This window comes from Cygnus atratus, chromosome 22, assembly GCF_013377495.2.
Source record: "Cygnus atratus isolate AKBS03 ecotype Queensland, Australia chromosome 22, CAtr_DNAZoo_HiC_assembly, whole genome shotgun sequence".
Classification (NCBI taxonomy): domain Eukaryota; kingdom Metazoa; phylum Chordata; class Aves; order Anseriformes; family Anatidae; genus Cygnus; species Cygnus atratus.
In genome coordinates, this window is record NC_066383.1 from 6,318,366 (window position 1) to 6,562,158 (window position 243,793).

A 243,793-nucleotide genomic window follows, 5' to 3' on the forward strand; every position below is an offset into this window, starting at 1 on the left:
ATCAGCTTGAGGCCAGCAGCTTGTGGCCCCGCTCCCTGCACACCAAGGGCCAAATCCTGTTGCTCTGAGGCAGGGGGAAGGAGGCAAAGCCCTGTGGGGTTGCCTCCATCATCGCACCGCTGACAAAAGCGATGTTTTCCCTGGTAGCAGGAGAACTTTTCTCGAAGACCCGAGCCGTGTCTGTGTACCGCTGCGGATTTCGTTGAAAATTCAGCCTTGGGGCTAATACTGGTAAGCTCCGGGCAGCTCTGTTCTTAGGATTTCCCACCCTAAGCACACCTCAGGGGTACCCGAGGGCTCCGGCTTAGGGCCACCACTCATTTGTTCCGCCAAGCAGACTGGAAAAGAAGAGGGAAATAGTTGATGCTCACAGATTCCACTTGGTTTCCTCCTTAGCTCAGCACTTTTGGGAGCAACTACACAATTATTTATTTATTTACATTATTTTTTCTTTTAATTACATTTGTTCTGCCATTAGTAATATTTGTGGAAAATGTCAAACACCTGCTGTAGAAATGTTAGTTGGATGAGGTGACGCGTTCTCCTTCCGTGTCAGAAAGTGGTGTGAGTTAAAACTAGGGAATAAGGTGTTAATAGTCCATAGAATAACCCCTGGACATTTTGGTCCTCGCAATGAATTTGAATGCTAATTAGCATTTAAAGCAACATAAGGCTTTTCTGCCAGCCTGATGTGATCTTGACTAATTGGATCGCAAACGGTTTCAGGAAGCAGAGCTCAGATTTGGACTGAACTCGGAAGATGTGTGAAATCAGAAAACACTGGAAATAATCATTTTCGGTTTGAAACTAATGCATTTACTTGCACGTAAATCAGCTGTTACCTGAGCTGCGCAGCCCTGTCCTGGCTGATAGCACAGGTAAGGCGCGGTTGCTGTTCCTGTGCTCTAAGAAAGGGCTGGGCACCTTTTCCACGTCCACCTGCACCACCAGAAATGCCGATGCTCTCACGAGCCCCTTGCTGCCCAGCAGGGGTAAGGGAAGCCAACCACTTGGGCTGCTTCAGTAAAATTACCTGATTTGGCAAGCAATAGGGGTGCACCAGCTAGATTGTGGTCATGCCTACACAACTGGTCCCACTTCCATTTCTAAAAAGACGTGAAAGGGGCGTATTTCATGTGTTGTGGTCTTGAACTTGATCCGCAGGCACACATGGGAGAAGCAGGGGCAGAGCCGTGTCCCTGCAGCAGCGGGGAAAGGGCTGGCGCTGCTGTCCCTTCGGCACCCATGTTGCTTCCCTGGATTCATCTGTTCCGGAACCTTTTGGATAGTGTGAGCTCCACTTCATCCCACAGATGAAGAGATCTTCAGCTCCTAACTTGGCTGGAAACTTCCTCTGGGAGCCTGAAGTCACCTCAAGTAATGTCTTCACGTGCCTCCTTTCCCCACCTCCACGCACGCCGACATCGCTGCGATTGTGCCTCGGGGCTGAGCAGCACGAGAGCCTCTTTTGCTGCTAAGCTATTAAACACTGGGAATCTAATTACTAATACAGCCCTAACTTCGTTCCATTTGCAAAGCTTTGTTATCAAACTATGCCTACCAAAACAAACGTGCTAATTAGCCACACTGGAAATAGGATGGAAATAATAGCCCATTATTCTAAAACTGCGCTATTTATGCCACAACAAGATCAGTCCTTAGCGGGGAGAAATGCTGAGCGCATGTTATTGTCTGGCTTAGTGCTTTGGAGCTGGGGAAAGATGTGGAAGATGACGAATGGCTCGGTGGTGATGAAGCGAGATGCAGACCGAATGGGGCTGGGAGGTTTTTTTCCCCTGGGACTCTCCAGGCAGTGAAGGAGGAGTTTGTTGGCAGGGGAGCTGGAGAGTTGCTCACTGGGGCTGTGGTTTGTTCCTAATATTTACCATCATCATCCTGACCATTCCTGTCTCACCTAGATGTACTGTTTAGTGGCACGAGCTCCATTTCAGCACAGATGTAGAGTATCAGATGCAGGATGTAAAGACAGACGCAGGGTATGCCTACACCGGAGGTGAGCTGGTCAAATCCACTGATACTTATTTCAACTCCAGACCATTTTTGTGTGTGTGTGAACTGTTTCCACCTGACAGAGTTCAGCTCTTCATCCTTTTCCAGAAAGGTTTGTTTTTATTTCGGAAGGCTCTTTCTGTGCCTGTTTCCTGGGTGCTTTGCAGGGAACTGCTCGCTGCTCCCCGTATTATACATCAACGCTTCAAGCGAGTGTAGGAGATGAAAGGGGATTACTGCGTGTGTCCAGCCCTCTCTGGTACTTTGCATAACAGCACCTGGCACCTGTGATGATGGAAAAGGCAGATTATAAAATGACACCAGCCTTTCAATAGAAGAGACCAAAAAACACGAGCTAAGGGCCTTAAAACTGCATTAAACAAAGCAGCGTGATGCTGTTTCCCTTTTCCTTCTTAACTGCACAATGAAAGAAAAATCCCCATCTCCCACAGACAGATAAACCCTGGTGTGACTGTGACTGCAGGACTGAGGTGCGTTATCCTGGAGCTCGGTGCAGGCGGGTGCTGAGGGGCTTGGACCAGGACAGAAACTCTCCGAAGGGGTTTTCTCTTTCACAGAGTCCACACTTCGTAACCGCTTTTCATAATTCAGTAACTACAGCCAGTATGTTTATTTACATAAGCAGGGGCTGTAATTACATTCTAATTAAAATGTATAATTAGCTAATTAGGATCCATAATGTGGATTAAAAACTAGTACGAGTGTGAGCTTGGAGGCAGATGTTCTCAGCCACTCTGGCCGTGGCTTTGTCCCTCCGGAGGGCAGGGAACTCAGCCCCCGCACACCGCCAGGATGCGAGCACTGAGGAGTGATGCCGCTGGCAGGGGGAAGCATCGAAACAGCCTTTTTTCCCCCAAGACGACCTCAACTTAGTGGCCTGTTACCTGGATAGCCAAGAGGAGTGTTTGCTGCTGCTGGAGACACCCTGATGGTGCTGAGCGAGGAACAGCCGCGCTGAGCACTGAGGGGTTTGCAGGACCGCTGTCAGGTTAACTGTACAGAGAACGTGGAAGCTCCCCTCGAGCGCATGGAGTTACTTTTATCGGGAGTTCAGCAGGCTCTAATGAGAACTGAAAGAGCTATCCGTGTTTACAGGTGGATAACCTTCTGGCAGGACATTGATTGTGAGGAGATTTTAGACCTCACGGACCCAAAGCCCTGCCAAAGGTGGACCCCCAGGGAAGCACGCAGGCAGGGATCTGCAAACCTAACACTTCTCTCCTCAGGCCTTCAGAAAGAGCCAGAATGGGCAAATTCTGCTCCTTTGGCACGGAGAGCAGGGAGCAGAGCCTGCAGCAGGCCGGGTGGCTGCGGCTAAAGCTGTGTCCCATGGGTGCTGCTGTGAGCGCCCGCTGCCCTCGCAGATGCTGCGGAGGGGGAGCAGGCGAGGGCAGGGCCAGGGGTTCGGGGAAAGCATCTGCTGCGACTGCGGCCTCCGACAGCTGATGGAGATCTCGCTGCCCCTTGCTCCTCTGTGCTCCCAGGGGAAAGGAGAAGCTAATGGGATGGAAGGACTGCCAGAAGGCTGGGGGCTCTGCAGGTCAGGCGGATGCTGTCCTTGCTGCTGAGTTTGCTCAGGCTGCAGAGATCCCTGCAGGGCAGCATGTAGGCTGCGGAGATGGGGAAATAGCTGCCTGCTTTCAAAAACATGCAAGTGGTGGTGCGAGCAGAGCTCCTCGCCCTGAGCCAGGTTCCCCAGCACCCTGGGGCTGCAGGAACGAGCAGCGCGTGCAGGCAGTGCTCACTGCAGGCATCTTTCACCTGGCCCTCCTTCGCTTCCAGCAGCTCCAGTTCACGGGGTGCTCTTGGTGCTCCTCCTGCTCCCACAGCTCCCTGCGGTGACCTCGCTGCAAACGGCACCTTGCGGATGGGGCTGGAGCATCTCCTCGCAGAAGAGGTGAAGGCTGTAGAGCTTTTGAACCAGCCACCAGTACCACGTAGTGTCGCAGTACTGAACCCCAACATGCACTCAGCCTGCAGGTAGTAATGACAAAAGTCAACATGCTCTTGGTAGCAAGAAAAAGCCTTTAGCAAAATTACACTGAACAAACACAGAAGAAAACATATGTGCAGCGTCTGCCCCTGGTGCTGAGCAGTTGTCGGTGGTCTCGGTGTGGGAACGGCCCTCTGCCCCACGGGCATCCTGCACTGCGGGGCCACACACCCTCCCCTGCTCTCTTCCCGTATTTCCCTGGTTTCAAGGCCCCCAAGCCCATAGCAAGCTTGTTTCTTCTTTTTGTTCATTATTCAAAACGCATTTTGATTTAATTCTTCTGTTTTCCTGCTTTAGGCGTTAAAATACAGCTCTCGGGGGGTTGCTGGGTGCTAAGCAGGCTTTGAAATCGCACGCTTTGGTTTTGGTGTGTGGCTCAGCAAGGATTATTGGCCTCAAAGCTTGTGCACTGCTCGAGCAATGGAGCAACCTTCAGACCCCCCAGTGCACGTGGGGGTGTGGGGGGCTCCTGTTCAGACTTCCAAAACTCCCCTCCAGCTGGCTGCTGAGCTGCCCAGAGCTGCCTCTTGTGCCAGGAGTTTGCATCCACCTCTAACCACTGAAGGGGGGAATTGAGGATGTCTGATGAGTAAAGAATCGAGCAACAACAGGAAAGAACCTGGAGATGGAGGCTTGCAGCTGCTGCTGCTGTAGGATTTGTCTTTACGGTTGCTCAGATTTCATAGAATCATAGAATCATAGATTTCAGCCCTTTCTGCTCAGGGTGTGTGCACTGTTGAAGGAAACGGGCTGAAATTCACACCAACGAGCCAGGGTGGAAAAATCAATGTGCTGGAGAGGGCTGGACTCTGACGAAATGCAATTAGTAGTTGTGTAATTGCACTGAACAAATCTGACCCTAAAGGAGGGCTTTCAAAGCAGATTTAACATACGGTGTCAGAGACCAGGGATATAATTTATCAGATTACTGCCCTCAGAGTTAGTGAAGGGCATCTCTTCCACCACTGGAGCAACAGCAGGGAAAGCAGAGCCAGGAGAGATGTTTTAAATGAGTAATAAATGCTCCCTCCCTTCCCTGAGCAATTGAGCTTCAGAAGGAAATTAAGCTATCTACAATTCCTGATCAAATCCGGGAGATGATTTCGGTTGGAGAAAAGAAAAGCTCATGTACTTAGTGAGTAATGGTAATGTTTGCAGTAAGTGAGGGGCTCTCAGCGGGTAAGAATAGAAGCGCAGTGGGCTGTGAAAAGTTGCATCAAGGAAGGTGGTCCCAGGAGAATGAGACTTGAAACCTCATTGGCATAATGGGTCATTCATATCGAAGACGGTGAATTCAACCTGGAACGGGAGGGGGGAACAGGCTCCCCGAAGCTGAGCTTGTTTGGCTGGGCGAAAAGAAGGCTGAGAGGAGAAATGACTGCAGGCTATAAATGCACTTAGAAGGAGAACAAACTGAAAAGAGGGAGGAAAAACTCCTTAAAGGAAAAAGCTCTGCTGCAAGTGCACTCCAGAATGAAGCCCATGAAATCCAGGACGTTTCGAACCTGCAGAACTCTCAGGCTCTGCAGCAGCTTGCTAACAGGAGTCTTGGGAGCCAGAAATCCAACAATTTTAAGATGTTATTTGATAAAGGCATTAAGAGGATCTGTTGATGAGCAGAGATGAGGCAGGGCTGCACATGGATGTGCAGAAGGTGCTTTTCAGTCGAGCACTTTTGGAAGACAGTCCTGGGCTGATGAGGACATGAGCAAGGTGCATCGGGAACGTTTTTCCACTCCCGGGTCTGTATTTTTGTCCCTAAGCCAGACATCTCTGCAGCCCAAGAGGCAATCTATTGTAAGCCTTGCCTCCTGTCAGTGCCAATAACCCGTGCAGTGTCACACTCCGAAAAACACTTAGAGGGAAGGCTGTTTTCAGCTAACATCAGGGGGAAAGGCACACCATGCAGGCAGGTGCCCATGGTCCTGCAGCATCCCAAGTGCCTGCATTACAGCATGCACAGGGAAATGAGAAAAAATAAGATAACAAAGTAAATGCACTCCTACTACCTGCAGGCTGTATGTTCAAGGATGCTTTTAGGATCCAGATAAGTACATCTGACTGTTTAGCTGTCCTCTGATGGAATAATAGCATGTGTCCAACTGCACTCTGCTGTCCTGCTCCCTCGTGGTGCTTAGTGCCATCTTATGAAAGGCTTTATTAGCTAAACTTCAACCCTGCCATAGTGTTCTTGACTGCTCTGTAGGGAACTGTCACACATCTGGGTTTCTTCTTCTGCAAACCTCGGCAGGGCACAATGTGATATTTATTTGCATTTTTCCCTGGTGCACCTCAGGCTGGTCGGTGTCACTTCATGGCAGTGGCACCAGCCACAAATCCCAGGCACTGATCACTGCTGCTGATCCTGCCCGCCTCGCACTCGACCAGCTTACCTTGGTGCCTGCCTCCTGCAAGAGCTGCAGCCCCACGAGTTCCCTCCTGCTCTGCACGGCCCCGGGTGGCAGCAAGGTGTGCTCCCTGCAGCTCCAGCTCTGGCAGGGGGCCCTTGGAGTAAAAGGCATTGTGCGTGAGAGTTTTGAGAATTCCTGCACATGAACACGGATGTCGACATAGTTCACTCTGCTCTTAAATTCATTTTGTTCCCTGCTGGATCTCCGTGGGTCCCCAGCAACATGTAAGGGCAGGGTCAGACTGCAAAGCAACCAATTGAAACGTTTGGAGACGGCGAAGAATGAACATAATATTAATTGCTCCTTAACAATTATTCTACTTTGATTCTTCTCTGAGAAGAAATCCCTCAGGGCGTGTTTGCACCAGAACGTGATACAGCTAATGAAACCATTTCAGGCCTGACATCTGTAAATTCTGCTTTCCAACACTGGGTGATGGATGAGGATCCAGGGCCCAACCATGTTCCCTGCTGCATGGGAGGCTGGACAGGCACTCACAGGCCCTGCGGGTTGTTGTCCCTTATGTGGTGACTGCTGGGATGGGGAAGGAGCCCCCGTTAGGGGCACCAGCAGGGCAGGCACAGCTCCTGCCCCCTGCCCCCGCGCCAGGAAGGTGCTGCAGAGAGCTGCCTCCGAGTTGTCTCCATTCACTTCATGCGGTGCCAGCTGCTCTTTAAATAAATGGTCCTAGCAGGTTATTACGGAAGTTTCTCCCTTCAATTCCTTCTACAGAGAAACTCATTTTGCTGAAATTGCCTTCCCCCAGCTCTGCAATCACCAGCAGCACATAGCCCCAGGGAGGAGGCTCACAGGCAGGGGCGATGCCTGCGGCTGCCCCGGCACCAGGGACATCTCCTGGTGACAACAGGGCTGGTACAAGGGGACCAGGGGGCTCAGTGGCACGGCATGGGGCAGCCGCCCCAAAATATCTTGTCTCCAGCTTCCAGGGGGTGAGGCCATGCACGCTGCATAGCCTGAAAGCTGCATCTTCCCAACCTGGTGTCTGGGGAGGCTGTGATGCCCCTTCCTCTCCTTCAGCCTCCAAAAACAGGTTACAGAGCCAGGACCAGAGGGCAGGGTGGTCCAGAGCAGGAACGAGCAGCTCTGAGAGGCATTGTGTGCTCTCTTTCTGTGGACCAGCCTTTTCCTGCAGGTTTCAGCCTTAACAAATTATTTTACACAGGACTTTATTCACTGTCTTTTGGGATGAGCACTCCGACAACAGAGGATGTGGAATAAATCATTGCAATGAACAATACAGTGACAACATGTCAAGTCTAGAGTAACAACTTTTTATTCCAAGGAAATGTCCAAATAGGACTGGACATTTATATGAAATATGGAGAGATGTGTGCTTCCATTAGACAGGGTAAACGCATACAAGATATAAACTATCTTCCTTCGTGTCACTACACCCCACTGCCTGGGGTTAAAGAGTCTTACTGAATAATTTCCCGTTATGAGGTTTGGGATATTGGCCTCTCCTGGAGACGAGACGCAGGGCGAGATGAATGATTTAGTCAGATCTGCTCTGGCAGGTCTTATTTCTTACGGTGACACGAGTGCGACGTTTTGCAAGTCTGAGATTAAACTCTGCCACGACTGTAACAGCCAGTCTAGGGCCAGCCGCTTTACCCTCCTTCCGGAGACTTGCAGACAGATGAAGTACGCTGGGTCTTCACTGCGTGCCCTCAGGACGTCAGGGCTGAGCTGCACCCCGTGCACCCAGCTCGGGTGACGATGCTCGAGTCCAAGGGCATGGGGTTGGCACCCAGGCCCCGGTCCCTTCGCACACCACAGCCCAAACCCTTGACCTGGAGCCCCTCTGCACGTGGTGCTGTCAGCTTCAACAGGGCTTCCTTGCTGAAGCTGGTGGCAGAGCATGGAGAGCTTGGCCAGGAGCCCTATGCACAAAGCTGTCCTCACCAAGATGCTGCCCCCACCTGCAAGGGTGCTTGAACCCCTTAGATGCCCAGTGATCCTGCTGATAAACCCCCCTAAAGATGGTAATAGGTGGGGAGGGGGAAAAGGAGGTGAAAAGGGGTTAGGAACCACGTTGGGGGAGGAAGGGTGTTGGGGGGGCTACTGTTGATTTTTAATTCTATTTATTTTTTTGACCACAGCATCACTGCTGGGAAGCCACAATCAGAACATCCAGGATTCATTATCCGTGATGAGATTTGGCAGGCTGCTACCAGGATTAGGTAGGTTTTAGGCTGGTGCTTTTGGCCATTTCCCTCATTATGGGCTTACAGCAGCTGCCTTATCTCACTGAGAGGCACTTTTATTAGAGAGGGGACTTGAGGGAGAAAGAGAAGGAATGAGGTAAGGAAGGAAATGATCCAACAAGAGGCTCAGGCAAGGCGATGTCCTGAGCTGGTAGCCACATCGCCTTGTTTGCTCTCCCCAGAGAGCCCAGGGGAGCTCAGGACCCAGCCCTGGGCAGGGTGGAGGCAACCCCAGGATTTTGCCAGCTTCCCTCTAAACAACACCAAGCACCCGCAGGTGGGGGCTGCTTTTATTTATTTATTTATTTATTTTAGGTCTCTAAAGAGCCAGAGCAGGATGGTGGGAATCAGGAGATAAAGCTGTAACGCTCTTCTCCTTCCTACCCCTTCACACACATGTGCCGGTGTTTAATTTTGAAAGCTCTCTTGTTTTAGTCACTACTTTCTTATTGCAGGTGGGCAGAATTGATAGAAATATTGATCTTCTTTTAATGAGTTTTAAGTGCGGAAAAGACGAGTGACTCAGAGCAGCGAGGCAGCACGGGCTGAGATGTGCCTCGGCTTTGATACCTGCTCCTGAGGCCCCGTTTTGGAGCTGGTTCTCACCCTCTTCCCATACTGGCACTCGCTTCTTGAGCTTCTTCCCTTTTGCTGTGTGCAGGGAAGGTGTTTGCCCCTCGGGACCGCTGGCCGGCCGCTCACAGCCCAGATCCTCGTCCAGCTCCTGCAAGGCTCGGTGCTGGGTTGGGTGTGGGGTGCCCAGAGAGGGGACGATGGAGCTGCTCCTGCAGCACCTCGGTGAGCCCCCGACCCGAGCACCCTCAGCACTGGGGCTCAGCAGCTCCTGGGCTCCTGGGCGGCTGCCTCAGCCTTCCCAGCGGGCTCCCCAGTCCTCCAGCACCATCTACAGTCCTCAGTGCAGCGAGGAGACGCTCCGGAGCCACCAGGTAGAGCCCAGCAGCTCCCAGTAAAGAGGCAGGGTTGATTTGGGGGCCCTGTGAGGTCCTGACCACTCGGCTTTCTGTTCCCAGCCGCAGGGCAGCAGCTGGAGGGGCCGCCAGGTTCCCCCACCAAGCCTCAGCCCGAACCTGCGAGACAGGGCCGTCATGGAATATTCATGGGAGTTTCCTCGAGTAAATGGCATTAAAAATTCATCAATCTTTTGAGTAACAAGCCATCAGCTGTGTCTTCTGGGCTGGAGAAGTGTGTAAACAAGAAGAGGCTTTTGTTTGTTTGTTTTCACGACACAGCTGTTCCAGGCTGCTTCGGCTGCCTTTTGGTTTTCAGACAGGCTGAAATTGGTGCTCAGTCTCCTCTCTCCTGGAGGAGAAGGTGGGGTTTAAATTACTTAATTGGAGATGGATTTACTGTTATTTCTGGCGGGTGTAGCCAGCCGGAGAAGCAGCATGGCTGGAGGGACGAGGCCATGCAGGGTACCGGGCACTGGATCTCTTTGCAGGACCCCGGGAGCTGCCGACGGGCTGAGCACACAGCTCGCGGCCTGGGGCTGATTTCCATGAGGAATTTTGTGCTCTCCTTGGGGCGCTGGGAACTGGATGAGCTCTGCAGCAGAGGCTGGCACTGCTGGTCGGAAGGAGGCCCGGTGCCCTCTTCCTGCGGGGCGCAGCCGGCGTCTGTCAGCAGCAAGAAATTGAGCAGAGAAAGGAGCTGAGCGGGGAGCTGCGGGCCGATCTTTGCTGCTCTCCGGTATTCCAGCTGGAGAACCCGGCACCTGGGGAGCTGGGGCTGCTTCCCTGCAGGTCTCACTGCAGCCCTGTCGGGCACGGAGGGACTCGCCGAGTGAGGGGGGCTCCGGCCCCCCCAGCACCTGTGTGAAGCAGCCTTCGGCAACAAAGCTGCACCTGGCGGCAGGCACCTGGTGTGAGATGTGGGGCTGATACGGAGCACCTGCGGGCCGTCTTTTCTAATTTTTTCCCAGCTTTAAACAATTTGCTGCCCAAGGTCTGCTCTAATAAAGGTAGCTGTTGGGGGGGGGGGGGGGGGCTTGGTCCCAGGTCTGCTTGTGCCTTGGTGCCCACCACTGCAGCCCTCTGCTAGTGTCCAGGGGCTGCTGCTGCTCTTCAGTGTCTCTTGTGTACAGGTGAGCAAAGCGAGGCGGAGAGAGGAGGGACGGCAGGTGGAAGGTGGGGCTGGGGCAGCCCAGCAGCTGCTGGGGTTGCTCAGACAGAGCTGGGGAGGGAGGTGGTGGGGAGCCAGGGACAAGGGGCTGGGAGCTGGGTTTGTGCTGAGGGAAACCCGAGCGGCTCAGCAGAGACATTCTGCTCTCTGCAATGGTGAGCGGCACTTCCTCTCGGCCCCCCTGCCTCAAATGAAGCTCTTTCCTTCCAGGAGTCTGGTCTGCCACTGACCTGCGCCCTGCTCCTCTCCATAGGGGCCGGCTGAGGCTGAAAGCTGTCCCCAAAACCTGCCTGGCATCAGGGATACGGCACAGAGCCAGGAGAGCCTGACGGCAGAGCTGAGGGAAGCAATGGCAGGGACGTCCCCAGGACACGGTGAGCCAATTACAGACTTGGGGAGCAAGGGGGGCCCCCAGATCCTGACCTTCCGCAGAATCCATGGCCGTAGCTCATCCCCTCGTGGCACTGGGGGCACAGGGTCGGGAGGGCCCCAGGAACGGGGCCACAGTGACCTGAGAACCTTGCCAGGGGCTTGGTGGTGCCATGAGGGATGGATGAGACCATGTCTATCCTCTCCCTTTGTTCTTTAAAGATTCTGCTGAGGTATCTCTCAGAAGTCTCTGCACCGTCTGGAGGCTGCTGCTGCTTCTGGGGGCCGTGGTGCTGCTGGCGGGGCTGGTGGCAGGGTCTTGGCTGCTGGGTCAGTGCCTGTGCAGGGACGGTGCTGCCTGTGGGTGCCCAGCGTCCCTGCCAGGGCAGCATAGGGCCCTTCCCACTGCCGTGAACCCTTGGGGGCTGCCCGGCCCTGCGGTCTCACCCCTGCTCTCCCGTCTCCTTCCTGAAGCGAGGCACCTCAAGATGCCACAGCCGGACCAGGGCTTTGCCCCGCCACAGGAGCCGGGAGCGATCCCAGAGTGTGCTGAGGGTGAAGAGGACGAGCCCGTGGTCCGTGGGGCTCCTGGCAGAGGTTTTCATTCCCCCCCACCCCTGGCAAGCCCAGCAGGAGCAGAAAAGATGCTCTTCAATAATGAACTTGTCCTGCTGAACCAGTAGCTCATTTCAGCTGCATGCTGCAATTGTTTCACTTGGTTTTTAAATCCTGCTCTATTGGCCTCAGTGTCTTTCAGAATCAACTCAGACAGCTCGCTGCTGGAAGTGCGGGTGCGAGGCCGTCCCGGCTGGCTGCTGGCCTGCCACGAGCGCTGGTGGCTCAGGCTGGGCACCCAGCTCTGCCGGCACCTCGGGGCGCTCCGGTGGGCAGGGGCTGGGGGCTCAGAGTGCTGAGCGGGGCTGGGGGGAGCTGTGGGAGGTACCTGCAGCCACCTGGGCACATTCCTGGCCATGGGACAGGGAGGGTGGTGGCACCACGGCTGCTAGGGCAGGAACCACTCCTGGGAAGGTTCCTGGCATGGTTGTGGTTGCTCCTGCAGGATGACCCACCAGAAGGGAGTGAACCTGACAGACATCAGTGTGAAGGATGCTCAGGAGTTCATCCAGCTCAGACCCAGCCATCAAGGCAGCCTGGAAGACATGTGGCAGGTCAGGTACGGGCAGGCCTGGGCTATGGCAGGCTTTGCTGGAGGCACAAAAATGCCTTTTTGGGCTTAAGATGGGCAGAAAACCGTGCTGGCTTTGCCGAACGAGCAGCCCCGTTGGGGACTGCTGCAGCTCCCCAAGCACTCTGCAGTTTTCTGATCAGAGGTTCGCCCTGTGCAGGAGCACCTGCGAGTCGGGACGGATCGTGGCTCTGAAGTGCTCAGGTCAGTGCCTCCCTCTGCTCGTGAGTCCCCAGGATCTCCACCCGCATCCATCCCTCTCCCCTCCGTCCCGTCCCTCACGGCTGCCTTGCAGAGTGCGGGCTGCGCCCCGGGGCCCTGCGGGTGGTCGGGGGCATGGACGCGGCCCCCGGGCGCTGGCCCTGGCAGGTGAGCGTGCGCCACGGCTCCCAGCACCGCTGCGGAGGCTCCGTGCTGGCACCCCACTGGATTGTGACGGCGGCGCACTGCGTGCACAGGTAGCGGGGAGCTGGGTGCCCGTCCTCATCCCAGGCCTTGTGCAGGGAGCCTTGGGGTGAGGGCCAGGCGCTGTGGTGCTCTGTTACCCGTGGTGCTCAGTTACAGGCGGCTGCACGCCTCCGGCTGGCTGGTGGGTGCCGGTGTTGCTCGTGGCTCCATCGAGCAGGAGGCTGGGGTACCGGTGGAGAAGGTTATTTACCACCCGCTCTATAACGGCAGCAGCCTCGACTATGACATTGCTCTGATGAAGCTCCGCGTCCCCCTGAATTTCTCTGGTAAGACACTGTTGTGGCCTTGCCCCACTTGCAGTTTGTCTGGACCTGCAGTGAAGAAATGGCTGGAAAGGGGCCTGCGCTGACCCTGCCCTTTGGGAGAAGCTGCTTAAGAGGGTCCCCAGCCTCTCTGGGCACCTGGAGGCAGCATGCCCAGCAGCACGATGTTCCTAGCTGCGCCTGGGAAGGTGGCTGTGGGAGCTGAGGCCTCCAGGGGCCTGGTCCAAGGGTGTTTCACCTCCATTTGTGGGGCTGAGCAGCTCTGCAGGCTGAGAGTTCTGCAGGCTGGCAGCTCCACAGCCTCGGCTGCGCCTGCACTGTATGGCCCTGTGCTGTCCCGGGGCTCACCGCGTCCCCTTCCCAGCAGATGCCATCCGTGCCGTGTGTCTGCCACCCTCCCATCGTGACCTCTTCCAGGGCACCCCCTGTTGGGTCTCAGGCTGGGGCTACACCAGACCAGACCAAGGTAAGCGCCCGGCTTGTCCGTGTCCCTCGGTGCTGACCTGCAGCTTTCCCTGCTCCCCACTGAGGTGCAGCCCTTTCCATGCCGCACCTGGTCCTGCATTGCTCCCCTCCTGTAGCCTGCACTCCCCTTCAGCAGCCCCATTAATCCCGTAAGACCCCATCTTTCTCCTGACCCTTCAGCTACAGTGCCGTGCTCTTCCCTGACTGCTTCCTGGAGATCTCGTTTCCCTCCTGGTTTCTTCCCTCCCCAGCACAGCTAACGGAGACTCTGCAGGAAGCGCTCGTTCCCCTAATTAGTACCAGGAGGTGCAACAGCTCGTGCATGTACAAAGGAGAGCTCACGGCCAGGATGCTGTGTGCCGGCTACCCGCAGGGGAAAATAGATGCGTGCCAGGTAACGGGAGGGAGCAACTGGTGCAGTGGGGTGTGCGCAGCCAGAGTGGAAATGAGCAGAAGCGTTACATCCCCGTTGTGCTCCAGTCCTTGCTCTCTTGCAGGGGGACAGCGGGGGCCCCCTGGTTTGCCAGGACGAACTCACGTGGCGCTTGGTAGGTGTAGTGAGCTGGGGCCAGGGCTGCGCCGAGCCCAACCACCCCGGGGTTTACACCAACGTAGCTCAGCTTCTGCCGTGGATTTATCGCACCACAGAGGTAAGCTGGGGCAGGTGAAGGTGTGTGTTCAGCCTGACCTGCAGCCAAGCATGTGGCATAGGAAAATCCAGGTGCTAGCATCCTGTTGTTAGCTTTACCTGTTACTACCCCACGCTCACCCTTGATGCATGACCTCTGGGCTGACCTCCCACCCCACAGCATAGTACCAATTCTTTATTTTCCCTTTTTATTTTCTTATTATTAGATCTACTAGAAGCAATGCAAGGAGGGACGTCACAGAGCAACATCTTGCCCCTTCCGAAGGTCCAGCTTCATACTGTGTTACTGTAACCATAAGAGAATGAGTCCCGCCAGGCAACACTAGAAAACAGGGCCAGTATAAATAGTTTATTAAAGAAAATAGCATATTACATTTCTGTGAATAATCCACATGACAGAAGTGGTGCTTTTCAAAATATCAATTTTTTGGTTTCCTATTTATAAAAAGGGCAAGGGCTCCCAAGAGATGCAAGCGTCATGGGAACATTCTCAACCCCCAAATGAATTACTTGAAGTAGTGAAAGGGGAAAAAAAAGGAAAAGCTAGAGTGACAGTCAGAGTTTGGATCAATGTTGGCCTTCGTTTTTCCATTCTCACAGGCTGGACTTGGTGTAAATGGGAACTTGACTGCACCAGCCCGCTCCCCATGCTTCTACCACTTCAGGCCAGAAACAAGCAGTTTCCTTGCCCCCAGACCTGGCTGTTCCTGCCTGACCCAGCACCCAGAACAGCCGTGAGGTTCTGCTGTGATTCGGGTGCAATGTAAAATTTGGGTGCAATGTGAAAGCCAGCTGTAATTTTGGTATCCCCCAAAATGCTCAGGAATGCAAAGAGAAGTCAGACAGAAGTCCAAACGAAAAGGATACAATGATAGGTAACATTAAAATGTGTAGCTCTATGATCTAAACTTTTGTAAGCAGGTCATGACATGCTTACAAACCATTACATAGCAGGAACTATTCTGTGTGTAGCAAGGGGCACATCTTGGCCTCTGGGCTACATTTCAACAAATGCTATTGATGAGGTTTCCAACTAAAATAAATGTATGTTTCTTGAAGTCTCAAACAGCCTTTTGTAACTTAGAGCATTATCTTCTAAGTGCACACTTAATTCCCTTTAATTCCCTTCTTGTATTTACTAGCATTTATATCATCCTTAAAATACAGTAAAGTTACTATCAAAAAGACAATAGATGCCAGACCTACTTAATTCATACACAAATCAAAAGTTAAAGGAAGGAGCTGAACTGGCTTCCACAGCTGGCAAAGTCGGATGGAAAACTTTGAATTCAGTTGTAAGATAGTTCCCATGAGAAATAAAGCCATGAGGAATTTTGCCGGTTATGCAAAACACTCTGCCTCAGTAAACATTTCACTTGGAACAGGGTTTCCTCTTCCCCCCAATAAAATTTTCACTCTCTTGACATCTGCTGTTCAGGGAAACATGAACTAAACAGGTGTGTAAGAGCAACATTTGGCACTTCAGCATTCCTAGAAGGACACCAAAAGCTACCACTGCTTGTGAGTTTTATATATAATTGGCAGGGACAGAAGAGGTAAGACACAGAAGGGGTACACATCCCCTGATGTAAAACTGCATAGGTAAGATTCACAAGTGAGAAATAACAATCCCTCTGCGGGACCCTTAAGCAAGCAAGCTTGAGATGACATTGTACAGCACCTTGCATGAGAGGCCCACCTGCCAGCAGTGCTCAGTCTCACAAGGAGTTTGGATAAAGGACTTACTTGCCTATGCTGGGCTTACAGGAAGATGAAATCCAAGAAGATGGAATTTAGCAAACACCACAAAAAGCATCTCTTCTTCACCAGGACTGTATACCCATCAGCTCATAAAGCAAAACTACACTCTGGGCGTAACACCTTCAGGGAGCAGGGCAAGAGGTTGAATTTTCAAGCCCAAACTCCACATGTGTAGCAGATAAAGCAGCTGCAGTTAATGCCCGTGTTGTTACCCACCTTCGATTTCCTGTTCTCAGACTCACAGAGCCATCCCACTGGCCCTGCTGACAGTGAGCTAGGAATTTTTTCTCCTCCCTTAGTCAAGCCTCCAGGAAGCACACACCTAATGCCAAGCTTTTTGTAGTCCAGTACAAGAAGGATCAAATCCAAAAAATAATTAAGATTCTCAGTTCATTCTTGCTTTATCAGAAGATGCAACATGTAGGAGCAAACAGTTACTTGATTTTGGCCAGTGCTGCTGCTCTTCTTTCGGTGTTCTGGAACAAGGCTCGTATCAGACTCCTCACTTCAGCTGGGGAGAATTCAGCTGCAAGAGGCCCCTTCCCATCTGCCCATCTACAAGGAAAAAAGATCTTCATTTAATAAAACTGCATGGAAACCTCACGTTAAAACAAGCCTTAGAGCATTCACAACAAACCACTGCAGTTCTCCTACTCCTGTGATGACTGAATGGTTCAAGTAAAATTAAAAGCAAAAAGCATTTATAGGCATGCTACAGTAGTAAATCTAGAAGCAAAACAAATCTAGTTAGCAGCCTATTAGCTGCATGCAACTTAAGTCCAGAATTATTTAATTAGGCACGAAAAGCAACAGGTCTTAAGGTGTTTCTTGCACTTAGTACAAACTTTGCAGTTTAGAGGATAGTATGTCGCCTTGTCGTTCAGATGTACATGTGAAGCGAGTGTGCGCAAGACACATCTAGCTTCTGACAACTCATGACAACTGAAGTAATAGGAGTAATAATGCAAATCCTCATGTATAATTGAGATGAATACCCCTTGCAAGTTAAAAGACGTAAGAAATGGTCTCTAAAAACTGAAGACCAATTACGTGGAATGATAGCTGCAGTTGCAAGGCACAGCTAACATCAAAAGCAGTGGGCAAAATGCCTGGTTGCTTAGCGTCACATACTTCTGAATTTAGAGAAGTCAAGGGGAGATGTATAATTGCTCTGCGGTTGGCTCTCCCAGGGCACCTTTTTTTTTTTTTTTTTACCATTGCTTTTTCACCTGCAGGAGACAGCTGAATATATGACCAGTGAAATGGACTATAAACACACAGTCAAAAAAATGGCACTAGGAGCAGCTATCTGATCCTTATTAAAAGTGATTCTCTTTCATCTGAACAGGCTCTCCTAAGTGCGGTGCCCTGCTGACATCAGACCACTTCCCAGCTCCCTGTTTAGCAGGTGAAGAACTAACTGAAAAGGAAGACACTCACTGATCTACTATTTCTTGGAGGTTAGCTTGCAGGATGATCATCAGCTCTTTGAATGTCATCCATTTCTGCACGTAGACTGGAACTTCCTCTTGATATTTTTTGTTTTTGTCCTCTTCAGGTAGGGGGGTGAAAACCTGGGGTCCTTCCTCTACCATGATCCTACAGAGGGAGTACAACCTATCTGCATCTTCCGCAGAGATATCCTAGAATTGAACAAATGTAAACAAAAAGAGCAGTTAGATGTGTCTTAGGGGTGCCAAGCAGTAAATGAAATGGAATTTTTCTTTTTTTCAAATGGGGCTGTGTGTGTGAAGATGAAAAGCAGTGGTTTGGATTGCATTTAACATTCTCAAGCTAATATAACTCATTTCACGAATAGCTACTTCATCAAGTTCTCTGCAACTGCCTCAGAACAAGGGTTCTGCTTCTGAACTGCACAGCTTGGTGCACTAACAAGGATTTCACTGTGAGGCAGAGGGGTTATGAGGAAGGTCTGGAGCAGTTTACAAGGAAAGCGCTCAGGTAACGCCAGCACAATGATGAAAGCAAAGCTTTTTGGCAGGCATGGCATAAGCAAGTGTCCCAGCTATTAAAGGAAAAGAGGCCACCCAATTCACAGTGGGGGGCTCTTCAAGATGTAGAGTACAACTGGCTCCCCTGAAACCTCAATTTGGAAAGAATTTCTAGAGGTCACACATGCTAGCTGCTAGCACCACCCCTACGCCTGGCATGTCCACCTCGTGGAGTTACCTCTAGGGCAGCAATCCTAGTGACAATCTCTGAGAGCGCTGTGTTCAGTAAGGTCCCCATGGCCTTGCAGTATACGTTCACTGGAAGGACATCTTGCCAAACTTTCCCCAGTCTTTTCAACTGATGCAATACCTGGAAGACAACAGCTATACGTTATCCACGTGTTATCAAGAAGTACATTAAGAGAAGCACGAAATGATAAGGTGAGCGCACATGGACAGGAAAGTTTTAAAGAAGCAGAAGGCTATGACTTCATCCTGCTACCACATAAAACAGACTTTCTTGGAAAAAAATGCCACAATTTCAGTTTGCATTATGGCTCATGGATCTTTCCCTTGAAAAATGAAATACCCTAGATGTGCGCTATAAACAAAAGTTCAAGATTAAGAAACTATCTCATCTTGGAGCATGCGGACTTGAACTCAGCATTCTACAAAATGAGACACAGCCCGGGGGGAAAAAAGCATGCCAGAAAATTCATCTTTTGCAAAATTTCACTCTGCTGAAACAGTGCACAGTTCTCAGGACTAATATTACATACTGTACCTTTCCAAGGACAACATCTACAGACAACGGCATATTTGACTTTGTTTGCCTTGCTTACCTGCCTTATTGCTTTGTTTGCTGCAGAGTAATTTTCCTCATCATCCATATTCGAAAAATTCCTGGCACTTGACAGCCTCTCCAGGATTTCTCCTTTCTGCACTCGCATCTGGGCCAGAAAACACTCCATTCCTTTAGAAGCAAAAACAACCAGAGAGAAGCAATTAGGCAATTACTAAATTTGCTCTGCCTATGCCAATTTAGAGACTGTAACTGCTGAATAATAAACTTATTATTTTGGGCCTATTTAACCAAGCTCAGTCACGTACTTAATAAGCTTTTGCACAGCTTGGATTGCTACAGCACTTTTGAAAAAGAGCTGAGTAGCAGAATTAACTATAGATGATAGGCTAACATTAAACTGGTACAAGCTTATCTATCTCAGAGCCTTCCTCCATAGAATACTGAAAGGTAAAATTACCAAGTCTCCTAAAACCAGGTACCAGATCTACAAAAGTAGCCGCTCCGTCACACAGGATGTTTGTCAAGCGGTATCGGAACTGGTGTCCCATGGTGAGCAAGTGGTGAGCAATATACATGCAGTTGTTGTGATGAATAGCTGCTAGCTGCGGGAGTTTCTGAAGGTTCTCTCTGTCACACGAAGGAGGAAGAAGAAATTTATGCATTTAGACCTGACCCTGTTAGAAAACTGTCATATGTACACTAAACAGCCCATCTGTCCTAGCTGTTGCATGTAAATAACTGAAAGGAATGCGTGATAAAGCCATCAGTTGGAAAAGAAGTATTTAAACTCCTCCCACATCCACACAAGAGCTTACATACAAGAAAGAAGTTCTATGGCTTGTGAAATGGAACCTTGGCATTCCAGCTGTGTGTTGTACTCACATTGGTTGTTTCTAACAACCAATTTTCACACAGGAAGATTCTTTTTTACAGCGTAACAGTGAGGAAAAGAGAGAAGGCCTTTTCAGTAATACTTCAGTGTTCTTTGACACAATTGTATACTTTAAATCTTCACTGGTGCTCTTTATTACAGGAAAAGCATCATGAACAATCTTAAAGGCTAACCCCTGTCAATGCCAAGGACGAGGACTCTGTTCCAGTTACCTAACCATCAATCTAGTTAACGGATGGATAAGATAGGTTACAAAACTCGGTTACGTTCTAGAGATGCAACTTCAGCTCATGTTTCCTGTGTTCCCATGTACACAAGGGCCATCAGGCACAGAACCAATTTCATTCACGTCAAGGAAATACTAAAAACTATCTCCTTGGTCATAAGACTGCCAACTCAGAAACTCTCAGGCAAATATTTTGCAGCAGGTACAATTTAATAATGCATTAGGAGCACCAGCTTGTTCCCACTGGAGGAAGCCCTTAGTAATCTTTGGCTGTGGTGGACAAACAGGGAAAGTGGGGCTATTCCAATCGCACTGCTGTGTCTCCAAACAGGCCCTAAGTAATGCACACACATACACTTACTTGTGGTATGTTGGTACTACGTCATAAAACAGCTGGAATATATTCCGTACGGAGTAGAAGAGCTGTATACAGCTACAAAGAAAATAAGGTTCATGTTAGTTTGTCTGTGGAATTAATATCTCATCTGCCAAGCGACTCTCAAGCCTTTCTTAAAAAAGGTTTTATTAGTGGTGAAGCACGTTTTTCTTACTGAACAAGGGATAAATTGTCAAGATCAATTACAGCAATGTCAATAAAAGCAGCATCCTGGAAAATTCACAAAGGCTTCTCACAAAAGCTGTGATGACCTTGTAAGTTCAGCGTGGAAGAGATGAACTTCAAGCCACATGTCAGAACAGAGATAATGAAACCCCGCAAACAAAGGGAACAGTGTCCTTTCTCCCAATAGGTATGCATAAGTAGTCAGCCCTCTTTCTGCCACAGTACAGTGAAAGGCATTCAGTACCTAGGAAACTCTCCCTCTTCAGGGTTGTGGTCTCCGGTTTTTAAAACCGACTCTAGGTTCTCAGAATGTTTAATTGTTTTCTCTGAAGAGCCCTGCCAGATGTAGAGCTGGAGTTCTTTGCTTTCATCCAGCACATGAAAAAAGAAAGCAAGAACTCTCCTCAGAATAGGTGCCATAACTTCTCATTTGGATGGAACAAAAGATACGTTTTTTTATCTTTCTAAATAATTGAAACACATGATAAAATATAAAAATGAACACAGCAGTAGAGATTCTTCCAACTAAGAGACTGAAGCCATGAGCTGCCTTGTGCAGCCTAGGGATTCACCGCGTTCTCACTGCTGCAGTAGCTACAATATGGCAAAACCCACCTGAATGCTCCCTCAGAACATAAGCCTCAAAGACTGCTTAACAAGATTATTGCAGGGAACATATTCAGCAGCTGCTCCTGCTGTACCAGTCTACCGCACAAACCCAGGGAGCAGCCTCCAGCCAAAACACAGTGTAACTTTAATGATTCATTCTAATTTTTATGTACCTTCAGCTCTTTTGTATTTCTTTTACTCGATTAACAGATGCTTAGAACTGCCCAAGGCAATAAATATCTGACTCCCAGGAATTACCCGCTGATATATAATTCCTACCACTGATCTGTGCTGGCTGTAGCCTCCAACAGCGTCTGATAAGCCAGTTCCATCAGTTTCTCCACTGATGAACTGATGCGGCATGTGGGCAAAGAGAACGTGTACTGGCTCAGTTTGGTCTCATTCTCCAAATTCACCATCTCCTTAGGAAGTTGTTTAGATGTTTTTTGCATTTTTAAGTGATCTCCTGACCCAGGATCAGGAAGCTTTGGTAGGGCTGCGCACGAATCAGGTGTGATCTACGGGAAAACAAAAGGAAGGTAGAACATTATTTGGAGCCCACGGAAAAGAGGCTGTGGAAGACTACAAAATATTGATTTAAGACTCAAGATTAATACAAAGCTGCAGAGGTCCCCTAAGACCCTTGGAGGTCTCATGGCTTATGAACTACACAGCAGACCACGAAGCAATCTATATGGTGTTTCATGCCTAGAAGCAAGGTCTGTAAGTGATCCTCTAAATTTTCTTACGCTTATGACACTAGCCAGAAAAGCCTACAAAAGTATGCTTCAAACATGTTAAGTAACATCTTGGTAGTGAAATAACCCACTTGAGCACTATTAAAAACAACTTCAACACCGTTGTTTGCCAAAAGCATCAAATAATCACAAGTAATCAGTGCTCTACAAAACAAACAAACAAACAAAAAACCCTCAACTGTCCTAGACAAGCCTTCTTCACCTGCTACACTATTTTTCCACATAGGAAAACAAGATATTGCAACAACAGGCACCTTTACGGTATTGTGTATTTCTGAGGTCATCAAGTTTCTGGCTGCCACAATCACATCTTGACATTTCTTATTGGCGAAGTGGGAATTGACGTTACGAGCGTATTTCAGTAAATCAGTCGTGTCTCCTTTCAAAAACTGCATGTTCTTCAGGGCTTTTTCAAATTCCTCTGTGGATTTAATCACCTGAGAAAGGCAGACACATTCTACATTGATACTTGTGAATTGCCAGTTATAATCTCCTAAAATCAAAGAGCAAAATTAAAGCTGGGTATAAATTCCTCCACTCAGCTGAAGGCAAAATATGAAATTAAGTTTTAGAGGGAACTATCTAACAGTTGTACAGCAATCTTTCGGAAGAAACTGGCTCAGTTGGAGGCCATGACTGTACAATAACACAGTCTTTTAGCTGCAAGTTTGTTTCCTGACTTTGCTGGCAACCTAATTCAAAAATCAGAGGAGCAAGATGATTAGATTTCATTACACTGGGCTACTTGGGGCAAAGGGACTGGGGGGTTTGCCCTATGATTGCTGCTGTTTCAAACAGCTGCCTCTCCAGGAAAAGTATCTTTTGGCATTCTTCACTGGTAGTAAAGATATTACTATTATTAAGATAGTTTTTAAAAAAGTGGCCTACACAAGAAACACCTGTGATCATTAGACAATTAAAAAAAACAAAGTCAAACACAGCAGTTCATTCACAGGAAGCCAGAGATCCCGCATCAGCATGTAAACGACCTCTTCAGCCTCTTACAGAGGCTCACACAAGAGCCTTATGCCACACACCCGAGAACCTCCAGGTCTTAGTTAAGTATGGCCTGAGGTCCTTGGATCAGAGACCTTGCACCCTTAATAGGACAGGAAAAACAAGCCACGGTTTACCTGAGATAAATACACAGTTCTAGATTAGCAAAAGACAGCTTCCTGATGAGGCTGGCCATGTGGCATTTCCACTACATAAATTCGAAAGTATTTGACGCCTACCTCTATATACTGCTCCAGTTTGCTACTGTTGGTTGGGATTGAATTCACTAGGCAGTTCTGAATGAGGCAGTCTGATAACTCTTCCCATATCATACCACCCAGCAGTTCTGCCAGTGTCACTCTGCACTCCTTTTTGTCTTCCACACGCTGTTCAACTGGCACATCTGAATTCAAGAGAACAGAAACGGATTTTAATATACCTGCTTCCTGGACACGACCCTCCACCAGATCATTCAGTCCCTCCTGTCAAAAAAGCATCTTTCAACTGTTCCATAATTTTATAAAGGAGATGTTCTTCATATCCAAACCATGTGCTGCGACTGTAGAACAACCTCCATCCCGATCAAAAGACAACTGAATTTATGGTTAAACTGAGCCCACTTTCCCAGTAATTCCAAAGGGAGGGACTACCTACTCAGCAAGTATTTGTGGAGAACTTCAAGAATGACCTTGATCTTGTCAAAAACCTCCACAGGAGAGGAATGATCCAAGTTAGGCTCTTCACACTTAAAACGTAGGATGACCACATCTGACAGTTCTTCTGTGAATGGCTGAAGAGATGGGTATGAAATCAGCGGCTTGAGGATGTATTTCAGCAACAACTGGCCTAAGATATGGAGAAAAAAAAAAAAAAAAAAAAAAGATATTTTCCTACAGCAGGAGTTTGTTCCAGTGAGGCCCAACCGGCAGTATTTTGGATGCACAGATTCTTCAAGTGAAGTGGAAGAAGCACTGTCTAGACTAGCTGTATCAGAGAACATTCATGACGTAAAATGCTGGGTTTGGTTTCACTACAGACCACTTGACTCCTATAAAACACATATGGAGGCCTAAAAAATTGCTGCATAGTTGATGTAAATCGAACAATTACAAAGCCAGAAGTATGAAATCCTGTCCTAGCATCTGTCATGCTTCCTGATTACTTCTTGCCAACACCTGAGAACGGAAAAGCCTGGAAGCTGACTAAAACCAACAGTCTTGGTCTTTGTAGATAAGGAAGCTTTAACTGGAAAAGCCCTTTAAACCCTTTAATCAGACCATGAAACCACAAAGCCACAGATCAAAACAGTATACTAGAATAACCTGACAGGAAAAGATAAATAATTCTGGGCAGTTTCATATTGTAAAAACCAGAGGATTCACCTCATGCTCAGTGGGAAACACAAGGCAACAGACGAAGACGTCTCCCAATGTACGACTGAAGTGAACTGGATCGCAATACCCATCCTACAACAAGCCTAAACTGATATCCACTCAGGCTGCAACAGCTATGTGGATCCAAGGTCTGTCTTACCGAAAATTTTAAGCTTGGTGCGCAGTTCTCCTAGGACAGCAAATGCCTGCAGCACAGAAGCAACAGGCAGGCCAGCAATCTCTTCCTCTTTTGATGGCAGTGTGCATAAGTGCAATTCTGAATGCATCACTGACTCCAGGCTGGTACTTTCTAGAGAAAAGGAAGAAACATCTCTGTGTTAGAATGTGGTCTGAGATACAGCAGATCGGAGAACCTACCACATTCCTCAGCTGGTAGCTAAAGCGATACGCTACCTCTCCTCATTTACACAAAACAAAGTTCCTATAAAAGAGCATCAGAAGAGTACCAAATTTCTTGTGTTTCAGTACAGGACAAATCTGCAGAATTCTTATTTCAGCTGCCATGAAATTGACGTTTAGTGATAATCACCCCCCTTGTCCCCACTGTAAGCCAAATCTGATCAAAGGAAAAGTTTGTGTTTTAATGAAGACACCAACATACAAATTCTAGAGCAGCTGCAACAAAAGCAGCAGCCAAAAACCTATCAGAGAAGATAAAGTATTCTTACAACTACCCTAGTAGGAGAATATATACAGTCAGAACAAAAACTTTGGAAATCTCTCCTTAAACCAACCTTAATTCAACAATATTACAGTATTTCCTAACTTGTAGGTGCTTGAAACCAGACTTATTTAAAGTAGCAAAGCAAAAACAGTGCAACAAACTAGAATTGCAAGCACCTTTTGAAGGAGGAAGCTTCCATACAGCCAACTTTTGCCATTCTTCTCCTAGATGATAGAGCATATTTTGTGTCTGCACTGTGAGCTCTGTGCCTAGTGCCTTCAGGATCTTCAGCTCAAAGCCCTTGCGGGATTCCAGCATTTTCAGGCTGCTTCGTGCCTGGCAATAAAGGTCAAACACAAAACATGGGTAACTGTTGCCCCTGCTACTGAAAAGGATCTTGTGAAATTTATTGAAAGTATTTATCAACAATTTTGCCACACGCTTACAAAGTCATTACCTTTTCCAGTTGTTGAGCTGCTACAACATACTTCTTCTCCAACAATGCAGTGTTGTACTCTTTAATAGCTGTATCAAACTGCAACAATCAAACAGGATCGTATGTAACAGCATATCTATTAGACTACATAATTTTAAACAACACAAGTAGACACACGAGTTACCGTTAGTTATTGAAAAGAGAAGCCCCGAATAAAGCCACAAACTGAGCAGCAACCACCACTTAATGATTTTAAGATGCACATCCCTTCCTCACCTCTTGTAGCTTTTTCAGAATACTCAAAATGAGTGTGTCTCGCTCCAGCTGCTGCTTCAATTCAGTAAATTCAGCAACAGCGACGTTTAGGTCTCTTTGAACCTAAAATAAGAAAGTTTTCATCAGACATCTGCCAAACGTTAATAGATTTCCTCTTAAAAGTGACAATGAGATATAAAGTATTTCTGTTAATAGAGTACTTTGGTGAGAAAGACGAAAGACTCAATGTTAACAACATATCTGCTCTGGCATTTGATAATGACTTTGTCTTCGGTTTCTAGGGCCTTCCATTTTACTCCCTGCTAGAAAGATCCTTATAATTTCCCTACTGGAAACTCATCCATGCTGGTTTCTTTTTTTATTACATTACACGTTTTGTCAAGGCATTGGAAGGAAACTCAGTATCAAAAGGCTATCAAAAGGAGTTGAGTTTTCTTTTAACACAGCCATTTTAAATGCAGGATCACTTGAAGTGAGCCAAAAGCTAACTCAATTAACAACGTTACTCAACCCCAGATCATGGGAAACACTTGGCTTTAGGGTCTCCAAAGGCAGAACTAACTCCAGCGAAGTGAACACGACTTGGCTGGTACCAGAACCTCATACATAGTGCTGGTAAGGTATGACCCAGAAGCTAGATATTGAAGCTTTTTTTTTTTAACCTGGTTTAGTTAACATGATTTTGTGTGCGTGTGTTTAACTGCTGTTGTTTATTACCTTTTATTTACACTAGATCGGTTTTCATTACATTATTAACACATCATGCTTTTCTGTGAAGAAGAACACCACATGGCACTCCTTCAAGTCATGTTGGAATCAATCAAAGCAGCACAAAAGCAGAGAGGATCCGGCCTGTAGGGCCTGCTCACATTCTCCTTAATGGCTCAGTGAATATGCGCTGCCATGTGCCATGATTTGGGTGGTGCACATCAGTGCCCCCTCTGCCCCAAATCCCCGCGGGACCAACACTCAGCCTGTCTGTCACTGCATCACACCCTACCGCGATGCAACCAGGCGGATCCTTCTCTCTCCTCTGGAGACGTGCGACACACTTCTCCAAGGGCACAACAAGCAAACTACGACCAACAACCCCTTAATTACGCTCGGGCACACCCCAGACGGGACGTACACCTATGCCATCATTTTTTAGGGGTGATGCCATCCACAGCCTTCAGGCCCGTGTTCTCCATCCCTGTCCCCCCTGCACACAGCAGGCGAGGACCCGCAGGTGTGTGGTGGGACTGCAAGAAGCTGCCAGCAGCCGGGGAAGCCCAGCAGGTCTCACCTGCTCCTCGATGCCAGCCCTGAGCAGCTCGATGCTGCCGGACAGCCCGTCCACCTGTGACACCAGCTCCTCGGCGCTCTGCGCGCTGGGCAGGAACTCGCTGTACTTGCTGGTGATGGCGGAGCACACCTCTCCCTGCGGGGGCACATGGGGCAAAGTCACCGGCCGGCCAAGCCCTGTCAGGGACCCTCGGGACCCCCAATTCCTCCCCCAGGACCCTTAATTCCTCCCCATGGCCTCTCTTGTCCTCCCCTTGGACCTCCATTTCCTCCCCCCAGGGCCCCCAGGTCCTCCCCGCCAGCCCCTCACGGCCCCCCCATTCCCCCTCCCGGGAGCCCCAATTCCTCCCTCACGGCCCCCCCGGGACCCCCAAATCCCGCCCGGGACCCCCAATCCCCCTCCCGGGACCCCCAATTCCCACCTTGGGACCCCCAATTCCTCTCCCCCAGCTACTCCCGGCCCTCCTCAGCCCCTCCCGGCCCCCCTCCGGGACCCCCAATTCCTCCCTCACGACCTCCCCCGGCCCCTCCCGGCCACCCCCCAAATCCCCCAAATTCCTCCCCCCCGGCCCCCTCCAGGCCCCCCGGCGCCCCGAGCCGCGCCTTGAGCTCCTCCACCCGCCGGGAGAGCCGCCCGATGCGGGTGCCCAGCCCCTCCTTGTCCAGGCGGCCCGAGTGCGCCAGCACCGCCGCCACCAGCGAGCCCGCGGGAGCCGCCATGGTCCCGCGGCCCGCGCGGCACCACGGGAAGGCGGCGCTACGGCAGGCGGCGGGGGACAGCCTCGCCTCCTGCTCCTCTTCCTCCTCCTCCTCCTCCTCCTTCTCCTCCTTCTCCTTCTCCTCCTTCTAGGGGTGCTGGGGGGGTACCCAGAGCAGCTGGGGGCCCGTGGGTGCTGGGGGGGGCAACAGCAGCTGGGGCGTGCAGAGGTGCTGGGGGTCCTGCAGCAGCTGGGGGGGCATATGGCAGCTGGGCACCCATGGGTGCTGAGGGGTCCTATGGGTGCTGGGGGGGGGGGTCCCTGGATGGTGGGGGGGGGCCCATGGGTGGTAGTGAGGGGCAGTGGCAGCTGGGGGGGGCAATGGCAGCTGGGGGGATGCAGAGGTGTTGGGGGGTCCCTACAGCAGCTGAGGGGGCATATGGCAGCTGGGCACCCATGGGTGCTGAGGGGGTCGCATGGGCGCTGGGGGGGGTCCCTGGGTGGTGGTGGTGGGGCAATGGGAGCTGAGGGGGCAATGGCAGCTGGGGGATGCAGAGGTGCTGGGGTTCCTGCAGCAGCTGAGGGGGTGCTGTGGTAGCTGGGGGAGCATATGGCAGCTGGGCACCCATGGGTGCTGGGGGGGCTGTGGCAGCTGGGGAGTGGCATTGGTGCTGGCGGGGAGGGAATGGCAGCCAGGGGCTCGTAGCAGCCGGGGGGGACCATGGTAGCTGGGGACCCATGGGTGGTGGGGGTTCTATGGCAGCTGAGGGGACCTGTGGGTGCTGGGGGGCGAATGGCAGCTGGGGGATGCAGTGGTGCTGGGGGGACCATGGGTGCTGGGGGTCCATGGGTGTAGGGGGGTCCATGGGTGTAGGGGGGTCCATGGGTGCTGGGGGGAAGGAATGACAGCCGGGGGTCCATAGCAGCCAGGGGGGACCATACCAGCTGGGGACCCATGGGTGCTGGGGGTTCCATGGCAACTGAGGGGACCCACAGGTTCTGAGGGACCCATGGGTGCTGTGGGGGCCCGTAGCCACCTGAGGGACCTGCTGCTTCAGGCCCATCCTGCCCTCCCATGGGTGTCAGGGCTGGGCGAGGAGGCAGTCCTCGCTGCCCTTGGAGGAGGGAGGCCCCAGCCCCCGGGTTTCCGCTGCCTGACAAAGACCTGGGTGGCGCGTCGCGCCGTGCCGTGCCGTGCCAAGGAGCTCTCTCCTCTTCCTCCCCCCTGAAAAGCTGCCGCTGCTTCACGCCATGCGGAGGGGACAGGCCCTGGGCACCTGGGTGCTTCTCGCCAGCGTGGCCATGGCCGGGTTTGGTGTCCAAGGTAAGTCCCCAGGGCGTCGGGTGCTGCACCCCGTGGGGACGCGGGGACGGCACCCCCGGCGTGCTGTGCTGCTTTTCCGGGGTTTTGAGGCTGGGGTTTTCCATTACAGCTCCTTGGTGTGAGGTTGACGGGCATCAGTAGGGAGGAAGGAGCGATTTGGTGCAACATGTCTTGAGGATGGGCTCGCCCTCGTGGCTCTGTCAGCCCGCTCAGGACTGGGGCCATTGCTGTGGCAGTCTGGATGCCGTGACTTGTCTTTGGTGGCGCAGACTTGCCTGACGGTGACACAGCGTGTGGTTGGACATGCCAGTACTCTGGCGTTAGACTGAAGTAGTCATGGGCTTTGTACCAGCACACGTACTCAAGCAGGAGAGGCTGTACTCTGTACTCTGCTCCAGTGCTCAGCAAGTAGGACAGGGAATTTCCTCTCCACTTGCAGGCTCTGAGGATGATGTGTTTGGGCCAAGGAAGCAATTCTATGTTGTTGGTTTTCTTTTTGGATGGTTTTCACTAAGAATGGTTGTTTTCAGTATCACCCTCTGCGGGGTTTTGCCTCACTTGTTTGGGCTCAACTCCTGTCCTTGTTGGTGAAAACATTTCACTCGCTGTTAAAATGTCTCTGCTGCAGTTGCACTTCATTACCAAAGCAATTTCTGTGCAGGAAGAGGCTCCGACACACGCAGCCTGAATGGAGTCCAGGTAGATACCTGGTTCCAGTTGGTTTTCGCTCAAAGGAAAATTGGATCTGTACACTACCCAGAGCTGCATTAAATAACCACCTATTGAACACTGGACTGCTTTTGCACTGGGCAATATGCTTTTTTTGCAGAGGTTTCTGTTTGCAGTGTCCTTTCTGTGTCTCGGGGGACAGCCTAATGCGATGCTGTCTACAACAGCCATCTCTGTGAGTGAGACTCCTAAGCTCTGCACCACTGCAAGGGCTGAGGACTCAGCTGTCAGGCTCTCTGCTCTCCTTTATTTTACAGGACAGACAATAATTGTGAAAGAAAAAAATGAGAAGGTGTTCCTGACCTGTGGATCAGACAAAAAAGTACTCTGGATGAAAGGTAATGAGGAGATAGCAAACGCAACGGAGCTGGACTTGGGTGCAATTTATGACGATCCCAGAGGCACCTACAGCTGTGTAAAGGAAAATCAACGCTTCACTCTCCAGGTGTACTATCGAAGTAAGTGTCAGAAGCCCTGTTTCTAGAGCCACAGGACTGCTTGGAGTTTTTATGCAAATTTTTAAGGGAAATACTGATTTCACAGAGCTTGTGGCTGGTTCTGCCAGCTGGTGAAAGTCTTGCCAGCTCCTGTCCTAGGTCGTCCCGGCTCAGATGGGCCCAGGTGGCAGGGCAGCCACTGCAGTTGGAGGCAAGGGTCAGGGTCCTGCTCTCAGTCCTCGTGTCCTTTTGTGTTTCCAGTGTGCCAGAATTGCATCGAAGTGGACGCTCCCACCATCTCGGGGATTGTGGTTGCAGATGTTATCGCCACCGTCCTCCTGATGGTTGCTGTGTACTGCATCAGTGGCCAGGACAAGGGACGCATGTCACGAGGTGAGGGGAGAGCCCTGCTAGCTGCCTGCAGCTGGGGACAACAAGTGCCTGCGCTTCTCTAGGAGCTGCGTGGTGGCCTTTCAGGGTGCAAGATGCGGGGGCTTTCTACCATGTCTCCCAGAAGAAATAAAAGCACAGAGCTCAAAGCAGCCAGCCACTTGGGTTTGTCTGCAAATGCTCACCACGCTGCCCATGATTCCCCCGATCTTTGACCGCTGTCTTTCTTTATTTAGCTTCTGACAGGCAGAACCTGATCGCCAACGAGCAGCTCTACCAGGTGAGCGTGTGTGCGCACGTGTGTATGTATTTGGGTGTGTGTGCATGGGTGGAAGGAGCTCCACAGGGCTGCAGTGGCGTGGCCACGATGGCACCGCTGCTGGGGGAGTGGCGTATGAGGCTGGAGATTACTCTGCTGGGGAGTTCACAGCTCCCTCTCCCTGAGTGACGCAGAGGATGGGGCAGGCTCAGCTACCCCATGCCTCTTATGCTCTGGGGTTGTTAAACTCAGGGGTGTGAGGGGAGCTTGCCAAAATCTTGGCAAAGGGAGGTTTAGGCCAGCTTCCCCTGTACCCAGGGCTGCACAGACACAGTTGTAGCTCACCTTGCCTTTTTTTTTCCCCTTAGCCCCTTGGTGAGCGGGATGATGGACAATACAGCCGGCTGGCACATACCAAGGGCCGCAAGTGAAGCGGGAAGACAGCAGCGCCAGTGACTGACTCCTTCACACCAGAATTACTGTTACAGCAAAGCCACTGCCAGTACCAAAGAGCACCAACACCTGGCCCTGGCACTGCCTTTGTGAACTCACTGCTGGAAGAAGATGGTGTCGCTTTTTGCCTGGAGAGCCCTCCAGATCCCTGCGAGGACGGGCTGCTTGTAACATTCTGCTCTTTCCATGACCTGTTGCATTTCTGCATTCCTCTCATTAAAGATGAGTCTATTCTGTAGCCTCCCCGCTCCATCACTTGTGTTAAAGCCCGGGGAGCCACGCGGTCACTGGGGAAGGTCTGTGTTGGATGTGGTCTGCTTGGATCCCTGCAGAGTCCTAAGGTTCCTGCCTGTTCTGATAGGACACTGCTCTGCCAGTGCAGACAGGGGTCCGTGGCAGTGCCTGGATTCAAATGACATCCAGACCCATTGCTGAAGCTGGGGATGGGGGACCTTCTGAAGGGAGAGGTTTGTTGCTCCTGACTCATTTAAATTCTCTTCCAGAATTGGGGAATGAGGACAGCAGGAGCACAGCAACACTCAGCAGGGTCTGCATCACTCCTGCTAAGTGCCTGGCCAGAGCTGGGGGTGGCAGGAGGCAGTGAACAATAGGATGCTTCCTCTGCACATGCAGGGCTTGGCATCTAATTGCATTCTCCAGACCTCAGAGGCCTGCCAGGTCCCTGGCACCCAGCTAGCCTGCAAGCAGCCTCAGTGCTTCGGGGAGTGAAGCATGAGCAAAGAAGCAAGCTGGGCTAGCTGCCTAGAAGAGCTTGTGTGGGCTAGACCCAAAGAGGAAATGGAAACTGTGCAGGGGACGAAAACTGCAGCACAGACCATGCAAAACACGTGGCAGCAGAGCTGGCCGGGTAGTGAAGGCCAGAGACAGCCCTCAGTCCCCTCAGCTCCGATGTTCTTGGGAGGCTCCTCCACACTCCTCTGCCTGAGCATGGCCAAAACGGGAGGCAGGTTGCAGGCAGGATCAGCTAGCAGTTAGAAACCTCAGAAACCAGGTCATCCCCCATGTGCCAGTTGCATACAGCTGTAGGCTGTTTTCCTGCTTTTCTCAGAATCTGGGTTCCACGTACCTAAGGCTTTAGAGGGCACCAGGCTCTGAGCTGACTTGTGACTCGATGGTGCAATACAAGCACCAAATGAGCTCACATGCAGTTTCACACAAAGAAAACTGGCCACAAATCTGGCATGTCTGACATGGCAAACAACATTTTGTCTGTACACAGCTGTGGGCGCACTGCACATGTCCGTACAGGAATCACTGAGTGATCAGTCTTAGAGAACAAGAAAGCAACCATTTTCCTGTGGTGTCAGCTCTTTATACAACAGCATTTCGCTCTTCACATCTGCATGGCATTTCCCTTTAAACTGCTCTGGTGAAGGGTGAGCCTGGCGTGGCCATTAGAGGCCAAATGTGCTGTTTCCTCCTTCCATCGGCAAAGCCACCCGAGTAGGACCTCATTAAAAGAAGTGACCATCAGACTGCCTGGTTCATAGCGGTTTCACGGCCATCAGACCTCAAAAACATGTAGCAAAGATGTCTGCCCACACCCAGACAGCAGGAGAAACCCCCAGCAGGGCAGGTCTGCTCTGCGCACATCAGACAAGGAGCAGGGGCAGCATTTACAATGGGGCTGGCTGTGGGAGGCTCCACGCCTCACCCCTGGGAGGACACAGCAACGCTCGGTAGCGCAGCTAACACAGAGGATGTTGTCGCTGGATGTGCGCTGATCCCACTGAGACAAGGCGAGCGTGGGATGGCACTGGTTGGGGCAAACACTAGGGAAGTATAAGGCCCTATAAAAGGGAGAAGCACCAGGGTGTAGCTCGAAGCAAAATTTGTACACCCGGAGCGATCCAGGCCTCTCCCATCCCATCCGTGGCAGTGGTCCCTATGGCTAGGCTCAGTAAGCTTCCCTGGAGCAGTGCTGATTTGCAAAAGATGAGAACCTGACCCAGAATAGTTTCAGAGCTGCTGGGGACTAGTGCTCTCTGTATCTTGCAATCTCCCTCCTTGATGTTTAATGCTTTGTATGGTAAACCCAGCTGTACTGCCTTTAAACCACATCCTGCAGGGTAAGTACAGCAGTCTCAAGCATGAACTTCGCTGGGGTGTTCAACTCCCCATGCCGAAACTCTAGGGCTAAACCACCCCCAACCCCCACCACTGCTGCTGTTTCCTCTCTGCAGAGCTGTTGCTCTCTGCAGAGCAACAGAAATGTGGCTTGCTCAGCCAGCCAGTCTCAGGCCAGAAATGTTCCCACACATTAAGCGTCTCTGCTCCTTCAGTTACGACCTGTCCCACTGCTGCTGCTTTGGGAACTGCAGCTCTTCACATCACGCAGATTTGGAACGGCTATGCTGAGTTCAAATAGTTTTTCTTCAATAGAAGCATAAACACGGGAAATCTTTTCAATGCATATCTGGAGGTTCGGTCTCCCATTTTATTAATATATTGCAATTTTTAAATGTATATAAAGAAAGCTGAAACATCTTTACCAATGGCAAGGCAGCCTGCCATCTTTCTAATAGAGCCCAAGCAGAACTCAAGTAGGGAGAGAAAGGGCAGCCGGCAAGGACAGATCATGAGAATCTGCAAGTGACAATAGTTCTGGAAAATGAAACTCCAGCAGCAAATGTACAGCCTTGGGGCACAAGCCAGTCAAAGAAATATTTTTATCCTAGACTATGCTATCCTAGACTACACTATAAAATATCAGTAAAAACGGAGTCCTTGAAGTCTGTGGGATGAGAAGGGCAACGCAGCAAAAGAGTTAGATGCTCCCTTGGATTTTGTGGGTCCTGAGCACTGCCTCTGTGGCCCCAACACGTTCCTTTCAATTCCAGCAAACAAGCTGCTGCAGAACAGAGTGCTGCTCCTGGGGCTGAGCCAAAGGGTCTCAGTTCTAATCTGGGAAACACAAAAATCCCTGCTGTGCTGTCTCAGTCAGACTGCAGAGGTGATACTCATTGATTGCTAAATGGGGGTCAAATCTTAGCTGTAATATCTAAGAGCCCTATAATTTAATAGTAACAAAGATCTAACGCTCAGCCAAGCACTTTAATTTCCTAGCTGGCTTTCAGATGACATGGGAAGGTGCCAAATTCCCGTGTGACCCATTAAGGATGTCCCGACAAAGGTCTGAAACACAAAGGACCCTGGATGCAAAGGGGTACTCAGCCCCCACATTTCCCTCAGAAGGGCAGGGGGCTGGGCAGGCCTGCCGGCATGTACTTATAGACATGCTTCTCATTTTTTTTTAAAGGAAAACTTATTTTTTTCTTTTAACTGAAATATTTTCATTCAAAGCAGTGGCCTCACTATGAAAATGTACATTTTCTTTTTAATATACTGACTGCCTCTGTTCCTTTTTGTTACAGTCATGGGCAGCAAAAGCTAAGAGCCTGAGAGCAGGATAAGGTCAGAGGCCAGTCGCTCTGACAAGGACCCACTCTTCACCCACCAGCTACCCAGGAAGCACAAGGAGCAAGTGGAGGCACTTGGGGCAGAAATGAAACTGGAGGGAAAACCAGAGCATGCAACTGGAGCAGAGAGAGAGGAGGACAAGGGGAAAGGAGGCCAGGAACAACGAGTGAGGCTCCAGTCCTTTAATGAGACGGAAAACTTCTCTTGCCAATAGTCTCATTTGTTTCTTATCCCTAATGTTAGACTGAAGGAACATCTTGGGGTGGGACAGCATAGGGCAGCAGGACGCCTGTCCCGTCCAGCCACCTGGCTTACCCCAAAATGCCTGGGCCTCAGCAGGCCTGCAGAGAACTGGTAGCAAGCTGGGCAGAAGCACGCGACTCCTCTGCCACAGTTTTCCATCCAGCCTTCTTCTGTGGGAATGTCAGAAGCCCCTGGATTCCAGGCCTGCATACACCTCCCGCTGGCCTTTCCGGATGGGCTGTGGGAACAGCAGAGGTGTTAGTTCAGGAATCTTTATTCACATACCCTCAAACCCTCCGAGGTCTTGGTTGACACAATACTTAGGAAAAAAACACAACAGAGAGACCAGGTACAGTGCTGCTTTGGCATTGTGCAGTCTGCAGGAAGCTGCAGTTCTGCTCCTGACTCCCCGTGTCATCACCAAGAGAAAGGGCTCCATCCTCACCACCTTTTTCCTCCACCCCCTGGAAAACTTGGAGGTGGACTGGATGCTTCTCCAAAGGAGAAACAAAGGACAAATGCTACAGATTCCCAGCTCTGGCTACCCTTCCCCAGCCTGCAAAGTGGTGGAAAAAAAGGCAGGTTCTCCATACCTCATAGTCTGGGTTTGGAACAGGGGGAGGACGCTGCATTTTCTGACCTGCAACAGAGGCAAAGAGGGGTCAGCCTTGGTGATGGTTCTTTTAACATATCACGATGGACTTTCACAGAGTTGATCCCAGTGTAATGCATACCGTGGGTAACATTGTATGGCTTTATTATGAGCATAAAGCATTTAAAGACCCACTGCTGCAGTCAGGAGGCCTTCTGATCACTTAGGAGGAAATCCATCTTTCTTCTTCAAGAAGAACTACTTGAAAGCATGAGAGCCCCATGACCACAGGCCCAGGCTACAGCTCCACAAATGGGTACCCGATCTATACTCCCCTGGCTTGGCAAGATGCATAGGCGTGAGCACATCACATTTCTGTCAAACCCAACACACAACAGGCACAATGAGCATACAGTAGGGAATTCAGACCTGCTGAAAGATTTATATCTGCTTTGTGGGTGCTACGGAAAAAACGGCAACATCTGATCTGCACAAAGCCAGGGTGGTGAAGTCACTACCCTGCATCACTTTGCCCCACCATTTATAATCTATGAGCCCCTCTGCTGGACTCACTGGGCCACCAAACCGTGGCCTCAGAAGCCAGGAATTCGAATGTACAACTTTAGTAAGACCATGATTTTGATTTCATGCCTGAATGCATGCCTGATTCAGGGTCTTTGAATGCCTGGGACAGCAGCTGAGTGGGCCGGGGCCAGGCTGGGTTGGCAGGCCACACTCACAAGCTAAGCATCTGCTGTACAGTGTTTGCTTCATCACAAACTCAGTGCTGCTTCACAGCAGCCTGGGAAATGGTTTCCTATGGGCAAGAAGCCTTTGACACAACACAGCAGCCACACCTGGCCCCTACAGAAGGCTGCCCAGAGCAACAGATGTGGCTATCAGGAGTGGAGTTTGGCAAGGCCTTGGGGGCTTGCGGGGAGCAGAGGATTCTCTCACTCAGCAGGGGAAGTGCTTCGTTTAGCACTTAGCAGACATCACAGAGAGCAGAAATGTCTGAAATAGCTCTTACCTCGTGGCCGACTGCCAGCACCAGCGCTCGGTCTCCCCTTCCTGTCTTTGCTGAAGTAGTAGACCAAAATCAGCACCCCAAGGGTGATGAGAAGATCTGCAATGATGATCCCTGTCACAGTCAAGGTATCCAGCTCCCTACAGTTGGTGCACACTGCCAGGAGAAAAGACAAAGGTGCTCAGAAGCCAGGTACCCCGTCTGGTCAGCAGAGGGCTAAGGGAAAGGCTACAAATCCAAGATGTTAGTCAAGTGCTTTCCGCTCACTATGTCTGGGCCTTACATATCTGTTAATGCTAGCAGAAAAGATAATGGTTTTGAGTGAGGAGTAAAGAGCAAACAGAAAGGAAGGAGGAAGGCACAGACCATTATATCCCCTCTCCGTTTCAATCTGCATACGGTCTCGGGGATCAGTGTGTGCGGTACCTTCACTACGCTCTGGTGTTTTGCATGGCCTGAGCAAAGCATCTCCTAGAACATTAGTGCTCTTCTCATGCCTGTCTAGCCTTAACCCCTGCTGCCTTGGCTGCATTCTAAGCACTGAATGTAGAGCAGCTGCCCAAACCTCACAGGGCTCAGAGGCTTAAAACACTGTGTCAGGGCGGAGGTAAACTCTTCCTGGCTGCTGGGTCACAGAACAAGGCTGTGTGCTCCAGACTGGAGTTTTCCACTCTACAAGATAGGAAATGCCTCTAGCCTTTATGGCAGACTACTCTTGCCTTGTCACGTGGCAGAAGCTGTGCAGAAAACATTGTGAACTATGTATGTGGGAACCCCTGATATGAAACCATCTTGGGACTGAGGAGATCAGAAGGAAAAGGCGCAGATCGCAGGGAGATTCATTTTGCCAAAACTGTGCTTTTGGACTCTTTTATTGTCCACATAGAGCAGGAAGAACATCTGCAGAATAGCATTCACTCAGCCCAACAGCACTGAGAATCAGGCCTCATCTCTTTTAACATTTGTCAGTGAAAGATGTAGGCTTTACCTCTAGCAAATGTAGATTCTCATAGACCAAGTGCTTTTTCACTCACCTCTGGCCTTCAGGTACATTTGGATGTTGTCACTACCTGATGCACACGTCAAATTGAGAGGAGAACTGTCGTGATTCTCTTTCACGTACGTATTGCCTTGAGCCTCTAAACTTTTTGGACTCCATGTTACGTCTTCAGTCAAGGGGCATATGACTGTCACTGTGGTTCCAGAAATATCCACCTGGAGTTCTTCACGGGAAGATGGGCCTACAAGAAGGGAAATCATCATTACAAAGAGATTCTGGGAAGCTTCCCTGCCCACCCTTGATTCCACCACAACAGTTTTCTCTGCTCATTCTTTGACTTTACTGAATAATGTAAATTCCGTATGTATGCATTTTCTGCATGCACATTTACTTTTAGTTTTTACACTCATCTCTTTGCAACACTAGGCAGTATCAAAATACCATCACAGAATGCTCAGCTCTATGTTGGAGTCTGTCCACACACCGATAGTTTTGTTTATCCATGTGTTTGCTGGTCCCTGCAAATATCCCACCCTGCTTGAAGACCACTAACAGCAACTAAGGGCAACTCATTATAGTTGATTTCTCTGAACAGTGATGGCAGTAACAACTAAGAAACAGGAAATGTTTCCCTCCCAACGCACTGCTTGAATTCAAATATTTCTAGTCCTTGCCTGTGAAGCTTTTATATCATACCATATAATTAAGAATGCCAGTAAAATACACTTACCCCTCAGTTCTTCACCAGAAACTGCAGGAAACAAATAGTGTTGGCAAATCAGCCCACAAATCAGCCCACCCAACAAGCCATTGCTTACCACTCTCTGAAAATGCCCAACCCTACTTCAGGATCACTACCAATAATAAGGGACAATTCAAGACAGCCAATGAACAGGGATTTTTTTTCCTATACTACAATGTTTTTATAATTCAAATACTTCCATTTGACTAGGAGTTCTCACTTGTGAGGCATAGTTGGTCTTTTTAGCTTAATAAATCGTTAAGAATGCTGGTAAAATACACTTACCCTCCTGAGCTGCGGTGCCAACTACAAAAGAAAGAAAAACATGTGTTAAGCAAATTAGCCACTGATATCATATACCTTTCCTATTTCAAGGATATTGTTTCTGAATTCAGCTTCTTGAAAGACATGTTAATACTCTTATAGTTGTGCTAAATAAAACATTCTGTTAACTGAGACAGGATGTTGTTTTAAAATGAAGTATTTTTCTTTGGAAGCCATTTTTAACATAGAGTAATGCAGAACAGAAATTTGAATGATTTTTGAGCCTGTTTAGAAAAAGATTTATTGCACGGAGTACACCCAAGAATTTTGCTTTATCACCATGGGCCAAGGAGTGCTGGAAAATCATGCCTGTTTTCTTCAGTGAGAGCAGCTGTGCTCTACAAGAGTATGCCACTGGTAGAATGGACCCTGATGCTCGATTTAAGTCCGTAAAGTGGTTTACCTACATGATTTTCTCTCTCTTTGCAGGAAACAAGTAGCCCCATTGAAGTCTGGAGACGAAGTATTATAAAAAGTTTTTAGGAGATCTGCATTAGACTTGTGATCTGCTTTAAAGATATTTGTTGATAGAAAGTAACCTAACTAAGTAAAGGAATGAGGTGTATTTAAGTGTTTAGTGCTGTTGTCTCAATCCAGGTAATGCCTGCTCTACAGTAGGAGCTACTTATAACAAAACTGTAGATTTGAAATTACACAGGCATAGGACTTGGCTGGAGAGAAGGCTATCTGATGATTTTTTTCTTTGTATAAAATCAATTTAAATTTGAAAAAGAACAGGACATTGCCACACCAAATGTTCTCAGTTTTCTCAAAGAATAGCAGTTGGTATTTACAGCACATTGGCACAGGAGTTGTAGTCTTACAGCAGTTACCTTTTAGTTACCTTTCAAAATTATCTTTCATAGTTACCAGCTTCTTTATAGCCTTTACAGATACTCCTCATTTCATCTTAAAACAGCTTTTTAAACTCTGGTCAGTTCAAACTGGTAACATGGAAAATGCTGCCCCTCCCATGATATCACAGTGAATCTGAACACAGAATGGAAGTTATTCATGCTTGATCACAAAATGATTTAAGAAAAGTGCATGACTGAAGAGTAGAAATAAAATAAGAATTAAAAATTCAGACCCTCATAGTTCATGCTGCTGTGGAAAGTAGTGCCTGAAGTTCCAGCTCTTAATTTCACCCACCTTGTTGCATAAATTTTGGCGACCAGGTGTTTTAGTGAATCAGCTAGCAAGCAAAAATTCCCTAGGGACCTTAGGTTCTTCCCCTAGCCTGAGAGGGCTGAATTCCCATTTTCCTGTCCTCTGACGGGAACTCTCACTCTGGAGAGCAGCAGCTGTACTTGCCAGTTTCAGAAGATGTGGATGCATGTACTTTGCAAAACCAGCTGCATGCGCCCGCGCTTTCTCTGCTGCACCCCTGGCAGCCACCCTTCGGATCCCAGTGGACTTCTGGCCAGCTCTACTCACCCGCACACAGCAGGAGTCCCAGGAGGGGCAAGGACAGCTCAAACCTCATCCTTGTGTTCCTCCTTCTCTTGCTCTTCTCTACCATTGCCGATCAGATTGGCATCACTAAGGCTGGCTGTGAAGGAAGAAAGAACACGTTGGCATTTCAAGTTCTCGCTTACAAGAAAGAGGCCCAAGATTTTTTCCTAGAATTGTGTACGGCAATGAATGGAGCAGTGCCGAGGAGACTCACTGTTTCCAGTGAAACCAGCAAGCAGCCAAGAAAGACAGAACGCAAACGATAAAATGAACCCACTTCAGGAAGCGTGGAGGCTCAAAATGTCTTCCTATCATGTCATTGGCAGCAAGGGGTGGGTGCTCTGCGCCAGCGCAGTTGGAGACCTGTTGTAACTGCTTTAGGAGCAGCCGGAGAGATAAACAAGCCCATATTCATAACAACTTTTCAATATGAGTGTTTCTAAAGTTCAAACTGCTGCAAGCAACTTAACATACTGAGGGAATCAACAAAGGAACCAGAAACACTACAAAAAGCTCAACACCTAGAAACGCCGCATGGCCAGCACTGTTCAGACACATCTGACTCGCTGTCCCCTCGGAGGGTTTAACATAATCGTAGTTTGGGTTGGAAGGGACCTTAAAGATCACCTAGTTCCAACCCCTGACATGGGCAGGGACACCTCCGATGAGACCAGGTTGCTCAAAGCCCCATCCAGCCTGGCCTTGAACAATTCAGGGATGGGGCAGCCACAGTTTCTCTGGGTGACCTGTTCCAGTGCCCCATCACCCTCATATAAAAAATTTCTCCCTACTATCTAATATAACCTATCTATCCTCTTTTAGTTTAAAGTCATTACTCCTTGTCTTATCACCCCACTCCCTGACGAAGAGCCTGCACTGGCTCCTTTCAGAGCTTTTCTATGGACTAACTTCGACTTTAAAAACACGAGGCAAAGTGACCTGATTCCACTAGAGGGGGCTCCTGCCCCTGCCAACGTGCTCTGCTCAGCATGCCTACCTCTGCAGCCTGCAGCGGGGAGCTTTCTCCTCGCAAACTTGTGATTCAGGCAGCGAAGACCTCCTTCCAGGCTTTGCAGGGGTAGTGGCATGCAGAACACACTGTCCCTCTGTTTTCCTGTGCTTGAAGCCTACAGAGGTAGCAGAGCTGCTATTAACGGTTGCGAGAGTACTGGGGATTTTTAGGGTACCTGCCCAAAGCAGACACTCGAGGCAAGCCAAAGCTTCCCCTTCCACAAGGGTGCACTATGCTTTGGCACCTGTCGTGCACATCTCCAGGGACTTCAGATGGATGGAGCTGGCTTCTTGCTCCTTCCCAAAAACTTGCTATTTAACGACATGGCTAACCATAATGCTGTGGGCCTCTATTTAGTTTACTGAGGAGCTCCACTTAGTTGTCAGACTTCCTTTTACTTAACTTTGTTTCAAAATGAAAAATAATTACATTACTAGTAATGGTGCCTGGGACTTGGTGCTCTTTTAACAGCTGGATTCAGGACGTTTTGAAACAAGATGCTGAAGGTTAGTAAAAGATTGCAAGTGAAGACTGGAGGAGATGCTCCTCCACAGTTTGTGCATTAAACAAATGTGGTCCTAACTGAGAGCCAGTGTTGTTGCTCAGTGGCCAAAGGGCAGCGACAGCGAGAAACATACTTGTCCTACTGGACTCTGCACGGGCTGCCTGAGGATAAGAAGTTGCTGCTACACAGACAGATAATTTTAAGAGGTGCCAGCCTAGTCTGCGGGAAAGTTGTGTAGCCGATGTGACGACTGCTGGAATGAAGCACAACAAAAGGCCAAAGTGCTAAACTGGAAACTCCTACAGCCTGACTGCCTTGCCGGATGAGTCGATTACCTGTAACACAGATGCACTGATCCATGGGGATTTGGGGGTGCCTCGGGCTTTTCTGCAGTGATCAGCATGTAATTGGTGGCATCCTGCGCTGAAGAAAGCCATGAACACGAAACCAGCCCAGTGGGACTGAGCCAAAATCAAATGACAGGCTGAGGAAGGGAGCTGTGGAGTCGTGCTGTTTAATGCTGCTCTAACCACACAATTGTGCTTCTCCCTGAACATGTGTGAGGGAAAGTCCCAGAACCAGAGCTGTATACTTAGCTCTACTTAGAGCCAACCGCTTGAGCTGACAGGTAGACAAGATTCCCGAGTGATGGTCCCTGCACAGCCAGCCAGCCAGAGGCAGCCTGCTGCAGCTCTGCACTCTCCATGGGACAGATCTGCCTCAGCATCCTCAGAAAATGCTGCTGCACTAGGTATGTTTTCTTTCCCCATGGGACCACTATAAAAATGCATTTTCAGACTAGAAGAATCGACAGCATCAGTTCCCCAAAGAACAAACTCTAGGAGCCATCATCAGGATCACGTTTACCTGCTTCCCAGCAGAGTTTCTACATATGCAGTGAATAATTTCTCTCCTCGGAGGAGAGCCAGTCAAGACCCAAATATTTGATCCTACACCGCTGCAATTACAACAGATCAGCTTCTTTCAAATCAAGAAAGTCTTGCTTGGAAAGACTGGACCAGCCTCTCACACCTGAGCAAGAATCCAGTGGTTAAAAAACAGAGCCTGTGCGGATGTGCTTCAAGTTCAGACCTGAGCTGATGTTGCCGAGCGGCAATTACATCTCCTAGGACTGTTAGAGATCTGCAAGCTATTCAAGAATTCAAGTAATTCTGCAGAACAATCAACCATAGCAAGGGCTAATCCCCTCCAGCACATCCTACTTGAATGCATTGAAAATAATGCCCATGCTCTGATCATACCTGGAGCACACACAGCGAGGTCCACATGTCTGAGATACGTCAGTCTACATACAACATGCTAAAATGACGAGTCGTATGACAGACAATAATTAGTGCTCAAGATAAAGATCTCCTGGGCAGAAAAAGATGACAGAACTCAGGAAACATAATACACAGAGTTTATGTTTGTGCATAAACCATAAGCATAAAGTTGATATTTTAAGCCACAGGAAGACTCCCTTTCTCTCCTAAAGATTCTCTTCTTGCCAATTTTCCTCTTCAGAACAGTTTTTTGGACACTCCTTTTCATTTCTATAACTTCATTTCCTCCCACATCTTTTATATCATCATAAAACTCCTCTTTCAGCAATATAAGAACCTTGGAAAGTTCCTTTTCATGCTTTCCAGAGCAAACAGAAAATGATCAGCTCAGTTGTGCACAAAACCCTCTAACGTCATTCCAGGCTAACTTTTAACCCTCAGTGTGAATGATGCTTTTTTCCACAACAAATCAGCTCCAGCAAACTGCCTGCTGAGCACTCTTACAGACACCTGAAAGAAAATCTGAAAAGAGGTCGTATCCTCTGTTGGCAAAACAAACAAACAACAATAACAAAAACACAACCCAGCCTAATAAATGTTTACAGTGGAAATGAAAGAAATGGAAATGATGTTTTGGAATAGTAACTGAATGAAAATCTAGTGAGACGCAGTGATGAAGAGTTAGCACAGGGCCAAATTATTCCAAGGAAAATAGACACGTGGTATCTCAGAGCTATTAGCAGAGACAAGATTCCCTGTGCTGTTCTGTGGGCAGCTTGTGAGACTGATGCCCTCGGTGCTTTTCTGTATTGCCAAAGTTTTAGCTTGAAATTTATAAGTTAAAAATAAATTCAGTACTCTCCTCAGAAACTGCTGCCAGGATGTGATGAGCAAACAGGAGGAGAGATGTTTGCGTGGTTGCTCATTAGCAGGAATTCTGAGAGTCCTGCTGCTGTCTTCTGTCCATCAAAACCTTGTTCTGACCAGCACTGACACCTCAGTGTGTCCCAGGCAATACAAAACCTCCCGACTGCAGACCACATTGCTGCATGAGAAGACTGCCCTCACTCTGAGCTCTGAGCTGAAGGGAGCCCTTCAAAACGCCCAAATGTTAGTGGCATCCTCCCCCTTCCTGCCTTGGCATCCCTGCAGAGGCAATTAGCACCAGTCACAACTAAAGCTCCTAACCCAGGATGGCTGCTTGGAACGAGACCAAGGGTCATACACGAACACAGCCACAGCCAGTAGCAAGTTAAATGCTGTTATATGATTTATGGTCTGATAACACAAACATTCTGCTATTGCTAACACACCTGTAAAACTCACTTTCATGCTCTCACAACATCCACGTGCTGCTGGGAAAACATTTTGTGTCCCACTGAGTTTCTCTAGTGCTTTGTGCTGCTTGTTAAGCTCAGTGGGGCTTCCCCAGCTGTGCCTGGACGGTCACTGGGCTTGACTCATATCCGATGTAGTTCTCTTTTGACTTTTCCAAGAATTTCACAAACACTTGTTAATGCAGTTTCTCCATTCTTCTGTAAGATGAAGATCACCTCAATTTAACTATAGGTATCTGTGTTGCAGTAGGACCCCTCCGCTCCCTGAATACATGCCCAGACTACTGCTATGGGCAGTCTGTTTTGGCTTTTTTTAATTTTAATCTTTATTTTTCATATGTACACTATTTGCAGGTTTTTATCAAACAAATGGCCCTCACTCCTTCAGGCTACCTATAAATAACCTAGGGCAAATTTATGAGCAAAATTACCTCCCCCAAGAGGGGAGTGGTTTCAAGTGGAAGCTGGGAGGAGGGATGATTGCAACACAAAAGAGCAAAGGAATATGGGAGGCAGAAGAAATTAATCTTACCTTGAAAATCTCCCTGTTTTATGCACAAGTGATCTGTACTGCCTGGCCACACCTTGCCTTTCATTGCATGGGCTGGGAGCAATCCGTGACTCAAACAGGAAAAAGCACGCACGTTGCCTTGCAGCCCAAACCGAGGGAAAGGAATTTGCTCAACTGTCCCGAGAAGGCTTTGAGAAATTTGTCTTTCATCCAGCTATTGAGAGCCTGAAACGAACTTGTCTTCCCTGCACTGCTCAACCTCCAGAGTACGGACTTGTCTTCCTGATGCATGGCCTCACCTGGCTGGGAGCTGTGCTCTTCCTTGGGGTACAGCTCCGAGGTAAGGAAACCTGATATTGCCTGGCCTCAGTTGCCATCTTGACTTTCCTCTTCTCATCCCTTAATTATCATCTTCATTAAGGCAGTGACTTTGTAGGAGTCTCGGATACTTGTTGTGGACAATTGCTGCGATTCTTTTGGTCCTGGGTTTGCTTGCAAGTGATTGAATTTCTCTGCAAAACAGGTTTAGGTGTGTTTGAGCGGAGGAAGAACACCGCTCTAATTCTGAGCTAAGGTTACACATCTTTGCCTTTCCTGCCTTCACTCAGCAGGAATCTGGACTTTACTCTCGGATGGTTGTTTTCTTTTTCTTTTTTCTTTTTTTTTTTTTCCACTGCCTTTGTTACTAGACAATCAGAGATTGTTAAACAGTTTAGATCCTTTACACAGCAACAAATCAGAATGACAGCGAAAAACTCACTTGAATTTTCAGTGGTTTATATCAGTATAACTAGAATCAAAATTTGGTCTGGGACCACCATGTCCTCCTTACCTAAAGGCATCAGCACCCATACTCTTAGCAATTTGTCTTGAAAATAAATAAATATATTTTACAGTTAGTTCCTACACTTGTTCTTTTTAAGAAGTTTAAAATGAAATCAGGACAACTTGACACTTGGAAAAGAAACATGATCTCAGCCAATGAAATTTTCAAGTGTGAGCACCTGCAGTGGTTTGGCATTTCAAATATTTTCTCCTTTGAGAAAAGGAATTATTTGTCAAGAAATTCTTTGGCTCTGAATTATTTTCAAATACAGGAAATGTATTAATTATCTTTGCCATGAAACCATATTTTACAGCCCCAGATAAGCTATTTTTTCCCTGAGTCACACTGGGGTAAGTTAATTCATCTTCCTAAAGTGATGGGAAATTATTTTTTTTTTCAGTGTTAGCATTTTTTTTCCTTCTATAAGTGGGTAAAAGGAAAGTAAGGTGAGTACATAATCAAGAACAGGGAAGACTGTCCCCTTCCAGAGCAGGAATAGCAAGATTTTTCAACTGGCACTGCTGTTTGGTGGAAATTATCCCACTAACCCTGAGGGACAACATTTGGCCAGTTCAGAGGCCTTTTTGTTTTCATATTTTTCATTTTTCTTTCTCTGTCGTTATGTTCACTCTTGCTTATCTCTTTCTGGGTAGTCTACCTTGATGTTAACTTATTTTTAAAGCAGCAGCCATGGTGGTTTGCTTAACAGAGGATGTTTCTTTGACAAACAAACACTTACAGATTCACCTCGATGATCTCCTGTAGAGTTCCTCAACCTGCTTTCCCTATAATTGTCCAGTGGTGCTATTAACCTTCTCAACAGACACTTCTTACATAAATAAGGGCAGTTTTCACCATGGTATTTGTGCCACACGAACTGATAATACAAAGTGTATAAAAGAAAGTTCTGGGATGGGAGGTGGCAACCATTCGTAGGTGCTTAGCAGTGCTACTTGGAGGAAAAGAGCTGGTTTTCTGGAGAAATCTGGGTGGGGAATTGAGCGCAATAGAGTGTAAATCACCTGCCATCATGTGCTGAGGACAAGCACGTGAAGTTATACTGCATCTTTAGTGCTAATCAGGAGCATATTGCAGGAGGGCTGCCATTTACAAGTGTACCTCCTAGATGTTGTTTGCTCATGCCTGAAGGAGACATTTCCCCAGAAAACAAACCAATGTGTATTGTTCCTATAGGAAAGTCCCTCTCAGTGGTCCCTTCTCAACTAGGTATCAGATCTGTCAGTGTTTAACTGTGCAGCCACAAAACTACAAAGGAAGCATTGTATCAGCAATACAGATGAAAGCAAACTCCAGTAAAACGAGCACTGTGCAACCTGCATATCAGCTGACAAAAACCTTGAGGCACATTGGATCTTTTGGATTCTACATAAGCAGGACTACCTCCCTCAGTAATTAAATCTATGGGATTTGAATGTTATGTTAAACATTAATAAGGACAGATAAAGCAGACTCCTGCATAGATCAAACAAAGATAAGGATAAGTGATGATTTTACTCGTAAACAGTAGTTTTGTTTACCTCTAACCCCTTGTTGTTTTCTCTGCAGCACTGTGGCCCATCACAGCCCTCGAAGTTTACACTTCCAAGGAGGTGGATGCTCTGAATGGAACTAACCTACGTTTAAAATGCACCTTCTCCAGCAGCAGCCCTATTAGCCCACAACTGTCAGTGACGTGGAACTTCCAGCCTGAGGACCTGAGCTCTCATGAGCCAGTGAGTGAGACCTTTATGCTCCATTTCATTGATGCACACTTGCTCAAATAAACCACTCCTAGGGCCCAGCTCTGGCTGGGTAACAATTCCAGGTGTTGGTGTGGGCAAGCACAGCCGAAACACATGAGTAAGTACATCTCGGCCCTTTTCTCTGCAGTTCATAAGGATTACTCTAAGCAAGAAGTTTTGTTTACAGAACCTGGTTCAAGAAACAATTTTTATGTTTAGTTTTGGGAAATCGTGGTTAAAAGATTTGGGGCCTGATGAAACTGTACATGTTTACAGCTGAATCCTGTCTTAGTTAACATCCTGCACCTGATGACTTATGATTTTCTTTGGCCAACGTGGCAGGGTAAGCAGATCGACAAGTACTGTAGTATAACTGAAAGAACACTGAACACAGCCTAACAAAGCCTTAGGCCTGAGCAGGACTGAGATCGCATGGCTGCTAGAGCAAGGGTATGATCTTTTGAAATTGCCTCAGAGTTCATCTGAGAGAAACTGAGCCAACACAACTCTCCTCATCTTAGGCCGTGTGTCTCAGCTGGTGCCACTCCACTTTCACGTGCTGCTTCCATCAGAAACACTGCACAAGCCACAGGAATGACAATTTACTTTCTTTCTTTTTTGTAGGTATTTTATTACCTCAAGGAGCCCTACAAGCTGTCTGCTGGACGGTTCAAAGGGCGAGCCACTTGGGATGGGAATATTGAGCGTTATGATGTTTCCATTGTTATCTGGAATTTACAGCCCACTGACAATGGGACATTCACCTGCCAGGTGAAGAACCCACCAGACGTTGATGGCACAATTGGTGAAGTGCGACTCAGAGTTGTGCAGAAAGGTGAGAGGCCAAGAACCCCACCAGAGGTTATGAGTTTAGCCAGTGCAGAACATTGGCAGGTCTTCCTCCACATTTGGAAAAATGTATGAAATTATAAGGAGAAAGCATGAGGAAAGGTCATGAATATAACAGAAAAAGGAGCTTAGGAAAAGGTTATATTCATGCATACAGGTACCCAGCCTAATATCAGGAGCCCTCAGTGTGTCCCTCTTGTTCATTTACCTGTTTTTCTCCATGCAGTGCATTTCTCAGAAATCCACTTCCTTGCCATCGCCATTGGGTCTGCATGTATTCTGATGATCATTGTGGTGACAGTTGTGATTATCTGTCGACACCATCGGAAGAAAAAGCAAGAGAAGACGACCGAGGTGTCAGATACTGAACTGTAAGGACAAGGGGGAGAGAGAGAGAAAGGCTTCTGGGAAAGAAAGCTTGTCAAATATATCTTCATGGCCTCTCTGATTCATTGGCTTGGACCCTACGCTAAGCATCTACAATGCAAACTGCTAACACAATTAGCAATAATTGGCTGCTTACTTGCAGTCAGAACAGAGCCCCAGGATGAATGAAGTTTGCAGTCTTTGTTTTGCTCTTGCCCTTTAAGGTGGCTCCTCACTCGAGGAGGAGCCTGCATAACTTCTTGTTTTATGTTATGTATGTTATATGTAACTCAGAACCTGACTGCTGCTCAGGATATCTGATGCTGATTATTTTTTTTTCTAATAATAGTAGAGAAAAGGAGAAGCTGAAGATCAGAGAAGAAAAGGAAGCCACTCCATTAGAAGACTAGAGGTCTTTGATAGTATATACAATGGAGGTATCTATTCAAACATTCTCTAATTAATGCTTTAGTGTTACTTAAACATTTCACTTCTGTTCACAGTCAACAGGCCATGGTAGCCATGAACATGAACAACTGAGACCATAGTCACATTTTGCTCTTGAGGAGCCTTCAGGGAGAGAGACTGACAACTGAACAAGCAGTGGCAACATAACTGCCTCTTAACCATAGGAGTGATTTCTCCACCTTATTGTTGAGGATCATTGTAGGAAAGCCGTTATTGCTGCTTTCCATAGCTTGTCTGCTTTGTGGGTGGAGAAATGAATTAATTTCCTTTCACTAGTTTTGAATCTATTTTTGGATTCATGTAATCTTTATTTTAAATTGCTACAGGAAGACTGAAACTCTTTCCAGATATGCCGGCTTTGCTGAAACAGCCTAATTTTTAACCACTCAGTTTCTGAGGTCGGCAGATGCCTCTACTATGTTTATTTTCAACAATAATCCTGAGTAATCAATCTGTTTTGTTTCTCTTATAATCTTTCTTCTTAGGTACTTCTGAAGCAGATGGCGAGAGCTTGTAATTTTGGATGTTAGAACAAAGCTGAATTACAGACGCCTGATGCTGCAAGTGTGGTATCCCTGCTCAACCTGAAATTCTTGCAAGAAAAGAGGGTGACATTAACATAAGTTGTAAAGTGTTATTTCCTTCATTGAAGCAAAACAGGAGGAACTTGCCCTATGAACAAGGAAGTTTACTTAATCTTCACAGCTGCTGAACATGAACAAATTGGCTCTGAGGATGAAAAAATCACAGAAGTCAACAAAGTCAACAAAATGCTATGACAGCTGACTTAATATTTGCCGTGTCTGAGCAGACACACTCGTGCACCTTAAAATTTGAAAGGTACATTTGTGGTGCTCAATTTTTCCACCCTCAAAAACCTGTTTGATGTCACTAAAAGGAGGACTCACTAGGTGAGGGATCAGAGGGGCCGCTAGCTGCTACAACCTTTATTGTCTCTTTGCTACTTTAAGCGGAAAGTCTTTGGGAATGCATGCTGTTTCTTATTAGGGGTAACATTTCCCAGCGGGTGTGTTTTTCATATTAATCTTTCTCAACTTCAGTACACTTTGTAAATGTGACAGCTGAAAAGGCTGCCTTCCAGTGCGCACAGCGTGGCCGTGTGCTTTGGCAGCTCCCCTTCTCCCACTCGCCTTGTCCTGGTGCACACCAGACTGCCCTCCTTTCCCTCTGCTGCTCCAGTCCTGCTTCTCCCCATTATTCCTGGTGGACGACAAGCTGTGAGGTGCAACGCCTCTTGCCCTGACCCAGCAGACCTGCACATCCCGCTGCGGTGCCCTGGGACGTGGGCTGGCAGCAGCTGCGCTGGAGGCTGCCCCAAGCAAGTGATAATGGTGTGCTGCCACACTCAAGTTGAATTCGAAAACAGCACTCGGTGGCTGCTCGCATTGTACCAGGCTTCCAAAAACACTATCACCAGTATTTCTCTGGATGCTGTTTATTGCCCCAGGCTGCCATCAGCACACCTTACTCCTGTGTTCAATCTTATTTAACACATGCCCTGTACTTCCATTGACTTAATCAATCCAAGGCAAATGAAGCCCCAAATCATTAAAACCACTGAGCTATTACTGTATTTAACCAGCTCTAAAACAAAATATCAGCCTGTTTGTTTAAAGACTAACTTTATGACTTTATAACTCTACCTGTAATGTGCTGGCCACATTATCTGTTTGTACGATATTGTCTTCTATTTTGATCGTCATAAATAAACATGGTTTGTGGATAAAAGCGAGCGTTACTTTTTCGGTGAGCCCTGCTGGGCCCTGTCCCCGGGTGCGAGGCGAAGCCCCGTCGCCATGGCGACGCGGCGCGGCCATCTTGGGGCGGCCCCCGCCCTCACCTGGGCAGGTGAGCCGCCATGTTGCGGCGCTGAGCGGCATGCGGGGCGGCGGGGCGGCGGCCGCCGGCGGCCTTCTCCTCCCGCGGGGGGCCCTGATCCTGCTCGGTAACGGGGCCGGGGCGGGTTTCTTCTGCTCCTCCGTGGGGGGGAGAGCTGCGGAGGGGCGGTGTGGGGCCGACCCCGGCCGGGGCACGGCGCGGATCGGGGCTGCGGGGCTTGCTTTCCTCACCCTGCGCTCTGCCCTCCGCTCCCATGCCACCTTATTCCCCTCTCTGCTCGATACACTTGAGATATTAACATTTCCAGTTGGCAAGAAAAGTGTCGTTTTTTTTTTGTCAAGACGCTATGTTTTGTATTGTTTGAATTGAATATTGGCAGAGGGGTTTGCAATACTACAAACTTGCACAGGAATTGGAGGCGCTCGATAGAAACGTGCGCCTGCTATCGTTCAAGAGTCAGCTGTGAAAATTAGAGCAGAACCTAAGGCAGGGTATCGCCCTGAAAGTCTTCGCGAACTGGAGCCGAAGGTTTGTGAAAGGGAGGATTCGGACGATGCTCCTGCTGGGCAGGCAGTTTGCCTCCCTGGCTGGGGCATCGCAGCAGGGGAACGAGGCAGGAGTTTCGTGACATGCTGAAAACGAAAAATTAAGGTCATTTACCACTGCAGTATGCCTCGTAACCCAGTGCGCATGCAAGTCACTGGCTGCATCACTTTGGGGCAAGGCACGCTGAGTCAGAACTACCTTGAGGTAGTCTAAAGCTAGCAGGTTGCACTTCCTCAGAGGGCTGCTTGAATTGGTTTCTTGCCTCTAAAACTTCCTTACCTCCACGTCTAAAATTCTGTATGCTTTTGGTGGTATTTTCAAGATAAATACTTTTCGAGGCTAATTGCAATCCCATAGAGAATAGGTTAGGGAAATGATCTGCTTTGCTTTGGTTTCATTATGGGGGTGGTAGTCACTACTGTGCTTCACTCTTCAGACTGGGGTTAAGCTGCACATGCATCAGTATGTTTGGGGCATCATCACTCCCGTGCCTCACAAATAACAACAACCTAATCCTTGTCTTTTGTGCTTGTTCCAAAAGGTATCTGCAATGCTTTTTCCCTGGATATTAAAGCCAGTTCTAAAGTGCGAGCTTTCGTTGGTGAAAAAGTACTGCTGTCGTGCACGTTCAAATCCATTTCTCCCATCACTGAGAGTCTGACAGTGGACTGGACGTACCGGCCCCTCACAGGCGGTCACATGGAGACAGTAAGTGAAGGAGGCAATCTTCTTCTAGTGAAGATTGACCAGGTCTCTGTGTATGTTGAAAATCTGAAAGTGTTTTATTCCCGTTTGCCCTGCTATGCTTATTCTGCCCTTTGAAATGCGGGATTCTGCTTGTTGCCTTCTTTCCCATCAGAAATTGCTTTAGTGTCCTTTGGGCAAAAAATTTTCAACGTAAATGTGTTGTAGCGCAGAGGTGATTATGTAAACCTTTGGGTTTTGACACAAGCACTGTATTGTACGCTACAGCTATATGTAGAATGACTGTAAAACATTTGAGTGGGAGCTTTCTTGAAGGCAGCTATACCCTATTAATTCTGTGATGCAGTCTACTCCTGATTTTACCTTGGAGTGCTAAAAACGTGTGCAATGACACTGAAGACAGTCATGATGACAGCCTCTGAGGCTTATGGGCTGCTACTTGTCTTGGCAGCAGCACTTTGAAATGTAAGCATAAATACACAAATCAAAAAGGCAGCTGGAAGCCTCTCATTCAAGGCAGAAACAGAAAATGCGTATCTTTACAGTTTACCAGTGACTGACACTTCCTGAAGAGTTTGAACTCATAGTGGTATCCCTGTATCTGGAATAAAAGGGTGCTGCCCGTATGAAATGAGGTCTGCTAAGTCTTCACTGGTAGGGCAGGAAGTGCCAAAGTGCAGGAAGCAAATTCTGAAGAACTGCCATGCTCTGTCTTGCGTGACGCAAGGAACATACTCCTCAGCTGCAGATCTGCAGAGGGGAACAAGCTGGTCAGAAGGGTGATGATGACATATGTCAGTGCCATGGCTGGTAGATAAAAGCTTTGGAGTTCTAATGAAATGGGACAGATTTAGAATTACCAGATAGGAACTTGGAGAGTCTCCTGTGTGCAAGCTATTCTTTCTGACTTGTTAATGTGTCTTCCTTTATGTTTACAATCCAAAAAGTAGTTTGATTTCTTAGAGGACTGTTATTAGAGCAATTATTGTCTTTCCGTTCTTTTAGATTTTTCATTATCAGTCGGTTGCCTACCCAACAACAGTGGGAAAGTTCAAAGACAGGATATCCTGGGTTGGGAATGTTGCCAAGGGTGATGCTTCCATCGCTATCCAAAGCCCTGTGATGAGCGACAATGGGACGTTCATCTGCAGTGTGAAGAATCCTCCAGATGTGTACCACAACATTCCCCAGATAGTGCTGATAGTTACGGAGAGGGGTAAGCCTCCATTTCATAGCGTGCTCTCACCTGTGTGATACAGCTGCACTGTAGCTTCATCAGAACCTTAAAAATCTGAGCATTGCACATGAAATTGGTTCCCTGGATTTCCACGTAAGAATTACAGCAAGAATTACCTCAGCCCTTCTTTCTTTGCTAAATACGTAGAGAACCACTGAATTTATTGGGGGCAGGAAGGGATGGAGGAAGCTGTGCTGATAACAAATCAAAAATCCGTCCTTGTTCACGAATTCCGGTCTCCGAATATTGCGGCAGTAGAATAAGTGAGATTTTTGGGAAGTACTGGTCTAAAAATACTGTCACGCCACAAACGCTGATTCTTAGTAACACGTCATTTCCTTGTCTGCTCTGTGTGTGAGAACTACCCCAAATCTGAAGTTCGGACGTGCTGACAAAGCTATGTCATAACCTGCCCACCTTTGGATTCTTTGCATATAAAAAACATCCTACTGTGCTGGATATGTGATAAGAGTCCTACAGATTCCGAGACGAGTTGTTTCAAATTTACGAGCCCTGGGCTGTGTATGAAAAGGCTGTCAGTCCTTCCTGGATGAATGTTTTTCACAGAGACTTAAGAAAGCCGTATTTTACTACTGTTACAGCTGGTCTGTTCTTTGTCTATCCCGCAGGCTTTTCCTTCCAGCTGACTTCAGCGGTGCTGCTGTCCATTTTAGTATTTCTCCCTTCCATCATTGTGGTCATTCTGATGTTGGTGAGGTTGGGAAGGAAATCTGGACTGCTAAAGGAGAAAAAAAAATCTGGCTGCAAGAAATCCTCTATTGAAGTGTCTGATGAGTAAGTTGTGTCTGGAACTTAAAGCCTGTTTTTCCACCTCGGCCTGTTGACACCGGCCAATGATTCTCCACTGTCCTTCATTTCGTAGCTGTCAGCATCTGCAGGTTGGCCACTGAGATCTTCCTCTCTATGAGCATAATTTAGCTAGTGAGTAGAAAGCTTTGGAAAATCCATGTTTTGGAGCGTGAAGTAAGTGCAGTACATCCCTTTTTCTGTCAATGGTGTGAAGCCACAAAACTGAAGCAGTTTAGAATTAGGTAGTCTTTCACTTCTGCAGTCAGATTTATTTTGCTTAAATCAGCAAAAGATATTTTGCTTTTGTGGGTTTTATGGGTTGTGCTTTGGTGTGTGAAAGATCCGTAGCAATGAAACAAACCGAATAATGCTGTCTGGTTCCCTCAGCGATGGCCTGAGCACAGCTGCCAAGTCCTGAACAGGCTCTGGAGACTGGATTTCCATCTGAATTGGAGAGGATTGTGTGTTGGGAAGGGTCTGCATGGTATTGCAGTGACAGCAGTAGAGCCACGCTGCAACTGCTGGAGTTGCACCTGTTTTTGCAAAGAATTCCTTCTGTGCTAAATTTTAGAACTGGACTTTTAATACAATGTTTTGATTTATCGTAGTAAGATTTTCCAGCCAAAAGTCACCTCTTGCATTCTTCATGGCACTTGTTATATGAAATGTCTGCCTTTGAAAAAAGAGACCTGACACTCTCAATTCTTTTGGGGTTTGTTATGCAGAGCCACAGTTCAGTGTGGTAGAATTCATAGTCCATAGGAGATATTAGTGTGTGGTGGTGGGGAAAAGTCCATCCTCATCCTGTGTTTGTTCTCCAGGTCTGAACACACAGACACCTGCTCAGGGAGACTGAAAGCCTGGTGTTTGAACTGTGTGGTAAGTGAAAGTTGGTGTTTTCATAAGTGGTTTTGTCAAGATCAGCGCTCAGGGGAGGTGCAAGAGCAGCAGGCAGAGCTGTTGATAATTTCTCTGGGCTTCAGAGAACAGTCCCAGTTGGCTATGCTTATGCTCCATGGTGATTTCCACATTTTGGCTATCGGGTATAAGAACTGCTGGTCATGGTGCATTACTGGTAGCGGGAGCAGTCCTGAGATCCCCCAAAGTGTTTTTTTTCATTTGACTTTAGATGGAAGCTGACATTTCAAGACGAATATTAAGAATTTTAAGTGCTAACCACTGTACTGTGTAGTTTCTATCAGGCTCTGCATAACCAGTTTGGGGTCTGACGGAGCTATGGTGAGGTGTGGAGGCAGTAACGCTTCCATACCCTGTTTTCTGCAAGGATGGTAGTGTGTTGCCTTCTGTCTTTCTTACAGGTCTTCCTTAGAACGTATTGGTCACAACAGAATCCTGCTGAACTCTTGTGGGTTTTGTGTTTGTTTTTGTGGGGTGTATAGTTTGTTTGCTTCGTGAAATGGGTGGCGTTCTCTAATTCTGTTCACTTGCTATACCCTAACAACAAGCCTCTGATAATCTGATGTGTTGCGCTGGAACTACTGAATGTTTGCCATCTGCTGTATTTATTTTGCAAAATATATGTCTGAGTTGGGTGTGCTAGCATTAGCAGCCACAGCACTGTGTGTGACACATTCCAGAGTAAGCTCACACACATGCCTACCTGGAGAGTGTTTTTGTTTTTTAACCTGGTGTCCTACAGATCAAGCTTACCACAGATGCAGCTTTGCATCTTTTATACGCAGTCAGGAAGTATGTTAAGGAGGATTTAAATGTATTGCTTGGTTCCCTGTTCTAATGCCAATGATTTAAAATGAAGTAAATGTATGAGCTTTCAGACTGATGTGTGCAGACTGTTTCTACGCTTTAATAGATATAGAATGAAGAATGAGCAAATATACAATTTATGTATGAAATATTTATAATTCTTCACAGCAGTTACAAAGCAGCAGTATTGGCAACAAGAACTTTGAGAGACGCAGGAAGCAGAAAATGCTTTATTCAAAAGGGAGAGTTGCAAAGGGAGGTGGAAAGGCTGTTGCAAGTGACGTGCTGGGGAGCAGGGAGGTACCTTTGCTTTGTTGCAAGTGGAGAGATTGGGAAAAGGTGGGAGCTCAGATACAGTGAGACATGCTACTAGATGGAGATTTTAAAGACTGAAAAATGTTTTCTCATCCTTTGAGAGCAGGCAAACTTGAATGTAATTCTGGTGCTTTCGCGTTGAGTAACTTGTCATTGGTTTGATACTTTGTTCTGATATTCATCTTAACAACTCTCTGAACACCATCTCACTCACTATACTGAGTCTACTTTTTGAGGTTTCTATGAAACACTTTCTCATGCTTAATACTTTACCAAATAGTTAAAATAGCAAAGTTGATGAAAAATTGTTTGTAATTGAGATTACTGCAAAATTGGTAAGATTTCCAATATAGGGCTCATATGTTTGAGCTTCTTTCAAGCTGAGGGCTGCAGAGCTGGGTTCTGAGGATGCCGTCAAATCATTACTGTGGTTAGAACAATAGATGATGGGGATCTGAGAGTACATGGTTGTTCAGAGCTGAAAAACCCAACAGCTTGTGCTGCTCTGGATCTGCACTGCAGGAGTTAGGGGTGCATTTTAAGAAGACGTCTTTCTGCACTTTGTCTTTTGCTTAAGTTTTAGCTGCTACTTCTTTTAAAACAGATTACGTGTGTTGATGCAGTGGCAATTTGTCTGTGGTAAGTCAAACGGATTTAGCTACAAGTGTTTATATAACTACAAGTCCTAATTTGTTCAAGCACACCAGCAATTTGGAAAGCATTTATGCTCTTGTCTGAAGCCTAGCAGACTTAAATTTTTTGTCAAATTCATTACTTGTTTCATGTCTTTGTACGTAGTCTCAATTTCTCTCTTCGTACGCTCTCTTTAGGACACAGATGAGGAAGAGCCATACTGATGAAAGGTCAAATTTATGGATAAAGAACAAAATTACAATGCTGAAAATCTTGGCTAGAAAATACAGAGGCTGCTGGATAACCAATGCAGATTGGAGGACCTGATCTCATCTTGGTATATGGGAGTAATAATGCTCATGGGATAATTCACTCTTACGTGTTTCAAAAATCATTATTTTGAGCTTCTTTTTAATTTATTGGGGGGTGGGCGGGGGAGGGGGTATTTTCCTGAAACCTCCCTTCTCCAGTGCCTACAGAAACCTCGGTGCCTACAGCTGTACAGCCTATTTCCTACCAGCAGTCTGACAGTGTTTGTCTCTTAGTTTACTTCCTAATTTGTTTCCTCTGTGGTTGGTGATATCCCTCCTTTCCTGCACCCTTGAATTCAACTTGCCTGAAGAACAGACTACTCCAGAGTGACACATCGGCTCTGTAAGGTGATCATCGTCAAGCACTGACAACATATTCTTCTCATTTTTTTTGCAACATACTAGCAAAGGACTTAAAACAGCCTGATTGAGTTGGTATATGGCATCCTTTGTCTTGGAGCAAAGAGAACCTCCTGGTTTTTAATTGTTTCTTGGCTTGATCTACCACTTAATTACAGGATCACCATTTTGTTCCTACTGTCTTCTTATTTTAAGAACATCTGCACAGCAGTGTTACCTTACATTGTTGAGCTTTATCTTTTTACTTGAACAGCTGCATTACTAGGTACATCTACTTGCAGACATGAAGCACAGTTCATATACACCTTATTTTTTTTAAATCAGAAATGCAAATGAGGTGTCTGTGGAAATGTAACCCCGTCTACCTCAACTACTGACTCAAGGAATCGTGCCAAGGAATGTTCCATGTTCAGAAGAACTGTCTTGTTCCTCCTCTCTTCTAGTGAGACGGTTCATTTTTGGGAAGCAGTTAAACATGTGTCATTACTGCCCTGTAAAAAGGAGACTACTTTCTCTATCACCAACCTTGCCCAATAGCATATAGCAGGGAGCAGCAGAATTCGTAGAATGGCGTTCTTCATGGGAGAGGTGCTCCAGTCTTCTGGTCATCTTTTGTGGCCCTCCTCTGGGCCTGCTCCAACAGATCCACATCTTTCTTGTGCTGGGGGCTCCGCAGTCTGGGTACAGTACTCCGGGGGGGCTCTCACAGCTCTGTTCTAACACCTAAAGAGCTGCTGGTTTTTTCTTCCTTTTGGTATGTGGCATCAATCAAATAGTCTTCTTCCGTATGTTTCAAGTTTACTGTTGGCTTTTATGTGCCATTGCCAATAAATTGCATTGTTTTATTCGAGACTTTATTTGGCTGAGTACAGCTGGATATAGCTGAACGTGTAAAACTGCCATCCTGTTTTGTTGCTTAGCTATAAAACCTGCCATGGGATGTTGGGAAAAGGCGTACTGAGGCCCCCTTCAGCAGCTCAGTGACGGCTGCTGTTCGCAGGTGTGGAGTTCCTGCCTGCAAAGCAGGTTAGCTGTAGATGTTTCTTCAGATAAAGAAATTTATTTTTCTCCTGTCTACAATAAAGTAATATTTAAAAAGGTTGTGCTTTGTGATGACACAATGTTTCTGCAACTAAAACTATCCTGAGAAAGGATGTTGGTGGGATCTGCAGCCTAGAGGAAGTGGCTTTATTGTTCCACTTTCAGCCCTAGTACATCAGACAGTTCTTTGTGGAAATGAATAACTTCTTTTCCAGAAGATGTGCCTTCCACTCTTTGCAAAGAGCACGCTAAATCCTGGGCAAATCTTTCTGGTGCAAAGCTGAATTGCCACGTTGAAGCTAATGGTGTTCTGGATCAAAAATGGTTTTGAGCATGGATAAGATTTATCTTTCTCTCCCGTTTTTCGCTGAGTGCAAGTTGCTCTGTGTACTACTGGTGCTGGGGCAGTGAACAGTGATTGCTGTGGTACTCCATAGGAAAAGGAAGGATGAAAATAAGCTTTCAGAGTGACTGAGGAGGGGGTGCAAGCTCAAAGCAGTCAGTGCTGTGTGTCCTGCCTGTGTTCCAAAAGGGAGAAGCTGGCCATGATGTGAAAAGCATCCTGACAGTGGCTCTTTCACCAGTAAGATGCGTGCTTGTCTCTGGCCCCTGACAGTAGCAGCAGGAATGCTCAGCAGAGTTACTTGGTGTTGCTTCCTGGTGATACCCCACCAGGACAAGACCCAGCCTGTGGGACTGATGAGGTGCTGCACTGCTTGTTCTTGAACTGGATTCCCAAAGAGAAAACCAGAAGGGAGCACAGGCTGCAAAAGGGTTGCCAAGAATTTCTTTGTTCTTGACTTCTCACGTAATGAATGATGGCTCGATCTGTGGCGAAAGGAGTCGGACCCAGCCACATGTTGTATCTGGACTGTCTTCTTCCGAAGCTGCACTCCCACCATGTGCTCCCAGGCAAATGCATCTGTCATTCTTCTCACCTCTGTAGCAGTCCCTTCTGCCTTGTGATTTGCCAGTACCCTCGATGTAGTTCTCAACTTCCTCTTGCGAGTTAAAAGTGACCACCAAACTGAACTTAAATAAGAGACACGAAACCAAAGACTGTTATGTTTTCCATGTCTTGCACGCACAACATCAAGAACATTTAGCACCTGATTAATTCAGAGGCTCCAAATAAGTCGCTGAAGAGCCCTTTGTGCAAGAGACAAGTTGACTGCCCCAAAACACACCGGGGTGAGTAATTTTTTTGCTCTAGTACTTACGTTATTTTGTTTCTTTGTCCTGAAAAGATTGGGGAGACATAGGAGTGCTCAGAATTCAGATCCGAAGTAGGAAAATGTGAAGGCAATGTGGCATCTACGCATTTCTTCTTCAATCCATTTAGTAAAGTCTGTTATCCTGCAGAGGGATTTGGATATGTCAGCACTGTAATATATGTAACAGCCTGGGTCGTTGGGTGCTGTCTTCAGCTGGTGCACGCACAGCACCTGCTTGCTGCTGCTAAGGGAGAGCCTGCAAAAGTGTGTTCCAAGACAGGACCGGAATTTATTCTGAGAAATAGGGTAAGAAGTCCAGGAAGGATTTGACGGCAAATAAGAACCAGAGCTTCACTAACTCAGCGACAGAGAACCTTTGAAGTTCTGAGTGTACATATCCTGCACACAGGCTTCTGTGTGCTGAGGGGTTTTAAAAGCTAGGTGCTGTTCTGATTCCTGGGTTGAGGGTGGTCCTGGGGAAGCGTATCTCTGGTGGAGTTCTAAGGCGTTTGGCAGCATAGCTGAACAAACAAGAGGAGGAAAGTAGGCTGCTCAGGCCTGCTGCACTGAGGCGCGGTGCACGAGCTGAGCATGAATTGTGCTGTGTTTGTAGGTCATGTGTGCACAAGTGCAGGTTATGCAGCAAATTGTGTCTTGGCAGAAAGGCAAACAGTGTAGTCAAACCACACAACTGTCTCCCCTCCACCTCCACAAAGCCCAGCCCCCAAACAGGTCATGGGTTTTGAAAGGCGCATTTGAGAGAATTGCAGAAGGCTCGCAGCCACTTTTAAGGATTTTGTTTGTGGAAGGGGAGGATAGTGAAAAGCAGAGGTGGTTTTGCGTCATGGACTGTAGGCAGCGACACCATGTGCTGCCTGCAAAGCCTTTGTGACTGTTTTCCAACCTAGAACAGACCCATGCGGCTAACTCGGGGCCTGCAATCTTGTCTGAGCCTGTAAGAGTGTTTCTGGGCTTCCTTCACTGAGAAAAATGTATTTAGAAATAAAAAAGCAGTCTGGGAAACAAGTCTGGCCATGAAAAGAGACGGAAGTTTTAGCAGGGGGTCAGCAGTGGCAGGGCGGAGGCGCTCACTGCACCCTGCTCACTCTTGCTGATCCGTGTTCGCTGTTGTGCTGCTGCACAGGGCTGGCACGTCCCGCTCACCACCCTGCAGCCCCTGCCAGGCATTTGCATGCGGTATTATTTTCACTCTCGGTTCTGTAGGGAGTGCAGAGGGTGTAGGTGCTGTCTCCAGAAGCTTGGTGCCCCCAGCTGCAGGGCCGTCGCTGTGGCGTTCTGCTCCGCAGTGCTGAAGGGAGCAGTGGATCTCCGGGTGGTAGGAGAAATGTCAGGTGTTCGCCGTACGTATTTCCTCTGACTCCTCTGGATGGTTTGTTGGGGCGAGCAGCTGGGACCTTACCCAAATCCAAGCTTTAGTGAAGCTGGTCTAGAGGGCCTCTGGCTTTCACAGCGGAGGAAAAACGAGAGAAGCTAGGGAGATTTCAGATATGATTCATCCCTTCTTGGTTTTATTGCTGCAGCAGACGTGCCCGTATTGAAAAACATGTACGGGTAATGGCAGCCTAAGGTCAAACAGTTGCAAGCGCAGGCTCCCCAAGCTGGAGGGTTTTTCTCAGTAACTTTTTGCCCTTAACTATGTTTACCAGTTTTGAGCAGGCATAGCTTTGAGTCATGGAGCAGAGACACAACGAGCAGCAGGGTACTGGCTCTTACCTGCCTGTGATCCGTGCATGAACACCGGCTAGCATGTTCCTGCTGGTGCCGGGCGGTTCTTCCTTGGGCTGCAGGATGTCTGCACGGTATAGAAAGGAGGCACAACTTGATTTGGAGAGACACGCAACAGGTCAAACGGAATACAGTGGCAAAATGTGGCACTGTTTGGATAGACCCCAAAAGGTTCTGGCAGAACTTTTCACGATGTGCAGCGCCCTGGAGCAAGGAGGTTATTTCTAGGGCAGGGGGCTTGTGATTTTGGGGTCCGTATTCAAACTTCTCTGAGTCTGTAGGAGAAGAAACCATCCCATTGTTTTTTCAGCACTTAACATCATGAAGATCTCAGTTGAGATACTGGGGACTCGACCCCCAAACCACCGGAAAGATACATTAGTTAGGGGAAATGCAAAGGTATTTCAGACTGAGCCCTCCCCCAGTCTCTTTCTGTCTTCCTTTCTAGGTCTCGGAGCAGTCTCAAAGCAGACACATCTGACAGCTGTGCTTCACTGAATCGTAGGCTCCTAGCTGGGACGGTGGCTAACTCTGAGAAGCTGAACATCCAGCGGAGCAAAGATCGTGTCCGCCTCTGAAGAACTAGAGGAGGTCTTGTACTAACCCTGGGGTCCAGCTCAGCTGCAAGCAGTTGGTGTCCTTCCCTAGGGGAGTCTGGTGCATGTGTCACCTCTGCTGCTCCGCTTAGAATAGGATGAAGGTGATGTTGAGCCTGACTCTGGTGCTGGCATTGCTGGGTAAGCTGTAAGCCCTTCTGGTGGCTTTATCTACCTTGCCAACTTTCCTCTCTGCCTTTGCTGAAAGACCTCTTGTTTCCTCTCTTTCTGCTGTGAGAACCTCTTGGGGCTTTGCAGGTACACAGGGCTGGGAACATTAAGCATACTGATAATTTCCCTGGTGTCTGTGTGCTGCATATTTCCTTCCTGCACAACTCCCATATATATATATAGGCTTGGAATTGCAACAGCATCCATCATCCCTGTGTGGAGGCCTGTATTTACTCTAAGAGGCTCCAAGGCTTTGGAAGAAGTAAAACAGCTTTACCAAGCATAAGTACAGGGAAAGGGTTCCAAGCTATTGATTTTGGCTCTGCTCAAGGCAACTGGCTCGCTTGGTCTCTGCTGCTGGCAAATATTGCTCATATTTGGGTCCACAGCTGGTCAAGCCCAAAAGAAACCAGTTTGGGAAGCTGTAGCACTTTGCATTTATTATTTACAGGGCATCAGACTTGGTGCTTTGCCAGGGCCCAGCCCTTGGTGGCTCATGGAAGGACTGAGCAGAGTGGCTAAGACACCAGGTAAAACGTACCTGCCTGAGTGGCTCCCAGCTGAACCAGCTCACCTAGTCCTGGACAGACGAGTGATAGAGACTCAGCTGCTCTTCTTGCTGGGTTCTGCTAATGCTTCTCTCTCTCCCTTGCAGCTGGTGGTGCTTCCCTCCCGTCGCATTTCCACAGCTCTGCTCTGCCCTGTCTCACCAGGCAAGCAGGTGCCTCTCTCTGTTGCCATTTTGATCCCTCAGACTTGGGGGCACGGAGGCTTTCTCGTGACAAATTTAAGGCACCTTTTCCGCCCTGCTTGTTTCCCATTCCTAACGCATATTTTGTGGCCCCCCCACCCCATGGCAGCAACTTCTTCATGCTAGTTTTGTCGGCTCTGTGCTTTCTGATGTTCCTCCGTTTTGTTTTGTTTTGTTTTGGTCTTGTTTTCCACTGCCCCACTTCTCTAGAAACCCTTAGTGGTAGTCATGTGGCCAGATGCATTCAAGCCGAGGTCAGGAGCCTGTGAGCAAGAGGTAAGGAAGGCAAATGGGCAGGTTGTGAAAGGAGGAACTGAAATTCGTGTGAAGGGGCTGAGTTGCCCCTGGCCTCTTGTAGATGAGAGCGGCACTGGTTCTCCCAGCCTGTGACTCACAGGAGCAACCATGCAGGAGCTGCAGTCTTTGGCTCCAAGACACAGAGGGCTGGGGTTGAGCGACAAGTTCTGAGGTGCCTTCCCCACTTCCCTTCTATGAGGCTTGTTCAGTGAGCGCAGCAGCCCTTGGTGTCTGGTGGCTGGGAGGATGTGCTGCCCCACATCCCAGGCACGCCAGCAGCAGGGGTCAGGGAGAGGCTTTGGCCACAGGGCCTCCCTGCTGTGCTCCGGACTGGTCAGTGCCGCTAGCCCCGCGTTTGTCTGGAGAGGAGACGCCTATGGGGACAGGCGGGCTGCACCTGGCTGTCCTCCCCGGACTCATCCTGCTGTCCTTGTGCCTGGCAGAGAGATGCAGCGGGTCGGCTGGCTGGGTGTTCACAGAGCCTCAGCTTCAGGCCGGCGCTGGGGACTCTGTCCTGCTGCAGTGCCTCCTCCGAGACGCAGCAGACAAGAGCTGGACGATGGTGAAGGTGGACTGGCTGCACGTGCCACGAGCGGGCACACAGAAGGTGGGTCAGGACCAGGGGGTTGGTGGGGGGCAGAGGGGGGCCGGTGGCAGGGGAGGGTGAGTGAAGCAGCCCTGCTGCTCTTGGGAGGCTTTGGGGAAGGTGCCTGGCCCCGGCTGCCACGGGAGGAAGGTTCCCCATCTGCCAGCTGCGTGCTGCCGTGCCCCAGGCTGCTGGGGAACCCTGGCACTGGGTGCTGTGTCATGGGGCTTTCCAGGAGGATGTGGGTGTGAGACGGGCTCTGGTGCGTGGTGAGTGCTGCACGGGGGGAGAGGGAGAGACTGCAGACCCTGCTCTCCAGCAGGGGATGAATGCAGGGCAGTGCCCTGTCCCCTGGGCTCCGTTCACCTGAAGTTCTCTGCGTCCCGGCAGGAGGAGATGGTGTTTTATTACTACAGCAACTGTAGCATCTCCGTGGGCCGTTTCCGGGACCGGGTGCAGTGGCAGGGGGACATCTCCCGCTGGGACGCCTCTATTGAGCTGCGGGACGTGCAGGTGAACGACAGCGGCAAGTACCTGTGTGAGATCCGGCTGCTCCAGCAGAGTAGCATCTTCAAGAACCACACGGTGCTGCACATCAGCCCCATGGCACAGAGAGGTACGTGTCCCGCAGTGCCTCCCCCCACTTGTCACCCTTCCGACCCCTCACAGAGGCTCCGGGAGGCCTCCAGAGCTGCCACCACGGTTCTTAGGCAGTGGTGCCAGATCTCTGCGGGTACCAGCCCCTGCCTTGGTGTCTCCCCAGCAGGTCAAGGAGCAGCGAGTGCCCAGGGCTCTGCGGTCCTGGGAGACACCGGGCTCTGGTCTGTGACTGTGGGCTGTGGCTCTGTGGCCATCGTCTTGGCATTCCTGGCAGGACGCACCCTGAGGAAGAGGTACTGACATTAGCTTTGGGTTTATGGGGCTGAGCAGAGCACCTCCGTGTATCTCTCCTGCAGCGTTCTCCCTGGCCAGGCGCTACCCTGACCTGCTGGAGCTGCGGGGAAGCAGACGGCCCCCGCTGGGTGCTCCTGCCCCCGAAGCAGGGCGTGGGCTCCTGCTGCCCTCTAGTGTCACGCTGCCCTGGCCGCTCTCCCCTTTTCTCCCAAAGCTGCCGGGCTTTCTGCTGCTAGCAGAGCCCGCGCCATTCTTGGTGGGGGCCAGCTTTGGGCATTGTGGGTCCGTGGGATGGGAGCAAAGCGCGATGAGCTCCCTGTGCGCCTCGGTAGCCAGCCTCACCTGGCAGCAGCAGGGATGGCCTGGCCAAGATGCATCTGAAGGGGTCCCAGTGCCCTAGGAGGGGGGGGACCAAGGACAGCAGGAGCAGCTGGTGCGTCCTGCCGGAGGTGACACCAGTGTTGCTTTCCCTCAAGGTCTGCAGCCAACACGGCCCTGGAGAGGACCAGAAATGAAGGCAGCAAGGACAAAGCCAAGGTGAGAGCTCAGGCAGAGCCAAGCGGAGGGGAGCACAGCTCTCCTGCCCTGGTGGGGACACGTCCACACCTGGTGGGGACACGTCCACACCTGGTGGGAACCAGAGAGGGAGGTGCAGTGAGACAAGGGGAGGGATGGGACAGCCAGCGCTGCCAGGCAGGGGCTGAGGCCATCCCCACGTGAGGCCACCTAGGCTCCCTGCTGTGCCACTGACTGGGTGGAGGTTGGAAAGAGCCTCAGGTGACACCGCTCAGTTCGGGACCCGGTTAGGGGGAGGCAGTGATGCAGGGGTGAGTTAGTGCTCCTGCGGCATTCACTGGGGCTGGGGACAGGTTTGTCCTCCCACAGGATGGCTGCAGCTTGCCTCCTGAGCAGCCACAGCTGCGTGTCCTTGGGAGGCTCCTGACATGGGGTGGGTGCTACGGGGTGCAGGGCTGCGGGAGGGAATCCTGTGCTGGCTGTTCATGAGGTGCTGCGGCTGTTGGCACTGACCAAATGACTGGGGTTAGAAGGCTCTCGTCCTGCTCTCCCCCTCACAGGAAGGGATTTACTGCTCAATGCCCGGAGCTGAGGTACCCAAGGCTGAACAGGACACAGGGAAGAAGAGGAAAGCTGAGGAGACCTACATAACCATGGTGAGGGGGAGAGCAGCTGCCCCAAACTGCGGCAGGCACGGGCAGGGGCTTCCTGCAGCGGCAGGGTCTTTCCCCTCCGGTGTGGTCTTGTCCAAGGCCTGACCTTCCAACAGCATCCCTTGTCCCTGCCCGCTCCAAATGGGCCCTGGTGCCTACTGAGGGACTCACACCCTGTCTCCTTGCAGCACCCCTCTTTCTTCCGTGAGAACGGCATCTACGTGGAGCTGGCCAGGAGGGTGATCCCGGCAGAGTGGATGGAAGAGGGCAGATGGGATGACAGACCAAGCGAGGACCCCTACAGCAGACCGCAGGAGGCCCTTCCCTGTCCCCCAGAAAGCGAGAAGTAGCCATGCTGGGGGACGTAAACTCCTTAACCAGCTGTGTGCTCAAGCCATCTTTGTGTCTTTGGTGGGCCAGCATTATGCTGCTGTCAGCCCTTCCTCTAAGAAGTGTCGCTGCTTCGCTCTTATCTCCGGGCCGGAGCTGCTGCTGGGGCTTGTCCTCTCCCCGTTATCTGCAGCGGGACCAAGGGACACGTGTTGCTCTCTTCTCCTGCTCTCTCGAGGGGGACACAGGGGGCACAGCCTTCACTCTCCAGCTTTGATCCCAGCCCATGCTGCTCCGGGACCAGAGATAATGAACTCCGAGGACAGCCTGGTGGGGAAGGGAGGGGGAGACGCAGTGGGAGCCGTGCAGGCGTGCCAGTGGTTATCTTCTGAAAATAATAAAACTCAGCGAGGCCCAGGGGGTCTTCCCTCTTGCTGGCTTCCTTTAACCTCCTGCTTAAACATGTGGTGTTGAAGTGTGCCAAAACTTGCCTGGCTGGGGGAAGCAATAAGCTGAAATGGGCTGAGAGGGGGGGTCCCTCTGCAGCAGGAGGGGGCTGCCTGGGCTGTACTGAGCCCCCCTGCTCTGCCCTGGCTCTGCGAGGGATGGAGGGGAGCAGGGTCCCCCCATGCACCCCACTCACACATATCCTCTGCGCACCCCTCTGCTCGCAGCCCACCCCTGGGCCTCTCTGCCCTGCACGGGGTGAGTCCAGGAACCCCTCCGAGGCCTCCGGGGCCCCCGTCTTGGCATGTGCTGGCTGCTGTCCTGGCCCTAAAGATAGATGTTTGACACCTGCAGGTGCAGCGCTGCGGCTGGGGACCACCTCCCGGCCCTGCTGGATGGCACACTGCAGCACCGCGCCGCTCTGCACTCCTTGGTTCACGTCGACACCCTGCTCTCTTTTCCCTGCCTGAGGCCGAGCAGCCGGGGCGCAGGAGGAACCAGTGAGCAGGGCTGGTTTTGGGGTGCTGGGGGTGCCCCGTGACCCGCTGCTGCCTTTGCAGGGAGGTGGGACCCTTTCCGGCGGGCTCTGCCTGCCCTGCACGGCTGTGAGACTGTGCTGTGTGTGCAGTGTTTGCTCAGCAGTGTCTGTGTTCACCCTGCTCTTTCTCTGGTGGTTTCCCCTCCTGGATGCAGAGCCCCTCCGGCCTCTCCCCTGTCCTCTCCCTCCCTCCCCAGGGCCCCCATGCACAGGGACCTATGCTCCAGGGCATCCCTCACCTTTCTCCTTGCTGGTGCTGCCACAGCAAACTACGCTGTCCCGTGGCCCCGGGCACGAGGACGAGGTGGCCGAGGGGCTGCTGTCACCAGCGCTCTGCTCCCCATGAGGCCACGTGTGGGCTCCTGCTAGCCCTGTTCTCAGCAGCCTCAACCCAGGCTTGGACTACTTCCACTGAGGCACGCTGCCTGGGCTGCCGTGCAGGCGGCCTCCTCGGGATCCTCTGTGCTTTTGGGGCCAGGCCAGTCCCTCTGCTCTCTGCCCGGCTCGGGGAGAGCGTTTCTGGGGTCCCTGGGCCCCGCTGGGCTCTCAGGAGGGGGAACTGCTGCGGGGTCACCAGTCTCTGGCTGGCCAGGAGTGATGCAGTGCTTGGCCCCAGAGGTAGGGGGGGCTGCAGGGGCTCACAGAAGCCTCCGTGGTGAGGTCTGTGCCATGGGGTGATGCCTGGGGCACTTTGCTCCCTGGGGGAAGAGGAGCCCCAAGCGCTGCTTGCTCCAGCAGCAAACTCGCCCACCAAGAAGCGATCCCAGCGGAAACCTTCTCCTTGGCCACGCTGGGCACGGAGCTGAGGAGCTGTTTGGTCCCATCGAGGGGGGGCGAAGCCCCTCAGGCACAGCTCAGGACCTGACCCCGCATCACGGGGCAGCATCGCGCTGGGACAGCGTTTGCCTTCTGCTCAGGGAAAATTTTCCTGCCCTCCCGCTTCCTGCGCCGCGATCCGCCAACCACAGCATTTAGCGCTCCTCGCAGCCCCGCACCGCTCCGCCGGCCATATTGTGGGAATAAGGCAGCTCTCGTGTTCTATGTCACCGGCAAATAACCCGGGCGTTCGAAAAAAGCCAAACCACCACCACCCACACCACCACCAAGCCCTCTCCAAACACTAAACTCCTTCAAAATGAGCCCGGAAGCCTGGCTCCCGCAGCCCACCTTGTACCTCACTGGCCTCAGCTTGCTGCTCTCGCTGGGTAAGTGCCGACCCGAGCCCTGCATGCACCCGGCTGCCAGGGGAGAGCACCCAGGCTGGGGAGAAGCCCCCTCCCCAAACCCTGCGAGCCCCTCCTGGCCCCGGGGAAGGGGCGAGAGATGCTGCCCTGCAGGGATGGGATGGGACGGAGCTGGGCTGCTGCGCGCCCTGCCCAAGCTGCTGCTGCTGGGCAGGGTGGGGGGCACGCCGCAGCTGCACCGTCCCCATACAAAGCCGTGCATCCCGCTAGCTGGAGGTTCCCCCGAACACGGGGCTGTTTGCACACCCTGCAGGGGGAGAGGGACAGCTCCGGATTTGCTTGGCTGGGTGTCGGGGGGCTGCGGGGGGGGCTTGCGGCCGTCCCTCGGTTCGGTGCCGGGTCCGGGCGGGCAGGGGGAACCACGGGCTCTGCGCCCTGCGTGCTGCCCGGCCCCGCAGCCAGGAGTGTGTGTCAGCAGCTTTGGGGCCGTATCGATCGGGGCGCAGGGATGCATCACCTCCTCGAAGCGCTGCTCGCCCCGGCCTGGAGCTGCTGGTGGGCTGCTTTGGCTTTAGGGGACAGAGGGGGAACGGAGAGCAAAACACCCAGCGGGGGCTCCTTCGGGGGCTGCGTGTAGTTTTACCTCCCAGGCCCTGGGGAGCAGGGTGTAGTGTGACAGCATTTGGGACTGCACAGAGCACAGGACACAGCCTGGGCAGTCAGCCTGGGGATTTCTTTCGCCACTTATTTTGTCTTCAGCTGCTGGGGTGCCCCAGGTCCCAGAGATGGGATCCCCGCACATCAGCGCTCCCAGGGCATGGGCATGACCCCGCGAGGACCCCCGGCTGTGGCCCAGCAGTGCCCCGGGTCCGTGCACAGCCCCTGGTGGCACTGCAGAGCCTGGGATGCCCACTGAGCTCCTGCTGGCATCTCAGCCCCCTGCGGAGCTCTAGGGCACCCAGGGGCTGCAGCACCAAGCCGGGCACAGACACGGAGCCCAGGGCGTAGCACAGGAGCTGCAGGGCACTCAAACAGGGCCATGCAGAGACCCCTCCAGCCCCCATCTGCGGGGCTGGGTCTGCGAGGGGGCACCTGGCACGGGCAGACGCCCAGATCTTCTCTTCCGCCACTGCAAGGATTGCTTAAAAGTGTCCGAGCTGTGTCCAGGCAGCAGGGCTGGGGCAGCAGGGCTGGGCACCTGCTATCGCAGATGGCGTGGGGATGCCACCAGCTCCCACCCCGCAGCTAGATCCGTGGCTTGAAGCAGTCAAATCTGCAACCTGGAGAAGATTCTTGGGAACCAGGAGCACCTCAGAAAGAAGGTTTGAGAGCGAAGGGCAGAGGTGAGGTGATCTGAAAAGCACAGGCTGCTGGCGTCATCCCTGCCCCATGGGGTGCCGCAGGGGTGCCACGGCCCCCTCACCCATCCCAGCTCCCTCCAGGGCTCTCTGTCCCCCTCCTGCAGGCATAGCATCAGGGCTGGCTGCCCGCTGCCTGCGCAGGGCCTGGCTCCGTGGGCAGAGCTCTGGGTGCTGCCTGGGGGCTGCTGGAGATGTGGGGAGCTACAGGGAAGGGGTGAAAGAGGGAGCAGGGCACAGCCCGTGCGCCAGGTGAGCCGCCCGGACCTGCCGGCAGCACCAGGCGCTGACCCAGTTTCTGTGCTGCAGCAAGGCCGGGCTGCAGGGACCGCCTTGTGCCCCCCACCAGGAGAGGCTGAGGTCTTGACCCAGTCGTTCCCAGCTGGAGAAGCCCTGCTTGAGCCCCGCGGGGTGGGGGGGGGAAGCGTTGCAGCCCCCAGGAGCCGGCCCTGGCTGCTGCAGGGCGCCCTGCCTGGAAGGAAACGCGGCGAGCGCAGCCATAAATCTCCCAGCAGCCGTGGCGCTGAGCCCCGGCGCTGATGCTGCATCCAGCCCTTGCACAGCGCTGCCGAGTCTGCGGCAGCACAGCCTCGTTCAGGCGGCGAGGAGCGGGCTGGGCTTGGAGTCAGCAGAATTTAGCGCTGGTGCCATCGGCCCTCGCGCAGCAGCAAGGCGGCCTGGCAGAGCCTGCAGCTCTCTGTGCGCCCAGGGACGGTGCCAGCGCCGGGGCTGCCCCCCCGTTGTCCCCAGGAAGCCTTCTCCTGGCTGGCCACAGCGTCCAGGAGGGCCTGAAGGGCTCCAGGGCGAGCCCTGTGCAGCCAGCCCTGTGCAGGATGGGGTGGGGAGATGGACATTTGTGGCCCAATGTAACTCGTCCGCATCTCCGCTCCTGTTCCCCGTGCCTGCGGCAGCGCCCTCGGGACTGGGCATGGAGGTGATGGCTCCTGCCACCATCAACGCCTTGAACGGCACCTCCGTGAAGCTCTCCTGCACCTTCAACTCCTGCTACAAGGTGGAGAACAAGCAGTTCTCCCTCAACTGGACGTACCAGGAGTGCAAGAACTGCTCTGAGGAGCTGGTGAGTCTCTCCGGGGCTGGGGATGGGCTGAGGGGTCCCGGGACCCTCTTGGCGCAGTCGTGTGGGTCCCTCTGGGTCGTGAGCCCCCTCCAGACGCGTGCTCCTGGTGAACGGGAGCCAGCCCACCCTGGGGGGAGGGGGGTGCAGTGTGAGCAGGGAGGGGGGTGCCCAGCTGGGAGGGCGAGCGCTCGTGGTGCTGAGCACTGTCCCAACCCCTCCCCGTGCCCGCTGCCCAGTTCCTGCAGTTCCGGACGAAGATCATGAACAAGCAGCTGGACCGCTTCGGGAACCGCGTGGAGTTCACCGGGAACCCCACCAAGTACGACGTGTCCTTCACCCTCAACAACGTGCAGCTGGAGGACGAGGGCACCTACAACTGCTATGTCCTCAACCCCCCCGACCGGCAGCGGGGCCACGCCAGCATCAGCCTCAAGGTGCTCACCAAAGGTCGGTGTGGAGCGGTCCCCTCTCCTGGCAGGCACCCAGGGGTGCTGGGCTGGCTCCTGGCTCTGCCTCGAGCCCTGCCCCTGCCTCTTGGCTGCCTCGGCGGGGGCTGCGTGGCCTGACCCTGCCCTGTCTCCCCAGAGCCCCCGAAGCGCGACTCGACGGTGGCCGTCATCGTGGGCGCCTCGGTGGGCGGTTTCCTGGCTGTGGTCATCCTCGTGCTGATGGTGGTGAAGTGCGTGCGCCGGAAAAAGCAGCAGAGGCTGAACACGGACGACCAGAAGACGGAGGAGGAAGGGAAGACAGACGGCGAAGGCAACCCAGACGAGGGCACCAAGTAACGCCCCCTGCCCGCCCCCCTTCGCCCCTGTACAGCGTGACCCCCTTGATGTGCTTCCCAGAGCAAGGATTTCTGTCTCCCCCGAGCATCCCTCCTTCCATCGAAACGCCAACCCCGCCTGGAGCAGGGCACGGAGAGGAGAAGGTCCCCGGAGCCTGGTCGTGGCCGGGAGCGGGGCTGGCACTGCGCCTGGGCTGGGACCCGCTGGGCCCCGCTCCTGCTGGGCACGGTCTGGTGCCAGAGTGCTGCACGGGGCTGGGACGGGCGCTGGGGACAGTGTGACGTGGCAGAGGGAGGGACAGCGAGGTCCCTGCGCACAGAGGTGGTGGCAGGAGGGGCAGCAGGGGCTGGGTGTCCGCGCCCCATCCCGCTGCACAAAGCCCCAGCGCTACGCCGCAGCCCCGAGGCGCTCCTGCTGTGCCCGGGGCTCGGACACCGACATCCCCACCCCGAGGTGACCCTGAGAGGTGCCCGTTCCTGCAAGTCCTGTGTGAGGTGCCACGACCAGAAGCTCGTGCTCCTCGGGGCTGTCCCCACCTGCTCAGAAAGGCCAGATGACGACCGCCAGCCCGGGCGTTTTTCCGAGCGTTGCTGGTTCTTGGAGCCGCTGATGGCTCCGGGTGCGTAATGGACGTCCCCTTCTGCCGCTCGGGCTATATTTGGGCCTCAGCATCTCCGCCAAAGATGCTGGGCTGATTCTTTTTTTGTGTGCGTGCTTGCTTCCTTCCTGGGGAGGGTGGCTCTAATGGAAAGTCTTCTGCTGATGTGCCAAACCGCGGCGGTGGGGAGCAGCGGCGTGCGGCTGCTGGGAGGAGGAGGAGGAGGAGGAGGATGTGCAGGGCAGGAGGGGCGCAGCTGCGCAGCCCCATGCAGGACAGCTCTGGCACCCCGAGCAGCTCTGAGATCCCAAAACTTCCTCTCCCAGCCCCCCGAGGAGCCCCGCACAACTCGTAACTGCCATGGCCACGCACTGCCAGCCTGCCCGGCCAGGGGGCCCCGCAGTGCCAGATGCCTCCTGACTGGGGCCCCCCAAAACCCATGGCCCAGCTCCTGCCCCGCTTGCAGCAGCTCCCTCCCAGGGACTTTGGACAAGCCCCTGCCTCTCTGTGCCCGCGTCCGGTGGCCTCAGGACGTGGCAGGGACCTGTGCCAGCTGGGGAGCGCGGGCAGCGAGAGGAGCCGGAGGTGACCTGGGGACACGTCCCCTGCTGCACCATGCCCAGGTGTTTCTTGTCCCACTGCAGGCAGGACACGCTGCTGCGTGGGGCAGGGCAGTGCGTGGAGCCCCAGGGGACCCTGTGCCCAGTCCCTTGTGCCCCGAGAGCAGCACAGCTGGGAACAGGGGAGCATTCCTCACACCTCCCTGCTCTGCCATGTCCCCAGCCGAGTGCCATCCCCACAGCTCCGCAAGCAATGCCCCCATGCCCTGGGGATGCCGGGACACTATGCGCGCCCTGCTCTGTCCCCGGTGCCCCCCGTGTCCCCTTGACCCCCCGGGGGCTGTGCTGCTGCCGTGCCCGTGCGCAGCAGGGATGCGCCGCCTGCTGCCCGCTGTCCTGTGGCTTCCCCCCTCCCGCCAGCTCCCCTGCCTGGGGGGCAGAGCAGCGCTGCCTGCGCCCACACGCACACACCGCACCGCTTTCCTGCTCAGCCGCCAGCGGTTTTTGGGGCTGCCTCCGGCTCGAGGCCAGGCTGCGAGCGGCTCCTCGGGGCACAGCCACCGTCCCCGCGGCCAAAGGTCTCCGACTGCCACGCGGCCGGTCCCGCGCCTTTCATTTCGCTCACGCACTGTCCTCGGATTGCAACTTGCCAATGCATCTGTATGTACATAGCTGTACACACCGGAGAGTCTCTGCAAATATAAATGTACAGGAGGCGCCGTTACCGGCCATGGCTGCACTTCTGGGCTTGCGCCTTCCCATGTTTTGTTTTTGCCAAGCACTCTGCTGGTGGTGGTTCTGCCAAAGCCTGATGTAGGATGTTTTTATTGCTCTTTGTACAGTTAAACGAACAAAAGAACAACAAAATGCAAACTTTGCGCTGGATGCTTTTGTACTGCTGCCTGCAGGAGGGGCAGGGCAGGGTGCCTCTCTCTGGGTGTCTGCCCATGGGATTAAAAGGCTCCACCGAGCCCAGGACTTGGTCCCACATGGGCAGCGGGTTTGCTTTGGGTGCTGACCGAGCACAGAGCAGTTTGTGCTCGGGGGCTGCCACAGAGCCCGATGCTGCAGGGCAGTGCAGGTGCCAGGAGGTGGGCTTTGCTGCCCGAATCCTCCCGCACCGAGCTTCCAGGGATGCTCTGCTCACCCTGAGCGCCTCCGGCTGCATTGCGGGGGTTCAGCCACCCCTGCTGGGCACAGAGCTGGGGGTGCCCGCTGCTGGGGGCACGGTGGGTGGTGCACCCATGGGAAGTGCATGGCACTAAAAGAAACTCTGCTGTGCCTCGGCCAGGCCCTCGTGACCCGGCCTCGCACCTTCTGCTGATGCTCTGCGCACCGAGGGAAGGGCGACAGCTCCGAGCCTCAGCTCGTCCTCGCCCCGGCACGGGGGTCCCCGCACACCCCGCTGTGTGCCGCAGGGTGACACAGCACAAAGCTCCCACCTTCCTCTCCCTCCCAGGGGAAGGGCAGGGTGTCACCTCCCAGGGCTGGTGACACGGTGCTCTGCTAGCCCTGGGCTGAGGCTGGGGCTTGTGCCCGGACCTGGCAGGGGAGCAGAGCACCGTGGTGGAAAGAAGCCACAACCTGGGGGGGACACACAGCCCTGTGGCCACTCGCTCTGGGGCAGTCACAGCCCTCCGGCAGGGTGAGCACAGCAAAGGACACCGGGAACCAGTTGGCAGTTTGGGGACACGACTGGGATGGGGCCCTGGCCACCCTGTGAGTGAGGATGCAGGTGCTGAGGAGGGACCTGGAAAAGGGGAAAGCCCGGGGCAGCCCCGGGGGAGCTGAGGAGGGCGTGAGGGCAGCACCGCAGCCGCCGAGGTCCCGCTGAAGTGGCCTCGGGCTGCGTCGAGTCAAAAACTTTCTGCAGGGACACGGCTGTCCCAGTGCAGCTGCCCCCGCAGTGACTCCCGGGTCACCGCTCCTCTTACCCTGCTTTAAAGGGTCTGCAGAAGGGGGGGCTGGCAGCTTCGCTCCCCGGGGAGCGGGCCAGCAGCGGGACGGACGGCTCTGCGTGGGAGAGGGAGGCAGGGGAGAGGAAAGCATTGCTGGGGGGAGAGCTGCAGGCAAGGGAGGGCCGAGGGCGATAAAGGCAGCCAAGCACTCACCGCAGTCTGCGTGCCCGGACCTCTCGCTCAGCTCCCAGCCCGCTGCTCGGCGCGCCTGGCCCAGCTCCTGCCGAGTGGCTGACGGCTCCGGGCTGCCAGGCCACCTTGTCTTTTAAAGGTCACAGCCAGAGGACCTTGCAGTAAATATAAGGTGCTGATGGGAAGCTCTGCTCCGGCGTCGCCTCCTCCTCCGTCGGCAGGAGGGCTCTGCCTGCCGCCCCTCGCTCCCAGAGGTTTGGGAGGGGGCCAGGGCAGTCCCTGCGCTGGTGCCAGGGCTGCTCCCTGCAGGATGCTCCAGGGCAGCCGGGGCCAGCGCAGTGCCTGCTGCATTGTGCCGGAGGCTGCAGCCCGACGCTGCTCTGCTCAGCCCTACCCCGCTCCCCTGCCCACGTGGAGGGAAGCAGGAGCCCTCCTCGGAGAGCTGCCGGGCATTTTAACCCTCCCAGCTCCATCTGTGCAGGGCGAGCGAGGGGGACACAGGGGCTTGGTGGCTGCTGTGCCCCCCCAGTAGGCTGCCGGAGCCCACCAGAGCCCACTCACGTCCTGTAGGTCGGCTGTCCCCTGGGGCACAGCATGGGATCTGTGCCAGGGGCAGACCCGCATGGGGCACAGCACCAGCATCTCCCAGCTCTCCACTCCCCAGAGCCAGACGTGCCCCAAGAACAGCTCCAGGAGTGATCTGCCAGCTGGTCGGACCCCCGTGCGTCCTGTCCCAGCAGGGAGGCGACAGCGTCTGAGCAGAGAGCGCTCACCTTCCTGAAACCAGACACGGCAGCCTTGTGCTGGGCTCAGCAAAAACTTTCCGCTGAGCCGCAGTATCCCCGCGCCGGACATCTCAGCATCGCGCCAAAATCCCGGGTGCCCTTCCTGGCCGCGGAGCGCACGGCTGGCGGGGGAGCAGAGCCTTTCCCAGGCCCGCGGTGGCAGCAGATGTCTCAGGAGAGCAGCCAGCCAAGGAGACCGGCCGGAGCTGCCAAGTGTGACAGCTCCATCAGGCCGCGGTGACAGGCAGCATCCCGCTCCGTGCCCTGCGGCCGCCGGGGCAGGGCTGGCCCCCACCTGCAGCGGGAGCGGGAGCACAGCCCAGGCTCGCTGCCTTCCCCCTGCCCCTGCTGGGTGCTCGGGGGGGAGGCAGGGTCCGGGGGGCTGCAGGGTCCGCAGGGGCTGTGGGGGCTGCAGGGTCCCTGGGGGATGCAGGGGCTGCAGGAGCTGCAGAGGTTGCAGGGTCCCTGGGGGCTGTGGGGTCACCTTGTCCTGGGAGAAGCTGGGCTACGAGCCTGCCAAGGTTTGTGCCAGTGCCCACGGGAGCCCCTTCACGTTGTCTGGCCAAGCAATAAGCCATCACGCACCCTAACAGGGATGACAGGTACCCCTCCTCCCCTTCACAGCTCTCTGCCAAGCTGCCCCTCAGAGGTGGCCCCCCCCCGCACCCCAATTAGCAAGGCTCCAGCAGATGCAGCGCTCCTCCTCCTGTCTCCTTTGCCTGCCCGCTTGCTGCAGCTCCACTCGCCGAGCTCTACCCAGCACCTGGCCGTACCCAGCACCTGGCCGTACCTTCCACCTAGCTGCGTTCCTCACCTGGCCGTATCCAGCACGGCCAGAGCCCTCCTGCTGCATCAGCACTCCTCTCCACGGAGCTCCCGCAGCGCCGGCTCAGGGAAGCCCAGCCCGCTGTGCCAGTATTTTTCCTGCCTCTGCTGCCAGCTCTGCAGCCCTCTGTCCCCAACCCACAGGCACTGCTGGCACCCTCTCGGTCCCCCAGGACATCCCAGTGCCCTGCAAAGCCCCCTGCTTTCCCCGTCCCTTATCCTTGGTGCTGCCAACCGGCTGGGACGGAGCTGCAAAGGGGGCAGGCGCGGGGCGTGGGGGGTCTCTCGATCTGCCCTGGAGCTGACACCTTGGACGTGCAGCATCCCACGCCCAACGGAGCGTCCTGTTCAGGGGAGCTGTGCTGTAGTGCCGTACCCTGCAAGGGGGGCACAGCCTCACCTGGGGAGCCTGGCCGGGACACGTGCCTTGTGCCAGGAAGGGGCGCAGCCCCAGACGCGGGCAGTGCCGCACCTCCTCTCCCTTCCCACCACGCCTGGCCTCAGGATGCGTCACCGCCAGCAAATTGCTGCTCCGAGCAGGGGTCCTGCTCTCTAATGGACCGGGGCGGGAAGGTGCAGCTCCATCCTCGCACTTCGCATCACCGGAGGCCTCCATTAGGCGGGCCCCCGCCACCGCCTGTCGGGGTGCGGTGTGCCCAGGGTTGGCTCTAATGGATGTGCCGGTGGGGAGGCTGCTGGTACGCGAACTTCTGTGCAAACAATTACCGGGAACGAGCTCACGGCAGACAAGGGAAGTTTCCAACGCGTTCCCTTTGGCGCCAGCATTTGCTCCCCGCGCCCTGGCTCCGCGTCCTGCTCTGCGGCCGCACAGATGCTCGGAGCCTCCTCGGGCTGCGGGGGGGCTGCGGGGACACAGCCGAGGTGACCCTGCCCGGCTCCAGCCCTGCGTCTTTGGGGGGGGCTTTTCCCATTAGCAAACGATGCCGGGGGGGCGACCTGGGGACACCCCGGGGGCGTGCGGGGGGCGCGGCGAGGGGCGCGGCGGAGGGCGCAGCACCGCCTCCTCCTCCTCCTTTCTCCTCCTCCTCCTCCTCCTCCTCCTGCTGCTTCTCCTCCTTCCCCCCGGCCCGGCTCCGCCCGGCACGGCTCGCCCTCGGCGGGGGCGGCCAGAGCCGGGCGCTGCGGGCAGCCGGGCCCCCCCCGCGCCGCAGCCATGGCCCCGCGCCCCGCCGCCGCCTCGCCGCGCCTGCTGCCAGCGCTGCTGGGTAAGGGACAGGGGAAAGCAGCAGCAGCAGCAGCAGCAGCAGCAGCAGCAGCAGCCACCCCCCGGGAACCGCCGCCCCCCGGGGTGTCCCCCGCCGCCACCGCCACCCCAAAACGGGGGCTCCCCCCGTCCCGGCGCCCGCTTTTTGCCTGCGCCGCGAGGAGCCGGCGGCCGCTGCGCGCTAACGCCACCGTCTCTGCTCCGCAGCCCGAAGCACTGAGGATAAGTGACTTGTCCAAGGTGACTTCGCAGCAGGGTCCGGGAGAGGGCTCCGAAGCGCCGGCTGCAGCCCCTGCCCTGCCCGCACCCGTGGCTCCCAGCACCCCAGCTGCCTCCTGCCGGCGCTGCGGCTGCGCCCCGCTTTGCCCTGCTCGGTGCTGAGCCGGGTCCGCTGCTGGCACCCGCCGGGGGACGGCCGGAGGGAAGCAGCCGCTGCTGCAGCACGCCCGCCGACAGGTCGTCCTTTCACAGGGCGTTTTGTAAAAGAGCCGTCTGCATGCGCTTCTGCCCAGCTCGGGGCGAACCCGCACCGCTTGGAGCATGAGCCCAGCCCCGGGTCCGGGGAGGTCCCCAGTTCCCCTGGGGGCACGGAGGAGGAAGGGGTTTGCGGCCATCCCCTCCCTGCTGCAGCCCCTGGGCTGCTTCCAAGCCTCCCGCATCAGTGCTCGCCCACCGCTGCACCCGTGCTTGCATAGCTCGTCCTGGTGCTGGTCCTGGTGCTCGTCCTGGTGCTCTGGGGGGCACAGGGAGCCTGAAACCCAAGGCTGCATTTGCAGCGCTTGCTGTTGGGAAACTCCCTTGAAAGGTGTTTTAGAGGGCATAGTCCTTAGGATTATTCTAAGTGAGCTGCAGATGCCAAAAGACGTGTAAGTACCAGGCTGCCTGCGGGATCTGGGTGCTGTTCCCCGGTGACGGTGTCCCAGCTCGATGCGGTGCGAGCTGCTCTCAGCATGGGGCTGGGACTGGGAGAGACTCGGGGGTGCTGGGGACCAGGGAACTGAGGGGGAGATGGGAACTTGTCCCCCAGGCTTCTAGGGTGGGCTGGGAGCAGGAACGGGGCGGGGGGTGTCTGTGCTGCTCTGGGTGCTTTGGGACTCCCCAGGGACTGGCAGCGGGCTCCAGGCTGCACCGGGGAGCCGCAGCATGGCTCGGGCTGTCGGTGCCCGTGGGCAGGGTTAGTCCTGGCTGTCCTGCCCTGCCCTGAGCATGTCCTGCCTGGGCTCGGGGTGATTTCAGCTCCCTTTTAGCCCGTGCGGACAGGAACCTGGGCGGCCAGGCGCGGCTTGCTTGCTGTGCCAGGAGCTCACATTGATTTTTATGGGCGATGGAAGATTTTACGGAACAGCTTTTTCACGGGTGGTGGAGGCATCCGGCAGCCTTCCAGGTGAACCCCATGTGCTCCGCAGGGCCGTGACTCCCAGCCTGGCTTACTGATAGGCTGCAGGTGAAGCGGAGGGCTGCCCCAAAACCTTTGTGGGGAAAGTCTTGCTCTGGGCTACTGCTGCTTTCTCTTGCCCCAAACGCCCACCATCCCTGCCAGAGCAGAGAGCAGGCAGCCAAGGCTCTCAGTAGCCGGGCTGCTGCTCCCTGTCTCTGTGTCTTGTTCCTGCAGGCAGGGGAGGCAGACCCCAACCAGGGGCTTTCCCTCTGCATGGGCTGGCCCCGAGGGGTGCAAAGCAGGGTGCTGGGGTCCAAAGTGCAGCAGCTTTGGGCATGTGGAAAAGTAACAGTGGCAGGTGGCGTGGCAAGTTGAGGCAGCAATCTCCCCTGCATTTCCTCTGGGCTTTATTTAGTGGTAACTTATCGCTTCCGTCTTCCTGAGACCACAGCTTGACAGGAACAGGATCAGCCTCCGTTTACCCCATGCATGCAATTCAGATTACACTGATGGTGTTATAACCGGGGCAGACAGGATTAAAAGTGTCACGAGCCACAAAGAATCATCTTTCCTGTAAGTAACTGTCCCCGTGCAGCACCCTGCCGGCCCCAGCACCCCTGCAGAGCCAGGCTCCCTCCCCTCAGCCTTGCTGCAGGCAGCAGCCCCGCTTCCCCAGGACACTCCTGGCCATGAAGCCCTCCTGTAGCATCCCTGGGGCTGGGCTCAGAGCATGACGAATGCACGAGCCCTCTGTCCACTGGGAGTAGCTCTGTGGTGCTGGAGGAAGCCTCCGTAGCAGAACACCAAGTGCTTCTTGGTGAAGTTAAGTAACTCTTCCCCTGCAGTGCTCGCGCTGCAGCACTGCAGCAGGGCCCGAAGCCCAGGATGCAGGGCTCTGGGCTTGGCTTGGGCTGCGACGTGCCTGGGGAGCTCTTAGCATGGGCATGTGTGGGAGAATAAATCAGCAGCCGAGGAGGCTGCGGGGAGCAGAGCCTGAAGCTGCGGGCAGCTCCTCGGAGTTACGGGGCCGGTGGGGCGAAGTGCCCAAGTCCCCGGGGAAAGCTTTGCAGGGAGGGGTCCCCTCGGTGTCCCAGGTCTGGGAGCAGCGTGCAGGATGCTTTGCCGGGTTGTTGTGAGTGGGGCTGCTCCCCCAGCCCGGAGCAAAGCACCCCCTGCCCGCAGGAAAGGGTTTTTGTGGTGCTGGGGCGGTGCACAGGGGTGCCGGGGGACCCGGCAGCTGTCGGAGGCGCCCTCGGCTCTCGCAGCTGGGCTTGTGCCGGCTCCCTCGAAGCACTGCTCGCTGCCAAGGCAGGGGAGAGGCACGGGTGAGATGCGTCCTGCTCTTTGAAGGTCGTCCCCCAGCTCCAGCTGGAGGCTCAGCTCGGCGAGGCCGGCGGGAGGGGAGGCTGCTCCGCCTGGCGAGCGCGAGCCCTTCGCCGGGGTGGAGGACGGGCAGGCTGGCGGCTGTCCAGGGCAGAAATACTAATTAGTGCGTGAGCTCCTTGCTTGCAGAACAGAGAGCTCTGCTTGGCTTTCGGCTTTTCCCCCCCCCGCCCCCCCCAGCTTTAAGGCTTAGCTGGAGGAGTTGTGGATGACAACTTCTGTGATGATAACATGCGAATCGGGGCTTTAATTTGCATCTTTATCTTTGGTGACGTTCTGGATCCCTTTGAATCTGTGCTGTCTTAAGGCAGCAGACAGCTGGGTTCCTGCAGGAGGAGGATGCGGAGCTGGGGCAGGAGCATTTTCTGTCCCACGTGGCCGCAGCACATGGACAAGGGGCCACCAGCACAGCCCTGCCGTACTCTGGCCGTGCCGGCGCCGTGCCCTCACGCTCTGCTCCCTGCCAGGTTTGCACGTCCTCGCCATCGCCTTGGCCCTGGAGGTGTCGGTGGGGAAGACCAACACCGTGCTGGCTCTGAACGGCTCCGACGTCCTGCTGCCCTGCACCTTCACCACCTGCATCGGCTTCCAGGACCTGGTCTTCACGTGGTATTTCAACTCGACGGAGATGGTGGGTGGCTCGCCGGGCTTTGCCTCTTCTCCTGGCAGGTCCTTTCCAACGATCCCGGTGCAGAGCAGCTCGGAGGCTCTCAGCTGGCTGCCCTCCTCCTCTCGCAGGATGCTCTCCTTCTGAGCAAGCCCAGCTCTGGGGGAACAGGGCGGTGCAAACAGGGGGACTCGAGCACCCGTGCATGTCTGTGCTTTTGGAGTAAAGCTCTTCTGCTCTTTCTGCTGCCTCCAGGCTCATTTCTTTCCATAAACTGGTCAAAGTTGGCTGTTCAGGTGCAGGTCCACACTTAGGGCAAAATACGGTTAATTTGCTCCTCCTGTGCTTGCTCTGAGATGCTAAGGGCCGCTCAGATTTGCTTCCAGCCGGGCACGCTCTGCTCTTCAAACAGTTCACAGGAGGGCTGTTGGGAGCAAGTCTGTGCTTATAGCCCCAGAGCAAAGGGACTTCAGCCCTGGTGCTCCTGCTTTTGCATGGTCCGTGCCATGGCTGCAAGAGGGAGGCTGGCCTGCTGCACCTGCGGTGCCGGGGGCGCCGGGGTCCCCATGTCTGTGGAGCGCTCGGGGTCCCTCCGACCCCGCCGTGCCGCACCCCTGCCCCTGCAGATCTACCACGGCAAGATAAAGAGCAAAAGCTCCGAGCCCTTCCTGGTGAGCCGCAACCCGCGGGTGGAGTTCGTCGGCTCGACGACGGGGAAGGACAACAACATCTCCATCGTGCTGAAGGACGTGGAGCTCAGCGACGCCGGCAAGTACACCTGCCACGTCAAGAACCCCAAGGAGAAGAACGCGCAGCACAATGCCACCATCATCCTCACTGTGGTCCACAGGAGTAAGTGCCGGCCGGGGTCCTGCTCCTCCGAGTGGCGGGGGCGAGAAGCCGAGGTGCCCCCGGGGCTCCTAGTCATGGTGGGGTGCAGGGTGCTGGGGGGGCAGCGCTGCTGGGACCCCCCCCACCCCATCCTGAGGTCCCTCTGCACCTTGTCCCCGGCAGTGGAGGAGACGGACAACACCCTGACGCTCATCATCGTGGGCGTCGTGGGGGGGCTCTTCGGCCTCCTCATCCTCTTCATGCTCGTCAAGAGGGTCGTCCTCTTCATCATCAAGAAGACGCAGGATGGGAAGTGAGTGCGGGCGCCGGTCCCTTGGGGATGCTGCCGGGGAGAGGGGGGTTTGGGGGCCGGGGGTGTCAGCTGCTGTGTGCTCTCCCCCAGGAAGGAGTGCCTCGTCAGCTCCTCGGGCAACGACAACACGGAGAACGGCCTGGCGGGCTCCAAGGCGGAACAAAAAGCCCCCCCGAAGGCATGAAGCAGAGCACGGAGCCCCGGCCCCCAGCAGGGCAGGGGGCTGGGATGGGGAGAAGCCTCTCCCTTCTGTTTCCTTTCCGAAATGCCGACGCTCGAGACACGTTTCTGTTACACACGTGCCTGCAACCTGCACCGCTTCTGGGACACGGCTTCGGCTGCCGCGGGGACGGGGGCATCCTGCAGACGGGGACAGCGCTGGGACGAGGGAGCCCCCTGCCCTGCCCTGCCCTGCACCGAGGGAAGCGGGGCTGGGTGCTTGGGCAGCCCGCAGTGGGTGCTGTGTGTGCCGTGCACCCCTGGGTGCAGGGCAGGGGGTGGCCGGGGGGCCCGGCGTGCCTGGGGGTCAGGGGTGCGATGAGATTGGGGTGTCTCGTTTTCCTCTGATGCTGAGCTTCGTGTGGGTGGTTGGGGCAGCAGGGTGAGGGTGCGCAAAACTCACCGTGGGGCCATGGGGCTGGCACATGGGGCAGAGTGGGGGTGAAGTGGGGCTGCAGGAACAGCTCGGCTTCAGCTCCTCGGCTGGCACCCCGCGGGGGCTGCCACTCCGGGGTCCCTCCCTGGGCTGCTGTCGGTTCTGCCCTTCCTCATCCTCCCCTCTCCTGAAGGCAGGGATGCTTTCAGGGCCGAGCGGCCAGGGCTTAACTCATTAGGCGGATATTTTTATATCAGATTCCCCTGGGAAAAGGGCTGGTTGCATTTCCCTCTCCTGGAGGAAAACTGGCACGGTCGGGCCCTGGCGAGAGGAGCAGGGCCAGGGCTGCCCCATCCCAATCCCGGTCCTGCCACGGGCCGGCGGGGTGACCCTGGGGCCTCGGCCGTGCCTCAGTTTTCCCCATCTGTAAAAGGGGATACCAACAGGGCTCTGCCTCTCAGGGCTCGCTGTGAGGCTTCCCCGGCTCACAGCTGAGAGGTGCTGCAGGGTCGCTGGGTGAGGGGTGCTCAGGAAGCCGGGGGTCCTTGCGGAGGCTGCCTGCAGCGGGGATACAGGCCTGGAGCAGCAGCGTTAGGGAGCTGTGTGCCTGCCGTCGTGCTGCCCCTGTGCAGGGGACCCCAAAAAGCCTCCCTGGGCTTCTGAGGAAAGGAGAACTGTAGCACAAACCAGCCTTTTTCCCAAGGGCTGCAGCTGGACGTGGAACACGAAGGGGGACGAGTTAACCCTACAGATGCAGTTCAGGTTGTCCTTTAGGGCGCGATTTGTTCCCTGCCGGTTTCCCCTCCACTCGTTGAGGCAGGATGGGGCTGTTCCCACCCCTTTCCCAGCAGCAAGAGGGGAGCATTGCACTTCCCCAGCCACAGAGGCTTTGCACCAGGAGGGGAGGTAGGCGAGGATTTGGGGGCAGAGCAGAGGAGGAAGGCTGGGGGCTGCCTTACCCGACAGCTGCAGGGCATCCCTGACACACAGGGACACGTGGGGACAGTGGCCCGGGGCAGGTTTCCTCGGCTGCTGGTTAAATGGGAGCTGAGCCTAGGCTCCCACTCCCCCCCTGCCCCTCGGGACCCCCAGGCGAACCACTGGTTCCTGTTCTTCAGTCTTCCCATCTGTGAAATGGGCGCAGCAAACCCCATTTACCTCCCAGGGGGTGCGAGGCTCCCCGCGCCGCTTTGCAACGTGCTCCGAGACCCCAGGGCGAAAGGCAGGGTGCTGCCAGGTGCTGTGGGGTGCCCTCGTCACGCATGAGAGCTTGGGAGGAAGCGTGAGACCTCCCCGCCGCCCCCCGAGCCCCCAGCCCACCCTCGCAGAAATGGGAGAGGACGGCGAGGGGAGGAAGGAGTTTTTTTAAAAGAACTGTTTTTAGCTGTCCTAACCCGTCAGCCTTTTTTTAGACGATACCTGGCCCCAGCTCCGCATACCGCGGGATATGCAGTGCCGTACTATGCATGGATTGCTCCTCTGGCTTGATGGACGACGTCAACATAACCAGTTTGGGAAATGCAACTCTATCTATGCACGTGTGTGTGCGGTGTGGTGGGCTCGGGGGGAGCAAAGGGGCTCGTGCCAGCTCTGCTGGGGCTCCCTGCAGCCACGGGGGCTGTGCCAGGGCGAAGGCAGGGCCAGGGTGTGAGCTGTGATGGCCACATACGTGTGTAAGCATATATAAACACATGTAGGGATCCCTGCAAATCAACACAGGGTGTGTGCCACACACTCTGCGACGACTTCTAAGGCATTTTGCACTGTAGGGGTTTAGTTAGCTTTGCCTTGAGTGAAATAAAGTTCGAGTTGACCGGGAACCTCTCCGCTTGGGACTGCTGTGGGTGTTCATGGGGCTGAGCGGCGGCAGCTCGGTGCCTGCTCGTCCCGGGCTGGGGGCTGCTGCTTCCCAGCAGGGTGCACAAAAATGGCCCTGCGAGCAAGTGGGACAAAGCCTTCCGAGGCTGCATGAAAAAAAAACAAGTCATTTCTTTTAATGGGGATAGCACAACCATCATTTCTCTCTGTAAGACAATAATGAGCAAACAGCAGCATAGACCCTGACTGTGCAGGAATCTGCACAGGGCAATAAATTAACCTCTCTCCGGAAGGGAGCTTGAGCCACTCGGATTCCTTCATGGTATCGGTGGCCGCTGCTCCGAGCTGCCCTTTGCCTCCTTGGGCAGCCCCTGGTGTCCTCGGCCACGGTGCCTGCGAGGGCTCAGGAGGCACTGCTCAGCTCCAGCACTGTGAGTTTGGTCCCAGCTGCTGCTGGAGCCGAGCCAGCCAAGAGAACAGGGACGGGGAGGGAGGCTGGGGGGGGACCTGTCCCAGCAGGTCTCAGAGCTCTGACTGGAAGCAGAGAGAGAGGGAGAGAAGGAATTGCAGAGGGCAGCCTAAATAGTCGCATCATTAAGTTGCTGGTTTGGGTCCCAGCAGCTCCAACACCCCTCATGCCCCAGCAACCCCCATGTCCCATCACCTCACTTCCCTTCCCTGTAGTGCCACCGAGGAGCCCATGACCACCCCGAGACATGTGCCAAGAGCCGCACACGTGGCTCCTGTGGCGTTGGGTGCGGGTGCACTGACCCTGCGGACGGCGTAGATCCAGTTGAGGTAGGCTCGGACGCCGGTGTAGACGCCGGGCGTGCTGGGGGTGCCGCAGCCCTGGCCCCAGCTGACGATGCCCACCACCTGCCAGTGCCTGCCCAGGTACATCAGGGGCCCGCCGCTGTCCCCCTGCCAAGGACGAGTGCCTGAGCAGGGCCGAGGAGCCCCTGGCTTGGTTCCCAGGGGTGGGAAAGCAGCGGGGAAACCCAGCGCTGTCATCGCACCCCAAATCACTCGGGACTCGGAGCAACTTCCCAGGACCGTGGCTCATCCCTGGAGCTGGTTTATCAATAGATGTGGAGGAACCAGCCCCTTCTTTGAGGATCAGGCCCCCCGCAGGTGCTCTGTGCCGGGGGGATGCTCGGTGCCGTGCCGCCCCTCACCTGGCAGGTGTCCACCCCGCCCTGCGGCAAGCCAGCGCACAGCATCTTCTCCGTCACCTCCCCGTGGTACGCAGCCAGGTTGCAGCTCATGGTGTCGACCAGCTTCACCTCCGCCTGCTGCAGGGTCTCCGACAATTTCCCTGTGCAAAATCCAGCACGGCCACTCAGGCGAGCCAGGAGCAGGGAGGAAGGGCGCTGCTGGGGGGCTCTGCCCTCCTCCAGGGGTGCATCCCTCGATGCCGTCCCGCTCACCGTGCTCCTTCGTGTAGCCCCAGCCTGTCACCCACAGGGACGTGCCTGGCGCCAGCTCCTCGTCGAAGTAGGGCAGGCAGATGGGCTTGATTCTGTCTGCGAGGGAGAGGCGAGGCACAGGAGGCATTCGGTGAGGTGCCCCTGCCCAGCCTGGCTGCACCCCGTGCAGCCAGCACAGCCCGGGCAGTTAATGCCTCGATCCCCCCGCACCCTGTGCATGGGAAGCCCAGGACCCTGGGTGCTTGCACAGCCGGGTGCGAGGCGCTAGGAGGCATTTAGGTGCTAAGGCAAGGCACTCCCTGCACCGCTGCTTGGTGCCTTGGCCACCCGTGGCCTCGCTCTCCTCACCCAGCCCCTCGGGGTGACGTGCACCATGTGTCACCTGAGACCTGCAGGGGAGACTGCAGCTTCACCAGGGCAATGTCGTTGCTCTTGGGGGACGGCGGCGTCACCTCGGCCAGGAAGACCTTCTCCACAGCCAGGGTGGTGGAGCCCGAGAGGAGGTCAGAGCCAACCTTCACTTGCCAGCTCTGGATGATGGGGTTGTTCCTGGGCACGGACATGTGTTACTGCTCCTGCCTTTCCCCTCTGTGACTGCTGCGGGGACAGGCAGCAAAGCCCTGCCTGCACGCTGCCCTGCTCAGCACCACCCAGCTGCGTTGGACCAGGGGGCACAAAGCCCTGTGCAGGCGTGTTAATTAGGGAACATTTGATCAACACACGGCCTCAACCTACCGCCAGAGAGAGGAACCTGCCCCCGGGGAGCCCCGGCATGGCGCGGTGCCACGTGCACTGGCTGACTCACTTGAAGCAGTGCGCCGCGGTGAGGATCCAGCTGGGGTCGATGATGCTGCCCCCGCAGATGTGCTCCGTCCTGTACTGCAGGCTCACCTGCCACGGCCATGATTCGATGGCCGCCGGCCTCCCGCCCAGCACGCGCGGCGTCCTCGCGCTCTCGCCGCAGCCTTTGGCCGGGTGGCGCGGAAAGGGGGCAAAGCGAGACGTTAGCTCTGGCGGCGGGGAGGGAAGGAGCCTGTGCTCTGCTCCTCTCCACCCACAGAGCATGGAGGTTTTGCTGCCCGGGCACCTCGCCCCTCGTGATGCTGCCCATGCCACCCCGTGGTGGGACACTTGGCACCCCCCTGTTTTGTTCTCTATTTGCACAGCTCATCCCGGCCTTCCCTCCTCCAGCCCACCAGCTGGCTTTGTTTCATCAGGGTAACTCATCACCAAAACCAAACCCATCCCGGCAGCCGGTTGAGCCTCTCCTAGGTGTCTCAATTTTTCTGCCAGCTTAGCACCACTTAAACCTAAGTTTTCTCGTGCAAACAGTGAGCAGGGAAGGGCCGGGCCGAGGGCCAGAGCCCAGGTCTCGAGGCACAAAGGGGCCGTGCCGGGAACAGCAAGAGGCTTTGCACACCCGCAGGGCGCAGCCAGGTCCCCGTACTTACTGGAACAAACGAGCGAAACAACCGATCCGGAGAGGCATTTCCTGGAAGAGGGAGGAAAAGGGCTGGGTTCGGTGCAGAAGTGGCCCCGGCTTGGCGCCGGGCAGGCTCCCACGGGTGGCACGGCCCCAGCGGGTGCTCACCTGCCCGGCTTGGGCACCTGCAGGCTGCCGCCGCTCAGCACCAGGTCGCGGGGAGGCAGGGGCTGCCCCGCGCCCGCCTCCACTGCTCGGAAGGTCGGGGTGCTGGAAGAGAGGGGGGCGCGGGTCAGAGCATGGCACGGGGGTGCACGGCCCCGGCTCAGCGTGGGGATGTTGGGAGAGGGCTGGGGCTGGTGCTGGAGCTCCTCTGGGAGCCTGGGAACCTGGTTTGTGGCTCGGGCTGAGCCAAAGGTGGGGTTACGCAGTTCTAAAGGGGTGGAGGCTTTACAGGCAGGTCCCAAATGTTCACCCATGGCCCCGACAAGGAGCTGGCAAGGTGGAGAGGAAGCACGAGCTTAGGAAAGGGGATGGGACGCTTGGCAGAAAGACCCCAGAGGAAAAGGGGCTGGGGGGACAGGGAAAGAGGACACCAAGAGAGGGCAGCAAACCTGGTGTTATCACGGACCCCCCCCCTCCAGGCTGCCCAGGATCCAGGCACAGCTGGGGCTCAGCACCGCGCTGCAGCTGTGGACCCCAGCCCTGCCTGCACCTGTGTGCAGCACCCCCGCTCAGCACCACACACCAGCCCTGCTGCAGCTCCCCTGGGGCTTGCCAGGCTTTGGGAGCAGGGCAGGGTGGGGATGGTGCTGGGGTCACCGAGCACGGTGCTGTGCTTGCGTGGGCTGAGCCCATCAGAGCAGGGCTCTGAGTGCTGGGAAGGCAAACCAAGCCCCACGAGAAGTGGTTTGTGCACCACAAAGAGGGGAAGGAAGGTGAGGGTGCGGCGATGGCAGCCCCCCACCTCCTGTAGCCCATTTGCTTGCACGCTGCCTTGGCCAGGGCCAGGTTGAAGTGGTCGTGGCAGACGCAGGACCAGGCTCCGGTGTTCCTGTTCAGCACCTGCAGGATGGATCTGTCCCTGGAGAGGCGGGCTGCGGGGAGGCACACGGTCACCTTTGTCCAGGGGGGACTTGGGCAGGCAGGGGCTCGCTGCAGCAGCTGCAAGCAGGGCTTTTATAAGGCGCCCGGGACTCACCACCAGCCTGTGGCCCCTCGGGGACGTGCTGGGGACATCTGGCCTCGTCCTCACCGTGCAGGCAGTCTGCCTCCCCGTCGCAGACCCGCCTCAGGGGCAGCAGCCTCAGGGGCTGCTTGCAGAAGAAGTAGTGGTAGTCCAGGTAAGCCTTGACTGGGGGCACACGGGGAGCTCAGCGCCGAGCTGCTGCTGCCGGCGGGGCCTCAGCGGGACGGTGGCAGAGCCGCCCCCAGCCAAGCCAGGAAGAGGGAGAGGGGAGCAGGAGCGCACCCAGGAGCCCGATCCCAGCCAGGCAGGCGAGGCTGAGCACGACCACCAGGACAGGGATGCCGACCCGCATGAAGGACCGCCGCACCGAGCAGGTTTTGGGTCTTCTGCTGGGACCTGCAATGCAGAGGAGGGTGGCTCTGCCCTGCCTGCCCCGCCTGCCCCCCTCCCAGCACCCCGGTCCCCGTGGGCATTACCTCCGCTGCCGTTCAGCCGCTCGGAGGCTGAGTCCTGCGAAGCAGAGGGGAAAAGCAGTCAGTGGGCTGGAACGGCAGGAAAAAGGGGATGGCAGCTGGGGAAGGGTCTGCAGCAACATGCCCTGCTTGTCCCATGGTGATTGCCACACTGAGTGCCAGGCTTAACATGCCCTGTCCCCCCCTGGAGGGCAGCCAGAGAGCACCAAGCACCAGCTCTGCCTGGGCAGCCCAGGGACCGGCTGTTTTTTGGCTCACTCGAGGCCCGTGGGCAGGATTAGCTGGGAAACTGCCCCAGCCTGCAGCCGAGGTTGCTTCAGAGTCCTGCTGGGGATGGAGGTGGCGGCAGGAGGATGCCGGGTCCCAGAGCAGCACCACTCGGGGCGAGCAGCCGGGTCATTCCCCGGTTGTCACCAGTACAGCTCCAGTACCCAGCTGTTCGGTCACAGATTTATTGTCCTAACGCAACGCAGGCTTAAAACTTCAGATTTTATGAAAGCAGCACTTCCTGATGCACCAAGAAACCCTGAGTCAAACCGCGTGTGCCTGCCGGGCCGTGCCACCCGGACATGTCACGGCGGGGTTTTGTTCCTCACCCGGCCCAGTCTGGGGACAGAAAACCAGTGGCACAGCCCCAGTCTGCTCCAGCAGGCATGGCTGTGCTCACACAGGGCTGGCAGAGCTGCCACAGGACCCAGCGCTGGGAACGAGGGCTCTGGGGGGGCTGTGCTGCTGCTAGGAGACACGGCAAACACAGCTGTGCACAGGGCACTGATCCTGCTCGGTTCCCTCCCGGCTCTTTGTCCGTACCAGCTCCTGCTGGCAGATGCCCGGCTGCAGGAGGGAGGCTGCCGCAGGCTGCACCTTGCCCAGCGTGGTGCTGGGCTGAGCTCAGAGCCCCGCTGGGTGGGTTTCAGGCGGACACTGCGTGTTCCTCCTGCCCTGTTTCGCACCCATGTTTGTGCCGTGCAGCTCGCTGTTGCTTCCTGATAGTGTGCGTTTTGCAGGCAGCCTCCTGCCTTCGGACGCGGTGGGGTGCAGCTCTCCTGTGCCCCATTTAACGCCCGTCCAGCCCGGAGTGAGGCCGCTTCCTTAGCTGTGCTTCTGGACCCTACAGGTAAGACTTGAGCTTTTTTTGCAGGGCCTGGACCCAGCGTGAATAGGTAAAGGAGACGAAGATGACTGCAATAATCCCACAGATCCGGGCTCTGAAGAGCAGTTCGGGATGGCTGGAGATGCAGGACAGCTGGAAAGGAGCCGTGCTCCAGCCCCAGGTTAACACACAGAACGTTTCCTCCCCATGGTGGCCCTGCTGACCACTTGGGCTGCTGGTTTGGGCTGCTCCGGTGCTTGGGAAGGAGAAGTGTCCTGTGCAGGGCAGGGCTGGATCCTGCCCATTGCTGGTGGGGCCGTGGGGCTGTGTCTGAGCCTTCTGCTGCCCGGGCCCCCTGGAGAAATTCCCTCGAGCCGGCTGCTTATCGGCACGCACGGTGCCTGCAGCACCGCAGGGAGTTTTGCAACGCCGGCCCGGCTCGCTCCCAACGCCACCTCCGGCCTCCAGCGGAGCCGGCCGAGGGCGTGCAGGGCTGGTCCTTCCTGATGCTGGCCTCCTGTGTCATCTGGGGCTGGAGATGGCCCAGATAATGGGATGCTAACGGTTCCTGCTGGAACGGTCCCAGGGCCTCAGCTGAGGAGCACCGGGGGGGTCCAGGGCAGACCCAGGTGGAAGGGGCGACGTGGAGGTGCTGCTGCTTGGAGCAGGTATTGTCCAGTGTGGATTTGGTTTGTATTTCTTTCAGCCCATGAGCATCCTCACTACAAAATAGACTTTTCCAAGAGCACCCACTTACTCCGAAAGCCACCCTAAAAGCAGGAGCTGCGCCGGTTACATTCAAAGCAAGAGCCGTGCCAGCTCCTGCAGGGGGTGTAAGCACGTAATTTCCTTGGGAACCCTTTGCTGCCGTACCTCATTGTGCTCCTGTACCCATTGTCTGGAAGAACATGAATACAGCTGTGACCCCCTCGGCTGGGCGAGGGCAAACACCAGCCCGGGAGCCGTGGGGACCCCGATGAGTTCTGTGCTCCTGAGCAAGCTCAGGGGGGATGCTCCCGTGCAAAATCACTTCCGACACGGGTCTCTGGGCTGTGCACGGCGCGGTGCTCTGAGTCCGGCTAACCCCATGGCTGCAGGGGATTTAACCCACGGCTGCGTGCGGGTGTTGGTCCTACGCAGGGGCCAAGCTCCTCGTCCCGGTGTGTCACCGCTGGAGGGTTTTGAGGTGCCACAGGCCGGGCCACGCACGGCTGCTCCGTCAAGGGAGGCTTTTCCCTCCCGGGGAGGGGCTGCGTGCCAGGCTGGGGCTCGGTGGCTGTGGCTTTGCTTGAGGGAAAACAAAAAAGCACTGTGGAAAGCGGCGCTCAGCACGTCCCCTGCCCTGCGAGGCGAGCAGAGGCACCCACCGTGGAGCTGCGTGGGGATCAGCGCTCTTTGGGGCCAGGCACTCCGAGGGGCGCGCTGCCTGCCCTGCTTGCCCCCTGCTCGGGGACAGGGCCAAGAGAAACATCCCGGGGACGCCTCTACCCCCACGGCAGGGTGCTGCTGCTGCAGGTAAAGCCCTGTCCTGCCCGGGCGGCAGCAGCTCTGGGCTGGGGCTGCCTCTTTGCCCCTGCGAGGGGGGTGACAGCATGGGTCCCCCCCAGCAGTCGGGCTGCGGGCAGCAGTGGCACCGGCTGCCCGTACCCAGGGGAAGGAACTGGGGGCTCGGAGAGGGGCAGAGGAGGGGGAGCGGGCTGCCAGGCACTCACCATGTCCATTGAGCTCCCGGGGGGGGTCTTCTGCCCACAGAAACTCAGCAGAAACCCTGGGCACGGGGAGGCCACGGGTGCCCCAGTGCCCAGGGAGCCGGGGCCGGGGATGCTCCCAGCGCCCCGTGCCGGCGCTGTGCTAACACTGGGGCAGAACCGCCCGAGCACTCCTTAAAACCCACAACGGGAGTTGTGAAACAGGAATTATGATTTGTATTGTAATATAACACCGGTCTATCAGCAGCACCATCACCTCTGCTAATCTCCGGAGGATCGACCGCTGCGGAGTGACTCACCCGTGGAGCCACTGTCACAAAATAAGTTATCGAGTGAGCTGACCGACAGAGCAGGATTTTTTCGTGCCCCTCTCCCGATGATGAGAGGAACCACAGCCTCCCCGCTCTTTGTCCAGCTCTTCCGCGTTGCGCCGGGCTGTTTTAAATAGAGATTGTTGTAGGTGGAGGAGGAAAGGAGGAGAGGCGATGCGTGAGGTTACCGGGCCGTCGCATGCCCCTGCCTCTAAGGTCACTCGGTCTGCATGCGCCTGCAGCACCAGTGACGTGGGGAGGAAAGCGAGCGGTGCTGGGGAGGTGACCCGTGGGTGCAGGCGTCCGGCTGCGTGGGAGCTGCTGCTGCTGCCCCAGGCTGGCTGCAGGAGCCCCAGTGAGCTGGACGCAGCAGAGGTTGCTGGTGGCTTCTCCAAAGTCCCTGCCCTGTGGGGAAGAAGGATGTTCTTGGGTGGGCAACCCCCCATCGCTGCCCAGCGCTGGATGAACTCGCTGATGTTGCACAGGATGGCAGGGGTGGGCAGAGGGGTTGCAGCCCCCAGCTCTGCTTCAGGAGAGAGCTTTTTTGGGTGCTTGGGCAGCTCGCGGAGCTGTGAAAGTCGTGTGTGTGCGCCTGACATGCGGCTGGGCTGCATGTCCAGGAATCCATGCTTTGGGAAAAAGAGTGGCTGGCTGCCAGGCAGGGCAGGCGTTGGGTTTGGGGGCACAGGAGCCGCTTCTCCAGCTGTGCAGGTTGGTGCAGGGAGAGGGCTGGGGTCAGGGAGGCTGCAGCTTGCTCTCTGGCCCCGTTGGCTCCTGGCTAGAAAGCTTGGCCTGGTGCAGACTCCTGCTGGAAGCGGTGGGTGTGCGGGACGTGCCGAGCAGCTGATTACCTTCCCCGTTTGTAACTGAGCTTTCCCAACAGCTGGAGAGCTGCTGCCAGGTGTGAGCACTGTGCCAGCGGGAAGGCTGCGGAGCATCACGTCCCTGCAGCTCCTCATCCGGGGACGTGTCCCCTCCCCGTTCCAGGCCCCCCCGGTGCAGCGAGGACCCTACCTGGCCTGGGGACTGTTAGCCTGACCAGGGATCCTGGCATCCTCGTCCAGGTAAGGGATGCTGCTCCTGTGCTCACTGGTGAGGATTTGGCCCCCTTGGGGTGTGTGGGGACATGGGCAGGCTGCAGCCTTGTCACTGCCTGTGGGGTCCATGCGGGGTGGATGGGGGCAGCAGCAGCTGGCAGGGGTTGTGTGGTGCTGTGCTGGGAGCTTAGGGCTTGTGGGCAGGTTTCAGGGGCTGTGCACGGCGGTGGGAATTGGGGCAGAGCTCGCATCTGTGCCATGGCTGTGTCAGGGCTGGTGGAGGCAGAGAGCAGCTGGTGGGTTTGAAGGGGCAGCAGGGTGGGGTGAACTCTCCTGCCGGTCTTGGGACCCTGTCCATTTTCAGGGACCAAACTGTCACTTAAAAGCAAAAGCAGCTCAAGAGGTGGGTGCTGCCAGGCCAGCAGGGATGGGGCAGAGGCTCAGCCCCACGTGCAGAGCTGCCCCCCCCGTGCCGTGCCATGGAGACCCCCTCCCAGCGTGGGGCTGCCCCCCAGAGCAACCCAGTGCCCAGCGCTGGCCCCCTGCCCCAGAGCAGCCGTGGGGCAGGAGGTGGCAGTGCAGGGAGCAGCTCTTCCTCTTTTGAGGTTAGGCGAAGGCTTTGAGGAAGGAGCTGAGGTTTGCAGATATTATGTCACAGCCCCGAGCGCCCTCAGGGCTTTGCTTCCTGGAGCACGGCTGCTTCCCAGCCCCAGCCATTCTTACCTGGCCTCTTCCGTGCGAGCCTTGGGGTGACACAGGCAACGTCTGGGGTCAGGCAGGGGCCAGGCAGGGCTGGCCTGAGGCTCTGTGGGGCTGCTTGGGTGCTGCTGGGGCCTTGGGTCTGCAGCACATTGTCCCCAGTGCCTCCCCATCCTGCCCTTCCACAGGCATCACCCCATGGTCCTGGTGCCAAGGGGGACGCTGCTGGGGGGGGGGATCCCTGTCCCTCGGGCTCCCAGCTGTGACAGCAGGGGCCCGATCCTGTCCGCAGCAGGAGCACAGAGCTGCCTGCGTGGGCACGCATCGCCCCCAGCCCTGCAGGGAGGCAAGGCTGAGCTGGGGCACAGGCGAAGGCTCGTCCCTGGCGCGAGGGCGATGCCTGCCAGGGCTCCTCTGCTTTCTCCTCTGGGAACCAGTCGAGCCAGCGGGTGAGGAGCGGTGAGGTGGCAGTGTCACCGGGCGAGGAGGGGACAGGCAGGACACGCCAGGCTCTGCTGCAGCAGCTCCCAGCCCAGGCAGCCTCCAGCAGCTCCCACGGGAAGGCGTCAGGCACCAGGGGATGGACCCCGGGGCAGGTAAGCAGACAGCACTTTTCTCCCCGTACTGAACAGAGGTGGAGATGTTTTCCAGCACAAGCAGGGGCTTGGGGACCTTCCCCTGCCCTCTGCTCTCTTTGGGGCCAGGGTCTCAAGGTCTGGCCACTGCCCTGGCTCTGCCGTGGTGCGGTGCTGCCGCTGCTGGGTGCGCGGAGGTCAGGGCAGGGAGCACCTCCTGGGCAGAGGGCAGAGGCTGGGCGCGGAGCCGGGCTCGGAGCACGCCCTCGTCCTCCCACCAGCAGCAGGCGTGGGGAGAGGGCAGTTTCGGCAGCCGGCTGATTCAGGGAGGCGATTGCACCACGCTCATCCTGCCCCGCAGCTCCTGGGTGAGTCACGCCGCGAGCAGGCTCCCTGCCCTCAGCCCTGCTGGGGTCCTGGGGCTCCTGGCTCGCCCCTGGCCCCGCAGAAGGAGGACATCCACGGGCTGCCACGTGTCCTGCGCCCCGCCGGGACGGTGCAGCATGAGGACAGGGCAGGCTGGTCCTGCTCGTCTGCTGCACGCCCCGAGGGCTGGCGGCACGATGCGCTGCTGCTCCCCGCGGCTGCCGCATCCCATCAGGTGGAGCAAGTGCTGCAGGCTGCAGGACGGGCTGGGATGTCGCTCGCTGTGTAAACAGCGTGACCACAGGGGAAATGTTCTCACCCCACTGGCATCTGCCTAAATTTAGCTGCTCTTAGGTCACCCCTTTCCGCTGTCTCAGTCCTGACGCTGCGAGGCGCAGCGCCCTGTCCCCGTGCTGGGCACCTGCCCCGAGCTCCCCCACGGTGAGCAGCACCGGGGGGCTGCCCCCACACCAGGGAAGTGGCCAAATCCTGCTGTCCCCTCCTGGGCACAGCACCCAGAGCAGCCTCCAGAGCTGTGCCTGCACTCGGTAATGGTGGGACTGGGCAGCGTACTGGGCAGCAAGGACGTTCTGGGGAGTGGTCTTCCAGTATCTAAAGGGGACCTACGGGAAAGATGGGGAGGGACTCTTAATTGGGGTGTGATAGGTGATAGGGCAAGGGGGGTGGTTTTAAGCTGGCAGAGGGTAGATTTAGATATTAGGAAGGGATTCTTTATTTAGATACTAGGAAGGGATTCTTTACTCTGTGGGTGGGGAGGCGCTGGCACAGGCTGCCCAGAGGAGCTGTGGGTGCCCCATCCCTGGAATTGTTCTGGATGGGGCTGGGGGCAGCCTGGGCTGCTGGGAGGGGTCCCTGCCCATGGCAGGGCGTGGAGCAGGATGCTCTGAGGTCGCTCCCAGCCCCAACCCCACTGCCTGACCTACAGAGGTGCGGGGATGCTGGGGTGCCTGTGGGACTGCGCTCATCCGGAGCCCACTGGAACAGCGAGGAAGGCTCCGTGAGGGCACTTGGGCAGCGATTTGGGCGAGCAGGAGTCGGGGCCCCCCCGGGGAGCGGGGACAAGCAGCGCTCCCCCCGGGGATGTTCGCTTCCCCCGGCCCGCGGGGACAGCCGCGTCCTCTGGGGGGAGCTGCGCGGCCGGGAACCGGCACGGTGCTGGGGGGGGGGGGGGAGCAGCCCTGCGCCCCCCCGGCAGCGCCTCCTTTGTGCCAAAACCAGGGCTGAGGTGCGGGGCTGAGCCCCCCCGGACTAGGGCTTCACGCCAGGGCAGCGCGGGTGGGAGCAGGATGGGGATGCGCCACGGCACCGGCCCCACAGCGCAGGGGTTCGGGGCCAACAAGCGCTCGGGGGCTCGGTGAGGTCCCGGTGGGGCCGGAACAGGAGCAGACGTGCTGCCGGGGAGCGTGGGCTCCTGCTTACGGCCTCTCCATCCTGTCTGGGCTGAGGGCAGCAGGTCACCCACACTCCCCTCCGGGCTCCCTTCCCAGCTCGCAGCCCGGCCGGCAGTGCGCTCAGGGCAGCGGAGGATGTGGTGATACGAGCAGGGTCACAGCACGGGGCTCTGGGGGAAGCAAGCTGCTCCGTGCCTCCATGTCCAAGGCTTGAGAGCCTTGTGGAGCACAGCCCCTTGAGCCAAAGGGATGGATGGCACAGGGGGATGCAGCCCAGCCCCACGGCTCCCCCGTTTTCCCCAGGTGATGTTCATAATCCCCAGCCTCCCGCAGGTGTTTGTCTGCAAAGCCCTCTCTCCCTCTGGTTTGCAGGGCAAGAGCCCATCAGTGTGCTCGGGCTCATCCTGGGCCTTGGGCTGGCCCTGCTGATCCTGGTCCTGTTTGGCTATGCCTTTGTCCGGTGCTACCAGCAGGGCCGGTGCTGGCGCCGTGAGTATGGGCAGAGTGCGGGGACGGGTGCTGGCGGGGCAGGGAGGGAAAAGGAAAGGGGCTGCAGGGCTTGGGGTGTGGGGAGCATGTCTTGTCGGTCCCCAAAATCCACATGCTGGATTTTTGAATGCTCTGGGGCAAGGCTGGGCGATTCAGAGGCCAAGGAGTGATTTGGAGACGTCCTGGTGGTGCTGCGTGTCCCGTGGGCTGTCCTGTCCCTGTCCTGCACTGCACCACCAGGTGAAGGCAAGTGCCCAGCCACGTGGCTGAGCACCACAGGGCCCTCTGACAGCTTCTCCTTCCCTCCTCCCCAGGGCCTGACTTTGTCTTCAACCTCTACCACAGCTGGTAAGTGAGGCCACGTGGGGTAAAGCCCTGGGGACCCGGGGCTCGCGGGGTGCCCCCTGCATGGTGCTGCCAACACCCACCAGTCCCTAACCCACCAAGTGGAATATGGGCTCGGCCGCCTGCAGGCAGTGCCTCCCTGGGAAGATGATATCCTGGGGACCCTCCAGCTCCCCAGGGAGGCTCCAGCAGCCCCCTGATGCCTCTCCCTCCCCTGCAGCGGGCTGAGGTCGGTGGCAGTGGAGCTGACACCACCATTCAGCATCAGCGGCTTGCTGAGCGAGGCGGGGGGTGGCTACGTGCGCTTCCAAGAGCAGGGGCTGTGAGGCTGGCAAGCAGGTAGGGCACGGCCCCACTCCCTGCATGTGTCCTCAGCCACTTGTGTCCCCCCTGCAGCATCGTGGCCCCCCGGCTGCCCTGCAGAGCCCGGGCACAGTGTGCACGGGGCCGCGCAGCCGTCGGCGTTTGGGTGCTGGGTGAGAAATGCTGCACCCCACTGCCTCCTTCCCCTCTTGTAGTCCCGGCTGTGGCTTTCCCTGGGATAGTCCCCAGGTTTTTCCTCTAAAAGTCCTACCCAAGCCTGTGGGGCATCAGGGGCTTTCCCTGGGCTCTGGTTTTATTTCTCCCCTTGCAGGCTTTGGCCCGTGCCACAGCGCTCTGCTGCCCGTGCTGCGAGCTCCCCGTGCCAGGGGGTTCCATGGCTGCCCTCTCCCACAGCTTTTGGGATCAGCAGGGTGCCCACAGGGTGCGGCTGATGCAGGCTGGGTGCTTTGTGCTTGTATTGTGCCATCCCTGGCTGGGGCAGCCCTGCAGTGCTGTCCCTGTGCCCTATGGGCCTGAGAACGGGCTCGGGGCCGGGGCTGGAGCACGTGTGCTCCCCATGCCAGCGCGGCCCTGGCTTCTTCCCCCCGCTGTCTCATCCCCACTGCCAGCAACCACAGAAAGAGCAACCAAAAGCAGCCGTGGGGGAGTTCCTCTGTTCTCAGTTCTTCAAAAAACAGCCCCCAGATATGCTGGATTTCTACCAAAATTGGAACAGAGCAGTTTCTGTTCTACAGAGCTTCTTCATCTGCTCCCTGCAGCTGTGGTCCCCTCCCCGGCCATGGGCAGAGCCGAAAGGTGCCTGGGGCTGGCTGCTCTCCGGGGGCCAGGGCATGGGCTCAGCCTCCCCTTGCTTGAAGTGGAAGAAACAGGGTGCTGCTTCATCCCGAGCACCCAAAGAGAAGCAAACTGTCCCCGCAGTCCCCGTGGCTCAGACATCCCAGCGCTCAGGACCAGCTGGCTGTGCACCCAGGAGCAGGCGGAGCAGGGCTGCAGAAGGGCGAGGAGCCCGCTGAAGAGCCAGGAGCCGCAGAAAGGGCCGGCTTTGTGCAATAGGGGAAAACGCGCAAGGAAATGAGACTGCTTCGCATTTCCCTCGGCCAAATATCTGAGCCAATGTGGAAATTTCTGCCATCTGCACTGACCCTGCGAGCGAACGCGTCAGAAAGCCCCTGTGGGTTCCCTTGTGGCTTTCTGGTGTGGCTTGCGTGGGCCGTGGCAGCCTGGCACCAGGGTGGCTCGGGCGCAGCAGGACAGGTCCCCGGGGCTGTACTGGGACAGCTCTGCGCCGTGTCAGAGCACCCGGCACACCGTGAGCCCACCGTGGGGTGGGGATCAGTGCCCGTGGCCTGGTGGCGTCTTGGTAAAAACAGGCCAGGACGCCTTGCTCCTGTCCCACCGTGCGTGCGCTGCGTGCCGCTTGTCCTTGTAGTCCCCGTTCTGCGGGCACACATCCAGCCAGGTGCCCAGGGGGTGCCCAGCACAGCACCCTCTGCCAATATGTGCTGCAGCCCTCGCGGGAGGTGTTTGTGAATGTTTTTTTATGAATCATTTTCTTGGAAGGAAAAGGAGAGAACAGAAACCCCGGGGACACTGTGGCTGCGCGCAGGGGAACCAGCGAGAGCTGGCCGGGGAGCCCCATCCTGCACCCCAGCGTGCGAGGGGCTGGGAACGGGGGTAAGGAGGGACAAAACCACAGGGGACATGGCTGTGGGTGGGAAGGGGGTGGTCCGGAGGGGCCAAGGGGTGGCTGTGGGAGCCTGGGGGCAGCTCGGGCTCTGCAGCTTGGTGCTGCCTTCCCGTGGGTGAGACCTGAGCAGGGCACGGCTCAGCACAGCACCAGGAATGGGCCGCACGAAATGGCCATGCCTCCCCTCCGTCCTGGGGCGTGGATGGGGCTGCCCCCCAAAGCTCAGGGGGTGCACAGCCCAAGCATCCCGGTCCCTTGCTGCTTGTGCCATGGGCAGCAAGCGGTGGGACGGATGGACACGTCCTGGGCAGACCCCTCAGCCTTTCCCCTTGCCTCTCCTCCCCCAGGCTGCTCCTCGCAGGGTTTGCTCCCGTGAAATGCCGGTGGCTTTGTGCCACGCTATTGAAAGTGCTCTGGAAATGTTTGCGTGGGGCAGCGCTGGGGAGGAAAGGTGCTTTCTCAGGTGCAGCCCCCACCCCCGGGCCGAGGTGCAGCACCACACGCTGCATGGAGCAGGGGAGGGAGGAAAAAACCTCCTGCAGAGGGATTCGGAGAAGAACATCCTCTGCGTGTTGGGCTGTGACTTCAGCAAGGAAAATGTGAGTGCCCGGAGCTTTCGCACTCAGCGGGACCGATGTGTTCTCAGCGACCAAAGCCAAGGGGTGTAGGTTTCTGGCAAGCTCATCCATCTCACTGAAAGCAGAGCCCCAGCTGCTCACCGGGGGGGCATTGCCGTGTCCCTCGGCCCCTGGGTGCTGCCAGCTGGAGCCTCTCATGGCGAGCAGGAACCAGCAGCACCCGGCGCAGCCCTGGATCCGGCCACAGGGCTTGACGTCAGGAGTGTAAAAAAAAGTCACGCAGAGTTCTGATGACTACGTTTTTCAGAGGAAGTTGAAAAAAAAAAAAAAAAAGAAAAAGAAAGCAAAAAACCCCAACCCCAAAAATACCTCAAGGAAAAATAACGTGGAAATGGGAGGAGGAGTGGACGAGGGCTGCGGGTGGGTGGCAGCATCTGGTCCCTACAGCTGGTGGCAGAGCTGCCCGGGCAGCGAGAGCGCATCTCAGATACGGGTAATGCAGCACCAGGCACAGAAGGAAGCAGCAGTGCATCAGCAATGTTCTTCTAACTGCGGTGAGTCATGTTTTCACCTGGAAAAAGTACTCTGAGCTGGGTTTACATCAACACCAGGGACTATCCCACAGTGAACTTTCTGGGAAACTAAGTGTCTTTGGAAAAACTTTCTGGTGACCTGGCAGTAGGTGAAGGTAACCTGTGGTAAGTCCTTCCCATTTCACACTTGTTTCCACTCTCACAGAGAAACTATTCCCCCACACGCAGCCAGACTGTAGGCTTGCTCTGCCCTACCTTGGAGGTGCTCCTGTCTTCTCCTGCCTTTCCCCTGCACCATGGCCCTGGGGGCTGCCCCTCTAAAACCACCACAAGGTGTTCAGGGCCCTGTTTTGCTGCGGCTCCCAGGGAACCATGCTCCTTTCGGAAAGCTATCCTGGTCCTCAGAGGGGTGTGAAGCTCCAGCTGGGCTGGTTTGCTCGCCTTTTCCTAGTTCTGGTGTGAAAACACTTTGCTGTGCAAGGCAAAGGCACGTTGCCCTTGTCTGCTGGGGGGAGATGTCCATACCTGAAAGCAGAAAGCCTTAGAAGGGGACGAATGATGAATGGAGCAAATAATCAACACTTCTTCCTTTCTCTATTTACAAATTAAATAGAATAAATAACATCTATGTGAAAAGTGGCAGGACGGTGAGCACGGTGCTGCATGGGGCTGCCCTGGCCAGGCGCGCGGCAGGCACCGCTGGGCTCAGGTGACACCAGCACGCATCCTGCAGCCTGTGCCACCGCGGGTGCTGGCCTGTCCTCGGCAGTCAGAGGAGCGGACGGAGCCCTTGCAGCACAGCCTGTCCCCGTGTCCCATTAGTGTCACCTGGGGCGCTGGCTGGGGGCTGCTCCTTGCTGGGAAGCAGCCCCAGAAGGAGCGGAAGTGACGGTCCCGGGTGAGTCCGTGCCGGGGCATCGACATTCAGGGGTCAGCGGTAGCTTATCAGAGTAGCTGCTCCCGAGGGGCAGTGGTGGAGGAGGTAGTTGGGCCGGTGCTGGTGGGACGGCTCACAGGCGGCTGTCCTTGCTGCCCCCGTCGAGCACGCTCAGGGGGTCGATCTGCAGCGTGAGCCAGTCGTTGGTGCCGAGGCTGGAGGTGACCAGCGTCCCCAGGAGGTCAGTGTTGAAGATGCTCGAGTCAAAGGGGATCTTCAGGAGTTCAGGGCTGGCTTTGGAGGCCGGGGAAACAACTGGAGCCCCATAGCTCAGCAGAGAGGGGGCTTGGGGCCCCAGCTGGCTGCAGCAGTCCCAGGCAGGGAGTTCCTGAGAGGTCCCCAGGGCAGCAAAGTCCAGCACGTGGCTGCGGGGAGGCTCGGGAGAGGACTGCTTCAAATACCCTTTGGCCACAGCCAGCTCGGAGCAGTCTATGTCCAGCACAACGTCAGTGCCAACCGGGCCCCAAGGGGATTCTGCACAGCCCGAGAGGGGCACCCCATCGGTCTGGTCCTGCCTCGGCTCCACCGTGCCCTTGGACTGCTGCAGGTACCCACGAAACTCTACCTCTTGCGGGCTGTCCTGCCCGGCAGCTGGGCCAAGGCTGGGCTCGCCTCCGTGCCCAGGTTCCACGAGGCTGCTGGCGGGGTGATGGGTGCTGCTCTCCAAGCCCACGCCACTGTCATTGCCCATGGGCAGCTGCTGCTTGTAGCCCTGGGCCTCAGGGTGGCTCAGCTCAGAGGAGGAAGAGGAGGAGGAGGAGGAAGAAGAGGACGAGGAGGAGGAAGAGGAGGCGTGCAGGCAGATGCCGCTGTCAGTGCTGGTGCAGCTGCAGTCCCTGCTCCCCACCAGCCCCAGGAGCTGTGCCCAGCCCTCAGGCCATGCCAGCAGCTCGCTGCCCGGGTCCAGGGGTGGCTGGGCTGTGCTGGTCTTGCTGGGGGCGCTGGGCTGCTGGGGCTCCTTGTGGCACAGGAACAGCTGCTGGACGGGGTCTGCGTCCGTGATCCCCGAGGACGAGGACTCCTGCTCCACCCAGAACGAGCTCTGCTTTATGAAATTCTTCTGCGAGGGAGAGAAAAGAGGGGAGTGAGCCTTGCTTTGTCCCTGCTCGTGGCATGCCTCTCCCAACCACTGCCCAAGTCAACACCCTTACACCAGCCGCAAAGGGTGCCTGCGTGCCTGGCTGCCTTACCAGGACGGATGGCGGCCTCACGGATTTCCTTATGTACATGCAGGCCAGCACTACCCCCAGGAAGCCCGAAAGGAAGAGGATGATCAAGATGGTGCTGACGATGTCCAAGACGAGCTCTGCGCTCCCTGCAAGAGAAGACATGCCTAGGTGAGGTGGGAAGCACGGAGTCTGTGGCTCGCATCACCCTGCAGTGGGCACAGACCCTTTCCCCGGGGCTCGGGGCTGAGGAGGGTCAGTGTCCCGGGAGGCACCCCGTCCCCTGCTCCCCCACGTACTGTCTCTCTTGCCGATGGTGACACACTGCTCGGGGGTGCGCACGGCACGGATGGCCCGGCTGGCCACATTGGGCTCCACGCTGACGCAGTACTCCGTGTCCCAGAATAGGTTGGGGATGTGGAACGCCGCAGTGGTCTCTATCACTTCAAACTGCAACGAGAGAGCAGGTTGGTGCCCGAGAGCTCCTGCCTCTGTGGCAGGGCTGGGGCTGGGACTCTCCTCCCTCCTCCTCCATCCCCTGGGCAAGGTCCCTGAGCAAAGCTGCTGATAGCAGCTAGACCCCAAACCCCCATGAGAGTTGGAGGACGCACTGCAGTAAAACATTCAGAGGTAAAACTTATCTATATATGTTTACATAGATCTACGGTAAAACATATCTATAATTTCTGGCTCAATATTAGCTTTTATGTAGGACTGTGCTTTAAAAAATAAATCAAACTTTAAAAAGTCTTTCAACTTGAGCTGCACTGCATGGGAGGGAGGGTCTCCATGCTTGCCTGCAGGCTGTGGACCCCACAGGACCAGCAACTCATCTCACCGTGTGGTTGTTCTGCGGCCTCCTGACGTACACCTTGTAGCGCCTCGCGTGCTTCTGAATGTCTTCGTAGCGAACGGTGCGGTTCCCCACCTTGAAGAGCATCTGCAGCTGCATATGGATGCTGTTGCCCAGCACGGAGAGGCTCTGGCCTGACAGACGCAGGCTGGCTGGAGATGAGGGATTTTAAAGAGCAAGTCAGGTTTGTCTCCTCTCTGTGGCTCTGAGAGCTTCTGCAGCAGGCGGCTGAGCTGCAAGCATCCCTCGCGCCTGATGCTGTTGTGCTGCCACCTATCCTGAGCTTTGCCCTGTCCCGGCCCACCCCATGGACCAGCTGCCCTCCAGGAAGGCACAAGGGCATCACCCCCCCGCTCTGATCTCTCCCAAAGCAGGTTGACACTGTGCCCTCCACCTACCTTCCCTCGGGGAGAAAGAGCTGCTCCTTTGCCAGAGGGACGTGCGGTTCCCGGACACGGCTCGCACCCGTGAGAAGTAGCGCCGCTCGGGGTCCAGGGTGTAGTACGTGAGGTCGCAGCTGAGCTCCCAGATCCTCATGCAGTTTGGGATGGCCATCCAGGAGAAATTGGTGCCGTAGCTGCAGGGAGAAGTGCCTGGGGTGAGCATGGTGCTGGCTACTGCTGCCGGTATCAATCCCAGGCAGACAACCCCTACGTCCCTGGCCACTGTACTCACACTTTGTGCTCCACTTCGTAGCTGACGTCGCTGGGGGCGTTGTGTCCCGGCTCCCACCGCAGCAGGTGATACGCCACCTCCGTGTCATAGCGTACGGCCGTGGGTTTTGACAGCATCTCACCTGCGGGACCGAAGGCATCAGGTGAGGCTGCCCTGAGGGCTCCCAGCCGGGGCCACCTCTGTGGTTCGCCTGGACTGCGACCCTGGGTGTTCACCCACCCCCCGAAAAGCTGCAGGCTCAGACCCGGACAGGGGTTTGCCCATTTCTGTCCCACACTTCAGCATTTGCTCATCCCCCCTCTTTCTCTTCCCCTCCTGCAGGCAGCGCCTGGCTCGGCCCGGCCGAGAGCACCTCGGGGCTTTCCTCTCCCCAGAGAGGAGCCCCCTGACCTCTGCCTGCCAGCACGCTCTCTGTTTGGATTCAGCCTTCCTGTTTTGCTCATCTACTGCCTGGAAAAAAAAAATAGACTTTTTCACACCTCCTGCCTGAATTTCAGTATTGTCACCTGGCAGCAAAACACCGCTCGATAACATCTGTCACCCTCTCTGTGCTCGCTTCCTCAGCAGCCGCTGTCTGGCAGCAAACAGCCAGCCACCCGCAGAACGCACGTTAACGGCCAGGGCACCTCACTGCGCTCAGCGGTACGAGGCCCCGCGGCTGAACGGGTAGCAGCAATCAGTGAGGCTGCTGCTGGAGCATTAACAAAGGCTTTAGGCTCACAAATAGGGAAAAGGAAAGGTGAGGAACAAATAGGAAAGGTGAGGGCCAAGCGGGGTCCCCGGGTGAAAGGAGGCTGTGGGCGCTGACGTCCCAAAGTCACACCTGATCTGCAGGTCCCTATCGCAGCATCTCCCCCTGCCACCCACCCCCGTGCCTTCCCACGTCTCAGTCCCCATTGCCACGGGCTCGGGGTGGGGGGCCCGGAGCAGCCCCCGGGAGCACGGGGCTTGGGGTTTTGTGGGGAACTCACCGTGTGTCGGCCAGGCGAGGAGCAGGGCTGTGCACAGGGCCAGGGCTGCGGTGGTGCAGGGGGCCATGCCGGCTCCGCATCCTCTGCGAGTGCTGGGCTGGTAAGCGGGGTGCTGTGCTCTGCTCTGGCAAGCTGTGAGCGCTTGTTTTTCCCCCGGAGGCTGGCTCAGTGACGTCTCGGAGGCGTTAGCGCAGTGGGAGGAAAGTCAGAGTGCAGCGACTTCCACTTTTCTTCACTGTCCACCCACTCAGGCACCGCTAGCCTGCAGCCCAGGCCGGGCATTTCCTGCCACCAGCCCCGAGGACCAGGGCTTGCAGGGCTTTTCCGAACAAAACAGCACATTACCAAGAAAGGGAAAACAGGAGTGTATCTCGTATCTGCCTCTGCCACCTCGGTATTAAATCAGATCTGCAAAGCAGAGCCCAGAGGGCAGGCGTCGTGCCCAGGGGCCTTACCGAGCACAGCAGCAGCCCCACGGGGTCCCCTGTGCCCATGTCGCATCCCCACAGTGGCCAAAGCCGGCCATGTCCTAGCTCAGAGCTGCTGCCCCCAGGAAAGGGCTCTCACTTTCCCTTCCCCTGGGCTCAGCCCCTGCCCTCCTGCTTCGGTTTGCCTATTTCTGGGGCTGGGGGACAGCCCCTTGAACTTTGTGTGTCCTGTAAACGCCTACGTGTGGTGGCCAGGGCACGGCCAGCTTTGAGGCCCTGCGAGCTGTCCCCGGGGCTCCAGCAGCTGTCAGCTGGAGCCTTGGCCCCAGCCACCCGTGACACTGCAGGGCCCCGAGGTTGTGTCCTGCCGGCTGGTGACCCTCAGGGGTCAGGAGCTGAGCCGGCTGCTTTGCCAAAAGCCCTCTGCTTTGCCTTCTGGCGGTGTGAGTTATGAGAGCCTGACGGCTTTCCTGGGGCCTGTGCGAACCCAGGGGCCCTCATGTGACGAGGAGTGATCTGTCTTGTGGAGAGGAATTTCCCACTGGGGGATAAGTGGAAAGGACAGACAGAAACAGAGCAAGAGAAACTGAGAGCGCTGCGGACACCACAGAAAGGTTCAGAGCAGCGGCTGCCCTGCAGCGCGGGGCCTTTGTCACAGTGGGGCTGGCTCCTCAGAGCCATCTGAAATGCCTGAGCAGGAGCCTTCTGCTTTCTGCCCTGCCTCTGAGCGCAGCCTGACCCTGACTCATCTTTGCTGAGAAGCCCAAGGGCTTCCAGGAGCACACAGCCCGGCCAGGCTCTGCTTTGCTCTCTCTCTCTCTTCACCCAGCTCCACTTTGTTCTCGTCTGGAGAGCAGCTGATGCCCTGTGACCCCGCGACCAGCTCCTGAGTCAAATCTGGCAGAGACAGAATTTCGAAGTCCCAAGATGAAGTGCAGCCCGGCCCACGCAAGCCACAGCTTATGTTTCATGCGAAGGAATGAAAAACAAAAGCAGCAGGACCAAAAATGAGGAAGGAGGGAGCCTGGTGGAAAAGAGGCAGTGGGGCCAGTCCTGAGAGGAGAAATGGCTGATGATTTAGGGGAAAATGAAACAGGCTGAGGAGAAGTGGCGGCCCTGCTGAAGGCTTGCTCTGACACGGTGAGCAGCATGGCCCCGGCCGGTGCTCGTGGATGCTGCTGGGGATGCTCATCCTGCTGCTGCTTTCCTCTCCCCTACTGAATGCTCTTGACGTCCCAGGCATCCTGACCTGCAGCAGCACACTGTGCTGGTGCTGCTCCCCCCACCCCAGCTCAAGGCACCTTGAGAAAACCACAGCCGAGCTCTGCACTCACCCCGGGGGCTGCTGACCACCGGAGCACCGTGATAAAACCAGAGTGCGAAAAGAAAAGAGCAGCCCCTGTTTTCAGTGAGGGGCGGAGAGGTTTTGAGTTTGTGGGTCTAACCAGCGCTCGAGAACGCTGCCGAGTTTCCTTTTTATCTTCAAAATAATTGACTAAGCTTTGCGTAGAATTAGCAGTGTTTTTAATAACCTGGAAATCACCTGAGTCAGAGCAGCACTGCAGGGCTTTCTCCTGAACCTGCCGGGAGAGGCAGCGAGGTTCCTGGCAGGGACCGGGAGCTGCAGGTGCCCTGCTCCTGCCCAGCTCCACTTCCAGCATGCTCAGCACCACTCTGCGGGGTCTGTGAGCACCAAGCCCACCTGTGCTGGGCTGGTCCTGTGCCGGCACAGCACTGCCATGGGGAGAGCAGCATTGTCCCCTTACCTTCCCAGTTCCCTCAGGCCTCGAAGTTGGAGCAGGGAGCGGAGCAGCCACAGGCTCTCCTGGTACATTATTAACAGTTCAAAGTGCTGGCTGGGGCAAGGAGGCCGCAGCAGGGCTCATACCAGCAAGAAGGTGCGAGGATTTCAGCAGGAGGGTGCTGAGCATGAGCATGGCATTTAAAACAAGGTTGCCGGGGTCAAGCCCAGGTGCACATTTCTCTGTAACTTGCTTTCTGTAGGTGACTTTGTAGAAAAAGCAGCAAGGCATCATTCCCGGAGCTGCCACAGAGCTCATTTCTGAGCCACTATTCAGAAGAGGAGGTGTCTGGTGCGAGGGCACCGGGGCCAGCTCAGCTCCCACGGGGAAGCATCTCTCCTGCCAGGGCCCTGCTGCCTTGGGCTTCACACCCCAGCAGGGCAGAGCACTTGAAGGCATGGGGAGGCTGCAAAAAGCAGGCAAAATGCCGTCAGTCCTGCACGGTCAGGGGGGATCAGGCAGGGAGTCCTGTGCAAGGTGGAGGGGCAGCGGGTCCCAACCCCACCTCGAGGGTTATGAAATCAAGGGGGCTCTTTAACTTGGCATCCTCCGAGCTTGGGTGGCCCTGCTTGTTTGCTGCACTTCCTAAGAGCATGTGTGGGTGGGGAGCCAGATGAATAAGGGATTTATGCTATGAATAATGCTGGGAGAAACGTGCCTGGAAAAGAGAGTGCTGGCTTTTCTCTCACTGAGCTCTTCCAGCCAAGGCTGCGCACCCCGGCCGGGGCTGAGAGCAGCATGGGGCATGTAAAACACCTGCAGCACCACCAGGAAGGACAGCATCGTTCCTCACTGCTGTGCAGTGAGGAGCTGAGACCACAGAGCAGCTCCGAGCATCAGGGATCCAGTTACAGGCTCCCCACAGCCTCCTTGATCCCCTCTGTGCCCAGTGCTGGGGCAGCTGGGGCTGGGGGCAGCTGGGGGCATGGCACTGAGGGACACGGATCTGGCCCCTGGGCTCCTGCATCCCGTACCGAGGCCAGTGTGCAGCTGGCCTTGGTGCTGCTCCCTTAGCCCGGCCCCACCTGGACGTCAGGGATCACCCCGCTCTGCTGGATCTTCTTCCCTTCCATCCAGATTTTGTGTTCCTGTTTACCCCAAACGTGAGTTCTGGGTAAACCAAAGCACCTCCAAGCCTGCACCCACAGAGGAAACCGAAGACCGTTGCTTTTTCCATGCACAATTTGAGCGCATCGCTCCACCAGCAGATGAGTGAAAAAGCCTTGAGAGAAACAAGATGGCATCTCATGGCCCTTGCAACATGGCATTCTGACTGCCTGGTCACTGGGACGCAGGAGCGGGTTTTTGCTGGGGCTGTGCATCCCCTCCTGTCCCCAGCCGGAGCTCGCAGCACTCAGCCAGGGCAGGAGAGGTGTGGATGCACGGGGAGGGAGGATGGGGCAGGCAGCAGCCAGGAGAGCAGCAAGGAGCTGGCGGCAGAGCTCGGTGCCTGGGGTGCCCGGTGGGCGTCTGCACTCCCCCGGGGCCAGCCCTCACCAGCACCCTGGCCTGTGGCCGAGGCCAGTTCCTCTTGGGGAGCAGAGGCAGCTGTTTTGCACGCCGTGCCTGGAGCAGTTGGGAAAGAGGCAGCGGTGGAGCCGGGCGGCAGGTCCGACTGGTTTCCCTCCTGGCGCTGGCACTGACGTACGAGCCAGCTCGCCAAACAGATCCTGCCCCGTCCCTGCGCACCTGACTTGGCGCCGCGCTGCGCACCGGAGGATGGCTGTGCCGCAGCTCTGACCCCAGCCCAGCCCCGCAGCGGCCCATGGAAGGGAAAACCTCGCCGGTAAGGCACGGGCAGCTCCCCTTGCCCTGGGGCCGGCTGGGGCACTGCGGGTTGCTCTGGGGCCTGACCTCTTTGCTTCAGGTGTTTTGGGGCTGGTTCCTGTCCCCTGCTCCATGGGCAGTGGATGCTGGTGGGGGAAGGAGTGCAAAGAGCTGCCCACGGGGGCTCGGGTGCACTGAGGGAGGAGGAGGAGGAGGAGGAGGACTGCTGACAGCATCCCTAGCACAAGCCCTGTGCTGTTGGAGGGGGTGTCAGGGACCCTCAGCCCCGCTGCTATTCCAGCCAGGAGGGATCTGTGCCTCGGGTGACTTGTGGAGGATGGGGACCGGCTGGTGGCAGCCTGGTGAGCCGGACCCGCTGCCAGTGACACCTGCGGGGCCCACACTCTCCTGAGCCCTCAGCATTTTGGTGGCAGCACGCAGGTGGCCCCGGCTGCCCTCCCTGACCCGCTCTCCCGGCAGTTTTCCCCGCACTCTTTACAGGTTGGGTCGCTCAGGGTCAGCTCGGTTTCGGCTGCAGGGCCTCGCCAGGGTGCAACGAGCATCCCGTCATGGGGAAAACATCCCCAGCCGGCACGGGGCTCAGCCCGCCCAGGCGCGGCGCTGGGCAATTAGTGCACCGGGTGCTGCGGCTGCGCCAGCACCGGCCAGTGCGTGCAGAGCCTCAGGGATGGGGCTGGAGGGGAGGCAGCGCCGGCAGGAGAGGTCACCCTGCTCCTGCCCCCCGGCACCGGGTGCCTCAGAGGCAGCCTGGAGCATGGGGAGCGGCCGCGGCCGCATCCTGGGCTCGTCGCCGTGCCGGGCAGCCTGCAGCCCTGTCCTTTTGCCGAGGCCCCGAGCTCAGGCTTGCCCGCCTCCAGCACCGTTTTGCTGTGCGATTCTGTCTGACAGCGGCACCAAAAGCAGGCAGCCACATCGTTTCTTGGTGAGGCTGGGATGTGGATGCCTGCACATGGGGAAAATTGCCCAGTTCTGGGCATCCCTGGGAAACCTGGGATTTGTGGCGTGGATTAAAGGGGCCATCGGGAGCCCCGGGTACCACCCTCGGCTCTGTAACTGCAGGAGAGTCACTTGGCCTGCCCGTGCCTCAGTTTGCCCGTCTGTGGAATGGGGTGAGCAGTGATTACTCACCCCCTGCAACATTTTCTGAAGGGCTCCGCACACTGGCATAAGGCGACCTGTCCCTGGCCCAATTGGGCTGACTCAATCGGCACGGCTTGTCATCCGCGCTTGCAAAATGTCCCTTGCATGCTTCGAGATCTCATTTCCCCGTGCATGGCCCCTCTGTGGCACCTGGCTCCCACAGCTGGGGGGTGACCAGCGAGCCGGGGGGGGCACAGCTCGGATTTGGGTTCTCCCAGGCTGGAAACACAGAGCCTTGTGCAGAAACACGGTGCTGCAAGGGGACCAGAGGCACCTGCGGGCTCGGGAGGGCTGGTCCCAGGTGTGCAGGGACAATGTCGCCGTTGTTCCCTCGCCGAGCTGACCTGGCACAGAAAATCAGCACTCCTCTGACAGGTGGAAGGCGATTCCCTGCCAGCGGCGGGGTCTGGGCAGCAGGGAGGGGTTGTGAGAAGTGGCAGGAGGGCTCAGCTGGGAAAGATGATCGCCCATTCAGGCAGCTCCCTGCAGCTTATTTAAGCCGGGCTGCTTGCTGCTTGGTTTGATGCTTTGTTTTTCTGCATGGCTGCTCAACCCTGATGCTCCTCCAGGATGCTGCTGGGCCTCGGCTCCTGTTGCAACACTGCCGGTGCCGCCTGGCTTCCACTCTCCCTCCCACTCCGAAACTGCGGCTGATTGCTCTCGCTTCCCTCCCTTCCTTCCCCATCACACCTGGGTGCCGAGCCTCCCGCCCGCCTTTCCCCTGGGATTTGCAGCTTGGTGTGGGTTTGGTGGCTCCATCCCAGGTGGAGCTGGAGGTGAGCGAGCAGGGTCTGGGCTTTGCCACGGAGGGGATGGATGGCCCCAGGGCTCATGCCTGAGGCTTGGGTGTTTTCCGCAACCCTGCTCAGAGCCCTGGTGCAGAGCTGAGTCGAGAAGGGCCGAGGTGCTGTGTGTGTGTGCAGGCTGAGCCGTGGGTTGTGTGCGGGCAGGCGCGATTCCCTCTCGCTGGGCAAGGGGCAGAGTTGGGTCCCAGCCGGCCCTGCCGGGGCACTCCTGAGCCCCAGCCTCTGCTTGCACCAAAGCACGGAAATTACCGGCTCTCCTTCTTCTGCCTGACTTTTAGGCTAAAAGCCACAACAGTGTGAAATGTTCTTGCAGCCGGTGGAACATTTGCAGTGAGGACGTCAGAAAAAAATGGCTCAAACCACAGCCGCACGTGTGAGAGAGGCTCTGCTCTGAGTCTGACTTTTATTCAAAAGGCAGCAAAGGATGAGTAAAGGTTTTGTGGGCAGCAGCTACAGCTCGCTCGTCGGGGCAGCACACGCTCCTTGGCAGAAATATCATCCTTGTAAAGCCGCTGCTGTTTGTCCTCTGTGCCGGTGGCCACCCAACAGTAACCAGTTGTGCTGGTTGCTGGGAGCCCTGATAAAAGTTTTGTTAGCTTCTCTGATAGAGCTCAAAAAAAAGTATTTGGACTTTAGACTGTTGAGGAAATCAGTAGCTAATAGTTCACCCGAATGTAAGAAAGGGCACGCGCTTCCTGCTAAGCAGTAATAAGAGCAATTGGAGCTATAGTGGACGTAAACGCTGATCTGGAATGCTTGCAACCCGCAGCTGGAGATGCGTTAGCACCCAGCAGCGCTGGCCCCTGGTGAAGTGAGGTTGTTTTTCGTGCGATGGTGAGCTTTGTCCTTCCCAGCACCGTGATCCTGCTCATCTGATAACTGCAACGCTACACCTGCTGCGGGAGGAGATGTGCAAAATACCAGATATGTGGCAATAGCTCGCAAACGCCGCCGTAACAGATACCGTGGGTTTTTACAAAAACCCCATTGATGCGTAGGAAAAGCTTTTTCTGGGAAGGGTTTCTGGAACCTGCTCTTTGTTTTATTTGTGCAGTGCAGGACCTGGTGCGGCTCAGCTTTTCCTGCTGGCTGGACACGCTTTCTGACAGCAGGTGCAAGGCTGCCCGGGGATTTTTCATGGTGCAACGCGTTCTGCGACAGCCTGCATCCCACCAGGGACGGTTCAGGAAAAGCAACCCAGGGCTCACCTGGAGAGCCCTCAGCAGTGCAGCGCTGGTGTCCCTGCCTTGCACCCGGGGCTGCTGTGAAAGTCTGGCATGGGGAACGCCGGGCTTTGGCTGCAGGCTGAGCGCCTCCCGGCGTGCTGTGGCCATGGGGTGGGTGATGTGGAGCAGGGAGGTGGCTCTGGGCAGCCAGGAGGCATTAGCGGTGCGGTGCCGCAGCCCTGCGGGTGGAGGTCTGTGCCGGCAGGGCTGGGTGCTCCTGCTGGGCAGCCCTGGGTGCTGTGCCAGAGCTCACAGCGGGCACAAAAGTGCTGTTCAGGGTTTCCCCCTCCACCAGCACGGTTTTCAGTGTGGGGCGGCTGTGGCAGACCCCGCACGGGCAGCGTGTGGCCACGCCGGGTGCATGACTCAGGGGATAATGCCCAGGAAGTGACAGCGCCGCATTGCAAGGAAGGGCACAGCCGTATTTACAAAGCATGAGCCTGAGCAGGCTCCCGACGTGCTCATTAGGGCCCTGGGCTCCCAGCAGGAAACGTGAGGGCAGGGAAAATCCAGCTGGAAAGGGGGATGTAGTGGCAGTGCCGGTGGCACCCGGAGCTTCGCCATCACTGTGCTGTCCCTCTCCCAGGTGCTTCTTGCTGGGATTGTTTTCTGGTCAGAGGGAAATGTGATCTCCAGCATCTACGGGGCCGGAAAGCAGAGAGAGACTCGGAGGGGTGTGTTTATCCCATCTCCTGACGGGCACAGCGGCCCCCTGGGCTGGGGGCTTGGGTCCCCGAGCTGGCTGTGCTCTGCTGCCAGCAAATGCAGGCTCCGGACCTGCTTTGTCCCCTCCCTTCTTTGGGACAACGTGGTCTAAATTTTGTCTGGTTCTTGTTTACAGCTGGCCTCCCTCAACCAGTGCAGTGCCAGCAGTGGTCACGGCTCGGTGAGGCGGGGAGGAGGCAGGCAGGAGGCACGCAGCAGCCTGCAGGGAGCCGCGCACAGGCCGGCCCGTCACTGCCCTGCTCCAGCTGACCGCGTCCTCTGCGCGTCTGGAAGGCGCACAGCCGCGGCTTGTGGCCAAAAATGTGCCTGGGATTTTACAAATGAGAGGACGATGGTATAGGAAACGGTGCTTGTGGTGGGCTGCGTGCACAGCAGGTTCCTAAAGGGAAACGAGAGGCTCCTGCTTATGGAGCTGATCAAAACTGGGGAAGCTCCTGGAGGAGAACATCTGGCAGAAAGGAAACAAATACATTTTCTTTTGCGAATTCACAGATCAGGAGTGACACAACGGCAGAACAGCATTCCAGGGTGCAGGATGTTTCAGGGCTTGGAAAACACCGATTATTAACTATTACTAAATAACAGTTGGAAATTGCAGTGTATTTTTCAAATGGCTAATTAAAGATAGATGCATAAATTGGGGCACTAGCCCCGTGGAACTGGGCCACGGTGTGACTGCCCCAATGCCAAACACCCACTTGATTGCTCCCATCGAAGCTATCAGTTGGGAAAATTTGGCCAGCAGCCTCCACAGGGGGCTGAGCTCTGTGACAGGGAGTTTTTCAGCCTTCCCAGATGGGGTACAGAAAGAGGCACCTCCTCAGTAACTCTCTGTGCTCCCCACGGTGCTGTGGGTGAATATCCACCCGCGGCAAAGGTTGGTGGTGCCGGGGAGCTCGGCTCTGAATGGACTTTGGTTTTGTTTTGGGCAGCGGGTGGCAGCCGTGGGGACACCCCAGTGGGTGACAGTCACTGCCACAGCGGTGTCCTCTGCTCACAGACCACGGCATCGCCCAGCAGCGTCCCTCCCAGCCTCCATGCCTCTGCGGCCAGCAGCATCTTCAGCATCCGACCTCCGCAGCCTCGAGAAAACGTCCTTGGCATTAGCTTCAAGCCCTACAGCCCAGATTCCGGCCCGGCCCCGGCCCCCTGCACGACCTGTGAGAGCACACGTAAGACAACGGTGCCGAGGGTCACCTCTGGCCTCCCTGGCCTGGGGCAGCCCCTTGCCCGGTCCCCCGGGGAGGGAGGGAGGCAGAAAATGCATCCCTGTGCCCACTGCTGGCACGAGCCTCAGCCACCAACTGGTGATGCCGTGGGGGTGTCAAGGGTGCTGCAGGGCACATGCTGGGGAGGGGGGAGGCAGCAAGGTCTGGGTGACCCAGGGAGGCTGTGGCTCCCCCCGACCCGGCCTCCATCCCACTGCCAGGATCCTCGATGTTCAGAGCTCCCTGCATGAGCCAGCGGCGGCTTGCGCTCATCTTCTGTGTCTCCATCCTCATCGTGCTGCTCGTCGCCCTCATCCTGCTGTGTGAGTGCGGTCCCGGGGGGCACCCTGGGGGCCGAAAGGAGCTCGGAGGAGGGGGCACGGGGCAGGGATCGCTCCCGCAGCCCCCAGCCAACGCGCTCCGGGCTGTGGGCGATCTGCATCCCGCTGGAGGGCGGGCTGGGAGGGCTGGCAGGGAGATGCACACTTCCCATTTTCTGAGTTTTCCTGACATCTGGCGGACAGGAGGGAGCGCAGCTTTCCAGGGAAGTGGCTGGCCCCGGGCAGCCCCGCTGCTTTTTATGTGCCGCTCGCTGCGGGCTGAGCGCAGCCTCCCCAGGAGCCAAGGAGAGGTGGGGCGAGAGGCGTGCAGCCGAGTTACTGCTGGGTGGGCTCTGGGGCATGCTCGGGGCTGGCCAGCCCTTCCCCAGCCCTGGAGAATGGAGCCCGGCTTGAGCAGCAGCCCTGCACCCATGCTGCTCGGTGTCTGGGAGGCCCGGTGCATGTTTCTGACCCCAGGACCCCATCTGGGTGGGCTCACCACACCTTGCCCGCGGTGGGTCCCAGCCTCACACCCGTGCGCCTGCTTGCAGTTATGTTCTGGCGGTCGCAAACCGGCATCGTGTACAAGGAGCCCGCCGAGAGCTGCAAGGACAGCCCCGTGCGCTGCAACGGCGTCGTCGACTGCTCGCAGAGGAGCGACGAGCTAGGCTGCGGTGAGGCAGCGGGGACGGGGAGGTGAAATTCCCTGTGCCCGGGGAGGGGGAGCCCGTTGGCACCGGGCACCGCTGACCCCCCTGCTCCGTCCCCGCAGTGCGGTTTGGGGCCGACCAGTCCCTGCTCCACATCTACTCCAGCACCGAGAGCCAGTGGCTGCCGGTGTGCAGCAGCGCCTGGAACGAGTCCTTCTCCAGAAAGACGTGCCGGCAGCTGGGCTTTCAGAAGTAATTCCTCCCACCCCACTGCATGCTCTGCTCTTCGCCCCAGCCTCGTGGTTTCACCCAGGAGGGCTTTGTCCAGCGCTGTTGTCTCACCGCCTCTCTCCTCTCTCCTCCCAGCGCATCGCAGACAGAATACATCCCCCTGCACGTCGCCGGCAAGAGCCTCACGGTGTCGAACGAGCGCGACACCATCCAGCAGAGCCTCAACAGGTAGTGGGCAGCCCCTGCCCTGCCCCGGTGCTGCAGGGCTGCGCTGGGGCTGGGGCTGAGGCCGCGTCCCCCTCTTCTCTCCCGCAGCTCCCAGTGTCTCACGGGAAAGTACGTCTCCCTGCGATGCACAAGTAAGCGGGCTGGCCGGCCAGGCGCACGGACAAGGGCAGGCAAGGCCGAACAAACGCATGGGGGAGCGTTTCCCTGCTGTCTTTGCAATGGGTTGGGCAAACGAGGCATTTTCCAAGAAAATTTTGGGGTAATGCAAAGGGATGAGGATTGCACTCCCACGTTGTCTGCTGGGCCAACAAGCACCGCTGGGGGGGACCTGTGGCGTGCATCCCCCAGGGCTCGTCCCCTCTCTGAGCCCTTCGCTCTCCCCTCCAGCCTGCGGGCAGAGGATTTTGGGCCGGATCATCGGAGGGAAGGAAACCTCGGTGAGCAAGTGGCCCTGGCAGGTCAGCGTGCAGTACGGGCCCATCCACATCTGCGGCGGCACCATCATCGGCGCGCAGTGGGTGCTCACGGCAGCGCACTGCTTCTTCATGTGAGTGCTGCTGGGTGCCGGCAGCCCTGGTGCTGGGCACAGCCCCGTACCCCTCACATCTCACCCCCTGCTGATTTCCACCACCACCCCCCCCCCCAGGAACAGCATGAAGATCCTGGACGACTGGAAGGTGTACGGGGGGGTCTCGGACCTCAAGCAGCACACAGAGGGCATCCCCGTCTCCCAGGTCATCATCAACTCCAACTACAGCGACGACCACGATGACTACGACATCGCTCTCATGAAGCTCTCCCGGCCGCTGACGCTCTCAGGTGAGGCTCTCCGACGGCTCTGCCCTGGCAGGGGCAGGGGGTGCTGGGCTGGGGGCAGAGGGAGCCGGGGGCCCCTGGGGCTCTGCTGTGCCACTCGTGGTGCCCCGTGTGGGCTGCACGGCCGGGGGCAGGCGGGGACCCTGCCGGGGTCAGTGCGGAGGGGAGCATTTCCTGCACCCCACGCTCCTCCCTAGCTGCAGGGCTGGTGACTACGGCTGTTATTTTGCTCCCGGCTGACTCACCCCTCTCTCCTCGCCTGGTTTTCATCACGCCTCCCTCCAGCTCAGGTGCGCCCGGCCTGCCTCCCCATGCACGGCCAGCGATTCCAGACAGGCAGGTCCTGCTTCATCACTGGCTTCGGGAAGACCAGGGAGAACGAAGGTGAGGGAGGATGCCGGCTGGGCCACAGAGCGGTCCTGTGCACCCCAGCACATGCGAGGAGCAAGCACGTTTCTGCTGTGGTTTGAGGGCCGTTCCCTGCAGGGCTGGTGCACAGCAGGTGCCCTCCTGGCTGCACACATCTGCGAGAAATGGCAGCTTGCTCCCTGAGGGGACTGGGGGCAGCGGGGGGACGAGGCTCGCCCTGCCCCACGGCTCCTCTGCCTTGCAGAAAACACCTCCCCGAAGCTGCGGGAGGCCGAGGTGAAGCTCATTGACTACAAGATCTGCAACAGCGACAAGGTGTACGAGGGCTACCTGACCCCACGGATGATGTGCGCTGGGTACCTGCAGGGGGGGAAGGATGCGTGCCAGGTGAGCTGTGGGCACAGGGTCCCCGCCAGGTGACACAGGGCAGAGGTGCCTGCTTTTCCTCACCTTTCTGTCCCCCTCTGCCAGGGTGACAGCGGAGGGCCCCTGGTCTGCGAGGACAACGGCCGCTGGTACGTGGCCGGGGTGACGAGCTGGGGTACGGGATGCGGCCAGAGGAACAAGCCTGGGGTCTACACACGTGTGACAAAGCTCCTCAGCTGGATATACAGCAAAATGGAGGTGAGGCCACCTGGCGGGGCTGTGTGTATAGAGAAGGGATGGGTCCAGCCTGGCCCTGGCATCTGACCCTGTGCTCTCTCCCTTGCAGAGCGAGAACGACTAAGGCTGGGCTGGAACCTGCACGGCTGCGCCGGCTGGCACCGGCCCCCTCACTTTGCTGCCGCCAGGGCGAGACATGCCAGCAGCTGTGTGCCCCCACATCTCCGGACTGCCCTCGCTGCTGGGGACCTGCCACTGCCCAGACTGAAACTGCGGCACCTCCAGAGTGCCCCTGCCCTGCCTGGGGCAAGGGAGATGGCTGGAGGTGGCCGGCGGTGGCTCTGCCTGGTGCTGCCGGTGCTGGATGTGCCAGCTCCGAGCCACCTTGCCCGGCACCTGCGGCTCCTGTCCTGTAAAAATAGAAGTGTCCGCACTGCGGTGCCACGTAAATGCTCACCAGCAGGACAGGGGCATGGCCAGCGGCCGAGGGGCTGCTGCCCACCCACGCGGAGGAGGATGTGGATGCAAAGCAGGAGCAGGAAAGCCGCAGGGTGCCTGTGGCAAGGGAGCCCCTTCCTCTGCACGCTGCGGGGACAGCTGAGCAGGGAGCCCCCAGGCGCAGCTATGGCATCTGCTGGGGGGAGCGGTGGTCGCTCCCACATGTGCAGATAGGCTTAGGAAGCGCCTTTTAAATGAAGTTCCTCCCCGTCAGATAAAAGCCCATATATTTATTTTTCTATGCTGTGGAAATGGTCTGTGCAAGCACTCCTGGAACTGCGTGCAGCTGCTCTTGGGTCCCCACTGTCTGAAAAGGATTTCGGCAGAGCGAGGGGCAGGCCCGTGGTCCCAGGTAGCTGCGGCGACAGAAGCCAAAGCCCGAGGTGGAGCATGAAGGAAAGCAGCCCCCCTTCCAGTTGTGGCATCTCCCAGCTGCTGGCTCAGTAACTGGTGCCGGATTTCTTCATCTAACCTGCTGAGGACCCGGGGATGGTGTAGCCTACCTGGCCTGGGGCCACGCTGCACTGTGTCCCCAAAGGAAACATCCATGCTCAGCCTGTGCCTCAGAGCAGATGTTTTGAGGCATGCACCTGTGGATGGACAGATGGATAGATGCATGGATGGAAGGAAGCTCCTCCAGTGCGTGGTCGGCTGCGGAGGTCCCTCGTGTACCCGGCTGCCCCGCACTGCTCTCAATAAACGTTTCGGTAGTGCTCCATGCAGATGGCTCTTTGGGACCTGCTGAGGGAAGCTGCTGGGCCCAGACCCAGGCTCGGGCCGTGCTGTGTGGCTCCAGGACTGCCCCCTCCTCCTGGCTCGCTGGGCTCCAGCAGCAAGGCCACGCGTGCAGCAGGGGGTGCAGTGAGGACGGAGCAAGGAAGGGGCTTGAGACACGTGCTGCCACGCAGTGCATGTGCAGGGAGCTCAGCACCCATTGCATGCTGGCTCCTGGATTTTTTTTCATGGAGGTGCAGGTGATGGAGCAGCAGGAGGGTCAGGGCTTGGGCAAACATCTCCCTCTGAAGCATCCCCAGCCATGGGGGCTGCAGCTCTTTATCACACAGGGATCAGCGGCACCGCCTTTGAAACAGCCTGGACAGTATCCGTCCCAGCACCCTGCCTCTGCCCCTCGGAGCTGCTGCTTCCTTCCCTGGTGGCCGGTGGGTGGGCAGGGGGGAGCCGACCCGGGGCAGAGGGCTCAGCACCGCAGCACGCAGCACATCCTGTGGAGGAGGTGCAGAAATCAGCTCCCCAGTGATGTGAACGCAGGACTTCCCTGGGCCAGGCAGCCACTTTCTGACCCGTTTCTCCCCCAGCTGGCCCAGAGGGGCGCCTGGCTGACCCTTGGTGCTGCGGGGGGGGCTCCTTGCACACCACAGATGGCCACCTCCGGCCTTGCACGGCCGTGGGAGGTGCAGGCAATACCTGCCAAGCAAAGCCGAGAAGCTGCTGCAGTGCGTGGGCAGCCGCAGGCGCGTCCCTGTCCCCTCCTCGCTTCCCGGGAGCGCCCGCAGCTTCCCAGAACGCCCGCCCACCGGGGACAAGGCTGCTGGCACGCCGAGGGCTGTGGTTTGCAGTTGAATTTTGGGATAACTGATTTAAGTCTGGCTCTGTGTGTGCAGAGAGCACCTACCTCCCCCTGGCCCCGGAGCCGGCCCCAGCGGGCCGGGCGGCGCTTAGTGGCGGCTCTCGCCCCGCGCCCAGACAATGCGAGCTGTTGCCTTTTGGGAAGCCCTGAGTCAGCCTGACCTCAAACAGCTTTTCAAAGAAGCAACGCAGAAACCTCCCACAACGTGCTCTGAGGCCGCTTTGAAGGCGCGGAGGCCAAGGGAAGGTTTTTGGCTCACTTTACAGTGGCCCTGCAGTTCAGCAAGCGCAGGGAGGGGACCTGCTGCAGCTCGGGGCAGGGAGGGATTTGTTCCTGTGGACGTGGAGCCGGACCAGCAGCCTTGCTCTGACAGCTGCTGCTGGTAGAATAGCACTGAAAACCACGGCTAAAAATGGGAACGTGAAGAAGAGCCAAGGGCCAACGTGCCGCAGCGGCCATGGGGCGCTGGGCTGTACAGGGCAGAGCTGGCAGCCCCACGGTGCTGGGCTGGCACCAGGCTGGGTGCATCGGCAGCGCTGCTCCGTGCCTCCTGCTTGTGTCCCTGGGGACAGGAGGTGCCAAGGGGCAGCAGGGCTCTGGCTCCTGTGCACCGAGCAGCCCGTTTGCTGATGGTTACGGCCAGCTGCTCCGCGTGCGGGCTAGGGAAGGCAATGATTTTTACCAGAACGAAGGCAGCTGGGCTGGGATACGGGCAGGGCCCCCGCACGGCTCCCCTGTTTTATGCCGGTCTGATTAAATCGTGAGTTCCCTGGGATTTGAGTTACAAGCGCCAGCTCACATTTGTACAAAGGCTCTCCGGGATCTCTGCGTTTCTGCTCGTAAAAGTCGCAGTGTGCAGCACAGAGCAGCAGCTCATAATGTTTTATTGCTGTCTGAGATGGCATGTTGGAGAAACAGATCTTCTGAAAGAGAATAAAGCAAAAATTGGAGCCCAATAAGAGCTGATCTTGCTGGAACTATGTTCCTGGTAATGGGGCCATTTCGGTGCATGGAGGACCCGCACCTCTGCTGAGGATTTCACCTCCTCACAGGTTATTACTCCTCCGCTCTCTGAAATAGCCTCTCAAAGCAGAGAAGTGATTGCAGACCCTAATACAAATTTAATTTATTTCTTCTAAACCTGACATCCAGTGGTCTCTCCCGCCAGGCTCACAGAAAGCTGTGCTGTGTTTCCCCAGGGGCTGAAGTTTTCTAACCAGATTAGAAGCGATTAGTTTCTCGTGCAGCTGCCTGGCCGGGGGTTTTATGCTCTGCTGTTCCCATAGAAAACACGGTGCAGATGCAGCAGATGCCTCGGGCACATCTTCCTCTCCGCTCCTGGAGCACCTGAGCAAACAGCTCCTGTTTTCCATCGTCCAGCACAGCACGGGCAGGGCAGGAGCTGGGCCAGGACCGGCTGGGTGAGACATTTCTCCCTCTCCCTGCCCGGAGCCCCTCGCACTGTTCCTCACCGAGCACCCTGCCAGGAGAAGGATTTGCTCTCTGCTGTGGCTCATCTCTTGCACCAAACAATTTTTTCCATATATCCGGTTTGTCAGGAGCTGAGGGCGGACATCTCAGTGGGGTTTGGGATAATCCGGTGCATTTTGATGGTGGTTGTCTGCACAGCCCCAGCTTCGGCGCTGCTCTCAGCAAGCCCTGTCTGTGGGGGGATGCTCGCGGTGGGCAAACACCTCCAGCAGGGCTGGGCCCTGCTCGCTCCTCTGCGTCTTCCGATCCACATCTGGCCGGGCTGTCTCCGTGTTCCTCCGTGCTCTGAAAATCACAGGCCAGCATCCCCAAGGAACAGAAATTACAGAAATGCAGTCTGACCGGCACCATGTGAATCACCGCCCATTAGTGGTGTTTTTCCCAAACTCTCCTTTTATAGCTCTCTGTTCGGTCGTGTCAAAGCTGATTTGTTTATAGGGTTTCAGAGATGACGTTTCTCTCCAAAAATGTTTTGTGGAGAAGAATCTTCAGATTGGTTCCCTCCTGCACTGGGTAACATCACCGCTTGGCATGGAGTCGCTGAACTTCAGCTTGTGCAATCCCCAGGCTGGCTGTGCTCTGCTAGTGAGCGCGGACTTGAGAAGCTTTAATATCGTCTGCTGCTTTGTTGTTTCCTCCCAGGATCACTCAGACCACAAGGAATGGCTTAGGCCTAATGCAGGAAGATGCTATTGGGTTAAAAGTAGCCATATGGCTCTGCACAACTTGGCACTGAGCACTGCTCCAGGCGTTCCTATGCGAGGTGGGGACAGAATTTGTCCCCTTCCAGCATCACCGCGGGGCTCCAGCCTTGCTCTAATCCCAGCAAACCTGGACCCTGGTTTAAAGTTACCGTACTGAGGCGCTGCTTTATTCCAAGGCCTCTGGGATGGGCTTTCCTGCTCCCAACCCAAACATCTCATCACGGCTAAAATTAGCACAGGCTCTGACAAAGAAACGCCCAGCGTGCAGGGCTCTGCCCGGCTGGGGGGAGCTCCAGGACAAGCGGGGTGCATTGCGGGGGGAGGTGGCAGGCGGGGACGACGTATTGGAGGTCGTATTTTAAGTATTATATTTTTGGTATTTTAAAGCAATATTTTTGGTATTTATTTTATAAGGCGATATTTTTGGTATTTTAAGGCAAGAAAAGTCTGAATGGAGAACGCGTGGCACTGAGGCCCTGCTAAATCAGAAAGGGCTCCTGCTGCTCCCTGCCCCTTCCCACAGCTCTCTCCTGTCTCTCAGTCTCCTGACCCGCTCTCGTGGCCATCTGTGAGTAGGAGAAATGGCCAAACGCCCCGAGAAAGGTCTTACAATCGGAGGGGAAAGTTCTGGAGAGCAAGCAGCTCCTCTCCCTCCCTTCTCCCTGGGAAGGCGCCTGCCCCGCGCTGATCCCTTTCGCTCCAGCGTAAGACAACCCACACCGAGATGAAATCATGTCCTCGTTAAAGCTCCTGGCAATGTTCCCACCGACTCGAATAGCACGAGGCAGTCACCCCAGCCCCTTAACTAGCATAAATCAGCGTCGCCTACATTACACCAACAAAAGGTTTGGCCCCGGTTCGACAGAAAATGAGCCCCTGCTCCTCCAGGTTCCCTCCAGCAGTGATGGCTGTGCCGTGCGAGTGCTGGCTGCTGGAGCAGCTTCCCTCCGTGGGAGCAGCCTGGCGGCCCCTCGGCTTGCGGCGCTCACAGCCTGCTTGCTGATCCACCTGAGTTTGTACAGAGAAAAAGCCTACAGAGACAATTTTTTACGATCCTGCTTGCCTTGGGCGGCGCCTGGAAAATTTGTGAATAAAGGGAATAAAGACACTAGAAAAAAAGGAGAAAGCACCAATTATCCAGCGCTGCAGGAGCTGCAGCCAGCCAGCATCTCCTGGCCATGGCCAATGCTGGGGCTATGTGCCCGCACCCCTGCAGGCACCCAGCGCCCTTGCTGCCGTCCCCAGGTACGACCATGGCACCGAAATATTTTGTTGTGTGCAGTGGATAATAACAGCTGAGGGCTGGGTAAGGTCAGAGAAGCCCCAAACTTGATTATAACTGCTCCATCCCTGCCTCCCTCACTGCAGGGTGACTGACAGCCTTATCATGTTATCCCAGAGCATCACAAAGACGTGACGTTGTCCAGCTCCTCTGTGTTGGTCTGCATCTCCTGCCCCTTCTGCATAATTGCCTTGAAATGCCAGGGCCGGTTTATCTTCTTTTTAGATTTTACTGGAAACTGGGAAATGAGCGCGCGGTGCAATATGTGCCATTATTGTCCGTGAGGCTGATTTCTATCTCAGATGCATTTGAGTTATTAGGGGAGGAACCGTCTTGGCGGTGATGGCATTGCCCAAGTGTTTTTCTGTGAAGAAATGGCTCTCCAGGGCAGCATGGGGGCCGAGCAGACACGGGTGTGCCGGCCTGGCCTGATGGGGAGTGGAGCCCGGTGGTGCCCACCTCTCACCCCAGCTCCAGCTAAGCCCAGAGGGTCAGCTTTCTGCTTTCTGCTTTCTGCTTTCTGCTTTCTGCAGCTGGTGGACCTGGGGAGAGTCACAACAGGGAGCAGGTCCCGAGCACCCCTGGGGGCAAAGCGGGTGCTGTCGGGCTGGAAGTGGCCCCCGAGAGCCACCCAAGCCCTGCACACCGGACCACCCGGCAGCGTGATCCCCTTCGGCTGCCTGACGGCTCTCGGGGGGTGGTGGGCAAGAAGGCAAAGCCCCCACTGCACGGCCCCCAGCTGCAGCTGGACACCTGGGGGCAGAGTGGGTGCTGGGGGCAAGCTGTGCCCATCCCCAAGCCCCCATCCCCAAGCCCCCATCCCCAAGCCCTGAGCCCCCATCCCCGAGCCCCTGGCCCCCATTCCCAGGCCTCCGTTCCCAAGCCCCCATTCCTGAGCCCCGAGCCCCGAGCCCCCATTCCCAAGCCCCCATCCCTGAGCCGCCAGCCCCCAGCCTAGAGCCCCCATTCCCGAGCCCCCATTCCCGAGCCCCCATCCCCGAATCTCGAATCCCCAGCCCCCAGCCCCAGCCCCGAGCCCCCCTTCCCGACCCCAGCCCCAAGCCCCCAGCCCCAGCCCCGAGCCCGCAGCCCCCCTCCCGGTGCCGCCGCCGCCCCCCACCCTGCGGCAGGCGCCGCCCCCTCCCCTCCCCTCCCCTCCCCTCCCGGCCCCTCCCGGCCCCCCCTCGCCGCTCGCCTTTGTGCAGCCGCCGCTCGCCGCCCGCCGCCGCTCGGCCCCGCGCGGCCCCTCCCGGCCCGGAGCAGCGGGGGGCGCCGGCCCCAGCCCCTCTCCCCCCCCCCCCCGGCGAGCTCAGGTGGGTCCGGGGGAAGGGGGGCACAGCCTCACGCCCCCCCCGCATCCCCCCAGCGCCTTTCGGCTGCCCGGCACCGCCTCGGGGGGGCAACCGAGGGGTGCCGGGGCCGTGCCCCCGGGGGTCGCCGTGCGCCGCGGGGGGGGCCGTAGGGGCCCGGGGCATCGCCGTGCGCCTCGGGCCCCCCGCATCCCCGGCCCGGCGGCTGCCATGGTAACGGTGGTACCGCGGTCCCCTCGTCCCCTCGTCGCCTGGATCCCGGCCCCCCCCCCCCCCCCCCCCGCGGGGAGGATGCTCGGGCACGGCCGTGCCCACCGGAGACCACCGTGGGCACACCCTGGGCGTGCGTCACCTCCGCCGGTGCTCGCCGGGCTCCGTGGGGATGGTGGGGACGGGGGAGGGGGCTGCGCCCCGCTGGCAGCGTTTGGGTGATGTTGGTAAATATTTTGGGAACGCCGCGGCGGTGGTAAACAGCTGAGGGCGTTATCCTGGGAAGGCGTCCGGGAGGAGAGGGAGAGCGTGGCGCTCCGGGTGTGTAAGTAGTGCTTGGTGAACGAAGGAACAGACGTCGGAGGCCATGCGGTGGAACTCGGATCTTGCAGGAATATCGCCGTGGGAGGGAAAGTGACAGGTGGTTTGTGGGGTTGTGAGTGAGCTGTGCAGCGTGGCAGGGCGGCCCCCTGGGAAAGCCGAGCGTGGATTAGGACGTGGAGCAATCCCCGGCACCCGTTTGGGCCAGCCCGCGGTGCTCGGAGGTGCCGCTGGCTCCCGCTGGGATTTTCGGTCCCAGGGGCGCTTTTGCTCCCGGCTGGAGATGGAGGTGGCTCCGGGGTGCTGCCCGGGTGCTGTGTTCAGAGGCAGCACGGGGTGGAGAGATGGGAGCGCGCGAGGGAAAGCTGCCAGCACCGAGCGCGGCCGCGGCAGCGCCAGGCCACCTGTTGCAGCCTGCTCGCCGGGCGGCCAGCAAACACCCCGTGCCCACGGGACGTGGCGCTGCCCGCGTCTTCCTCTCGTGAGGCTCGTGTTTCACGGCCCTGCTTTGAGCTGAGCTCCTTTCCTGAGGCTCGCGGGGAGTCGCGATTTTGTCGGCAGGTGAGACTTCGTGGTGAGGACAGCTCCCAGTACGGTAAGCGGGGAGCTGTGTGTGTAGCTGTTCCCCTGTGTTTGCCTTTCAGGATGTTTGTGTGTTTCCAGGCTGTAAAGGAGCCTCCAGGCCCTGCAGCTGTCATGTACCCGAGCATGGGGAGGGCACCAGGGTGTGCGGGGACGTCCTGTGGGGTGGCCGTGCCCCAGCTGCCCCTCGTGGTGCTCGGCGGTGGTGGTTCCTGGTGGGAACAGCATCCAGGAGCAGGTCACCCCGGAGAAAACACCCCTTATTTGATGCTCAGCGGATGGTGGGAGCATTGTGGTTGCATGGGAGCTTGGAATAGTTCTCTTGGGCTGTTCTTGCGGTGCTTGGCGGTGATGTGGACTTCTCTAACCACCGGGAGCCACCAAGTCACCTCTGCCTCGACTCCCCAGCTCGGCGAGTGGAGCCTGGGCTCCAGCTGGGTGTGCCGCGGCACCGGGCAGGGACATTTGCAAACTGGAGCTTTATGGCACCTGCTGATCTAAGCAAACGAGGAGCCAGCAGGCGGGAGGAGGCGGCTGTTGCTCAGCTGGGGCTGAGGGCTTTCCCTGCCGGCAGCCATTAGCAGCCTCACTGCGCTGGAGGCTGCTCTCAAACGCAGGGCGAGCGGAGCTGCTGGCGAGCCTGCTCCTGTCGCCTGGGGAAACGGCTCAGCGTGCTGGGGGCTGCGAGCGAGCCCCGTAACAGGCACGTGGATTTGTCCAGCAGTCCCTGACGCTTTGGGGCAAACCGCCCCGGGGCTGGAAGAAACCCTCCAGGAGGCAAGTTCGGCACCGAGGTGTGGGTGAGGGATGGAGCACGGGGTGCGGGCAGAGCCTTGGTTAGCTGTGTTCAGTGATCCCCTATGATCGTGTGTTTGTGTGAGGTCAGGGCGGGTCCCCGGGGGTCTGCATGAGTCTCGTTCAGCCAGAGCAGGGCTGAAGTTTGGGTTCCTGGGGTTTTCTTTGAATATCCTCTGCCTTGGGGCGGTGCCCCAGATGCACGAGAGATAACCTGATGTTAGTCGGGTCAGTTGTGTCTTCTACCCGGCCAGCCTTTGAATCGGCAGCAAATCTGGGAAGCGCTGTCCGCGTTGGCATGGTGGGGGCAGAAAATCCTCCTTCCCTCTCATTTAGGAGCGAGGCACAACAACAGGCACATTAATAGCCAGATTGATGCTGACGTGAAATGGCAGAAGAGCACATCGATGCGTAGCTGGAAATGTCCATTCACACATGCACACTCCTCAACGCTCCAGGCAACCGAGCGCTGCTGCCATGGTCTTGGGGGCTTTGCACAGAAACTGGAGATTTTAACTAGGTCTGATCTCCAGGAGGTGCCCTCAGGGCTCCTGACGGAAGGAGGCTGCCCAGCGTTAGGCTGTGATCGCTGAGACTTGACAGGGCTGATCTATGCAAAACAATGGAAAGGGAAAGGGTGCTTCAAGATGCAAGACCATTACAAATTCACCTGCCTTGCTCTGGCACGATTTGCAGTGCTTCGGAGAGCTCATCAGGAGGGACCGGGTCCCTCTGCCTGGATTTCCCCCCTCTTCTCCCCCTCACACACACAGCACACACGCGGGCAGTGCCCAGACGACGTGCAGAATGGCGAGGAGGGGTTCTCCAGAAGCAGGAGGCTGCGGGCAGTGGCTGTGCCCCTCATGGAGCGAGGCGGGCTGGCTGCAGGCTCGGCGAGGAGGAAGCAGGGCGGGGAAGCCTCCGGCCAGCTCCGGTGCCTGTGAGCTGCTCCCAGCCCTGGGAGCCTCACCCAAATGCCTGGTGTCCTCCTCCTGCCCCATCTGCGTCCTCATATACCGCCGGGCTCACAAGAGCACCTCGTGTCTCCCCCTGCCCCGGGCAGAGCCCCGCTGCTGCCAAAAGCTGAGGATGCCCCAGCCTGCAGAGCTCGGCTGAGCCCCTGGAGCACTGCTGGCCCCATAGGGGTGGGGATAGGGGATTGGAGGGGGGGGCAATATTTTGTTTTCCCCATTAAAACTGCTGACTGGGCCAAGGCGGGAGGGCAGGAGAGCCCTGGGCACCGCTGCCCCGCTTCCTGTGCCGCTCTGCCCCCCCGCTTTACAGCCGATCACAGTTTTAAGAGGAAAAAAACATGTTTTGATTCAAGTCACGTGCCGAGCGCCGTGCTCCCCGGTCACAGTGGTTTGTACGGGCGCCTTGGTGCTTTGTTTGGCGGCTGCAAACTTGGGGTCAGTAATGGGGGGGATGCAGTGCCGCGTGCCGGGGAGCGGGGCCGTGCAGCCACCCCTTGTGCAGTGCCTGCTGTCCTGCTGCCTCTCTGCTGGGGCACAGCGGGGTTCGGCCACGAGCAGCGGCTCCGTGCCCCGAGCACTTCAGGCTCAAGGCAAACCCCGTGCAGTGTTTGCTTTTCTCGCTTTGCTTCAGCTTCACAAAAAAAAAAAAAAAAAAAAAAAAAAAAAAGTGGGTGGGCCAGCTTGAAACAACCCCAAAAACCTGTGACGTTTCACAAAGCATATGCTGCCTTGGAGGAGAAGCTGGCTCATCTGCACTCCAGAATGCTGTGTTTGTTTTTCTGGCGAGGACACTGCCAGGCCCGACGGTTAGCTCGCGTGGAGCTAAGTTTTAGCGTGCAGAAGTGTGTGAGCTGCAAGAACCGAGTTAGCAAAACAAAGAACATATGTGTGCTGTGCGCTTGGCTTGGCGAAAAGCTCAGCTCGGCTGCACTGAGCTCGGGAAGCCAAAAAGCGAGCAGAGGACTGACAACAGTGCCTGCGCCTGGCCCCCGGCTCGGCACGGCACCTCGGTGCGCGCACAGCCTGCTGCCAGGTGGTGCCTGGCTTGGCACGGGCCGCCCGGGCAGAAAACAGTTAAAGGACGTGAGATAAAGGCCGTAGGAAAATGTGCAACCAGAAGTTACTGTATCACCAGCTGTTGGGCTCTTTGTACACGTTTCTAAAACCTGGTAATTATCCAGCATTACGTGCCTGGGCGAGCGAGGGGGATTGTCTGGGCAGAGGCAGCCAGCGGCACGCTCCGGCGGCAGCGCAGCCCCGCGCCGCACAATGGCAGCGGCAGCTGCAGGCAGGGGAAATGAAAGCCTCCAGCGTTCAGATAAAGCACATTCGCTTCAAAATGACAGGACACGGAAAGGGAGGGAAGGACGTGAATTATCATGGGAAGCGACTCGGTACGGTGAATAAATGGGGTGGTGGAAATGCGCTCCCTGCCTCGGCGGGGCTGGGGGCTGCTTCCAAGGTGGGCAGGGCTGGTGGGGGTCCTGCAGGGCTCCTGGGGGTCCTCAAACAGCGCGATGGGGACCACAGAGGGTCCGGGGGACCCTGGTGCCCATGGAGCCCGAGCTGCCTGCCTCCCCTCTGACAGCCGGGGGGGCTGGGACAGAGCTTGGGTCAGGCTCTGGAGGGGCTGAAGGGATCCGCATCCGCCAGCTCGCTGAATTCCTGCTGTCGAGGGCCCCTTCCTTATCGGAGCTCATCCAGCACGGCAGCTGCAGCGGCTCAGCAGCGTGCGGTGCTATCGGTGCCGCGCAGGGCCGCGATAACCCCGTCCTGCCCGCGCCAGCAGCGAGCCCTCCGCATGTCTGCCCGTGCCCCACACCATGTACGGCCACCGCGCCCAGCACCGTGCGCACGGAGCTGGCCCCGGGCCCACCCCGGTGCTGGAGGGTGGCCCCTGCTCCGTGTCCCCCAGCACACAGAGTGGTGGCCCCTCTGCGCTTTGCACCCGCGGGTGCCCCCCTGACATTCCCCGGCTTCTCGGTGGGAAGCAGGAGCGCAGTGAAGCCGCACCGTTGGGGGCTTGGTGACCACCTGGCAGCCACAAAACGCAGACAGACGCACAGGTGAGCGGCTGCAGGTGGTCGGGGAGGCAGGGCCAGACCTACCTCTGCCCTCCTGGTCTCGGTCCCTCGCAGGAGCTGCATCCATGGAGCCGAGGCCACGGCAGCGCCCAGGGGTGCAGGGTGCTGCCTTGGCAGCTCTGTGTTTTCTGATCCCCTGTGGGGCTGTGGGTCCTCAGTGTCCCCCAGAAGTCTGGGGGGCAATGCTCAGCACCTCCTGGCCCCGCGCAAGGCACAGCAAGTCGGTGCTGGTGAAGGGACGGGGACAGGCTGCGCCGTCAGGCAGGACCCGGGTTATTTACGGGCCTTCCTTGCTGCCGCAGGTGAGCGCAGGGAGCTGGGGGGCGAGTGCAGCCACAAGCTAGCTGTCAAGGGTCACAGGCCTCATTGTAGGAAGGTAATTGCTATGCTAATTGGGATAAATTAAAACATGTTCCGAGTGAAGGACGCAGCCTTGACCTTGATGGGGAGACCGCAGCCCCCGTGCTCGCCCCATCGCGTGCGGCACAACCTTGAGCCGGTGCTGACAGCTGTGCCACGGGCAGGGCCAGCGCCTCGGGGGTCCTGCTGCAGCCCCGGCAGCACAGAGGCTGCTCAAAATACAGCACAGGTCCGCACAAAATGACGGTCTGCCTGCCTGCCGCAGCCCTTCCCAGCACATCCTTTGCCCCCCATGAGCCTCAGTGGCCTGGGGTGGCCGGGGCACAGCTGTGGCACCCGGGGTTGGGGCTGCCAGGTGTTTCTCATTCTCCCCATCCCCACTGGTGGCAGGGGGGGGCTCAGCCCAGGGCTTCTCCCTCGCAGTCGGGCACACATTGCCCGCAGCCCTCCCCATGCGCCCTGGTGCCCCATCTCCTGCAGGTGCCGACCCCGCTCTCCCCTCTCTCGCAGCAGCCATGGACGCGGCGCTGATCGTCCTGTGCTCCCTGCTGGTGCCGGCGGCCATGGCAGATGGTGGGTACCGGTGCCTCTGGGTGCCAGAAAACGCAGCAGAAACCTGCTGGGGCAATTGCTGGGTCAGAGGGGGGTGGCGTAGGGCAGCACAGAGCCCTGCCATGGAGCAGGAGGGCTGTGCTGGGTGCAGGGGCTGAGCCGGGAGGCTTGCTCACACCACAGTGTGCTCGCCTTACAGTCTTTGTCTGCTTATTTCCAGTGGGCACCCAGGAGAAGGAGGAAGACCCCTTTAACTACGGTGAGCATCGCCATGCCGGCAGGGATGTGCACGTGTGTGCCATGGGGAGCAGAAGATGCTGTCCCTCCCCTGAACCTGGCAGAAACGGGTCTCTCTGTCTCCTCCCGCAGATTACCAAAGCCTGAGGATCGGCGGGCTGGTGTTTGCCGTGGTCCTGTTCACCGTTGGCATCCTGCTTATCCTCAGTGAGCTGGGGAGCGGGGCTCGGGGGAGGGCTGGGGCAGCCGTCGGGAAAGGCCGTGGCCCAGTCCCACTTGGCCACGCTGACGGTGTTTCTCTCCTCTTGCAGGCAGGAGGTGCAGGTGCAGTTTTAACCAGAAGCCCAGGTGAGTGAGGGCAGCGTCCCTGAATCTCTGCCCCGTGCCCAGCTCATCCCAGGAGCATCCCGGGTGGGATGGGTGCCCCCTGCGAGCATCGCTTTGGGTGCCTGGTGCCCAGCACGCTGGGACGCCCCGCTGCACAGCTCCCGGGTGGGAAAACAGCGGTTTGTGCTCCTGGGCACCTTCCTCAGCATCCCTCATGCCCCATGGGACGGGCTACTGGTCCCAGCTGCCCTCACTGTGCTCCTGTCCTTGCAGAGCTCCGGGGGATGAAGAGGCTCAGGCTGAGAACTTGATTGCCTCAAACGGTAAGGCTCCTGGTCCGTGTGCTGTGCAGCTGCATGGCACCGGCTGCTGGCCGAGCACCCAGCCCTGGGCAGGGGGGTTGTCCTCGGCCAGGCTCCGCAGCCCCTCTGCTCTTCCCTTTGCAGCAACGGGAGCACAGAAAGCAGAGAACTGAACCAGAGCCATGCGGTGAGTCCCAGCACGGGTGGGGGCACCGGGGCTGTCACAGCTGGGGCTGTGCATGGGGGCTGCTGCAGGGCCCCCGTCTGCTCTGTGCAGCTCAGCATCCCCAGCACAGGGCTGGGGCAGGGAACCGTGCGGTGCTGCTGAGCCCCAGGTTCTGCAAGGCCTGGGCAGCACGGCAGGAAAAGGAAGCATCTGCCCGGATTTTCCCTAGCAGCACGTTTCCTTCCATTGTGCTCCCCCACCGCCGAGCGGTTTTATTTTTAGGGCTTCTAGAGAGCTGGGTGCAAACCCCCGAGGGCATTTAGCCTCCTGCCTGCCCAAGGACCCTGCAGCCTGAGTTCCTCCGAGCTCCTGGGCTGCGGTCTGCTTTTGGAGAGGGGCTGAACGTGGAGCCCGCGGTGGCAGGAGAGCGCGGGTCGCTGGTGGAGGCGGTGCTGCCGCCGGCCTCACTCGCTGCTGTCCTCCCCGCGCAGACCCAGCGACCCGAGGACAGACGCTCGGACTGCAGACACCAACTGCCTGCAAGGAAACTGACCCCACAGCACCAGGTCCCCCCAGGGAGATGCGGCGCTGCTGTGCCCGTGTTACCCTCCGTACTTCCACACCAGATCTCTGCCTCCCAGCCTGACCAAGCTCCCCTCGTCCTGTGCCTCCAGTGCTGTGTGACGTTCCTGTAAGGTGATCGTTGCCTCTAGGGCTCCTTGTTGCCGATGTTGTAATAGTCATTTCTCCTCACCTTTCTCGTGCTGTGAGTGTGATGGGGCTGGGTGCGGGCAGGAGATGTCCCCGGCCAGCCCGTGTTCCCTCTGGTTTGCCTCTCGGAGCCGGGCTGGCCACCCACATCCTGCCCCTGGCGACCTGCCCAGGGACCACCGAGGGGCCGAGCAGCCTCTGGGGGTTTGTGGAGCACCTCTGGGGTGCTGCAGAAATTCCCCCGCTCCCTCCTGAGCCTGAGCACAGGAGCTGCAGGGCATGGAGAGCCCTGGGGCTGTGCCTGGAGCCCGGTGCAGCGCGGGGACCAAGCCCCTCGGGCAGCCCCCGTCCCCCTGCCCAGACCAGGGGGGCTGCCGAGCGCTGGCGCGTGGTGGTGCCGGTGCTGGGCACCATCCCCCTGGTGGACCAGTCCAGCAGCATTTTGGGGGCTTTTCCAGCTTTCTGTGGGCTGCATTGGGAGCAGCAGGAAGCAGCCTGCCCCGCACGGTGCTGCTGCCCTGCTGCACGTTGTGGCTCAGCAATAATCCTGCAGGCACCCAGGGGTGATTCCGGGGCTCAGCTCTGCTGGGACACCTTGGTGCTGGGTGTGAGGCAGGGGGAGCCTCCTGGTGCGGCCCTGTCCCATCTGCTCAGCACCCTCCATCCCTGGCCAGGACCATGCTGTCGGGGGAGGATGCTGCTCCGAGCGTGCGAAGCCGCTGGGGGGGGCAGAGGGGGCTGTGAAATCCCCCGGCACGGGGTCACCGTGAGCGAGGGTGGTGAACCAGCACAGACCAGCTCCTCGCCCCCGCTCTGCTCTGTGTGCCACGGGACGGAGCTGGGCGGGCTGAGCCACCCCCAGGGCTCGGCAGAAACACGGCTGAAACAAAGCCCTGTGTGTGGCAGGAAGGGGCAGCGGCATTTCCCCCGGTGCTGAGGCCCAGGACATGGCTGCCGGCATCACTGCTGCGTGTTGTCCCTTAGCAGTGGTGCTGTCAGCACGCCGGGACAAGGCTCTCCTCCTCCGGGAGGCTTTGTGAGGGGTTCTGGAGGTGCTGTGGGTGGGCTCTGTCCCTCTGTGCTGTCACATCCCCTGGTGGCACTGGGGACGGGGAGCACGCTCCATCCCCTCCGTGCAAGGCAGAGGGACTGTGTCCTGTGTACCTTGTCCCTTCCATCCCGCTGCCACCCAGAGCCTCTGCTCCCCCCATCTCCGTGCTGCTCCCCAGCCGCAGCCCCCCCCCGTGCCCCCAGCCCCCAGTGTTGCTGTGTGCGTGTCCCGGTGTCGGTGTTGGAGTGACCGTGGTGTCCGTGGCGTGCCGTCGGTGTTAACACGAAACAAAGCAAACCCCGTGGTGTGTGCAAACGGCAATACCCTGACTGTTGTGAAATAAACCGAGCTACCGTGTTTCCTTCTGAGCGGGAGCGCGTGCTACTGTGGGAAGGGACGGGTGCGTTCGCTGCTGTCAGCCGAGGGGGCAAGGAATAAAATTTGGTTTCTACCCGTGCCTGGCTGCGTAGTCTGCAGGGGGGAACGGGGCAGGGGCAGCCCTGGGGTGCGAGGGGCTGGGAAAGGGGGTGCGGGGGGGGGGGCTGTCCTTGCGGGGGGCACTTGGGTTACTTGCAGGTTTGCGCCAGCAGCCACATGGGCAGCGTGGGGAGAAAGGCAGGGCGCAGCTCTGCCCGTCCCCGCGGGGAAGGAGCCGGGCGCGGAGAGCCGGGTCCCTTCCCACGCTGTCCCCCAGTGCCGCCAGCCTGGCTCCTGGGTGGGAGCAGTGGCAGCAACCCCCCGGGCAGCACAGACAGGGCTTTGTGCTCGGGGCTGTCGCAGCTCCCTCGGTGCCGTGCTCCTTTCAGCAGCCAGCAGCACTTTTAACAATGGCCAGAGGCTGGGCGAAGGCAGCGCGTGAGCAGCGAGCCAGCCCCGAGGGACGCGGGCACAGAGCGCCCTTGTCCTGCCCGCTGGGCAATTCCCGCTGGTGAGGCTCTGAGCTGAGCCGTGCCTCGGCTTCGTGGCACCAGGGGTGCTCGGATGGCCCCACGTGCACCCTCCTGGGGCCTGGCTTCGCCCCAAGGTGTGGGGACGGGCTGGGGCTGGGGCACTCCTCGCCAAGCAGCCTGGGCGCGTGACTCCTGCATGTCGATTTCGGGAGGAGGGCAAACTGGATCGAGCAGCCTGCTGCCTGCCAGGGGCTGGGGCTGGCCCAGCCGGCGAGGGGTGCAGCATCCTGGCACGGGCATCGCTGTGATGCAGCCAGGCCACCCGGGATGGCTCGGTGCTGGCTGGGGAGCACTGACCCGGCCGCTGCGGGGACTCGGCACGCCGGGCACGCTGCCCACTTCTCCCCAGCAAAGCTCAGTCCCACCCAACCCTTCCCTCTGCCCCGTGCTGGCTCTCACCTCCGCAGCAGGAGGGCAGCCCGGCTGGCCTGATGCTTGGGAAGCGGGGCAGGGCGCGCTGCTCCCCTCCCAGCTGGCACAGGGACACTCCGATCCTGGGCTGGCACCGTGGGCGCACCCCCTGCCTGCCCCCCTCCCCTCCTGGGCCTCCCTCCCCAGGGTGGGCGGGAGCCCCGTGCCTCCCCGCGTGACTGCGATAAACATTACACCGAGGCCGTTAATGTTTAATGAGGTTTGTCTCCCAATTAACGCGCTTCCCCCTGGGTGCCCGCTCCCAGAGCGAGACACCCGCCGGACGGCACACCGACATGATGGGTGACGGTAAGGCTGCTGGGGGCCATGGGGAGGGCAGCACGCAGCACCCTGCCCAGCCACCCGGCAGGATCGGGCACATCGCAGTGCGAGGAGCAGGGCTGGGCCCTCCTGATTTCAGGGCTGGGGGGGCTATGGCTGAAAATGGGGGGAGATGCGGGGATGGATCCCCAGAGTCCTGCAGGATCGGCTTTCCAGGGGGATTTCTCCGGCCATAGTGCCCCTCGCAGAGATGTGCCAGCAGGTAAGGCAGCCCACGCAGTGACACGCAGCCTTCAGGAGGATGAGGCTGCTGGTGAGGAGGAAGGCTGCCAGAGAAGGTGGCAGCCTGGGGGCTGCTCTGTGCTCCGGAGAGGTGCCACTGCCCCGTGCAGCCTGGGCAAACAGCGACCGCTTGCCGCTAACCCATCGAGCCGGGTCCCTGAGCACAGCTTCACCCGGAGCTCAGGACCCGTGCACCCTGCAAATGCGTCCTGCGAACGCACGGTGAGCTTCGAGTTCGCTGGGGTGACACCAGGAATTTGGGAATCCTTTTCTGGCTCGGCTGGACCTGGAGGAAATCAGTGCGCTCTTCCTCACAGCCCTCGCTCCTCGTCCTTCCCACCTCACCGCCCCGTCCAGGTGCCCGCTGCGAGCCCGGCCCAGGCTCTGGTTCCCACTGGGCTCTCTCCTCTCTTCCAGAGCAAGCACCCGAGCAGGGCCTGGACAGGTTCAGCTATGGTAAGTGCGAGCCGGGCGGCCGGGGGCTGCAGCCCACCTCCCACCTCCCCCCTGCGGGCTGACCCCGGCGGCTCTCCTCCCCCCCAGACTATGAGACCATCCGCAACGGGGGGCTGATCTTCGCCGTCGTGGCGTTTGTCATCGGGCTCCTCATCATCCTCAGTAAGTGCCTCGGGAGGGCTGGGTGCCCTCCTGGTGCTGCTCCCCTGCGGGGACCCTCCCTCACCTCCGTCCTCGGGGTGCTGGCCCTGCCCCCCCACGCCAGGGCTGGGGACCCTCTGCAGCCCGAAACGCCTGGGAAATTTCCATCGGGGCAGGTTCCCAACAGAAAGCGAGTTGGGAAGGAGACCACATAAATATTTAGAGTTTCTCTGCCAGCGTCAAGGCTTTCAGAGGGAAGGTCAGTAATTAAAAATAGCAGAGAAAACTCTGACATTCCCAGAGTGAGAAACCAGCTTTCCCAGAGCCCTCAGCCCTCGGCAGCTCCCCGGGGGATGTGGTGCCAGGCGTGCGGGGCTCCTGCAAACCGCCCCTGCTGCCTGCATCACCCCCTGCGGGCTTCCAGCAGCGTGCAGGGACATTGCTGAAGAGTTTTGGGGAGAAATATAAGAAAACCACCTGCGTCTGCAACCACAGGGGCAGCTTGGGGAGACGGATGGGCACTCAGGAGAGTGCTCGGGCTTTGCTGGGGAGCACTGGGGGCCAGGAGGCAGCACGTGGGGTCGGCACCCCCAGCACTGGGCTGTGGGTGCTGTGCAGGAGGCCAGCCCCGGCGTGGAGGCAGAGGGAGAGCCCGCAGGAGGCAGAGCTGGTGGTCCCAGCGGGGGGACAGCCCCGGGAGCAGCACCGCTTCGTGGGGGTTTCGGGGGGGAGCTGGGGCAGGGGCTGCAGCCACGAGAGGCCTCAGCTGCTCCTCTTGCCCCCAGGCCGGCGGTTCCACTGCGGAGGGAAGAAGAAGAGGAGGTGGGTATGGTTTTAGGTCAGCCTCATCTGTCCTGCTGGCCGCGGGGGACTTGGCTCACCCTCGCTGCATCTCAGCCACGTCGCCCCGTGTAACGCCTCTTCCCTTGTTTTTTCCTCCGCAGACAAGGAAACGAGGAGGACCTGTAGCTGCAGGTAGGCCGCAGGAGATGCTGCAGGCTGGCAGCCGGGCTCCCCGGGGCTGCCAGGGCTGGGGGTGATGCTGGGAGCCCCACGGGGCTTCGAGGAAATGCCCATGTGGGCGTCTGGCTCAGGAGGAGAGGAGCCAGGACGCGCTGTAACCTCCCACTCCCTCCAGTTTCAGAGCTGCCACGATGCCGTGGAAGGAGAGCTTGGTCCAAGGCAGAGCTCTCCTTGCCAAGGGCCACCCCTTGCCCTGCTCCAGTGCCTCCACCATTCCCCTGCTCACCCCGGGCGAGGCCGGGACGCAAATTGCCCTCGTGCTTTCCCCTCCGTCAGATCCAGCGAGTGTTTCGTGGCTAATAAAGTTCCAGCTGAGAGAGGTTAAACTTTGTGCCCCAGGTGTTTGAGCCGCCCACTCTCCTGGCCCAGCACCAATGCCTTCCTGCCCTGCGGGCATCTTCCACCACGCGGACCTGGTGCGGGTTCTTCTGGCCCCTCCACACCCCCGTGGCACAGCGCAGCAGGCTCTTGGTTTCCTCGGTTCGTGTCGGGTCCTGCAGAGGGGGGGACGTTCCTGCGCCCGGCCACCTGGGTGGCTTTGACGAAATGTCCCCGTCGTGTGAGTGTGGGCGGTGGGTGCCCAAATCCTGCCCTTCCCCTGGGGTGCCCAGCCCGTGCCACGCAGGCTGTGGGCACACACGGGCACGAGCTGGGCGCGAGGGGCTCGGGGTGCGCTTGTTCCTCTCGGAGTGCTCGAGCTGGGCACGGGCAGGGGGGGCATTTCTGCCTCCGGATCTTTGGCTCCGCAGCCCAAAACCAAGCAACGTCTCCTGCAGCTGGGTGCTGAGGAGGAGGGAACCCCAGCGCGGTGGGTGCGCTGGGCACGGAGCCCCGCATCTGGCAGCACAAGGCGGACACCTAGCGACGGGCGGTGCGGGGCTGCCGGGGACCGTGCTGCCCCCCCGCGGGGCTGGGGGGCCGCCTCCCATCGCCGGGCTGGGGGCTTCGTCTGGTGCCCTCCCCGCCAGCACTTTCCCTATTTTATTTTATTTTATTATTTTATTTTATTATTTTATTTTATTTTATTTTATTTTGTTGTATTTTATTGCATTGTTTTATTTTATTTTATATTTTAATTTGTAAATAAAATTAAAATTAAAATCAAAATTTTATTTATTTTATAAATAAAATAAAATTATATTATTTCATAAAATAAATTTTTATTTAATTTTATTAAATACAATTAATTAATAAATAAAAACAATAAATAAAATTTCATTAATAAGTTAAATATGTTATTATTTATTAATTAATATAAATAGTAATTATATTATATATCACATATAATATGTTAAAATATAATAATATTTTATTATTTCTTAATTAAGAAATAATAAAATTTGTATTAAAATTTATTAATTAATAAATAATATAATGTCGTTTATTATTAATTATTTCATTTTATTTCATAATAAATAAATTAATAATTTTATTTCATTTCATTTCATTTATTTCATTTAATTTCATTCCATTCCATTATTTTATATTATTTTATTTATTTCATTGTATTTATTGTATTATTTATTTTATTATTTTATTGATTTCACTTTATTTTATTATTTTATTTTTAATTTACTTTATTTCACTTTGTTCTATTTTAATTTTTTTTTTTAATTTAGTCCCTGATGGGTCCAGGCCCCAGAGGGTTTCAGCACGTATCGCTCTGTGTTCTGCAAAGCCAAACGCCCCCACCCTGCTGGCGGAGGAGAAACTGGCTCACCTCGTTCATTTGGGCTTCAATCGAGGTCAGACATTGACAGGAAAATAGGATCAGCCGGGGGGAGGTTATTAGACAAAATCCGTGCAATTTGTATAATCTGAGGTGCTTATTGAACACGGTAAGGAGATTATTTTGAAATATAATTTTGATTTGACACTGACCCACTAATAAAGCTTCGCACAGCTCCAACAGGAGCCGGAGCCCCTCGGGGAGGGGAGCAGCCCCCATTTTATGGCACAGACGAGGCACGAGCCAAGGGCTGGCCCTGCCCGCCCCCTGCTCTGGGGGCACCCTGTGGCTGCGCCCCCCCCCCCCCAAAAGAAGGAGCCAAGGGCGCAGCATCCAGGGGTGCAGCTGGCGTGGGAGACGGACCCCATCCTCAGGAGGGGTGCTCATGTCCTCCAGGCTCAGGTCACCCCGTTTTCCCCCGTGTGCAGCCGTGGGGGGGCTCGGGGACACGCATGCCCTTCAGGGTGCGCGTCCCTTGGCACCAGCCCCCCGGAGAGCCCCGCACGCCAGGCCCCTGCGGCTCGGGGTGGGGGGGGGGGGTGTGTGTGCAGATTAATGGGAGCGAAAAGCCGTGTCTGGCTCCCTGTGCAGGGGGATCTCTGTCTCGGCACCAGATGGCATTAATAGCATTATTCTGCACGGCTCACCGCCGCCGCACGCGTGCACGCACGCTTGCACAGCCCTTTGCACACCCGGCTGGGGGCTGTGCCAGCGGACACGGAGAGCGGTCCCCGGGGAGCTGCTGGCTGCTCTGGGCTTATGTTTGGAGACCAGGCTGTTATCAGAGCAGGATGGAGCTGGGGAACCAGGACCACCAGAAGGGAAGGTATACGATAGGTGGCCTCCCCGTGCCGGGGCAGGTGTCCTGCTGGCAGCCCCGGATCATGGGGTGGGCACACGGACGTGCACAGCCCCCAGGTCGGGGTGTCCGCTCCCCGGCACGCACCTCTGAGGTCCTTCACTTTGGGCATTGGTGCCAGGAGCTAGGGGAGTGGCGAGGTCACAAGGAAAGGCCACCACATCCTCGCTCGGCTGCTTTTCTCCCGTCACTGCCCCAGCAAAAGTCTCCTGCTCCCCCCAGGGCTGGGGCAGGGGAGCCGCAGCCCCCATCACGGGGTGCCCACGGGACCAGCCCCAGCCCCAAGGGTCATCTGGGAGCTGCTGGCCTCGGGAAGGAAGCATTCAGCTTCTTCCCTGAACCAGGCAATCTCGGAGGATTTCTCTCACACCCCCTTGAGCCATTAATCTTTTGAGAGGAAATCTTTTCTGTGACACAAAGGGGATCGGGTAATAATACCGTGGACAGACGGAGTGCCCTTTTCCTTGGGGAAGGTGCCCAGGTGAGAACGGCTGCCCCTGGGCACCGACTGTTCGCCAGCCTCTGGACAGACGGGTACAGGGGAGAGGGGCTTTGACCAGCTCCTTTTGTGCTCAATCCACTGTAAATACAAGGAGGGGAGGCACCAGGACACGACGAGGAGCAGCAGCCAGAGATGCTGGCTGCTCGTCTCGCCCCGCCGGGAGCCTGTCAGCGCTGCTCTGCCATCTCCGCCATGCCAGGGACGCGTTTGGCCTGGGAGGAAACGCGAAGCAAAATGTCTCCTCGTTAGTTAAAACAGGAGAGCAGCAAATGGTGACTAATGGAGCCAAAGAGGAACACTTGACGACGTGGGGAGATGGGGCCGGGCTGGCGGGGAGCCAGCCACATGCCTCCTTCTCCCTTTGTTCGGCTCTCGGAAAAGGCAGCGCATCCATCAATAGCAACGGAGCTGCCAAAGCGGCGGCGCTCCACGGTCTTAAATTATCCTCCCAGGTGAAGTAAATAACATTTCAGCCCCCGTTTCCCTGTTGCACACGCCCCGGAGCAGCGGTTACGAGGAGTCACCGGTGGCGCCCTGTGCGCTCCGGGCACCCCGGGGTGGGCGCACCGGGGCCGGGCCGGGGCTGGGGAGCCCGGGAGCATCCCCACGGGGCCGGGCCCTCCACCTCCGTGCTCGGCCCGGCCGGGACGAGCCTCTCCGCTCTACGACGCTAGGGGGAGGCAGAAGCCAAGCGAGCTGCGGGCAGGAGCCGGGCCGGGCCGGGGCAGGGCGCGGGGCCGAGCCCCAGGGGCCGGGGGTCGCGGCGCGGCGGTGCCCGGTGCCTGCTGCTGCGCCCCTGCCCCTAGAGGGGCCCTCGGGACGGGGCCGAAGCTGGGGGCTGCAGCTGGATGTGGGTGCTCTGGGGGGACTGGGAGCACCCTCCTTTGGACCGCTTTTCCTGACACTCCTCTGAATGCCAGCAGCTTTTTGTTCCTGGGGGAAGAAACGTCCCAAGGAAAGCAGCCGGTGAGCTAACAGGGTGCTTAGCTCTGGGCACCTTGCAATCCCCAGGGCTCCGGGGCACAGGGGATTTGAGAGCTGAGTGTAAATGTGATCCAGACCCACAGTGAAAAAGTTAGAGCCAGAAAAAGCTGCTTGGGCTACAGCTGCTGTGGCAGCATCGCTCCATGTGCTAGGGCAGAGGCAGAAGTGTGTGGGGGAGAGCCCCTGCTGTGCTCTGGGCTGAGCGGGGACCGTCCCTTCTCCTGAAGGGAGGAAATCCGCCAGGGACCAGGACGTGTGTTGCTGTAATTTCCCATGGGTCTTGTGGAGTTTGGGCCAGGTAAGTATTTTTATGGTGTGAGCATTACCTTTAGCTAGCTGTGCAGCTGGGCTTGCTGCTGGCCTGGCAGGCTGCTTGCTCTCTGTTAGCGGCGTGTGGCTGAGGGGAGTCTGACACGCACGTGTCCCGGTGTGTTGGTGCAGGTCGGAGCAGCCCAAACAATTCCTGAGACGAATTTTATCCCATCCTGATCCCAGCTGCACAAAGCCCATGACGCTCCCTGCCAGCTGATGGAGTGCTTGGTAGCAGGACAGTGGCTCTCCGGGCTGAGCACTCATGCAAAGAGATGCACAAAAGCTTCCTGCGAGCGTTCAAATGTGGGAGCTGTGGGAAGTCGAATGTCCCTAAACGGTGGCTGCTGTAAATGGAGCTGGAGTCCCAGGTGTGGGCTCGTAGGAGCCAGCTCCAGGAGGGCCTGGCTGCCTGCCCTGCTGCCAGACCCGCGGGGCTGGTGCAGAGCGCGTCTGGCGCGGGAGGCTGACAAATGGCCTTGGCTGCGCAATCAGTGGAGGAGCACAAGGGCAGGAATGAACAGCACGGGCAGCTCGAGAGCTCGCCGTGGCTCCCCGAGTGTGACCCAGGGCTGGTCATCTGCCCCGCTGGGCTCTCCTCGTCTCCTCCTGAGCTCCCTCCCGTCTTGCAGGCAGGTGCTGCCTTCCCCGGGCGGAAGGGGCTGTAGGCAGGGTGAGGTTAGTGATCTCGGTGGGGGCTAGGAGTGATGGAAACCCCCTAGGGGTGCTGAATAGCCGGGGGAGCTAACAATGAAGCACTGAGTGCATTCACTCCCCCTGCACGTGTGCCTCAGAGGGCGATCTGTGCGTTCCCATGGGTGCTGCACCAGCGACCACCCTGCCAGCCCCACACCCCTGCTTCATTCGGTGCTCAGCACCTGGCCACGGTGTGCGGGCAGCAGGAGGCTCTGGCAGTTTTTGTAGCTGGAAGATTCCCGGTAGCAGGCTCGGCTGTGGTGCCATCCTGCAGCAGCTGCTGGGGAGGGAAGGGGCAGATGCTTGGCATGTGGCTGGCACTCCCCAGAGCCTGGGACTTGCTTGTGGCCTTGGGAATGGGCCTGAATATCAATTTCCTTGCGAGGTGTCAGCTAACATCTGCACACGGATGGAGCTGGCTGTTGACACCTCGCTTCCTGGAGGGGTGCGTGGGCGCAGGGTGGGCAGCACCCAGTGCTTCGTCACGCCTGGGGACGCTGGTGGCACGGCCCCAGCTGGGGATGAGCTGGCAGGGGAGGTGCACGTGCACGGGTAGGAGGGCTGCGCGCGGGGACACCCACGCACGGTGACAGAGCTGCTGAGGCAGCCCAGAACGGCTGTGTAGGGGGTGGTGATGGAGCTCGCAGCACCCAGGAAGGTGAAGCACTGCCTCGGGGGGAGGAGGAGGAGGAGGAGGAAGGGCTGTGGCATCAGGCCAGACCTGCACGGTGTTCTCTCCCACCTCTGCTGTTGACTTCTTGGCACTGAGGTCTGGGCGGGCCTCATCCTGGTCATCAATAAAACAAGGATGTGGAGAGTCTGGCTTTGGGGAGGGGAAGGGGGCTGTGGGATGGGTGTGAGGGAGCCTCAGCCCTCATGGCTTCTGTGTCCCTCCTGTGCAAAATGGCAATGGCCTTCCTGCACAGTGCAAGGGGCACCTCAGTGGCATGGTGAGGTCTTTGGCTATTCCAAAGCACTCCCAGGTAGGAAGGATCCCAGTGAAGTGGTGCAGGTTGGAAATGGCTAAGGAGTTGCTTTTATTCCAGTTGTTTTTACTGAGAGATGATGTTACGTTTTCGACTAAATCTAAACTTTTTTTAAAAAAAGTGTTTTTTCTCTCATTCTTCTGTTTGAAATCAGCATACTTCAGTCTTTCCGTTTATTTTCCTACAAATTAGGATTGAAAAGGTTGCTTTGGAAAGCAAAGCAAAACCACTATAATCAGTTCAAGAAAAAGCATTCTGAGCTCCTCTAATGGTCCAGACGAGTTGGCTTTGGTTGTGACCAAGACTTGGGGAGTAAGATCCTAGGCTTGAAATAAGCCTTAGATAAACATACCCCAAAGTAAAGCATCAATTTGTGTTTGTTACCCGCTGGCTGGAGTGACGCTTGTGCCGGGAGGTCTGCTGGGCCCTGCGGGGAGCAGCAAGGCGGGGCTGGTGTCACCTCATTTCTGTCCCAGGGCTGCAAAGAAGTTTCCAGGGGGCCCGGGGCGGAGGGGTGCTGCACACCTCGGCTGTCCTGGGCACTGCACTGCGCACACAGCCTGGAGGAGCAGCTGTGGGGCTGGGACACAGCTCCCCCGAGGGAGCAGCCTCCTTGGCACGGGTGACGTCCGGGTTTGCAGAGGTTGGGGAGCGTACCTGGCGCGCTCCAGGCTCGCCTTCCCGGCGCGCGTCCGGCACCAGCCGCCTCCTCTCGACCCCCGTGCGCGCCCCCGGCCCCTGCCGCCAGCCGGGGGGGGCTGAGGAAGGCTGCGAGCGGGCACCCCCCGTGCACGAGGGCCCGGGGGCGAGCGGCGGGGCGCGGGGCGCGGGGGCGGGCAGTGCGCGCAGCCCGGCCCACCCGCCCGACGCCACTCGCCGGGAGGGGGGGGGGAGGAGGAGGAGGAGGAGGAGGAGGAGAGGAGGAGGAGGAGGAGGAGCGGCTGCGAGCTCGGCTCTGGGCATCTCAACCTGGCTGGCAGCGCGGCGGCAGGGAGCGCGGCACGCCGGGGGCACCGCACCGTCCGCAATTGCGCCGCACCCCGGGGCCATAGGTGCTCTTTATGGCATGTGGCTGGTAACTTTTTTCCTGCTCTACTCTTTGCCGAAAGGTACGTGGCGCCCGGCAGCGGGGACGCGGCGGGCTCCCCCCGGTGCCCTGCATCCCCCCCGGTGCCCAGCACCCCCTCCGTGCGCCCCCACGGGGCTCCGGGGTCACGGGCGCGGCGCCCCCCGCGGAGCGCTCCGGGGATCCCGGCTGGGGGCTCGGGGTGCCGCCCGCCCCCCGGGGGGCGCAGGGGCTCTCGGAGCCGAGCCCGAGCCCCCAGCGGTGCCGGAGCTCCCCGGGGTGCGGGCTGCCCGCTGCCCCGACGGGACCTGCCGGGGCTTGCGGCGGTACTTTGGAGAGCTTTGTTCTGGTGTCCCCGCTTTTCCGGGACTACTCAGAGCGATATCCTAATCCCATAAGACAGGCTAAACCCAGCGATGCTTTAAAAACCCCATCCTTTCCTCCAGGAGGGCTGTGTGAAGTGCAACCCGGTGGTTCGGTATAAATCAGATCGGGTGGGAAAAAAATAATCATGAAACAAGTGTGTCGAGGAGATGCACACTTAAAGATTAGAGATTAAATTAAAGTTGGAGATTAAGTGAACGCTACCCGAATCTGTGGAGGTAATACTCTAAACCAAGTCTCCGCTACGGATGCTATCAAAAAAGAAAGCCAAGGAGCTGCACGTAACGTGCATAGTTAAATCACAGGGCGTTTGTTACAACAATCAATCGATGTTACATAAAGGAATTGCCCGTTTCCAATTCTGTGGGAATTTTTAATTATGTCCCTATAATAAATTACTTCTTTGTGCATCACCCGATCTGCAGATGTAGCGATGAAAGTGCCCACCTTTTGGAAAATTGTGTGCTCAGAGGATATAAGATGACATTTGCCCTAATTATCTTTTTTGACATTTGAGAACAGCAAAGGGGGAATTTTAGGCAATGAGGAAAGAGAAATAAAAGGGAACAGAGCTGGCTCCTTTCATGAGACTTCTCTTGCTGTCTATTGAATTACACATCTATCTTAATGCTAATCCAATGAAAAATATTTACCAAGGTTTAATAGGGCATCCTGTCCAGTGGCATGGCGATGATCAATTATTCCATCAATTATTAATTATGGAATAGCTGCTTTATTAGAGCTGGACTAAAACTGCATTTGGGAGCTTTAACCAAAATCGCTTTTGTTTAGGATCTGCTGAGCTGAACGTGCCAGCGTCTGCTTTGCTTACATTTGCATTTTTACTGTGCTAAAAGGAAAAAAAAAAAAACCACCACCACCAAAACCGGAAACAAATAGCCATCGAGGACACCACAGTTCCTCTACCTCCACCCCCAGTAGTCAAAATAATAACGAGCTGCACCAGGTTTATTGGTTTTGCATGTTTTGAGCCCCAGCTTCTTTGGAAAAGGGCTCTCTTCCCACAGAGCTATCTCTTCTGAGAAGAGCATATTAAAAGCCTCCATTAGCACAAGTCCTTGTGGCCTCATTTTCTCTTTTTTGAGAAATAAAATGTATCTTCAGTATTGAGCCGTCTTGGTGATGGAAAGTGTTAAAGTGAAATGGTTCCAAAGAGAGGACAGCAATACAATGGAAGTTTCATTATAATAATAGGATAAAAAAAATGAATTGCTTAATGCACGATAAACCTTTCAGATACTTAATATTTCTGGGCATCGAAGCACAACCTTTTAATATGTTCCTGCTGTAGAACAAGAGCTCGAATAGAAACTAAAAGCAAATAAACATTTGATCCAGGGGACCGCTGAAGTTTAGAAATCTCTGAATGGGCTGCACCTGCTTATTTCTCCCTTGCTCATAAAACAACAACAAAAAAATAGGTGCTTGGCAAGCAAACAAGCAGGGAGTTGAGCAGACAGAAGGTCTGGTGGCGTGAGTGTGAGCAGCCGCACCGAGGAGGAGGGGATGCGAGTGGCGAGCAGTGTGATGAAGAGCACAGTGGTCAAAACTGAGAGGCTTTGAGCTGGGAAAGCATCTCCCTGCATGTTCTTGCTGGGTCTCTCTGCCTGCTGATTTATATTGGCATTATATTTACATTATGTTCCTGTATTGGGTGCAGTGAACTATGCAACTTGCATTTTTTAATCTCTCCCCATCTCGGCCCCCCAGCGTGGCACAGCGCTCGTTTCTCTGAAATGAAACATGGAAACCTCATTAAATGCACGGAGGAGAAGGCTGCAGCACTGAGCTCCTCACCATGCCCGGCGTGCATTTAGCCCGCGGATAGCCAACATTTCCCAGCACAAGGAGCCACGATGGCAACTTGCCCGGAGCCCTTACCTGCACCCGGCGTAGGCTTAGGGCTGCTCCTGCTTTTGGATGAGAAAATCGAAATAGGCAACCCTATATTTCTTGGTGCGTTTGCTCTCCGGAGGAATAGAGACTGCCTCGCTTGGGTTGCGAGTGCCAGGGATGTGCTACCGAGCAGCCCTTGCCGGAGACGGAGGCTGGTTGGGAGCTGCAGGCTTAGGTCTGGGCAGCGATGGCACGGGGCGCGTTCTGCTGCAGCGCCCGCGGTTCTGCCCATATGGTCCGAGGTGGAGGGATGAGGAGCGCTCTGTCCTCGTTTGAAGCAGCTGACGAAGCGAGAGCAAGAATAAAACTGGAAGCGTGTCTTTGTGGCAGGAATCCTTCTGACATGGCAGCATGTGAGTTTTGAGCTGTGCCGTGGATAATATGAAGTCATCTCACACCCAAATAAGCAGACTGCTAATGAGCGCGACTTCCTAGGAGGGCATGAGGGAGGAAGGTGTTTGGATGTCGCAGCAGCTACAAAGCGTGCTTTAATGGGAAGCGTTTGCAGTGGCTGGTTCGGGTCCAGAATGTTTCTTGTCTTTGAAATCTAAATTATAGCCAGCTACATATTTTTGTGTTCTAATTCTGTGAGTTACCCTTTCCCTGCTTGGAGATCCTTTAGGAATAAACCTGAAGGCATACGATCTGCATATTGCCATCATCACCTGCTAGCAGAGCTGTACCAAATATTTTGGAAATCCATTTCCTGACTTTTGCTAGCAGCAGCTGCCTCTTGGAAAGGCTGTTGGGTTTCATTTCCGTGGGAGAAAAGGGAGCAAGCACAACTTAAAGGGGAAGGGATGAGGTGTGTGAGCTCCCTTTCACCGCTTGGTTTTACTGACCCGTTTCCCACGTCTCTCCCTCTCCTGTCACCCACGGGGCAAAAATCCTTGTCTATGCTTTTTAGAGTGAGTGTGCAAGCTGTGGTTTGCTGGAGTCCTGGGCTGGTGGCTCTGGAGGAAGGCCAGCAGCAGGTGTGCGTGGCCTCTGGTGCATCCCCCGTCCTGCCCGGTGTGCCTGCCCGGCCTCCCTGCTGGCACCGTGCTGTGACCCACCTGGGCCACATCCCTGCTGTCCTCTCGGGACCTGGACTCTGTATTCAGCATGGATGCGGCTGCTGCCTGTGGTCCCTGGGCTGTTCCCCACCTCCTGGAGGAGCTGAGGGAGGCTGAAGGGAGCTGGCGCAGAGCTGGGGACGCATCCGGCCCCGCGGGGATGGGGTGGTGCCACCGGTGCTTTCAGGCAGCTGAAGCAGGAGGTGACCCCAGCACCACGTTCCTGGGGCCAAGCAAATCAGCGGGGAGCGCTGCTTTTCCACGCAAGGGTTACAGCCTCTGCCTGGGTGCTGCTGTAATAGCTGGAGGTGGTTCAGGCCTTCATTTCCATGCAGATGCATTAAGGAGCAGGCAGCAGCACTCCAAGCCCTTCCCTGCGGAGGACCGGAGGCTGGGCTCTCCTCGCTCCATCTTCCCCCCCCCGAGGAGGAGGCTGCGAGCTCCGAGGCTGCCCCGGGGTGGGATTTGCTCTGGGGCTGGAGTGCCAGGGCTGGGGAAGGTGCTCGGGTCACTGCCCATGGGGTGCTGGGCTCCTGCTGAGCCCCCCGGGCCGTGCTGGGCATTTTAGGGGCGCTGCTCCCACCCCCAGCGGGGGTCCCTGGGGAGGCTGCACGGACGGGGACACGGCTTCATCCCTCAGGGCTGGAAAGGTGCTGCCATGGGGTGACATCCGTGTGGGAAAGCTGTGCTGCTGGCGGGGGGGTGAGCCTGGGCTCTGCTGGGTGTTGGAGAGCTTGAAGGGCACCAGTGTGTGCTCGTCCCCTCGCCCCACCGCTCCTCTCCCTGGCCCTTCCGTGGTGCCCCAGGCTGTCACTTCTTGCTGCCAGCTCCAAGGTCACTCCCTTCGTTAGCAGAAAGGTTATTAAAGCCTCCTGAAGATGAGGGCTTGATGGAAGCTTGTTTCAGGGAAGGCCAAAAGCTGCCCCAGCACTACAGGTGTGCAGGCAGTGTCTGATGGAATTACTGCCCAAGCCCCCAGCAGCGGGGAGGAAAAGCTACGACTTGCCACCTCCGTGTAATTCCCACCCCGCTGTGTGTGCCAGGCTTCAGTTCACCTTCCCCTTGAGCAGGGCAGGTGTCAACCACCCTTAATGAGGATAATAAACGAGTGGCGAGGTGGTGATTAGCCCGCAGTTCTTCACAGCCTCCCTGCAGCCCATCGCAGCTAGGGGCTGGAGAAGCCCCAGAGCCTCGTGGGGTCCCTTTGGCTGCCGCTGGGCTGCCTGAGCACAGGAGGGACGTCTTGGGCTAGGTGCTGCTGGGAGGATAAAGAGAACTGGAGTCTAGCACCTGCCCTCCCTGTGGTGCTGCCAACCTTCCCTGTGAGTGATGGCAACGTGCTCGGACGTGGCAAACGGTCGAGCCTCAAGTGGTCACTCATAAAGAAGCCCTTGAGCAATCACTGGTGTTTGTATCAGCCAAGCTGGACTGCCTGTGCCCAGAGAATTGCACGTGCACCCTTGAAATGCATCCTGTTTAGCCTTTTGCCATCTCTGCGGGGCTTCCATCCAGTTACCGATGTGCAAAGACCTTGTTTAGCTCTGAGAAGCTGGGTTTGGGGATGGCTGAGGGGTCCTGAATGCTAACACAGGTGATGTATGTGCATCGAGGGCAGGAAAAAAATGCTTCCTACTTCAGGAGAAACATCTCTAATTGCACTCACGTGCAGCTGGTTGTTGTCTGAGAAGTCCTAAATTCACTTGGTGACAAAAGGACAAGCTCTTCCGTGAGGTTTGGGGGTGAGGAAGGGTTGCATGGCTGGGCTCTCATCTGGGATGGCATTTCTGCGCTTCTGCAGCCCGTGCTGCCTCTCACGCAGGGCTCACACCTACATCTCAGCTGCCTCTTGCGAGGTACGTGACTTGCTGACGAACCCCGGGGTCAATTTATGGCCGCTCTGCCTTAGCCACTCGTTAGAGTAAATGAGCGCCTTCGGTACAGCACATCGCTCTGCAGAGCTGTGAGCGGCCGTGCTTCTGCTAGTTCTGGAGTTTGGAAAGTCCAGCCATCAAGACTAGTAAATATTCCTAAGGGATGATAGCAAAATGACTTGCTTCTCCCAGCTCAGAAAGAGATATTAATATTTCAATACCTCTAGGTTGCAATTTAGTACAATTTAAGAAGATTGCACTTCGATAACTTAAAATACCTGCCTTTCAGAGCAAGCCAGACAGTGTCCGGCTACGTGGTGGGCTTTGTGCAGATCTGCCTCACCAGCAGCCTGGGCTGTGGTGTTTGGTGCTGCGTGCCTGCCTCGCTGCAATTCCCCCAGCAGAAACCATCGCATGTGGAGTCCTCCGTAGCTGCCTCTGCTCAGGCTCCTGTGAATTAATGCCCTCAATATTTAGGTTAGGGTCAGCACATCTGACCAGATGTGAGCAGTGATTTCTGGTTTAAAAATACTGCGGTGCTATTTCTAAATATTTAATCTCTCGGTGATTTGGAGACAGTTTTATGAAACATGGAATTAGGATGGTGCTCAATGCTAAATGGTAAAGGAGATTATCTGGATTTAACTCTATGCGTCTGTCACATAACTATTGCCAATCCCATAACTTCCATTTTCTATTAAAAATCCCTTTCCCCCTTTGACCTGAAAAAGCTTCATGGCTAAGCTGAATTTCTGTTTATGAGGTATTTTTCCACTCTTGTCCCCCCCCTACCTCCAAGCCCCCTGGGGGGTGCCTGGTGAGATGTTTCCCTGTCGGGGGGCGGCTGCTCTCCCATTGCTGCTCCAGGACGGACCCCAGGACCCGTCTGGAGGTGTGGGCAAGGGGTGCAGGATGGGTGCACAGCATGCTCCGTGTGCTTGGACCCCTGTGCTCAGCTCGGGCGGTGGGCACTGCCATGACCAGCCTATAAATGTGTTGTTTTGAGTGCGGTGCTGGTGCTGGATCTCGCCTCTAGCTGGTCCCTTACATCCATGGCTTGCGGGGCTGCTCTGGCTGCGGTGTCCTTGGTGCAGGACCATCGGGCTCCGAGCAGGCAAAGGAGGAAATTTGGTCACTTTGGGTGATGGTTTGGTGCTGAGTACACAGAGAGCAAGACGTGGAGTCTCTCACCTCTGGTTTAGTGGTGATGAAAGGCACGTGGACATCAGTGCATGGCAGGACGGGGGCTGTGTGCAGGAAGGGCCGAGGGGCTGTGGTGCCCATGGCCTAGTGGAGAATGGTACTGAGCATACTGGGGACACAACAGGAGAGGGGTGTGCTCGCTGATCCCGCCTGAGGAAAACAAAACTCTTTTCCGTGGATGTGGGCAGCTTGGTGCTGTGGCCAACAGCACCTCCAGAGCCTTTCCTTGCCCAGCAGCTGCGCTGCGCTGCCGCGGAGGCATGGCCGCGAGGATGTTCATGCAAGGAGACTCTTCCTTTCTCCCCCCTGCTCCTGTTCCCTCCTCCCCAAGTTAAGGAATCGAGGTCAGGGAGGGTCCCCGGTGGCTCGTTGGGAGCCAGCAGCGCGGTGTTATTTGCGTGTTGGCTCCGCGGCACCACGAGCGGTGCTCTCAGCCAGAGCTATTAATACACCCGCCGAGGGCCGCTTTCTATATCCGTGTCCTGCCGCCCACGCGGAAAAGTGTGGCTAAAAAAAGAAAAAAACGAGCAAAGTGACTGGGGGCTGCCTCATCCGTATTTATAGGAGGCTTTGCTTGCTGTGGTGGAGAAGGGGAGCTCGTGGTCCTGGAGTGGGAAGGGGAGGCAGGAGAAGCGGGGTGCAGAGGTCTCCTCCCTGCTTCCCTGCAGCCATTCAAGTGCCCTGGGAAGCTTCTGGGCACCCAGGTGGCTGTGAGCTCCTCTAGGGTGGCGGGGCTGAAAGCTCAGGCTGAGGCTGGGCTCCCCCCTCTGACCCCAGGAGAGGACAGCAAGGACGAAGGCAGATTTCCTGCTCCTCTCCTGGGGCTGCTGCAGCACCTGGGGGAGCGGGGGTCTAGCACCAAACCTTCCTGCCCGGCTTGGGAGAGGCTCAGATGGGGCTCACCAACATCCCAGCGCCTTCCCTGCAGAGCTGCCTGCAGGAGGCAGGTGCCCCTGGGTGTCCTCAGCCCTGTGGGTGCTGAGGCACGATGTGACCGTGTGCTCAGGGCCACCAGTGCATGCACAGCCCCAGCTGGGGCCACACATCTGGCTGGGGGCACCCATGCGTGGAGGCATCCTCACGCTGTGCCTTCTCCCCACCGGGGGGGCGTCCTGGCACCCCCTTGTGCATGCACAGCCCCTAGCCGTCCTGGTTAGGCACTTGTGGTCCATGATCCGTGCTGCCAGCAAGAGCGCTGGCCTGTGAAGGTGGCCTTTATGCTTCCAGCTCGTGCACCGATGTCCCTGCGCTCCCTCCTTCTGCTCTGCCGTGCGTCGGGGCTGGGCTCGGGGCAGCTGCCCCGGTGGGGAGAGTTATCTGTAATAACCCATGGCCTCTGCTTCCTCCGCAGCTCTCACTGAAGATGTTGGAACCAGCCTCTACTTTGTGAACGACTCCATCCAGCAGGTCACCTTCTCCAGCACTGTGGGGGTGGTGATCCCCTGCCCGGCCGCGGGGTCACCCAGCGCCGTCCTTCGGTGGTACCTGGCCACAGGCGACGACATCTACGATGTGCCCCACATCCGGCACGTCCATGCCAATGGGACTTTGCAGCTCTACCCCTTCTCGCCATCAGCCTTCAACAGCTTCATCCACGACAACGACTACTTCTGCACCGCGGAGAACTCGGCTGGCAAAATCAGGAGCCCAAACATCCGTGTTAAAGCAGGTAGGAGCTTGGGGTTTTTGGGATTTTGATGAGGTGCTGCCTTCTGTCTGGTCTCCTGTGCTGTGTACCCGGTGTGGGGCAGTGATGCCGTGACAGCGAGCTGGTGCTGTGCCTGGAGGAGTGCTGAGCCAGGGCTGTGCCTGCTGCTGCAAGGGGAGTGATCGGGAGCAGAAGGGGCCGGGTGTGGGACAGATGGAGGCAGCCCGAGATGTGTTTGCCAAACAGCATCCTGCCCCTGATAAGAGCAAGTTCTGCAGCTCAGGTCTGCTGCCAGCTGTGGAGTGAGCTGCAGGGCCACGGTGCGGGGCTTGGGTGCCTCCAGCAAGTGCCTGGGGCAGTGGTGCTGCAGGAGAGGTCACCCCCCCGTGAATCAGCACTGTCACATCCAGCCACAAACAGGGTGTCCACGGCTGGGGGAGGACCTGGGCTACATCTGCTTGGAGCACAGAGCCCCCCCTGCGCCCCACGGCCCCTCTCAAACCTGCCTGCTCCCATTGCTGCATCCAGCCCAAGCATGCCAAGGCCTATTAAGCAAAGAAAAAAGGAGGAATATGGCAAAGAGCTGCTTCCAGAAGCCATTATAGTAAATTATTGACCAGGCTGAGGAGGGCTAATAGCCCGGGAATGGCTTCATTATGTAACCTATTAAAAGTGGGGCTAGCAGAGGGAACATGACAGAAGTGACTACAGGGTTTTTTATTTTAATACCTTGTACTGCAGAGTAAATTGGTATTAACCCCCCTCCCCAGAGTGAATTATTTACCAACATTATCAGGTTACCTATAAACCACAGCGGAGCGGAGGAGGGACAGCAAATGGTGAGGGTGTAATAAATGTGGACGTGCAGCAGGGAGCTGCTGCCCTCCTTGTGCCGGGGCTTTGTGAGGGTCCCTCGATCCCTGGGGACCACGGGGTGGGTGTCTCATGGGGCACCCAGCCTGGGGCTGGCAGCGTGGGGTGAAGCATGGTGCGGGGTGAGCACGGCCTGGCTGCCTGCCTGGGGGCAGCTTGTGCCTCTGAGGTCCTGGAGCCTGGGCTCGAATTTGCTAAAACTGGGGAGTTTCTGCAAATTTGCCTGGCAGGGAGTGAAAGGGGGTGCTGTGGTTGTGCAGGGCTCACACGTGAGGATGCTCTGGAGGTGCTGCAGGGGACACATTTTGCCCCTGCTCCTCGCCTGCCCTCCTCAGCTCAAGGCAGTGCTCAGCCTCCGCTGCTCTTCCCCATGCTGAGGGCTTTTTTGGGATCACAGCAGGCTGGTGGCAGGGCTCAGTCCTGGCTTAATGCCCCCCTGTGAGCAGGCCTTCAGCTGGCAGCCTGTCCGTCTGTGCCCCATTAGCAGGTGCAATTAGCAGGCACAATTAGCAGACACTTCACAGCGGGGCCACGTGCGGGGTGCTGGGGCCACCAGGACAGCCCGGCTGTGGTGGTTCCCGGTGCTTGGGCTTTATCCTGGTTGGAAATGGCTGCGAGACGTCCCCCTGCTTCTGCATCCACCCAGTCTCTTGTGTCCCCGTTGCTCTCCCCTGCTTTGTGATGGCCATGCAAGTAAAACCAATTAAAGCTGTATGAAGAAAGCAAATAAAACCCAATTAAAAACATGAGGAACTGGAAAAGTCTCAAAGCCTTGGGAAACCTGGTAGTGAGTGCATGGAGTAAATCTCTCTAGCCAGTGGGAAGCTTTCAGTGTGCTAGTGGTGGCTTTAATTCACCCCTGGGAGCAAGAGGCTTGGCAGCAGCAGGGGAAGCCGGGGCTGGCTCAGCATGGAACAGGGTTTGGGGATGCTGGGGGCAGCCGAGGGGCTGGGTGCAAGGGGCAGCAGCCGGGCTGGATGGTCCTCGTGCTCCCTGCTGGCCTTTAAAGCCTGTGAATAAGCCTCGGCTCCATGTGATTAAGGAAGCTTTTGCTACCTAATCTGCTTCAGCGCTGGTGTCCCTTTGTGTGGGCTTCTCCCCTGCAGCCCCAGCTCGCTGCCTCCGCTCTGGGGCACCCAGTAAATAGCAGGGCAGCTGGGGGGTGGCACATGAGGGGCATCTCCTGCAGCTGGCCATTTATTGCTTTATGGCTGTCACCTCCCTGCCAGCTGGCGTGTGGCACCGGCAGGAGGTGTCACCCATCACCCCAAGGAGACGGGGTGGAAATTGCAGCACCCCTCAGTGCTTGCTTGTTGGGGTAGGGTGCATTGCCAAGGGGTGCTTTCCGCTCGAGGTAAACATCTTATTTTTGTGACCTTTGGAGTTTTTTTCTGAAGAGATTTGTCTGCTGCTTTTGTTCTGGCCGTGGGGTGTCATTAAATGGAGGAAATGGCTGTCCCCCTCGTGGTGGCAATGTCCAGGTGTCCTACAGGGCACAGGTACTGTCCCCAGGTGGAAGCAGCTGCGCCCCTGCATTTGCATCCTTGGGGTTCCTGGTGCCTGCCGTTGTTCCTGGGCAGGGCGATGGTTCCTGGGCACAGCGATGTCTCATTTGTGCTGACGAGGCTGGGGCAGACCCAGCTGCCCTAATGAGAGCTGCAGGAGGGCTTGGCACTGGGGAGCACTCTGCTACTGGGTTGTGCATCAGCCCGAGGGATGGGGCAGCTCACAGGCACCCCGTGACAAGGACAAGGCTCACAGCACCCCGTGGGGACTGGGAAGGTGAGCAGCAGTGTTACCTTGTGCTGCCTCTGCTTCTGTGTGGGCCAAGTGTTGTGGATGGAAGCAGTTTATGGCTGGGTGGGTTTGTTTGTTTGGGAGATGTGGGATTAAAGCGAAAGGAAGCGTGCTTGCTTCCAGCGCCGTCACGCCACCAACCATCTGCTCTTCTTCGCAGTTTTCAGGGAGCCGTACACCGTTCGGGTGGAGGACCAAAGGTCGATGCGTGGAAACGTGGCTGTTTTCAAGTGCCTCATCCCCTCTTCAGTGCAGGAATACGTTAGTGTTGTGTCCTGGGAGAAAGACACCGTTTCTATCATCCCAGGTAAGAGAGGCACTGCTCTGAAGACACCATGTGCTCTTGGAACATTTTGGCCTGCTCTGCCATGTCGGGCTGAGTGTCGCGGAGAATGTTTTTGTGGTTTGTCGTCTCTGCTGCCAAAGCCAAGGTTTTGTTGCTGAACATGTTGGGGCTTCGTACTGGAGAAGCCTGGTGGTGCTGCGTTCGGGGTCCATGGTGCTGCGGCTGTGCTCTGAGCATCGCTGTGCTCGCGGGTGTCTGGTGTAAGCGTGGCAGTGTGTGTCCTGTCCTTGTGTCCCCCACGTGCCTGTGCACCAGCTCACCTCGGTGGCTGTGTGGCACCTGGGGCTGGGACAGCAGCGCTTGCCCGTGCTGTCCCTGTCCTGACCCGCAGCCAGCTGGCTTTCCCTGCCGTCAGTGGCACACAAGTCAATATTCCAGCCTTCCTCGTGTGTTTTCACAACGGCTTCAGCCATGGGAAGGGGAACTCTGTTAAAGGCATCGTGTGCCTCTGTGTTGGCACAGGAAGCCACTTGGCTACCATGGCTGGATGTGTCCCACCCAGCACCAACGCTGCTGTTGTGGTTTGTGGGTCGGGGCCACGGGAGGGACAGCAGCGCCTGTGTTTTTGCAGGGATTTTGCAACCCTTGGGTAGTTCCCTGCAATTTTTGGCATGTACTGAACACCCTGCGTCCCGGTGAGAGCAGAGAGCCTCGAAAAGCAGAGTCTTGCCCCAGCTGGTCCCCTGGGTGGGACATGACCTGGGCGCCTTGGTGTGGCCAAGCAGGAGGGGAAAGGAGCAGGGGACATGGGTGCGCTGTGCTCCTGGTGTGCTGGGTCCTGCCGGGCTCGTGACAGGCTGGGAAGCAGCACGGGGATACAGGCAGGTGCTGAGCACTGCGTGGAGCCACCAGCGTCCCCATGTACCGGGGTGACCTCTTGGCTCCCTCCCTGGCTGTATTGATGGCAGCGCTGGCTGCCCTGCGCAGTGTGTGTAAGCTATAGCAAAGCAATCGATGCTGCTTTCCCCAGGGGATCCAGAAAGAATTAAAGGATTTTGCCCAGAGTGAGTGCTCAGTGCTTGATATTTGCTCATAGGTCAGTAAGTCCCGATGCTCCTCCGGGGCTGGGCATCGCCACGCTGGCCACGCGGTGGGGACGTGCCCGGGGCAGGCACCGGGGAGTGGCAGCTGGGGGGACAGCCTGGTGCCAGCCGCTGACCATGCAGGGGAGGGGATTTGCTTTAATCCGCCTTGCAGGGATGTTTCCTAAGGAGCTTAAGGAGCAAAGTGCTTCACCTGGAGGGGCACGAGCTTCCTGAGGGCTGCGGTGGCTCTCGCTGGTGGCGGCCCCTCGGGGCGCAGCTGACCTGCTGGCTCAGCGTTGCCCGCTCCTCCTGCTGCGGGGCTCTGGGGGGTCTGTGCAGCACCGGCTGCCAGGTGACACCCGGGAGTGGTGCTGAGCCGGCGGCCGGGGCAGCAAGGACACCTCTCAGACACCCGCTGTGCCGGTCCTGGCGCTGGCACCGAGCCTGTGCCGGGCGGCAGAGCCGGGGCACTGAGCCAGCTCCCTTGCCATGGTCAGGAGCTGGGTTTATGGTGCCCCTCCTCCCCAGCAGTGACCCACTTCTGACAGTCTCGGGATGAAATATTGCATGAGACTCCTCGCCTCCGGAGCACGGTCTTCCCCGGGCAGGAGTTGGGAAGGATGCTCGTGCAATGACGGGCAGCTGCTCCGTGCCTGCAACAGCCTTTTGCCCGGGAAGGGAGATTTTGGTTTAGCAAAGAGCCTTCCTGAGTACAAATCTTTCTGGCATTTCTGGGTGTTTTGTGGTATCACAGAAATGCCCGTTTTGTTTTACTAGGTGAGAAACCCCTGGGTGGTCTCTGAGGCCCGTGTACAAGCCTTTTTGGGGGGGGTTTGCCCTTAGGCCGGCCGCTGCTCGGAAGAGGCACGGGAGGTGCTGGCAGGGCGCAGGCTCGGCCACAGCCTCAGCACGGCCCTGGGGAACGGCTGCATCTGCCCTAACGCAGGGTGTGAGGTGGGGTTTCAGTGCCCTGCTGCCTCTGGCAGGGCTCGCTCGATGGGTGGGGATTTCTAGCACTGCCCTGCTGCTTTGGGTGCTCCCAAGGGTGCTGAAAACCCTGGGGACTCAAACGGCCGCCCTGAGGAACTTGCGCTGTGCGGTGGAGCTGGGTGGGCTGTTTGCATGCCAGGTGTTTGTTGCTTCTGGTGGTTTCTAAAGCTGTTTTTTGTAATGAAATGAGTAGTGCTTGGCCAGGGCTGCTCAGCCCTTGTCTCCTCCAGCACCTCTTGGGAGGACGAGTGGTGGTTCCTGGGGCTGGAGCGCACAGACACCTTACAGCACGTCATCTGCTCGAACCACTGCCTGGGCTCAGCGCTGGTAATAGCTCTGCAGGCTCTGCTGTACTGCAGCTCTGCTTTCAGGAGCAGAAGGCACAAAACTTGGGGCTTTGCTTGGCACCGTGTCCCTGTCCCCAAGCAGCTGGCAGGCGCGGGTGGTGCAGACCCCACAGCCGAAACCCCTCATCATGGACCGAGCCCCGGGTGAGCCTGGTGCTGTGCTGGCACTGTGCTCCGGGGACGGATCCACATCCTAACAGCTCTGCCCTGAATTTTCTTCTCACCTTGCAGCCCCCGGTGCTGCAGTGCATTCCTGGCACGTGGGAGCAGTGTGGTGTCTGCGCTCCGTCTGAAGAGCAGCGCGTTCGTCACCCGGGCGCCCGTGCGCTTGCATGATCTTAACCAGACTTGTTCCCAAGTTCGCTTTTGCGGTGGATTTTTTAATATGATGATTTAATTAGAGTGGAACAATTTTAACATTCTAAAGCAATAATTACCCTAAAGACAGAACATATAAATCGTGTTACAGTGCAGAGTCAACACAAGCAAACATGTTTTGCTGTTGGATTACAAATATAGTATCTGCCTGAAGCTTATTTTTTTTTTCTTGCGATCGCTAGAGCTAAAACTGGCTTTGCTGTTACCAAAAACATGCTCTCCTCCTGACCTCCAGTGAGCCTTTGATTCTGTCCTAATTCTTAGCGAGTAAGGCAAGGAGGGGGTTCCTGCTGCTCCGAGCGAGCGGTGTGGCTCGTGAACACACTGTGCCGGTGTGCTGAGCACTGCCAGCCCCCTCGTGCCAGAGGTGTGCTAACATCGAGCGTTGTACCGACAGCACTGCGTAGTGCTCCTCCAGTCATCCTCCAGAAACAAAAGGTCTGTGGAGGTACTGCAGCTCTTTCAGAAGTGAATCCAAGCCTTATTTGAAACTGGCTTTTTTTCCTACTATCGGTGCATGCAAGCCACTGCTCTTTCTGAAACTTTCTTCTAGGCTTTGTGGAGGACTGTGCATCCTCCTGCTAACCCTTGGTGCGTCAGGGCATGCACGGTCCTAGCAGGCTCTGTAATACATCCTCCATCCAGAGCATTCTGTGGCAGAAAACTTTCGTTTAAATGATTGTTTTCACCCTAGGTGCTTGCTTTCTGTAGTGTCCCTATCCCTCTCCCTGACCAAAAAAACATTTTATAGCCCAGAAATGGGGAAAATCCCTCCGTGAAAGGGAGGGCGCGCTTCCTGTGGCACTGCTGGTCTTGCAGGTGCAACCCCATCTTGCCACATGTTTCAGGAGCTTTGTGGTGTGCTTTCTGTTCTTCGTGGGGGTACAGGGTTGAAAACTGCCCCCTCCCCTTGGGTGATGGGTGGGGGACTTTTTGGGGCCTGCCTGGGGCTGGTGTGCACTGTGTGCTCCTCCCTGAGCACTGCTGTTGGCGCAGCGGTGCTCTGCTTTCAGAGGGTGCCTCTGCCTGGCTTCTCTTCATTTAAGTTCCTGACAAGTCTGTTTTTTTTTTTTCAGGAGCACCTACTGGGTCTATTTTAGGAGAGATCTTAAAACAATTGTAGCAAAATGCCTCGTGTCTGTATCGCACTGCTGCAGTGGGGGGTTTTGGTGGGGACTCGCGTTATTTGGTTAACTTGGCAACACTGAAACTTACCCTGAAATCAAAGATAAATTCTTTATAGAAGGTTATCCTGCACGTAAATCATCATTAGTGCAGCTCATTTTTGTTTAATGCCTACCTAACTGTGCCATAGTCTAAAAATGTGTATTTAGTGAAGTCAAGGGTTGCAGAGAAATTACAGGGTTTTCAAAAACCCATTTGCTTTGCTGGTGCTCACATCCAAATCAATCTTGCCTCTTGTTCTCAGCCTGGTAGCACACGTGCAGCACCACTCACAGGATTCTGGCATTTAACGTGGGCTAGTGCTTATTCAGAATAAAGCAGCAGCGCTTACAGATTTGGGGGTTGTGTACAAGATTGCACTTCACACCGAGGCTGTGATTTCAAACTCTGTTGCTATTGATGAATCTTGATGTATACTTGGGGGAGAGGGGTGGGAGGAGGCCGGGGAGGATGCAGCTGAGCAGCCTGCTGCCCGCGTCCCTCTCCTGCTCCGCGGGGAGGCAGGGGGAAGCTGCTGCCACGAGCCACCCCAAGAACCCGGCGTGGTGAACGGCTTTTTTTAAAGCCACATCTCCAGGCTGGGTGATGTGAAGTCCGGGAGCACATGCGTGGTTTGGGTTTGTTGGAGATGTATTGCATGTGCGACCGAGGGTGCCGTAGAGTCACTGTGCTGTAGTTGTGGTGACACAGAAATGGAGATTCCTGGCACTGACTTGTCCTCTCTCCAGGTACTGTGGGAATGTAACTTGATTTTGGCAGTCGTGGGTTCTGCAGGGCTGGGCACGTAGCGGTGATGCTAATGTGGACCCGATGTAGGTGGGCACCACCGGGGGGCACGTCCAGCAGCGGCTTACAAAGGCGGTGATGAGGGTAGGAAATGTGAGATGCTACAAAGAGTGGATTTCTGAGGAATTGTCAGCCCTTCTCCAGCAGTGAGCTCCCTGCTATTTCTGAAGTGTGCTCATTGGAGCTTTAGCTGGCTTTTCAAAAACTTCATTTGTAACCTTGGGAGCACAGGTGTGCGCGTGCAGTTATACCCAAACCATCCCTCAGCGGGGTTCGAGATGTATTTACACCTCGGTTTGCCTTTTCTGGCACAAATGTGTTGTCTGCCCAGGCTGTGCTGAAGAGTGCTGCTGGGTATGCTGGGCTGGGCAGAAATGATGGCTGGGGGGTGCTGGGCTCCGGCCTGGCTGCATCCCTGGAGCAGAGCCACAAGTGGAAGCTGATGGCTCTTGTCTCCATCTTGCCTGGGGTATTGGTGGTCTGGGGCTCAAGGCAGCACAGAAAAAGTGATTATTGGAGGCAGTGAGCATTACTACACCCATGAACCCAGTGCTGAGCTGCTCTTTGATGCTTTGGAGTCATGTACTCGATACGTTGTGCTGGAAACATGTCTAAATGCAACCCTTCTCAAGGTGCAGACTCTTTTGGGGTGCTGCTTTTCTCAATAGCTGCTGTTTGAGGGCTGCGGGGACTTGGATGTGCTGCTTTAGTCATTGGAGAGCCACAAAGCCCTCTCTCTGAAAGCTGAAACATGAAGCCTGCCAGAAGGATGGAACTGGGAAAAAAAAGTCACAGTTTTGTGAAGTTTTAATTGTTTTTGTGAATGTTCTTGTTTGAATGACGGCCTGTTAGGAATTCAGAAAGTATCAAAGCTGGTCTGTTCACAGTGGCTTAGACATGATCTTAATTTAAGGAGACCTTGCTGTGCTGTCTGCTGCAGTGTCCGACTCTGGGATTGTTGAGCTCATCCCAGCGGCTGTTTGGTGACATGGAGAAGCGTGACAGCTTTCTCATGGTTAAATACGACCATTCACCCCGAAGTGTACGCTCTTTTCTGCTGCACCTTGCCACATCTGCCACCCGTTCTCTGAAATATTAGAAGTGCAGCCATACACTAAATCCACTTGAATCTGTCTCGAAGCACAATGAGTGCGGAGGCACAGCGTGAGGCTAGGGGCAATTAAAACCCTGCTGTATTTATGGGGGCAATGCTCTGGAGCTGGGACTGGAGCTGCCAATGCTGCCTTGCCGGCAGACGTGTGCTGCGTGATGGGGGCAAGGCAGCTGATCCAGGAGGCTGGCCAGCCCGGACCTGGATAATCGAGCATTGTCCTTCCATCAATGGCCTTGTGCTGGGGACATCCATCCTGTGTTACTGCAGAAAAGCTGGAAGCCGGGACCGAACAAACACGGCGAGGTGAAAGACAGTCCTTGTTTGTATGTTGATATTTGTTAGGGGCAGGAGAGGAGATGCTGAGGACAGGTACGGGCTGTCAGCACTTTCATTCGGTTTTGCTGAGTGCAGGGTAAGCCCAGCTGGCTCAAAGCGAGCTGCCTGCAGCGAGCAGCTCCCAGTGGTCCAGGACCTGGGCACTCTTTGGCTTTGCCATCGCTCATGGCACAGCCCTGAGCCTGCAGCGGGCAGGAGCACTGCTCACAGACAGCACCGAGACGTGAGCTGGGACCGCTGGGCAAAGGCCCGGCAAGGAGCTGGCCTTTTCAGCTCCATTTCCCAGCTTCTCCCTGGTGGAGCAGCCTGATGTGATTTAGAGGAGCGTTGTCCGGCCCCGCTCTGGCTGGGGGTGCTGCGGGACCTTTTCTGCTGTCGGTCCCGAGATCTCCGGAGGTGTCCCGGCGTCCCCCCGCCCCTCGCCCCCTCCCTGGCTGCGACATGTGCCCAGACCTGTTACAGAGGGAAGTAGCTCCAGGCGTTATTCTCACCAAGTGGGGTGAGATTCTGTCTGAAATCATTTCATCCTTCCCCAGAGACTTGGCGTGAATTTTATCTAATCGCCATGGCAACAGATAAAAAAAGGTGTGAGCACATCTCCTTTTGCTGTGATAATTCAGATTTATATATTCAGATCAGATTGGAGTTAGAGATTTTAAAAGGAGCAGATGCAGCAGAAGGTGTGACTGCAAATAATGTGGTGCGAACGTTTGATGATCCTGCCCTTTAAGAGGGGAGAGAGCTTTCCTGCAGGTTTTTTTCTGGAATATAATTATTCCATCAAATCCATTTTAACAAGGACTCATTATAGCCCTGATAATGCAGAGTCACGTTGGAGACGATCTCACACACATGCACACACGCACAAAAAAAAAAAAAGGGGGGGGACTAAAACAAGTAAATAAAATGCATGTGGAAAGCGAGGGACAAGCACCCCATCGCCTCCAGATGCGCTGGGCTCAGCGGGGCTCTGCCTGCACCCGTGTGGCCACGGCCACTGTCTGCCTGGCTGCTGTGTCCCTGAACAGCACAGCTGCAGGAGGTGGCTGAGGGATGGGGTGGCAGTCCCTCGGCCCCATGAGGCCCTCGGATCCCAGAAATCCCGCGCAGCACAGCGCTCAGGACGGGAGGGCAGGAGGGCTGCGCCTGGCGGGGTTCAGCCTAGGCCGTTTCCCCCAGCTGAATCCTGACTTGGCAGAGCAGCTTTGGCTACCAACCTCGTCTAGCGTGCAGCAGAGCTCAAATGCTGATGCTGCAACCAAGAATTGCCTGAGAGTGCCGGAGCTGGGGCCATCCTGCGGGAGTGCTGGTGGCGGCTTTTGCTGTGCCGTTGGAGCTGCGCAAGGGCTGCTTCGTCTGAGATCAGAGCAAGCGAGTCCTTGACTGCTTTCTGTGCAGGGCAGAGAAGAAAGGATGCAGACGGTCGCCTGCGGAGGAAAGGTGCAGTTGATCTAGCACCTGGCGTCCCAGCCCCACGTGATGTCCTTGCCCCTGCTCCAAGCCCTGCGGGATGACGGAGCGTGAGCCAAAGGGAGCTTGACAAGCTCCAAGGCATGAAATACAGAGGGGCGTCCGTGCTTGGAGCTGCCATCTCTCTGCCTACCTGTAAGCGTAAATCTTCCGCCACCCCGAGGAGCCGTGGTGCTGGAGGAAACGGAGAAATGGTGCGTGCAGGATGGGATGGATGGCTGAGGGCTTGGAGCAGCAGCACGAGGCAGGTGGGCTGCAAATCTCTGCCCGACACCTTCCTGCTGTGCCACCGGTGCTCTGCCCCAGTTCTGCCTTCACTGCTGCTGGCCTGAGGTTCAGGACAAGTTTCCAGGTGGGAGAGGTGCAGAGATGCTGAAGGAGCCCTCGCAGCACCCCAGTGCCAAGCACAGTCCCTGGGAAGCTGCTGGGAGCGGTGGGGGGAGCATCTGCAGGGGGCTTTGCTCGCTGCCTCGCAGGGGAGCACCTGAGTGCAGCACCTTTCTGGAGGCAGCAGCCGTGATACCTGCTGGGCACAAACTTCCCGCAAAGATTCTGGCGTGAGGACGAGATGATTTATGTGAAAGAAATTACACTGAAGTGGAGAGAGCAGAGGGAGGAGGAGACGCATGGAGGAGCACGGTCTGCTGGTGACAGCAGGATATGCTGCGTGGACTCTCCTGAGTCCCAGGGTGGCTCTGCACACTGGTACAGATTTTCTTCCAGTTATGCCCTGAATTTCAAGTTGTAGTTTTGCAGGAAACTGCCAAGAAGCTGGGGTGAGGAGCAATGTCCTCTGGAGCAGCCCTCTGTTGGTGTCCAGGGTGAACCGCTGGTGCTGGCACCAAGCTGGGCTGGGCTGGGGGAGCTCAGGACCCCTGGGCTGTGTGCTGCTGGTCCTTGGGAGGTGCTGCTCTGCTGGGAGCCAGCCCTCAGAAGAGCTCATGGTCCTGCTCGTGGCAGAGCCATGCAGTGAGCCGTGGTGCTGTGGTGTGCCTGCCTCACCCCTGCAGCGCTCAGCAGGACGCAGGTCCCTGGGGATTGCAGGGGCTGCAGCCCTGTGTCCTTCAAGAGGCATTTGCCAAGTGGTAATGCTTCTGTGCATGCCACAGACATTGCTGCTGAAGGAGAGCTGCAGTCCTTGGGGTCTGGATCTCTGCAAGGTGCTGGATCACCTCAGGATCAAGCTGTGGGAAGCACTCAGGTTGGAACCACTGAAACCTCCCTGAAATGCCCAAGCTGGCTCTGAGAATGGTTTAGAGGGAGAGGTTTTGCTCCACCAGCTGCTTGCTGGCATGTTCTGCTTCAGTCTTTTTCCTTTTATACCTCCTTTTTAATTGCCCCCTAATGGAGTGAGGGTGGTGCTGGCCCAGCCCTGTGACCCCGAGGTTCCCGGGGAGAGCTGCGCCCACCGCGGCGGCCGGGCAGTAATGGCTGCAGCAGAGCCAAGTGATGTGCAAACCCCGCGGGTTAAAACTTCTCTTCAAGCCACATTTTCAAGAGCTTGAGCCCCCTGCCCTTGGGCAGGGGATGGAGAGGAGCTGAGGCTGCTCGTGGCAGCACCGAGCTCAGCCCTGCCTCGCTCCATCCCTGCTGGCGTGGCCACGGGGAGACTCGCACACGTGGGGACAAGGACATGGCCACTTTTGGGTGCAGGAGCAGGGCTGGTGTCCCCAGGGAGCAGTGGTGCTGGGGCTGTGGGTGTGCTTTTTCCTCCCCCCTCCATGCGCACCCGCGCGCGTACGCAGATGCAGAAACAATCACGGTCATTATTCCTACCATGGTGACAGTGACAGTGGCAGAGATGCCAGCTTCCTCACACAGACGGCTTTATTTCATCTCCTCTGTTTTTCAAAGCCTCTTTCATTTTGTATGAGGAGACAGATGTGAAGGGCTGCAGGCTGATAAATTCTGCTGTCTTATGAAAAGAGAGGGTGGGTTTTTGTTGTGGTTGCTTCTCTTCCTCCCGCCCCAGCCCCCTTCCAGCAGCACCACAGCATCCCCCTGGGAAGGATGCTCCCTGCTGGCACGGGGCAGGGACGGCTGCGGCTTCTGGGGGTTGTGGGGCCAGGTTCTGTCATGGGGTGAGACCCTGGGGCTGTGGAGAGGGCAGCAGGGGAGCAGAGATGGAGCCTGGTGCTGTGGCTGCCCACCCTGTGCCTGGCCCTGGGATGCTTTGGGAGACCTGGGCTCCAGGTGTGCTACGGACGAGCTGGTCCCAGCTGTCCAAGCCCAGGCGAACCCTTTCCATGGGCTCACGACCACCGTTCTCTTTCCTACAACTCCTCTGGGACACACATTGATGCTAAGAGCTGTTCCCAGCCCTGCCTGTCTGCTCCTCTGTTGGCCTGGCCGTGGCCCTTGTGCCTGCTCCTGCTCCGCTGACGATATTCCTGGTTTAAAAATAAATTGCTCCATCTTTAATTGTGGTTTAAATAACTGCTTCATTTTTATTTAAATGTGGCTCTGTAAGGCTTGGAGAACAATTAGGAGAAAATACAGGGCATTGCTCTGGTGCATGTGTTCAAGCATATAATTAATTTTTTTATTATACTGATGTTTGCCGAATCTGGAAAAAGATCTTATTGTTCCTCTCGATTTAGTCACGCACAAGATCTCCAAATACACCAGCCATTTCGGGACTCCATTTCGTGAGCCGCGGTGGTGGGTGCTGGCACGCTGAAGGTGGGCTCCTCGGATCACTCGACCTTGCCATTTGGGCCGTGACAGATGTGTAGGAAACCATGGCCCCTGCACCGAGCACTTGGCAGCCTTAAAATATGGGGCTTTGCTTCCTTCCCAGCCTGGGAGTGGGGGCTCTACGCCTCTCTAGCCCCTGGATGTGGTCTCAGCCCCTCCGCAAGGCTTTTGGTAGCCATGGTGCTGCTATTGCACCTCCTCGGCTGGCTGGCCGGGGCGAGTTTGTGTTTTTTGTCGAGGAACGGTATTAAAAAGCTAATAAACGACTTGGGGATGTCGGGTGAAATCTCTGAAAGGCTCTACATGACCCAGGGACCTCTCTCACAAGTGAGCTGGCCATTCAGGAATATAAATCTCATTCAGAGTCGATAGGGATTAGGTTCCTAAGTGCCCAACACGGCTAAAGTGCTTCTGAAAATGTTGCTTGTTAGAGGGCTGCGGAGGGAGCCGGATGGGGTCTGGCAGCTCTAAGCTCATCAGTCAAAGGTGCTTTGGGTGACAGGAGCCACTCGCGGTAAACAAGCTGCTGGCCCCTTGGACTCGTGACAGTTTTTTAACCGTTTATTAAAACAGCTACCAGCTCTTCTTGGAAATGAAATCTTAATAGCAAGCGTGGCATAGATTTTTCACAGATGGCAGCACTGCCAAAAGCAGGCATTCAAGAAAACATTCATCAAAAACATTCATTTCTTTCAAAAAGAAATTGACGTTTATAGCGTAGACAAATTTGGGACTCATTTGCTTTGCCTTTCAGTTTCTGAATTTTTAGAGGTCACATTTTTCTGCACCTCTGAGGGCTAGAAACGGGTGTTATTTTTAACTGGGAACTGAGATTCCTGCATCGCCACGTGGCACCAAGGGCTGGGACTTGTGAAGGGGCTGCGTGGTGCGGGGCTGGACGTACGGGGGGCGAGGGGCTTGCCCCCACCTTGGGTGCTGTGCTCCTGGGAGAGCTCAGCCCCTGCCTGGTGCCCAGTCCTTGTGTACAGTGCCTGCCTGGCCCCCCTTTGGACCCTGGGGCTGGTCGTGGTCCTTTTTATGTTGGGGCATCAAGGGAAGGTGCTGTGAGGGTGCTTCTGCCCCACGTTCCTCCTGAGCCAGGAATTCCCTCAGGAGGGAGCAATTGGTTCCCAGCTCATCTCCATTTCATCTGAAGGCTGCACCATGCTGGGCTTCAGCCTTGCTATATTTTCTCCTGAGCAATACCTTCTCCTTCTGCCCTGTTTAATATTCGTTTCCAGAGCCCCCATCGCCTGCTCTGCGTCTTTTTGCTGGGAGCAGCTCTGAAACTGCAGCCTGCCGCTGTTGCTGCTGCTTGCAAGTCACGGCCACCCGGTTCCCTCTGTGCTCCCAGCTCCCTCTGCCTGGGTGCTGTGCCCCACGTGTGGTGCTCAACTCGGCCAAAACCCCTCGTGCTGCTTAACTCAGGGTCCAGCCTCGACCGTTTGCACAACAACCCAGCTGCCAGGCCCTGGGGAATCTGACAAGTGAACTGGCCAGACCTGGCACGACTGCACCGAGACCTTTGGTGTGTCATTAAGGGGAAGCACAGGGCTTTTTGTCCCTGTTGCAGGGGAATTTTGGTCGTGGCTGAAACCAGAAGCTCTGTGCTGGTTATTGCCAGAGCCTGCTCCAGCCCCTGACTGATTACTTGTAGCTGCTTCCCCTTGCAAAGCAGCTCTCATTTGCATCTTGGAGGAGCAGAGCGCTGCAGGCAGTGGAGGCTGGTGACACCACTGGAAATTGCTTGTTGTGTGTCATTTAATGTCCGTTTGCCTTGGATCGCTTGCATTCTCTTTGTGGCATTACACGATGAACTTAATGGTATTATACGCTAAACGGGTGCCTGTAATCATCGCACGTTGTTTAACGGTGCTGTCTCTTAAATGCTTCCCGGGCTCACAGAAGAGTTAATGCTTCTGTGCTGTTCTCCGTGCTCTGTGCAGCCCGGTACAAAACCTGCACAAAGCCCAGTGTCCGCAAGCAGCTCCATCAATATTTTCTTGGGCTGTACGAAACCACCACGCGGTTCTCCCTTTGCCTCCTGATGTAAGCAGCCAGCCTCTGTCCCCTGGGGTGGCCGGGGCAGAAACTCAGAGCATTCACTGAGAAATGAAAGCGGAGAGGTGTGGGTGCCCCAGGACCCTTTGGGATGCCCAAAAGCAGCCACAGCACACCCACAGCTGGCCCTGGAGCTGGCCCCAACCCCTGCCCACTGCGCCCCGGAGCAGGAGGTGCATGGCTCCCGCTGGCTCCCCTAGGTGATGTTGTGCTGCCTCTTGGCCCACTTCCACCTGCTTAGCGGCGCTCCCCGAGCCCTGATGTTGTATAATCGATCAGACATCCTGGCACGGCCCCTTGTTTAAACAAGAGCTATGGCTATTGCATGCAATAGATGTACGACGCGCGCATGGTGGTGTCAGGAATTAACTTCATAATCATCGCTGTGATCTTTCTTGGCAGAGCTCTGGCATAACCTGTCGTGTCATATCTGGTGATTACACGTGAGTTATAGTTACCCCCGTCCTGCCTTGCTGGATAAGATCAATTGCAGGCGAGGTTTTATGATGACTGTGTCAGGATTCCTCCCCGCCATCCGCCAAACGTGGGAGCAGCTGCTGGGCTTCTCCGGTGCTCTGGATGCCGAGGGCACCGGCTCAAGGTTGCAGCTGCGTAATGTGTGCCTGAAACTCGGTGCAGGATCACCTGATTATGTGTTGGGAAGGGAAGGAGGCACAGTGTGCACTCCAGAGCTGCGGACACCGAGCTGAGGAAGCTCTGCCTGCAGCCCTGCACCGTGCTCTCCACACGGGTGCTCGGTGTCGTGTCCATGCTTAAGCCTCCGAGTCCTCCAGCACCACTTCTGTACCCTGAGCAACGTGGATCCAAATCCTTCACAGGTCCAAACCTCATTTCTAGAAGCCGTTAGACACACACGCATGTTCCTCTTTCCCGCTGGGAAGAGTTGTGCTGTGATTATGGTTGTTGTAGCGGAGAGCAGGTTTAACCAAATGCCCACCTCTACTGTGCTGGTAAGAGCTTCTTGCCATGCCAGCATCCCACGTGATGGGGACGGCTGAATTTTTTCTTTATTTTTATGTATGTAGACAATGCGTGAAACAAAGAAGTTAAAAATGATGAATTGCGACTAATGCTGCTGTGTGATGGAGATAAGACTGTAATTATTTGTTTGGGAAGCATAAATCAACACCAAAGGCCTGATGGAAAACCAAGCGATAATTTAAATCTGTTTGTGTGGGTCTCCTGGGCTGTGTGGCCAAGCATGAACTTATATCATAGGCTTGTATGGTTTGTGTTCACGCATGGTTAAAGCAGGTCATTTTGGTGTCACATCCTGTGCTTGGGCCTGCGTCCTGGCTTGTTCCTGGCAGGATTTGGCACCTCTGCGCCGTCTCAGGCTTGGAAATTGGCTATTATCACTGCTGTCATTAGTGCTGCAGATAGGATGGTCTGGCAGAAACAGACCGGTCCTGTACCCCTGATGCAGACCATGAAATCAGCTGGAGCTGTGTTATTCCAGAGTTAGCTCCTGCTGCCTGTCCTGGTCGTGCATCTCGTCCCAGTCCCTGGCTGGTAGCTCCGGGGTGGTGATGCTGCTGCCCCTGGCCCCGTGTCCTGCCCGGCCGCGGGTCCCTGCCACTCCTGGCCTTGCTGGCAGAGATGAGAAGGCGGTGCTGGAGCTGTCTCAGCTGAGGGTGCATCTCTACCCGTGTCAGAGGCTGTAAATTTTTACGTTCATTATGTTTGCTTTGTTTCAATTTAATTAATTGATCAATGAAACCCTCTCGAGCTCTGACCTCTCTTGCAGCCACCATAAATCAGCTCCTGCTGCTGGCGGAGGGGCCGGACCCAGCCCTGGCTGCCTCGAGCCACAGAGGAATCCTTCCTGGCCACCTTCGAGATTCCTGGCCTCTCCCTCTTCTTCCCTGATGCGCTCTGACTCTGTCCCTTGTTCTGACACACTGGATGCCTTCATTTTAGTGGAGGTCCCAGAGAGACAATTCCCCTGAAAGGGAGGCTGAGAAGCCCTCTCCCCTCTCCCCCTCGCTCCTGCCCGCTGCAGCTGCTCCACCACATCCCGAGACCTGTTGTGATGTGTGTGTCGAGATGCCCCCAGCCTCGGACACGTTTCCACCCAAGAAGTCAGGACCGTGGGTTGTTCATGTGCCTGTGGCCTCTGCAAGGGGCTCATCTGTGGGAACACAGCCTTTCTCTGTCTGCTTTCCTTGGCATTTAACAGGGCCCACTGAAACCCATCGTTTCTTGTTTGGAGAGCTGGGTACGTCCCAGAGGTTACAGCTGGAGCTCCGACTTACAGGGGTTTGTATTTAATTAGAATGAAAATTTCAATTCTTTAATCTGTGTTTAAAATCAGGCAAAAAACTCTCTTGCTCCAGCACCGATCTCTCCTGTCTCAAGCCTGCTGACACTCAGAGCACCTTGGGGCTTCGGGGTTGCTCCAAAGGCCCCCCGTTACCACGCTCCCTCTGCCAGAGCAATTGCAGCCTGTGCTATTCCCTGAGTAGTACTACTGATCCGGGCTTTTTTTTTTTTTTTTCCTCCCTAAAGATAAGGATTCAGCAGCTATGGCTTGAGCCATTAGCCATGTATCTCCTCTTGCAAACCGAATCTGTTTTGCTGAAATCTGGAAAAAGCAAACTGCGGCATGTTTGGGGGATGTTTCTGTTAATCCAAGCTTTTATTGCGACACTTCTTCCCGAAGAAAAGTGTTTTGGAGAAGGGAGGAGCTGCAGAGGGGATGGAAGGGTGAACCCAAGGGTCAAGTAGAAGGATCCATGGTAGATCTCTGTAGTAGAGGGAAAGCTTTTGTGTCCTGCATTACCACCATGTATTTATATTTCAATGTAAAGGGGAAAAATGCACTTATTATCAAACGATGCACTTTTTTTTATCTTCTTTATGGCTTCTAATGCTATAGCTAGTTTTTTAAAACCACTAAAAGCATAAGCATTAAAGCAATTTTCTAGAGTAATATAGCAAGAGGTCTACAAAAGCTCTGCAACATTTGATAATAGTTGCCATCTTCAGCTGAAGATAATGATGTTAACAAATGTAATGGGAGTAATGAGTGGAGATTCAAAAAGCAGCTTTTGTTTAATTTTTTTGTAATGCAAATGAGTTTGGGAATAAAGAAGGAGAGCGGAAAATAATGAAAACTTCATTTGAAATGAGTCTTAATCCTTGTAGCCAACTGTTGGGAGGAAGAGGGGGAGGCTGGGCTGTGTCTGAGCAGGGCAGGGTGCAAGATCCTGTGGTCTGGAGGGGGTCAGGTGGGGAGAATGAGTGTGCAGGGGTCTTCCTTCCTCACCTCTGCTGTCCCCAGGAGAGGGGAAGGGGACGGCTGGGCCCCAGGGCCCCACTGCTGGAGGCAGAAATGGGGTTTGGGTGCAGTTCCTGGGACCTTTTCTGTCCTTAGAGGTTGGGTTCTGTGCAGCATCGGCCTGGGGATGGCTGCTGTGTCCTGGTACCTGCACAAGTCTCTCTGAAAGAAAGCAAAAGTTCCTCCCTCCTGCTCCCAGGAGGCTGAAGTACTTTGTGTTTCTGCAGCACCTTCCGCTTTAAAATGATGCAGGCTGAGTTCAAGCTTATGACAGCCCAGTGACTCCCTCTCCCCATCAGAACAAGCAAATTTGCTTTATTTAGATTGACTCCCAGCCAAAGTGATAGGTATGAGGCTGGCAAATAAGCATCCTTGTGATGAGGACTGGCACTTATGCATGTGCAGAAGATTCGGGTCTGTCAGCTTGTGTCAGCTCGCCTTCTATGGAGTGTTTAATCTCGTAACCCTTGGCCAAGAAATGCATTAAGAGATCTGCGGCAGGTAGGAGCTCACGAACTGAGCAGTGCTGGTGCCTGCCTCTCTTCTGCTAACCCGCCCTGGAGTGATGGGAAAAGGGCAGGGAGGAAGCACGAGGGACGTCGGGTGCTGTGTCTGGAGGAGAGCTGGAGGGAGCGGAGCTGGGGGCTGGCAGGAATTGGAGGGACTGAGCCAGAGCTCTCCGAATTGGCTCTGTCCGGGTGGAGTGAAGGGAAGGGAAAACCTTGGGAGGGTTTTGGGGGGGGGGGAGGGATTTGGGGAGCGCAGGGTGCAATGTGCGACCCTCAGCCTGTTTTACACCACCGGAGGCCTGAGCTGGGCAGCGCTTTGTCAGCGAGCAGTCGGTGCTCCCAGCTGCTTGGATGTCCTTGGGCACTGCTCGCAATGTCCCTGGGGGCAAGTCGTGTCCGTCCCCTTCCAGTGCTCAGGGTGACGCCAGAAAAATGCTTTAGGTGGATTTTGACATAACTCCTGGCACACACCAGCTCCTAGGGCTCTTGAAAGGCAGCAACATCCCCCTACTCTGTAAACATGGGAGGCCTTCATGTTCTCCTCATCTTTTTTTTTTTCCTTTTTTTTTTTTTTTGGAAGGGTGAAGGTGTGAGTTAGAGCATCTGGCTACACAATTTACAGCTTTTAATTAATCTGAAATTTCGACATAGATTTTTATGATAAGCAGAGGCATATCTGCAAGCAGGGAAGGAACCTTAACAATGATCCAAGATGAATCCACAGGATGAAATATCAGCGCAATAAACAAGGCTATATAAAACAGAAATGCAAAACAAAAAGATGCCTGAGACATCAAAGCAATGATCTATAAATGAGATTTCTTTTTGGAGCATTTCCCTGTTGCAACAAGAGCTGTCCCTGCTTGGGCATTTGTCAGCTGCTCATCACTCCATCACTGATTTCTTCGGTAGCACAATACCCATCTTTTCAACAATTTGTTAGGTTTGCGACGGTCACAGCAAAAGCGTTCTTTGCTCCAGCATCCAATGATGATGAAAATGGATTCAGCAACACCTTAACTGTCCGTGTGTGATGGATGCTCAATGCAGGGCAGTCGAATAGGGCTGCCTGCTGCGGGGCCAGCTTCGGATGCGGTGCCGTGGGTGCACCTTCCCGTCCCCAGCCCACGATGCTGCAGATTCCCCAGCCTGGGGACATGGTCCAGGTGCAGCAGTGAGCCCGGGCATTTCGGACCCGTCACCCTGCTCCCTGAATTTGTACGTGGCTGCGGTACTTTGCTCTTCTTTTTTGCTGTCTAGGGTCTGAATTGCTCTCTTTCTCTGAATCCCAGCCCAATAATTTGTCTTCTCCACGCAACAGGGCTTGTCTAGTTCCTCCAGAGGGTTTTTTGTGGTTACTAGATAAAATGTTCTCATTTTGGTCCTGTTGCTGCCAAGCTCCTTATTGCCTGACTTACCCTTCCTGCTGACCTGTGTCTTCGTCCCCTGCGGAGCAAATCGGGGCCTTTTGACCTGCTGCACGTGCCGTGCTGGGGTGCTCTGCTCTCAGCAGCCACGTGCATTTTGGCGTCAGCCTCGCTTCCTAAAGGAAAGGGCAGGCTGCAGCATCGCATCTTGTTTGTCTATGAGCACAGACCCTAACCACTGCGCCGGTGCTGCGCAGCGAGCGCTTGCTGCCTGCCCAGCATCACCAGCATGGGGTCAGCACATGCAGAGGTCCTGGGCCGATGGGGTGGACCGCTGGGGACACGAGCATGTCCCGATGGTGTGCTGCATCCCCTGGTGCATGCTAAAAGTGGGTGCAGCCCTGGCAGGTGACCGGTTTGGGGCACAGAAGCCGGGCAGCGTTGAGCACTGCTCGTGCCCTTCCCGCGGGTCCAGCAGCCCTGGGTGGCCGCCGGGGAGCTGGGGGAGGAAATCGGCTGCGGAGGTTGTGGGAGTGCTTTGGTCAGAAGGCTCCGAGTTCGGCTTGTTATTGTTCTCCCTCTGTTTGTTTTCACTGCTCTCAGAGTGGAGTGTCATCCTCTGTTTTCTCTCTCCAGCCACCTAAACTCTGGAAAATTGCAATAATGAAGGGTAATGATACAGTGTGGGGAGCAGGCTTCCATTTAAAGTCTTTTAAAGTCATATAAACAGAAGCAGGAAACACTTATTTACAAATATTTTCTTATAGGAAAGAGAGGGGGAGAACAGGCTCCTTTCGGCTCAGCGATGTGAGCCCTCTCTTCCCCACGGTGCCGGTGGGGGCAAGGGGGCAGCCCCAAAACCTGCAGGAGGTGGCGGTGCTGGTGTGGGTGTGCACCAGGCTGGGCTGAGGGGGAAAAGCGGAGCTCCTCAGCACGAGGGAGAAGCGCTGCTTGGTGCCATTAGCCAGAAATAAGCATTGCTTTTTGCATGCCCTGGCCAGGGGCTCGGTGACCGGCAGCCCCTAATGGCACCGTGGGAGCTGGGGTCCTTGTGGCGTGAAAACCTCATTTGAAACGCAAGTGAGGGGCAGGCCGGGAACGTGCTTTTAACATCAATATTCAGATATAGTGCACGTAAATAATTGATGGTGCTGGGAGCTGGGGCCTGTCCGTCTGTCACAGCAAAGCAGGGGTGACAGTGACAGGCTGGGGCAGGGGGAGGCTCCCGTCCCTCCTGGGGCACCAGCCGTGCCTCTTGCTCTCATCCCTGCGGGCCGTGGTGTGGGGCTGAATCCTCCCTTGGTGCCAGCTCTTCCCGCTGCTCGCCCGGTCCTGCCGGGCTGTGGGGGCCAAGTCCCTGCTCTGTCTGGTCGAGGTGACAAATAATCATAGCAGGATTTGCCTGACCTTAAATTAGAGCTTAACCCTCATTGCGCTCCCCCAGGCCAGAGCCTCCTGCCTCCAGGTCCCCACTGCTCTCTGCTTCGGTGTCTCTCTGTTTTAATAGCTATTTTTACTCCATTTTCCGTGTACCCTTTGTGGTGAAGGTGTTAAGATCGGTTCTGCTCCGAGCAGGCGGAGGCTGCCATGTTTTCCCTGAGACACTGGCAATTAGAGCAGAATAGCCGTCTCCCTAACGATAACGGATTGGGCAATATCGCTGCGGTGCTTACAGCACAGCGCGAGATCCGGAGAAGTTTCAGTGCTGGGGACGTTGGATTCGTGCCGGGGCTCAGCGGCAGGAGGGGGAACCCTGGCCCTGCGTTGCCCTTCGCAGGGGGCTCGGAGCCACCGCTGGGCTCTGGGTGCTGGAGGAATGGATCCAGAGCATGGTGCTGCAGGTCTGGTGCTGCTGGATTGCTGGAGCCCAGGCTGAGCAGGGAATGGGGTTGTGGTGAGGGTCCTTCCATGTGTGCCCACTGTCGGGACGGGGCTCGGAGGCAGGAGAGTCTCGCAGCTCCCCCTTGAAAGCTCCAGCGCTCGGTGAGTGGAGCAGGGGGATAAAAAGAAGCCTTCCCCCAGCAAGAACTGCGAAGGAGAAGAGAGAGCTGGAGCCTTTATTGCACAGACCCTGAACGGGAGGGAGGAGCAGGGCCTGAGCTTCCTGCCGTTCCCTCCGAGCTCCACAAAGCAGCCTCCCCGCCTGGCGAGCAAGACCCAGTGAGAGGTTTTAAAGTTGTGACCTTAGCAAATGTATCAGACGGGAGAAAAGAGCTTTTTTTTTTTTTTCCCTCTCCCCCGTTACAGTGTCAGCGCAGCCGTGGCTTTTAAACCACATTACCCAGTCTTGTCATCCAAGATAAAATGTTATTAAGATAAAATGCTACGCGGGGGGCAGGAGGGGACTTCCCGGCGCTGGGTTTCGGCGCAGCCGCAGGGCCGGGGGAGAAGCTGGCGTCAGGCGCAGGGGCTGCGTGGAGCTGACAGCCAGCATGTGTGCAGCCGGGGGCAGCCCCGGGCCGCTCCTTCACGGGTCAGGGGAGCACTCGCTGCTGCTGCTCCCCCTGCTCCTGCCGGCGCTTGGCTCCCCGCGTGCCGCAGAGGGTACCTGAAGGTGGGCCAGGCGCTCGCACCGAGCTGCGCGGTGCCCGCTGAGCATCGGCTCTGCCTGCTCTCCCTCTTGCCCCTCCTTAGCTTGACTGGCAGCACCTTGATAATGTGCTCCAGCCCCTGTTCATGTCTGTGGAAGTCTCCTCCTGCCCCTTGCTGTCACCTCTCCGTGCTGGGTGCCGGCGCGGCGGGGCTGTGACATGGAGCTGTGCGTGCAGCGGTCACCGTGGGAGCCCCGGGAGCTGCAGGCAGGTGGCACTTGGGTTTTGGGGTGCTCCTGCCAGCTCAGGACACCAGCAGGAGGTCCATCAGTGTTAAGAAAAAGCAGGTGTGGAGGTGATGCTGCGTGAAAGTCTCCGTGATTCAGGTCGTGGGGCTCTGCTGGCTGATGCTAGACCTTGCAGCCGGGGGCGGGTTTGGTGCAAAGCCCTCACGGGCAGCCCAGCTCTGCATGGGGAACTTTGGGTTCTGGCTGGATTGGTGCCCTCTGTGCAGCTTCGCTAAGGGGACACTTCAAAGCAGGACCTGCCTGTGCTGCCTGATGTCCATCCCCACTGTACCCTGGCCATGGGGACAGCCCAGGTCTGAACTGGCCCCGGTGCCCTTAGGTCCCAACGCACGGTCCTGGGAGGACCCCAAGCCTGTGGATGGGGACAGCTCCTGCCCAAGTGCTGCAGGCTGTGGGACGAAGCTGGGCTCCTCCCAGGACACCGTGCTTGGCAAAACCCTGGCAAGGCTCAGCCCTTCTCCGCTTCCTCCTCCTGATGTGTTTGGGAGCCTTTTACACCACTTGGTTTGTCCCTGGGGCTTTCCAGAGCCATCTGCCAGTGGCGAAGACATTTCCTTGCTTCCTTTAAAAGGACTTGAAATAAAGCAGTGCCCCAGTGCCCTGCTCCTGGGCTGCCCTTCCCCAGCAGCTACAGAAGGCGAGGGCAGGAGGCATCTCGCCTGCACCTCGCCATGGCTCCAGCCTGGAGTGAAGGAGGGTCCCCGAGACATGCGTGTGATCTGCAAGCAAAGTACAAAACAAAACACGGAGAGGGAAGAGCTGCTTTGACCTGACACCAAGCAAGGAACAAAAAAGGGGAAGAAAGAGAAAAAGAGGCGAGAGCGTGCTGTAGTTACAAGGCTGGGTAATCCCCCCGTTGAGCACAGCGAATGCTGTAGCTGGAACATTAACTTGTCCTGGGCATGTTCAGCTTGTAGCAGGGATGAATGTAAAAGCAATGCTGTTAGCTGCCTTATTAAAGGCTTGGGTCTAAGTCAATATGCACATGTCCCAGGTGGCTTAGTGCTGTAATTCCTAAAGCTTCACAGTTCTTTGGCAGCACTTTTTGCTTGGAGGCTTCTCCGAGTCACTTAAAGCCTCCCACCGCCTCTGCTGTGCCGCGTTCCCATCTCACGAGTGGGGAGAGGGCTGGTGCGGCCGGGGCAGAGGGTGGGAGCACATCTGAGCCCCGTTTGGGAGTGCAGAGCCCTGTTTGGGAGTGCAGAGCCCCGTTTAGGGGTGCAGAGCCTGGGTGGCTGAGCCCGAAGCAGACCACGCCGCCTTCCACCACGGCATGGGCTGTGGAGCTGCCAGGGCGCGTGTGGCTGTGTGCGAGGCTGAATGTTGGGCTTGCATCTTCTGTATCTGCTCCGGTTAGCAAATATTTGCAGGCAAAAGGAGATAATCCCTGCTGATACCGGTGTTTACCCATCGCCAGCAGCTTCTTCCCCGTTCCCTGCCTGCCTGGGCTAGGGCTGCGCGTTGCCTGTCCCACCTGGGAGGTCACCTCCCTGGGAGCAGCAGGGTGAGCCCCTCCCACGGTCACACAGCTTTCATGGCCTGCTTTTTTCTGGGATTTTCATCCTCTCCTGTCTTCTTCCATCCCCAAACCTTCGCACAGTGCCATGCTGTGCTGCTGAAAACTGCTCCATCCCTCGTCAGGAGCTCTGCTTTGGCACTGGGGTTGCTGGCTGAGCTGGCTGTGGACCTGTCGGTCACCCTCTGCCTGCCCCAGTTTGTGGGGATGAAGGAAAGGAAAGGCCTAAGCCCGGTGCCTGCACTGCAGCTCTGAGGCTTTCCCTGGGTTTTGCTGGTCAGCACTGCTCCATGTGCACAGGGCCCGAAGGGGACGAATGGTTATGGTCCCTATAAGTGCGTAACTATAATATATATGGGAAAAGGTGTGCCGTTAGTACCGGTAGGCCCCAAGGGTGCAGGCGGTTGCAGCGCAGGGCTTGTCATTCTCCAAAGTCATGGCATTTGGTTTGAACCCCTTAAAGCTAAAGAAAACCCTCACGGTGTGCTCTGCCCCCTTATTTGCGCTATGTTCGTGAACACCCCTGAGCCCAATTCCCACAAAGGCACACAAAGGGAGCAGCCCCTTCCCCGGGGCTATTTTGGGGGTGGCACGGGGGGGCCAGCAGCTGGGGCAGGGTGCTGGAGTGGCCGTGAGGTGCCGATTGCCCCCCGCACAGCTGGTGCCAGCCAGCTGAACAGTAACGCACCGCTCCGGGCTGATGGGGCTCATCGGGGCCGCAGAGAGGGGCCTGTTTCCATTCGTTTCCCCGATGAAATCACACTGCCAGACCACAGATCCCATTACAGGAGGGGAGACTTCCAGCGTGTGCGTCCCGTGGCCGTGGGATGCCAGCCAGGGCAGGCGGTGGGGTCAGGAGGGCGCTGGCACTGCAGATGGGGACACCAGGGTCCCCTTGCCGCTGGGGACCCTCCATGGGGACACAGCCTCGTGTCCTTCAGGGAGGGAGCTGTCACCCTGCAGGTGTGCCAGCCCCCGGCACAAAGCATCCTCTCCGAGCTGGCTCCCGGCCTGTATTAATTTAATTTCATTTTTGACTCCCCCCTCGCGGGCAGGGCAGGCCCAGCTGCGAGCTTTGGCACCGGGCTCGGGCGCTGTGTGCTCAGAATAGGAGATCACACTGCCCCTAATCCTGCTGCGTGTTCCCAGGGCTGGCATTTACACTACAGATGTGTGTAATGGGATTTGCACCTCCTTGAGATATATTTACCAGCAGCGATGATTGATCAGGCTATTGATTAACTGCTATTGATTAGCCCTGTGTGGCTTTGAGGTGGCCGGGGCGCAGCCTGCCCGTACCCCGTCAGTAATCCCTGCATCCTGCCACGAGATCCATTCCTGCTGCAAGCTGCTGGTGTGCACAGGGTGCTGCGGGTCCGGGATCAGCTGGATTTAGACGTGAACTTCTGCAACCTGCTCCTCCTGCCCTGTGGTTGCAGCCCAGCACCAGCAGACTTGCTCCATGGAGCTGACGTTTTTCTCCTTGATTGCAAAAGAGGCAGCGCCGGGCGGGGAAGTGTCCTGGCAGCATCATTAATAGCAATTTCGCTGCTCTGCTTATTGATTCATTGTGGAGTTCACTCTTCCAGGAAGGTTTCAACTGTTACATTCATGGTGTTATTTTGCTGTGTCTGTGCTGAAAAGCAGCCCTGTTCGGCCAGGGGAGTATTCACAGCCTCCTGTGGGTCCTGAGCCGCTCAGCGTCTAAGCTGATGGTCCCAGGGCTTGGACCCTTCGTTAGAAAGAGGCCGTGGGTTTCTCAGCTGCCCCGTGTGGAGCAGGATGTGGCCCTGGGGGAGGCCCTTGGGTGCACTCAGGCAGGTGGGTGCTACCTACTGGGGTCCAGCAGCAGCCCCAGGTCACTGCTGGGGACGTGCAGCACTCGCTGCAGCTCACCGAGACGCTGCTGCTCCGGGTAGCTCAGCGTAGGAATAAATGTTTCAGTTGTGCTATAAATAATGGAGCGAGTAAAGATGTTGTGTAAGTGGTGCTCTGGGTTTTGCCAGAAGGTATGTAGTTTGTTGTTGGGGTTTTTTGTTTTGTTGTGTTATGGGTTTTTTCTCTGCTGTGTTTTACCTTTTTCCCCCCTTTTTTTTTTTCTCGCGTCCAACACAGAAAGCTTCACGCCAGGGACCTGAGGGAAGGCAGCTCTGCTGCGAGGGAAGAAGATTAAACTGTTGAAACGAAGTAAATCAATTCTTATCGGTGTACTTTGCAGCACCGCGCAGCCAGCAGCGGTGCCTCCCCGCGGACGGACGGGTCCTGCTGGGGGCACGGAGCCCCTTTCTTTCTGCACCAGGGCATGCTGCTTGCTTGGAGCAACGCCTGTGCCCCTGGGAGGGTTTCAGAGGGATGAGGCACAGGGGTTGGCATGCAGGAGGGGCTTGTTGGTGGCAGGGAAAGGCTTGCAAGGACACGGGTCTGTTGCAAAGGGAGCAAGACCCAGGTTTTCTACTCTGCCCGAGGTGATTTTGGTGCTCTATTTTTTGCAAGCTCTTTTGCTGGCTGCTGCTTGCAGACCCCGCAGCATTGGCTTCATTTAAGGAGAGAAAGAGCCCCCCCAGCCCAGTTTGTGCTTGATTTCTGGGGGCTGGTGGCAGCCCAGGTGTGAGCAGCAGCGATTGCGTGCCCTTGGCTCAGTGCTCCTAAAATGAGAGCGATGCTGCGCTCCCCGGCAGCTGCAGGGCAGCCAGGCTTGGCTGTGCCCTGGGGAGCGTGTGGGTGCCCTGAGCCCCCTTTTTGGGGTGGCCCAAGAAGGCTTTCTGCGGTGTGCTACTTCGGTGGCTGCAGAGAGGCTTTGAGGGCTGGAGAGGCTGCGGGGAGACACCACATGTGGGGCTGGAGCCTCTCGGTTATCAGGGGAAGGAGCCTGGGCGCAATCACAGGTGGGAGAGGGCACGGGCGCTGCTGCCTGCAAGTGGCACAGCCGTAAAGCTGTCTTCTAATCACGGGGTTTAAGGCAGAAGGGGAAGCAACACAGCTCGAGCTTCCGAGCCCGCAGGTTGCCTCTAAGTCAAGGCTCGGAGGCTGCCTCCACAACGCGGCGCGTGCGAGACCTCGGCTGTCGCGGTGCCCACGCGCGGAGCCGGGAGTGGGCAGGAGGCTCGGCTGCTCCGGCTGCTGCGGGCGGGAGGCCGTGCTTGGTGCCACTTTGTTCTTTGCGCCTCGTGTCGTGGCTTGAAACCATCCCGAGGCGTTAATAGGGCACAGAATCAGTGAGGGTGGCCCGCAGAAGGGCTCAGGAAGGGGTGCATAGAGCAGGGTGCCCATGGGGCTGTGCACACTGCTCAGCACCTTCCCGTTTCTCTAGGGAACTTGCTTTGGCAGGGGGGTTGGACCCGATGGTCTCTTGAGGTCCCTTCCAACCCCTACAATTCTGTGATCCTGTCTCTGCTGGGTGCATGAGGAATTTGGGGCAGGCTGAGGCCGTGCACGAGGTTTTGGTGATGCCCAGCGCGGCTGGCGCAGTCTTGCGTGGGGCCTCGGAGTGTGACTGGAATATACGTGCTTAAATGTAATTACCCCCAAGAAAAAAATATTGCTTAATTGTGGCTGGTAATGTTATGCTGTTAGAGCCAGAAAACCCAGCTGTGGGCACGCAGGGGGCTGTGTGCGCGTGCTGGGAATGCGCAACGACTTCTGCGAGGAGCTGGGGGGGCCGGTCGGCGAGGCAGCGCCGTGAGGGTTTCTGCAGGTCTGGGGACACCAGGGGAAAACTTTATTTGTTATATATGTATAGGGGAGCCAGCAAGCCCTACCTGAATTTTATTTCTCATTGTCTATCAGCGGTGAGGTGCTGCCCCAGGTAACACAGGCCAGGCTGAGCTGGGAGCCTCGTGGTCCAGGCTTGGCTGCGAGGTGCTGAGCGGGGCTTGTTTCCCTGCCCGGTGATACCTGGGGCCAGGCAATTTGGCATTTTGGGATGCATCCAACAGCTCCTGACGCTGGAGGTGCTGTCAGGCTGGATGGAGATGGCTGTAAGTGCAAGGCACAGGGCTTCGGAGGAGCTGGGTTTGGCAGAGCAGCTCCCAGCAGCTCCACGCCTCCACCAGGGCCAGCACCAGGAGCGCGCCCACCCCCGGGAGCTGGCGGCTCCGCTGGGAGCAGCCCCGCGCTCGGGGGCAGTGGATTAGGAAGGGGCTTTACTTCCCTCGCCGATGAGTGCTTTTAAGCGCTCATGTTGTTGTGTGTCCTGCTGAGAATAAGCCAAATGTTCGGACAGCTGGCCAGACCCCGGATTGGGTGGGATTTATCTGTAGGTGTTGTTGCAAACAAGATCTTAATTGATTTATCTGGGCGCACGACTTTTAATTTTATGGCGGAGTTGAGCCTTGCCCCAAGTCCGGGGGAAGGAGAGAGAAATGAGGCGGCATAGTCTCTACACCTGTAGGCACAGAGGATCTGGGTTTGGATGGGACTGTATGGCACGCAGTCCCTAAAAGCCCCGCTCAGAAGTCCCTGTAAGGATGCAGCTGGCCAGCCCAGCGCATCCCCAGCAGCAGCGCTCTGCTCAGCATTGCCCTGGAGGGATTCATGAAGAGGAAGGAGGAGGAAGGCACAAGGCCCTGGAGAGCACTCCAGAGCTCGGAGGAAGGCGGGGAGCTCTGCGGGGCACATCCTTCGCTGTGTGCCCAGTACAGCCCGGGGCACTGAGCCCCCCCGGACAGCCGCTGCCCTCCAGCTTCTGCCCCACGAGCCGCAGGCTCCCTGCCTCCAAGCGGTGGGGGAGGATGGGAAGCACCCAGAGGAGACCTTCCTGTGTGCACAGCAGGAAGCATGAATATTTCACAGCTCTCCCCAGGCCTGGCAGCAGCGGATGGATGTGGTTATAATTTTGCTTGACAGGTGCCACGCTCCCAAGGCCTCCCGCTCCCAACCGTCCCTACCCGAGGCCCTGGGGATGGATGGGCTGCATCCCCCCGGGACCCTGGGGGGCTCTGCAGGAAATCTTGCTTCCTTCCTGCTTTCTTTGACGGCAGATCCCTTAGTGGTGGTCGCAGACAGTCCTGGCCGCTTGGCTCTGAGGTGCCATTCTCACATTTGGGGGTGCTTTGGCTGCGCTCCCCTTGCCATGCTGCTCCCCGGTGCCCGGGCAGGGTCGAGGGCTCGATGCCAGTGCTGGCACATGGAGCGGGCAGGCTGAGCGCTTCGTCAGCTGCACGCAGCAGGGCCAGGGCTCTGCTCTGGCCTCCATCACTTTCTGTAGGAAATCACTTCACTTACCCAGATGCAAGCTTACAGGCGCGCTGCCTTCGGGCTGCCCTCCTCTCCCCGGCAAAGCCGGCGTCTCTTACGCAAATCGCTCTTCACGCTTCCCTAATTGAAACTGTCAGATGGGCTTTACCTTTTTTTTTTTTTTTTTTTTTCTGTTTCGGTGGAGATGCAGACGTATTAGTTCCACTATGGACATCCCAGCAGCTATGGGAGATCAATAAAATGAGGTAGCATCTGTGACACACACACTGCAGGAGCGGCACCAGCAATATCTCATCAGCCAAGCGCAGCCAGTTCTGCACGTGCAGAGCCCAAGTCTGGCCACGTACAACGTGGGGCTGCTGAATGGTTTTAGCAATGCTGGCTTTCACGCAGACTTTGGCCATGGCACGCGTTGGTTTTGGCGTCCTTGGGGTTCCCTTCGCTCTTGGCGTGAACACGGCAGCGGGCGTGTGGCCAGCTGGGGAAGGCGGGCAGGGAGCCAGGGGACGCGGTGGCACCGGGGTGGGGGCTCCAGGTCCTGCTGCTGCCTCCCCCAGAAATCCCTGCAGCAGGGATTTGCGCTTTGATTATTTTCAAATACCGGTTTGTGTAAAATTTGATTTGAGGAAACATTTTTTTCTCCCGCATGCTGTAGGATTGAGGGCGTGTAATCCCTCCTAAATCGCACGGACGAGGTTTGTATTGCAATGCCGGTATCAGAGCTAACAAAAGGGGATTAGACAGGAAAATTCTGCGTGAAAACCTGCCACTCTTTGAGGGCTTTTAGTACAAAGAAGATAAGATAGGTAGAGCAGAGCCATTTTTAACCCAGTTTTTAATGCACTCAGAGCCTCTCAGACGGAAAGGAGAGGGGAGATGGCACTCGCTTTAACCCTTTTGCAGGGCACTGCCTGCCCAATAAACCCCAAAGCCCCCGGGTCGGGCACGCCAGCCCCCTGCCAGCCGTGCTCTCCCCTTCCCACTTGTCACCCCGGAGCCGGGCACCCCGTGTGTCCCAGGGACGTGGTACCACAGCGGGGCTGTCACACGCCGCCTGTCACATCGCCGTCAGTCGGAGGCGGCATCGTAGCGGAGACAGCTGTCAACCTCTGCGGGCGGATCGCCGCCTGCAAATATATTACGGGAGCTCAGCGAGTGCCAAGGCACATCAGACCAGGGGAAGGGATGCTCCGGGGGGAGATGAAAGGATCCCTTCAGTGGAATTCATGTGGAATAAGCTTTCCACAGGAGATATTTCCTCCTAATCCTCCTTAGCGCTCAGCTGATGCCTTGAAGCGTCAGGGGGTTACGCGCCTTTTAAAAATTCATTCTTTCTGATAGAACGGTGGGTGTGCGTGTTATCACCTGGCATAGCCAGGCCTTTCCCATGCACACCCCAAGTCTTGGGCTGTGTGCGTCCCATAGCAGTCCCCAGGCAACCTGCACATGGGACAAAAACTTCCTTTTCCCATTGCTTTCAGCACACCTCCCAGCGGGGATTTGTGTGAGCTGGGTCCCCCAAACACGTGGCTTTGGGGCTGGCTCCGTCAGGAGACGGGTGAGAAGAGGCACTCGCTGCTGCCTCAGCCCACATCCATCTGCTCTGCTAATTGCAGCTGGACTTAAAACATAATATTCCACTTATCTGGTCAACGGATACATGTTCGTTAATACAATTGATTACCACTAAAACCTGTCTGATACCCAGATTTACAGCGGGGCTGGAGAGCCAAGGCAGGCTCCAGCCCTGAGCAGCCAGCATCCCGCACGCTCCCCCAGCCGAAGCCTTCCCACGCTGGGCAGCTTTCCCTGAGGCACGGGGGGGATTTCATCCTGTGCGGGACCCCCAGCAGCCTCCAGCCCAAAGGGGCACAGTGCTCAGGACCTCCCGAGAGAGCTGTGCTTCATCTCGTGATGTGTGGTGCTTTATGGTGCTGGTTTATGGTCCTGGACAGGGTGAGCACGGAGAAGTTACGCGAGCTGCCGGTGCCAGGTTGTCTTTATCCTGCCATATGCATGCAAGGTTCGAACTGCCCGTACGCCCAGCCCCACGGCAGGATAAGATCCTGCAGATGTTGGTGCTGGTGGGCTGGGCTTTGGAACGAGAGAGCCACCATCAATCTGCTGCACGTTAACAGCCACCAGCAGGTCGGGCTCTTGGAGGAGATGTTTTCGGAGCGGTTGAGCAGAGAGCTTTGTTACCAGTGATGGCAAAGTGCCGTCCTCGGCACCAAGAAACCCCACACGGCTCCGGGAGATGGGAGGGAGCTCGGGGGGAGCTGAGCTGGCTCCTGCAGCACGATGCTCTGGTGGCAGAGCAGGAGCAGGGGCTGAGCACCCCCTGTGCTGGAAAAAGGGCTCCGGGGGCCGGTCCCTGCGCTCGGGGGAAGCCCTATAGCGAGCAGCGTGGCACTGCCCTAATGCCTCTTCCTGCCCATTGAAATGGGGTGGGAGGAAGAGAGGAGCCTGCGCACCGCCTCGGCTTCGCAACAGCTCGATGGCTGCATGATAAACAACTTGACAAAGTGCTAAAATCCTGAAGGCGGGGCTGGCAGGGAGAAGGAGAAGGGAGGTCATAATTGCATGGGAAAATAATGAACTGCGCTCTTCTTGGAATATGCAGCGGTCTAACAAGAATTAGAAAATTAATTATCTTCTGTAATTAGTGTAATGACCTACACTATTAGAGGTTATTTACAGCAGGAATAAAACTTCCCCCTATAAATGTCACGCTGCGCTGCCGGAATACCAAGGCTGGAGCTCACCCTGCGCCGGGTCCAGCCAGGGGCTGGTGGCCACCACGTGCACTCGGTGAGCCGGGCACGGGGCGGCCCTGCTGCTCCCGGCAGCTCTGGGGACCCTCCAGGGATCCTGGCACCCTCCTGGCAGTGTGTGGAGCTCCTTGTGGGGCAGGGGGTGGCCTTCACGGCACGGGTGGCGCCGCTGCTCCCTGCAGATCAGCAGCAGTGTGCCAGAGAAGCGACGCCGCTGCTCGGAGGCCCTGGCGGAGGCACGCCAGCTGCGCGTGCATGGCTCAAAATGGAGACATTAGGCTGCTATTGTTCGTCTGCCCTGAAGCCTTCACGGTTCTAAAATTGTCCTTTTATGCGGCCGGGACGTATTAAATTGGTCTATAAGCAGTGTGTTTGAGTGCGCTGCACAGGGAATGGAGTGCGGCACACGACTCCAGGGGGGTGCTGCTGCAGCCTGGCTCCAACCCTGCTCACTCCTCACTGCATTTGGGGGTACTTCTCACCCGTACCACCAAACTCTGACCGTTCCCTGATTCCTCTAATGCTGCTGCTGCTGTAACTCTTGCCGTGCCACCTCCTGCACAGGGGGTCCGGGCAGGTGCCGTGGGGAGGGCACCGCGAGCGTGCCGGGGGCGCTCCCCTGGGGCCGCAGGCAGCAGCTGGGCACCGGCAGCACTGGGCAGGACAGGGAGAGGTCCTCAGCACAGCGAGGGTAACCTGAGAATTGCTTGACATTTTAGCATGAAGTATCATGACTCCTGCATTATTAAAGATGCACTGATAAAATGCCTCACCTGTCACTGAGAACCTACATCAATAATTTAGTTTGGCACCTGGTGATTAAAATGAAATAAGCTCTGGCCCAGTTCTCTCCCAGAGAACTGTCTTGGTGCTGCAGGGGCTGCAGCCTGCCGGCATCGTCGTGGTGTCCCTCCGAGCTCTTGGTGCTTTCAGAATGAAACATCCGAAAAAGAGACGATCCAGCCTCATTCTTCAAATTGGGAGCTCTCGAAATGGCCAGGGTGGGGATTCTTGACCATAACGTGTGTTAAGGAGCATGGGACAGATGCCGAAAATGCCAGAAATTTGGAGAAGGGCAGGCGATGCACGGGGTGACTCGGCACAGTGCTGGGGGCACCCTGCAGCACCCTGGGGGTGCACTGGGTGTCATTCTGCAGGCAGCACCAGCACCCAGTGCATGGACTCACTGGTGCTGGTGGCCACCGGGCAGCTTCGGCATCTGTGTGGTGCCCCAGCACTGAACCGCTCCGGGGGACGGGGGCTGCTGCTGACATCCCTGATGGAAACTCATTGTATAAACAGAACAGAGCTGCGCTCTTGAAACTGAGAGCATATTCCTTCCAACAGACCCTTAATGTAATTTGAATGTACAATCGAGGGTTTTTATAGCTTAATATTCCAGTGTTTGTGGTGCATCCTGGAATTTAAGTGTCTTAAACGTAATTATTGTTAATTGCTCACACGATTCTATAAACTCATCCAATTAAAAAAAAGTTATTAACTTTATAAAATATCGCAGGCATCCCACAGTGCAATATATTTGCAGGAAATAACAGCTCAAGCAGGCAGAGCTGATGCGTAACAAGGTAAATCAGGGATACCTTTTATTCATCCCTGTCTTCTTAAAATCCCCCTCTCCTGAAAATCCTTTGGAAATGTGTTGTGTCTGCAGAACCCACGAGACCCTTCCTGCCCTGGGTTTTGTCCCTCGGCCCTGTGTGGCCGGGTGAGAGGCTGTGCCTGCCGGTGGTGCTGAGGGATGCTCTGTGCTTTGGGGAGCAGCACCAGGTGCTTTGCCTTGGACCCTGGTGGGATCCTTGCTCCTTGTTTGCACTGAAGCTGCCCCGAGAGGTACGCGGTGATGCTGGGGAGCTCCTGAAGCAGGCCTCAAAGCGAACAGACATCTCTGGGGACCGTGGTCAGTGCTGGGGGGTTGTGGCAGGGCAGGACCTGAGCACAAGCTGCTCTCCTGGGCTGTGCGCGGTCCCAGCCAGCCAGGGCCATCTCATCATCCAGCCCAGTGCCACAATTTATAACCACAGATTTATTTATTGTCCCCTGGTCACTCTGCGCTGCCATGTCACTTGTGCCCTGCAAGAGTTATTTAATGCACAGTGAGCAGAGTTGCCCTAATGCTGCCTTGTGCACATCCATCTCCGGCCTGCTGCTTTTGCCCTATTAATGGCCCAAACCCCGGGTGCCAGCAGGTGCAGCACTTGGGGAAGATGGGAGGGCTCTGTCTCACTTCTTCCAAGGTGGCGGGGTTCCCTCTGCCCATCAGGAGCTGCTGTCCTGGGGGGCTGCGAGGTTTTCTCAAATTGTTCCTTCGGGAACCAGGCAGCAGCGCACGTTATTAGCTCTGTGGTCCATGTCTTGTTACCTGCTCCTGCCAAAATATCTCTCGAGCGAGAGCTAATTGTGCTCTCGGGGAGGAGAGGCAGAAGAGGGGCGTGCTGGGCAGGGTCAGCCCGCTCGGGGTGCCTTCTGGCACACCCCATCGGGTGCTGCTTCCCCTCTCCATCGTACTGCTTTCCCCGTAGGAAAGTGAGGGGTTTGTAAGAAGGAGAAGATGGGGAGAAAGGAAAACTTGCTCTCAAATGAAGACAAAATTGAATTCAGTTCGTGACCAAAATGAGAAATTTCCACAAAAGCTCCATTTTGGTGAAGAAGCGTTTCCTGTGGCATTGATTTTACACAAAAGCCTTGGTCAAATGCTTTCTCCGAGAGCTATTTGCGATGTTTGTCTTCTCCCTCTCTGCCCGCATCCCGCCCTGGGAAGCATTCCCCGCACAGCTCTCTGTCCTGCCGGGGGGTCTGGGGGCTTCGTTCTGCCCCCTGACACACGGGGCAGGGACAGGGGCCGGCACGGTGGGAGCAGCACCCTGGGGAGCGGGTGGCAATTAATCCGTCATTTACCCAGCAGGGCTCGGCAGGTGGATTTTGATATGGCTGATGATATAGCGGCTTCTGGGACAGTGACGGGCTGACGGAGAGCACGCGCGAGGCGGCATTTGTCAAATTAATGAGGCATTATAAATTATATCCACAATTTTCTCTCCCATTTCCCATCGCTGGCAGAGGGAGAGGACTGCGCATGGCAGATCCCCGAGGTCTCTCAGCACCAGGGCTCCCGGCTGAGCACCCTCCAGGACGCGGGGCGCCGGCACGGCCACGCCGGTGCATGGCGGTGCTGGAAGCACGACCAGCTCCCTGATTTTACTAGGAAACTTGATGTAACTAGTATTGATCTCTTTATTATGTCTGTGAAGGGCAGCTTCATTTTTCAAGGAAAACAACCTTTGTATCTGAAGTATAGAAATTGATTTGGAAGCGGGGGCAGCTTGCGTCGGCGGGGAGGGGGCGGATCAGAGGCCGGCAGGATGAGGCTGAGCTGCAGAATGAAAATAGAGTCCTCCCAAAGTCATGAGAAACGTCGGGCTTGTCTGATTGCATTACCTGCGATCCAGCGTGGAAATAATGGTGTTTGAAAGTCAGCAAATAAACTTTGCTGAAGCTCTGCTCCCTCTCCCACTGCAGGCAGCTGATCCTCGCACCTCTCCCTGACGGCAGAGCAGGGAGGCGAGGGGCTGGCGGGGTTTAGGGTTTGGTTTTGGGGTCCTGCCTGTGCTGGGGGGGTGAGCAGCTCCCAGGTGGCTGCTTCTTGCCGCAGCCCATCCAGGATGGATGGGGTGAGGGTCTGGAGCAGGGCGGCAGCTCAGGCACTATGGGGAGCGTGCCTGCTCCAGCTCTGCAAGCATCTTGGATCTGATCTACGCATGCAGCTTCATTTTAGGATTGTTACAGCCCCGCTTAATTGGCTCTCGGGCTCCCTGTGCAACTCGCCCAGCACATCTTAATGAGGGATTCTCAAAGACTGTTTTTTTTTTCTTTTTTTTTTCTTTCTTTTTTTTTCCTTGGACTGAAATGAGGTGGTGTTTAATATTCATGTGTAGCTCCGCTCATTTGAAAGGTAACAAGGGAGTTCAGTTCCCTGCCGGCTACGAATCATTGTGGAGCTGGGCTCCTAAATCACCTGAGCGTTGTGGGGCTGGGCTGGGGGGCCACTGCCCACAGGCACGGTGACAGCCAGGGCTGTGCTGCCAGCACTATGCTCTGCGTGGCCCAAGGGCTTCCAGCTCCCAGCTGGCCCAGGGCAGACCTCTTCCACCCTGCCCATGCCTTGCCCCAAGCAGTCACAGGGGTCACGTTATTAGCACGAAGCAATGGATGCTGTCATGCTAGGGGGATGCTGCAGAGTGAGGGTAGGTAACGGCATGCATTTTGACAGAGCGGGTAAACCTCCTGCTGCAGGCAGGGCTTCAGCTGATCTTTGGCCATTCGGGTTAGCCCACATCTGCCTGCGCTGGGATTCCTGGTGCTCTGCTCCTTGTGTCGGGTGCTGGTTGCAGGAGGACAAGATGCTGGAGAGGCTGGGTGCAGGCAGCAATCCTGTGCTTCCAAAACGCAGACATCCACCAGTATCATCTGCAAAATGACGGGGCGCCTGTGTGCTGGGAGGGATTGCCAGCAAAGGGCCCCGGTCGTCCATGTACACACCTTCAGAGAGCTGAGCAGAACAGTTGCACCTGGCTTGTTAGAGACCTGAACTCTTGTTTATGGAAAAGATGCTCTTCCCCTTCCCCTCTTCCTCCCTCCTGCTTTCTCTCATTGTCATTTTAGCCTAGATTAAAGAAAACAGGGTGCAGCGCTGTGCGCATGTTCCGAGCGGTGCCTTTTCACAGCACTGTACTGATGCCAAGCAGTAATGACAGGTTCAAGCTTTTCTGCATCACAAATGAACTGCATGCAAATGGCTAGTCCCGACCGGAGCTTAATTGTTGGCGGGGAGAGTCCTGGCACCGAGGACCCCACCGCACCTCGCCTCGGAGCGGAGAAGTCTCCAAAGGGTTAATGGGAGCGGAAGCGCCGAGATAGCGGGGAGCCGCGGCGTTTCCACTCTGGTAGAGCCTAACCTGTTAGTGCAGAGCTGTGTGAAGAATGTCAGGGATTTGTTCCAAGCGTTATCGAGATGTGGCTTTACATCTGTAAATCCCTTTACGCATCGCAGCCCAGCCGTGAGGCTTCCCCACGTGACAGCGCGCCGCAGCAGGGCACAGCACCGCTGGCAGCACCGGGGCCTCGTGCGCACGGCCCCGGGTTTTGGGGAAGTGCCGGGGAAGTGTTGCAGGTTTTTTACGTAACGCTGGCTAAAGATCCGCCGCGACGGGCTTGTTCTGGTGCATTAAGGTGTCTTTCTCTCTAGGCTACTTCGGTGCTTTTCATATTGCCCATTGGCATCGCATCAAGCACGCGCTGCCCCTGCCTCGCACACGTTGATTATTTCCAGTAGGATCGTGTCTCCGAGCAGCCCAGGGTGAGAGGCACACAGCTGATTTCAGCCGGCCCCTGGTGAGCTTTTCCAGCTTACACCGGCGGAGGATTTGACTTAGTGCTGCTTGTTCTTGTTTTGTTTTTTTTCACCAAAATATTACTAGCTGAACTGGATTTAGAAAATGATTGTGACAATCTCCAGCACCATCAGAGAAACATGCTCTATCATTGCCTGTGATGTGTGCTGATGAAGGGGAAAAAAAAAAGAGCTTGTTCATCCATCAGCGATTCAGTGCTGCTGTCTCTAGGTGAGCAATTTGCCAGCATTACCTGGTGTCACTCATTAGACACAAGATGTAACGCTCTCATTTACTCCTCGGGCTTCCTGCCACTTATTTACTTTTGCATTTGACTTTGCATGTGAAGCTTAAGCTCCTTTTTAGCCTCTGCTTAACTTTGCTTTCAAATTGCAGCTCGTTAAGCCCGGTCTCAGCGTGTGGCTTACGTGCAGAGGGGTTGGAAGCCAGAGGAGCACCCTGGTGCCCATCGCCATCAGCCTTACAAAGCAGCCTCTGTGTGTTTCACAGGCAGAAAAGCAGCAATTTCTTCCCTTCCATCACTGTCTTAACTTTCCAAAAAGCCTTGGCTTTCACTGGATTTTGGCTATATTTTTATAGATTTGTGGGTGTATAATTTTGAGTAAATCTACATTTTTGCATTGAATTTGATTGATGCTTTTAGTGCCTTTAGGGTTTTATTTCACTCAGGCATAAGAGAAGGGGGGGGACAGAAAATGCAAAGCCTTAACAATTCCTCTGAGGAAGCAGGACCAGGGGCTTCAGCAGGTTTTTGATGATGGAGCTTCGCTGGTGTTTGGGGGCAGAGACACCAAGAGACATTTGCATCTGGTCCTTGCTGACTGGCGTGCCCTGACCTGGGATGGATTTCAGGCTTGACACAGGCAAAGGACCAAGTCATTTGAGGAACATTAAACTGAGCTGTGGGATGTGTCAGCAGTGACTTGGGAATGATTCTGCAGGATGCAGAACAGAAAAGTGGAGTGCTCGGCAGTGTGCAGAGACGGAGAGGACATCCCCAGGGGGGTTCTGCATGTTGCTCTGGAAAATCAGTGTCTGTCTTGGGCACCGTGAAAGGGGCTGAACTCTTTACCCTGAGCACCAGGAGAGCCCACGGTGTTCGAGGCCGTACAGAGCTCGTACTAATCACGCTGCAGGGGCTGTTGTTGAGATATGCATTACAGTGATAATTCTGCAAATTCCAGAGCATTAGTGTTATTAAAGTGTCAGGCTGATATCTTCCTCGGCGTTAAAACTCTTAATGCACTTTATCCTTTCAAACTTACAGCACTCCAAGGTAAAGCATGAGAAAAAGTGGTTGCAGAGCAGAGGATTAACAAGAAAGAAAACGGGGGATGCCCTGATGCAGGGCTGTCGAGTGGATTGCTTCCTTTAGTACTTGTGCCTTTCAGGCAGGTTAAACTCCAGCAAGACCCGTTTGCCTCTGTGGCAGAGGTCTTGAAACCTCGAGTTTCCCACGGGGAGTTCGCAGCAGTGCCGAGCTTTTAGTGGTGTTGGGAGGAGCTGCTTTGTTCAGATGTGGTCCACGGTCCACAGTGTGCGTGCACAAGCTCGCCGTGCCCCACAGCCACAAGGCAGGAGGAAAGCTTTGCCCTGCCTGCAGGGCCAGAGCTGGCCTTGGGCTTGTGGCCACGGTGGCTTCATCTTCCATCCAGGTGGTATCCCACAGGAAACTGCTCTGGGAGGTGAACTGCACCAACCACATCCCCTCGTGTCCCCGGTGTGCTGGTGCAATGCTGCTCCCTGGGGAGGTCGCGCGACCGTGGGAGGGAACGCGCTTGGAGAGCCCTGGGCTCTGCAGAGAGCCATCCCTGCACCCGGGCCCTTCCTCCCCGTTATTTTATTGCCTTTACAGCAGCCCACCTGCAAGTACCCTTTGCTACACGCCCTGAGCACGGGCACGTACCCAGCTCGCTGCTCTCCCGCAGCAGGGGCTCCTCCAAAACCCTGCAGGCTGCCCGCGGAGAGGGCTCCAGTCCCCAGGCAGTGAGTTAGGCGGTGGGAGTCACTCGTTTTTCATCTCTGCGATAAAAAATCTAATGCAATCATCAAAAAATAAAGCTGCATTTTTCATGTCTGCACCATTAGGAGCGTCTCTTGCTGCTGCTCTCTCTTCCCTCCTACCCCCAAATTATTGAGGCCTCAGCAGTGTTTAAATCTCATGGAAATTTACTTTTGGATGCCAGCGAAGGGGTGGGAGTTTGAGTAATCTCTGGGGCCATAAAATTCCAGAAGTGTTGTGTTCCCTTAATAAAAACATTTTTTATTTGGAAACATAAATGTTATTTTTCCAGGAGCATCATCCCGAATGGGGCTATTCTTCCTTGTCCTTCAGCTTAGGGTATTGCAACTCTTGGGAGACGTTCTCCTGGTTTAGCAGCCATAACCTTACATTTATTACGCATGTGGCCGCAGCAGCCCCCTCAGATAATTTTGTTTAGGACTGTGAAATTTGCCTTCAAACCTGAAATTGAATCCATTCTCTGCTTTCAGCGGTGTGATGGGTTTCTGCGTGTCTCTCTTTCCCAAGGATGTTTGCCGTTATTGATGCTGAGTGTGGCTATTTATTACAGACAATACAGAACAAAGAAGAATTTATTAATAAGTCTCCCATTCCCATATGCTTTCCTGAGGAACCTGAAGCATGCTATTTTCTCCTTGCCCCATTTATATCTACATGGTTTTGCTCCTGTCCAGTCAGATTAAATGCTTGCTGACAAAAGGGGCAGCTCGGCGGCGTGTGCCCTGCTTGCCTTCGGTGCATTCGGAGTCCCCCGGGACTGGCACCAAGGTGCAACCCGGACGAGGACCGGTGTCCCCAAGGTGTCACTTTGCTCTGTTCCTCCAATTGTGGCCTGTGACTAGGAGAAATGTGGCACTTGCCTGCCCTGCGGGGAGCCCTGGGGTCCTGGGGCAGTGCCACCGGGGTCGGTGGCAGGGCTGGTGCAGCAGCAGCACCCTTGGCTCTTGGCCGAGTGTCACTGGCCTGCGGACACCAGGACTCCTGCTGCGCCTAACAAAAGGAAGGTGCCCGGGGAAGTGGTTTGATCGGTTTGGGTTGGTTTGGCTTTGTTTTTTCCTTTTGCCTACTTACGCACTAATTAAAGGTCAGTCTGAGTTTGCATGCAGCATTTTCTTGTCTGGCCCCAGGCTGCCGCATGCCCGGGCGCTCGCTTCCCGTGGCTGCAGCAACCACCGTGGGGTTTGGGTTCCTGCACCCCCTTTTGAAGCCCAGCACCCTGCCACCACCGCCTGCCGCTGGTGGGAAGCAGCCCCTCTCCTGCCGCTCCCGCTCCCCAGCCCCACAAGCCGTGTGTTAGGCATTTATAGGTTTTTCTCCATGGATACATACGCGGGCACGTTGGTAAAAATACACAGGCGCACGAGTATATTTATCTGTAGTGCAGCGAAACCCGTGCAGCCTCCGAGCTGATTCCCCAGGGTGAGACGCCACCTCCCTCCCAGAGCTTTCAAAGGGGAGCTGTGCTGATAATTAGTGCAAATATTTTGAATACAGAACTCATCACAGGCCTTTGTCATGGTGACAGGCAGTGACCTGAGATGCGTTTCTCCTTCCGTAATGTACCCGGAATATGTAATTAAGAGGTGACTAAAAGATCCTTTATCAGGCTTTGTTTGCTGATGCGGCAGGCTGTTAGGAAACGCTGCCCCCTCCTTCCGTGGCGCTCAAAGTTCCCCGTGGCAAGCGAGGGGATCGATGCTTGCTCCGCTCTCCCAGTTCCTCCAAGGTTTGCTCCTGGTGTCTGCAGTGCCCAGGAGAAGGCAGCCACTTGGTGGGGTGCTGGAAGGGTGCAGCAAGGGGGGCTCAGCAGTGCCTTCACCCCAAAACGCATCGCCAGGTGGCTGGGTGCAGGCTCCGGCACCGCAGGGTGGGCAGCTGGGGCTGCGTTAAGGAAATAAGTCTGAAAGGCCGGGCAGAGGAGGCAGAGAGGCACAAAGATCCCAGCAATGCCTTCCGAGAGGTGCAGCATCGCAGGCGTGCAGGCGCCAGCACACGCGGCCGGTCGCTGCCAGGCTGCGGTAAATGCGCTGTGACAGCACCTGAGCGAGGCTACGTGCGGAACAGATGTCTTTGGGCTGGGGCTGGGGCTGTAGCACATCGTGATTTCATCAATTATATACCGCTTCCCTTGCCGTAAGCAGGCACTCGGCAGCGGGGCTGTTAAAGGAGACGTCATCAGATTGGGGAATAAAATGGAAACTTGGAGCAGAAAGCCCCGGGTTCGGGCTCAGTCCCGTTCCTGCAGGCTGTGCCGTGCTCCTCACCCTGTCCTCCCGAACATCCCCTCCCATTGCATGGTGCTGGCACCGGGACAGAGCACAGCTCCTCCTTCCCCTCCTGCTCCCCGAGCCCATGGGGTCAGATCCTGCTCCTCTGGCCACGCCAAGCCCTGCCCAGCTCCAGCCCCGCTTCCCCAGCGCCTTTCCCCCTGTGTGCCCATGGGGCTGGAGCTCGTGGTGCCTGCAGGAGCCCAGCAGCCCCCGGCACTGCTGGCACTGGTGGGTTTCTGCCCTGCTATTTACTTGTTTGTTTGTTTAATTGTTCGAGCGGGCTCCTTTTACCTGGCAACCCCGATTCATTAAAGGAGACGCAGGGCTTTTATTATGACTGTAGAGTGTCGTCTAGTGTTTTCACTGAACGTATAATTTGCCATGTATGAAAACCGTTTCCAGAATTAATTTACCTACTGCAAACAGTTTGTATTAATGAAAATGCATTTTTCATGTGGGTTTGCTGGAAAAGCTGGCTGGAGCTCAAGAGCTCACTTTATCCATCCGGCGTGAGTAGGAGATGGAATTTGTTTAAAAATTAAATAAATAACGCACCCACCCCCCATTTTTAATACAATATGGCCCAGCAATAATCTCTGAGGCAGACTGCAAGGGCTGCGGAAAGCTCCATCTGTGGTATTTTAATATGCAGCATTGTCTCCCTTTTTAATATACCCCCTTTCCCAGGCTCATGTTTGTGTAACTGAGACGTGAGATGCTGTCATCTTCCCAGGTCACATTTTGTGCTCGAAATTAACAGAAGTGGAGATGGATGCAGCCGTGGAGCCCTTCCCATATTAACACGCATATTTTAGAATAATTGATGCTGAATTCATTTTGCAGCCTGGTTTCTCCCCAGCCTTCCCCCACCCCCTCTCTCGTGCACGCATGTAAAAAATCCGGTTATCTGCCCAGATGGCAGCTGGGTGCTCGCATCCCAGCGGGGCTGCGCCGTTCGCATCCAGAGGGGCAGGAGCAGGGCTGGGGCTGGACATTGCGGCACAGCCCTCGTGCATCAGGATCCGTCCCTGGGCTCCATCCGCTTCTGATCCCACTGGGTTTGGGCTGTGCCCAGCACCTCCTGGCATGGCCACACATCTCCAATGGCCAGAACTGGATTCTGGGTGCAGGCAGGGCCAGGGAAGGTTTTTTGGTGGAATTCTTGCCCCCACGGGCTTGTGTAACTCTGCAGAAGTGCCTTCATCAAAACGCCGCCTGCAAACTTCCAAGCAGCATGGGGAAGGGTGGAACGAGGCTCTCTCAGATAGAAAATAACAAGAACTGAAAAATATTTTGAGGCTAAGCCACTTTGAAAATTCGTTCTTGTTTTGGGATCGTCTTCAATTATTGCATGCTACAAAAAAAAAAAAAAAAAAAAAAAAAAAGCTCTTTTATATAACTAACTGAAAAGTAATACGTGGTGTGGTTTTTTTGTTTTTGTTTGTTTGGTTTTTTCTGTAAGAGAACAGAGGAGAACATTTGGAAAGCGCTAGGAAATTTTCTCCCAAAACACTGACAGAGATGCTCAGCATTCCCGCTCTGGGCCTACAGAGCAAGCATCTGAGCCCGTGAATAATCCCCTGGGGCTCAGTGGACATTTCATGTGCTTAAAGTTAAGCCTGGGCTGAAGCAGGGGCAGCCCAGTGCCTGTGGGTGGCGGCGGGTGGCCGGGCCACCCGTGCCAGGAGCGGGCAGAGCCCCTTGTGAACGCGTCCCGGCTCTGCCTCCGCAGGCGCGCGGCTCTCTGGAAACCTGCTGGCTCTCTCCCCCGTTGCTCGCGTGTGAAAATTGCAGCTAACTAATTGAGGACCATCGCTAAGCAAACGTATCACCTGCCAATCTGCACTTGTATTATTACAGCCTAACCTCATGCGTTATGTTTATCTCATTCCAGGACTACCGTCAGCAAAGCCACTCTAGGCATAAACTTAATTATATCTCCTCGGGTAGCAGCAGGGTAGTGATTTATTGCTGGCTTTTGTTTCCTTCCTCACCTCACCTATACGTGATTATGCTGTGCGCAGGGGAGGTGGCGCTCCAGACGACATGTGCTCCCGTTCCCCTCCGCGGAGGCACCGCTGCTTGGTTCCAGCTTTGCTGGAGGTGCAGACCCCTTGTGGGTGCCGAGACAAGGGCACGGGGGACCACCATGGGCTGAGGAGGTGACACCGTGCTGGGGTCTGGGGCTGGTTCCTCGGAGGATTGAAGGAGTTGGGGAAGTCGGGACGTCACCCTCCTGGTTCCCCTTCCCCATGCAGCCCGCCAAGGGGAAAGGCTAGGCGCTTTAATTATTCTCACCTTCTGGAAACGCCGTGGTAATTAGCAGTGCTGCAGAGAGCAAGGACTGGCTGGGCTCACGCAGTGCTCCAAGGAGGCGAGGGCTCCTCGCTGCTGTCTGAGCCCTGCGCCCATGCCATGGGGCTGGGACGGGGATGCTCAGGGTGCGGGCTCAAGCAGGCAGCAGGGCACCTTCCACTGGTGTGACCCATCCTGTGCCAGCCACCCGTGTCCGATGGGGGCCACCACACTGTGCTGTGGGCAGCACCCCGCTGGTAACAGCTCTCACCCCGCGGGCTGTGGATGGGGGTTTCAGGCGCTGCCCGGCGCTGGGCAGCAGCTGAATACAGGCTGCTTTTTGGTGTGCAGTGCTTTTGTACACACCAACAGCACGGCTGTCGGGGACACGTCTGCTCCGAGAGGCTGTATGCAAAGCAGAGTGCTGCAGTAACGCAGCCAGTGCGTCTCTCGGTGTGGTTTTGAGCACATTGTTGATTATTTTTCCCCTCATTATTCACCTGACAGAGCAGCAGGTTGAGTAATTAGTGAATGCGCATGAACTTTGCAGTGTTTTTATGAATAAAATGTTTGTGAATTGGCTGGGTATTGGCGCCGCTAGTGTAGCTCGTGCACCCGTTACAGCGTGTCGGGGAGGAGCATCGCCAACCCGCGCCCTTCTGGGAGAGCACCTCGGAGCAGCAAGCGCAGCTTTGTGCAGCAAAACCCTGCTCGCCCTGCCCGGTACAGGCACAGCTCTCTGCTCTGCTGGCTGTGCAAACGCTGCTCATGTTGCAGTCCTTGCTGCTTTCGGATTAGGAGCCTCTGTGCATGGCTTTACAGCACTGCTGCACTTTCTCCCCTGTGCTCCCAAAATCGAACCACTGCCCTTTGCCCATCCCCGCAGAAGGGCTTTGGAGGCACGCATACGAGGCAGCAGCTGCTGGGGACGGTGGCCAGCTAGGCTTGAATAGCAGCTGAAAGAGATGAATAATTTGTATGCCAACACTTCTGACAGGCTTTTTGGATGCTGCGTCTGGCTGCAGCGCCGCAGGGGCAGCAGGACCTGGGCAGGGGCTGGGGGGGCGAGGTGGGAGCGTTCCCAGGCTGGGGAGGGTGGAGGTCAGGTCCAGTCCTGGGCAGCAGGGCTTTTGTTTGGGGGGTGGCCTCTCACCGAGACCTTTAGGGCTGCGCGTCCTGTTGTCTGTGGCCTGTGGAGCAGGACACGATGTCCCTTGGCATCTCTGCGCTCCTGGGTCGTCCCGGCCCCGGTGGCTTTGGTGCCCCCTTTCCCATGGCAGCCGGCTCAGGCAAGGGCAGCCACAGCTGCTGAGGCCAGTGCTGAGGCCTCGGGCTCTCCTGGCACGGGGAATGCTGCAGAGGCATCGCTGAACCGTGCAGGACAGGAGGGAGCCTCAGGCAGGAGGCCAGTGGCCGAGGAGGTGTCCCCCTGGGCCAGCGGTGACAGCATCTGCACTGTCTTCTCGTCCCTTGCCCCGAGGGATGCTCCGAGCTGGCATGGCTGGGCGGTGAGCATCTCCCTGGCACCCTTCTGATCTGCCCCAAAGGGATGGTGGCATCCTGAGCGAGGGAGCAGATTCCCACAGCCGGATTCCCACATTTCATGGCCGAGGCGCTGGCCGCCCTGCCCTCCTGCCCGGGGTGCTCAGAAGGCAGATGAAAGCACATCATCTAAAAATCCCATCTCATTTAAAGACTCCATGCGGAGTCTGCTAGCCCTCCTGGTAAGCTGCCCCAGCATTTCATTACTTGTTGCTAGGAAATTGCATCTTATTTCAAGGTTGGATTTGCCTAACTTCAGCTTCAGGCCCAGGGTGCTGCCGGGCAGCTGTAGGGAAGGTGCTGGACATCTCTTGGTGTCCCAGGCCTGTGCGGCGACCAAGTCACCCCTCGCAGATGGACTCAGGCGACCGTGCTGCATCCCACGGGATCTGAGTAACTCCTCCAGCCCTGAGTCATTTCTGTGATCCCGCTTGGAGCTGCCTGCAGTGTTTCCCCAACATCCTCGAAGCATAAACTGTTACTCACCCAGTCCCACGGTGCTGAGACTGCAGCCGGGTGGAGATAGCAGGGAGTTAGGCTGGGAGCGTCCCCCTGTGTCGCTGGGGGTCTGGCGGAGCCCCCCGTCCTGCACTGCTGCTCCCGGCAGCCTCGCCTCCAGCTCAAACACCGTGCAAGCGGACTGTGATGGGTTCGGCGAGCTGCTGCTGGGATCGCTGCAGTTGTCCTGCCCCCGTCATTACTTGCTGCAAGTCTGCGACCTGGCAAAATTTACCAGCAAGGATTTCCGAGGGTTGGTTGTCCACGTGGTTGGTGCAAAGCCAGCGGCACTGGACTGAGACCTGGGAGGCAAAATCCAGGTGCACAGCGAGCCCTGGCACCCTGCTGCTCCTGCCCCTGCTGCTTCTGCCCCCACTTCTCAATCCCCCTCCTCCTGGGGCCTGGGCAGGAGCCGTCCCCACCGGGCGATGCTCGTGGTGCGCGGCTGCGTGCTCGGAGAAGAGGGTCCCCACGTGCCAAGAGGGGCAAGCGGCCCTCCAGCGCCGCGGTGCTTGTCGCCCTGCTGAAGGGGGCAGGGCAGCACTGAGTGTGCTTCTCTGTTAAAGCTGCTGCCTTGTGACAAGCGCTAAATATGCTGACAATAACAGTAATCAGCTGGCCTTGGTAGCACACTCTCAGCCTTGTTCACCGTGAAAGAGATCTCTTCAGGGGGATTACGGCTCGGGTGGGACTTACTCGTGCCGTCCTGGTTTGTGTGCCCAGCACCTCTGCTCCTTCTCAGTGCTATGGAGTGAGCGCCTTGGGTCAGGCTGCTGCACTCAGCGTGGCCGTAATTTATGGTCCAGGTGCCAAAGCCCTGCACAAACTCTGCCAGATGCACCCGGGCATTGTTTGGCCGGGCGGGCCAGCCAGCTGGGTGAGCTGCGGGGGATTTAACAGGGCCCCCACCGCTGCTTTTTCTCTTGGACTTGTAACTAGGTCAACATACATTTGTCTTGTCTTAATAATTATTGATAAGACGTGGCTGATCGTGCGCCGTGCAGGAGCATGGCTCCTCCTCCCAGCCACACTGCTATCGCTGGAGTCCCCGCGTAGGGAACCGCTGCTGCTTTATTTAATTTGTGCCTTATCTCTGCGGCAGGGAGCAGCGCGGGTGCAGCCAGCGCGTTGCTTCCCCTGCTGAAAGCACAGAGCTCCCCGGCCGCTCTCTGAACCTTTCCAACCCTAAAACGTAGGTGAACAGAGGAGGGCTCATGGCAAACCACTGGCGGTTTTGTGGCTGCAAAGACATTTCTCCCTTCTCTTCCCCTTCAGAAGAGATGGCTCAATTCACCCATGTCACGCACTTCGATCCGTGGGCTCATTACCAGCGGCGGGCCGCGGTGCTCGGGGAGCAGAGGGGAGGCGAGCACAGCCGATGCCTCTCCTCGCCCTGCCATGAGCACCCACGGCCTCAGGCAGGTGGGAAAGGCAGGACGGGGGGAGCTGCCTCGGACACACCACTGCCAGAGGTGGGGAGAGGGCAAAAAGGATCCAGAGCGTGACACAAGCCAGGCAGGGCGGCTGCATGCTGCCTGTGGCATGGGGTGGGGGGTCTGCCCGTGCCTGTGCCCAGGGGAGGGCACTGGTCTGCAGACATCTGCCTGCCCAAGCGCAGGATTTTGCAGACCCAGCACGCAGGCTAAGTGTTTTGGGAGCACGCTCATTGGTATGGGCTCGCATCTGTGCTTTCTTAATAAAAAATATGCACACCGACTCTTTGTGCAAGGGGGAATGCAAAGAATAAATGTAACCGCTCTCCGAGCCATTCAGACTTCACAGTCAAAGAGGATGTTATGTCCTGGGGATTTTTTTTTCCGCTGCTTTTCCAGTGCTAATGAGCAGGGAGGAAGTTCTGCTCTTTGTTCGAGTTGACTTCGCTTGTTTTTTCCCCCTGTTGAGCACTAGGGAGGGATGGAGGGGATGCACCACGCTGGCCTGTGTCTGTGCCTGGACATGCGGGACAGTGGCGCAACAACAGCACAGGGTCATTCAACTTTAATCCTGCACGTTAAGCAACGGGAGCTCCTTGCATGAGGCTTTTGGCTTTCCTCGTCAGATCAAAAGGTGGTCTTGGCTTTAGCAGGATTCATTTCAGCCCGGTACAATGCAGCAATTTGCAGGGCTCTTGCACATTTCCATTTTGTAGCGAGAGCTCCCTGGCCTCCACGCTTCCCTGTGCAAGTCCTAGGAAACTTCTCACTCCATTTTCTTTGGAGTCAGAGCATCCCCAGCATAAACATTTTGGGCTTTGCCAAGCAGCTGCTCCCCTTGGGTCCCACAGGTCAGTCCATTTTCCTCCCTTTTGCTGCATCTCAACACATGTGCCTCTCCTCCTGGCCGGTCCTGAAGCTGGGGCTGAGTTTTGCTGTAAAACTTCCTCCCCTGCTCGCCATCTCAGGTGCTGGCAGTCCCTGTGAGAAGCATGGCGAGCATCTCCGAGTGAGAGCCCTGCTTATGCACGTAAACAGAGTGGGAGGATGCTGCTGCAGATGCCCGAGATGACGGCAGACTTGTGCTAGTGAGAGGCAACTGAGCACTGCGTTCACCTTCCCTGCCTGGCACGCTCGTCTGCTCCTCACCCTCATGCTTTGTGACACCTTTCATCCCAAGGGATGCTGGCGTGCTTTGAATCGGGATGAGCGCACGTGAGGTTTCAGCGATGACCTTTGTCACGACCCAAATGCAGGTGCCTTCGAGGCGGAGGGACGGTGCCATCACTGCATGGACCCAACGGGGCTTGGAGACAGCACGGGGCTGAGGTGGATGGCCTGGTCTGCATCCACAGAGACCTGCTGGAGGAGGCCGTGGCAAGGCGTCTGCATTCACTGGTGCCCTCATGGGACACCCAGTGCCTGCAGACAGCAGGGCTGGCACTGGTGGGGGCTGCACCACTCGCCGTCCTTGCGCCCACCGCCCCGACTTCAGCGCCCGCCCGCAGCTGCTTTGGCAAGCCCTCATCATAATGCAGCATGAATTTCATTAGCTCATTTGTTTCTGGCTCTCCAAGCCTGGAGATAATTTAATCCAGAAGTGGCTTACAACACGGAGTGAGGTTGTAGTCTGCAAAGCTTAATGACCCCCTCTGGCTGCCGTTCGTAAAGCTGAGCTCTGGGGGTGGCTGGCAACTTGGGGTCGGGGCTGACGGCCGGCGAGACCATGGGCTGCACTCAGCGCAGAGCAGGACGCGTGCCTCTGCGCCCGTTTTGTCTCGTTAGGCAGATTTTGTAGCGCGAAATAACAGCTGGAGCTGCACCGCCAGGCTCGCTGGAGCTGCTGGAGCTGGGGCTGGAGGTGAGGTCAGGAGGAGACGGCTCCGTTCACACGCGCGTTTTATGTTTCCTGCGTCTCATCAACGCAAGGTTTACTTAGCAAGCTGCAAAAAATCATTACATATGCTGCTAGTGGCCTGGTTAATTAAGATACACAGTTCTCCGGGTAGGAAAAGCCGACCTATATTTACTGTATGTAGGAAGACATCTGTCAGCTAGAAGCGCGAGATATCCCAGCGCAGGTTTGTCCTGCTTTTTGCAGGCTCTGAATTGCAACTGTTTTAAGCTCTGATGCAGACCAAGTTAATTTTAAGATGACTGTTACTATTCTCAACATAAGGAAGGGCATATTTAGACTCTCAGTACTCAAGAAGGCAAAACCCCCTGCATGTTTCTAGTAATTTTTCCCTAACAGTTTGCACAAAAACAACAACAACAAATCCTATTTGGTTTCTGCAATAGAATATGTTCGAGGGTGATCGTAAAATAGATTATTTTTAAATCTGCAGATGGTTTCCACATATTCCTCCTCAGCTCACTGCAGCTTTCCACCTCAGTAAACCGGTTTGTAATTTAGCCGAGGGCTGTGGAGCAAGCGTTCTGTCGTCTTGTTTTTCTTGTTCCCGTTCTTTATCCCCCCCGCCCCCCCTTTTCTGTTCCCTTTTTCTCTTTTATTTCCCCTTGGTTTTCCTCCGTTAGGAGCTGGAAGCTGTGCGGCTCGGTGCATGGGGTGCTGCAGGTTTGCAGGACGTCCCAGCGGGGCTCCTGCACAACCCTGCTGGGAAGGGATTGGGGCTGCGTCGTGCTGGGACCCTGCTGCCCTAAACCCGTGGGATTTATGGGGAGGGAACCCTGGCACGGTGGGCACATCCTGGATCACATCCCCTCCATCTGGCCTCGCTCTCGGGGCGCTCCGGGCTCTGCTGCTCCTTGCTCAGCCGACGCGGACATCTCGCCGCTGATGCACGGCCCTGAGTAAGATAATTAGAGAAAGATTGCACTCAGCCCCGTGATTGCAGTTATACCCCCCGATCCTTCAGAAAAAAAAAAAAAAAAAAGACAACAAAAAAACAGCTTTTTTATTTCTTTGTTCTTTCATGGTTCAGCATTATAATTATTGAGATTTCACTGCAGGGCGAAATGATCATTTGACAATGTAAGTGGGGAAAATAATTCTGGTGTTATCCAGCAGCCTCACTCTTATTATAATCATGGCGAAACTCCTGCAGACTTCAGTGGGGGGAACAAATTTCCTCCTATGTAGGTATTTGTCTTTTTAAAATTTCTCCCGATTTGATTGCAAATGTTAGGATTTTTTCCCTCCTTTATTTTTAATAACCTGAGTTTGTTGATAGATTGGAAAGGACCGAGATACCTGTTGTTTTTCCCATTGTTTTCATTAGGCATTTTACATTTCTGTCATTCTCTGCAATCATGATGGATTTTTATGAGCAAATACCTTGGTTAGAGCTATTCAAAGCTGTTTGTATAGCAACGTCGACAACAGCAACAAAACCCAATTAAAAAATCAGGGCAAATTTGATGAAAAAAAATACAAATTGGGGGAAAATCACCGCTGGCTCTGTGCTGCAGCTTTCCGCTGGCAGATGATGGCAGGCGGGGTGGGCTGGTGGCAGACGAGCTCTGCCTGGGGGTGGCTAGGGCTGTGTTTTTTATCCCTTTGTGCGAAGGCACCTTGTGCTGGGGGGGCTGGGGGCCCTGCGGGAGCTCCCGCGGTCACACATGTCCTTCGCAGAGGGTGCCCAGCCCTGCACGGAGCAGCTCCAGGGCACCTCGGCGCCATCCTGGGCGAGTGTGTGCTTTGAGGAGGTCAGCACTGACCTGGCACTGTTTTTTTGTGATATTTTCATCCTTTATTTATTTAAGAGCCCGGGAAGGTGCTGATGGAAGAGGGAAGCAGCCCACCACGGGTCAGCACGCACCAGGCCAGTGGTGATGGAGAGGGCTCCAGGTGGGCAGGGGCTGAAGTCCCCGCTGCAAAGGGCTCTCTGTTGTCCCCCGTCACCCTGAGGCTGATGAAAATGAGCTGATAGAGGCAGAGGCAGCATTAGCCTAATTATGGCCATAAACGATACCTCGGCGGTGGATTTTCCTTTCTTAGCGACTTCCTGTTTTCCCCTTTGAGATGCAAATTTTTGCACAGTCCTCGATCCAGATTCTCTTCTCATTAGCATGAAATTTGACTAGTTCCATGATTTTTTAAATAGCAAATTAAAAAAAAAAAAAAGAAATCGACGCTGCGCGCAAAGTTACAGCAAAGCCCCGGCGACTCTCGGGGGCAAAAACGGAGGGGCTGGTGGGGAACATGCCCAGGGGAGGCTGTGAGGTTTGGGGAATAAGGGAGCCCGGTCGGCGGTGGCAGTTTGCCATGGCAGGCTGCTCTGCTCTGCTCTTACACAGCTGAACAGGAGGAAGGCGTCAGCGGAGCAGTGGGCAGAGGGGGCCCGAGCTCCCCAGCCCCTCTGGGGAGTCCCCAGCCACGCAGGAGCCCCCGCTGCCTCCCCCTGCCAGTGCCGACATGAGTGCACATCGTGGGCTGAAGCCTTTCATTTTGCTTCCTCCCAGAGAACGAGGCTCATCGTAATAGGAGGTTAAAAAAAATTACACTAGAAAAATCATTTTTTGCAATGAGTGTTATCTCTATGGATTTTTATTTTTTTTATGCCTGCCATAATCTCTACCCGCTGCAGCTGAGCGCTGGGAGAGGACTCGTAATATATCTGAAAGCAGACGGCACTATTTTGCGGTAAATGTCATTCCAGTAATATTTAGCTGTCCTTGGAAATGAAAATACAATTTTTGCTGAAGTGACGCGGGCGACGCGGAGCCACGGAGTGCCGGGCTGGGGGAGCCGCTCGCCTCCCCGGCCCCCCGGTGTCCCCCCAGGGGTGTCCTTTCCCCCGGCGCTGCCTTTCCTCCCCAGCCCCCTCCTCCCCAGCCACCCTTCCCCTCCGCTTTCTGCCACATAATGAGTTTGATAAGAAATTGTCTCGTTAACAGGATTAGCCATGGAAATCTCTAGTCCCCTCCTATTCATTTTGTAATGCTCTTCATCCTGTTCTGTAATTTTCTGCTGGCATTAGGCGTCTCCGGACCACCTCGGGAGCTGGATTCCTCCTTGTTCCTCGACAGCGCCGGCTGCTGTGCCCGGCCCCCCCGCGCCCCCCCGGGGATTCCTCTCCGTTCCTTCGGTTTAGGACGGGTGTTTCGTTTCCGAAATAACTTCCCCAAACCGACACAACCAGCCCCAAATACTCTCGATTTCACTGCCCGTATCCAGCTCCTATTTTAGCAGCCGCGCTTCCACGAACAGCTCCCGGGACTCATCGGCATCCTAAAACCCACGGGGGCGAGTTCTGCTCTCCTTTACACCCGTGTGGATCCCATTTTGTAGGCAGCATAATTGTGGATTTACTCCTACGAAGACGAGTTCCAAGACTGGCCCTTTGGTAAATAATTACTCTTGATTTAATAACTCCTACCAGCCCTGCAGGATATGCTGCTTCCAAGGGAGTTAATAGAAAGAGATCTTTCTTAACATCTGTTTTCCCAAGTTTGCTGACTGCTAACCCCGTATCTGGGAAGTTGCATCCAGATATCAGCTCGTTAGATCCACGACGGCCGCACACTGCAAGCAGATAAACTGGAGCAGGAAAATGTCTGAGGCAACTGTGCATTGGAAGTAATATATGCATAAAACATTAAAGTGACAGCAACATTTTTCATTTCCTCGTGTTAAATGAAATTAACGTTTCTGCAGACGATTTCCTTAAGCATCTACCAGGGTCGTGTTTGCAGCTTTGCCATTTTAAAAAGCTCCCCATGCACAAAACCGAAACTTCTCCATGTGCGTTCATTGCCCAAAGAGAGAGAAACACAGGAAGCAAACCCACTGCACTAATAAAGTGACGTAGATGCTGATTGCTGTTTGGCCTGTAAGATTTTGGGAAATAATAGGTGATTTGTGGCAGGGAGACCAGGGCCACTGTGTGGGGGAGCTCTAACAAAGTGATTCTCACCTGGCAGCTTCCTCATGAACTGAGTAATTTATTCATCGGCTTCTGCTCCCTCCGATTTGGGTGTCCACGCACAGATTAACTTCCTCTGCCTCGCCTGAGATGATTCGCCATGCTGCAGGTGATTAATTTGTGCGGCGCAGATTGCATCCGAGCAGCTGGTGGCCGTCATTAGCGGTGGCCGCGGTGGGCTGGGGCAGCGGTGCCAGCTCGGCGCGTGCGGCTCCCGTGGTGCCTGCTGCCGCCGGGCTGGGGGAGCTGCTGCCGGCTGCCTCACACACCCCACGTTTGGGGTGTCCCAAAGCTCTGCCCCGAGCCTCGGTGGGCAGGGAGTGGAGGTGCTGGGTGCTCCGCGGTGCCGGCAGAGTGTGCTCACGGTGCCGCTGCTGCAGGACAAAGGCATGGGCACCGCGGGGCACCCATGCAGGAGGTGATATATGTCTTCTGCCAGCTGGAGGCTGTGTGCGACTCCTCTTTACAGCTGTTGTTTGCAGAGGGTGTTCATGCACCGCCGCTCGCCCGGCTCTCCCCCGGCCATAAATCCGGCGGTCAGAGCCAGACGCGAAGCTGGGGGAAAGCACGGCGTTCCCTTTTGGGTTTATTCCCCCATCCCCTGCAGGCTGGGCTTCTGCAGGTAATTCTGTAAAGCATTAAGAGTTAATTCACCAGAAAATTATCCGCTGCTGAACTTCAGCTCTGGAGTGCACGGGGTGGGATTTGGCAGGGGATTAGCCCCCAGAGGGCAGCCCCGGCCCTGGCTCTCGGCCCCGGGTGCGCGGGCACAGGGCTCGCCCCCGCCTGTGCCCTGGGGTGCGTGGGCACGGGGACGCGGCGCTGGGGCTGCCTGGCAGCTGTGTGACAGGGAGGTGACAATTACATCCGCTTCTCAACTGCTCCTGCTTTTTTCTTCTCTCCCTCTCTCTCTCTCCCCGTGCTTTTTTTTTTTTTTTTTGTTTCATCTCTTCCTCTCAGGAAACCCATTTAAATGCAATTCCATTCTTAAAACATCTCCCTCATGCATGTCTAATGAATGTCAGGCAGACGCGCTGACAATGGGCCCAAGTAGGATCCAATCTCGCCGAGTGTCTACAAGTCATTTGGAAGAAACCCTGGGAGCGCGCCCAGTTTTATTACAGCGTAATTAGAAATAAAATCTTTTTGCAAGAGGAGAATGAGAGATGGGTGTTAATCCTGTAACGGGAGGAGATAGAGCCGTGCTTATAAAGGAGATTAAGGAGGGGAGGCGGAAAGCCTGTCATGACTCCCCAACTTTCATCCCTCCTTTGTGGATCTCCCCTCTCCGGCTCAGCAGTCCCAGCGAAGGGGGGCCGATGGTTTTGGGGTTCAATTCCCTGCCGTGCCCCACAGCCGCCGCCGTGATTCAGCGCTTCTGCCGCCGCTGCTCCGGCACGGGGGGGGACGGTGCCTGGGAGCGTGCGTGGGAAGGGATGGATGATATTTAGGTCTGCAGGGGGAGGGTCCTGCCGAAGCCTCCACCGCATGCACCGCAGCTGGATGAGGCAGTGATGCAAACCAGCCTGCTGTTTTGTTTTTTTTTTTTCTGGGAGCTTTGTGAAGGAGGCTGGTGCTTGGTGCCACGATGCGCTCCGGCTCCTGCGTGCCTGCAGCCCGCTGGTACCTCGATGCTGCGCTGGACACTGAGCTGCCACCCAGCACCAGTGAGCAGGATGGACAGAGTGCACAGCCCCTGCTGCAGGGCTGGGCTCTGCCATCAGGGAACCTTTCCCAAAAAGTGCCACCACCCCGCTGCCGGCCCCAGGACGTGTCGTGGCCAGGGCGCTGCAGGCGCAGGTACCGCAGCTTCCCCGAGACAACGTTTCTAGGGCAGGGTTTTCTTGTTGCAGTGAAGCCCTGTTCCTCCTGGATCGAGGAGGAGGAGAAAGAAGCCAGGGAGCCCTTTGGTACAAAGCGTGACCCACTTACTCAGCTGGAGTCGGTTATTTTACAGATGCCCACGGAACTTCAAGGTGGAAATGTTCTGCTGGGTGCTCGGCTGCTCTGCGCTGCTCAGCTTTGCATGGCTATGTAGGAGAAATGTGTTTCCTTTGAAAGGGCTGGGGAGCCTGTGACTGCCTTACACGTCCCCTGGGATCCCGTGTGCAGGGAAACATGTAAATAAATCTGTCAGATATCGTGCAGCTCTTATTAAATTTGCATTGGGCTTGAGTCGCGGCTCCTATTTAACATCTCTGGGATGGATGGATGGATCTTTAATCTTCGCGCCTAATCCAGGCGCTCTCTGCTCTAGGTATTTGCTGTGGCACCGAACCTGGGGTCAGGCAGCAGGGATAAAAGGGACCTGTGGTGTGTGGCCACAGCCCTGCTGCCTCCCAGAGCCATCGGTTTGGCAGCTGGAGAAGCCCCAGGACCACAGGACCGGGGTCGCTCCTGGCTGAGTTTGGTGAGCCCAGGCTGCTTGTCCCTGCTCGAGTCCCGTGCTGGGCAAACGGCGCATGGGGAGAGCGGCCTCAGCAGCCGGGGAAAACCACAGGCTTTGTACTTTGGGGCTTCCCTCTCCATGGCTGTCCCCCAGGGAGGCATTTGTCACTTTAAACGTGGCCAGAAATAGCACCAAACATTTATTGAATTTGTCCGGGATGCCTTGGGTTGCATATGCTCCAAGTATGGCTAATTCATAAATGCTGGCACCTATTGATTCTCCTGCAGTTAAAATAGACTGCGTAAGGAAATATTGGCCCCAGAGTACTGAGGGAAAGTTATCTCATTAGTCTTATGAACTATAAAATGTGCTCTCTCCTGAAGCCCTGACCCCATTGTTTTTATAAATCTATATTGGATGGAGCAGTAACTGGTAACCTGTATCGACTGTAATTTTTCTCTTGAAATTGGAAGGCCCTTGGGACTGACGCTGAGGTTTCATGGCCACTACAGGCAGCTGGATGTGGACGAGGTTTTACTAACAGAGAACGCGTGCGCACGTGTGAGCACCTACAGCAGGAGACCCCCCCTAATGTTCTCTGTGCCTTCACTGTGCTCTCCCCCCTTGTTTCTCCCTTTGTGGGGGCAAGATCTGGCTCCTGGGGGCTCCCAACTACCCCCCTCCCCTCTGAGCCCCAGCTCCCTGTTTTCGGTACCCTGCTGGCCCTGTGGGGGGAGAAGGGAGCGGGGTCTTGGAGAGACATTGCCTCAGCAGCAGCAAAGTCTCCCTGGAAGAGTTATTAGAGGCACATCGCTCCAGCCTGGCTGTGGATGTACTTAATCCTCTGCATCCCGTAAAGCTTCTCCACCTCCTGGCAGGCAGAAAGATCTGATTTTATTCCGCGACCTTCGACGTTAATCTCGCAAGCTAACTGAGCCATAAGTCACTTCGGTGAGGTCTCCGTCAGAGCCGTTTACATCAATTATTGCCCTGCATCTTTCCCTTGAACCAGTGCAGCACTCCTCGGCCAAGTTATTTGTCCCTTGTTGGCAAAAAAGTATATAAATAAATAAAGTGGAAGCTGTGCTGTCAGGTTGTGTAGACCTTACATTTAATGCAATCGCATGGCTTGCAAGGGGGCAGATGCCTCCTGTCACTGTGCGGCAGCAAGGCCGGCACTAAAACCTGCAGCTTTTCTGCCCGTCTGGAAGCTTTCAGCACGTAGGGGCTGTGCAGGAGAGGAGCCCAGGGAGTGCCTTGCCCCACAAGGAGAGGTATCGGGGTGGGTGCTGGGGTGTTGGCTGCCTTCCTGCAGCTCCTCTGGGCTCCAAACCCATGCTCACATTCCGGCTCAGAGGCTTGACTTTGGGCACGGGGTCTGTGGGAGCCAGCGAGCACCAGGATCCTGGTGCGGGGCCCTAGGTGGGATCAGACGGGGCTGGTTTTGTGTTCGCGGTCAGCAATTCTCTCCTCCTCGTGTTGGCCTTCTCGCACATCTCTGTCCAGGAAGCTGCCCGAGGGCCCTGCGGTGGGCAGCACGCGGTGCCGCTGGTCCCTGCTGCCCCTCGGCCTCGTTGCACGCCGCTCCTGCACGCCTTTGTTTCCGGAGGACGAGCGAGTGCGCCTGGGAGCGGGGCTGCAGTTAGGCATGCACAGAAGTGTCTGCGCCGGGGGGAGGCCAGCTGGGGCTGTGGAGCACTTTGCAAAATGCAGCAGCTGTTTCCATAGAAACTGTCCCCCCCCCCCTTCTCAAATTCCAGTGCAGTCAATGCTCTTTGCTTACTGGTTTGATGGGAGATGAAAAATTAATGCTTGATTTGCATGTGGTTTCAGTAGCCTTGCAGGACTGCTCCCCCCTCCCTTTTACAGAGGTTTGCATTAAAACCTTGCTGGTCGAGGGCGTGGAGCACGAGGCTGGCACCACCGTGTGCCTGTGTCCCCTTGCACCGTGGTGCAGTGTGCATGCTGCTGGCAGTGTGAGGCAAATCTGTGTCTGCAGTTGTTGGCTGCAGAGCTCTGACCCCTCCAAGCCTTGTCCCGAGCTCGCAGGATGCTGCTGGTGGTGTGGAGAGAGCAGCTCCAGCCCACGGCGCATCTCAGGGCTGCTCCCTTTCCTTCCAGGGGCAATCTGCACGGGCTTTCCAGCCTCTGCCTTCTGTTAGCTTCGGCTAGGCTCGTATCTTATTAAGGCTGCTATTTCTTCTCTGTTTAGAGTCCCTAATGCTCTCATATCAAACAATTAGAGTCAAATACATACATCTAGCTAAGCTGCAGCTGGAGTGGGGTAGTGCCAGCAGGGCTCAGGGCTGCCATCAGCTTGGCTTTTGCGGTGGATGTGCTCCAGTTTCGTGGTGAAGAGCCCTGCTTTGTGTTGATCTGTAGCCTCAAGTGCTGCTGCAGCGGGCAGGGAGAGGCTTCTGCCATCCTGCCAGGAGGCTCCAGGAGGGTTTTCCTTTCATCCCCATATTCCGCTTGCATTTCTCCTGCTGTTAAGGGTTTGACCATGGCACGGTCTTCCACCTAAATCAAGAATATCCAGGTTCTTTAAAAAGGTGCTGGAAGAAAAAGCAGCTGTTTGTCCTCACCACCTAGACCCTGGTTTACCCATCATGGTGCGGGATTTGAAGGAGCCGTTTGCAGCCATTGCCGACTTAAAATCTAGGTTTAGAGGTTTTGACTCCAAACATTTGGCTCTGCTAATTACATTCTGCTTATCTGCACTCGCTGTGTTTCAGCAGGGGGTGGCTTGGCTGGCAACGTGGTGCAGCCGAACAGATGTACCACCCCATCCCAGCTGAGCTTCTGCCAGCTGAAAGGATCCCAGAGGTCCCACAGAAACTGGGATCAAAGGCTCGCTCTCACTGCTGACGCTGGTAGTAGAGCAGGATGAAAGGTGTCTTCCAGGTGGGAAGGGGAGCGCAGACACCCAGAGCTTCTCCCCAGTTCCTCCGCTTGCCCTGCTTCCCACGTTGCTGCTCAATTGCGCCACAGTGCAGGCCTTTCTATTAATGTTAATTACTGTTGATATTCATTATGAATTATAGAGGTCAGGCCTGACAGGGAGGCTGGCTTCATAGGAGAGTGAACAACTCCTTTCCCCCTGTGCACACCAGCCCGAAAGCTGCTGGCCAGCGCCGCAGGGTCCGTGCTGCACTACCTGGTGGCCTCAGCAATCTCCCCCTGGTGCTCAAATATCAACTCAAGCCCTTATTTGTTTTCACACGCTTCTAAGTAAGTTAAGCTAATTATTAACTCAGCAGGACGGATTCACTTTTAATTGCAGCGTTGCTATGCAGCACATGGAGATGGGTTTCGTGGTGTGTGCTCCCCTCTCCATCCGCAGCCGTGGAATTGCTGCGAGCCCACGGCCAGCCCGGGGCCGTGCCCGCTCCCCTCCTCGTGCCGCTGCAGGGCCCTGGTGGGGCTCGGCTGTGGCCTGCGGGTGGGGACAAGGACACCCTGCGCCTGCCTCGGTGCCTGGGCAGGCATATGTGCTGCAGGATGAGTGCCACCGCCCAGGCAGTGCCCAGGGATGCGCAGGCTGCTGTCACACCCCCGTGCTGATATTGCACACACGTGCTCTGTTGTGCACACCCCCGTGGTGATGTTGCACATGCGTAGGATGCTGTTGCAGACCGGCGGGCTGATACCGCACACACACAGGCTGCTGTTGCACACCCACGTGCTGATGTTGCACACGCGTGGGCTGCTATTGCAGCCACTGCTGCTTGCCCGTTTTGGCCTGAAGTCGCCAGCTGGCCTGAAACTTTGGCCCCCAAACATGATGGCAGAGACAGTGTCGGTGGGGAAGGACCCGCGTTGTGTGCCTGGCCCCGAGCACGAGGCTTCGCCTGCCTTGGGCGCTGGGTGCCTGGGAGGGGAAGTGCAGCACCAGGGCCACCTCGCTCACCCTTCCCCTCCCTTTCCTCTTTGTCTCTCCAGAAAATAGGTTTTTTATTACTTCTTACGGAGGTTTGTACATATCGGACGTGCAGAAGGAAGATGCCTTGTCCACCTACAGGTGTATCACCAAGCACAAGTACAGCGGGGAGACGCGCCAGAGCAACGGAGCCCGGCTCTCCGTGTCAGGTGAGCACGCGGTACCAGCGGTGCTGCCGAGGCACCTGGCGACAGTTTCCAGCCTCGCCTCCATCTCCCTGGGGTGCAGGGGGCCACGGTGGCATCCCCACCGCCCGTCCTAGCAGTGGGAGGGTGCCCGGGGGCTGTGCAGGGGTTCCGTGCTGCCCCTCGCCGTGCCGCGCAGCACCGTGAGCTGAGCGAGAGGCGACGGGGCGCGAGGCGATGCGATGTGACAGCCCGCGATGTGAGCAGCCTGACGCGATGTGACGAACATGCAAGCGATACTGCAGCAGAGCGGCGCAGTCCGTAGTGCCGCCTGTCTCGGGGCGCTCCCAGCTCCGCTGACTGCCCAAATTACTCTGCTCGGGAGGGAGGGAGCTCGCCCGACTCGCAGCCGCATCGCCTCTCCTGCCAGTCAGCTGCAGCTCCCTGCTCCCCACCATATGGCTTTCCCAGGGCTCCTCTCCTGCACTAACTCCCCGAATTAACCCCACAGAGGGTCAGGGACAGCCGGGCTTGCTGGACCTGCTCGGTCCCGCTCCCATACAAACCATCCGGCAGCGTGGCCACGGGATGCATCATCCCCTCTCCCCGCACACTCGCGGTGCCTCGGTCCCCTCCTGGTCGCTGTCATTATTTACACGTCACGGCGTTTTACTTCTGCTTGGGAGTAATGAAAGAGGTTTCTTTCCCCTGGAATTTAATTTCACGCCTGAGACTTGGTGATTAATTTTCTCCTTTCCCAGCTGCCTGATGGGCCCCTTTGCTTGTAAATTTTGAAATGTGCCACAGAATTTGTGTATTTTGCACCAATTACGTGTCACCTTGAGTAATTCCTCCAGTGCCGTGTTTATCCGTCCCACCAGCTACTCGGCTGCGTTTCCCCGGGGAGGGGCAGAGCCGCTCAGTGCCAGCTGACACTGAGGTGGCCCGGCGGTCCCTATGTCACCGGCGGTGCCCGTGTCACCGTGCACAGGCTCCCCTGGCGTCCCCAGGCAGCTCAGACAGCTGTCGGCTCCTCCCTGTTAAAACCAGCCCTGCCTGCTGGCTGCAGGGCAGGAGCCCGTCTGCCCTCCTTCTCCGGGTGAGTTTATTCCCTCTCCCAACCCAGACCCGGCGGAGTCCATCCCCACGATGCTAGACAGCTTCCAGTCCCGGGAGGTGAAGGCTGGCCGGCTGGTGGAGCTGCCCTGCATCGCCTCGGGGTACCCCAACCCCGCCATCCGCTGGCTCAAGGACGGGCGCCCGCTGCCCGCCGACGGCCGCTGGGCCAAGCGCATCACGGGGCTGAGCATCAGCGACCTGCGCGTGGAGGACAGCGGGACCTACATCTGCGAGGTGACCAACACCTTCGGGTCTGCAGAGGTCACCGGGACCCTCACGGTCATAGGTGAGTGCCGGCGGCGGGGAGAGCTGCGTCCTGCCGAGCTTTGTAAATATCCAGCCTCGAGGCCTTTCTAAAGCCGTATAAATTACAAGCCTTATATTTCAGCGTGGCGTGTCGCGCGCTGGAACCCGCTGTAGCGCTACGCAGCGTGTCTGATGCGGTGCTCGGAGCATTTGGAGGAAGTTTATAATGCTGCAGCCGAGGACATGCAGACATCCCCTGATTTACCGCTTTAATCGGGGCCAAGAGAGGGACCTCTGGAAAAGGCAGAGCGATACCAGGGGATGTAAATTGCTGGATGGCAATGTTCTGTTAGGTGCCTCTGTGCTTTGTTTTGCTGATTTACATAAAATAAGCTCCAGCCAAACAGTAAATACCATCTGGGCAGGCCAAATATTTACTGCCTGCTCTGCTCCTGGGGGTTCCTGCTGTCACCAGCAGCACCAGAGCCGCCCTGGCACATCCCCGGCTCGGCACTGCCCCATCATACTGGCCACGACCCCGCTGCAACAGCTGCTTCTAGCCACCCTGCCCCTACACCAGGGCCAACATTAAAGGCCAGGCTGGCAGCACGAGGAAGGGCAGGGAAGCCACCTGCCTTATTGTGCGGTGACATTTTGCACGTAGTTGGGTTGGCACATCCAGGGAAGGGAAGGTGGAGAAAGTACACGAAGGATGAGAGCCGTGCGGTGCGTGCTGGCCTGAGGCTGCCTGGCCCCACAGCCCAACACCACCACGCAGCCAACACCTCTCCTGCTCTCGTCCTCTCTTGCACAGACCCTCTGCGTGTGACCCTCACACCAAAGAAGCTCAAAACGGGCATTGGCAGCACCGTCATCCTCTCTTGTGCCCTTAGCGGGTCCCCCGAGTACGTCATCCGCTGGTACCGCAACACGGACCTGGTGGTGGTGGATGACTACATCTCCATCCGGGGCATCAGCAACGAGACCCTCCTCATCACGGCTGCCCAGAAGAGCCACTCTGGAGCCTACCAGTGCTTTGCCACCCGCAAGTCCCAGACGGCACAGGACTTCTCCATCATCACGCTGGAGGGTGAGCTGGCTTCCTCGGGGCGGGGGCCAGCTGGGGCTTTTCTCTGCCCCTCTCCGAGCTGCCGCACCCCCGGTGCTCACCAGGATGCTTTGCGCATGGATGGAGGAAAGTGAGCACCACTGGGGTGGGGGCTGCTAGGGCAGGCTGCACCCAGCCCCTGGGCTGTGCAAACTGTCTACAAGCAGCCTGGGGATGCAGGGGCAAGGGCCAAAATCAGGGTCCTGCAGTGACCTGTCCACCCCCTGCCCCTGTGCCGAGGCACTGCCTTCCATGAACTGTATTCTCCACCTCCTCATGAGCAGGCGTGGGTGCAGGGCATTGGGTGTTTGGACCAGGGATGGTCACTGCTGTGCCTGGCATCCCCTTGAACCAAATCAGACAAGACACGGGGGTGCGGGTGACTGCTGCCGGTGGCTGCCGTGCCCTAACCCCCCTCCCCCTGGGTCCCCCCAGATGGGACCCCCCGCATCGTCTCCTCCTTCAGCGAGAAGGTGGTGAACCCCGGGGAGCAGTTCTCCCTGATGTGTGCCGCCAAGGGCGCGCCCCCCCCGACCGTCACCTGGGCCCTGGACGACGAGCCCATCCCGCGGGACAACGGGCACCGCACCAACCAGTACACCATGTCGGACGGCACCACGGTGAGCCACATGAACGTCACCAGCCCGCAGATCAAGGACGGCGGCGTGTACCGGTGCACCGCGCGGAACTCGGTGGGCAGCGCCGAATACCAAGCGCGAATAAACGTAAGAGGTGCCTGTCTACTTTTAAATATCAGAATAGGACTTTGACTGGGCTTTTGGTTGTGTTCTGTTCCCTGGCAGATCGTCCCTCCTCACCCCCGCCCATTTCCCAGCTGTGCAGGTCTCTGCAGCCCCCTTCTGCCCCGCTCACCCCCAGCCCTGCCCGTGGCATCCAGCTCCCCCGCGGCTCAGAGCAGGGAGCTGAACTGAGTGCACGGCCGTCCTCTGAACTTTGGAGACCCAGAACAAGGCTTCCAGAGGGGCAATGCCTCCCCACTGGGGTCTGCTGTCGCCCCATCCAGCCTTTGGGTCTGTGCAGCAAGTGCCTCCCATGAAGGACCCTGGGGAGGAGGTTGGGGTGGTGCAGAAGTGACCTGCACTGGCCAAGGACCACCTGCTCCTTTGTACTTGCCTGCAGTGTGTTCCCCAAACCATCCGCAGACCCTCCACACTGCCCCCAAGCCCCCCACACCGCCCCCGGTCCCGGCCCCGCTCCCTGGCAGGAGGACGCCTGCGGGCGCAGGGATCCCCGCTACAAGCAACGATGAGGCAGCACGCAGAATCGTGGGAAATGAGCTTGGATTTGTCATGTCTGTGTTTTCTTTGTCTGCTAAAAGCCATGGCCGCGTTAATCGCCGTGTTGTTACTGCTGGAGCGTGTTGTTCTGTGCGTTCCAGGGCGTTCTCCAAGGCACGGGGCATGGTGTAAGCCTCTGCCCATTCATAACCACCAGTTAAAGCTTCTAGTCTTATAGGTGGGAGCCAGAGTCAAGGTAACATTAATTTATCTACCGAGGAAGAAGCTTGAAGGGCTATGTTTGTCTGTGTCTCAGGTTTGAAATGGATCTAGTGGCTTTTTGGCTGGAATCCCAGGAGAGTCTGAATTTTGCTGCCACTTACCGCTAAATTTGGAGCAAGTTCATCTCCCAGCCACAAGAAGCAGGAGCAGCGTTCTGAATGAGGATGTTTCGTTGTCTTCTTTTTTCCCCCTCTTCCAGTTCCTGACTGCCTGTCACTAGATAAGATTCGGGCTTTTCTTTTTTTTTTTTTTTTTTTTTTTGCCCTGGAATTGAGCAGGTCCCTGTGACAGGCGTGAGAGCAGGCTGCTAATTTCTCTCTCCCTGCTCTTTCTCCCCGTGCACCCCACGGTGCGCCGCGGGCTCCCCAGCACGGCAGGTCCCTGCTGCGCCTCCAAACACCTTCCCTCTCCGTGAGGCTGGAGCACTCAGGCCACATCTTCCAGCCAAACCCTTCCAACAGCTGATGGGTGTGAGGGTGGCCCCCTCGTGTTCCCCTGTTCCTGGGACCCTGGGCACTGAAGGATCTCAGGAGGGAGCGTGCTTTCACAATTGGGATCTTACCCTGAGTATCTGCTTAGCTGTTATCCCGCCATGCGCTTAGGGTGAGGAGTCAAGACAGGGTTAATCTTTAGATTAGTTTGCTATTTTACACAATGGCCACGAGAACAATGTAATTATTGAAGCGTGAAACCTCTTGTTGCAATACTCACCTGCAATACTCTTCCAGTCCTTCAGGCAGCATGAGAGCCAGCCAGAAGCGGTGGGCTGCCTGGCTTTTTGGCACTGCTCAGGATGCCCGTGGGAAGCTCAGAATGGTGCATTTTAGTGGAGATTAAACAAATTGTCAAATGGCAGTCAGGCTCCTGTATGCAGTTCTCTGCCAAGGAGATGGCAAAGCTCAGACAGCTTCCTCCTGAGAGGGGCAGAGCTGCCGTACGGCCGGGGGATGCTCCCCAGAGGTCTCCCAAACCTCCCCTGGGAGCCCCGGCTGGATGTGCCCCACGGCAGGAGCAGGGAGCTCCAAGGCAGCGGCTGACATCCCTCTGAGGGGCAGCAGCACTCACAGGCTGGGCTTCCCCAGCGCTGAAGCCTGCAAATTCAAGCCTAAGCATTGTGCCTGCAAGATTGGGTGGAGTTTGCTGAAGTTTGGCTGCAGCCAAGGGTCGCAGCCCCCAATTTTTGCAGCTGTTCTTTTGTAGGTGTGCGCGAGGGGCTCTCGCTGGAGGCTGCTGATGGCCAGGCTGGGTCCTGGCTCTGTTGTCACCTCACTCGCCTGCGCAGCTCGCTCTGCGCTAGCAGCTGATCTGTGTGCAAACAAGCTGCCCTTCGGAATTAACCTAGCCTGCCTCTTCCTTCCTCCCCACTATGTAGGTCCCCCGAGCATCCGAGCGATGAAGAACATAACGGCGGTAGCGGGTAGGGACACTTTCATCAACTGCAGGGTGATCGGGTACCCTTATTACTCCATCAAGTGGTACAAGGACTCTTTGCTGCTGCCTGATAACCACCGCCAAGTGGTCTTTGAAAACGGGACTCTCAAGCTGATGGACGTCCAGAAGGGCATGGACGAAGGGGAGTATCTGTGCAGCGTGCTGATCCAGCCCCAGCTCTCCATCAGCCAGAGCGTGCACGTCACGGTGAAAGGTGAGCGGGTGGGGATTGCCTGGGTCAGACGATCCCCTCCCCAGCCCCGGGAGCCCTGTGCTTCCTGTAGAAGCTTGGTCAGCTCTGGCACGTTGCAAGCGGGAGCTGTGAGCCCCTTTCCCACCACCCTCCCACCCAGAACGGGGCAAGGCACAAGCGTGCTCCTCGGGGCAACTCCTTTGGGTTGGGTTGGGGCCATTCCGATCGCACTGGGGTTCAGGGAGTGTTGGGGCTGTTCCTACTGTGGGCAGAGGCAGGGCAGCATCGGGCGGGGGGCTCTGCGTCCGGGTGCTGGCTGTGTTCCCCAAGCACCTATGAGAGGCAGAGCTGGCTCAGCCCGGCCACCTTGCACCCACCTGCGTGCCTGCTGCTGCCCCGAGCCGCACCGGATCCATTTCTTGTTACACGCAGCGAGCAAGGATTTACGGTGTAAACATAGCGTATTAAAACATCTAACCTTTGCTCGGATCACCTTCACTGATGTTTTTCTCTGTGTGTTAGCTTTTAAAAAAATAATACTCTCGGTCTTCCAAGCGCACAGAACATCTTAAAAGCTTCTCCAGGCCATCAATTATTCAGCCCCATTGAGGGAGCTATCAGTCCTAATGAATTGAGTCGGATGCATTCCCTCCCAGTGACTTGCTGAGATTGTGTTATGAGCGCGCGGAGCTATCGTATCTCCCGTCCTCAGAGTTGTCGGGTCGGCTCTGCCTGTCGCCAGCTCAGTGTTTGCAGTAAATCATTCAGACAAACACAGCCACGCTGGGGACGGAGCTGGCCAATTGTCTTTCCCTCTGTCTCACCGAGCCGGGTATTTATGGACTGGATTTTATGCTGATCCCCCTCCCTCCCCTTCCATCCACCATTTTCTTATTACGAATCAGGTTAGCAAGAGAGTGCATCAAGCTGATTATAGATGCAACCCCTTGATTAGCTAATGCTCTTCTCCAAGGCTTTGCAGGCAGAAGTGTGGGCTGCAGCTAACCTTAGGGCAGCGCCAAGAGGGCCCCTCTCCCCTCGCACCCCCAGTGCAAGGCATGGCCAGCCTTTGTGTTCCTCACCTTAAACCAAAGTCCTCACGGAGGGAGTACCTACAGCGATGTGCGCACGCAAAGTTGAATTACATGCTGCACTTTTGCCAGTTGCTCGAAGGCGGACGCAGGATGCTGAAGTTTATCCATATATTTTGGGAAGCGGTCGCCATGCAACTCCCCTGAGCCTGGATTTACTGCCTGGGCGAGGGGCTGGTGACAGCCTGAGCAGGGCGAGCACACGGTGCTGGGCGGTGCCGGCCGGGCGGCTTGTGGCTCTGGCTGTGCCGGACGTCTTCATCCCACCTGCAGCACACAGGCTGGAGATTTACACCCGGCCCTGCCCGCCTGGGTGTTTTTATGGCCACCGGATAAAAGCCTGGGGAGGAAAACTGAGAATGCCCTCGACTGTGTTTGGAGCCCGCTCCGAGGAGCAGAATAAAGAAATAGGAGTGCGCAGAGATGGTATGAGCACCGTAAAGTTTTTAGTGCCACAAGTGCCTGGCGAGCACGCTGCGTGCCACAAGTGAGTTACGCCGCAGGTCTTTCCAAGCAAGCGGTAGTAAAAGCTTTACGGCCCCCTCACGCCAGCGCATGGCTCGATCATGCCGTTCAGTTTGATCTCTGTTTCTGCCCCTGTTGGGAAGTCCCCGAGCCTCCTCCCCGGCTGCTGGGTCCCCGTGTCCCAGCTCAGAGCCTCCCTGCTCCCCAGGGCTTCCCAGGCTGCCTGGGGGTGCTGCCGGGTCTCTTCTCCACGCGTCCCCCAGCAGCACCCAGCCGAGGTGCCCTGTTATTCCTGTTATTCTGAGGTGCTCGTTATTCCTGCAGACATATTTGAAGGTTTTAATTGATCACGTGCGGGCTTGGGACTGTCCTGGTGCTGTCACACAGCCCTGCCCAGGTGACAGCGGCAGGGACGCCGCCTCAGCCGCTCTGCAGTCGGGCACAGCGTGAGGGATGTGGGGCTATGCAGCGCTGCTGGGGTGCACTGGGGTGCAGGAGAGCCTGGGAAGTGCTGAAAAGAGGAGAATATGCACCAGGAAATCAATTGGGAAGGAAAGACGCGTGTTAAGCCCTGGTTAAGGGGAGCTGGAACCAGGAGAGCTCTTCTGCCGAGAGGCTGCGTGTGCTGGAAGTGGCCCGTGGGGCATTCGGAGATGCATAAGCCCGGCCCCACTCTGCAATAGACTGCAGCGCATTCCCAATTAATTATTCATTAATTATGGAAAACGGGCACTGCTGGCTCCATGGCTCCAGCAGCTCAAGCCACGTCGCTGCAGCTGGCAGCGGGGCAGGCGGCCGGGCCGGACCCATGCGCCCGTGGGCAGCATCCCGAGGGGGCGGCGAGCAACCCCCAGCACCTTCTGCTCTGCGGGGCTGCCCGGCCAGGCTTTGGGCCACCCCATCATGGCCAGCCCAGTTCTGACCCGGCCCTGGAGCCCCCAGCAGCCTGGTCCGAGCACTGGGAGCATTGGAGAGCATTGGTCAAGGTGTGGGTGGAGATGGGGGATGGCGTGCAGGAGAGCGGGGGCGTGCACGGTAGCACGGTGAGCCCTTCCCCACTGGGGCTCCCGCGTCTGTACAAGAGGGCATCTTATTTCTGCCGAGGGGACAATTGGCAGCCTGCTAATTTAATTATGGAGGCTGCGGAAAGAGGATCTCGTCTACCAGGTGCTGAGCCTTGTTAAGCTAATTGTCTCCCTCTCTATGCTTTCTTCCCCCTCCCACATTGCCAGAGATGCTGCGGTTGCCTAATTAAGTTATCAGAAAGATAATGGCTGGTTCTGAATCCAGTGCCTTTAAGAAAAGCATCCATCTAATAACTGCTTTTCTGCTGAGGTGGAATTTCAGCTTGTGTGCGTAGAGGGGGTCGGGGCGGCTGGCGGCTCCTGGCGCTGGGCTGAGCGCAGTGGCTCTCCCAGGTGGGTCACATCCTGCTGTCACCCCCTCCTGGAAGCGTTACTGGCTGGAACAAAAGCCTGCCTTAGTTTCTGGGCAGCAAATGCTTTGGGTGATAGGGATGCAATGGGTTGGTGAGCTGTTGTGCTGATGGCAAGCAGGCTCGCTCCTCCGCAAGGCCGTGCCCTGTGGTGAGATGGGGCTGGTGGGCACTGACCCACTGTGAGGGCCAGGAGCCAGGACCAGCTGCTTTTCCTCTGTCCCCATGCCACTAGCCTGTCCCCTCGGGCAAGGGCTGGGATGTACAGTGTGTTGCCTCTCCCCTCCACAGTCCCTCCTCTGATCCAGCCCTTCGAGTTCCCCCCAGCCTCCATCGGGCAGCTCCTCTACATCCCCTGCGTGGTCTCCTCGGGGGACATGCCCATCCACATCACCTGGCGGAAGGACGGGCACGTCATCCTCTCTGGCTCGGGCGTCACCATCGAGAGCAAGGAGTTCATGAGCTCCCTGCAGATCTCCAGCGTCTCCCTCAAGCACAACGGCAACTACACGTGCATCGCCAGCAACGCCGCCGCCACCGTCAGCCGCGAGCGGCAGCTCATCGTGCGGGGTGAGCATCCCCGGGGCTGCCCCCACATCGGGCTTGGGTGGGTGGGCAGCGATGGGTGTAGCACGGGTGGAAGCAGGCAGGGGAGACAGGGCAGCCATGTGCAAGCAGAGATGGTCTGCAAGAAGCTGCTGGGATTTCGGCTCTAACGGCCATCTTTGCGTCCTTGTTATCCAGTGCCTCCTCGATTTGTGGTTCAGCCCAACAACCAGGATGGCATTTACGGTAAAGCTGGGGTGCTGAACTGCTCTGTGGATGGGTACCCGCCTCCGAAAGTCATGTGGAAGCACGCAAAAGGTACGTGTGAGGCGACACGGCAGCGTTTGGGGATCTCTGGTCTCTCCGTTTTGGCCTGGCCACCCCAGCATCGAGCCCCACGAGCCCCCCCCCTTGCTTGGCTGAGCTCTCATCGCTGTGTGTCTGTGCCCCCTCCTAGGAAGTGGGAACCCGCAGCAGTACCACCCCATCCCGCTGACGGGCCGCATCCAGATCCTCCCCAACAGCTCCCTGCTCATCCGCCATGTGCTGGAGGAGGACATCGGCTACTACCTGTGCCAGGCCAGCAACGGGGTGGGCACGGACATCAGCAAGTCCATGTTTCTCACCGTGAAGAGTAAGTAGCTGTGCTGGCGGGGCTGGGACATGGCACGGCTGCAGGGGGGGCTGCAGGGGGTGTCCCCCCAGAGCACAGCCCGCTGCACACACAGGGACTGGCCTGGCGCTGCCCCAGCACCGCGCAGCCCCCGATCGATGTGGGGCACGGGAGGCATCGATTGCCCTCCTGCAGGGACTGGCTTCCCTTATGCGATTATAAACACTTAGTCCTAAATAAAACCAGGCAATCAATCTACATCATACGGGAGGGAAGGAAATAGCTTCGCTAATTTGACAGGGATGGGCTGGGAAGTGTTGTTAGACACCGTGTTTGAACTGTGCTTATTATTGGATTCCTCTCCCGTTGCTATCAGCAGAATACATAATCTCCAGCTCCTCTTTATTTATTTTGATTGCTGCTGCCGTTAGAGTTCAAACCTCCAGGAAGAGGTGCTGGAGGGGAGGACAGCCCGGCCCTGCTGGTTCCTGTGGCAGCATCCTCACGGTGCCAGAGCGGTGCGCGCGGCTCCCCTCCTTGCTGTCCTTACACCTGGATTTGGCTTCTGTTGGCTCCACGCACCCTTTGAGAACATCAGGCTCTTGCTTTCTTGCTGGCTTCCCATGTTAGATTTATCTTAAAATCGTTGTTTCCCTAACAAAGAGGGGAGGGGTGGTGCCGAAGAGGCAGGAGGGAGCTGGGGCTGGCAGCGGGCTCTGCCTTGAATGCCCAGAAACCGCGGGCACAGTGCACAATGCTGCATCCCGGCCAGGTCTCGCACCCGGCGCTGGCAGGGAAGAGAAACCCTGCGAGTGGCCAGGGCTGCAGCCTCCCCCCTGCAGCCTCCCCCCTGCAGCTCCCCCCGGCCAAACGCCCACTGCCCGGCTGCGGCAGCCTCTCGCTCCCTCTCGCTCCAGCGTCTCCCCTCCCCAGCCAGCGTCTACTTTCCTGTGTTTCTTGCGGGGAGGGTCGAGGGGAGCCTTTTCCTCTCCCTGTCAGCTGTTTAATTTATCCCGCTGATTGATGAATTGAAACGAGCGACTTCAAACAACATACTTCAATAAGGCGCAGGTACAAAGTCAAGGCGATTAATCCCGAGTGAGTGTGCAGAAGTCTTGGAGCCTGAACTGTTGCCTTGTCCCTGCTATCTGGTATAATTGCATCCCAGGACAGGTTGCTTGCTGACTTGAATAGCACATAACCTTATTATGCATGTGCTTTTACATTTCCCGGAGACCTCAGCAGCCTTTGAAAAGGTTTGAATGAATAGGTAGACGAAGCGCCACAGCCAATTAAGCATTATATGGGGCTCTTTGTTTTGTTTCATTTTTTTGATTTTTGTTTGTTTAGTGAAATGTCAGGCCAATTAAGGCGAGATCAGCACCGGCTTTCGTCTAAAGCCAGGCCACTGCAGACAGTGTTAAATGAATGTTAATCAGAGCCCAAACCCGCGGTCAGTTGGAGAGAGGGGAGCCGCCGGCCCCACACCACGCGGGGCAGGAGGGGCAGCCCCGGCCGCACGGCACATCCCGGGTGCTGCCGTGCCAGCTCTGCGGGGCTAACCAAGGCAGGCAGGCAATAAATCAGAGGAGCGTGCACAGCCCCACTAGTGCCAGGAACAGTTAGCTGCTGCTTGTCAGGTGCCGAGGAGGAAACCGCAGGGCTCTGCGTGCAGATTTAACCCTCGGGGCCCTGGCCAGGCCAGCCTTTTGCTGGGTTGCCATCCCTTGCAGGGTGCACAGCACTCGGGGCATGCACTGGCCTCGGGACCGTGCCACAAAGTTGCTCTGCTCAGCCCCGAGCATGGGCACTTGTCTGGAAGCAGTAATACCTTGCTGCCGTGCAGGGCTGGTGCATTCATCCGTGCTGTTGAAGGCAACTTGTTAGCACCAGGTCGGGTGCGCTGCAGAGCAGGAGGTGTGGAGTGCTGGAGGCTGGGAGCAGGGCACAGGAGCACACAGCCACCCGGGGGGTGGCTCGCTGGCCCGGGCGCAGGTGAGGAGATCACAGCGCGTGATAAATGCCATTTAGCACATGGCTGCATCGGGAGCACGGAGCCAGGGATGGAGCGGGTCGGGTCCCCGGGGGCAGTGCAGGCTGCGGGGGCTCCTCCAGCCTTGGGGGGGCTCGCCGGGCACCGGGCAGGGCCGGAGGTGCCAGAGCGTTCGGTGTCCTACTGCAGAAGCATAACTGATTGCTTCCATGCAATTTGAATTAATCTCATGCTTCAGGTGAAACTCAGCTAATCAGTGTAGAAAGGAAGCTGAAACCGGTGCAATCAAATTAACATCACAGAGCTGGCTCTAAACAAGGAAGAGGGGGGCGAGGGAGGCAGGAGCAGCCCTTGTCACCGGTGTCACCGTTCTCATTGAGTTGTCACCACCGGGCTGTGAAGCTGCTCCTGCCCCAGCCTGGCTGGGGACGGAAGAGCATGAGGGGTGCTGACAATTCCCTTGGTGGCCAGTCTTCTCTCTCTTATCTCTGCCAAGCAGACAGGACAAGCCTCTTGTTGGGGCTGTTTTAACATGGCCCGTGGGCATGGAGGGGAGCAGCGGGGCAGTGCGGGGGTGGCCGAGCAGGCTGGGCGCAGGGGATGGGATGTCAGACTGTGCAGGAGGCAAGGTGTCCTCAAGGGAAACCATTCTGCACAGGGGCAGGATGCACAGGCTGGGTTTGGGATGCTCAGCACCAATCCCACACACACAGCACCCGGGCTGTGGTGTGCAGGATCCTGCACGTGTGAGGAGGCTGAAGGAGGCTGCTTGAGATACAGCTGTGAGCATCCTCCCTCCCTTGTTCCTCTTCCCTGCAGCCGGTCCTGCGCAGGATGCTCACAGGGCTCAGAGCACCCCGTGGGTCACCGTGGGCCTGGGGCATCACCAGCACAGGGTGTGGGGGTGTGCCGGTGGCACGGGGCAGCACCAGGGATGGTGTGCAGGGGGCTGCTGCCTCCAATCCCCGGTCCGTGCTGTGTGCACAGCTGGTTGGGGTTTTCTTCAGGTTTGTTTTGCTGCTTCCTCTGCTCTGGGCTACGTGCCGCTCTCCTGGGACCCCGGCAATTGAGGGAAGTTGATATGTTTACATCCAAGGAGCTGCTTTTAATCAAACATCAATAAGTGCATTTCAGCGAAGCAGAGCCTGAAACAGAGCTCCTCTCCCGGGGCCACCATGTGCAGGGAACGGGCTGGCTCCTCCGCGGAGCCCCGAGGAGAGCCGGGTCCATCCTCCCACCAAGGGTCCCGGCCTTCGTGCTCCTCCGCACGCTGGAGCAGGTTGGGCTCTGCTATTTTCTCCCCGCCCCTGCCCCTCCGTGTCAGCTCGGGGTCCTCGGGGCTGGCCGCGGGCAGGATTTCCACGGGCTCCTGAAGAGCTGTCGCGAGGTGGAGGAGTCCCCACGGCCGGGCTCACGCCTCGTGCCAGCCACGTGGGCGCATGCCCCGCACCCTGAAAATGCCGGCAGCTTGGGAGGAAAGGTTTCCTTAGCTGCTAATTGAATTACATTGCCACAGAAAGCCGAGAAGTCGTAGCTCATTAGAGCCTCTTGTGTCCCATTATAACAGTGTGTGTTGCCTTTGCGGATTGTCATTATCATATATTACTGCGGGACTCGGCAGCGCTGTTTGTTTATGCATTACATTTTTTTCAGCTTACGCAGGCTGCCCCCGCCCCCAGCCTGTTTTCCTGCTCCGTGTGCTGCTCCGGGGAGCCGCGGCGGTGCCGCCCCACGCTGCCAGCATCCAGCCCCGCTCGCCCACCCAAAACCCGAGTCCTCCTGGTGGCGATGGCACCACGCAGGGTGCTGCGCCTGGGTGGGCGGTGGGCACGGCTGGGGGCTCCCCTCCCCTCCTTTGCATCTTGGGGGCAATCTTCGAGGGGGTGGGGGGGAAATTTCTCCGGCATCTGCAATGCAAAAGCTGCCTTGCTGATGTGGAATCGCGCTCTATATTCTGCCCAGGTTTATACGAGTGAATTATGCAAATCTGTGATGGAAAACATTCTTCCTCTCATCCTCGGGAGTGTAAAACCTTAGTCAATAATTCATACTCGCACGTCTCAGACTGGAGGCTTTCTCTTCATTATAGTGTGCGCTTGGTTATTTGTCTTTCACGTTTTATTGTCTACCCCGGTGTAATGCTATGCATTATAAAATTTATCTGCTTCATTATTTTATGATCCTGAGCTGTATAATGCAGCGAAACGATTCCACTTCGGGCTGCACGGCCTCTCGGTGAGCCCCGCACCCACGGCGGGGTGCTGGGGGCTGCGGCCGTGCCCACCGGGCGAGCCGAGGGGGTGCTGACCCCCGGCTCCCTCCCGCAGTCCCCGCCATGATCACATCCCACCCCAACACCACCATCGCCATCAAGGGGCAGAGCAAGGAGCTGAACTGCACGGCGCGGGGCGAGCGGCCCATCATCATCCGCTGGGAGAAGGGCGACACCGTCATCGACCCCGACCGCAACATGCGCTACGCCATCACCACCAAGGACAACGGCGACGAGGTCATCTCCACCCTCAAGGTGAGGGGCTGGGCTCCAGGGGTTTCATCCCACTGCCGCTCCCGAGCATCCTTGCATGTCTGGCACAGGGGCAGTTAATGGAGAAAAGCTGCTTGCAGTGCTTGTGAAGAGCTAAAACCAGCCACTGTTCTCGTGCTGTGATGGCCCTGAAAATGAAATCCAGTGGGTTACATTTTCCTTGCACTAAATTTCGCCTTCCTGTGCGATGGGATCTGGTTCTAAAGGTGTTGGGCAGCACGAGGGATGCCTCAAAGAATAAAAGCTCTGTGCACATCTGAGCGGGGGGTAGGGGTTTGGGGCAACCTGCGCCCGCAGGCACAGCTCCCCCAGGGCAGGAGCGGGCTGGGGTCCCTGCACGAAGATGGGAGCTCGGGGCAGCCAAGGCTGAGGTGGCTCCTTTCTTCTCCCCAAACTATTCATAGCTGAAACCAGCTGACCGCGGGGACTCCGTCTTCTTCTCTTGTCACGCGATCAACTCGTATGGTGAAGACAGAGGCCTGATCCAGCTCACCGTCCAAGGTACGTGTCCATGTGTGTGAGCCCAGTGTGCGCTGCCCGTCACCGAACCCACGAGGGCTGCCGAAGGAATGCGAACTTGCGCATGGGGTGTGGGATGTGGCAAAGCTTCACAGGGTCCTGCTATTTCTGTTTTTTTTTCTATCCCTGTCACCCCACGCTTTGGCTCCTGACCCCCCCCCCCGTGTCTCCCCAAGAGCCCCCTGACCCTCCGGAGCTGGAGATCCGCGAGGTGAAAGCCCGGAGCATGAACTTGCGATGGACTCAGCGGTTCGATGGGAACAGCATCATCACTGGCTTCGACATCGAGTACAAGAACAAGTCCGGTAGGTGCCGGCAGACCCCCCCCATGCCACCCTGTGGCTGGGGCTCGCTGCTTCCTGGGGCCGGGCTGTGCGGGCAGGTGCAGAGCTGGCCCCATCACCACCGTAAAGGGAATGTTCTGCACCCCAGCTCCTTTGATGAAGAAAGGAGAGAGCGGCATTCATGAAATATGTTAATTTATGTTAGATGGGAGCATTTGAAAGGGAATATTTAAAGAGACAATATTTGCAAAAAGCCAAACTGAGAGCCACACAACAGCAAGGAGGGGGACGCAGAGTCTCTAGTGGGGGACCCCGCTGTGAAAGCCTTTGGGGACTTCTGCATCCACCTGCCCAGCATGGCTGGGATGGAACATGTCCCTCTTGGTGCCGCAGGCCAGGGGATGGCATTCGGGTGCTGAATTCCGTTTCTTATTCTTCTGCTTTTCCAGATTCCTGGGATTTTAAGCAGTCCACGCGCAACATCTCCCCGACCATCAACCAGGCGAACATTGTGGACCTCCACCCCGCCTCGGTGTACAGCATCCGCATGTACTCCTTCAACAAGATCGGCCGCAGCGAGCCCAGCAAGGAGCTCACCATCAGCACGGAGGAAGCAGGTGCTGCTCACAGCCTGGGGGCTGTGTCCTCAATGTAAAGCTGGCTGCAGCCGAACTCTCTTTCGGATGAGTGTTTTTGTGCCAAGGGGGTCCTTCCCCTTCTCAACACCCTCTTTCGGGTCTGTTTTTCCCTAGCTCCTGATGGGCCTCCGATGGATGTCACCTTGCAGCCGATGACGTCCCAGAGCATCCAGGTCACCTGGAAGGTGCGTGGGGCTGGGGCACTGCTGGGGCTTTGGCCGCGCAGTCTTACGCAGCACAAAGATGCACGAGGGCACGGGGGGAGAAAAACCTGCTCTCCCTCCCCATGTCGGGCATGTCACCTTCCTGCTTCCCTCGCCCTGGGATGGAGCCACGGCAGCCATGTGTCCGTGGGGCAGCACAGTCGGTGCTGTGCCAAATGCAGTCCTGGTGCTGGGCACACGGAGCAAACAGGGCTCCTGGTGCAAACCCCATCCCAAGTCCCATGGGGCAGGCTGCTCCGGGACCAGGACATTTCCTCGGAGGTACGAGGGCCAGGACAATTTCTGAGACATCATGAAAATTTGAAGGCTGGGCTTGCGCTCGGCTACATCATGCAGGGTCCGTATTAATCATGTTTGATAACAAGCTAATTATCTCATAGGATATCCATGGGGGGGCCATGGGGAAAGAGAGGATAAATATGGAAAAACTGAGACATTTAGCTGCAAACTGCTCAAGCAAAGATCAATATAGTTCAGAATCAGATTTATTTTTCAGAAGGTACATAATGAAAAATAAAATTGATTATAAAGTTAGGACTTCAGAATGAACTGGTAAGTCAATAAATTTAGGGTTCCAGCTTCTCTCCCCTCCTCCTAGGTCCTGAAAAACAGATTAATGAAAAATAAGATTCACTTGAAAGATAAGTCAGTTCATTTTAGGAGTATTTCGGAGAGATGGATTGCGCTGGCTTTGTAACATAAATTTGCAATCAACCCTATTGATTTCTTAATGCTTCAGAGGAATATTGTTAAGATTGATTTAAACCTGGCCTCATGCATTCCTAAGGCTGGCTCGGGGCTGTCCCCTCCTGCTGCCAGGCTCTGCCCATCACCTCCCGCTGGGACCCCTCTGGTGGCCCTCTCGGAGCTGGTGGCACTTTTGTGACTCTTCCTACGTGCCCGAGCAGCTCAGGGCTCTCCGAGGCCATCTTCTGTGTACCCTGAGCTGCACTGCTGACGAGGAGCCTTCGTCCTCCATCCTCTGTATGAGCAGGAGCAGGAGGACTTGCCTCGCCTCCACCTCCCCTCCTGCAGAGCCTGGGCCATGACACCACCCCATCTCCTATCCCCAATTCTTCAGGCCCCAAAAAAGGAGCTGCAGAATGGGGTGATCCGCGGCTACCAGATCGGGTACCGGGAGAACAGCCCGGGCAGCAACGGGCAGTACAGCATCGTGGAGATGAAGGCCACGGGGGACAGCGAGGTCTACACGCTGGACAACCTGAAGAAGTTCGCCCAGTACGGGGTGGTGGTGCAGGCCTTCAACCGCGCGGGGACGGGGCCGTCATCCAGCGAGATCAATGCCACCACACTGGAGGATGGTAAGGCTGCCAGGGACAGTTTCCACCCGGCAGGGTCGTGGGCAGCCTCAGGCATCTTAAAAACAACAGGAAAAAGTTTTGCAGCGCGTTTGCTCAGCAGTTTTTCATACTTAATTAAGGCTCTCGTTAGCCTGTCAAACCATGTTCATTTCCTGGCTACATTAGCACTCCTCCTGGGGTATTCAAGGGCCCCTGTTTTAGCAATAGTGTCTTTTCCGTAATTATATTACCTTCATTTTGTTCAAACGGACTATCTGTATTAGTTTATTATACTCAGTCCCTAATTACATGGTGCTTATATTTTTACACCTAAGTAATATGAAACAATAATCATTTTCAAAGAGGATCGTTACGGTGATGTATTATCATTTAAATGCTCATAAAAATTAGAGTTACCTCTTATGGGGCAATGGGATCTAATTACCTCGCATCCAGCCAGCTCTCCCGCTCGCCCCTCGCTGGGAAGTACAGCGTGTCCCGGCGGCCCTGGTCCTCAGGAGCACAGCGGCTGCACCCGCTGCGGGGGTCTGGAAGGAGCAAAGCGCCTGTTGGAGGCAGGATCAGTGCTAGGGACCTGGGGAGAAGGGCAATGGGGCCATGGCCAGGGGTTCCATGGAGAGCCGAGGTGCTGGGGAGCCTGGCGGGTGTGGATAGGGTGGCTTGGACATGGGAATCAGCTCCTGGAGGTGGGCGCGAGGGGAGAGGTGCTGGCATCGTCCTCCTGCTGACCGCCCCCTCCTCAGTCCCCAGCCAGCCCCCCGAGAACGTGCGGGCCATCTCCATCACGTCGGACGTGGCCGTCATCTCCTGGTCGGAGCCCCCGCGCAGCACCCTCAACGGCGTGCTCAAGGGGTACCGGGTCATCTTCTGGTCCCTCTACATGGACGGAGGTGAGTGTCCCTGGGGCACGGGGCACGCGGGGGGTGGTGGTGCGGGGCTGACGGGCGCTGTCCCCGCAGAGTGGGGCGAGATGCAGAACATCACGACCACGCGGGAGCGAGTGGAGCTGCGGGGCATGGAGAAGTTCACCAACTACAGCGTGCAGGTGCTGGCGTACACCCAGGCCGGCGACGGCGTCCGCAGCAGCGTGCTCTACATCCAGACCAAGGAGGACAGTGAGTGGCACTGCCCCTGGAGCTTTCCCCTGGGATCCCAGTAATGGGATTGCAGATGGGGCGGTGCAGTGGGATCCGGGGTTACACGGCTCCCCAAAAACCCCTGGCACGCAGGGAGGTGGCACAGCTGCTGTACCAGGGGCAGGCGGGTGTGCATGTGCACTTCCCTGTTTCCTGCCTGATGAACCACAGTCGTATGTGTTAATCAGGTGGGAGAATATCGAGCTGTAGGAGCCACTGGCTAGGAATAAAGAGAAGAAGTTTGCAGCCCCTGGAGCTGGGCTCCTCCATCCTTTTATCCTGGCTGGCTTTGCAAAAGGCCCGAGCCCAAGGCTCATCCCATGCCTGGCAGAGCTACTGCCACTGCCCCCAGCCCAATGTGTCCTCTGCAGCTCCTGTACCCACCACTGCCCCTTGCAGCACCCCAGATCCAGCCCCAAGCACCTTGGGTGCTGCCGCCGGGGCTGGCGCGTGCGTGCTCTGCTCAGCGGGCAATCGCTTTATGGCTCGGACGCGCTGCCAGGGCCCTTCCTCTGTCTTTTGACCACTGCAGGCTGCAATCTGTCAGAGGTTCCGTGGGCAGACATATGTTGTGGGGCTGATTAGGCCGATAGGCACACTGTAATCCAGGCACAAGGGGCCAAAGGGCCAGCGAGCCTGCAGAGGGTTGGGTGCGCCCGCGGGTGGGTGCTGGCGAGGGGCGCGCAGAAACGGCTGTGGGTGTGGGGAAACCCCCGGTGCGCAGCCACGGCACGACATTTCCCTTTTTATTTTATTTTTTTCTTTTCCTTAAGTGCAGATATTTAAATATTTACACCCCTGCCTGCCCTACTTTAATGCCATTATCTCCATAGCAGAGCAGCCCCTGCCCAGGAGCCGCCCGGGGAAGCAGCAGCTGCTGGGGCAGCGCAGCTGGGCAGGGGAAGGCTGAGGCCAGGCACTTAGCGGATTAAGGAGCCAGACACCAGAAGCCAATCACTGGTTCTAAACCCGAGCTGCAATTAACCCAACAGCCTTCCTGTGGGCAGGGGGCCAGAGCCAACTGTGGAGAGGTGGCCGTGACCCAGGGCCGGCCATGCTGTCCTGCAGGCAGGGGGGTGCAAGGGGCCCCCGGGTCCCTCCTGTGGCCCCGGCTCTGCCACACTCTTGCTCCTTCAGTTCCAGGTCCCCCGGCTGGCATCAAGGCTGTGCCATCCTCAGCCAGCAGCGTGGTGGTCTCCTGGCTGCCCCCGGCAAAGCCCAACGGCATCATCCGCAAGTACACCATCTTCTGCTCCAGCCCCGGCTCGGGGCAGCCGGTGAGGGCACGGGGATGGGGACGGGGCTGGGGACGTGCCCTGGTGTCCTGGGCAAACGTGGCAGGAGGCAGGAATAGGATTATGGGGACCTACCCCGGCTGCTGCAAGGGGGATGATGCAGGTGGGGCCGTGCATCCAGCCTGTGGCAGCTCAGGGGTGTCTGGTGAAAGGCCCCCATGGGTGCTCTGTTAGTCCCATCAACTAGCTGTTGCCTCCTGCCGGCGTTTCTCCTCTCCTCACTCACTCCAGAAGGGGAAATATGCAAGCAGCTGACCAAAAATAAAATAGAAATTAAACCTGGTCCCATCCCTCCTTCGCTAGGGAGAGGTTGATGGGAGGTCTGCAGACTAGTGCTTATCAAAAGCTCCTTCTCAAACTCATTTCACTATCTGAGCCTCTGGTTTCCAGGGCAACATAATCTTTTCATCAAAGCAACTGGTAAAACCACTGGGATCCGATATTGTTTTCTTGGCATCTTGTCAAAACTGTCATTTGGTTAAAAAAAATTATGTATACTATACAATATTCATATAGGTGTCTGCTTGTGGGGTACATTTACATCCGCAGGCCCCACAAGGGTGCACGTTTGCAGATGACGAATGTGCGGCTGCCTGCGTGTAGCCGTGTTTGCACACAGAGAGAACCCATCCGTCCATCCATCCATCCCGAGCAATAGCACCTTCGGGATCGAGTGCCTGTCCCCCTGCCTCATGCTGACAGGCCAGGGACAGCAGGACGGTGCTCTCAGGGTGGTTCTTCCCCACGTGGCATAGTTTGTGCAGGGAGATGTGGCCCCAGTGCAACACAAACCAGCAGAGAGCTTGTGTTCTGCCTCGTCGTGGGGTTGGGAGCCAGACCATGCCGGAGGAACCCCCACGGGGCCGGGACAGCCGCTGCGTTGGCTGCTGGTGATGCTGAGACAAGCCCCTGTGGGATTTTGGGGACCCCCTCGCTGCTGCCCCCCAGTGCAGAGGGGTTCGGCTGCCCAGCTGGGCCCTGCCCTGTGCCCTGTTGCAGCCCGGGGCAGCGTCATTTCCCTGGAACTAACCACGCCACCGCAGCCATCTGTTCCTCGCGCTCTGGCCTGGGCTCCCTGGAGAAATGACGACACCAGCCGGCTCACGCGGGCATTGAGAAAGGCCGAGCGGGGCTGAACGGCATCTGGGGAGCAAAGCCCCAGCACCCCGAGGAGAGCTGGGTGGGGTGGAGGGCACCCAGGGATCTCCTTTGCCCTCTGCCAGGCGATGGGAGCGAGGGCTCGAGGCTGCCGGCGGTGGGGATGTGCTGGTACCAGTGCCGTGGGGATGCTGGGGTGCAGGCAGCTGGCCCACGAACAGCTTTTCTCCACTGACAGCTCAGGTAGTTTTGCCCAGGCTGGTTGTGCTGAGGGCGATGCAGCCGAGGGTCTAACAGTGGCTGTGCCCCCTCCTGCCCCACCTCCCAGGCCCCCAGCGAGTACGAGACCAGCCCCGACCAGCTCTTCTACCGCATCGCCCACCTGAACCGCGGGCAGCAGTACATGCTCTGGGTGGCCGCCGTCACCTCCGCCGGCCGTGGCAACATCAGCGAGAAAGTCACCATCGAGCCTGCCGGGAAAGGTACGGGGGGGACGGGGACCCTAAGAGGCTGTGCCTGGCACCCGGGCAGCGGGGACACGCCGGGGCCACCGGCTCACTGTGGGGACGAGCGTCCTGGTCCCACGCAGAGGCTTCTTCCTGCGTGTCCTCTGCCCTGGCAGTGCCTTGGGGCTCAGCTCTCGGTACAAGCCCGGGGTCTGCCAGGCTGACCGCCTCCTTGCCCCCCAGCCCCGGCCAAGATCATCTCGTTCGGAGGCACGGTCACCACCCCCTGGATGAAGGACGTGAGGCTGCCCTGCAATTCGGTGGGGGAGCCGGTCCCCGCCATCAAGTGGACCAAGGACAGGTACCGAGTGCCAGGCAGCCCCTGCCACGGCGCGGGACAGGGACCAGTGCCGGGTGCCCCGTGCCTGTCCCGTGCCAGGCTGAGGCACGCTGTCCCCTCCCGGCAGCGAGGACTCTGCCATCCCCGTGACGGTGGACGGCCACCGGCTGATCCAGGCTAACGGCACGCTGGTGCTGCGCTCGGTGAAGGCCGAGGACTCCGGCTACTACACCTGCACCGCCACCAACACCTGGGGCTTCGACACCATCATCATCAACCTGCTGGTGCAAGGTGAGGGGCGCCGGTGGGGCGCAGTGCCAGCTGCGTCGGGGGGAGGAGGTTTGGGGCGGGTGCTCACGGGTGTTTGCGCTGTCCCCAGTGCCCCCGGACCAGCCGCGCCTGACCGTGTCGAAGACCTCGGCTTCGTCCATCACGCTGGCCTGGATCCCTGGGGACAACGGGGGCAGCTCCATCCGAGGTACCTAATAATGAAGGGCACGTCACTAATTACTCAGGTGCTGGTGGCCAGGGCCAGCCCCAGTGTTGCCTCCACGTCTCCCAGAGCTGATGCGGATCTGAGCCCCCCAGAGCAGGATTTGTGCTCCAGTGTCTGCCGTCTCTGGGAGGCTGGGGGCTTCAGGAGGGCCCCAGGACCATCCCTGCTTTCCAGAGCCTCCTTTCTGCTCTGATTCATCTAATGAATTATACTTTGAAACAGCTGCACACCGAGGGGGGAGCAGGGAGAAGGGAAGGAGACCTCGCTTACAATTAATTAAAAGCATGAAAGTAATTACAAGCAAATCTCCCCAGCCAGCAGCCTTTCACTCCAACGGACTCTGTTGATAAATTTGGTTATAATTGGATTAGAAATATTAAAAAGATGCTGCATCTACTAACTAAATAAATACCAGGTGGCAGGCACCAGGGGTGCCGGGTGCTGCGGGGTGCCCGGGTGGGCGTCCACGGAGCTGGGAAATCTTGGGGGGGAGGAACAGAGCCTGCCCAGGGCAGCCCCGGGTACACCCCCAGGTATTTCCGGGGTGTCTGAGCTCAGGCAGGTGCAGAAAGGCTCCGGTGCAGTGCACAACACTTCGTTCTGCTCGTGAAGCGCACACAGCGGCAGAAAGCCTTCCTGCCTGCTATTTTTGCTGGAGAACTGGCAAAGGAAAAATGCAAAAATCGCCAAATCCGGTGATGCAGCACGGAATTTGGGAATTTTTGCATAGCCAAAAAGGTCAGAACAGTCAAAGTCGTGGTTCCCACAGCAACAGGGTCAGGCCTGATCCACGCCTGCTGCAGGGCATTTGCATCCTGGCTCCACGGGTGTCCCCGCGCCGGGCAGGCAGCGCCCGCTGCCGATGCCAGGCACGCATCCAGCGCCAGGTGAGCAGATCTGTGCCACGCCGGTGTGCTCGGCAATGCGGCACCTTGTCCCAGCTGCCGTGCACACGTGCCTCTCCCTGGGAAAGCCCGGAGAGCCGCTACCAGGCATCTTGTTGACGGCAGCGTAACAGGTTTGTTCATCTAGGACACGGTGTGCTTCCTAATACTCTTAATCATGTGAAAGGAGGCGGCGTTCGATGACAGAAGCAACTTCCTAGCAGCTTCCCAAGGGAGCTAGTTAATTCTGCCTTTCCCTTTATAGCCTCACACCAATCAATCACGGTTCGCACTCCCCGTGCTCCCGTGCAAAAACAAGTAATTGGTGCTGTGCTGGTGGGGCTGGATACGGGCACGGACCCCGAGCTGCTCCCTGCAGCCCCTCGCACTGGGCCGAGGAGCTGCCTCCAGCTTGGGGATGGAGCTGGGGATCGGGCTCCCCGGGGAGGGCACAGGGCACTGCAGGAGCTCGGTGCTGGCCCAAAGCTGTGGCTGCAGGCGTCATTCCCCTTGTCCCCCCCCCAGGCTTCGTGCTCCAGTACTCGGTGGACAACAGCGAGGAGTGGAAGGATGTCTTCATCAGCTCCTCGGAGCGCTCCTTCAAGCTGGAGAGCCTCAAGTGCGGCACCTGGTACAAGGTGAAGCTGGCGGCCAAGAACAGCGTGGGGGCTGGCCGCATCAGCGAGATCATCGAGGCCAAGACCCACGGCAGGGGTGAGCCCCGCGGGGTGGGGGGGTGCTGGGATTTACTGCTGGCTAGGGGCAGATAAACCCCGCTACCCTCTGTAACCCTTGGTGAGGAGGTGGCAGCGAGTAGCTTTGACCAGAGATGAGAGATTTCTGCCTTGGCTGATGACCTCTGCCATCATACATCACTGTGCTGCAGCACCAAGGAGCCTGCTTTGGCTGGGAAGCCCCAGGGCTCCCTGCCGTGCTCTCGCTGGGCAGCTCCACGTTTCCATGCTGCACCCCAGGGCCCTTTTCCTCCCTGCTTTGCCTCTTCCTCTGCTGTTTTTTGGCTTTATATTTTTGCCCTGATGTAAAAAGCAGGGGATGGGGATGCCAGCAGAACGGGGAGGCCGTGGCCGTGTCCTCCGCGGCGGCACGCTGACGGCTCCTCTCCCGCAGAGCCCTCCTTCAGCAAGGACCAGCACCTCTTCACCCACATCAACTCCACGCACGCCAGGCTGAACCTGCAGGGCTGGAGCAGCGGGGGCTGCCCCATCACCGCCATCGTCCTGGAGTACCGGCCCAAGGGCAACTGGGGCTGGCAGAGCCTGCGCACCAACAGCTCCGGGGAGCTCTTCCTGACCGAGCTGCGCGAGGCCACCTGGTACGAGCTCCGCATGAAGGCCTGCAACAGCGCCGGCTGCGGCAACGAGAGCACGCAGTTCGCCACGCTGGATTACGATGGCAGTGAGTGGGGGGGGGCCGGGCCGGGGGCCTTGCTGCCGGGGGGGGGGACACGCTGGGAGCGCTGACCGTCCGCCCGCCTCTGCTGCAGGCACCATCCCGCCCATCAAGTCGGCCCAAGGGGAGGGGGACGATGTGAAGAAGCTCTTCACCATCGCCTGCCCCGTCATCCTGGCCACGCTGGGGGTGGCCCTGCTCTTCATCATCCGCAAGAAGAGGAAGGAGAAGCGGCTGAAGCGGCTGCGAGGTGAGAGGCGCGGGGCTCAGGGGCACTGCCCGCAGAGCACGGCCCCAGACCCGTGTGCATCTATACCAGCATGTTATGGACAAGGTCTCAAAAAGCTTCCTTTTTTCCCAACCCCCCCCCCCCCCCCCCCTTTTTTTTTTTTTTCCTTTCCCACAGATGCCAAGAGCTTGGCAGAAATGCTGATCAGGTGGGTCCCGTTCACAGGCTGTTGGGAGGGGAGGCTGGGCAGCCCTGGGCTGCTTATAAAGCCCCGTTGGGAGCCGAGTTGGCTGCTCACAGGGTTCTGGTGGGGGCTGGAGGGGTGCAGGGGCTGGGGAAGAGCCGCTGAGCCCGTGCCAGGCTCGAGCCACGGGGGCTCTCCCCAGTAATCGCCGGGTCTGCGTCCCCTCTTACCTCGCAGCAAGAATAACCGCAGCTTCGACACGCCGGTGAAGGGCCCCCCGCAGGGCCCCCGCCTGCACATCGACATCCCCCGCGTGCAGCTGCTCATCGAGGACAAGGAGGGCATCAAGCAGCTGGGTAAGCACCCTGCCCTCCCTGCCCTCAGCAGCACCTGGCTGGGGAGGGATACGAGCTGGGGGTGGGCACAGCCCGCCCTGTCCCTGCATTGTCCCCTTGGCACAGCCCCATGGGTCTGGGGGCAGGTCTGGGGGGGCTCTGGGGCGCAGGAGATGCCCCTCACCAGCTGGAGAATGCCTTGGATGAGCTGGGAAGGGGCTGGCAGGCAGCTACAACAGACGCCTCGCTACGGAAAGAGCTCTGAGCCGCTGCTGCTTCCCGCAGGAGATGACAAAGCCACGATCCCGGTGACAGACACCGAGTTCAGCCAAGCCGTAAACCCCCAGAGCTTCTGCACAGGCGTGTCGCTGCATCACCCTGCCCTGATCCAGAACACGGGGCCGCTCATCGACATGTCGGACATACGCCCGGGCACCAGTAAGTGCTGGGCTGGGGGCACTGGGGGGGCTGGGGGCAGACAGCGCTGGGCACCCTCCTGGGTGCTGCCATGGCTAAAAGCAGCTGCAGGCAAGGCAGAGGGAGCAGGCAGCGCTGCAGTGAGGTGGCTCTGACTGAGCCTACGTGACCTTGCCACCATTTCCTAGACCCTGTGTCAAGGAAGAGCATCAAGTCCGCGCACAGCACCCGCAACCGGTACTCCAGCCAGTGGACCCTCACCAAGTGCCAGGCGTCCACGCCAGCGCGCACCCTCACCTCGGACTGGCGGACAGTGGGCTCGCAGCACGGCATCACCGTCACCGAGAGCGACAGCTACAGCGCCAGCCTCTCCCAGGACACAGGTACCAGCGAGTACAAGGCACTGCAGGATTAGGATGCCCTGTTAGGGGAATTAACGTTCCCCATGGTGAGGCTGTGCCCAGCCTGGCTGAGGGGAGACCCTGCTGCCATCTCCCCGTCCTTGCCAGGGGCTCCTTGGTGGCTCCTGAGCCCCAAGGGCTGCCGGGTGCTGGGGAGGTCTGGCTGGGTGCACCACATCAGGGACACGTTCCCCAAAGCAGAGCGGGGCAGGCAGCATCAGTACCGGAGCAGGCAGGTGTCTGACGCGTCCTCCCTCTGCAGACAAGGGCCGGAACAGCATGGTGTCGACGGAGAGCGCCTCGTCCACCTACGAGGAGCTGGCACGCGCCTACGAGCACGCCAAGCTGGAGGAGCAGCTGCAGCATGCCAAGTTCGAGATCACCGAGTGCTTCATCTCCGACAGCTCCTCCGACCAGATGACGACGGGCACCACCGACAACGCCGACAGCATGACCTCCATGAGCACCCCGTCGGAGCCCGGCATCTGCCGCTTCACCGCCTCCCCGCCCAAGCCCCAGGACAGCGAGCGGGGCAAGAGCGTGGCCGTGCCCATCCCGCACCGCGCCAGTAAGAGTACGTAGCACACGGTCTGGGCATGGCACGTCAAATACGAGCACAAAGGTACCACGAGGTGGTTCCTGCAAAGGGACAGGGAGAGGAGATGGGGAAAGAATCCTTTTTTTGGATCCCTTTTTTCCTCCCTGTGCAGTAACCGGGTTTTACTGTCACGATTCTTAAGTGTTTATTTACATGAAAATCCAAATTCTCCGTATATTGTAGTACGCTCATGTCAGAATCTGTTGGATTGTGTCAGACTCTAATTGACGTTAATACGGCCTGTCAGCTTCTGATGCACGCCAGGAGGGTGTAAGAGATTCTGGTAGAACCCAGCAGAACATTCAGAGGTTGAGACAGAGCCCAATGGGATATCGGAAGTCCTTAAAACCTCCTGTATTTTAATCAACTCTGCAAGATTGTTTTATTGCAATCTGTCGGACCCTTGAATCTGTAGAAATCCTTTAGAATCTGTCAGAATCTCTTGCAGTCTAGTAGGTTTTAATAGATTCTGACAGATCCTACTAGGTTTTAAGTGGCTCTGTCAGATTATGAAACAAATATATTAGATTCTGACAGACCGTGTCCGAACCTCTTGCAACCTAACGCAGTAATAGGTTCTGACTAAGTCTGCTGCATGCTCCGTCTTCCAGATTCCAGGAGATTCTAACAGGGATTTTTCAAAGCTTGCAGCAGATTATCCGAGACATTAACAGAGTGTAATGGAATCCGCTGGACTCTGATGCGTGGTAGCAAATATTTCTTCGTATGTTAAATCTAGCAGAATCTGTTGCGATCATTCCGAATGGGGGAGACCGGGACAGATTTTGCCGGGTTCTAACAGCCCTAGTGAAATGTGGCCGGGTATTGCAGGTGGGACAGATGTGACCAGCTGTTTGCCACCGCTGGGCTTTGGTTCCAGACGGGGCCAGATGTTCCAGATGTGGCCAGATGTTTGCAGGCTGTGTGACAACTGCGGCAGAGGCGGGCCCATTTAGAGCTGCAGCCAGATGTTTCTGGCAACTGTGCCTCCACCACGTGTCCAGATGTTTCCAGATGCTGCACAGCTGCAGCCAGATGTTTCCCAGCATAGCCAGAGGTTTGCAAGATGACCATACACATTGAAGAAACGCAGCCAGGCGGTGAAACAGGGGGCTCAGCCACAGATGCTAGGCCCATGGGTAAAACCACCAAATGTGGCGTTTTTTTTTCTGTCAGATGAGCTCAACATCTGCCGGGTGTCAGAGATGGAGGCACAAGGCCTTTCTTCCTTGGGATAAGGCACCGGACAGGACGCATTATTGAACACAGAGCACATTTGACACGGTATCACACCAGAAACGTTACAGAGTCACAGAATGTTAGGGAGTGGAAGGGACCTTCCAATCCATGGCATTGAATAATGCACTGTTACACTGTGATAACTGTTACTGCTACAGTCCCTTTTTTTTAATCACTACCCTGCCTCTAGTGAAACACGACAGGCGCAGCACATGCCGCCCGCCCCAGCCCTAGGACAGCGCACGCCACCACGTCCCCGTGGCACGGTCCCAGCGCTGTGCAGCCTCAGTTAGGCACCTGCACAGGACCTCACCCTCACCCCCCTTTCCTCTTGCAGGCGACTACTGCAACCTCCCGCTGTATGTCAAGTCGGAGGCCTTCTTCCGCAAGCCCGATGCCCACGAGCCGTGCCCGGTGGTGCCTCCCCGGGAAGCCTCCATCCGCAACCTGGCCCGGGGCTACCACCCGCCCGCCCGGCACCTGACGCTGGAGCCCGGCACCAAGCCCCCGGGGCTGCCGCCCCCCACCTCCGCCACCACCTTACCTCAGAGGACTCTCCCCATGCCCACCTCGGCCGGCACCGCCGCTGCGCCCGCTGCTGCGCCCGCTGCCACCGCCGAGCCCCCCACGGCCGCCGCCCCCGCTGAGCCGCGCGCACCCACGCACTCCAAAGTGGGGGGCTCGCGGGACTCGCTGCTAGAAATGAGCACGTCAGGCGTGGGCAGGTCTCAGAAACAGGGGGCTGGCGCCTACTCCAAGTCCTACACGCTGGTGTAGGGCAGCGCGGGCACCGCCACGGACTCAGCTCCTCCCCGGCGCTATTTCTATTTAAGTCACGGACTTGTACATAAGGAACTCTTTTGTATAAATGAAACTATTTTCTTCTTCTCCAAACAGAAAAAGAAACCAGGGCACAAAGAATTTGATGTTACAGATTAAAAAAAAATATAATATATATGTAAACATATATATATATATTTCACATCATTTTGAAAGGGGCACAAGGAAAGACTCAGCGACTTTTTTCCCTGATCTCGTCGGTGGTTTTTGACAAAGGAACGTCTCAAAGACATTGCATGCTATTTTACTGTTCTGAAAACAACAGGAGTTGCTTCAATTTGCAAATGCTTATGTGTTAATACCTTTTTCTATGAAAAAAAAACCAGCGCTGTGTGCAATAAAGGTTATGTTTATATGTGGGTGTTTCTTAAGTGGCCGGAGGAGCGCTTGGTGGCACTGGGTTAGGGACAGGACCCCGCGGGAGGGAAGGGGGCAGCGAGCAGCCTGGGTGCCATGGAGCCAGGAAAGGGCTGGGAGCAGGGTGCCGGGCTGGTACCCCGCAGCAGGACACCCCAGCACCCAGAGCCCCCGGCCAGCAGCGCCCGGTCCCCCCTGCACCCAGCCCAGCCCGCTGCAGCAGCGAGGAGCCACAGGCCAGCTCGGCACAGAGCAGCGAGCCACCAGCAGCTCCCCCGGGTCACCCAGACCGTGGCACAGCACAACGTGTGGATGCAGCACACCGTGGTGAGCCCATCGCAGCACAGCAAGGCAAGAAGCAAGGCGAAGAGCCCCCCCCATGCAGCAACAACATGCGGTGAAGCGCAGCGCTGCGCCAGGTCGGGGTGCACGGCAGCACAGCCCGGCGCGATTCTGCCCGGCTCCCTCGAGGACACAGCTCGTGGGGACGTGGAGCACGGTGCCCCGTGGCCTGGCTGCACCGGCTCAGGGCGGCCGAGCACAGCACAGCATCCTGCTCCAGCACCTGCCCCGACGAAAGCAGCTGGAGCCGAGGCAAGCAGCACGTCAGCACCACCGCCGGCGGGGCTGGCAGCCTCCCGTGCCTGCCCCTGCTGCCCGAGAGGGCAAACATAGCAGAGGACTTATGAACAGGCTTCCCCAAACTAGAACCTCGCCGTCCAGGGGAGGTTCTGCTGCTATTTTAAGTCTAATCGGCTCCCTGCCTTTGTTTCCTCAGTGCCTCTAATTTATCAGGCAGTACTTTAAACAACTGTGCACTTCTCCATGCTTGTTACCCGCTGGCCCCATTTCTCATTTCTTCCTTACAGCGAGCAGAGGAACTTTCTGTTTCACCTTAACTCACCTTTTTCTCCTTAACAAAAAAAAAAAAAAAAAGAGAGAGCGAGAGAGAAAAAACACTCTTGAAAGAAATGGTGTTTAACAGTCAGTTATAATCAAGTGCTACAGATTTAACTTTGTACCTCTACTAGATTTTTATTTTAAGTGAATGAAGAAATGGGATGTGTGACCGGCCTTGCTGGTGCCATGACCTTCCAGCTCAGCTCCCAGCTTGCAGTCCCAGCCCCTGCTGGTGTCGCTGCACTGCTCAGCAGATCTTGCCATGCCCCTTTGTTGTCTGAGTCAAACTACTCCTTAAACCCAGGGAAGCTGAAAATGCTTTGGCAGTAACCGGGCAGCTGCTTTCTCTTGGGGGGGGGGGGGGGGGGGGGGGGCCAGAAAATGAGCTGTTAGGCCAAGGTCTTGTGCCCATTCTCATCAGTTTTGGTGCTTATTCCGGTAACATTCCGTGCACGAAATGGGGTTGGGAGTCTTCTGCAGAACCTCTTATTTTTTTTTTTTTAACATTAATCCCAAGATCTGTTGTGAATAGGATTTACTTCTACACGTTTTTCTTATTCATTCAATTTTAACAGGTTTTTGGAGACAGAAAAAAAAGGCAATTTTCCAAGTTAGCATGCAAGGAGGGCATGGATTTTGTCCAGCGTTTGTACACACAACGTGAGCAAGGCAATTTAATGCTGCAGATCATGTTATGCGGCTCTGACATGGTCTCTTAGGACCTGAAAGAGTTTATTTGGCTTGCTGCAAGGTAAGTCATCAAGGGACAATACTAGGGAGCCAGAGGCTGGCAGACATGCAGCGAGCAGTCAGCGGTGACTCGGTCTTTCCTTCGTCCATAGACTCCCAAAAAGCACCCGCCTGCACCTCCTCCTGCCCTCCTGCCATGCCCTGACGCCCCCCTCGCAGCCCCTCCAGCGAACCCAAGGATCCGCACGCAGTGGCCGTGGCTCTGTCTGGAAGCGGGGTCTGTCTGACAGCACCTGCCTTCAACCGAGGGAAACCAGCCCTGCCCCTTCTGGCTCTCCCCACCAACAGTGGAAAGTGTTGACAAGCAAACTAGCACCTTTCTAAGATTGCAAGAATAGTTCAAGTGCATGTTAAACTTCAAACCCTTCTCCTGGTACAGACTTTATGTGGAGCCAAGCCCCCCCCCCCCCCATCTCAAAGCTGTGTTACAGCGAAGCAGCCATGCAGCACCTCTGAAATGTCAATCCCAGACTTTAAATAGAAGAGGCAAGAAAAGGCAAGTGTGTTCTCAGCTGTGAGAGTAAGTGGATTAGCAAGCTAAAAAGAACAACAGATTAACATGGCTTTATTATAATCGGCTAATACAGATTTTCTTCTACATCTTCACAAGAATTCTCCACTTTACCTTCCCAGCACTTACAGACCGCGGCTTTGTGTAGTTCATTAACAGAATTCTAACTCCCAGCACTTGACCAGCACGCCACCCCAGCACGCCCTCTGCTCCTTGTGAACCCGCTGCTCTTTACTCCCCCCTGGAACGCACCAAAGCTCACCGCTGCACACAGCAATGAACCAGGAGCTGAAGAACACAATTGCTTCGAGCCATGCTAGCCAAACTTTGCCTTCAACAGGAAGCAGGCAGCTAACCCTTCCCCCTGAGCACCTATTGTGCCACAGCACACTCAATCTGCTCATCACCCTCCCAAACAATCCCTGGTGTCCCAGTCCTGCTCCTCCCATCTCTGCTTTT

At 56.5% G+C, this 243,793-nt stretch overlaps 14 protein-coding genes and 1 non-coding gene across 23 annotated transcripts; 11 read left to right on the forward strand and 4 right to left on the reverse strand.

Moving 5' to 3' along the window:
* Window positions 1–12,232: 12,232 nt before the first annotated feature.
* TMPRSS5 (transmembrane serine protease 5) lies at window positions 12,233–14,417 on the forward strand. Its single transcript, XM_050714994.1, has 8 exons — window positions 12,233–12,345; window positions 12,518–12,561; window positions 12,653–12,815; window positions 12,916–13,091; window positions 13,456–13,554; window positions 13,805–13,947; window positions 14,051–14,203; window positions 14,409–14,417. The coding sequence occupies exons 1-8, from the start codon at window positions 12,233–12,235 to the stop codon at window positions 14,415–14,417; spliced, it is 900 nt and encodes a 299-aa protein (XP_050570951.1).
* Window positions 14,418–14,530: 113 nt separating this feature from the next.
* Window positions 14,531–27,575, reverse strand: ZW10 (zw10 kinetochore protein). Its single transcript, XM_035555666.1, has 16 exons — window positions 27,421–27,575; window positions 26,819–26,953; window positions 25,534–25,635; window positions 25,279–25,356; window positions 24,998–25,157; window positions 24,297–24,446; window positions 23,418–23,609; window positions 23,003–23,166; window positions 22,022–22,204; window positions 21,289–21,527; window positions 20,200–20,271; window positions 19,178–19,347; window positions 18,758–18,888; window positions 18,154–18,285; window positions 17,404–17,606; window positions 14,531–16,518 (listed from the first exon to the last, which is right to left on the reverse strand). Exons 1-16 carry the CDS (start codon window positions 27,535–27,537, stop codon window positions 16,398–16,400), a joined length of 2,349 nt encoding a protein of 782 aa, XP_035411559.1. The 5' UTR covers window positions 27,538–27,575; the 3' UTR covers window positions 14,531–16,397.
* A 117-nt stretch (window positions 27,576–27,692) lies between these two features.
* LOC118252447 (T-cell surface glycoprotein CD3 delta chain) lies at window positions 27,693–31,346 on the forward strand. Of its 2 annotated transcripts, XM_050715035.1 has the most exons (6): window positions 27,693–27,744; window positions 28,749–28,839; window positions 29,826–30,026; window positions 30,267–30,398; window positions 30,632–30,675; window positions 31,023–31,332. In XM_050715035.1, the coding sequence occupies exons 2-6, from the start codon at window positions 28,767–28,769 to the stop codon at window positions 31,083–31,085; spliced, it is 513 nt and encodes a 170-aa protein (XP_050570992.1). In that variant the 5' UTR covers window positions 27,693–27,744; window positions 28,749–28,766; the 3' UTR covers window positions 31,086–31,332. The 2 variants fall into 2 exon arrangements, with proteins under 2 accessions (XP_050570992.1, XP_035411625.1); XM_035555732.2 differs by lacking the exon at window positions 27,693–27,744 and having other exon boundaries at window positions 28,613–28,839; window positions 31,023–31,346.
* A 2,188-nt stretch (window positions 31,347–33,534) lies between these two features.
* On the reverse strand, window positions 33,535–40,274 carry LOC118252428 (T-cell surface glycoprotein CD3 epsilon chain). Of its 4 annotated transcripts, none has more exons than XM_050715009.1 (8): window positions 40,209–40,249; window positions 39,914–40,028; window positions 38,438–38,458; window positions 38,141–38,161; window positions 37,445–37,651; window positions 36,414–36,566; window positions 35,385–35,431; window positions 33,535–35,029 (listed from the first exon to the last, which is right to left on the reverse strand). In XM_050715009.1, exons 2-8 carry the CDS (start codon window positions 39,996–39,998, stop codon window positions 34,973–34,975), a joined length of 591 nt encoding a protein of 196 aa, XP_050570966.1. In that variant the 5' UTR covers window positions 39,999–40,028; window positions 40,209–40,249; the 3' UTR covers window positions 33,535–34,972. The 4 variants fall into 4 exon arrangements, with proteins under 4 accessions (XP_050570966.1, XP_050570968.1, XP_050570967.1 ...); XM_050715007.1 differs by having other exon boundaries at window positions 33,541–35,029; window positions 40,146–40,220; XM_050715011.1 differs by lacking the exon at window positions 38,141–38,161 and having other exon boundaries at window positions 40,209–40,274.
* Window positions 40,275–44,788: 4,514 nt separating this feature from the next.
* MPZL2 (myelin protein zero like 2) lies at window positions 44,789–50,404 on the forward strand. The gene is made up of 6 exons (XM_035555802.1): window positions 44,789–44,919; window positions 46,972–47,138; window positions 47,772–47,982; window positions 48,223–48,367; window positions 48,712–48,799; window positions 49,316–50,404. The coding sequence occupies exons 1-5, from the start codon at window positions 44,865–44,867 to the stop codon at window positions 48,770–48,772; spliced, it is 639 nt and encodes a 212-aa protein (XP_035411695.1). The 5' UTR covers window positions 44,789–44,864; the 3' UTR covers window positions 48,773–48,799; window positions 49,316–50,404.
* A 325-nt stretch (window positions 50,405–50,729) lies between these two features.
* MPZL3 (myelin protein zero like 3) lies at window positions 50,730–56,885 on the forward strand. The gene is made up of 6 exons (XM_050714995.1): window positions 50,730–50,796; window positions 51,778–51,944; window positions 52,947–53,157; window positions 53,808–53,973; window positions 54,810–54,867; window positions 56,859–56,885. Exons 1-6 carry the CDS (start codon window positions 50,730–50,732, stop codon window positions 56,883–56,885), a joined length of 696 nt encoding a protein of 231 aa, XP_050570952.1.
* Window positions 56,886–60,801: 3,916 nt separating this feature from the next.
* Window positions 60,802–66,585, forward strand: JAML (junction adhesion molecule like). Of its 2 annotated transcripts, XM_035555803.1 has the most exons (8): window positions 60,802–60,948; window positions 61,782–62,070; window positions 63,592–63,755; window positions 64,125–64,350; window positions 64,498–64,627; window positions 65,105–65,165; window positions 65,705–65,800; window positions 65,986–66,585. In XM_035555803.1, the coding sequence occupies exons 2-8, from the start codon at window positions 62,028–62,030 to the stop codon at window positions 66,145–66,147; spliced, it is 882 nt and encodes a 293-aa protein (XP_035411696.1). In that variant the 5' UTR covers window positions 60,802–60,948; window positions 61,782–62,027; the 3' UTR covers window positions 66,148–66,585. The 2 variants fall into 2 exon arrangements, with proteins under 2 accessions (XP_035411696.1, XP_035411698.1); XM_035555805.1 differs by lacking the exon at window positions 60,802–60,948 and having other exon boundaries at window positions 61,780–62,070; window positions 64,501–64,627.
* Window positions 66,586–68,126: 1,541 nt separating this feature from the next.
* SCN2B (sodium voltage-gated channel beta subunit 2) lies at window positions 68,127–71,538 on the forward strand. The gene is made up of 4 exons (XM_035555768.2): window positions 68,127–68,317; window positions 70,566–70,732; window positions 70,969–71,179; window positions 71,318–71,538. The coding sequence occupies exons 1-4, from the start codon at window positions 68,248–68,250 to the stop codon at window positions 71,515–71,517; spliced, it is 648 nt and encodes a 215-aa protein (XP_035411661.1). The 5' UTR covers window positions 68,127–68,247; the 3' UTR covers window positions 71,518–71,538.
* A 5,939-nt stretch (window positions 71,539–77,477) lies between these two features.
* On the forward strand, window positions 77,478–84,534 carry SCN4B (sodium voltage-gated channel beta subunit 4). Of its 3 annotated transcripts, none has more exons than XM_035555878.2 (5): window positions 77,478–77,601; window positions 80,829–80,992; window positions 81,595–81,820; window positions 81,983–82,112; window positions 82,203–84,534. In XM_035555878.2, exons 1-5 carry the CDS (start codon window positions 77,550–77,552, stop codon window positions 82,294–82,296), a joined length of 666 nt encoding a protein of 221 aa, XP_035411771.1. In that variant the 5' UTR covers window positions 77,478–77,549; the 3' UTR covers window positions 82,297–84,534. The 3 variants fall into 3 exon arrangements, with proteins under 3 accessions (XP_035411771.1, XP_035411772.1, XP_035411774.1); XM_035555879.2 differs by lacking the exon at window positions 77,478–77,601 and adding an exon at window positions 77,693–77,840; XM_035555881.2 differs by lacking the exon at window positions 77,478–77,601 and adding an exon at window positions 79,495–79,551.
* A 139-nt stretch (window positions 84,535–84,673) lies between these two features.
* Window positions 84,674–91,983, reverse strand: TMPRSS4 (transmembrane serine protease 4). Its single transcript, XM_035555758.1, has 13 exons — window positions 91,843–91,983; window positions 89,041–89,074; window positions 88,847–88,960; window positions 88,577–88,729; window positions 88,343–88,472; window positions 87,544–87,645; window positions 87,404–87,444; window positions 86,758–86,917; window positions 86,335–86,501; window positions 85,953–86,048; window positions 85,701–85,840; window positions 85,297–85,446; window positions 84,674–85,059 (listed from the first exon to the last, which is right to left on the reverse strand). Exons 1-13 carry the CDS (start codon window positions 91,849–91,851, stop codon window positions 85,048–85,050), a joined length of 1,308 nt encoding a protein of 435 aa, XP_035411651.1. The 5' UTR covers window positions 91,852–91,983; the 3' UTR covers window positions 84,674–85,047.
* Window positions 91,984–95,194: 3,211 nt separating this feature from the next.
* Window positions 95,195–104,303, forward strand: LOC118252455 (uncharacterized). Of its 2 annotated transcripts, XR_007709099.1 has the most exons (10): window positions 95,195–95,375; window positions 96,612–96,728; window positions 97,043–97,076; window positions 97,294–97,412; window positions 102,366–102,469; window positions 102,707–102,765; window positions 103,102–103,335; window positions 103,523–103,749; window positions 103,848–103,968; window positions 104,148–104,283. It is a non-coding gene; the product is annotated as an uncharacterized LOC118252455 (transcript). The 2 variants fall into 2 exon arrangements; XR_007709098.1 differs by having other exon boundaries at window positions 102,707–103,968; window positions 104,148–104,303.
* IL10RA (interleukin 10 receptor subunit alpha) lies at window positions 100,286–105,038 on the reverse strand. Its single transcript, XM_035555738.2, has 7 exons — window positions 104,798–105,038; window positions 103,827–103,947; window positions 103,550–103,728; window positions 103,137–103,303; window positions 102,598–102,748; window positions 102,323–102,447; window positions 100,286–102,192 (listed from the first exon to the last, which is right to left on the reverse strand). Exons 1-7 carry the CDS (start codon window positions 104,862–104,864, stop codon window positions 101,206–101,208), a joined length of 1,797 nt encoding a protein of 598 aa, XP_035411631.1. The 5' UTR covers window positions 104,865–105,038; the 3' UTR covers window positions 100,286–101,205.
* A 3,754-nt stretch (window positions 105,039–108,792) lies between these two features.
* On the forward strand, window positions 108,793–130,131 carry TMPRSS13 (transmembrane serine protease 13). Its single transcript, XM_050715003.1, has 15 exons — window positions 108,793–108,813; window positions 113,714–113,885; window positions 114,143–114,244; window positions 114,793–114,915; window positions 115,014–115,143; window positions 115,258–115,350; window positions 115,438–115,520; window positions 115,738–115,897; window positions 115,997–116,169; window positions 116,452–116,550; window positions 116,780–116,922; window positions 117,007–117,159; window positions 117,248–121,478; window positions 129,848–129,910; window positions 130,110–130,131. The coding sequence occupies exons 1-13, from the start codon at window positions 108,793–108,795 to the stop codon at window positions 117,260–117,262; spliced, it is 1,467 nt and encodes a 488-aa protein (XP_050570960.1). The 3' UTR covers window positions 117,263–121,478; window positions 129,848–129,910; window positions 130,110–130,131.
* Window positions 130,132–134,343: 4,212 nt separating this feature from the next.
* LOC118252484 (sodium/potassium-transporting ATPase subunit gamma-like) lies at window positions 134,344–136,174 on the forward strand. The gene is made up of 5 exons (XM_035555794.1): window positions 134,344–134,353; window positions 135,026–135,064; window positions 135,152–135,226; window positions 135,991–136,027; window positions 136,150–136,174. Exons 1-5 carry the CDS (start codon window positions 134,344–134,346, stop codon window positions 136,172–136,174), a joined length of 186 nt encoding a protein of 61 aa, XP_035411687.1.
* A 7,173-nt stretch (window positions 136,175–143,347) lies between these two features.
* DSCAML1 (DS cell adhesion molecule like 1) lies at window positions 143,348–240,753 on the forward strand. The gene is made up of 33 exons (XM_035555770.1): window positions 143,348–143,402; window positions 151,141–151,458; window positions 154,268–154,414; window positions 212,054–212,200; window positions 213,303–213,581; window positions 214,356–214,631; window positions 215,085–215,381; window positions 217,542–217,814; window positions 221,076–221,354; window positions 221,529–221,648; window positions 221,788–221,964; window positions 226,264–226,463; window positions 226,886–226,982; window positions 227,177–227,305; window positions 227,734–227,901; window positions 228,037–228,107; window positions 229,228–229,468; window positions 230,212–230,358; window positions 230,428–230,583; window positions 231,742–231,881; window positions 233,326–233,479; window positions 233,687–233,804; window positions 233,911–234,074; window positions 234,163–234,261; window positions 235,689–235,877; window positions 236,292–236,579; window positions 236,668–236,823; window positions 236,980–237,010; window positions 237,224–237,342; window positions 237,607–237,759; window positions 237,927–238,121; window positions 238,402–238,713; window positions 240,314–240,753. The coding sequence occupies exons 1-33, from the start codon at window positions 143,360–143,362 to the stop codon at window positions 240,751–240,753; spliced, it is 6,123 nt and encodes a 2,040-aa protein (XP_035411663.1). The 5' UTR covers window positions 143,348–143,359.
* Window positions 240,754–243,793: the final 3,040 nt, after the last annotated feature.

Excerpts from the sequence above, each read along its gene's own strand:
- SCN4B (XM_035555878.2), top strand. The coding sequence starts at position 77,550 with ATGGCCCCGCGCCCCGCCGCCGCCTCGCCGCGCCTGCTGCCAGCGCTG. Across the intron at positions 77,602-80,828 it reads CCTGCTGCCAGCGCTGCTGG|GTTTGCACGTCCTCGCCATC; the intron begins GTAAGGGACAGG and ends GCTCCCTGCCAG. Across the intron at positions 82,113-82,202 it reads AAGAAGACGCAGGATGGGAA|GAAGGAGTGCCTCGTCAGCT; the intron begins GTGAGTGCGGGC and ends GCTCTCCCCCAG.
- TMPRSS4 (XM_035555758.1), bottom strand. Across the intron at positions 88,961-89,040 it reads GCGGCTGAACGGCAGCGGAG|GTCCCAGCAGAAGACCCAAA; the intron begins GTAATGCCCACG and ends TCTGCATTGCAG. Across the intron at positions 86,049-86,334 it reads GTCTCCCCTGCAGGTCTCAG|ACAGAATCAAGCCCATCTGC; the intron begins GTGACACATGGT and ends TCTCCCTCGCAG.
- SCN2B (XM_035555768.2), top strand. The coding sequence starts at position 68,248 with ATGAGCCCGGAAGCCTGGCTCCCGCAGCCCACCTTGTACCTCACTGGC. Across the intron at positions 68,318-70,565 it reads CAGCTTGCTGCTCTCGCTGG|CGCCCTCGGGACTGGGCATG; the intron begins GTAAGTGCCGAC and ends TGCCTGCGGCAG. Across the intron at positions 71,180-71,317 it reads CCTCAAGGTGCTCACCAAAG|AGCCCCCGAAGCGCGACTCG; the intron begins GTCGGTGTGGAG and ends CTGTCTCCCCAG.
- MPZL2 (XM_035555802.1), top strand. The coding sequence starts at position 44,865 with ATGCATGGCCTCACCTGGCTGGGAGCTGTGCTCTTCCTTGGGGTACAG. Across the intron at positions 44,920-46,971 it reads CCTTGGGGTACAGCTCCGAG|CACTGTGGCCCATCACAGCC; the intron begins GTAAGGAAACCT and ends TTTTCTCTGCAG. Across the intron at positions 48,368-48,711 it reads GAGGTGTCAGATACTGAACT|TAGAGAAAAGGAGAAGCTGA; the intron begins GTAAGGACAAGG and ends TTCTAATAATAG.
- MPZL3 (XM_050714995.1), top strand. The coding sequence starts at position 50,730 with ATGCGGGGCGGCGGGGCGGCGGCCGCCGGCGGCCTTCTCCTCCCGCGG. Across the intron at positions 51,945-52,946 it reads CAGGCGGTCACATGGAGACA|ATTTTTCATTATCAGTCGGT; the intron begins GTAAGTGAAGGA and ends CCGTTCTTTTAG. Across the intron at positions 54,868-56,858 it reads CCTGGTGTTTGAACTGTGTG|GACACAGATGAGGAAGAGCC; the intron begins GTAAGTGAAAGT and ends CGCTCTCTTTAG.
- DSCAML1 (XM_035555770.1), top strand. The coding sequence starts at position 143,360 with ATGTGGCTGGTAACTTTTTTCCTGCTCTACTCTTTGCCGAAAG. Across the intron at positions 221,355-221,528 it reads GCGGCAGCTCATCGTGCGGG|TGCCTCCTCGATTTGTGGTT; the intron begins GTGAGCATCCCC and ends CTTGTTATCCAG. Across the intron at positions 238,122-238,401 it reads CAGCCTCTCCCAGGACACAG|ACAAGGGCCGGAACAGCATG; the intron begins GTACCAGCGAGT and ends CTCCCTCTGCAG.
- TMPRSS13 (XM_050715003.1), top strand. The coding sequence starts at position 108,793 with ATGGAAGGGAAAACCTCGCCG. Across the intron at positions 115,898-115,996 it reads GCAGCGCACTGCTTCTTCAT|GAACAGCATGAAGATCCTGG; the intron begins GTGAGTGCTGCT and ends CCCCCCCCCCAG. Across the intron at positions 116,923-117,006 it reads GGGGGAAGGATGCGTGCCAG|GGTGACAGCGGAGGGCCCCT; the intron begins GTGAGCTGTGGG and ends CCCCTCTGCCAG.
- TMPRSS5 (XM_050714994.1), top strand. The coding sequence starts at position 12,233 with ATGACCCACCAGAAGGGAGTGAACCTGACAGACATCAGTGTGAAGGAT. Across the intron at positions 13,555-13,804 it reads CTACACCAGACCAGACCAAG|CACAGCTAACGGAGACTCTG; the intron begins GTAAGCGCCCGG and ends TTCCCTCCCCAG. Across the intron at positions 13,948-14,050 it reads GGAAAATAGATGCGTGCCAG|GGGGACAGCGGGGGCCCCCT; the intron begins GTAACGGGAGGG and ends GCTCTCTTGCAG.
- IL10RA (XM_035555738.2), bottom strand. The coding sequence starts at position 104,864 with ATGGCCCCCTGCACCACCGCAGCCCTGGCCCTGTGCACAGCCCTGCTC. Across the intron at positions 103,304-103,549 it reads CTCTTTCTCCCCGAGGGAAG|CCAGCCTGCGTCTGTCAGGC; the intron begins GTAGGTGGAGGG and ends CCTCATCTCCAG. Across the intron at positions 102,448-102,597 it reads CACCATCGGCAAGAGAGACA|GGAGCGCAGAGCTCGTCTTG; the intron begins GTACGTGGGGGA and ends CTTCTCTTGCAG.
- JAML (XM_035555803.1), top strand. The coding sequence starts at position 62,028 with ATGAAGGTGATGTTGAGCCTGACTCTGGTGCTGGCATTGCTGG. Across the intron at positions 62,071-63,591 it reads TCTGGTGCTGGCATTGCTGG|AGAGATGCAGCGGGTCGGCT; the intron begins GTAAGCTGTAAG and ends TGTGCCTGGCAG. Across the intron at positions 64,628-65,104 it reads GGACGCACCCTGAGGAAGAG|GTCTGCAGCCAACACGGCCC; the intron begins GTACTGACATTA and ends CTTTCCCTCAAG.
- ZW10 (XM_035555666.1), bottom strand. The coding sequence starts at position 27,537 with ATGGCGGCTCCCGCGGGCTCGCTGGTGGCGGCGGTGCTGGCGCACTCG. Across the intron at positions 25,357-25,533 it reads TTCTGAAAAAGCTACAAGAG|TTTGATACAGCTATTAAAGA; the intron begins GTGAGGAAGGGA and ends TGATTGTTGCAG. Across the intron at positions 24,447-24,997 it reads GAAGCTTCCTCCTTCAAAAG|AAAGTACCAGCCTGGAGTCA; the intron begins GTGCTTGCAATT and ends CCTTTTCTCTAG.
- LOC118252484 (XM_035555794.1), top strand. Across the intron at positions 135,065-135,151 it reads CCTGGACAGGTTCAGCTATG|ACTATGAGACCATCCGCAAC; the intron begins GTAAGTGCGAGC and ends CCTCCCCCCCAG. Across the intron at positions 135,227-135,990 it reads CGGGCTCCTCATCATCCTCA|GCCGGCGGTTCCACTGCGGA; the intron begins GTAAGTGCCTCG and ends TCTTGCCCCCAG.
- LOC118252447 (XM_050715035.1), top strand. The coding sequence starts at position 28,767 with ATGCGGAGGGGACAGGCCCTGGGCACCTGGGTGCTTCTCGCCAGCGTG. Across the intron at positions 30,027-30,266 it reads TCTCCAGGTGTACTATCGAA|TGTGCCAGAATTGCATCGAA; the intron begins GTAAGTGTCAGA and ends TTGTGTTTCCAG. Across the intron at positions 30,676-31,022 it reads CCAACGAGCAGCTCTACCAG|CCCCTTGGTGAGCGGGATGA; the intron begins GTGAGCGTGTGT and ends TTTTCCCCTTAG.
- LOC118252428 (XM_050715009.1), bottom strand. The coding sequence starts at position 39,998 with ATGGTAGAGAAGAGCAAGAGAAGGAGGAACACAAGGATGAGGTTTGAG. Across the intron at positions 37,652-38,140 it reads TTCTGGTGAAGAACTGAGGG|GCCCATCTTCCCGTGAAGAA; the intron begins GTAAGTGTATTT and ends CCCTTCTTGTAG. Across the intron at positions 35,432-36,413 it reads TGCTGGCAGTCGGCCACGAG|GTCAGAAAATGCAGCGTCCT; the intron begins GTAAGAGCTATT and ends CCTCTGTTGCAG.